This window comes from Pseudonaja textilis, chromosome 4 (genome assembly GCF_049901715.1).
Source record: "Pseudonaja textilis isolate UNSWEBS1 chromosome 4, rPseTex1.2, whole genome shotgun sequence".
In the NCBI taxonomy this organism is placed as follows: Eukaryota; Metazoa; Chordata; class Lepidosauria; order Squamata; family Elapidae; genus Pseudonaja; species Pseudonaja textilis.
In genome coordinates, this window is record NC_141993.1 from 86,992,635 (window position 1) to 87,280,992 (window position 288,358).

The 288,358-nt window shown below is 45.1% G+C and overlaps 4 protein-coding genes, 1 long non-coding RNA gene and 2 other non-coding genes across 50 annotated transcripts in view; 3 read left to right on the plus strand and 4 right to left on the minus strand.

Moving 5' to 3' along the window:
- Positions 1-2,770: 2,770 nt before the first annotated feature.
- Positions 2,771-128,860, minus strand: EIF4G1 (eukaryotic translation initiation factor 4 gamma 1). 43 transcript variants are annotated; one of them, XM_087933575.1, is made up of 34 exons: positions 128,502-128,599; positions 101,735-101,843; positions 101,151-101,237; positions 100,359-100,391; positions 91,426-91,446; positions 88,441-88,614; positions 85,107-85,206; positions 72,727-72,827; positions 53,599-53,691; positions 49,666-49,732; positions 43,444-44,298; positions 41,410-41,498; positions 39,044-39,227; positions 37,869-38,002; positions 36,104-36,223; positions 35,593-35,766; positions 33,443-33,640; positions 32,003-32,149; positions 29,500-29,736; positions 27,832-27,936; positions 24,483-24,639; positions 23,368-23,468; positions 21,976-22,078; positions 21,776-21,878; positions 19,351-19,604; positions 18,235-18,350; positions 16,004-16,176; positions 15,735-15,860; positions 14,805-14,886; positions 14,170-14,268; positions 12,159-12,293; positions 11,150-11,231; positions 8,884-9,024; positions 2,771-3,295 (listed from the first exon to the last, which is right to left on the minus strand). In XM_087933575.1, the coding sequence occupies exons 2-34, from the start codon at positions 101,807-101,809 to the stop codon at positions 3,111-3,113; spliced, it is 4,851 nt and encodes a 1,616-aa protein (XP_087789701.1). In that variant the 5' UTR covers positions 101,810-101,843; positions 128,502-128,599; the 3' UTR covers positions 2,771-3,110. The 43 variants fall into 43 exon arrangements, with proteins under 43 accessions (XP_087789701.1, XP_087789705.1, XP_087789697.1 ...); XM_087933579.1 differs by having other exon boundaries at positions 39,053-39,227; positions 101,151-101,240; XM_087933571.1 differs by having other exon boundaries at positions 101,151-101,240.
- On the minus strand, positions 35,971-36,051 carry LOC113448271 (small nucleolar RNA SNORD66). Its single transcript, XR_003375730.1, has one exon. It is a non-coding gene; the product is annotated as a small nucleolar RNA SNORD66 (small nucleolar RNA).
- Positions 38,906-38,981, minus strand: LOC113448270 (small nucleolar RNA SNORD66). Its single transcript, XR_003375729.1, has one exon. It is a non-coding gene; the product is annotated as a small nucleolar RNA SNORD66 (small nucleolar RNA).
- Positions 128,861-133,194: 4,334 nt separating the features above from the next.
- Positions 133,195-168,895, minus strand: PSMD2 (proteasome 26S subunit ubiquitin receptor, non-ATPase 2). The gene is made up of 21 exons (XM_026718881.2): positions 168,698-168,895; positions 166,390-166,446; positions 164,539-164,703; positions 162,563-162,684; positions 160,625-160,849; positions 159,237-159,395; positions 155,702-155,846; positions 152,662-152,722; positions 150,889-151,035; positions 149,230-149,336; positions 146,540-146,667; positions 145,943-146,030; positions 144,851-145,013; positions 141,470-141,571; positions 141,086-141,231; positions 140,331-140,414; positions 139,007-139,175; positions 138,160-138,254; positions 135,966-136,092; positions 133,665-133,783; positions 133,195-133,491 (listed from the first exon to the last, which is right to left on the minus strand). The coding sequence occupies exons 1-21, from the start codon at positions 168,842-168,844 to the stop codon at positions 133,309-133,311; spliced, it is 2,739 nt and encodes a 912-aa protein (XP_026574666.1). The 5' UTR covers positions 168,845-168,895; the 3' UTR covers positions 133,195-133,308.
- LOC148125915 (uncharacterized) lies at positions 153,412-155,845 on the plus strand. The gene is made up of 2 exons (XR_015743650.1): positions 153,412-155,177; positions 155,643-155,845. It is a non-coding gene; the product is annotated as an uncharacterized LOC148125915 (long non-coding RNA).
- Positions 168,896-187,870: 18,975 nt separating the features above from the next.
- Positions 187,871-273,743, plus strand: ECE2 (endothelin converting enzyme 2). Of its 2 annotated transcripts, XM_087933610.1 has the most exons (19): positions 187,871-188,048; positions 208,105-208,194; positions 211,692-211,836; positions 220,517-220,732; positions 222,141-222,265; positions 229,535-229,681; positions 230,931-230,996; positions 237,203-237,391; positions 249,503-249,645; positions 254,600-254,714; positions 255,609-255,719; positions 257,084-257,182; positions 258,057-258,134; positions 259,580-259,683; positions 263,128-263,238; positions 264,913-264,980; positions 267,717-267,907; positions 268,513-268,608; positions 273,438-273,743. In XM_087933610.1, the coding sequence occupies exons 1-19, from the start codon at positions 188,016-188,018 to the stop codon at positions 273,612-273,614; spliced, it is 2,304 nt and encodes a 767-aa protein (XP_087789736.1). In that variant the 5' UTR covers positions 187,871-188,015; the 3' UTR covers positions 273,615-273,743. The 2 variants fall into 2 exon arrangements, with proteins under 2 accessions (XP_087789736.1, XP_087789735.1); XM_087933609.1 differs by lacking the exon at positions 237,203-237,391 and having other exon boundaries at positions 187,938-188,048.
- Positions 273,744-281,716: 7,973 nt separating this feature from the next.
- The window catches only part of LOC113451369 (mitochondrial ubiquitin ligase activator of nfkb 1-A-like), a 15,322-nt gene continuing 8,680 nt past the window's right edge, over positions 281,717-288,358 (plus strand). Inside the window, exons 1-3 of the mRNA XM_087933612.1 lie at positions 281,717-281,869; positions 285,558-285,668; positions 286,826-286,953. Coding sequence (XP_087789738.1) covers positions 286,837-286,953 — 117 coding nt within the window. The 5' untranslated portion in view covers positions 281,717-281,869; positions 285,558-285,668; positions 286,826-286,836. The remainder of the gene's footprint in view (positions 281,870-285,557; positions 285,669-286,825; positions 286,954-288,358) is intronic.

A 288,358-nucleotide genomic window follows, 5' to 3' on the forward strand; every position in this document is an offset into this window, starting at 1 on the left:
CTGTTCTTCCAGATTTCTTCCCCCTCCCTTTTTAATGGCAACTAAAACAGGCATAGGAATGTTTTATGAGTTGACACTCCTACCATGGAGATATATATATATATATACAGGTAGTCCTTGACTTACAACCTCATTTGAGGCCAACATTTCTGCTGCTCAGTGAAATATTTGTGAAAAGTGAATTTTGCACCGTTTTACGACCTTTCCGTGCCACAGTTGTTAAGGGAATCACTGCAGCTGTTAAGTTAGTCACACAGCTGTTAAAGTGAATCTGGGTTCCCCATTGGTTTCGCTCGTTAAGAAAGTCACAAAAGGGGATCACCTGACCCCCGGGACACTGTAACCGTCATAAATAGGAGTCAGTTGCCAAGCATTCAAATTTGGACCACGTGACTATGGGGGAATACGTCCGCTTCAGTGCTATTGCAACTTTTGAGCCATTGCTAAATGAACTGTTAAGGACTACCTCTACAGGTAGTCCTTGACTTACGACCTCAATGGAGCCCAATATTTGTGTTGCTAAGCGAGACATTGTTTAATTGAGTTTTGCCCAATTTTACTTTTTTGTCAAGTTAATCATAGCTGCTGTTAAGTTAGTACGTAAATCTGGCTTCCTCATTGACTTGTATTGACAGGTCACAAAAAGGAATCCCATGATGACCCCAGGATACGGCAACCATCATAAATATGAGTCAGTTGATAAGCTGACCGATCGATCACCCAACCATGGGGATGCTGCTGTGGTCGTGTGAAAAACGGTCGCAAGTGCCGTTGCAACTTTGAACAGCCACTAAACGAAAGGTTGTAAGCCAAGGACTACCTGCGTTAAGTCCAAGTGTTAACCTGCCTCTTAGGATGGGAATACTCGGTGCCTTTCAATCCAAGGCAGGGGTCTTCAAACTGGACAGCTTTTAAGACTTATGGACTTCAACTCCCAGAATTCCTCCTCCAGTCATGTTAGCTCAGGAATTCTGGGAGTTTGAAGTCCACAAGTCTTAAAACTTGCCAAGTTTGAAGATCCTTGGTTTAAGGCCTACTCTAGAAAGGTCTAGAAAGCAGAGACAGTCAAGACACAATGATTCTTTCAATGAAAACACCGTTAACGAGGTCATTGCCATTCGAAATTTTTTTTTTTTCCAAACACAATTCGGGAGACAACTCTATAACGCTTCAAAGCTTGCAAGGAACCTGTCCAAAGACTTTATTTTTCACGTCCCATCAAAATCAGCCATGGCCGCATGTAATCATAAGCACCGCCGAACTTACAATAACCTTCCTTTCTACGTAGCCTCTTTCCTCTTCGCCGTGGAATTTCTTCAGGCCTATTCTTTCTCCTGTCCCCTTTTATTTCTTTTTCCAAAGTTCTGTTTCAAAAGGCTTCGAACGACATGCCAAATTGTTCCGTATCGAGCAGCTCGAACACAGGGGCAACTTCCGAGCCTCCTCCCCTTCCTCTCTCTCTCTCTCTCTCTCTTTTTGTTTTGGCAGGCTGGGTGATACGAGACGCTGCTGTGTTTTTTCGCTCCCAAAATTCCTGCCCCGATCGGGCGGGGAATGCGACATCACCCACACATCACCTTGGTTTTTAAGCAATGTTCTTTTTTTATTATTATTGTTATTATTATTATTATTATTATTTCCAGTTTACGGTGAAAAGATGCTTTTTTTTTTTTTGAATCTTCAATTAAATACTCCGTAAAGAAAGAAAAAAAAAAAAACCAAAAAAAAAGGAAAAAAAAAAGAAAGAAAAAGGAGGAAAAAAAAAATATTTACAAATTCGCGTGAACGGTAATTGTATCCATTTTTTGTTTGGTTTATAAAGTTTGTTTCGTTTGTGGTTTCGTTGTCGTTTGCTTTTTGTTTGTTTTCCTTTCCGTTACAAGCGCGCAGCAGCTCCGTTAACTATCCAAGTGCAGAACAAAGCGGGTCGCGGCCATCGCGCCCCCCCTTTCCGTGCGTTCGGAGGCGGGGCCGCAGGGCGAGACGGCAAGGGCGCGAAGGGGTGAGGTTGGCCCGCGAAGGCCAAGGCAGCCGTGGTGGTGAGCTTGTGGAAAAAGGGAGAAGGGGGGGAAGGGGAAGGTTCAGGGAAGCTCAGAGCCACCCTCACCTCTTGGCCAGTGAGACGCCGGCCGCTCCCCAAGCAGCAACGGTGAAGGTTTGAAGTGTTTTTCTGTTCCGCTTGCAAAAATGGATTTCCAAAGAAACGTCCATTCTGGTTTGGGGTTTTTTTGGAGGGGGGTTGTTGTTTATGTTAATTCCAGGCGGTCATGCTCCCCCTCCAAATAAAAGTGGGTGACCATATGAGAGGATCGGGGGAGGGGATAGAGGGGGAAGAGCCATTTGCGGCCAGTTTAAAGAGTTCTATTCTCCAACCTCAAAAAAGATTTAATAAGTCTATATTTATATTTTATATATATATTTATATAATCTCTATATTTCAGCCATAAAGTGGAGAAAAGGGAGGGTTGAGGGAGGAGAGAGAGAGGGGGGGGGAGAGAAGGAGGGAGCAAGAGAGAGAGAGAGAGAGAGAGAGAGAGAGAGAGAGAGAAAGAGAGAGAGAGATGGCAGGAGCGTAGGCATTGGGTTGGCTACCCGCCCCCATTTTCCATCCAAAAGACATGTGTTTCGGGGGTGCTTTGCACCAGAAGAATTGTGGGGGGTTCGTCCCCGTCCCCCCCGCTCAGGAAAATCATTCAGGGCAGGTGCCCAGAGAGAGAGAGAGAGGGGGGCGGGTTGGGGGTCTGAGCGGAGCGCCCACAGCAACACCTACCTCCTTGAGCATCAATTTATTATCATCAGACACAAACCAATACAGGCTGTTAAAACGGAAAAAAAAAAGAGAGAGAGAAAAAAAAAATCCCAACCAAAAAATAAAAAGGGGGGGAAGAAAGGAAAAAAAAAAAAAAGAAGTAGTCTTATGAGGGCGGGCGGGAGGAGAGAAAAAAAAAAAGTGGCAGAGGTCAGCCCTGCGCCGCCGCCTCTCCCCCCCCACGCCAAACGCCCCAAGGAGTCCAGGCTCCAAGGAGGGGGCCACAGAGCAGCAGCAGCAGCAGCGGGCAGGTTCGGTCTGCGCCCCCCGCCCCGGCCGCCCTCCCCCTCTTGCGGGCTGCTCAATTGTTGTTGTCGGATTCGTCATCAGCTTCGCGCAACCAAGTGTAGAAGGCTGTGACCGACTTGAGGGCGACGCCTTTCCCTAGCTGCTCGGCTGGGTCCTTGCTCGACTCCCACTTGTAGAAGGCGTCCTCTTTAATGACGTCCTCGTCGTACAAGGCATCGAAGAACATTCGGAGGAGATCTGGAAGCGAGGAGAGTGTCAGGATTCCGGCAGTTTACTTAACCCCCCACCCTCCACCCCCATTCAAATCATGAGTCTCGAGCCAAACTTCCAAAAAATTCAGAAGGATTTATTGGGAGTTAACATGCCGGCATTGCCTGCGTGCAGCTGACTCTGAGGCACAACATTCATGGTCACCCTTGACCCTGGTTTTCCCGCCACCCCCTGGGTGTATCGTAATTCAATATTCTCCAATGGGACACATCCATAGCCAAGAATCATCAATCGTGCTCTCCAGTTAGAATTTTGCATGGGAGAAACTTCGGTCACCCTAGTTACTATCTTTGAAAACATTGATGGAATGCAGTTTCGGTTTGCAAGCTACCACACTGCTCCCCGCTCTCTTTCTGTTGGCAACTCTAAAGAGACCGTAGAAATATTTTATGAGTTGACAGAGAGGACAGGTCAGCTGGTGAGGAGGACCTTTGCCCACTGAGCCTTGATACTGGCAGTCCCTGACTTTCAACCACAGGTGAGCCCAAACATTTCTGGGGTCTAAGCAAATTTTTACCACCGTTCACCCCACCTTGTCACCGTTGTTCAGTGAATCGCTGCAGTTGTTTATACCGGGGCCCCCAACCACCGGTCCCCGGATCATTTTTTACCGGGCCGCAAAGCTTGGGCGCCGCCATCTTGTTTCGATGGCGCTTCCGGGTTCAGTTGGAAAACGGTGTTTGGGTGCTCACGCCTTAGTTTCGTCGAGGGGGGGGGGCGGCTTCGAACGGAGAGCCGTCCTGATGGCGGTGGAGTCTCGCGTTACTCAAGTACCGGTCCGTGGAAGAATAAATAATCGTGAAACCGGTCCCTGGTTCAAAAAAGGTTGGGGGCCACTGGTTTATACGTTTAGTTACAGGTAGTTCTTGACTTGTGACCACAACGGAGCCCCAAATCTATCTCTCCAAGTGAGACGTTTGTGAAGTGCCACTTTTGCCTCGCCACGCTTGCTCAAGTGAATCGCTGCAGGATGTTTAAAATTAACAACACGATTGTTAAAAGTGAATCTGGCTCCCCCTTTAACTTTGCCAGTCAAAAGGTCGCAAAAAGGGAATGTCATAACTCTGGGAAGCTGCAACCGTCATAAATGCGAGTCAGTTGCCGAGCACCCGGATTTTGATCATAAGACCTTGGGGAATGCTGCCACCGTCGTTATGTGTGGAAAAACAGTCCCAAGTCACTTTTTTCAGTGCCGTTGTAACAAAATGCCAAAAATGAACGGTTGTAAGTTGAGGACTACCTGTGACATGGTTGTTAAGTGAATCTGGCTTCCCCATTAATTGTGCTTGTCAGAAGGTCGCAAAGGATATTTGCATGGCACTGTGATACGTCATAAAATACACGCCAGTTGCCAGGCTTCTCAATTTTGATCACATGACCATGGGGGTGCTACAGCGGTCGTAAGTGTGAAAACTGGTCATAAGTCACTTTTTCCCCCAGTGCTGTTGAAACCAGGGGTCCCCAAACTTGGCAACTTTAAGACTTGTGGACTTCAGCTCCCAGAATTCTCCAGCCAGCAAAGCTGAAGTCCATAAGTCTTAAAGTTGCCAAGTTTGGGGACCTCTGTACTAAACAAATGGTTGTAAGTCAACGGCTACCTGGAGTAATATTCGTCCTTTTATAGCGGGAGCAACTTCAGTCACAAGGAAACGGCTTTTGATTAAAAGTTGTGAGCCTAACTGTCCAAGCCCAGTTTCTTTCCTCATCGGAGAAAGATACACACCCTGGCCTTCCCGAAGGTTGCGCCCATTGGATAAATTGGGACCACAACTCCCAGGATGCTACATGTACCGGGCAGAGCGGTTTCCAAGTTAAGAGTCTCGACACATCTGGGAAATGCCAAGCTGGCATTGCCAGGTTGGCAGTGCAGTTTTTTGCCTGCAATATTTCTCCGGTCTCAGAACCAAGCAAGAGGGCTGGACTTCAAAAGGCAGGAGAGAGAGAAAAAAAACAATTTGATGTGTTTTAAAAGAGCTGTGGGGGGGCACGGTGGTTAGAATTCAGTAAAGGTAAAGGTTCCCCTCGCGCATACGTGCTAGTCCTTTTCCGCTCTAGGGGGCGGTGCTCATCGCCGTTACAAAGCCGAAGGGCCAGCGCTGTCCGAAGACGTCTCCGTGGTCATGTGGCCGGCATGACTAAATGCCCGAAGGCGCACAGAACGCTGTTCCCTTCCCACCGAAGGGGTCCCTGTTTTTCTACTTTCATTTTTTTTTTTTTACATGCATTCGAACTGCTAGGTTGGCAGAAGCTGGGACCAGTAACGGGAGCTCACTCTGTGAGGCGGCGCTAGGGATTCGAACCATTGAACTGCCGACCTTTCTGATCAACAAGCTCCGTGTCTTAGCCACTGAGCCACCGTGTCTCTATTACAGCGCGCATTATTTTGGAATGCAGTATTGCAGGCTAATTCTTCCGACTGCCAGCAGTTCGACCTTGATCGGCTCAAGGTTGACTCAGCCTTACATTCTTTTGAGGTCGGTAAACTGAGGACCCAGTTTTTTTGGCGGGGTGGGGGGAATATGCTGACTCGGTAAACTGCTTAGAGGGCTGTAAAAACACTGCAAAGCCTAAGGGCTATTGCTATTTTAACTACCTTGATAGCATTGCACTATCTTAATATTAAATTGCTGGTGGTTTTAATCAAATACTTCGTTAATATTCGAGGCAAGCTTCTTTTTCTTTTTATTTGCATATCCCTTTAAGGATTTGGCAGCTGGCAGCGTGTGTGAACATTTGAGAAACAGAAATTAAACCGTGCAATGGCCACTTTTGAGGGTTGCCCCTCCAAGGCTTTGGAGGACGGCTTATAAACCTGGGGCTCAGGTAACACACACCTGAGTTATGTTGATCATTAAGAGGCCCAGCGGGAATTTGTACTATTTGTGGGTTTTGTTCCTTGCTAGGAAAATAGCAACGGTCGACATTGTCAGTGCACTCCATTCCCAGAGAAACGCAGTTCTCCTCGACTTACAAAAGTTCACTTAGTGACTGCTCAAAGTTATAATGGCACTGAAAAAAAGGGGACTTATGACCATTTTTCAAACTTACGACCACTGCAGCATCCCTGAGGTCATGTGATCCAAATCCAAATGCTTGACAACCGCTCATATTTACGATGTGTCCTGGGGTGAAGTGATCTCCTTTTGCGACCTTCTGCCATGCAAAAAGTCAGGGGAGAAGCCGGATTCACTTAACAACAGTGTCCCTAATTTAACAATGGCAGCGATCCATTGGCAAGAAAGGCCATAAAACGAGACAACCAGTGTCTCACTGAACAACAGAGATTTGGGGCTCAATTGTCATTGTAAATCGAGGACTACCACTATAAACTTCTTGGATTAAAATAGTATTGTTAATGTCTCACTGAACAACAGAGATTTTGGGCTCAATTGTCATCGTAAATCGAGGACTACATATATAAGGTTCTTGGATTAAAGAAGTACTGCTAACATCTCAATGAACAACAGAGATTTTGGGCTCAATTGTCGTTGTAAATTGAAGACCACCTGTATAAGATTCTTGGAATTAAAAAGTACTGTTCCTAAACCTTGGAGAGGTTAAAGGGGTTCGGATTCAACTCCCAGAATTCCCCAGTCAGTTTCTACACATCTTAAAGTTGCCAAGTTTGGGGAAGGAGTGGGAAAAAAAACCACATTATTTTACTCTTTCTGGAGAAGAAGAAAACAAAAAGTACAGGTAGGCCTCGACTTACAACCGTTTGTGTAGCGACCGTGCCAAGTTACAACAACACTGAAAAAAGCCACGTGCCTGTTTTCCTCATTTACAAATGACCAACATGACCAACGTGGGATCAAAATCTGGTCACTTGGCAACTGCCATGGAGTTATGACCGTTTGCAGGACCCCCGGGGTCACGCGATCCCCATTTGCGACCTTGTCACAGGTAAAATCAAAGGGGAAGCCAGATTCGCTTCACAACCCGTGCCACCAACGTTTCACCGTTGCGCTTCACTTAACAACTGTGGCAAGAGCCATCGCAAAACGCAGCAAAATGCACTTAACGGAAATGTTGGGCTCGGTTCTGGCTGTTAAGTCGAGGAACGCCTGTTATTACTTTAACCTCATCAAAATCCCCCCCTTTGCAAAACACAGGAGGAAGGGAAAAAAGGCCAGAATTTAACCCCCCCCCTCTCCATGATAATCAGTAAAGCATGGAGAATATATATATATATTCTAATCTTCCTATCTTTTTTTGCAAACCATCTGCCAGAACGTCTTCAAAATTCAGCCTTAAGGCCTGATAATTTCAGACTACTTTCCTGTCACGCTGATCAAAGGATGTTTCTCTATGTCTGTAATTTCCCCCTCCATTATAATCAGGCATATGTGTTTCCTACCCAAAACATCAAAATCCTGCTATCTGAATACACGATCAAGTGGAAGAGCGCAGCTGGTTCCTAAGGTGCCTAAAACCAATTTATCCCACTTCTGATGCCTTCTGTTCTGCTTCAGTGCCCTCGTTTGCTAACCAGCTTGTCTAAGGAAGACGGGGTTTAGGGGGACAAAAAAAAAGTGGAAACGTAGCATTTTTGAAAGGCACATTGGCTCGATGGTTTTGAAAAGTCCAGTTTCGGAGGTCCAGTTTATGACCTTTGCTATGTCCCAAGGACATGTGATCCCCTTTTGTGATCTGACAAGCAAAGTCAACGAGGAAGACAGATTCACTCAACAACTGGGTTACTAACTCAATAACTGCAGTGATTCAGGGAGCAACTGTGGCAGGAAAGGTCGTAATATGGGCAAAACTCACTTAACAGCTGCCTGACTTGGGAGCAGATATTTTGGGCTCGATTGTGGTCTTAAGCCAAGGACTACCTGGACAACATATCCAAAAAGGTGGCCAGATCATAAGGCTGCTCAGAATTTTATTTCCACCTGACTTGTCCTTTAGTCCCAAAGGTGCTTTTCCCCAAAAGGCTATTTTCCCCTTTGAAAATGTTTTGTTTCTTATCCAAGAACCTTCTTCAGTTCAGAACTGAAGAAGCTTCTTGGGTGAGAAGCTAAATGTTTTATTAAAAAAAAAATGCAATAAAGTCCAGTTGTCTTTTGGGAAAAGCACCTTTGGGACAACCAGACCTGGATAATTGGGAATCTCCATAGACACCTGTCCTTTTATGATTCAAAGTCCAATTCACACAAGACAGAAACGTGCTTGAGTGCGTGAGTACAGCTTACCTTGTTTCCCTGAAAATTAAGACCCGGCCAGAAAATAAGCCCTAGCATTTTTCAGGCTACTCATCAGCACTACCCCCCAAAATAAGCTCTGTTAAGATTGTCAACCAGACGGACGCATTTAGTGCCGGTATTTCCCTGAAAAGAAGACCCAATGCATCTTTTGGAGCCAAAAATGAATATAAGACCCGGTCTTATTTTCAGAGAAACACGGTAGCAGAGTCCAGGTTTGCTATTCAGGGGAAGTTCTTGCTTGGTTCCCACGCTTCTGGATGGGGAATTCTTGCCACTGGACTTTTATGTCTTTCCCTCCCCTCCCTCGCTTAGGATCGCTTTTCTGGAAGAGAGAGAGAGAAGACTTACTTGCTGGCTGGTCCAACTTCACCACCAGGGCTTGTAAAGCGTAAAGGGCCTGGAGCTCCTTATCTTCATCACTCAAGTATTTCTGCAGCAGCTTGGCTCGGCTGTTAATCACAAGATTGTCCATCCGGTAAGGATTCTCGACTGTAACAGAGAAAGAAACGGAGAGGTCAGCCGAACAAATGGACAGTGGACAGTTTTATGCCTAACCCCAAAAACAACGCTAGCAACATTCACAACCTCTTCCCCAGACCCTCTGGCTCTGCTTCTAATAGGATCTTGGGAGGGTCAAGGGTGCCATTCCTCAACACGCCTATTATTCTAACATCCTATTCTAATTCTGGACCGGCTCCATCGAACATGACTCTAATTGGTGAAGGGGTTAAACTTGGCCAGGGTTTGCCTTGTCCTCCTCGCCTCTCACACTGTGGGGAATCACCAAGGCCCCTATCTCACTCAGCACTGACAAGACCTTTTTATTCCTCTCTGCTCCTGTGGGACGAGTCAGAACTTGGGATTGTAGTGAGAGGAAAGCAATGAAGAGAGGACTGCAGTACTGTAATGTAAAACCTGTGGGTGAATTCTGCCATCTGCCAACAGTTCGATCCTGACCGGCTCAAGGTTGATTCAGCCTTCCATCCTCCCGGGGTCAGGGAAAAGGAGGACCCAGATTGTTGGGGGCAACTCTGGAGGCCGCTTAGAGAGGGCTGCAAAGCACCGTGAAGCTGTATATAAGTCTAAGCGCTATTGCTATTGTTCTTCAAGGCCTAGCCCAAGAGGAAATGGCTGGGGGTGGAAGGAAGATGCAAGCTTCTTGTATACCTGAAGCCCGATGTGGCAGTGAAGCTAATTCCAACTAGGAGAACCACTAAAACCGTTCAACTCTTGCCCTTTAATGGCGGGCTATGCCAACCGTGGTGAGCCCCAATGCTACCGGTTTGGTTTGGGCTTCCCTGTTACACACAGCTAACCAACCCCAGCCCTTCACGGTCTGGGTCAAGGTAACTTGTGAGACCATCTCACTCCACTGGGACTGGCCCGTATCACTCGTGTCGGCAGAAGAGGCGTGCTGCGAGTCCCGCCATCCCGATTATCCTGTCTCCAGGAATAATCCTGGAAGAGGATTCAGGTTCAGGAATTGGGCCTTCTCTGCTGTGGCTCCTGCCCTCTGAAACACCTTGTCGCACATCCTCTCCCCATGTGAGGTTGGCCCCAAACCCTCCTATCTTTTCATAATGGCTTAAAAACTTCCAGGTCCCAACAGGGGAACAGCGCAGCGGAGGTGGTTGACCGAGTAACCACAGATCCTGCCCACACCCTCCCCACATGTCCTTAAGATGTTCATGTTTTGTTTTAATGCATTTATGTTTTAACGTATACCTACAGATACAATTGTTTACGATTGTAAGCTGGTCAGAGTTACCCTATTGTCAGATGGGCAGCCAATCAATCAAATAAATCAATATTCAGCACATCATAGTTGGAACTGTCTTGCTTTCCCAAGCCAATAAATTTAATTAATTCATATTCAGCACATCATAGTTGAGCTGTCTCGCCTTCCCAAGATCATTTCTGCCTCAAAGATGGTGAATTTGTAGAAAACATATCCCAAGCCATACTACTGGGCTAGGACAACTTCTGGTCACAAAGCTCTCCTTAAGTTGCCCCGGAGGTGCTCTCTCCATTCTCACCTCCCGAAGGGCAACTGGATTTTCTTGGTTTTTTTCTCGTTGCAAACGTTTCTCTTCTCATCCAGTTCTAACTGAAGTTAGAACGGAAGAAGCTTCTTGGAGGAGAAGCGAAATGTCTTCAAAGAAAAAAACGAACGAGAAATTCCAGTTGCCATTTAGAAAAGGAAGGGGGAAAAAAAAGCACCTTTTGGGACAACCAACATCTGGATGGCTAAGAATCTCCATGGATCTCTCTCCTTAAGGTGGGAGATATACAGGTCTGATTCCAGCCAGCTGGACAGGCCAAGGGTGGAGGGGGTCTTAAGAGGCTGGAATTCTGCAATTTCTAAGTTTGCTTTCCGGGTCTCTTGGCCTGCCACCTTAGCGGTCTGGCCAACACCATCAGCTATGTTCTGTAGGCCAATCCATATTAGGGGGTCCTGACCACCAGGAAATGCTACTGAGGGACTGATGGGGGGGGGCTGCTCTTCTCAACTGAGGGCAACTTCACCCAATTTAGCCGAATGGGATCCTCCCCAGAGCATGCGCCTCCCGCAACGCTGCCCACCCCGTGCCCTTTGATAACAGTAAAGGCTTACAGACTACGGCGGAATGGCATACTGACATCATCAGGGCCCTGATAAACATACTGGAGGAGACCTGCTGTTCACTCAGGTTTACCTGGTAGGAGAGGAAAAAAAAAAAAAGATGCTCAAAATTAGTGGTCAGAAATACAGGGAGTCCTCCACTGACAACAGTTTGTTTAGTGACGGTTCAAGGTTACAACGGCACAGGAAAAAAAAGCGACCGTTTTTCAGAGTTATGATCGTTCCAGCATCCCCATGGTCACACGATCAAAATTCAGATGCATGTCAATGGATTCATTATTTATGACGGTGTTCTGGCCCAAACCCTTGTCCAATTAAAACAAACACGAACCAAAAGGAACAGAAACCTTTTAATGATTCTTATGAATCCCCGGTTAAAAGGCTGCTGCAAACTAATTAACTTTGATAAGCACGAGCCTCGCCAAAACTGTGCGAGGCTGCCAAAAATAACAGGTAAGGTTACCGAGAAATATTTCACAACACAAGAGTCTTCAAATACCAACTTAACGATACTGCAATGTCCACGAGGCTGAAGTTTCAAAACGTCTTTGCTTCCTGCAAAGAACGTCCGATTCACAGCTGCCTTTTATCTTCTTGAGGGAGGGGCCATTATCTTGCAGCCTTACTCCCGAGTCACCCGTGCTGCTGCAGCTGCTCTTTCCTGCAAGCAGCCCTGAGCACACGCGCACTTGGCACAGGCTCCTAGGGAACCTCCTCATCGCTGCTACCCGCCCCCACAATCTCTGAAGGCAGCAGCCTACTCCCTAATGGTCCTGGCCCCTCACCTAAGTCCTCGCTCTCCTCAGTCGCCAGCACCTGCTGCCGGCTAACAACAATAGACAGTTGCAGTGTCCCGGGGTCAAGTGATCATCTTTTACTGATTTTTTTACAAGCAAAATATATTGGGGAAGACAGATTCACCTAACAACTGGGTTAATAGGAGAACAGCAATACAGCCTACTAAAAAGCTCCCGGAACAGCCCTTCAAAGGATTCCTCACCTCAATCCAATCGTATATTCTTTGGTTATTGGCATTTTCTTTTAATAGTTTATCTAGTTGTCTGCAGAGTTCTTCAGAGGTGAGCTCCTTCCGACTGGGAGCATCCGAGCTGTCGCCCATGGTATATTCGACTTTCTGGAAACAGAAACAAAAGGGGAGCAGATCTGATTAGGGCAACAGGTCACAGGTACCTAGGGAGAGTCTCAGTCATCCAAGTCAATGGTTGTCTTAAAGGTGCCTTTTTTTTTTCGAGAGGCAACTGGACTTTTTGGTTTTTCTTTGAAGACATTTCGCTTCTCATCCAAAGAAGCTTCTTCAACTCTGACTGGATCATTGGGAATGGAAGGACTTATACTCCTCGCAGACAGCCGGTCATTTGCATTCTTTTTAAAGAGTCACTGAAGCCACTTGGAGGTTTACCTGTGTCCTCTGGTTCACCTGAGTAGTGCAAGTAAGTATGGGCTTAACTTAAGGCTCCACATCCATATGCACTACTCAGGTAACCCGGAGGACTTAAATAAACTTCCAAGTGGCCTCAACTATTCTCTAAAAGATTGCAAATGACCAAATGTCTGCAAGGAATATGAATCCTTAATTCCCCACCAAAGAGACACAAGAAAGTCCAGTTGCCTCTTGAAAACAAGCACCTTTGGGGCAAACCATGACCTGGATGACTGAAAACCTCCCTAGACATTCACCCCTAGTTTACAAGAGCCGCTAACAATACCGTACCTAAAACAACACAAGGGAAAACAGAAGAAGCCTCATTGCAGTAGAACCACAAGGCAACTCAAAACTCCAAGCAAAAACGGCTCGTCACTCACAATTTAAGAGAAACCTCGTGGGCCCACAAAACACTTGTTTCAGCTCCTAGTGAATCGTGTTTTTCAAGCCTTCCAGAAAACGAACAGAGCCGAGGGAAGGGCTTTTCCCGAGGGAAGGCTTGACAGCAGAGAAGGCACCCCTCCTGGGACCTGAGAGATGACGCTGCTTAATCGACGGTGCCCCAAGCGTGTGAACTTTTGCCAGAGCTGGTAGAAACAATTGCAGATAGGCAGTCCTGCAAGCAACGTGGCTCAGAGCCATGCAGGCATTTCTAAGATGGCAGCCACCACCCTGAGTCGCACCCAGAAGCCAGGGTAGCTTGCAAAGACGTGGCGTTATATGGGCAAGTGAAAAATGTGCCCAGAACCTCACAATGGCTGCATTAGGCTTAGATTTATACCCCGCCTCTTGTTCAATAATAATAACATATAATAAAACATGCTGTACATGGTGTTCCCTCTTCCTATTTTCTCACAGGATGGTCATCCTGGGATGCAGGTTGGGTTGGGTGAGAACAAATGGTGCAAAATCACACCAGCTTGCACTTATTATTATTATTATTTTTAAAAAGAGGGTTGGGCGGGGGGAGGAAAAGTTGAGAGAAAATACATGGCGTTTCATACAGATGAGAAGATGGCATTGATCTGGCTACGGATGAAGCATTCTTAGCCCAGAATGCCACAGATCACAAGGAAGAGTTCAAAACGGTGGGACAGATTTTAAAGGATACAAATCCTGGCTTTCTGGGCATAGCCTGAAATACGAATGAGACCGAAATTAAACCCTTTAAATCGGCGTTTCTCAGCCTTGGCCGCTTGAACATGTGTGGACTTCAACTGCCAAAATTCCCAGCTGACTGACTCCACATATCTTCATGTAGCCAAGACACTGCGCTACCACACACTGGCTTTTGCTGCAGTGCAAAGGGGAATTCTGGGACTTGAAGTCCACTTATCTTGAAGCAGCCATGTTTGGGAAACACTGCTCTAAGCCGTAATACACACTCTCTCTCCCTCTCTCCTGATCCAGCAGACCCATAAGCATCCTATGGGAATAGTATTGCTGGAATGTTGCCCTAGTTCAGGTGAGCAATGAGAAAGGAGAAGGCTTAAAGCTAAATTTTAATCTTAATTTTCTGTCGTTTGGATGCAATCGCCAACCTTCCTACTCCGCAATTGCTCCTTACCTGTTCTGTGATGAACTTATTGATATCCTGGTTCTCCGGCAGGAACTCTTTCCAACTCAGTCCACCTTCTCTCCATAATGTTCCTGCCTTCTTGTGGCTCTACAGAGAAGAGAAACAATCTTTGCACCATTTTGTGTACAAAATGGCACTGAAATGGCAGCCGTCCCGCTGCTTTGTCACGAAACCTCCACTGAAAGAGAATATCCACAAAGCTCAGATGCTGTGAATTTGTGTTGTGTGTTTGGGGCAATAGACTCCAAACAGCATCTATATCTAAAGTCTAAAGTATCACAGGTGGGTTTTTTCTCTGAATTCTAGAAAAGAGGTCTCCAAACTTGGCAGCTTTAATAAGACTGGTGGACTCCAGCTGGCTGGAGAATTCTATGTGGGCGGTGCAGCCTTGTGTTCTCATGCAGCCTGGATTAATTGCTTTGGGGGTCATTTCTCTGTGGACCACCAAAATTTTCTCGCGGACCACCAGTGATCCCCGACCCACCGGTTGGTGACCACTGTCCTAGGTAACCCAACAACAGGGACACACGGCGGTGCTAAGCGAACACGTGACCCACCACGGTCCCTCTTCTCAATCCTTCAGAGAAACCAATAAGCAGATGGTTGCTTGCAGGAGAACATACCATTCCTTTGCAAAGTAGGCCCAGGATCTCCACCAATAGAGTTGTGGCTTTGCCAATAGGGACTAGGGGCTTGGCGATCTCCCTGGGGAAAAAAAAAAGCAGAAAGAGGAAAGAAGGTCATACAACAGGACGGGAAACAAAAGCAGAAAGCACAGGAGTTTTTATGGAGATTCTCAATGATCCAGGTCACAATTATTCCAAAGGTGCTTTTTCTGTAAGACTTCCCCATTGGACTTCCTTGGTTGTTGCAGTTTTTTTTTTTAAAAAAGGTTTCACTTCCTATCCAAAAAGCTTCTTCTGTTCTAACTAAGAATTCCCCAGCATTCAGTTAGAACTGAAGAAGCTTCTTGGATGAGCTTCTTTTTTAAAACCACCACCGTTGAGGTATTCCCCATTAGAAGAATGAGTGCACTCAGGGAAACGTAGTGAGAGTGATGTTGAATAAAATACACAACCAGCATACAGATACACTAAATAGTAAAATGTTGGTTTTACTTCTAGTAAACGGGTAAACAAAGTCCAACAAACAGTCCAGATCATACACGGTTAAAGCAGTTAGTATCAGTCCAGGGATAATCCAAAAACAAAGTCAAGTATCATAAACAGAGTTCAGTAAACCGAGTTTTCTAACATTTGCAAGACTCACGGCAATCCAAGCAGAACGACGATCGGGCAAAAGGCAAAACAGGAAATGCAAGAGAGAGCAAACCAGGTTTCTGGCTCCATCTTATGGCCGTTGGAGGAACCTCAGCCAATCACACTTACAGCATTCTCTTAAAGATACAACAGTCTTAAATTAACTATCCTGGTTTATATATTTCCAGCCCAACTGTTGGTGACCATCATGCCTAACAACCACCACCAAAGAAGTCCAGTTGACTTTTGGAAAAGCACCTGTGGAACAAAATGCAGGGCTGTCGCTTAGCTTACCTGAAGAGCTCCTCCATGGGAATCCCGCCTTCTCTTAAAATGGGGGTGATAATCTCTGCCAAGTACAGCCATATATGGGGTATATCAATCTCCATGTCTTCCCCGATCTCCAGGATCTCTTGAAGTCTGGAAGTCAAAAGCCAGGCGTGAGGATCGTGCCAGCTTCTAGGATTCCTGGCAGTGTGTCATCCTCCTCCTTCTCCCCAACCCTTCGGCAACCCTTCCCGCAGCTCTTCCTGGTGAGAGGCACCCTCCCCGCACCCCCTTACCCTTTATAGTACTGCTCCTTGGAGAGGTAGCCTGCCTTGACCAAGTGGTAGAGTAGCAGCCCCATGTGCTCGCGAGCGATGGTGCTTCGCTCTAACGTGGACTCGATGCCATTCCGGACAAAGATGTAGAGCTGAGTGGGGCAGCCCAGTTCCTGTACACACTGCAGGGCTTCCTGGAAAGAGAAAGGAAGGAGGAGATTGCACCAAGGTCAGGAAGAGACCTCAATGGAAGAGACCTCAAAGGTCTTCTAGTCCAGCCCTCTGCTCCAGCAGGAGACCTTGTACCATTTCCAGACAAGTAGCTGTCCAATCTCTTCTTAAAAGCTTCCAGTGATTTCTTGATTAGGTCAGCGAAACCTGATCAAAGGCCACCACTCACCACCCAGCATCCACCCAGTTTATACACCCAGCAGAGATTAAAATCCAGGAAAAGCTTCCTTAGGTTGACAAAAGACTTTGAAAGCAGAGAGGACCTATGGAAAGCTATAAAGAAGCAACGGTCAACTCGTAAAATATTTCTATGGTCTTTTTAAGAGTTGCCGACAGAAAGGGGTGGGGGGAATCAATGCAGCAGCTTGCAAAACAAACTGCAATCCATCAATGTTGTCAAAGATAGTAACTAGGTGATTGAAGTTTCCCAAGTATCTACAAAAGTTAAATCATGACTAACTGGATCTAATTCTAACCGGAGAGCATGATTGATGACTCTTGGCTAGGGATGTGTCCCATTGGAGAATATGAATTACGATACACCCAGGGGGTGATGGGAAAACCTGGGTCAAGGGAGACAATGAATGATGTGTCTCAGAGTCGGCTACACCCAGGCAGTGCCGGACATGTTAACTACCAATAAATCCTTTTGAAGTTTTAAAAGTTTGGCTCAAGACTCATGATTTGAATGGCGGGGGTAACTGCCAGAATCCTGACAGCTAGTCGACTCTGAGGCACATAATTCATTGTCACCCTTGACCCTGGTTTTCCCCCACCTTCTGGGTGTACTGGATAGAACCAATGGAGGTGCCGGCACCTGGAAATCATCGAATATAGATTGTACAACAAGATCCAGAGAAGCCCTGAACAAATGGGGTTATCTGGTTGCTTCTGTTCTTTGCGATTGTGGTGACATGCAGACAACGACATGTTTGTTTGTTGCTCCTAGGATCTGACCTAGGAACCAAATTTCCTTAGTTCAATGATTCTTACAGCACATTGGCTTCCACTGTAAGGTAATCAGTCAATGGATGCATTGTTTAAATCAAATGCCGTATTTTCCTGTTAAATGCACAGGGAAATTTTGAATTAATATTCCTGCCCTTCCCACCCGTGGGGACAAAATACAATATTTTCAACCAGGTAGAGGTTTCATTTGCTTGCTTCATTCGTTCCTTGTTCCTGAGTCAGAAGCAAAGAAGGAAATCCTGAGATGGTTTAGCTCAGGGGTCTTCCAACTTGACAGCTTTAAGACTTGTGGACTTCAACTCCCAGAATTTCTCCTCCAGTCATGTTAGCTCAGGAATTCTGGGAACTGAAGTCCACAAGTCTCAAACTTGCCGAGTTTGAAGACCCTTGGTTTAGCTTGTGGTTTACACTGAACTTACAACTTACCCTTATGGACGGCCAGAATCTGAAAATAACATTTGACACAGCACAGTACTTAAGCAAAATGATTCAGTTGAGATCTGCATATGTGGGACTGATTGGGGTAGATTGCAGGGGTGACACTGAAATTTAACTTTATCATATTTTATCTACTTCTTAAGTGTATTGTATTTTACTCCAATTTCATTTTAAGTCATTTTTTTTTTTAAAAAAATTCCAATTTCATTTAAAATTGTATTTTATCCCATTTTAAATTGCTCTTAGCAAATTTTAGTAACGCTTTGTTTCTGGAACTCTGCACTTTAATAATGGCCCAATGGCTAATCAATAAATAAAGATAAAGACTGGTGGGAAAGCCTGAAATTCTAATCCTTCTAAAGGTGGAGTAAAATAACAATTTAAAAAAAAAACACATTCTGGGCAGCCTCTGAATTTCCTCTACCAGACCTAGCAGGAAAAGTATGTCCTAGCCTGTTGTTGGCTCATCGTTCATCCAAGATCCTGTGGCTGCACATGCCCTGAAGTATCAGAGCTTTTGAATCGCCCTTCCCACTGCTAAAGTCTACTTCGGGCCAGGAAAAAGCAACCATGGTCCCACCCAACCTTTTCTCCTATCAGAGCCCAGAACAAACCTTCATATCATTGATGTGTAGGTATTCCTCAGTGATGGCCTTGGCTTTCTTCTCCAGCTCTTCCTCAGATAAGGCAGGTTTGGCGGGCGGTTCGGGAGCCACTGGCTCGCGCTTGGCTGCAGGGAGAGCGCGAATGTGAGAAAAGCAGAAAAAAAGGGAAAGAAATATTGGGGGTAGTAGGATTCACATCATAATACAGAAGATTCTGTAGGGTTCTGTAGAGCCTTGGTGGCGCAGGGGTTAGAATGCAGCATTCCAGGCTAATTCTAACCGGCTCAAGGTTGACTCAGCCTTCCATCCTGTGAATGAAGACCCAGATTGTTGGGAGCTGACTCTGTAAACCACTTAGAGAGGACTGGGAAGCCCTGGGAAGTGGTACATGAGTCTAAGTGCTACTGCTATTGCTGTTCTCAAGGTGAGTATAAAGATAAAACCAGAGTGTTTTTTTTTTCTTTGGGGTTTAATGGATAATGATTTCGAAAGAAAATTTGGGACGTTGATGCTATATATACGTTGACGGCAGCAAGATAATTGTATGCACACAAATGAAAGGACACTTTGATTTCCACAATGGACAAATGGCTGCAAAAGTTGATGGAGCTAGCAGAGACGGCTCAATGATAGCTTTGATTAAAGAAAACAATTAATTTGGAAACCGCTTTTTTCGACTTTGTGCTTGAGAGGGGGATTAAAACTCTTGCTTTTGGGTACAGCTCATTAGATAGGTTTGTTGTTATAGAAATGGCTAGCCTATATATCATTATATAAAAATAAAAAGTTGAGGTTTTATGCTATGATCCTATTCTACTGCACCAAAAGGAGTCAGACGTCAATGCCTTCTTTTTTCATCACCCCCCCTCTGCCCTACACTTTATTCCTCTTCCTATTTTTCTCGTTTTCCGGTTATTTTCTTTTATATTTTTGTATCCTATATATTTTGATAAACTTAATACAATTTTGAAATGAAAAAAAGGAAGAGAAAGCAAAGTCAGAGATCCTTCTGGCCTGGAATTGGGATGAAGAGAGAGGGAGAGAGAGGGAGGGAAGGAGGGAGAGGGTGGTGGTGACTTACTTTACTTCGTGTTTGCACCCCCCCCATTGCTACCCCAAACTCACCAGGTTCCCTGCTTCGGTCACGCTCTTCCGTCATGCTAGCCACTTTGCGCACCGTTTCAAGGACTCCTTGCCGTTCGCGCTCCCGGCTCCGGTCGTCCATTTCTTTGCTGAAGCTGCGCTTGGTGACTGGGGTTCGGTTTCTCTCCGCCCGCTCTACCCTCTCGCTCCGCTCCATGCGGTCGCCTCGCTCCGCCCGCTCTACCCTCTCACTTCGCTCGCTGCCTTTTTCGGAGCGGTCGCGGCTGCTGCTGCTTCTGCAAATACAAGCGCCCAAAAAGTCCCTATCTTAGGTGAGGGCACCCTTTCCGGCACTTCGGGGAAGAACCCAGAAATCTTTCCAACGCAGGGAAAGGCTGCTTCTCATAAGGATTGCTCATCACGTAATGTCTCCGTTGCATTAAGTGAAGTGCATTAAGGAAGAGTTAAACGAAACTCCAAGGCAATCTCAAATCCAAAACAGAGACATCACCATTTCCTAAATATTTAAAAAAATTAAATCATGACTAACTGGACCAAAGTTTATTAAACTGAGGTTGTTTCGTTACTCATCCAAGTAACGTCTTCAGTGAAAATGAAAAATTTTTAAGCAAAGTGTCACTGGAATGTACCAACTCTTGCCATACTGACTGCAAAATGAAATGTATAATATGTAAGACTCAACCATCCAAGCCAAAAGTATCCCAAAAGGTTAAGTCATGGCAAATGGAATGACATTTATTAAACTGAGAGGTTTTGTTACTCATCCGAGTAACCTACTTGGTCAAAATGAAGCTAATGTTACATGTGACATCACACAAACGCATACAGATAAAAATAATACACATATCATTTCCCAAGGGAATGAGAAGACCTGCAGAAGCTACTGCTTTAAACTGCACTGAGAAAGCCAGATTTTAAGCAAAATTCATTTTCCTTCACGCCTAGCAGATGAAATGCAAATATTCACGGGGAAATAGTTTCGATTTCCAATGCTGTTAGAACCCAATACATTTTGCAAATTGGATCAATGAACTAAGCAGCATTTTAATTGCACCACTCATTGCTGATAGCATCAAGCCATGATTATTCCGACCACTGTTCGCCAAACTACCTGGAATCTGACAGTAATCATTTGCTTGGCTGACACTCTCTCTATTATCACTGCCAGTATTAATCAACACATTAGCAGCTGTGGATGACAATTCTGCCTGGTTGTTTGCAGGATTACAGGGTCATAAAAAGGGGAGTCTGTGGGACTAAGTACCCTTTATTTTATGCTAAAATAAAGTGTGTGTGGGGGGAGAATGTGATGCATTTCTAAAATATTATTTGTGGGATGTATGCAGGATTTACAGTTTGAATTGCTCTTTGGGTCTGTTTCTATATTACAGATTTCCAGCTTGGTTAGCGTTAATCTTGGCTAGATTGTATAAACTCAGGGTGTAAGCTCAGCCCATTTAACAACGTCAGGGTTCAATGTATTGTGCAAACCAAGATGACGGGTTAATTTAGAAAAAACAGCCTCAACCAGCCTGCATTCCACTGAAGACCTGTACACTGCACGAGCCAGAATGAGGGCTGAGAAAATATCTACAGACCCCTCTCATCCTGGGCATAATCTATTTCAATTTCCACCCTTAGGACGCCGCTATAGGGCCTTGCACGCCCAAGACAGCTATCTCTTTTCTCTCGTGCCATCACTCTTCTGAACACCTAATCCTCATAGCACTCTCATTTCTCATCCTTCCTACTATCTTCCCCTGTTGGTTTCTTATGATTTATCAATTGTTGTTTGTAATGTATTAACAATTGTGAACTATGATTTATGACCTATGACTTGCTGTTTATATGTACAGGGTGAGCTTATGCACCTGAGACAAATTCCTTGTGTGCCCGATCATTCTTGGCCAATAATGAATTCTGTTCTGTTCTGTGCTTCTTCTATTATATTTACTAAGTCTGCTTTACTATCACTATTAATCTTCTCATCACTTCTTATCACCCATCCCCTCCCACTTGTGACTGTATGATGGTAACTTTGTCGCTTGTATCCTTACGGTTTATATTGACTGTTTCCTAGTATGATTTGATTGCTTATTCTACCCTATGACTATTATCAAGTGTTGAACCTTATGATTCTTGACAAATGTATCTTTTCTTTTTATGTACACCGAGAGCATATGCACCAAGACAAATTCCTTGTGTGTCTAATCGCACTTGGCCAATAAAGAATTAATCCATCCATCCATCCATTGGGTTAAGGGTGTTTTGTGAGCATGGCTTATATGTGGCCAAAACCTCTTCAACCCACCAGCTCACATATTCCAGAGGATTAACCGCAATCAAGAGCCCTGAATCCCAGAATTTGTCCTTCCGCACGTCTCTAAGCAAGCCTCAAACACGAGAGGAAATTCTTGCTACGGAAGCGTAAAGAAAGACCACCAACCTTTGAACCACACGCCGAACATCTTGGCTCTCTGCAGGAGCCGTCTGTTGTAAGGCTGAAAAACGATTCAAAGTACTCGTGGCTGGACGGTTGGTGTCGGCAGCTGCAGGCAGGAAAATGGTGGATTAGATGAGTTCACAATCCATGGCATCACCCATGTTTGCGCACAACACTCCTGCTAAACCAGTTGCCACCTTTACCTGGTTCAGCAGGTTTGGCACCCGAACCGCCACTGCTGCCTTTTCCCCAGCTCAGTCGTCCACCAGGTGCAAAGAGCTGGCTGTTAGTGTCAATTGAACTAGGCTGTAAAAAGGAGAAAGACCAGGCGCTTACTATTGCTTACTATTCAGTGTGCATGCTTTTCTGCCGCCTTAAATTGTGCCATCTCCATCTCACAGGCAAAAGCACAACTTCAATTAACATCTAAAACATTACCAAAATCTGTCAAGTATGTTGCAACGAAGTCATGGAAATCTGAAGTACTACTCAGTACCCTCATTCCAGGTGAAGTGTCAAAGGTGCTTTTTCAAGAGGCAACTCCGCTTTGTTTTTCTTGGAAGACTTCCACAAAGTTTCTTCAGTTCTGACTGGATGGTAGGGAATAGAAAGATTTATATTCCTTGCAGACAGCTGGTTATTTGCATCCTTTTAGAGTTGTTGAGGCCACTTGGAGGTTTATCTGTGTCCTCAGAGTCACCTGAGTAGTGCAAATGGGTGCTTTCTGCTTAAGGCTCCACATCCCTATGCACTACTCTACTCAGGTGACCCTGAGGACATAAATAAACCTCCAAGAGGTCTCAATGACCCTCTAAAAGGATGCAAATGATCAGCTGTCTGCAAGGAATATAAATCCTTCCATTCCCCACCATCCAGTCAGAGCTGAAGAATCCTTTTGGATGAGAAGTGAAATGTCTTCAGAGAAAAACCAGAAAATCCGGTTGCCTCTTGAAAAAGCACCTTTGGACAACTGTGAACTGGATAGCTGAGAATCTGCATAAACATCTCAGGTGAAGGTCTTATTTCCTTAACACATTATTTAACTTATTTCCTTAACACATGTGGAAAAATAGGCAGGGTACGTTTATAAACATTATTACAGCATAGTGAGCAACAAATTTTGAGCCTTGACCCTTTCAAAACAAAACTGGAATATGTGAACTAAGTACTATCGAAAATCAGGATGTGCAGATATATTCTTTCAATATGTGTGTAGCTTCTTCTTGCAAATGACTAGTCCTGCTTTCTGTTTCTAGAATATTTGTCAGATCTCACTTTCCACATTCATATAAAAAAATACTCCAAATTTATTAACATCTGGAGGAGATGCAAAGTCAGTTTAAGAAGGCTTCCCCACCCCACCCCCGTCCTTCCCAAATCCCAGGAAAAAGCAAGGTTGCTCACTATTATGTTGGTTAGCATAATAACCACCGCATTCAAAAAACCATAAAAAAGCAACCTAGCCTTTTGGTGACCTAGACAATCTCACATCGGGCGGATTTTTAAGACTTGAGGTACCGTCATCTAGAAAAATAAGACACCATTCCTCCTCTCCCCAGTTTTAGTAGGACCCAAAACCAGGTATAGCGACTTACCTTAGTGATCTTGGTTAACCTGCTGGGGTCAAGAGGCCGGTTACCTTTGCTAATGGGAACGGTGTTCCAACCGTCATCCGATACTAAGTTTCCTCGTCCCCCTGCAGAAATAACGCAAGTCAAGGATTCACCTTCGAAATTCTTGGGAGAGCGCCAGCTGTCCTCATGGGCAAGACTGGACTTTGGGGAAAGCTAGCATTCTGTTTTCCACGGGAGCCAAGGTGTCAGGATTCCAGCAATCGCCCTGATTAAATCATGATTCTCGGGCCAAACTTCAAAGGATTCATTTGAGGCGACATATTGGCCCTGCCCCTGTAGGAAGCTAACTCTAGCCTTTGTAATTTACAGCCCCTTGTGTCCCTGTTCCCCCCTCCCCCCCCCCAGGGGTCTCATAAATCAGATTCTCCAATTGAGTCCGTTCACGGGATTGGGTGTCATCAATCACGTTCTCCAATTAAATATATTAGCGGGCAAAAGCTCGGGTAGTTTAGTTTACAATCTTTTTAAAGATAAAGAGTTGGAATGTACTTTCGCTTTCCAAACTGCTGCACTGCTCTTCCAGATTTCCTTCCTCCTCCCCCCCCCCCGGCCGCCCCCAGCCCCCATGGCAACTACTAAAACAGGCATAGGAATGTTTTGAATTGACACAAGAATTTGCTACTTTTGGAGTACAGGTGGTCCTCAACTTGTGAACCACAACGGAGCCCAAAACTTCTGTTGCTAAGCGGCAAAGGCGAACCTTGCGCGATTTCCCACCCTTTCCTGCCACGGTTGTTAAGTGAATCACTGCCGCTGTTAAGTTAGCAGCACTTCAGTGCATGCGGCCTTCCCCATCGACTTGGCTTGTCCGAAGGTCTCAAAAAGGGGACCCCATGCCTCACAGGACACTGCAACAGTCATAAACGCGGCTGCCGAGTGTCTGAATTTTGATCACGTGGCCATGGGGCAGCGGTCTTAAACGGTCTTAAAGTGTGAAAAACGGCCACCCGTTGCTTTTTTCACTGCCGTTGTTACTTTGGTCGCTAAAGGAACGGTTGGTTAAGTCGAGGACTAGCTGTAATTGGAACTCCTGCGATTGGAAAACGTTCGAGGCAGCGTCTTGGATTCCGCCTCACCTGCAGATGATGGGCCCGGAGGCCCCCTCCGCTTGTCCTGCTTGGACATCAGCTGTTGCACTTTAATGTGCTCCCGGTGCTCCTCCATCTCGGCTTCCTTGTGAATCTGGTCAATGGTCTTAGGCCCCTGGTCCCCTCTCCTTGGCACCCAACTGTTCTGCAAAAGGCATAAGGAAAAGCAGGGAGAGGCATTATCGCGTGCAGAAAATGCTCAGTGTTGCGGCCCGCCAGCGCCCAGCGGAGCTGGCGGCGGACTCGGGCAGTGAGGAGGTTGGAGAGGAACATGGGACAGTCCTGGAGTCTGGGGAAGTGCTCTGAGTCCAAAGAGGCAGAGATGGGACCAGGGCTGTCCGACAATGATCAGCTGCCTTTGGAGTCAGAGATCAGTGGGGCAGAAGAACAGCTGGAGCCTGTTCCCAGTGTGCACATGCACAGAGCTGCCAGGAAAAGGGAACAGTTAAGGAACAAGGGTCGACTCGGGAGTAAAGGCACAGGTGGACAGTGAATGGCCCCTCCCATAGGGAATAAAGACGAGCTTGCAAGAGACAATTAGTTCGTTTAATTAGGGTGAAAATTTGTTTGTGACTCCTTGCCACGTATTTTCTGGTACAGCGCTGCGCTTGGAAGCTATCGGTCTGGCAACTCTCCAAGCCTGATAAGGTCTGTAACTGTAAATCACTCTTGAAAGACTGTTTGCCGGGACTTTGTTGGAGGTGAATGAGAGGAATTCACAATAGCCTAATAAAAAGGGGTTTTGTTGGGACAGGATGGTTTTGTGAAGCCTAGGTTAGAACACTCGGCTGCTCGAAACCGGCGATGGTGGACCAGGGATGACAGAAAGGGTGATGGACAACACAACTCCTGGCTGTATTTCTAGGTTGGTCTTCCCTTCTAGTACTGATTGCACTTCAATCCTTTACAGCCAAGAGACTTTAAAGCAGCGGTGTCCAACCTTGGCAACTTTTAAGACTTGTGGAATTCCACAGCCAGCATTGTAAGGACAATTTCCAACAAGTATCTAGGTCTGTTTGGGTAAAGGCGGCTTAGGGAAGACTTTCCTAGTTACATGTCTCCTTCTCTATCTACCCCACTTCTTTGCCCCAAAGAATTTTAATCTTGACCCAAGAGTGGCCAAATTGGTGGCTGCTGCCTTCAATGCCCTGATGCTCTTTGTAATTTCATGTGTGCGCTAGATCAAACTTGGCAACTTGAAGACTTGTGCACTTCTACTCCCAGAATTCCTCAGCCAGCCATGCTATGCTAGTTGGGGAATTTGGGGAGTAGAAGTGCGCACATTGAAAGCTGGTAGGGTTGAGGAACACTGGTATCAAGTCGTGGTGGCCTTCGGCTACCAGCAGAGCCAGCTGCAGAGTCAGACGAGGAGGAGGTTGAGGAAGGACTTGGGCCAGCCTTGAGCCAGATGGGGAGGTAGCTGTCTTCAGTCCCTGAGCAGAGTCAGGGAGAGAAACAGATGGGGCCCATGCCAGATGGGCGGAGGCGTAGAGAGGAGAGGAGAGCAAGGACAGCAATAAGCTGGCTCTCAGGGAAAAGCAGGCGTAGACCCTAGCCAGCCCCTCCTGGCTGGGAAATAAACAGGAGCGGTTTGGGAGTGGCTGCTTGTCGCAGACAACCATTCGTTTCTAGTATACAGCAAACAATTTGGATTTCTTGGATAAACCCAGGTTTGTTGGGACTAATTACATTTGATTCTTTTGTTTATCCCTGTGAATAAGTTACTGCCCTGTTATAAAAAGGGGCTTTGTTTTATTTGCAAGTTAACATCTTATCACTACTTGTGAAGGCGGGGTCAGAACACAAGTGATAGTTAGGAAGGCAGGAGAGAAGGCACTGACTTCTAACAATAGTTCCACTCTACCACTGGTGTTACCTAGTTTGGGTAATGAAATGTCTGCAAGAAAACAACCAAGCTCAGAAGGCAACAAGGACCCCCAATTCTTCACAGTGTCATGATTCCGACACTTAACCTCATTTAAATCATGAGTCTCTCGCCAAACTCCAAAAGGATTTACTGGCAGTTAAAAGATGCGTCGTTGCCTGAGTGTAGCCAACTCTAGAGACACAATTCATTGTCGCCCTTGATCCTGGTTTTCCCCCATCCCCTGGGTGTATCGTAATTCATATTCTCCAATGGGGCAGATCCATAGCTAAGTCATCAATCATGCTCTCCAGTTAGAATTTTGCTGGGCAAAAACTTTGGTCACCTAGTTACTATCTTTGAAAACATTTATGGAATGCAAGCTGCCCACCGTTTCCCCCTCCCTTTCTGCTGGCAACGCTAAAAGACCACAGAAATATTTTATGAGTGGACACACAGCTAGACTTCGGAGGCAGAGGCTCGTACTTTGTTTTCCCAGCTAGCCTAGCCCAGAAAAGGGGAAGGGGATTGTCATCTAGGCCAGGGGTTGCCAACCTTTTGGACCTCAGGGACCACCAAACTCATAATTTAAGATCCCAGGGACCCCTAACTGGTTCTGTGGGTGTGGCCTAATTTGTGGGTGAGGCTTGGTGGTCATGTGACTGGCTGGGCATGGCTTGTATGTAAATATTATAAATATTTATATAAATATTGATTTTTTTATATAAAAAAAGAGCAACTTTTACCCAAAATCAGGCAAAGCGGGCAGGCAGATTGAGTTGCTCACAGAATCACAGATTCGTTCAGAGATCTATCTATCTGCCATCGGCAGAATAAACATAAAATTTGCTTGCAAGCAAATTCATAAAATTTGCTAGCAAGCAAACTCACAAAATTAACTCACAACACACCATGCATGTAAATATTGAATTTTTTATAAAAAAGAGCAACTTTTACCCAAAATCAGGCAAAGCAGGCAGATTGAGTTGCTCAGAGACTCATTCAGTGATCTATCTATCTGCCATCAGCTAGCTCAGTCTCTCAATTTGCTCGCCGTGAATCTGCACTGAATTTGCTTACAAGCAAACCTTCAGTCCTAAGGGAAGCAGAGCTGAAGATCTAAAGACTAGCTAGAAAGCAAGAAATCCAACCATTTCCTGCTTCCTAGCTAATCTAAATCTCCCGGCAGGGCAGAACAGATGATGGTCAGAAAAAGGAAAAATAGCAATTTAGCAAGCAAGTTTAACGGGTAAGGACTGAGTGGGCAGGGAGGGTTCCCGTGGGCCATATGGACGGCGCAGCCTTGTGTTTCTGCGCAGCCTGGATTAATTGCTTTGTGGGGGTGCTCTGGGGGTGAGATTTCTCTGTGGTCCACCAAAATTTTCTCGTGGCCCACCAGTGGGCCATGGCCCACAGGTTGGTGACCACTGATCTAGGCCATGGACCAACACTGAGCTGCTACCTGCACCTTACCCGCCTGAGGTCAATCACATCCTGCAGCATGAACCGGATCCGCGAGGATGTTTTCTTCTCCTTAATTATTTTCTCCATCTGGTTGAAGTACTGATCCATTCGAGGCTGAAGAGCAAAGAAGGAAGCTTGTTTATTTAGCGTTATGACGAAGAAATGAAGTGAGATGACACACTAGAAGACAGGGCAGGTTGTTCTTGGGTTACAACGGTTCCTTTAGTGACCGTTCCAAGTTACAATGGCACCGGTAAAAGTGACTGAGGATCGTTTTTCACACTTACGACCGTTGCAACACCCCCCCCAATGGTCACGTGATCAAAACTCAGACGCGTGATAACGGATTCATATTTATGACTGTTTGCACTGTCCCGGGGTGTGTGTGTTACATGATCCCCTTTTGCGACCTTCTGACAAGCAAAGTCAATGGAGGAAGCCAGATTCCCTTTAACAACCGGGTTACTAACTTATCAACGGCAGTGATTCACTTCCCAACGGTCATAAAACTGGGCAAACATAATCTGTGCCACCAGGGGTCTTAAGGTAAATGGCTTCTGATGCCAGCATTTGAAAGGTGAAGTGAAGGAGACTGACAGAAGCCCCTCTGTGGCTTTTGTGGGCTGTTCATTCAAAGGGAAGTCTCCTCCAAACCCAGCTACGCTCCTGCTACCTTCCTGGCCACAGCCACTAAGCTTTCTTGGCCCATTCTCAAACCTGAAGAATAACCATGGGTGCTGTATGTGCTGCCACAGGGATGGGCAACTCTGAAGAGACGTAGTGGCGCAGTGGTTAGAATTCAGTATTGCAGGCTGACTCTGCCCACTGCCAGCAGTACGAGTCTGGCCGGTTCAAGGTCGACTCAGCCTTCCTACCTTCCGAGGTTGGGTAAAATGAGGACCCAGATTGTTGGGGGCAAATGTGAGGACTCTGTAAAGCGCTTAAGAGGGATGGAAAGCACTGGGAAGTGGTATATAAGCCTAAGTGCTTTAGCTACGGCAATTTTGCGTCCTGTGGACTTGAAGTTGAAGTCTGCAGGTCGTAAAGTTGCCATACTTGCCCATCTCTGTGCTAGGATGGGTTCTTGGCGCATCTAAAGTGTGCCCCAAAGATGCTTTTAACTGGACTGGTTTTCTTTGAAGACATTTTGCTTCTCATCCAAGAAGCTTCTTCAGTTCTGACTGGATGGTGGGGAACGGAAAGATTTATATTCATTATTTGCATTCTTTTAGAGTCCTTGAGGCCACTTGGGAGGTTTATTTGTGGCGTCGGGGTCACTTGAGTAGTGCAAATGGGTGTGGAGCCTTAAGTTAAGCAGAAAGCACAGCTCCACATCCATTTGCACTACTCAGGTGACCCTGAGGACACAGATAAACTTCCCAAGTGGCCTCAAGGACTCTCTAATAGAATGCAAACGACCAGCGGTCTGGAAGGAGTATAAATCCTTCCTCTCCCCACCATCCAGAAGTTTCTTGGATGCAAAGGGAAACAACTTCAAAGGAAAACCAAGAAAGTCCAACTGCCTCTTGAAAAAGCACTTTGGGTACAACCATGACCTGGATGACAGAGAACCTCCATAGATAACTAAAGCATTTGTCCAATGCAAGGAGCACCTGATGCGCCTTAAAACCAAGAGAACTGCTGCTTTCTCCCTTCTGCAGCAAAGGGGAGAAGTACCTTGGCCTTCTCAAAGTCCAGGTCCTTGCCGATGGTCGTGAGCAACCGACACAGACACTCCAGGGATTCCTCGTCGTGGTTCTTCAGCAGCTTCACCACGCAGTCGTGCATGATGGCCTCCGTCAGCATCTTCAGCTTGAAGAGTTCCCCAATGAACTTGATGTTGCCAAGCGAGCGACGGCGGGCTTTGTCCCTCGCGTCATCCAGCTCCTCTTTTAGGCGCGTTTTCTCTTCAGGCTGCCGAACAAACGGGAGAGGAGATTTAACAAGGTGCCAAGATTACACAATATTAATAGTTTATTAAGTACAGGTAGCCCTCGACTTGCAATCGCACATTCAGCCCCAAAACGGCTGTTGCTATGCAAAACATTTATTAAACATTTGCTCCGTTTTACGACCTCTCTTGCTACAGCTGCTAAGTAAATTGCTGCAGTTGCTAAGTTAGAAATGTGTTGTGGTTAGCTGGCAGCAGGTGCGGATGGCTGAGGAGAGCGAGGACTCAGATGAGGGGCTAGGACCATTGGGGAGTGGACTGCTGCCTTCAGAGATTGTGGGGGCGGGTAGCAGCAATGAGGAGGTTCCCAAGGAGCCTGTGCCAAGTGCACGTGCATGCAGGATTGCTCACAGGAAAGAGCAGCTGCAGCAGCACGGGTGACTCGGGAGTAAGGCTGCAAGGTCATGGCCCCTCCTTCAAGAAGATAAACGACAGCTGTGAATTAGACGTTCTTTGCAGGAAGCAAAGACGTTTTGAAACTCCAGCCTCGTGGACATTGCAGTATCTTAAGTTGGTATTTGAAAACTCTTGTGTTGTAAAATATTTCTCGATAACCTTACCTGTTACTTTTGGCAGCCTCGCACAGTTTTGGCGAGGCTCGTGCTTATCAAAGTTAATTGGTTTCCATCAGCCTTTTAACTGGGGATTCATAAGAATCATTAAAAGGTTTCTGTTCCCTTTGGTTCGTATTTGTTTTATTAGACAAGAGTTTGGGTCAGAACAGAAAGTGCTATTAAGTGAATCTGACTCCAAGCCCAATTTGCTGGTCAGAAAAGGGGACCACGTGACCCCAGGACACTGAATCAGTTGCCAAGCATTTGGATTTTGATCACGTAATCACCGGAATGCTGCAATGGTCGTTAAGTGTGACAAATGGTCATAAGTCACTTTTTTTTCAGCGCCTTCGTAATTTTGGTCACTAAATGAACTGTCATAAGTTAAGGTCTACCTATAATTAATATGTTAGCCCACTATGAAACACTGTTCACTGCTAACCACACCATCCACTGATGATGACCGACGCACAAAAGATTCTGTTCCTGGAAAGGCAGAGTTTGCATATCTATAATTGTTGGACGACAACTGCATAATTCAACTTGATATGTGCTTCGAAGTCACAAAACAGTCTTGGGACAGACTGGGGTGTCTGAAACAAATGCTTCTGTCCCTCTCCAGATACCCCAGCATCGTGCCATTCTTTTTATCCCATACTCAAGATAAGACTTTTTCAACTTAATAAAACCGGCCTCAACTGAGAAGGCAGAGATCTCTACACAGCTGTATTGTTGGATGGTAAAAAGATGACCTCGGATTATAAAGCTGAAAAAAAATAAATCTGTAGGGAAACTGTTAGGAATTTGAGTCACCTAACAGCTATTCGGGATGGAAATATATGAACCAGGATAGACATTTCAATACTGTCTCTTTAAGAGAATGAAAAAAATGCAATTGGGTGTGCTTCTGCAAATGACCACAAGATGGAGCCAGAAACTTGGGTTGTTTAGTCTCAGGAAGTCTTAGTCTCAGAACAGAGTGAGAGTCAGTCTCTGTTTCTTTCTGCTGGAGAGAGTTTTGCTGTTCTTCCATTTTTCCTAATTGACTGATATTCTGGATTTGATGTAAGTCTGATACGGAACTGTTTTTGACACTGGACTTTGTTACTGGATTATCCCTGGATTGAAAACTGACTGATCTTACCTGTGAGTGACTTTGGACTGCTTGTTTGAACTATGCTTAAACCTTTATTGAAAGTAAAATAAACTTACATTTACTGTACACAGTGTTATCTGTGTGCTGTGTGTGTATTATTCAAACACTACCCTCACTATGTCTCCCTGTATGCGCTCATTCTCCTAATGGGGAATTACCTCAACAGAAACCTTTTAAAGGAAGCAACCCTGGTGCAGATCAACAAATAATTCAGCCAAGAGAGCACCGATGTCAATCCAACCATTTCAAAAAGTTTGAGGTGAAAGAAAAAGAAAGAAAGAAAGAAAGAAAGAAAGGAAGGAAGGAAGGAAGGAAGGAAGGAAGGAAGGAAGGAAGGAAGGAAGGAAGGAAGGAAGAAAGAAAGAAAGAAAGAAAGAAAGAAAGAAAGAAAGAAAGAAAGAAAGAAAGAAAGAAAGAAAGAAAGAAAGAAAGAAAGAAAGAAAGAAAGAACAGAAAATGTCAGAATCTTTCAGACCTTGGAACCCAAGCTCCAGAGCTATCTGTTTAAGCCCCACTTACAGTAGCCGCTTCATCCATCTCCTTCTGCTTCTTCTCAAAAATCTCATCATCATCCTTGTCTTTCTCAAACTCTTTCTGGCAGCGATTCAAGAGTACCTTGCGAAAATTCACCACGGTGGAAGGTTTATCAGTAGTGGGGACTTTCAGCTAAAAAAGAGACAGTTGAGGATCACCATGAGAACACAGCCTTAAGAGCAGCTCTCCTAGATGCTAGATGCTCACTGGTCCAAGCGCCACATACAAGACATTACAATTATCGGGCCGCAATCCTATCACAACGTATGGATTATGCTCATAGAACATTAGCCTGCTTATCAAATGAATCCATTTTTAGGGTTCGCAAATACACCGATACACATGCATTAGCCACAAAAATCCTAACTTGGATTAACGCTAGCCAAGCTTTACCGGTTGTGGTAGAGCCAACTAAGACAGCGGCCTCAAACCTTTCCAGCTTTGCAAACCGGTGGGAGGAGGAAGAGAAGGAATGGGTCCAGGTGCCCACAGGCTCAGCTCCATTTGTGCAAGCGGTGGGCAAGTGTACTTGCCGTTCTCACAATTGGAGCTCTGTGCACAACGCTCACCTGCCACTTTCACGGCCCAGTTCTGAACAGGCCCAAGTCATAAGCCACGGACAGGGTTGGGAAACTCTTGAACTAGGTAACTTCTAGCAACTCGGTTATTGGGGACTTCCAAATTTTGGGAAGGGCCTTCCCCACTTACCTATAGTATCTAAGTCAGGGTTTCCCAACCTTGGCCATTTTAAGATGTGTGGACATGCTGGCTGGGGAATTCTGGGAGTTGAAGTCCACACATCTTAAAATGGCCAAGGTTGGGAAACCCTGTTCTCAGTGGAGATGCTGTATGTCAGGAGTCCCCAACCACCGGGCCTCGGACTGGTACCGGTCCGTGGATCATTTTCTACCGGGCCGCCGGTTTACTGGGCACCGCCATCTTGTTTCGACGAGAAAGTGCTTCCGGGTGAGCTTTTCCGATTGGAAAGCGGCGTTTGGGTCCTGAAGGAATCCTCGCGCCTTAGTTTCATCGAAGGGGGGGCAGCTTCGAATGAAGAGCCATCCCGATGGCGGAGGAGATTAAGAAAGCACAAAAAAGGTACAGAGGAGGAGTTGAAGGTGGCGGGGAGAAGCGGGGGGACGGCTGGCTGGCCGGTCACTCGGCTCGCCTTGCCTTGTCATGCGTGCTGATGCTGGTACCGGGCCGCGGATCATTTCGTGATGCCGGTACCGGGCCGTGGCACAAAAAAGGTTGGGGGCCACTGCTGTATGTGACAATTGGGCTACAACCATCAGTTATCAATATCTCCACACCCGATTCTGGAAGGCACTTGAATCCACCGTGCATTAGAAAGGGGAGGGGTGTGTGTGTGTGTGTGTGTAACCCCTGTGAGAACTGGTGGGCCTTGATTCCTGGAGAACTTACCCCCATAAGGCAACGGCACATGTTGGCATAGGCAACGGAGAAGTTTGGCTCAGAGATGGCCTTCTCGAAGATGAGGTCAATGACGCCCTTGAGACGTTCTTCCGTGTCAATGGACAGCTCGGTGACCTGCTTCATCAGCTGCTGGAACATCTGGGGCGTCAACTTGTTGAGAATGCTGCGCACACGTCGGAACAGCTCCTGCGGGAAGAGGGAAGAACGGGATGCTGTCATTCAGGATGCTGCTTATAAGCGCTATGTGCTTGGAGCTCAAAGCATGGACAGACAGACAGACACACACACACGCACACACTTCCTGGCCTCTTTCTGTTGCTCCCCTCTGGGAAGAAGGTTCGAAGTATTTCTAACAGGACTACCAGATTCTGTAAAAGCTTTGCTTGCCATCCGTCTGGCAAACTTGCAAGATTCGGTTCTCTTGCCATGTGCGGGTCTACATCTGAACTAGACCGTGTCGGTTTTCTCCGAGTCATAGAATAATATATGTGAGTCTATGCATGGTTTTGTATTTATTTATTTAGTCAGTTAGTCGTGCTTATGTAGTGCATATTGGAGGTGGGGCCCCCTTGAGAGCTGCATGCAACGAAATTTCATTGTAACGTATGCCGATCCGTGCACAACATTCAAAGTGACGATAAAAGTTATTACGTGAGACTTACGACTTTCCTTGCCACATTTGTTAAGCGAATCACTGAGGTTGTTAAGTAAGTAACAGGCTTGGTTCAGTGAACCTGGCTTCCCCGTTGACTTTGCTTGTCAAAAGATTGCAAGAGGGGACACCCCAGGACACTAAAACTGTCATAAAGATGAACCAGTTGTCACACACCCCGAACGTCAATCACGTAATCACGAGGATGCTGCAACGGTCGTGGGAAGCATGGTCATAAGTCACTTTTTTTTTCAGTACCACTGCAATTTCAAGCGGTCACTAAATGAGCGGTTGTTAAGTCGAGGACTACCTGAATAGGACTGTATGGGCTGTAAAAGCAAGAAGGCAGCAGCTACATCAGAATGCTGGATTTGTGTTCACATTTTTCTATCCTACCTCTTTCCTTCTATCTTCCTGCTGAGAGCTACAATCCAACTGCCTAAGTCTAATTTCTTCCAGTTTTCAGCCATGGCTTATTCAGGTCACCCTCGGTCAGCACATCTCAAACCTTCTTTCTTGCCGACACACTTGGGAAACCCACTCCCAACAGAGAATAGACTATTTCTGAATATTGTCTGGGATCTCATCTTTAGAAACCTTCTGAACAAATGGAAACCAACAGCTGACTTCCCTAAATCAAAATCTCTGCGATCCAAGATGGCAGCCTAAAGACTACCCCCTCTGGGGCGCTAGCAAAGAAGAGATAAAAGCTCTAAAACAGCCTCAGCTGCAGCAAGAGGTCCCAAAGCCCATGAGAGAAGCAATGTGGAACTAAGGAGAAACTTCCTAACAGTGAGGACAACTAACCGGTGGAACAAGGTTTGCCTGCAGAAGTTGTGGGGGCTCCGTCACTGGAGGTTTTTAAGAAAAAAAACTGGACAACCACCTGTCTGAAATGGTATAGGGCAGTGGTGCCTAACCTTTTTGGGCTCCTGTGCCAAAAATTGTGCTCATGCTCGCATTTGCGTGCCAGCACCCAGAAGGCAATGTGCGCCCCCACCCCCACGTCCCCTACGCATGCGCGGGCAATCCCAACCCCCCCGCCACCCCCTTACCTGCACTGAACCTCACAGCTGATTTTTGGCCAGTTTGAGGCCTTTTTCGGCATCCCAGAGGCTTGAGGAAGGCTTCTGCAGGCTTTGCAGGCTGAAAACTAGCCCCGTTCCATCACTTCTGGATTTTCGGAAAAACAGGAAGTGATGACACAGGGCTAGTTTTCAGCCTGCAAAGCCTGCAGAAGCCTTCCTCAAGCCTTTGGGAGGCCGAAAAAGGCCTCAAACCCGCCAAAAATCAGCTGTGAGGTGCGCACATGCACAGTGAGGTAACTTTTCCTGCAGCTCGCATGCCGGCACAAATGGCTTGCGTGCACCACCTGTGGCACGCGTGCCATAGGTTCGCCATCATGGGTATAGGGTCTCTTGCTTGAGCTAGAAGACCTCCAAGAAGTCCCTTCCGGCTCTATGATGATTGACAGATGGATGTGTACCTGAGTTTTTATATTCTCAGGGTCTTCTACTTCACTGGCCCGCTTGCTGCTGGGCTTCCAAGCCTTCTCAGCCTTGTTCAACTTGACGTCTTCATTCAGAGACACCGTGGCAATAATCTTCCGGGGTTCCTTCCGCAGGCTTTGCTGGGAACGCCGTTGTCCTGGCCCAGCCGGCTGTGATGCAGGACAGGGAGAGGGAGGAAGGGAGAGCGAAAGAGAGGGAGAGAGAGAGAGAGAGAGAGAGAGGGAGGGAGAGAGGGAGACAGAGAGATTAATATTTTGCAAAGACTGCTGAAACAAGCCTGCTGAACAGAAGCATGGGCTCCATAGTTGGAAGCTATTCTTCCCTCCAGCTGCGTTCAGTTACAACAACATGGCCTGCCAGATCAGTTCCTCGGTTCCATCACAGAGCATCAGTGGCCCAGACACGATGGCACTAATTCAGAGTTCATCATGCAGACCCCCGAGGGCAGGAAACGCCTCACCAGGATAAGGCCCCAAAGGAACTTACCGGCCCACGGTTGGATGGGGTTGGACGGCCCAGATTGGCAAAAGAGGGCGTGAAGTCCGGTCCACAGTTCATCGTGCTCAAACGGACAGGGTCCAGGGGACGCAGGGGCATCTTATTCACCTAGAAGCCCAAAAGGCAGGAAAATTAACACCACAGGTCTACAGTTTGCAAGGGGGTGGACTGCCTATGCCTCAAATTCTGTGACTTCAAAAGAACTGCAGATGGTCACAACTCTCTGGGACAGATCATAGCACAGTCTTCAAAATCCCACCAGCCCAAGGGACCGCATTGAATGGATCGTGTTGCCTAGAACCGGAATGGGCCAATTTTTCCTTGGTCAGAGTTCACCACTCATTTCCTGGCTCAGCTAAAGGCTGTACATGACATCCCTGGAAGGGACAGAGGTGAACCTGTCGTTTCTGTTTCCTAGTTTTGGGAGGAGGATTTGATTTTTTATTTACCCTCCTTTATTATTTTTAGAAACAACTTGAGACAGAACAACAACTCAACGCACCTTCCTTTTCTTATTTTTTTCCACCCACAACAACCACCCTGTGAAGTGGGCACGGAGCAGAGTGTGTGTAACTGGCTAAAAGTCATCCAGCCACCTTTCATGCCTAAGGTGGGACTAGAATTCCCAGTCTGCTGGTGATTGGCCCAGAGTCACCCAGCCACCTTTCATGCCTAAGGCGGGACTAGAATTCACAGCCTCCTGGTGATTGGCCCAAAGTCACCCAGCTGATTTTCATGCCTAAGGTGGGACTAGAACTCCCAGTCTCCTGGTGATTGGCCCAGAGTCACCCAGCCACCTTTCATGCCTAAGGCGGGACTAGAATTCACAGCCTCCTGGTGATTGGCCCAAAGTCACCCAGCTGATTTTCATGCCTAAGGTGGGACTAGAACTCCCAGTCTCCTGGTGATTGGCCCAGAGTCACCCAGCCACCTTTCATGCCTAAGGCTGGACTAGAATCCCCAGTCTCCTGGTGATTGGCCCAAAGTCACCCAGCTGGCATTCATGTCTTAAGACAGGACTAAAACTCACAATCTCTCGCTCTACCCTGGTGTTTTTACCACTGGACCAAATTGGCTCTTTAATGGGCCTGGAAAATCTCTGGCAATCCTACTGCTGAATCCACAGATTCTATGGCTCAGATTAACGCACAAACCGACCGAATGTCAGCAATGGATTGAAGGATTGTTTTGGGAGGGAACCCTGGAAGTTGGGACATAAAATTTCCATAACTTCCATGAGCCGCGGTGGCGCAGTGGTTAGAGTGCAGTACGGCAGGCTACTTCTGCTGACTGCCAGCTGCCTGCAATTTGGCAGTTCGAATCTCACCAGGCTCAAGGTTGACTCAGCCTTCCATCCTCATAAAATGAGGACCTAAATTGTTGGGGGCAAGAATGCTGATTCTGTAAAACGCTTGGAGAGAGCTGTAAAGCACTGTGAAGCGGTATATAAGTCTAAGTGCAACTGCCATAACAACGGAAACAGAAGCAATATGCCTCCTGGATCTTTCTTGCTTGCTACCAATCTGACCCTTCCCTGAGGGGAAAAACCAAAAAAACAGTAGAAATAAAAACAGTACGACCAAAAGTCAACAACCATTTTGGTGGTGGTGGTCATTTTGTTTGGGGAGGCGGGTTTGGGGAGCAGAGGTGACCTGCATGCTGGATTCTGCTTCGAAGACTCTAGCAAAAGAGTCTCACGCAAGAGAGAGGGTTTTGGTGGACATCTGAAGAAAAGAAATTGGAGGGGACAGACCTTTTCCAAGACCACGTCGCTGATATGGGGCAACCCTTCCGGCTTTTGCATGCTCGCGAACATGAACTGAAACCCCAGCAGGAATTCCCGGTCGTATCTTTTCTTTTCTTCTGGGTTCAAGGGCTTCCACTGCTCTGTTAAGGAAAAAGAAGACAGAGAGCCCAGGGCTGTAAACGGAACGTCCTTCAAGCAGTTCATATATACTAGATCAGAGGGCCCCCAACTTTTGGGGCCCCGGGGACTGGTTCTGTGGAGAGTTTTTTTCCGCGGAACGGGAGTGGGGGACATGTGGTTTTGCGTGCTGTCTGCATCCCATTGATGGGGCTTCGCTTGTTTGCACAGCCAGTGATTTTCAACCACGGGCACTTTAAAAGGTGTGGACTCCAACTCCCAGAATGCTGTCTGGGGCATTCTGGGAGTTGGAGTCCACAGATCTTAAAAAGTTGCTGAGGTTGAGATATAATGATCTAGCTGTTTACTGGCTTTAACACTCAAATGTGCTACCATGTTTCCTCCCCCAAAATAAGACCCAACCGGAAAATAAGCCCTAGCATGGTTTTCCAGGATGCTCCCAATATATAAGCCCCACCCCCAAAATAAGCCCTTTTAAGAATATCAGCTGTTTACATTTCTCCCAAATTAAGACCTAATGGGAAAATAAACCCTAGTGCAGTGATGGCTAACCTTTTTTGGACCAAGTGCCCAAAGCACGTGCGTGTGCCCGAACCCCCAAACTGCAATGCACCCCAGGCACGTGCATGTGACCTGAAGGCCAGTTGGAGGTACACGCACATGTGCATCAGAGCTGAACTGGGGCGATGGCTTGTGGTGCCATCAGAGAGGGCAACTGTGTGCCACTTCTGGCATGCGTGCCATAGGTTGGCCATCATGGTGTTAGTGCGTCTTTTGGAGCAAAAATTAATAGAAGACCCGGTCTTATTTTTAGGGGTACACACAGGTCTGTCATGGCAAAAAAAAAGTCCCGTGAAAGCATGGCAGTAATCTAAGAAAAGCCAAGCGCTCCTTGGGGAATGAGCCTGCTCAGATCCTCAGTTCCATCAGCGTTATCAGTGGCCCAGACACGATGGCTCAAAAAGGAGGTCATCACAGAAAGCTCAATGGGACGTTCCTCCACCCCAACCCCGCTTTTCCCAAATTGTAAGGGCTGCTCAGACCTGGCTCACCTTCCTTGTAGCGGTACTTTTGATCCGCTTGCTTGACCTTCTCGGGATCCAGCTTATCCTCCTTCTGCTCCCAGGTCTCCTCAGGTTCCTCCTGGGAACGAGCTGGGACAGGTTCCTCAGGCTCTGGGGCTGGCGCTGGGGGGTTGTTCTCCGTCTCAGAGGCCCCCTCACTGACCTAAGAGGCGAAGCCAAAGAGATCCTATGAAGGACAGAACTAGGTAGTACCAAACGCCTCTCACAGCAGGAGGTGGTGTGTTCATCCTGCACCCCCCAAGCTCAAAAAAAAAATGGGTGCTTTCTTCACCAGCACCAAAATAACAACCGAAGCCCACAAGGTTCACATGCAGCTCATGGCTACAAAAGCACTGTGATGGATGGATGGATGAATAGATAGTGATAGCTAGCTAGCTAGCTATAATTTACATCTCTATCATCTACCTATTGATAGATAATTATAGGTAGAAGATACACAGATATATAGAGATATATAGTTGATAGATAAATAATTATAGATAAACAGACAGACAGACTGTCATGCCCTTGTTGGAATCTGATTCTGAGGGGGAGATTGAGGAGCTGACTGGGAGTGGGAGTTGGCTCTGGTGGCTGTGGAAGAAATGGGGGACGAGCACAGTCCAGCTGGGCATTCAGGGGAAGACCCAGGGCCACCCCCTCTTCATCCTAGGGCATGCAAGGAGGAACGGAGAAGGGAGCAATGTGTCTTATGGGAGAGGAAAAGGCCCTGATCTCTTTCATTAGTTGCAACTGGGAGGACAGGATATAAGTGGGGCATTTTATATAGCTCTTTGTTGGAAGCAAAGTGTGCATTATCTTGGTCGAGGCTTATTTGGGTTTTGGCGTCTTCCCAACTGTGGTTGCTGCGTTATCTTGTGGAAGTCTGCAATTTATCATCCTGGCCTGACGTGTTAATGACTCCAGTGTGGTTTGTGTTGGGTTTTTTTTTTTTATTTCTAATTATCTTTACTTTTGGTTCGGACTGCATTTACTCTCTTTGTAGACTGTTTCTGGAAGAATTTGATATCAAGCCGAGGATAATTGGACGTTGGGGCCCAAGTTGGAGGCATTAAAGGGAATTTATTCTACTTTTGTGACGGTGTTATTTTTGGGTCAAGCCCCGGATCATCACACAGACATAATATATATAAATAAATAAAAAATTCCTGGTCTTGCCAATCCTTCTTCCCTTAACAACTGTGGCAGGAAACACTGTAAAATGGGGCAAAACTCAATGAACTGCCTCACTTAGCAACAGAAATTTTGAGCTCAGTTGTGGACCTAAGTTTCCATCCCAACGAACGTATCCAAGATCCAATTAGTTGAACCTGCAGGATGCTTAGAAGATGAGGAGGATTCCTTGTAAGTAGAGCGAAACTGATGGGCCTAGGAAATAGTGGCCTCAGCTTATGCAGAGGTTTCTAAAAGCAACAGCTATGTATGTTTGTATATAAAAGTCCCCACATTCATAAGCCCACCCTGCCCCCACCCAAGAATGGCACAAATATTTAACGATGGTACAATGGAAAACAGCGAAGAGGAACAAAAAGAGATAAACGTGGCACTGAACTCCCTTCCTCAGATCCCTACAGAATTCTGATCCTTGGGCATCTTTTGATATCTGAGGTTTTATCATGAAAAGCGAACTTCTCAGAAGGCTAAAATCTGAAGCCAGTGCTATGGTGCAGACCTGTGATGGGGTAGTCAGATAATCTAAATCACTGGGTAGCAAGGGGTGGTGATGGGCACATTAATCTGACCCCACTCAAAGCTTAAAAACCAGAATGAATTTAAGTGCCTTAGCAGCAGTCGGGCACATGGAAATTCCATGTTACCCCTTGCAAGGAAATGTCATCTCTGTTACAAGGTAGCTGGGGAATTCTGGGAGCTGAAGAGTTGCGAAGATTCAGAAACATTGCATTAAGATAAAGGTGCCCCTCGCGCATACGTGCTAGTCGTTTCCGGCGCTAGAGGGCGGTGCTCATCTCCGTTACAAAGCTGAAGAGCCAGCGCTGTCTGAAGACCTCTCCATGGTCATGTGGCTGGCATGACTAAACACCGAAGGCGCACGGAACCCTGTTCCCTTCCCACCAAAATGGTCCCTATTTTTCTACTTGCATTTTTTAACATGGCTTTCGAACTGCTAGGTTGGCAGAAGCTGGGACAAGGAACGGGAGCTCACTCCATTACTTGGTGCTAGGGATTCGAACCGCCGAACTGCCGACCTTTGTGATCGACAAGCTCGGCGTCTTAGCCACTGAGCCACCACATCCCTTTATTTTGCATTAATCATTGCATTAATCATTAATTAATTCCCCACTGGTAACGTGCGGGCTACTCACCTCTTTGAACGCATCCAACAAATCTCCTACGGCTTCCTTCTTGTTCAGATCCTTCATCTTTCGCTTCCTCTTTGGCACCGATACGGCTACTAGGGAATTATACAGAAGAAGGGAGAGACACGTGAGCTACGGATAAGTCCAGATTAACGGGGAAAGGCACCCCAGGCAACAAACAAGAAGTTAGTGCGAAGTCCTGCTCTGAAGCCATTTTCCAGGGGTAGAAAAAGAAGCGTAACTCGTGGCAGAGATGCATCCCAGGAAGAAGCTGTGGCATCTGTCGCATCTACTCAGGATATTTGGGGACAGCAGCCCTTGAACCTTTTATAAGACTGAAAAGGACCAAGGCAGCAATGCCTAAACGCTCTGAAGACAATAAATTCCTTGGTGTACAGGAAATACCACCCAGAATCAAGAATATTTGTTAACTCAGGGTTAAACTGTGAGGTCCTTGGTGCTCTCTCAGTTTGGATGCTTTTTTTCTTACCCAACTATGTAACACTATCAGTTCTAGAAAGAAGTGGGGTTTGTTCTCTGTTTATATAGAAAGGGCTTCCTCTGTCAGTGTTTGTGGGAGTGTTCTTGGCGATTCCTTGATTAGCTGTTGCTTACTGAGTTGATAGTGCCAACATAGGAAACCAATTCAGGAGCTACCAACTAAGCTCAGAGAGACCCACAAATATCACCCACATATGGCAGACCAGGGTGGAAAGCAGAAATAGTCAACCCAATACCCTCTGGTACAACTGAAAGTAGTCATTAAGATGGCATCCTGCCAAAGACCATGCAAAGCTAAAGCCACAGGGAAGGATCCCAACTTGGCCCAAACAGATTCTGTGAATTGCTCGTGGAAAATGTCCTGAGATGGTCCAGAACCACATCTCTCAGTAGCCCCAGTCAGCCAGGCCTGGAGATGGACTCTGGGTGCTTTAATTCAACCAATCTGGAAGACTTGAAGTTTCTATCTCTGTATTATAAAAGGAAAACAAAGGTTCCTGCATATCAATAAAGGAGAATATTTGTAGTTCTGGGTTGAAATGAGGGGTCTTTGGTACTCTCTGAGCTTGCTTTTTTTTCTTTTTTCTTGCAGACATTTCATTACCCAAACTAGGTAACATCATCAGTGTTAGTAAAGAGTGGGCTTTGCTCTTGGTTTATATAGAATAGCTTGCCCTGCTGGTGTTGGTGGAGGTGCAGTTTTACTCCTTGTAGTTTGTACTTCTCCAGCAATCAACACCTAGATAAGCAGGGATTAACACCAGACGAAGAAGCAAAAACAGTAACTTAATCAAGGAACTACCCTGTTTCCCCCCAAAATACAACCTACCCTGAAAGTAAGTCCTAGATTGGTTTTTACTTATGCACTCAATATAAACCCTTCCCCATAATAAACCCAAATTAAGATCCCGCCCACTCCAGAGTGCACGGGTAAAAATTAAGCTGGGGGGTTGGAACTGCCCAACCACCTTTGGACAGCTGTAGCCAGGCCTCGTACACCCCGACACCTGACTTGCCGCCCCAATTCTTCTGCAGCCAGCAAGGCTTTCCTGAAAGCCTCTGTAGCTGATAACAAAGAAGCTCTGGATCGATCCAGAGCTGTTATTGACTGCAGAGACCTTCAGGAAAGCCTTGCCAGCCATAGAAATTATTCCTGAAGGCCACTGACAGTGAAAAGAAGGCAAGGGACGACACGTGTAAGTGAGGTTAGTCAGTGGATGAAATCCCCTGAAAATAAGACCTGGTGCCTTTTTTGGTGGCCAAAAAAAAAAAAAAGACAGGGTCTTATTTTCAGGGAAACACGGTAATAAGGAGAAAAAAACTACCAATACCAGCAGGACAAGCTACTGTCTTATAAACTGAGAACAAACCCCACTCCTTACTTGCACTGATGATATTACCTAGTTCGGTTAATGAGATTTCTGCAGAAAAACAGCCAAGCTCAGAGAGCACCAAGGATCCCTCCTTCTGCAAATCACAGACTTCTTAAAGACTCAGATCGCATCCCGCTGGGTGGAAAATGTACGGTGGATAACTCACCTTGCGTCGTCCCTTCTGTGGTCTCCGTGATCTCCAAGGGCGCAACCACTGGTTCCGCACTTTGCTCCGGGACCTCGACTGCCTCCTCCACTTCCTCCTCTGGCTCCGTCTCCTCTTCTACAGCAGGCGCGGCCACTGGGATAATCACCTCCTCGGGCTTGACCTCTTCGGGTTCAGAGATGGGGCTGATATCCGACTCAGGCTCTTCCTCTGGCTCTTCGGCCTCTTGCTTCTCTGGGGTCTCAAGTCCTGCAGGTATTGCCTGCTCTTCCGGCTGAGCAATGGGGGATTCTATGGCCGGTTCTGGCTCGCACGGGGGCACCTCGGGCATCGCCTCCAGCGGCTCCTCCTCTAAGACCCCATTTGACTCAATGGCCTCTCCCGCTTCAGCCGCCACTTCCTCCAGCGGCGGAGAAGGATCGGGAGGGGCGCACGGCAGCGCTAAGGGAGGCTCCTCGGGTTGAAAAGCCTCCTGTTGGGTCACCACTGTCTCTTCCGCTACCACCTCTTCCTCCACCTGTGTTTCTGGGGGTGGCTGGGAAGGAATCTCCAAAACAGGGCTAGCAGCGACCTCTTCCTGAGGTTCTGTGTCCAAAACGAAGGACTCCGGAGGGGGCACAAGCCCCCCTGGCACTGTAGTGGTGGTGCTAACGGGCTCGAGGATGTCTTCAGGGACCTCCAGCAGCTCCTCTCTAGTGTCCACAGCAACTGGGCTCTCTGGGCGCACCAGCGTCACAGTGGCCGGCTGCACAGGCTCCACCTCAGTCAGGGGCGGAGGGGGAGATGGGGAAGCCGATTTACTAGTCTCCAAGGATACCGGTTTACTTACTACTGGGCCGGTCTTGGAACGGTCATCTGGTGGGAAAGAAAAAGAAGAGGGTTGAGTCCTCCAGAGCACAGCAATTTTATGTTTAAAAAAAATGACAGTTCTTATAAATAGCACTTAAGACTTATATACCGCTTGACGCTGCTTTACAGCCCTCTCTAGGTGGTTTACCGAGGTCAGCATATTTGCCCTCAACAATCTGGGTCCTCATTTTACCCACCTCGGAAGGATGGAAGGCTGAGTCAACCTTGAACCTGGTGAGATTCGATCTGCCAAATTGCAGGCAGCAGAAACAGCCTGCAGTACTGCACATTAACTACTCCATAGTATTTTACAGCACTTTCGGAACAGTTTACAGTGTCAGCATAATGCTCCCAACAATCTGGGTCTCCATTTTACCGAAGTCGGAAAGATGGAAGCAAGGTAATTAACACGGTTGTTAAGTGAATCTGGTTTCCCCATGGACTTTGCGTGTTAGGAGGTCACAAAAGGGAATGACATCATCACTGGGTTCCTGCGACTGTCATAAGTGTGAGTCTCTTGTCAACTGTCTGAATTGTGATTGTGTGACCTGGGGGGAAGCTGCACAAGTGGCCCTTGATGTAACAACCACAATTGGTCGTTAAGTAACAACAGTGTGACTAATTTCACAACTACTGTGATTCACTTAACAACTGTGACAGGAAAGATGATAAAACTGGATGAAGCTCAGTTAATAACTGTCCCGCTTAGCAACAGGAAATTTTGGGCTCAATTGTGGCCGTAAGTCAAGGACCACCTGTACAGTATTTCTCACTCCTGGTCTTGGCTGACTGCTTTTAAGAGTCTGCCTCCTAGTGGCCAGAGACTAGAAAGCACATAGTTTAGTTTATTGTCATTGCACCTCGTACAATGGAATCAAATACCATCTTCAGTGCACATCATGACCATGAAAATAAACATAAGCACACATCCTTCACAATGGCAGTCCAGTCTCTTCTTGAAAGACTCCAGTGATGAAGCTCTCACAATTTCTGAAGGCAACTTCTGTCCCCCTGGTTGGTTGTTCTCACTGTCAGAGAAAATTTCTCCTTATTTCCAGATTGAATCTCTCCTTGATCAGTTTCCATCCATTATTCCTTGTCTGGCCTTCGGGTGCCTTTTTAGTTTAGTTTACTTTAGTTTATTGTCACTGCACCTCGTATAACGAAATCAAACACCATCTTCAGTGCACATCATGACCATGAAAATAAATACAAACACACATCCTTCACATTCTACATGTTGAATTGAAAAACCCAGCTGACACTGCACCAACACTGCACTATATAGTAGAATCAAATAGAGTTACTGCCCTGGGAGAGAAGCTGTTTTTCAGCCTATTTGTCCTTGTTTTTATTATCCTGTACCGTCTGCCAGATGGTAATAGTTCAAAAAAAAGGTTCCCAGGATAAGATGGATCTTGGATAATGTTTTGAACTTTCTTAAGGCAGGAGGAGCTATAAAGCTCTTCCAAAGAGGGGAGAGGGCAACCCATGATCTTCTGGGCATTAGGTTCATTCTTGCACAGGTTGTCTGAACTGAGCTGACCTAACTATACACAGTCATCATGCTACCAGTAGTCCTTGATTTACAACAGTTACATCAGCGATGAAAAAAGTAACCTTTTGTCACAGTTAAGACCTTTGCAGCACCTCCATGATCGTGTGATCAAATTTCGAATGCTTGGCCACTGTTTCATATTTATGACTGTTGCTGTGTCCCAAAGCACGTGCGATCCCCTTTCACGACCTCCCAACAGGCAAAATCAAGGAGGTAGCCAAGTTCACTTAACAACCATGTTACTAATTTATCAACAGCAGTGATTTCGCTTAACAACCGGGGCAAAGAAAGGTCGGTAGAAGGGGGCAAAAACTCACTTAACAAATGTCTCACTTAACAAACAGAAATGTTGGGCTCCATTGTGGTTGTAAGTTGAGGAGTACCTGTATCCCCCTTTTGGGCTCAATAATGCAAAACAAAGCCAGGTTGACTTAAACAACCGTGTTACTAATTGAACAAATGCAGTGATTCGCTTAGCAAATATGGCAAGGAAAGTTGTAAAATGGGACAAACTTAGTTCTCACTTAGCTACATAAATTCTGGGCTCTATTGTGGTCATAAGTCGAGGACTATCTGTACATAAATCTCACCAATTACTCTCATTAGTAAGGAAAGATTGACTCCAAGTTATCCATTCTTCCTCTATAGATAACAAAAGTTTACCATAGATTCCTGTGAGAGCAGGAATGAATTCAAGCCAATAGGCAAAAAACCTATGCCTTTCAGCTTCGTCCAATCAATAATTACATTTTGCATTGACTGGCAGTCTACACATTCAACAAAAGAATGCATAGAGTACTGATAAATGAGACACAAACAAGAGTCGAGGTTTCTGCTTTAAATATTGACGGCACTTAGGGAAGATACACCCCAGATTAAGAATGTGGCCTTTCAACTTCCGAGAACTTGTTTTTCCATAAAGCTACATTCCAAACAAATTAATGTTTAAATTTAATTTAATGGAATATTGTTAATTTAATATTAATTATTAGTTGATCAAGATGAGTCAGAACACCATAAAATACGGAATAAATTTTATCACTGGAGGACATGAAAGGAAGTTCACAAAATGGAAATAAGAATTAAAGGTGAAATAGGGAAGATGTGAGGGACCTCATATTTGAGGAATACTGAAATAGAACTAAAAACTATAAAGTTTAAATGTATATATGCATACAAATGTATATAACTTTTTTGTTTTCTAAATACAGTATGTAATGACAGAAATGTATGTCAAAGAAGACCACCATGATCAATGTTTTTAATGTGTATACTCAATAAAAATATTAAAAGAAAAAAAGAAATTGCTCTGCAGTTGGATCAACTATGCAGCTGTTCTATTTTTCCTTTTAAAAATTGGTTTGTCAAGAATCCCAAGATGTACATCTTAAACGAAACTTTCCTCTAACAATGGTTTAAAAACCAAACGCCATGGGAAACCTCTAAACCAGGAGTCTCCAAACTTGGCAACATTAAGATGTGTGGACTTCAACTCCCAGAATTCAGCAACTTCTTTTGGGAAAAAGTTCAGAAAAGAGCAACTAAGATGATCAAAGGCCTGGAGACTAAAACATATGAAGAATGGCTGCAGGATTTTGGTTTGGCTAAAGAATGGAAGAATTAGGGATGACAGGACAGCAGTGTTCCAGTATTTGAGGGGCTGACAGAAAGAAGAGGGGATCAAATTATTCCCCAAAGCACCAGAAGGCAGGGCAAAAAATAATGGTTGGAAACTAACCAAGGAGAGAGGCAACCTGGAATTGAGGAGAAACTTTCTAACAGTGAGGACAATTAACCAGTGGAACAGAAGTTGCCTTCAGAAGTTGTGGGGGCTCCGTCACTGGAAGGTTTTAGAAAAGTCTGGACAGCCACCTATTTGAAATGGTATAGGTTCTCATGCTTGAGCAGGCGGGCTGGACTAGAAGACCTCCAAGGTTCCTTTCTATTCTATTCTATTCTATTCTATTCTATTCTATTCTATTCTATTCTATATTCTATTCTATTCTACCCTATCCTATTTTCTATTCTATTCTATTCTATTCTATTCTATCCTATCCCATTTTCTATTCTTTTTTCTATTCTATTCTATCCTATCCTATCCTATCCTATCCTATTTTCTATTCTATTCTATTCTATCCTATTTTCTATTCTATTCTATATTCTATTCTATCCTATCCTATTTTCTATTCTATTCTATTCTATTCTATTCTATTCTATTCTATTCTATTCTATTCTATTCTATCCTATCCTATCCTATCCTATCGTATATTCTATTCTATTCTATTCTATTCTATTCTATTCTATCCTATCCTATCCTATTTTCTATTCTGCTCTATTTTTTATTCTAATTTCTGATCTACTCTATTCTAATTCTAGTCTATTCCATGAAGCTCACATGTCTTAAACTTGCCATGTTTGGAGACCGTTGCTTCAAACCACAAGACAAAGCTGAATTCCACCACCAGTAATTGAATTAGCGACGTCTTCTACAGTTACTTCCCACGCTCTGCTGAAGTCTGATCCATGGGTTAAGCCACCTCCTTAAGATTCCAGATGGACCAGGAATCCTGGGATAGGATTCAGGGTTATACCGTACAGATAGTCCTTGACTTACAACCGCAATCGAGCCCCAAATTTCTGTGGCTGAGACCTTTGTTAAGCGAGTTTTGACCCATTTTATGACTTTTCTTGGCACAGTTGTTAAGCGAATCACTACAGCTGAAGTGAATCTGGCTTCCCTCAGTGACTCTGCTTATCAGAAGGTCACAAAAGGGGATTAACGTGACCCGGGGACACGGCAACCGTCATACTGCAGGAGTCAAAGAGGGCTGTGAAAATATCTACAGACCCCTCACATACCAAACATAAACTGTTTCAGCTCCTACCTTCAAAACGACTCTATAGAACACTGAACATCAGAACAACTAGACACAAGGAGTTTTTTCCCAAACGCCATCACTCTGCTAAACAAATAATTCCCTCAACTGTCCAACCATTTACAAAGTTTCTACTACTATCACTATTAACCTTCTAATTCCTCCTTATCACCCATCCCCTTCCACTTGTGGCTGTATGACTGTAACTTCGTCGCTTGTATCGTTATGATTTTTATTGACTGTTTCCTAGTAGGATTTGATTGCTTATTGTACCCTATGACTATTAAGTCTTCTACCTTTTGACACTTGATGAACATATCTTTTCTTTTATGTACACTGAGAGCATCTGCACCAAGACAAATTCCTTGTGTGTGCAATCACACTTGGCCAATAAAATAATTCTATTCTATTCTATAAATACGAGCCAGTTGCCAACCGTCTGAATTTTGAATCATGTGACTATGGGAATGCTACAATCTTCATAACTGTGAAAAAAAATCCCTTTTTTTTTCAGTGCTGTTGTAACGCCAAACGGACACTAAACAAACTCTTGTTAAGTCAAAGACTACCTGTATTGAGTAGATCATCCAAAAGTCTTGGACACATGAGAGGAACAAAGAAAATCTGTTTTTCTTTCTGATTACATGGGAAACATACCGCTTCGCAATGCTTTACACCGCTAAGTGATTTATAGAGTCTGCACATTGCCCCCGACAATCTGGCTCGTTTTATCAACCTTGGAAGGATAAGTCAGCCTTGAGTGGTCAGACTCGAACTGACCGCAGAATCAGCCTGCAATACTGTATTCTAACAGCTGTGCCACCACAGCTCTTTAACTGTTATAAGTGGAGCTCCAACCCTCTCTATGGACAGACAAACGTGAGGTTGAAGCTGCACTTATCACACACATACATACATCAGCCAGTTCAGCCATCATACCTTGGCGGACAATAACTGCTACGTGAGGTGTCTCCCCGTTGGCCTGTGGCTCTGAACCGCTTCCGGCCTATAGAAAAACAGAGGAGGGAAGAAGTATTATTATTTTTTTAAAAATAAACTTTATTAAGGATTAGAAAGAAAAATATATACAGTGTATAAAATATGTCTTGTTACAAACGAAACCAATATACAAATACAAATATTGACATAAAACATATACACTGTTCAAAAAAATAAAGGGAACACTTAAACAACACAATGTAACTCCAAGTCAATCACATTTCTGTGAAATCAAACTGTCCACTTAGGTAGCAACACTGGTTGACGATCAATTTCACATGCTGTTGTGCAAATGGAATAGACAACAGGTGGAAAGCATAGGCAGTTAGCAAGACATCCCCAATAAAGGAGTGGTTCTGCAGGTGGTGACCACAGACCACTTCTCAGTTCCTATGCTTTCTGGCTGATGATTTGGTCACTTTTGAATGCTGGCGGTGCTTTCACTCTAGTGGTAGCATGAGACGGAATCTACAACCCACACAAGTGGCTCAGGTTGTACAGCTCATCCAGGGTGGCACATCAATGCGAGCTGTGGCAAGAAGGTTTGCTGTGTCTGTCAGCGTAGTGTCCAGAGCATGGAGGCACTATCAGGAGACAGGCCAGTACATCAGGAGATGTGGAGGCGGCCATAGAAGGGCAACAACCCAGCATCAGGATCGCTGCCTCTGCCTCTGTGCAAGGAGGGACAGGAGGAGCACTGCCAGAGTCCTGCACAATGACCTCCAGTGGGCCACAAATGTGCATGTGGCTGCTCAAACTGTCAGAAACAGATCCATGAGGGTGGTATGAGGGCCCGACATCCACAGGTGGGGGTTGTGCTTACAGCCCAACACCGTGCAGGACGTTTGGCATTTGCACAGAGAACACCAAGATTGACAAATTTGCCACTGGCGCCCTGTGCTCTTCACAGATGAAAGCAGGTTCACACTGAGCACATGTGATAGATGTGACAGGGTGTGGAGATGCCATGGAGAACATTCTGCTGCCTGCGACATCCTCCAGCATGACCGGTTTGGCAGTGGGTCAGTAATGGTGTGGGGTGGCATTTATTTAGGCGGCCGCAGAGCCCTCCATGTGCTCGCCAGAGGTAGCCTGACTGCCATTAGGAACCGAGATGAGATCCTCCCCTTGTGAGACCACATGCTGGTGCGGTTGGCCCTGGGTTCCTCCTAATGCACGACAATGCTAGACCTCATGTGGCTAGAGTGTGTCAGCAGTTCCTGCAAGACGAAGGCATTGATGCTATGGACTGGCCTGCCCGTTCCCCAGACCTGAATCCAACTGAGCACATCTGGGACATCATGTCTCGCTCCATCCACCAATGCCATGTTGCACCCCAGACTGTCCAGGAGTTGAGGGGATGCTTTAGTCCAGGTGTGGGAGGAGATCCCTCAGGAGACCATCTGCCACCTCATCAGGAGTGTGCCCAGGCATTGTAGGGAGGTCATACAGGCACGTGGAGGCCACACACACTACTGAGCCTCGTTTTGACTTGTTTGAAGGACATTACATCAAAGTTGGATCAGCCTGTAGTGTTTTTTTTCCCACTTTAATTTTGAGTGTAACTCCCAATCCAGACCTCCACGGGTTGCTAAATTTGATTTCCATTGATCATTTTTGTGTGATTTTGTTGTCAGCACATTCAACTATGTAATGAACAAAGTATTTAATAAGAATATTTCATTCATTCAGATCTAGGATGTCTTATTTTTGTGTTCCCTTTATTTTTTTGAGCAGTGTATATTTTTGATCAGCCAAGACGGTGTGATCATTTATTGAAAACAATTTTACTAATATTCATTTTCTATTTTTGGTATATGCTCTCAGTTTAACCATTTCATTTTTCAAATCCTTATCTTTTAATTTCCTGGTTTTTCTCCTTCATCCAATTGTAACATTTTCCCCAAGCTGTAGTATATTTTGAGTCTACCTTGGTTTTTTGTGTAAGTAGGTCCATTTCAGCGCAGTCAAGAACTTTCTGAATTATCAAATTATTTGTTGGCATTTGGTCACCTTTCCAGCATTGTGCTAATGCAATTCTTGCTACCATGATTATATGAAGAATTAAGTATTTCATTTCTTTTGCATAGTGCCCTTTTAACGTTTCCAACAAAAATATTTTGGCCTTGAATTCTAGTTGTATATTTGTAATTTCTTTCATCCAAATTCTAATTTTTTTCCAGTACTTTTTACTTTTTTGGCAAAGCCACCAAGCGTGAAAGAAGGTATCCCTCATTTGTTTACATTTCCAACAAGTTGGATTTAAATTTGGGTACATATTCGCTAACCTTGAAGGTGCCAGATACCCCCGATAACACATTTTGTATTGGTTTTCTTTATAAACAACAGATTTTGTTATTTTATAATTTTGTTTCCAGATATATTCCCAATCCTCCAAATTAATGTTGTGCCCTACATTCCGTGCCCATGCGATCATTGGGCCTTTAACTATTTCTTCCACCATTTCAAATCCTAATAGATAATTATACATTTTAGAAATTAATTTTTCACCCATCCCCTCTAATATTTTATCTGATTGGTTCGATTTTACCTCAATTCCAAATTCTTCTATATCTTTTTTTATTTCTCATCTTGAGTTGTAAATATGGCCACCACTCTATTTTCATCCCTTGTTCTCTGAGTTCTTGGTTCATCTTTAATTCTCCCTGGCAATTTAGGACATCATAAAACCTAATCTTTCTTCCAGTTTCTAAGGCATTGGGGTGGATCAATGCCTCCATAACAGAAACCCATCCTGGAATCTTCATATAATGTTTATGTTTAATCTCATTCCACACTTTTAATAATGAGCTTCAAATTACATGTCTATTAAAGTGTGTATATCTCTTATTTCCAGGGTTCCACATGAAGGCATGCCACCTCTCCTCTGCCCTTCTAAGGGTTAAAATTCTTTTATTTCTCAGATTGGCCCATTCTTTAATCCATGTTAAAACTACTGCTTTATAGTATATTTCCCAGGCAGGGAGTCCAAATCCACCTCTGCATCTGAACTTAATTTTATTCTCACTTTTTTCCCCGACCAAATAAATTTCATGGTAATTTTATTCAATTCATTAAAGAATTTTTTATCTAATTTAATTGGAATAGTTTGAAAGAGAAATCGTATTCTTGGCAAGATGCTCATTTTGATAGTAGCAATTCTCCCAAACACGGATAATTGTAATCTCCCCCATTTTCCTAATTCCTCTTTTATTTGAGGGAAGAAGTATTATCAAGACCAAGAAAACAAATATGAATATATCTCTCCCTCTCTTTCTCTCTCTCTCTCACACACACAAGAATGAGCAGATAACTGATTCTAGCTACATCGCATGTAGATGAACGCAAACCTCTAGATGCTGAGGCAGCAATTCCTAGAATTTTCTTGTTAGGAATTCCAAAAGAACAGTTTCAACCTATTAAGAGATTGGGAGGAAAAGCTGAACTGCAGGAAGCTTTTGAATTATTGAGTGGCATGGACTTTTTAATATCTGGTCAGAGTCACGGCCTCCCTGGGTGCAGAAGAAAGGACAACTTCACCCATTTCTTTGTATTAACTTTAAGGGCTTGGAAAACAGCTGGATAGGGGAGAAGAAGGCTACATGTGTAGGGATTTCAAATCGAACTCTTTACACTGTACGCACAAACCTACGTTAATAAGCTGGGGATTGGACTAGAAGACCTCCAAGGTCTCTTCCAACTCTGTTATTCTTCCTGCATCAAGGATGGATTGCTAGTGCTCACCCATAGTGAATGCTGGCTGTGATTTAGTCCCGGAGCTTTTGTATTATAAACACCGGAAGAAATGCACTTCTTATCAAGCCAAGGTGGGACACGTTTGGAAGAGGAATGGAACTGAGGAAAGAAACTTACCTGAGGAGGAGTTGGGGTAGAAGAAGTTCTAGCGCCAGACATTATTTCCTCTGTGATATCTTTGCCACCCTGATTTGGATCTCGTATTCGGATCTGCCGGACCAAGGGGGAGAGAGAGAGAGAGAAAACATGGTTTATGCAGGGTAGACAAAGCTTGGGAGAAATGCCTACAAGCATTTTGGGTGGCAACTCAAAGCACCGGCAGGTTTACTCCTAATAAATCTTTAAGCTTTGAAAATCTGGCTAGAGACTCGTGATTTAAATGGGGGTAACTACCGGAGCTCTGACCGCAAGTGTAGTCCAACTCTTTGGATAGAGGCATCGACCAGAATCCTTAATGCAGGGGTCCCTAACTCTTGGGCCGAGGCCCACTACCATTTGGAACCAGGTTGCAGAAGGGGTAGGCGATTACTCCTGCAAATCCTCACTTGGACGTGGCAAGTGTATTCCATCTGTGCGAGAGGTGGGCGCAGGTGCCCACCGCTTGGGCAAACAGAGCTGCGCTTGTGCTTGACCACTGCTCGCCCAGAACAATCTCTCATCTCTCCTCACTCTGGCCGGTCCACAATGCCGGAAAAGTTGGAGAGAAATCTGCCTTAATGGATCCAACATCCCCCCACCACCCCCCCACCAAAAAAAAATCCTTCAGCTCAGCATAGTTAAGTTCCAAGAACAGCCGTACAAAAAATGACACCGTGAGCAATAATGCCTGCGGATGCTTAGCACGGATTTCAAGCTACCGCTCCTCGGGGTTGTTAAAACTCTCTGGGTACATCGTCACCGCTTGTAGTTTCTCGGCTTCTATGGACTTCTCGAGTAATCCCACTTGACAGGCTAACTCAACAATGTAAAAGGGATTCCGGCCCACCAGATATCTTACAAGGAGAGACAATCTTGAAGTCAGGAAAAGGAAGTGCCAGCTGCCCGTGGACCACGTCGAGGCCTGAAGTCAACCAACAACAACTCGTCCTTGGCGAGGGCTTCACTCTACCCATGACAGGGGGCTAACCTCCTGGAAGCCAGCTGACATGTCTTTCAAAGCTTGGCACTCCTCCCGGGCTCGCCCTCCCTCCCGCCCTACCACAGGGCTGAGGCCAGGAGGAAGCACTTTCTTCCTCCTGGCCCTAAACGCCCAGGGTGGGTGGCTGCAGGAGGGAGGAAAGGGGAGGCAGATCCTTAGCAGCCACCGATGAGGTCACAAGCAAGCACTGTTTGCCACACCTGGACACAGTAGCTGAGGGAGCAAATCAAAGCCTTCATCGGGGCTCAGGGGCCAGAAAAGCACAGCCATCAAATACAGAGACCTGACACTATGAACAAAGCTTTATTTTTTTTTAAAAAACTGCACTAAAAGTATGTGAGATATACTATTCGTGTCTAATGTACACTAACTGAGAGACAAACGGCACTGGCAGTCACCAAAAAGGTGTGAATGTCTGCAGAGATCCCCAATCCTCCAGGTCATACGTTTTTCCAAAATGATAACTGGACTTTCTTGGGGTTCCCCCACCCCTAGAAAACCTTTTTAACTTCTCATCCGAGAAGCTTCTTTGGTTCTTTGGGAGTTCAGATCTTCTGAAGAAGCTTCCTGGGTAAGAAACAAAAACGGCTTTCAAGGAACTAACCGAGAAATTCCAGTCGCCGGAAAAGCACTTTGGGGCCGACCCAAATGTGTGTGAAACTTCAACCCTGTGGGGGTAGGACGGACAGGACAATGATAGCATTGGGCAACCTGGAATGATCTGTCCGGGTTGCAGACAGACAAAACCAGTGGCGGAGATTGTGCTTTTTACACGGCAAAGTCTTTAAAATGGGATCCATATATGTCTCTTCCTTGATTCCCTACAGAGGGCAATAAAAGAGCATCTGGCTTAGGTGAGCCTCTCTCTCCAGGTAAACATAAATACTGCTGAAAAGGAATATTTTTGTGTCATCTCCGCAGGACTGCTGAGGGTACTGCATCCACCCTGGCCAAGGTGAAGGCCTGACAAAATTTCAGAATTAGGTATGATGATGGCACCTGCCTATTGGAGACGGATCCACAAACCGTAGGGTTGGATACTAGGCTTACACTGGTACGAAAATCAGTATGCCAACACAAGCACTGATGATGTTACCTAGTTGGGTAATGAAACGTCTGCAAGAAAACCAGCAAGCTCAGAGACCACCAAGGACCCCTCATGTCAACCCTGAGCTACAAATATTTTCCTTTGATAGTATCAATCTTCTTCTAGACATATAAAACAAAATACCAGTCATGCATCATCACAAAACCTCCAGAACTCTAAAGCCTACAAACTTGAAATTGGGCTTCTAGGTGCTCACTAAGAAAGGATTTTTCGAAATGACCATCAGAGCATTAGCATTTTGTATATTATTATTAACACGCTCTGATGCTAAGGAGTTCTACTCCCCCTCCCCACCTCAAAAGAAATCTGTACCAAATGCAAAACACAAGCAGAGGAGAGAAGTTTCACTTTTAGTTTCACAGCATCAAGCAGCTTTAATTCAGAAGTTGAGCTAAGCCACGCCCAGGCTCCTTGCTGTCTCCTTCTCACACAGCAAATACTGTTTCAGTTTCCAAACAGCCCTCAACTCTCTCACACAATGACAGGAGGCTGGCCAGATGAATACTAATGGATGCTGGTAGGCAGAGGCACAAATTTTTCCCCTTATTTTCCTCCCCCAAAACTAAGCCAGGCCACATAGATTCATAGCAGAGCACAGGGATCGAGCTAGTCTCCTATAGTTTAAGATGGCTACTGGCATTTTCAAGCCCTAATGGACAGATGCTTTCCCCCAAAGTACTAAAGACTGGGAGTTTGCCATTTCCTTTTCTTAGCCAAGTTGATTTAAAAAGGTCTATGAGAATCAGGGGAGAGAAGGGGAAAAAAAAATCAATGCCAACCGGAAATTAAGAAGAACTGTGGTTTGGCACTCACAGAAACCAAATCTGTCTCTAACCGTAAAATAGCATTCTTGGTGCATCGCGGAGCTGAGATTGCTGCCGTTATAAATTTGGATTGGAAAGTTTCCAGGATATTAAACTTTGTCGAAATGCAAATTGAAATACCATAAAGAAGCTGAGAGATGACCTCAGCAAGAAAAACCTTGCAAGCTGCAGGAATAAAATGTGTCCCCACCCCACTTTTAAATAGAAAATGTCAAAGACAGCTGTGAAGTTACACTGGGCCACTCTTGTCCAAAATCTGAAATATGTCCCCCAAGATAAGGAAGCTTGAAACCGCACCCCAAAATATTTAAAAGGATGTACCACATCTACTGGATGTACCACACCCCATTAATTTGCTATTTATGTAACCTATTATTGTTTCATGCAAACACTACAACGATTTTTGATAGAGGTAAGCCCCTCAATTTGCAACCACAATTGATCAGAATTTCCATTTGCTAAAGCGAGGCAGGAGGATTACATCCATTGTGCCCAACCTGACCAGTCTTTCTTTTGCAATGGTGGTTAAACTAATCAGTGCAGTTGTTATGCAAATTTGGGCTCCTCTCCATTGACTTGGCTTGTTGGAAGCCAGCTGAGGAGGCCGGTGACCCCGGGACGCTGCAACCCGTCACAAGTACATGCCAGCTGCCAAGCACCAGAATTTTGATCAGATGTGACAGTTGCAAGGTTTTGTAAGTCCCATTTTTCAATGACGTTGTAACTTCAAATGGTCGCTAACTAAATGGTTGCAAGTAGAAGACTATCGGTTGTTTACTCCAAGTTGTTCTTTAAGGCAGAGGTCTCCAAGCTTGGCAACTTTAAGACTTGTGGACTTCAACTCCCCAGAATTCCTCAGCCAGCTTTGCTGGGAATTCTGGGAGTTGAAGTCCACAAGTCTTAAAACTTGCTTTGCTGGCTGAGGAATTCTGGGAGTCGAAGTCCACAAGTCTTAAAAAGTTGCCAAGGTTGGAGACCCCTGCTTTAAGGCAAAAGGAAGCCAATGCCCTCAAAGACCTCCTCATTCCCATCCGGGAGAAGATAAGACAAAATTACTAGATCGCCTGCAATATAGCAAGCCTGGAATAGCCACAATCTGCTAAAACATTAAAGAGTGATGATTAGAAGATGTGAGACAGCCTGAATAGTGGAATTGGTGTGCTGATTAAAAAGTAATGGGGGGACTGGAATACACCCTTGCCTTACTCCTCTTGCGGGTAGAAAGGGCTCCGGAGTGATGTCTCCAAGGGAAAAGATCCGACACTCCACGAGGCTTTAGAATAAAGTGCCTAGATAAACAGGAACCATCTTCTATTTCATTGAGGATGCACGAAGCTTTTGTCTTAGCCTCTCCCTTAGAATCAGATCAAAAGCCGAGCTGAAATCCACAAAGGTTGCACCAAAATAAGAATAAGAATGAAGAAGGAAGGAAGGAAGGAAGGAAGGAAGGAGGAGGAGGAGGAGGAGGAAGAAGAAGAAGAAGAAGGAGAAGGAGAAGGAGAAGGAGGAGGAGGAGGAGGAGGAGGAGGAGGAGAAGAAGGAGGAGGAGGAGGAGGAGGAGGAGGAGGAGGAGGAGGAGGAGGAGGAGGAGGAGGAGGGAGGAGGAGGAGAAGAAGAGCAGCCTTTGGGTGGTGAATTGTATTTTTCAGTTAAATGATGACAAGACCAGACAATGGTTTGAGGCAGCACGCCCCCCAAACTTTCTGGGTTGGCAGGCTGATGGTGGGGGATAGAGAAGGGATGGTTTGGGGTGAGTGGCAGGGCCGTGCGCAACTCCATTTGTGTGAGGGGCACGTACCCTTGCCCTCATGCAAATGGAGCTTTGCACACGAGCGAACGCTGCTTGTGCAAATGGAGCTGTGTGCGTGTGGGGTGCTTCTCTGACACACACTGAGTGGAGCTGTGCATGCTTGCCTGGCCCACTTCTGAACGGGCCAGGCAAGATCTATATTCCCTCCCCACCCCACTAACCTGCTTTCCAGCTCCATTCTCCTGTGCAGGGCAACTAAAGAAGACCCAGCCAATCAGCTGGGACTTGGGAGGCGGAGAATAGATGGGGGCGGGGTCAGTCAGTGGTGGGATTTGCCAGTTCTCCAAACTACTCAAAATTTCTGGTCAGAACCTGCTGAATACCACCTCTGGTAGACGTGGATCAGAGATTGGTCTAAATCCCCAGTTATTCCACGTGAATATTGTCTGGATCTAATCCAGCAGTTTGAAATATCGCATATATAGGGTAGTCCTCGACTTACAACAGTTCATTTAGTGACTGTCTGAAGTTACAAGGGCACTGAAAAAGGGGATTTATGACTGTTTTTAATGCTTACGACATATGCGCCATCCCCAGGGTCACATGATCAAAATTGAGATGCTTGGCAACCAACTCCTATTTATGACGGTTACAGTGTCTGGGAGGGTCATGTGATCCCCTTTTGCGACCTTCAGACTGGCAAAGTCAAAGGGGAAGTCAGACTCACTTAACAGAGGAGTTACTAATTTAACAACTGCAGTCATTCGCTTAACAACTCTGGCAAGAAAGGTCGTAAAATGGGGCAAAATTCACTTAACAAATACCTTGCTGAGCAACTGAAATTTTGGGTTCAATGGGGGTCGTAAGTCAAGGACTATCTATAGTCTAAGGTTCAACAATCTCCTCTAAATCACGGAGATGATTTAGGAGATGACCCATTTCTATCTTTTTTGCCATGGTTGTTAAGCGAATTTGCATTTTACTGCAGTTAAAAAAAGACAAAAGTCATCACTTTTTTTCCCCTTTACACTTTTCTCTTTTATTTTTCTGTTTCTTTTAATCTTGTAATGAAACCAAACAAAACTGATTGAAAAGGGGGGAAAAAAGATGGAGAACAAGCTGATTTAATTACAAGGAGTGAGTAAGCTTTGATGAGGTAACTTTTTTTGACTGCTTGCACACCTGTCAGAAATCCTGTTCACACCTTGGTTAGCTTGTGATTTATTGTTGCTCAATCCTAAGAAATGTTGCCTCATGAAATTTTCTGTTAGGGCTTAAAAGGCAGAGAATGTTCCTGTAATGCTTTTGTGCAAAGCCCCTCAGAGCCACTTTTTAATAGCTCCAGGTTATTTTTAATGGAGGCTAATTGCTCAAACACTGAAATAACAGTTGGTGCTGTGAGCAAGCACTGTTTTGCCATGAATTCAGTTAAGCCATCCAGTGACAATCGCTTCTCCCCTTCCTGACCCTGTGCAATCCTGTTCTTATGGTCTGTGGAAGATACAGGATAGCTGGTGGAATATGGACTGCAAATTAGTCCAGTCTATTAAATCATCTCTTAAGAGAAACAGACAGCTCCAATAATTGCTGTTTTCCTCATGTCTGTTTTTAGGTTCCATTCAAGAGCCTCAAAATTATTACGGATGGGAAATGGGGTTAATTTATTTACTCTGTCTTATCAAATTTGTATGTATCTAATTTCTATCTATCTATCTATCTATCTATCTATCTATCTATCTATCTATCTATCTATCTATCTATCTATCTATCCATCCATCCATCATCTATCCATCATTCTCTTATCTATCAATCTCTCATATATCTCTCCCTCCCCCTCTCTCTTCCACCAAATTTAAATAGCTTCCAATATTACAAGAAATGACTGAGTGGCATACAATAGTCAATTTGAAAAGATTATACAAAAACAAATGTTTAAATTAGAAAAATCAACATTAAAATGGAGATGACTAAATCTAAAAATATATACAAGCCCTAAGTAAGGGGGAGGGGGGGGGAGAATAGATCCAGCTTTTTTTCTCTTAAGGAAAATCCACCCATTTTTGGCTTTTTGGTTAGCTTGAAAGAGTGCTGTGGGGTCCTTGGTTCTCCCTGAGCATGGATGTTTTCTTGCAGACATTTCATTACCCAACTAAGTAACCTTATCAGTGCTGGAAGGGAGATGTTGTGAGTCCTGTAAGCCTTTTTCTTCCTCCCCCCACTCTTCAATCTGTCAATTATAAGTCTTTTTCTCCTCTCATCTCAGTGCCTGACTCCTACCTTTTGTTTTCTTTCCCAGGAAGTTATAGTATCTGCTTATTTTTTAAATAAGTCTTAACCGACACTAAACCCTAGAGGCAGGAAGAGAAACAAGGGTTCACAGAGAAGGATGTTCATAGGTTGTGATTGTGTTCCTCACCCTTTGCTGAGTGAGCAAAGGCCAGGGATGGGCACACTCCTTACATCAAGGTGTGAAGCTTGTTAGTGACACAGAGACATCATAAAGTATCTGCTAAAGCAAGGGTCTTCAAACTTGACAGCTTTAAGACTTGTGGACTTCAACTCCCAGAATTCCTGAGCTAACATGACTGGAGGAGGAATTCTGGGAGTTGAAGTCCACAAGTCTTTAAACTTGCCAAGTCTGAAGACCCCTGTGTTAAAGGAATGTTAAGACGTGTATAATTCCATCTCACAACATTGTTGGCTGGGGGTATTTGGGGAGTTGGAAGTCCACACCTCTTAAAATGGCCAAGGTTGGGAAACACATATTCCAAAGACGAAGAAAAATGATTCCCGCTATTTCTTCAACCACAACGTTAAAATCAAGTCTATGATTCTACCCATAATATGCCTTTGGGAATGTGAGAGTAACTGGTTTCTTTCTTTTTTTTTAGCACCAGGCAATAAACCTGTTATTTTCTACCACCTTTTAAGAATATTCTGTTGTGCAGGGAAATTCACTGGAGAAAGTTATTTCTTCAACCACAACATTAAATCTAGACTATGATTATGACCCATTATATGCATTTGGGAATGGGAATGGGAGAGTAATTAGTGGACCAATCTCCCGAAAGGGAGAAACTGGACACCTAGATTTCTATTCTTTCTTTTTTTTAGCACCAGGCAATGAGCCTGTTATTTTCTACAACCTTTTAAGAATATTCTGTTATGCAGGGAAATTCACTGGAGAAAGCAATTATGTTTGGAAAAGTTAACAGACTTAGGGCCACAGCTGAAGGCCAAATTTGTGCTGCTATATGAGACACTAGTTAAGTGAATTTTGTCCCATTTTACAACCTTCCTTGCTGCTTTTGTTGAGTGAGACATTCCAGTTGTTACGTTAGTTAACAACAGTACATGACTGTTTAAGTGACTGACTTGGTTTATCAGAAGGTTGCAAAATGAGATTATCACATGACCCCAGGACACTCATATATATGAATCACCTTCCAAGCAGCTGGATTTTGATCACATGACCGTGGGGACCCTACAATGGCCGTAAGCGTGAAAACCAGTCTAAGTCTCCCTTTTTTCCAACACCATCGTAACTTTGAATGGTCACTAAGTGAACTGTTGTAATTCAAGGACTAACCTATAAAAGGAAATCAGGTTGAAAAAGAACAGGGTGGCTGGATGCCATCAAAGCTGACACCAGCCAGAGCAGAGAACAACTTGTTGTGGTTCGCCAGCAGCCTGTACAGATGGCAGCGGAATGAGACCATGGGGAAGAATGGGGACCAGTCTGGGGAGGACTCGGAAGAGGGTCCTGCATCCGATACAGAGATGGGGCCAGGACCATCTGGGAGTGGGGTGCTGATTCCGGAGTCTCTGGAGTCTGGCAGCAGCAAGGCAGAGGAACAAGGGGAGCCTGTTCCCAGTGCGCGTATGCGCAGAGCTGCTAGAAGGCGAGAGCAGCTGAGACAAAAGGGGCGACTCGGGAGTGAGGCTTGGAGGTGACTGCCCCTCCCATAAGGTATAAAGGAAATGCAAAGGTAGAGAAACCTTTGCAGGAAGCAAAGTCGTTCGCTCTGTTCAGATTAAACCTTGAAGCTCTGTGTGGACTTTGTACTTCGTTTGGTTTTTTTACAATTCATTTCGCACTTTAGTTGTTGAGAGCAATTCAAAGGAGATAAAGGTGGGTGTTTATCTCGAGGGACTGTTTGGGACTCATTACAGGCTGGGAATGAACATAATTCCCAGTATTGAAATAAAACAAGAATTGTTTTAACTAAGCGTGTGCTTAATTACGGTCTCAGGAAGCCTTGGTCAGAACACAACTCAAAGCAATACTGGCAGATGGGAAGATGGAGTTTATGGGATAGCCGAGAGTTGGAAACAACAGAATGGTTAAATTATCATCATCTTCATCATCATCAAAGAAGATTCAGCTCTGCTGGTTGGTTTTGTGTTCACTTTATCTCTGGTTCTCCACTTTATTTTCCACGCCCTATTGGCAGGTTTATAATGTGTTTCCCTCAAAAGATAAGACTGGGTCTTATATTAATTTTTGCTCCAAAAGACGCATTAGGGCTTATTTTCTGGTCGGGGCTTATTTTCGAGGAAACATGGTATCTTTCCACCAAACGTGAAGTGTATCCATTTCTCTCTTGACCTTAAAATAGGGGAAGGCAATTTGTAAGAATATCAGGAAAGTAACTTATCCTTTCCTAACTTGTTGAACAGCCACAGAGGCAAAACCTGTTTTACTACAAATGGCCGCTTCTTTGACGGCGCAGGGAACAGGAAGAAAGCTTCCCACTCACTGTTTTAAATTTTTTATTTAAAATAGTGGAACAGGAAAAACCGCCTCACTAAAATTCAGACCCCTAGCATTAAAATTTTGAGAAAATCACCTCAGGAACTACAAACAAGGGTTCTGGGAATCACTTCTTCCATAAAACAAAACAGGAAATTAAGTGCAGTTTTGAAAAGAAAGTGATGGAGTTAGCACAATTATGGCAAAATTAACTGTTTTAAATAGAGAAAAGAAAGTATATAGTTTTCTTTCTGCTTGGGAACGACTTCTAGACCTTTGTGCTCAAATAAGGGGTGTGTGAAATTTTGACTTTGGGTTGAATGGGACGGAACAGAACAGAGTAGAATAGAATGGAACATAGAAGTGAACAGAATAGAGCAGAATAGAATATTCTTTATTGGCCAGGTGCGATTAGATCAGGGTTCCCCAAACTTGGCAACTTTTAAGACTTGTGGACTTCAACTCCCAGAATTCTCCAGCCAGCTATGCTGGAGAATTCTGGGAGTTGAAATCCACAAGTCTTAAAGTTGCCATGTTTGGAGACCTCTGGATTAAGACACACAAGGTGTTTATCTCTGGTGTGGAAACTCTCAGTATACATCCAAAAGTAATATTAGTCACAATAATAATACCCATAACACCAATTAGAGGATAATAAATTAGATATAGTAAAGATAATAAATTAGAAATCACTAGTATTTACTAAATATGTAGTCATTAAAAGTTGAGGCTATAATTTTACTGGACTAAAAAAATCTGGGAGCCAATGTTTTTCTTTCCTCTTTCCTACTTACCCTACACCTTCCCCATTTCCCTACTTTCTTTCTTTTCATTTTTATTTTATATTATCTCAAATCAAAATGTATATATGTATCAAAAAAAAGAGAGAGAGAGAGAGAGCAGGCCGCAGTTTTAAAGAGAGTCTGATGAGCATTTTCACGGAAGGCTAAGTGAAAATCAGTAGCTCACCCAGGGAACTTAGGCTGGATCTGAAGCAAGAATTACTCAAATCCTTTTATAAGAAGCTTAGTGCTGGCAACTGTACTGATGTTATACACCCACGACTATTAGGCTGATCCCGATCGGCGGAAGTAAAATTACAGCATTCTGTCCCTTTGCAAAGAGTGAGGAGTTTTGCCCTTTAGTGACAGATGGTTTTACAGATCCAATTTGCAGTGGTAGTTTGCAACTGAGAACATTTCAAAAGTTACTTTTCCTCCAACAAAAATGGGCTGACCAAGCGTAGGAGGCCAGCTTGCAACTTTTTAAAAAATAAGTGAACAAAACAGGAGAGTGGGGGGTTTTCGTTTCCGTGGTGTGCATGCCTACACCTACAGATGTGGGGTTTTAAACTAGACCTTAAGCATCAATTATAGGAAATCCCTGACTTACAGCCACAACTGAGCCCAAAGTTTCTGTTGCTGTTAAGGGAGTTTTGCCCCATTAATCGACCTTGCTTGCCACATTTGTTCAGTGAAACCCCGCCGTTAAGTTAGTAACCTGGTTGTTAAGTGAATCTGGCTTCCCCATTGACTTTGCTTGTCAGATGGTCGCAAACGGGGATCATCGCATGACTCTTGCACACTAACAACCGCCATAAATACGGGTTGGTTGTCAAAGCCTCTGAATTTTGCTCATGCAACCGTGGGGATGCTGCAATGGTTGGAAGCATGTGAAAAACGGTCCACAGGTCACTTTTTTCAGTGCTGTTGTAACTTCGAATGGTCACTAAATGAACCATTGTAAGTCGAGGACTGCCTGTGTTTCCCATCTGGCCGCCGCAGGACGAAGGTGCTGAACCAGACTGGCCTTCTTCTTCTTACCCAACAGTTTTTGATTTACGATGAAGAGAGATTTATCTCCAAACACTTGGCAACCTCTGGCACGCAGCACCTGCATTCCCACAATTTGTTTAAGTCCGTTACCGCATCAGCTCCTTTTCTGGGTTTGCACAACACCTTACGCCAGCCTTTCTCAGGGCTTAAGACGTGTGGACTTCAACGCCCAGAATTCCCCCAACCAACCTTCTGGGAGCTGAAGTCCACACATCTAATGGTGTCGCTCAGGTTGAGAAATGCTGCGTCAGACCGTTAAGCAAACCCAGAGGGACGGTTTGGTCTAGCGGTTAAGGTGTAAGGAAGCAGGAGGCCATGAGTTCTAGAGTTCCAAGCCTTGGGCACGCAAGCCAGCTGGGTGGTTTTGAGCCAACCATCAGGAGATGATGAGTTCTAGTGCTCACTTAAGCACGAAAGCCAGCGGGGTAACTTTGGGCCAATCACTAGGAGATTGTGAGTTCTAGAACCATTGGGCATGGAAGACTGGCTGGGAGACCTTGGGCCAATGACTGGGAGTTCTAGTACCCATTGGGCATGAAAGCTGGCTGGGTGATTCTGGGTCAATCACCAGGAGACTTGTGAGTTCTAGTGCCCATGTAGCCATGAAAGCTAGCTGGGTAATTTTGGGCCAATGACTGGGAGATTGTGAGTTCTAGTACCCATTGGGCTTGAAGGCTGGCTGGGGGACTTTGGGCCAATAACTGGGAGTTCTAGTACCCATTGGGCATGAAAGCTGGCTGGGTGATTCTGGGTCAATCACCAAGAGACTTGTGAGTTCTAGTGCCCATGTAGCCATGAAAGCTAGCTGGGTAATTTTGGGCCAATCACTCGGAGACTGTGAGTTCTAGTCCTGGCCTTAGGCATGAAAGCCAGCTGGGTGACTTTGGGCCAGTCCTTTTCTCTCAGCCCAACCCACCTCACAGGGTTGTTGTGGGGAAAATCGGAGGAGAAAGGAGTATTAGATACGCTTGCTACCTCAAGCAATTTAAGACAGGATAAAATCAACATAAGTAAATAAAACAAGATTCAGCCTAACCACGCTCAAGGAGAAGGATGTACTGGCAACCAGCAATGTTACAGAAATCAGGGGAAGGATCTGGATGCCCACTGTCATGCAAGATCTGATTCCACCACAGGTAGTCCTTGACTTATGACCTCAACTGACCCAAAATTTATGTTGCTAACATTTATTAAGTGAGTTTTGTCCGGTTTTACGACCTGTCTTGCCACCGATGTTAAGTGAATCACTGCAGTTGTTAGGTTAGTAACTGTTGTTAAATGAACCTGGCTTGTCCACTGAACTTGCTTGTCAGAAGGTCAACGAAAGGGGATCACATGATCCCTGGACACTGCAACCGTCATAAATATGAACCAGTGGCCAAGCGTCCAAATTTGGATCACGTGACCAAGGGGATGTAAGTTGTAAGTGTCCAAAACAGTGAATAGTCCCATTTTTTCAGGGCCCTTGTAGCTGTGAACGGTCACTAAATGAACTGTTGTAAGTCGAGGACTACCTCTATTGTATTCATTTGAGGATATCTGGCACCACCCTGGAAAATCTCACTGTCCTGCTGCTCAAGAGATACTAGCATTATCCTCTCCCTTAATTACTCTTTTAAAAATCCCTCAAAGCAGAGACTCCAGAATGTATCACCTTTACAAATAGGGCATTTAGGCATCTCGTCTAATGGCTGCCAGGATGCTTTGGGCCCATAATTCTTTAATGCAGCTGCCTAACTTACCGATCCTTGCTGTCTCCAGACAGACAGTTTCATAAAATATCGATGCTCCCTTTTCTCATCCAACCCACTTCAGAGTTGACTCAAAAGGTGACCACCAGTAAAGCATAGAGTAGGGGTCTCCAACCTTGGCAACTTTAAGACTTGTGGACTTCAACTCCCAGAATTCCTCAGCCAGCAAAGAAACTTTAAGACCTGTGCACTTCAACTCCCAGAATTCCTCAGCCAGCAAAGAAACTTTAAGACCTGTGCACTTCAACTCCCAGAATTCCTCAGCCAGCAAAGAAACTTTAAGACTTGTGCACTTCAACTCCCAGAATTCCTCAGCCAGCAAAGAAACTTTAAGACTTGTGCACTTCAACTCCCAAAATTCCTCAGCCAGGGAGTTGAAGTCCACGAGTTTTAAAGTTGCCAAGGTTGGGGACCCCTGGCATAGAGAGTTTAGGGTGGGGTCCCCAACACCCCCGGTTCGTGGACTGACACCGGGCCGGCATGCCAGAAACCAGGCCACAAAAACAAGCAAAGCCCCATCTGTGGGATGCAGGCAGCACACCAAACCATGGTTCTTCCGGTCCACGGAAAAACCTCTCTCCACGGAACCGGTCCTTGGGGGCTGCTGGTGGTTTTTCCATAAATGGTGAAGTGGATCGAAAATAAAAAGGCTTCCCAGAGGAAATTCAGAACACAGGTGGTCCTCAACTTATGACCACAACTGAGTCCAACATTTACGTTGCTAAGCGAGTCGGGGGTTAAGTGAATTTTGCCTCATTTTGCAACCATTTTTGCCACAGTGGTTAGATGAATCACTGCAGTTGTTAAGTTAGTGACACGGTTGTTAAGTGAATCTGGCTTTGCTTGTCAGTAGGTCTCAAAGGGGATGTCACGATTGTAGGACTCCACAACCGACATAAATATGAGTCAATTGTCAAGTGTCTGTAATGTGATCACATGACTATGGGGGTGCTGGAATGGCCGTTAAGTGTGAAAAACGGCCATCAGTCACTTTTTCAATGCTGTTGTAACTTCAAACAGTCATTAAATGAACAGTTGCTAAGTCGAGGATTAGCTGTAATGAGGGATGTTGAAGAAACAAGGAGGAAGTTGAGGGGCTGCCACAGAGAAGAGGAAGGGGTCAAGCTATTTTCCAAAGCACCCAAACACCAGACAAGGAACAATGGATGGAAACTGAACAAGGAGAGATTCAACCTGGAAATAAGGAGAAATTTTCTGACAATCAACCCATGGAACAGCTTTTGTCTTCGGAAGTTGCGGGAGCTTCATCCCTGGAGGCTTTCAAGAAGAGATTGGACTCCCATCTGTCAGAAATGGTGTAGGGTCTCCTGCTTGGGCGGGGGGGTTGGACTAGATGACCTATAAGGTCCCTTCCAACTCTGATTATCTGTATCCGTAAGTGTTGCAGAATTTGAGAGTAGCAAGTCATGTGAGCCTACCAGAGTCTGAGTTTTTTCAACAAGGACTTGGAATATTTGATTTCTTCTGAACAAGAAGTGGGGCAGTAATTCCCATTTTTGCCGACAGCATTGAAAAACCTTGGCGTCTGAATACGACGCCGTACGGACTGTCCAGCTTGGATTTTAGCGCTCGAGGCAAACTGCAACAGCTACATTATGAATCTATGGCAGCCTGAAAGACCCTCAACCTAAACCATGAGGAGGCGAAACTAAACCCAGAGGAAGCAACAACCCGGGTATGTCTGGCTGTGCCCATTCAATTGCTGGGTCATTCTCTTAGCCCAGCCTGCCCCATAGGGTAGTTGTGGGGCAAAACAGAGGGGAAATGTGGGCTACGAAGCAAGACGAGGTAAGTTCACGAGGTTCGAACCCTTGGCTGCTGATCGGCAGGCTTGCCGCGTTCGAGACCCGTTGCTGCTGCAGGGTAGAGTGAGCACCCGCCACAAGCTCCAGCCTCTGATGACCCAGCCGTTCGAAAGAAGGTGACTGCGAGTGGATTAATGGGTATATATCACTTTTGATGGGCAACATCCGAGGGACGCAAAAGGAACCCCCAATTGGGCACGCCCGGGGCAACGGTGATATCAACAGCAAATCTTTTGGCCACAGAAGTACTTTGGTGCTCCCAACGCAGGGAAAAAAAACCAACACAGGAGAAGTTAAAACATGGATGGCTAGGGCAGGGGTGTCAAACTCAAACGTCCGCGGGCCGGATCCGGCCCACGGGGTGATTAGATCTGGCCCATGGGGGCCCCCCTGGAAACAACACAGGACCGGCCCATGGTGCCTCTGCCAGCAAAAAGGGAGCTCAGGAGGACCGCGCACCGCCCTCCCAGGCTCCATTTTTGTTGGCAGAGGGCTGCAGGAGGCTGGCACAGCCAAAAAAACAGGGCCTGGAAGAGTGGGGGGCATTGCATTTAAAAAAAAAACACAAGCAAAGGGAGGAGCATACGGGAAGTGGTCCCCTCATTGTGGACTGTGCCCGCTTTTTCCTTTGCAAAGAAAACAATATACCAATGACTGACTTATCTCACCTGATTCTTCCCCTTCTAAATCACGTGGCATGAGAGCAACTTCTTCAGAAATGTTCAGGCCGTAAAGAGAAGCAGCCCTGCATTCGACAGCCTTTCTCGCTGCAGAGTTCCAGCCTGCTCCTTCGGCTAATGTTCAGCACACCATTCTGGACTCTTGTACCTCGCCGAACTCTGACCCATCTTGCAACATTCCCCCCTGAATAGCTTGCATGCATACACACACAAACACACACACACACACACACACACACACACACACACACACACACACACACACACAGGGCAGGGCCTGTTTCTCCTGCTGAGTCTACATCTGGAATCTTCCAAAGGTGAGAAGCAGTTGCTTTCCACCAGGCTAAACTATTTTTTAAATGTTTATTTAATTATTTATATCCCACCTTTACTGTTTTTATAAATAACTCATGGTGGTGAACGCAACCCCGTATCCCTTCTTGCTCCTATTTTCCCCACAACAACCATCCTGTGAGGTGGGTTGAGCGGAGGGTGAGGGACTGGTCCAAAGTCACCCAGTCATCTTCAGTGAATAAAGTGGGACTAGAAGTCACCTTCTCCTGGCGCTTGCTCTGAAGTCACCCAGTAGCTTTCGTGCCTAAGGCAGGACTACAACTCACACCCTCTTGGTAATTGGCCCAAAGTCACTCAGTCAGCTTTCATGCCTAAGATGGAACTAGAACTCACATTTTCCTGAGGATTGGTCCAACATCACCCAGTAGCTTTCATGCCTAAGACAGAACTAGAACTCACAGGCTCCTGGTGACTGGTCCAAGTCACTCAGTCGGCTTTCGTGCCTAAGGTGGGAGTAAAACTTACAGCCTCCTGGTGATTGACCCAAAGTTGCCCAGCCACCTTTCATGTTTAAGGCGGGATTAGAACTCACTGGCTCCTGGTGATTGGCCCAAAGTCGCCCAGCCAGCTTTCATACCTAAGATGGAACTAGAACTTACACTTTCCTGAGGATTGGTCCGACATCACCCAGTAGCTTTCATGCCTAAGACGGAACTAGAACTGACAGTCTCCTGGTGATTGGCCCAAAGTCGCCCAGCCAGCTTTCCTGCCTAAGGCAGGATTGAAACTCAGGATCTCAGCTTCTAGCCTGGTGCTTTAATCACCTACATAGCTAGAGCAGAGCTCACTATACCTGTTGTACAAGGTAAGGAAGGGCATCACTACATAAAGCCCAAGGGAAAGAACCAGGCTATGCCAAGGCTGGTCTTTTGTGAACTTTCCCAGTTCTGCATATTAAATATGACAAACTGACTTCTGGGGGGTGAGGGGGGTTGCCCAACAGTTTCATTCAGAGGAATGAAGTCTCCTGAACACACCCCAGAAAGCATGGATTGGTATGAGCCAGAGAATGAACGAATGAAACATTCTGGAGAATATTAGGGTTTTGACACACCGGGTAAGAACTATAAATGAAAAGTTTAATTAAAGGGCACCAGGCCAGGCAAAAGGGTGACCATTATTTCCAACTATCCATTAAAATCAAGAATGACAATCCTGCAGCAGTGGCATCGTTTTTGTCAACGGAGACCGTGTGTACGGCATCACGCAAGCGATCCGATTCATGTAATGACGCCTTTATGCGAAGGGCATAAAATCGCTTGCCCGAATTCGGTACGTGGTACTCAATGGCGGGGAATGAAAGGGTTTATACTCCTTGCAGACAGCTGGTCATTTGCATCCTTTTTAGAGAGTCATTGAGGACACTTGGGAAGTTTTATCTATGTCATCAAGATCACCTGGGTGGTGCAAATGGGTGTGGAGCCTTCTGGGCTGCAGGATGTTTTTCTGCCCTGTGTATCCCTTTCCCTGTTGAACACAGGCGCAGGCTGTCGGGGATGAGTCCACATTGTCTGCATCTCAAAGTGAAGTGCAAAGGGTTCCTGTAGTCTATCATTTTTTTCCCCTGGAAATCCATTCATACTCCCAACATCGTTCAAAGGGCGTTTATCCCAAAGCGCACCGTCTGCAAGGAATATAAACCCTTCCATTCCCCACCATCCAGTCAGAGCCGAAGAAGCTTCTTAGAAGGGAAGCGAAATGTCTTCAGAAGGAAAAAACAAGAAAAGTCCAGTTGCCTCCTGAAAAAGCACCTTTGGGACAACTACAATAAACGTATCGCTAGGCAATGCTGTGGAGTACCCAACTTCATACTATGTCCACCTGAACAGGTACCTCTGAACAGTTTCCTCCACCCCAACCTACCTTCACTGAAACCTACCTTCTGCCTTGTGAAAATTAAGGCAGAATCTCCATGAAACTTATCTTGACCCAGAACGTTAAACCTTAGTACAGGTACTTTAGACTTACGACCACAACTGAACCCCTAATTTCTGTTGCTGAACGAAACCTTGATTTTTGCCCCGTTTTGCCACAAGCGTTCAGGGAATCACTGCAGTGGTTAAAGTTAGTCGCGCGCTTGTTAAGGGAATCTGGCTTCCCCACAGAGTTTGCTTGTCAGAACGTCGCAAAAGTGACCCCGGGACACTGTAAGCATTATAAATATGAGTCAATTGCCATGAATCTGAATTTGGATCACGCAGCCATGGGGAAGGTGCAACGGTCGTAAGTATGAAAAAGTGTCATAAGTCACTTTTTTCAGTGCCGCTGTAATTTTGAACAGTCACTAAATGAACAGTTTTAAGTCAAGAATATCGGTATTAATAGTCTTGTTTTAAAGCTCTGAATCACAACCACTACAACGAACATCTCTCTCTCTCTCTCTCTCTCTCTCATCTCTATCTATCTATCTATCTATCTATCTATCTATGATACAAATATCAAAACAACTGAATTTTGCAAGTAAACAATCAAGCTCAGAGAGCACCAAGGACCCCACATTTCAACCCTGAGCTACAAATATTCTCCTTTATTGGTACAACTGTATTTTAAATGATAATCTGACATTTCTAGGGTGTTGGCAACCAGAAGTCCTGAGATCTTCTTAGTTCATCTAATCTTAGTATTGATGCTGTTGTCAAACTGAACCCCTATTTTAAACTTTCGAGACAGTATTTTTTCCAAAGCCAGATACAAATCATATAAATAAAACAATAAAACAACAGGAAGTGATGATGTAAGCTAAAGGTAAAGGTTGGGAACACAAGACAGGTGAACTAAGTAAACAAGACCTGAATATCGTGTTTCCCCGAAAATAAGGTCTGGTCTTATTTTCTTTTGGGCTCCAAAATAAGCACTGGGGCTTATTTTGGGAGGTTGTCTTATTTTTTTCCTCCATGTACTTTTAAGAGTACATGGGAGGCCCACTTCTGCTGCCCTGCAATGGCTTATCTCAAGGCCACCTATGCCCCAACACCTGCCTTGCCTCGCTTCCCTAAGCCAGTGTGGGTTGCGTGGGGCACCTCTATCCTCTGCCTTGCCTCGCGACAACACGAACAACCAGACTTAAGCAGGGCTTATTTGGAGAGTAGGGCTTATATTAGGCACACATGCAAAAAAAAAAAAAACCCACAGCAAGGTTTATTTTCAGGATAGGTCTTATTTTCGGGGAGGAACACATTAATGGCTATTTTATTGTCCCACCCAGCTGCCTCCCACCCGTTCTTACTGTCTTGCGCTCTCGCTTTGGCGGGACCGGTGGTTGAGGATTCATCATGACTTGGGAAGTTGGGAATTGTTGCACGTTCTGCGCAGGATAATATGCACCAGCTGAAGGAGAAAAGGAGAAATTTGAGTTATTGCAGTCATATCATACCGGTAGCCCTCAACTTACCACCATAATTGAGCCCCAAATCAAGGTTGCTAAGTGGGAAATTTGTTAGGTGAGTTTTGGCCCCATTTGACGACTTTCCTTGTAACGTTTGCTAAGTAAATCACTGCAGTTGATAAATTAGTAACCTGGTTGTTCAGTGAATCTGGTTTCCCCATTATCTTTGCTTGACAGGGGATCACATGACCAAGGGACATTACACCAGTCATAAATATGAGTCAGTGGCCAAGTAATCAAAGGTAGGCTGGAGTCTCTGGCATCTTTGTACTCTAGCATCAAACTTTATACAGGTACAGGTAGTCCTCGAGTTACGACCACATAAACATTTGCGACTTTGCCCCATTTGCGACTTTTCTTGGCACAGTTGTTAAGTGAATCGTTGCCTTTGTTAAGTTGCTAACATGGTTGTTATGTGAATCTGGATTCTTCATGGACTTTGCTTGTCAGAAGAGGTTGCAAAAGGCGACCACGTGACCCCAGGGACACTGCAACTGTCATAAATATGAATCAGTTTCAAAACGTCCAAATTTTGATGGATGTGACGCCAGGGATGCCGCAATGGTCATAAGTGTGAAAAATAGTCACGTCACTTTTTTTAGTGCCATTGTAACTTTGAACGGTCACTATATGAACTGTTGTGTCAAGGACTATCTGTACAAACATGCAAAGTTACCTGTCATGTAATCTACAGGTAATCCTTGACTTATGAGTTCAATTGGGGCCAGAATTTCCATTGCTAAAGCAAGCTTTGAGTCACACCAGATTTCACAACTTTTCACTATCCTTGTTAAGCGAATTCCTGTAGTTGCTAAGTGAATTGTGCGGTTGTTGGAAGTTGACTGGGAAGGTTGCCCATGGCAATCACATGACCCCAGGATGCTGCAAATGTTGAAATACTGCATTTCCCCGAAAATAAGAACGGGTCTTATATTAAATTTTGCTCCAAAAGACGCATTAGTGCTTATTTTCCTATTAGGCCTTACTTTGGGGAAGATACAGTACTAAATGCATCCATCTGGTGGATGACCTTAACTGGGGCTTATTTCTAAGGTAGGGCTTAAATTACAAGCATCCTGAAAAATCATGCTAGGGCTTATTTTCTGGTTGGGTCTTATTTTCGGGGAAACAGGGTACAGGGCAGTTGCCAGCACCTGGATTTTTATCAGGGGATCTTTGAGAGGCTGCAATGGTCATTAAGTGGGAAATCTGATCACAAGTCACTTTTTTTCAGTCCTGTTGTAATGGTCATTAAACCAATTTTGTAACCTATAAGGCAAACCACTGTTTGTTCGGCCTCCCATACAAGAGAAAGCAATTCTCTCAAAAATTTCTTTTCTTTCGGTGGCTAAAGTCTCTCCACAGTGCCAAATTTCACATGATCTTAGGCAAGCATGCCCAAATCATACATGACAGAAGCCCCTAACCCTAATAACTCACGGCCATGAACCTATCCAAAAACCTCCTGCTATTTCCCCCCACAACAACAACTCTGAGTGGTGAATTGGGCTGAGAGAGGGAGAATGGCTGGCCCAAAGTCGCCGGTTGGCTTTCATACCTAAGGACTAGAATTCACAACCTCCTGCCTTCTAGCCTGGTGCCTTAAAACCATTAGACCAAACTGCATGCAAAGAACCCGTAACCTGTTCAGAAACTTCAGGGCTTTTAGAAATGTTGGGCTGCAACTCTCACATTCTCACCCATGGGACACGTTGGCTGGGGATGGTGGGCATTGTGATCAAGCCACCGACCTAAATCTTGCCACTGCTGTCACCTCAAGAGCAACATGGGATGATCTCTTGGAAGATTTTAGATCTGGAAGGACAGGTCTTTGAAATCAACCAGTTTCCCCCCCCCCTCATTAGCTCATTATGAGTTACACAAGCCTCTCTCTATAATAATACGAGTAAAGTTTTTGCTTTTTGGATTGGTGGAAAGCACTTAAAACTTGTAGGGACGATCACGCACACAGCTCTCCACTGAGCTTGTTCCCCATTGGCTGGCATCTGGTGGCATCCTGATTTTTAATCTGAGAAATCGTGTGACGAAACTGATTTAAAAAAAAAAAAAAAGTCTTGCACCTCGATTGCAGCTCGACTCTGTTCAAGCCACGGATCCTTATGCTGCAGCTGAACCTTCCAACTTGTTTATCACACATTGTTATACCCCTTATTTTATCATCTTGTCTGATACCTGTATTCAGAACTTCCAATACCAAAATAAATAACAGAAGGGACAAGGGGCATTCTCTTGTACCCTTTTGAATTTCACATGGATTGGTTATGACAATTTTTGCTTTCTGTGATGTGTAGATTCCATTTAATTCCCTGGATAAAATTTTCTCCAAATGGGCTTATTTTGTGTGTGTATATATGCGTGTGTGTGTGTATGTGTGTGTGTGTGTGTGTGTGTGTGTATACACACACACACACACAGAAGCCTGATGATGCAGATGAGATTCTGCCGAAACGTTGCTACAACTTTAAAAGCACAACTATAATGACGTGAGAAAATACCTGAACAAAGCTGAATGCCATACATGTAAGTACCCACGAAAAATTAAGAATATATATATATGTGTATGTGTATATATGTGTGTGTGTGTGTTTGTTTGTGTGTGTGTATATACACACATACACATACATACACACACACACACATATACATACACATACATATACAGTATATACACATATACACACATACACACACATTTAAAAATATATAATTTCTTCCTCTGCTCTCAACTTGGCAATAGCAAAGAATAAATACAGGTAGTCCTCAACTTACAAACGTTCATTTAATGACCATTCGAAGTTACAATGGCACTGAAACAAGTGACTTATGACCCTTTTTCATACTGCCAACCATTGCAGCATTCCCATGGACACGGGATCAAAATTCAGACGCTTGGCAACTGACTCACAGTTACGACCGTTGCAGTGTCCTGGGGTCAATTCATGTTTTGCCACTTTCCAACAAGCAAAGTCAATGGGGAAGCCAGTGTCAACTCATAAAATATTTCTGTGGTCTTTTCGAGTTGCCAACCGAAAGAGAGGGGGAAGCCGCGGGCAGCTTGCATTCCATAAATGTTTGCAAAGATGGTTTCTAGGTGACAAGAGATTTCTGTCGTGCAAAATTCTAACCGGAGAGTATGATTGATGACTTTTGGCTATGGATGTGTCCCATTGGAGAATATGAATTATGATACACCCAGGGGGTGGGGGAACACCAGGGTCAAGGGTGACAATGAATTATGTGTCTCAAAGTTGGCTATACCCAGGCAGTGCTGGACAATGTTTACTCCTAATAAATCTTCTTTAGGTTTGAAAATCCAGCTAGAGACTCATGATTTAAATGGGGGTAACTACCAGAGCCCTGGCAGCCAGATTCACTTAACAACCAGATTACTAACTGTGGCAAGAAAGGCCGTAGAATGGGCCAAAGCTCACTTAACAAATATCTCACTTAGCAACATATGGGGCTCAATTGTGGTCGTAAGTCAAAGACTACCTGTAGACTGGGCCATCCAGCCCTATCATAACCTGAAAAGCATCAAGAGAAGTTAATATGAAAGCACCACTTCAGCCAAATTTCTTCCAGGTGCGAGAGATATAACTCAAACACCTGAAGAAAATCAGGCTTTGGGCAAGAAGAAAAGCTATGATGTATTTCCACAGCTGTTCTATCACATCTTCTCAGCTGTAAATGAGGAAAACAATGGAAGCCCAGAGATAAGTAAGAGGGGCAGCCAGTAAATTTTATAAATAAATAAACAGATAAAAATGGAAGCTAACGTTTCGCTCTGACTGGCTTCTAGGATGGGAGTGAACAGAACAGGATGTATAAGAAGAACTTGAATGAGAAAGCTCAGATATAGTAACCTGTAGGGAATGAATAACAGAATAATAGTTGGAAGGGACTTTGGAGGTCTTCTAGTCCAGCCCCCCTGCTTAAGCAGGAGACCCTATACCGTATTTCAGACAAATGGTTGTCTGATCTCTTCTTAAAAGCCTCCACTGTTGGAGTAGCCACAACTTCTGGAGGGAAGCTGTTCCACTGAGGAATTGTTCGAACTATCAGCAAATTCCTCCTCAGTTCTAGGTTGCTTCTCTCCTTGATTAGTTTCCATCCGTTGCTTCTTGTCCTGCCTTCAGGTGCTCTGGGAAACGGATGGACCATCCCGTCTTCTTTGAATGAGTGAATGAATGAATGAAGGCTACCACAAAACTGTATAATGCTTTGATCACAAGAAGGCCATGAAAGGAGGGAGGCAAGATGAAAGGACACCTGGCTTCTCAACAAGAGGCATCGGATAATCTTGTGGCTCTATCATACAGGGAAAAAAAAAAAACGCACCTAAATTCTCAGCAGCACGTTTATCAGACTTGCCTTTGTCAATGGTAAGACTTCCAGTGCTTGGCCTGCAATACACCCACCATTCCTTGTCACTGGGCCCACAGAGTAGAGCCGGTGAAGTCCAAAACACCTAAGATGCACCTGCAGCTACCTACCCCCACCTGCCATCTTTCCCCGCATTTTTCTATAGTCGAGGGTTTATACGCCTGCTGAGGTTCCCAGAACTATCCCACCTTTCCCAAAAATAAAAACTGGGAAAGACAAGAGCCACGGCAGGAGAGGGAGAATCCATGCCATGCTGCCTTGTGCCCGCGGCAATCTATAACTCTGGTTTATATACCTGGGATTTGAAATGAAGCCACACTCTCTTTGATTGCCAGCTTAGAAAGCAGAGATATTAGAAGGTTGTTTTGTTGTTTAAAAAAAGAAGACGACACACTCCGTGAAAACCCTCTGTAAGAAGCTTTCTGGGCTTCTCCCTTGTTGTTCGGAAATTTGCTCGGAGCGCTACTGCAATTCCTCAGTCCTTGGAAAAAGAGAGGCTACGTGTGGGGAGTGAGGTGGGGGGGGAGACTCCTCCAAGCTGCTGCACTGACTGGTCGAGCCTGTTTTGAGCACATGGAGGCAGCAGCCCGGGCCCTGCTGAGTCATCTGGCCTAATAAACTTTATGGGTGGGCAGGAAGTGCTGGAGCAGACGCCGATGACAGCCTTTTCTGATGCTGCAGCAGCTCAGCCGGCCATTGGGGGCCAGCGCAGCCGCCATTGTGGGGAACGAGCTTTGTCAACCTATGCAAGTCCTTTAAGGCGGAGGGGGGGTTCCCCCCAAACGCTGGGGCTGCAGGCCATTCCTGGGCCGTGACCTGTTCGAAGAAGAGATGGGCAAGGAGGGCGCGGACGAGGCTCCATTCGTGTGAGGGGAGGGCGCTTGCACACGCGGGGGAAGCTCCCTTCACGCAAAAGCGCCACTTTTCTCCCGCAAGCACGAGAGCCCCTCCCCGCTCGCGCGAGTTGAGCTTCAGGCACGAACGCCAGCCTCCTTCACTCCCTCGCGAAGCTCCGTTCGTGCACAGGGAGGGGGCACGCGTGCACGTGCGCTCGTGACTCACGGCCCCGCCCGCTCCCGCGCCGCCAAGCTGCAAAGATTGGTGACCGCTGCTTTCAAGAGCTGGATGGGAGATGGGAAAAGTCCACCCAGTTCCCTTTTCACCTGCCTAATTGGGATTGCCATCCCAACCGTCTTGGCTCTGCCAATCTTTAAAAAAAGAGACCTGGGCAGCATCTCAGGATTCCAAAACCAAAAAAAACCACAAACCCTGCCGCTCTCGTTAGGAAAGACCCCACTGCTAAAAAAAAACACCATATTAAGCCCAAGAGGCCCAAGTCAAGCAATACGGCGCCCTTGCTGGCAATACAGCCGTCCACCAAAGGGCCAAACATACCTACCTTTCGGTCAGGGGTGCAAAACTGACGCTTCCCTCTCCCACCCCCAACCGTCTGGATTAGTAAATAAACAGGGACCTGCAGAAATGTGGGTGGGGCGGGGGCCTCCTCGGCTCACATTTCTGACCCTGCAGGAGCTGCTGGGCCAGCTCCAGGCTAAATATAGGAAAAGCTGTCAGGGAGCATGTGAGCATCATGCGGGGAGAAGAATCCAAACGGCAAACAGGTCAGGAACCAAAGAGTGTCGGAGAAATTATCGGGTCCAGGGGCAGGTGAGAAGCAGTGTGGATTCAAAGTGGCACCCTTCTCAAGGTGCGTGTGTGTTTCACTGGCCCTCAAACAGCTCCTAAAAGGAAATTAAAGGTGTAACTGGATCAGGAGTTGTCTATAATCCCACCTTTGGATTCTCGGCTACCGTAACTTGGACAAGCTAAGTCCGAGGCTAAAGTCTGCACGGCTTCTGGTCGGTCGGTTAAACATTAAACTAGTCCCACCAGAAAGAAAGGAAACGGGAAGAGGAGGCCCTCAGAGAGGCTGACAAGAGTTTTCCAGCTTTTCTGAATAAATTGTTCTCCCTGCAAACACATTTGAGAAGGGAGACTGGAAAAAGGGTCAGAAATATGCAAACTAAGAGCTGAGAAAGAATGTACAGCTAGTCCTCAACTTACGACCACAATTGAGCCCCAAAATTTCTACTGTTAAGTGAGACATTTGTTAACAGTGAGTTTTGACCCATTTTACAACCTTTTTTTTGCCACCATTGTTAAATGAATCAGTGCAGTTGATAAGTTACTGAATAAGCCGGTTGTTAAGTGAAACTGGCTTCTCCATTGAGTTTGCTTGCGAGGCCGCAAGGGCTAATCACATGACCTTAGGACACACAGCAATGGTCATAAATAGGAGCCGGTTGCCAAGAATCCTGATTTTGATCATGGCAAGGCTACAAAAGGTCGCAACTGTGAAAAATGGTCATAAGTCACCTTCCTTCCGTGCTGTTGTATCTTTGAATGGTCAATAAATGAACTGCTACAAATCACAGCCTACCTTGTACGTTGAAGGAAGTAGTGCGGAATTCGCATTGGCTCCCCCTTCCCTGGGATCTCTTGCAGAATCTCCCAGCAACCGACCCACCAAGTCAAACCATTCTACCGATAATCCCAAGTTATGTCGGGCTTTAAAAATGTCCTCAAAAGATCCCAAGTCTTCAAAGGTGCCAAGGAATGAATCTTAAAGAGGCTGCCAAGCCTTGGGACCTTTCCAGAAATCTCCTGGTTTCAATATTTGAGACCCTCACTAAAAAAAAACCTACAGAGGGCGGAAAGGTTAAGCTGTATGTGTGTGTCTGTGTGTGTGTGAAGGTTGCCTGATCAGTTAAAGCAGGTGGGTTCATTGAGGGCTGCATCAGGGGTGTGCTTGACCTGGGGGGAGGGGGGCTGGGGGGGGTCGTGGCATGACCAGGGGGGGGGGGTGGACGTGGCCAGTTTGACATCACTTGCGGCTGGGAGGGAATCCTCTGCAGCCCTTCTGCCAGTGAAAACAGAGCTCAGGAGGCTGCATGCAGCCCTCCCATACTTTGTTTTCGGCAACAATGGCCTCCTGCAGTCCTTCTGCCAGCTAAAACAGCTGACGTGGTCCTCCAGAGCTCCGTTTTTGGCGACAACGGCCTCTTGCAGCCCTTCTGCCAGCGAAAACAGAGCTCAGGAGGCTGCATGCAGCCCTCCCACGCTTTGTTTTCGGCAACAATGGCCTCCTGCAGTCCTTCTGCCAGCGAAAGCAGCTGGCGTAGTCCTCCCGAGCTCCGTTTTTGGCGACAACGGCCTCTTGCAGCCCTTCTGCCAGCGAAAACAGAGCTCAGGAGGCTGCATGCAGCCCTCCCACGCTCCATTTTCAGCAACAATGGCCTCCTGCAGTCCTTCTGCCAGCGAAAGCAGCTGACGTGGTCCTCCTGAGCTCCGTTTTTGGCAACAACGGCCTCTTGCAGCCCTTCTGCCAGCGAAAACAGAGCTGACATTGTCCTCCCAGGCTCCGTTTTAACTGGCAAAGGGCTGGGAGAATGTTGCAACTGAAAACGGTGCCCAGGAGGGTCCATCTCTGTTTTCGCTGGCAGAGGGATGGCAGAGGCTGTGGCAGCCGAAAACCAAGCTTGGAAGGGCCGCGTGTTGGCAGAGGCACCATGGCCCAGTCCTTCGCTATTCCCAGGGTGACCCTGCAGGCCACATCTAGACAAGACAAACCTACTTTCTGCAATTGTTCTTACGTTTTAAGACTCCGGTCCCCTCATCATTTTGGGTGCCCTTCTCTGCACTCTTTCTAGAGTCTCAACATCCTTTTTTTTTTTTTACATCGATTTTTTTTACATCGTGGAAATGCCAGAGTCATTTAACAACCATGTTACAAACTTAATAACTTGCAGTGAATCACTTAACGACTGTAGCAAAAATTGGGTTGTAAAACGATGCAAACTTCACTGAACCAATGTTTCACTTAGCCACAGAAATTTGGCGCTCAACCGTGGTCGAGGGCTATCTGTGCTTATGTGTCAGGAGCAAGGCTAAGTAAGTTGCAAGCCAATTTTCCATGATGCAGGTAATCAGACAGGCCACATTTCCATGATGGGCATTCAGCCCAATGACTCACCTCCAGCTTGATAGATAAAGCACAGGTTTCACCCATTTGCCAGCTCAGCAAACACACAATCTTCTCCCTTTATGTTCCCCAGTTGCAAATACTTTCCCCGTCCCTCCTAACCTCTCTCTTTCCTTCCTGCTTAGTGCAAGTTTTGTTCCCTGATGAATAGAAGCTTCCTTATTTGTGGGTTAAAAAAAAAAAAGTCAAAGACGGAATTGCAAAAGGTATATTTCCTTCTGCTTAGTGAATCCAACCGCTGTTGGCTATACAAAAAAAAAATTCATTCCCTTGATCAATTCTGTTGGAGGTTGCCTATAGGTAGCTCTTGACTTACGACCACAATGGAGCCCCAAATTCCTGTTGCTAAGTGAGACAGCTATTTGGCGAACTTTGCCCCGTTTTACGACCTTTCCTGCTACTGTTGTTAAGTGAATCGCTGCAGCTGTAAAAGTTAGCAACACGGTTGAGGGGCTTTACCCCCATTGACTTTGCCTGACAGAGGGTCATAAAATCACGTGACCGTGGGACATGGCAACAGTCATAAATACATGCCAGTTGTTAAGGGTCCAAATTTTGATCACGTGACAATGGGGACATTGCAATGATTGTAAGCGTGAAAACATGTAAGTGGAAAGACTCTTTCTAGTGCCATCGTAGCTTTGAACAGTCGCTAAACAAATGACTGTAAGGCAAAGGCTACCTGTAAGTGATCAGAATGCACCACTATTCTATTTTTACTGTGCTAGAATCAAAATGAAGGGAACAAGCCCTTGTTTTTTTTTTGCGTTCCCAATATTCTCAAAAATCAGGATTCAAACTCAGAACTTGTTCTGCCTAGAACAGTTATATATTTCCATCTTTCATGCCCTTGTTGGAGTCTGATTCTGAGGGGGAGATTTAGCAGCTGACAGGGAGTGGGGTGTGTGGTTCCAGTGGCTGGGAAGGGCACAGTCCGGCTGGGCATCCAGAGGGAGACCCAGGGCCACCACCCCTCTTCATCCTAGGGCACGCAGGGAAGAACGGAGAAGGGAGCAACATGGCTTACGAGAGACGAAAAGGCCCTGATCCCTTTCATTAGTTGCAGCTGGAAGAACAGGTGCGGCATCTGCACACGGCTCCTTTGCTTCCTATCTTTGTCGAGGGTTTTGGAGTCCTCCCAACTGTGGGTGCTGCATTATCCTTTGAAAGCGGTGTTAATTACTTCAGTGTGGTTTGCGTTGTTTTTTTATTTCTAATTATCTTTACTTTGGGTTTGGACTGCATTTCTGCCCTTCGTAGACTGTTTTTGGAAGAGTTTGATAACCAGCCGAGGATAATTGGACTTTGGGGCCAAGTTGGAGGCATTAAAGGGAATTTATTCTACTTTTGTGACTTTGTTATTTTTGTATGGCGCCCCGAGTCATCACAGAATGCTTCTCTCAGTGCCTACATTTTCCATCACCTCCAGGAAACGGAATAAAACCTTATTTCTTTGCAAATTAGAGAATAAGTACCTTGGTACTCAACTGCTTTGAAACTCATCGAACTTGGTATGAACGCATTTTGATGCAAAAATTGTGTCCCGCTACTCATCGTTTGTTTGGCACTTGATGCACAAGCAAGAATCTATCATTGTCAATGGCCTTCTGGCTCACCACATTATTCCTTGTGGGGGAGAATTGGTATTCCTTGCCCCTCCCAGAACCAATTAATGATGAATACCAAGCTCCAAAGTCAGTACAGCAAAAAGGAACTTACAACTGCAAAAAGGAACTTATGACCGTTTTTCTCACAATCGTTGCAGCTTCTCCATGGACACATGATCAAAATTCAGGCGCTTTTGGCAACTGACTCATATTTAGGATAGCTGTAATGTTCTGGGGTTAAGCAAAGTCAATGGAGAAGCCAGGCTCACTTAATAACTTACCAAGCGCAGTGATTCACTGGAACGACTGTGGCAATAAAGAAAATGGGGCAAAACTCGCTTAACAACCACTTCATTCAGCAATAGAAATTTTGGGCTCAACTGTGGTCATAGGTCGAAGACAATGATACAGGATGTTTGGCTAGAATGCAAAACTGCGGGGAAGAGGGGAGAAAGCCACTCCAGAAAAAGGCAAAAATTAACAACTGCTACAAGGCATGATATGGTATCCAGGTATTAAATCCGACCAAAAAAAAGGCCATTTTGATGCATTTTTTTTAAATTCCAGAGGTTTGAGGAGAAGGAATTCTTTATCTAGAATTCTTTATCTGCATAACTGAATCTCAATTTTTATTTTCTCTTCAAGAATTCAATTGAACCAATCTTTTCTCCTAGCAAGTAATTTTCCCTGTTTGCACCAAGTTTTTCTGGCCGTGATCTCTGTGTATCTTCCCCAAGTATTATCCTTAATCGTTTCACACCGAGAACAAAATAAATCAATACTTAACACCTTTCAGAGCAAAGCCACTATGTTCAAGGATAAATTGCAAAGCCTAAAACAGCAGGAGACGGAGCTTGAAAAGTAAGGATTACGGAAGGAGCGAAAAGAAGCCCTCATGGAGCAGCTAATTTCATTAGTAGGCCAAAAATCTCCTCACTCGACCGTTTCATTAACACTTCTCAATTCTGCCTCTAATCCAGATACATTTCCATATACAGATAGTTCTCGACTTAAAACCGTTTGTTTAGTGACCATGAAGATATGACAGCACTGAAAAAAAGGTATCTTATGACTGCTTTTCACACTTACGACCGATGCAGATGCTTGGCAATTTATTCATAGTTTTTAGGATGTGTCCCAAGGTCACACAATCCCCTTTTGCGACCTTCCGACAAGCCCAGTGAATGGGGAAGCCAGTTAACAACCGTGTTACTTAACTGCAGTGATTCATTTAACAGCGGTGGCAAGAAAGGTCATAAAGTGAGAAAAAAACTTAACAAATTGTCTCAGCAACATAAATTTTGGGCTCAGTTATGGTCGTAAGTCGAGGACTACCTGTACAGATCCTTGACTTACAACCATTTGTTTACTGACCGTGCAAAGTTACAACCGCGGTGGAGAAAAGTGACTTATAATCATTTTTCACATATCCGACTGTTGCAGCATCCCGTCAACTAAAAAAATAGTCCTTTGGTCTTTTTCTAGTTGCCAGCGGAAAGGGAGTGGGGAAAGTAGTGCATTCCTTAAATGCTTCAGATAATTGCTAGGCAGCCGAAGCTGTTGGCGCACAAGATTACTGGAGAGCATTGTTGATGACTCCTGGCTATGGATGTATCCCATTGGAGAATATACATCCAGGGGTGGAAGGAAGACCAGGGTCAAGGGGGAAATGAATGATATATCTTAGTGTCAGCTGCACCCAGGTAACGCCAACATGGTCACTCCTAATAAATCATTTTTTTTTTTTACTCTGAAAGATGCGGCTAGAGACTTATGATTTGAATGGGGGTGGATTTGTTGGAGCCTTGACATCCCCCATAGTCAGGTGATCAAAATTTGGAGGCTTGGCAACTGACTCGTATTTATGACCGCTGCCGTGTCCCGGGGTTATGGGATCCCCTTTCGTGACCTTCTTACAAGCAAAGTCAATGGGGAAGCCAGATTTACTTAACCCCGTGCTACTAACTTAACAACTGCAGCAATTCACTTAACAACCATGGCAAGAAAGATTGTAAGATTGGGCAAAACTCACTTAGTGACAGAAATTGGGGGGCTCGATTGTGGCTCTAAGTCGAGGATTACCTTCCCCTTTAACCCCCACTGGAGAGGTTGGCCATCTTAGGGATGAAACCCTATCGGTGTTGGCAGGCATGCGTTTGTGCACTTACCAAAAGGGCCATACTCTGGGGTGTTGCCTCCGGGGTAGAAGCTGGGGGCACCAGGTTGGACAGGATACTGCTGTGTCGGAACGACGTACGTGTTGCGACCCTAGAAGAAGAGGAGAAACGGAGCAGGTGAACCCTCAAGGCTGCATTCAGAAGACAACAAAGCAGGCAGCACTGAGCTTAAGGAAATGGCCCAGGGAAGCCCACTAGGTCAGGCGTCTCCAAACTTGCCAAGGTTAAGCCTGGCGGACTACATCTCCCAGAATTCCCTAGCCAGCTGCGCTAGATCCAGAAGCCCAGAACTAAACAGAGATTATACTTTGTATGCCGATCCTCAAATTGCAGCCTCCAAAGATTGAGCAAATCGTCCTTACAAAGCTTAAGAAATGTTCCTCTCAACCTTAAGCTTTTTCTTTTTTTAAAAATTCGTGCAGCGTTGTTGAATTCTACTGTACGGTGCAATGTTAATGTGATATCAGGGGTTTTCAATTCGATGTATAGAATGTGAAGGATGTGTGTTTATTTTCATAGTCACAATGTACACTGAAGGTGGCATTTAATTTCGTTGTGCGAGGTATAATGACAATAAGGTAAACTAAAACACCTTGTCTTTTAGCTGATAAAGGCTGGCCCTAAAATGTTCCAATGGATGTTTGCTGAGACGGTGTTGCCTTTCTAAATTCTTCCCCCCCGCCCACCCCAACTCCAGATCTATTCGGTCTCACTTTATGACGACTAATCTCAGCCCTCCAAGTCTCAAGTCCAAGTCTCTGCCCTCGAAGCACCATCCATGGATTACATTCTAGTAATTATAAATGTAACCACAGGCTTGGGAGTATCATTGGCTCCAGCAATCGATACCTTCAATAGGAAGGGCCGTCATGAAAATCAGACCAGGCCACTCTGCTCCCAAAGGTGCTTTCCCGCCCCCCCGCCCCCGCCAAGAGGCAACTGGACTTTCTTGTTTTTTCTTTGAAGACGTTTTGCTTCTCATCCAAGAAGCTTCTTCAGCTCTGACTAGATGGTGGGGAATGGAAGGATTGATATTCCTTGCAGATAGCTGGTCATTTGCATCCTTTTTAGGGGGGTCGTTGAGGCTGCTCGGAGGTTTATTTGTGTCCTCAGGGTCACCTGAGTGGTGCAAATGGGTGTGGAGCCTTCTTGGAACTGCTGAAAGGATCCTGTTGTAGACTGGAGATAGATGATGTCGTATCCGTCCCGCTCGGTTGAGTTCAATTTTGTTCAGTTTTGACATAGATGGCCTCTTTGACCCCTTTCAAGCCAGCGGTCTTCTCTGTCCAAAAATGTGAACCTTGCTGTCTTCAAAAGACTGGCCTTTGTCTTTTAAATGCAGACCGCTGAACCTTGTCCTGATGGGTTTGTTCTCTCGTGTTGTGCCATGCGTTCAGGAAGCGATGGTTTTGTTTTCCCCAATGTACAGATTTGCATGTGCTTCACTGCACCGTACTGCACATACCACATTGCTCAGTTTATGGCTGGGTGTTTTATCCTTGAGGTGGGCAAGCTTCTGCCTTAATGTATTCTTGGTGCTTGGAGATTTGCTGCTGCTTAGAGACACTTACCACTGAGATAAATGGCCTGTTTTTGATTCCTCTTTCAAACTAGTAGTCCTCCCTGTCCAAAATGTGGACTTCAAAAGAGTGCCTACGTCTTTTAAAAGCGGATGAACTGCTGAATCTAGTCCAGATGGGTTTGTTCTCCTGCAAACGACCAGTTGCAAGGAGTATAAATCCTTCCAATCCCCACCATCCAGTCAGAGCTGAAGAAGCTTCTTGGATGAGAAGCGAAATGTCTTCAGAAGAAAAAACCCAGAAAGCCCAGCTGCCTCTTGAAGAAAAAAAAAAAAAAAGAACCTTTGGGACAACCATGACTTGGATGACTGAGAATCTCCAAAGAAATGCCCCTCTGTTCTTTTTGTAGGGAGACCACCTGGAGCCCGTAGGGACAAAAGGTGATGGACCCGCAATTTAAGCATCGTTTGGCAATCCCTTTTCTCTGAAAGAGGCTTACGTGGCACTCGTATCTGAGGCCCTTTGCCTCTTGTACTGTGTCTCACAAGGCCATATGAGGTTCTCCTTCGCGTCTCCACCAGCATTTGACCTGCTAGGCACACCTCTTGGGGTGCTTAGGGTGGGGCCTTTATAACTATGAGATAATGTGACCTAAATTAAGAGTTTGGAAGAGTTTGGTCAAGAATAGCAGGAGAGAAAACCGGATGACCTTGCAAGGATGGAGCTGGTGGTAGCCTAGCCAAGATTTCATTATAATTTCCCATGGACTAAATCAATATAAAAACAATCCCAAACCCACACAATGTGTTTTACGTGAAACTGCAGAAGGCAACACTTGTGGGGTATTTCCCTTTGCCTTTTATATATAGTTGGACTCCCATTTTCTAAAATTATGTTTGCCATCTACAGAGCCTGCATGATAAAAACATCAGAACTTTTTAGAGGCCACTCATATTTATTAAGGGACTGAACCACAGGCTCTAGTTGAATAGCCTGGGACAGAACCTTGAAGGGGGAGAGAGAGAGAGGGAGAGAGAAAGAGAGAGAGACCATGTTAGGTCTTGACCTTCTTCAAGAGCAATCAGAAACATTTTCACGTGTGAACTATTGAGACTAGCCGGTAGGTTTGCAAGAGTTCACATAAGGCTTTCCTAAGCGGCCATTCCTGGACAAGCTTCGGGAATCAAGCCAAGCCCATTTCCTAAAAATGGTGCAAAATACATCATCTTTGTTCCAACTGGCTCGGGACAGTTACGAAAAGGGAGGTCAGAGGAGCCGTCCTTTGCTACTGACTCAGGGCGAGAGCCATTAAATCTCGTACAATCGCAACAATCGGCCCATGAACTGGGTTGTGCAAGCAGCTCAGTTAAGTAGGGAGTCGAGTCACCGTCACGTGAACTCAATGTCTGTTGTTACCTCCTGGTCCCAAATGCTTTTCTGCTGTCTCTGACCGAAGCCAGCACACCCCATTCCTGCCTTCCCCATTGGGAGGAAGGCATTTGCATACATCAACCATGCGACAATTTGCCAGTGTGTGGTTTGTTTGACCAAAATACAGCTCTCCCCAGACGAAAGATAACCAAGACTGTCGCGTTACAGGCAGCTGGGAGCCATGACTGGGACGCTATCTGTTGACAGGCAGGAGGGCAGACCAGAAACTTACCCCTCCTCCCTTTCTTACACCAACCCCAGAGGGAAGGCGAGCTACACACCCGTTCCAGGAGACACAGATCGCTCGGGAAAGCAGCCACAAGCTCTCGGCCGCTCCACAATGAAGGGGGCCGCAGCCCCAGTCTAACCCTCACCTGTCCAGGGATGTAGTAGGCACCTTGCGAAGCAGGATAGGAGATCTGTGAAGGGATCATCATGACCTGGGAAGCAGCTGGATAAACATGAGTGGGTGGGCCAGGCCGAGCCGACGTGTTACTCTGCACCCGGGAAGCACTGGTCGGTGGCTGGGCCCTGCTCTGGTAGAAATGCTTCAAGAGAGAAAGGAGAGAGCGACGTGCTTCGTTAGTCAGGCCAGGCCAGAGGAACCCCAGCTGCTTCCCCTACACTAGGCTAGCCCCCACCGTATGCCCCCCTCCGCCAAACGGGTCGAAATGCAGGTAGTCCTCAACTTACGACCACAATCAAGCCCCCAACTTTTTATGCTGGTTCAGCAAGAAGCGAGTTTTTCCCCATTTTACGCCTCTTTCTAGGTCAAGCGAAGCACCGCGGTTAAGTTAGGCACACGGTGGTTAAGCGGCTCCGGTTTCTCCGTTGACTCTGCTTCTCGCAAAAGGGGACGCTGCAACCGTCGTCGGTGTGAGTCAGCCGCCAAGCAGCCGGATGTAAATCAGGCTGACCCGTGGGGATGCTGCAACGGTCGTTAAGTGCGAAAAGTGGCGTACGTCACTTTGTTTTCCCAGTACCGTTGTTAACTTCCCCCAAAAAACCCGGTCATTAAATGAACTGTTGTTAAGTCGAGGACTACCCGTAGGAGGGCAGCCACTGCTGGGAGCTTTGCTGAATTTCAGGATGTACCAACTCGCTCCTGAATGAATGAAAGCTGGCTTACAGCCGAGAAGGATGCAACGAAAGGCTTGAATCAAAGGCCAGCAGGGCTAGGTTTTGCCCAAGTCTTCAGAGAGGAAGACAATGGGCCCTATCGGGGGGAAAAAATCCCTCTCTTGACATAATCGTGAATAAGAGGCAGGGAAAGACAAGGGAGAGAGAGGAAAAATTAGCTCAGTTTAACCGGTGACTTCTCTCTGTGGACACCCTATACTGGGCTGCATTTATATAGATGCTTAAGTTCCCTTTTCCAAATGAACAGAGTTGTGGAAAAACAAGAGTCTCCAACCTTGGCAACTTTTAAGACTAGTGGACTCCCACAATTCCTCAGCCAGCAAAGAAACTTCAAGACTTGTGGACTTAAGACTACTGGACTTCAACTCCCAGAATTCCTCAGCCAGCAAAGAAACTTCAAGACTTGTGGACTTAAGACTACTGGACTTCAACTCCCAGAATTCCTCAGCCAGCAAAGAAACTTAAGACTTGTGGATTTCAAATTCCAGCTGGCTGAGGAACTCTGAAAGAGTTGAAGTCCACAAGTTTTAAAGTTGCCACGGTTTGGAGACCCCTGACATAGGGAGTGTAGAGCGGGGTCCCCAACACCCCTTGGTCCATGGACCAACACCGGGCCACGGCATGCCGGAAACCAGGCCACAAATACAAGCGAAGCCCCATCCGCTTTGCTGGCTAAGGAACTCTGGGAGTTGAAGTCCACGAGTCTTAAGGTTGCCATGGTTGGAGACCCCTGCTGTAAAATAAGCTGGACTGGTGAAAATGCATACAGGTACTCCTCCACTTACAATCATTTGGTCAGTCAGCTGATGCACGGTTGAACTTACAACCGCTCAAAGTCACAGCAGCACTGACAAAAAACCCGACTTACGACCCATTTTTTTCACGCTTACAACCGTCGCGACATCCTCAGTGTCACGTAATCTAGAGTGGGGTGCTTCCCAACTGACTCGTATTTATGACGGTTGCAGTGTCCCGGGGGGGGGTGGTGTCACGTGATCCACCTTTTTGACCTTCTGATGAGCGATGTCAATGGGGAATTCAGATTTGTTTAACAGCTGCGTTCCTAACTTAACAATCGCGGGGATTCACTTAAACAGCGGCAGGAAAAGTCGTAAAAATAGGGCAAAGTTCACTTGACCATTGTCTTGCTTAGCCACGGGAATGTTGGGCTCAGTGGTGGTCGTAACTCAAGGGCTACCTGTCATGCAAAGGTTCCTATCCTATAAAGATCGAATTATCTACCCCTCCCCCCTTTATCAGCAAACAAAGGACCAGAAAACTACAAGTTATATTTAATGGAAGTTGGCAATGCTAGGATATTAGAAACCCTGGAAACTTTCTCCAATTTCAAGTCAGCTAGTATAGGAAACTAACATACAATCAATGTGTAACTCTAGAGAGATGTAGGGGAACGCTGACATTACATGCCCTGGGACACAACAGCATTTTTCTTTAACCTGAAAGCCATCCTTTCCTCTTTCTGAATTAATTTTTAACCTTGCTTTTCCTCATCCTTGCCTCTTTTTAAAAAATTTAACTGCTCTATACTTTTTATTCTCATTTTTTTGTCGTATTTTAATTGTATACCGCCCCGAGTTCCTCTTGGGAGGACGAGACGGGCGGTCCCCAAATGGGATAGGTTTCGAAAATCCCTGGATATTCTGTGAGTTACAATCTCTGATTCGGGGGTGAGCAAAAACTGCGGTAATGCAACACTCAGGGGGGGAAGAGAAGTGGGGGGACGGGGAAGAGAGTGAAAGACCAAACGCACTGAAATAAAAGAGGGAGAGGACGCATACGGAGAAGTCAGACGAATGAAGAACAATCGTGAAAAGCAAAGAAGGGTCATGATGAAGCACTCAAATTCAGTGACCCGTCAACACTTTTCCCAGAGATTTGTGCAACATGGAATTGGGTTTAAAAAAATAAATAAAATAAAAACACCATCATCGTCTAAGACAGAGGTCTCCAAACCTGGCAACTTTAAGACTTGTGGACTTCGACTCCCAGAATTCTCCAGCCAGCAAGTCTTAAAAGTTCCTGTTCTAAGATCTCATGATCCCTACAGGCTAAAGGACAGCTGTTTTAACACCACCTCAAACTTACAAACTTACAGCACGGAGGGGCGTTAAGGTACTTCCACTCACACTCGAAGGGGGGTGGGTGGGGGGGTGGCCCTCCCGGTCCCAACCAGAGTAGGATTATAGAAAAGGGATTACCTGGAGAGACCTGAATCCGCCCTGTTGGCAACACACAACACAGACGCACGCACGCACACGCAAGGAGAAAAGGGAAAGAGAGAAAGAAGAAACAGAAGTTACCTACAGCCAGACATGTTACCAGGCACCTGGGAAGACCCCAACACTCAGCAAGAAAGCAACTGCAGCCATGGGGAAAAGAAGCTGGAATGGGGTACAGGGTTGGGGAGAAGAGCAGGTCAATAAGACACACGGCTTGCACCAAAAAAAAGGGGAAATAGGAAAATGAATCAATCAATCAATCAGGGGGCGCAGGCAGCAGAGATGGCGTTGCTTGTTCCGGCATCGCTCTCGTTGGAAAGAAGTTCTGGGTGTTTGAATTACTCCCTTCCCCAAAAGGAGACCTGAATGGACAGTAGGGCTGGTGGGGCTGCATGCATCCGATAACAGAAAAAACGAAGTTGGAAGGGACCCTGGAGGTCTTCTATCCCAACCCCCGTTTAAGCATGAAACCCTATACCATTTCAGACAAATGGCTGTACAGTCTCTTCTGAAAAGCCTCCGGGGCGGAGCACCCACAAATTCTGGAGGAAAGTTGTCCCACTGATGGTTCTGTCAGGAAATTCCTCCTTATTTCTAAGTTGCTTCTCTCCTTGATTAGTTTCCACACACTGCTATCGTGGGGGTATCCCCCTAAGCCCTCCTTTTCATTAAACCAGACCTACCCAATTCCTGCAACCCTCCTTCCTACGTTTTAGCCTCCAGCCCCCTAATCGTCCTTGTTGCTCCTCTGTGCATTCTTTCTAGAGCAAGGGGCTTCAAACTTGGCAACTTTAAGACTTGTGGACTTCAATTCCCAGAATTACTCCTCCAGACATGTTAGCTCAGGAATTCTAGGAGTTGAAGCCCACGGGTCTTAAAAATCGCCAAGGTTGGATACCCGTACTAGAGCAAGGGTCTTCAAACTTGGCAACTTTAAGACTTGTGGACTTCAACTCCCAGAATTCCTGAGCTAAGATGACTGGAGGAGGAATTCTGGGAGCGAAAGTCCACAAGTCTTAAAGCTGTCAAGTTTGGAGACCCCTGTTCTAGAGTCTCAACATCCTTTTTAATATGGTAACAACCAAAACTGGGTGCCATATTCCAAGTGTGGCCTTCTTTAAGGGATTATAAAGAGATACCAACATTTCACATGATCTTGATTCCATCCCTGTTAATGCAGCCTCTGGTTCCTCTTTCCTTATGACCATTTTTTTCTTCAAAGCTCTCTTCTCCTCTGTATTTCAGCTCACTTCCAGGTCTCTTCCGCCCCGCCCTGTTCTTTCTTTCCCTCCTATCTTTTCCCAATGGTGACTTATTGTTCTGTTTCCATTAAGACTTTGGCCAACCTTCTTCTGATATGTTGGAATTAATACAGAGGTCTCCAATCTTGGCAACTTTAAGACTTGTGGACTTCAACTCCCAGAATTCTCCAGCCAAGGAAGTTGAAGTCCACAAGTCTTCAAGTTGCCAGGCTTGGGGACCTCTGAATTAATATCTACCTAGACAGGAATTCTGGAATACAGGTAGTCCTTGACTTACAACCATTCATTTAGTGACCATTCAAAGTCACAACGGCACAAAAAAAGGGGGGACTTAGGGCCATTTTTTTTTTCAGTCCTGACTGTGGCAGCATCTCAGTGGTCACGTGATCAAAATTCAGCCACTTAGCAACTGACTCATATTTATGACGGTCGCAGGTCATACGATCCCCTTTTGCGACCTTCTGACAAGCAAAGGGGGAAGCCAGAGTCACTTAACAACCATGTTGCTTACTTAACAACTGGACTGAGTCACTTAACTGTGGCAAGGAGCAAAACGTAAAACGGGAGCAAAATTCACTTAACGAAGGTTTCACTTGGCGACAAAAATTGTTGGGCCCCATTCTGGTCGTAAGTCAAGGACTACCTGTACAGCCATCTTTCCCCATTATTTCTTCCATGGGTTGTCCCCAGACATACACACAGAAATATAGTGAGGAGGGAACAACACAATAGCTATACAGCGTCATTGGGCTGCCTTTGCTTGAGGTCATCCATTTGAAAACTTCCAGCAAAGACACTTAACTGGACAATCTCCAAAGCCCCCATTATATCGGTGGCCACCATTGCACTGTAGGACTCACAACCCACAAGAAACCTCTTTGTCAAGAGACCCAGATGATGCAACACCCAATCTTAAGTCTCTCTAGGACAGGTGTGAGATAAAAAAACTTTTTCAAAAGCCTGCCAAAAAAAACCCAGCACGCCCCCATCTAGCCTCAAAAATGAACAGCCTGCTCAATTCGATCGTGACACGAGAACTCTGGGTGCTTCTAAATAAATAAGTTAAGATGGAAGTCTTCAAGTTCTCTCACGGAACAGAGTTTTACCACGGATCTCAAGGCTGCTACCTGTGTTCCTTTCCAAGAACTTCCCATTAAAACTTTTTATTCGTCCGAAACCGTTTGTTTTAATATGGTAAAGCCTTCTCAGGAAAAAGTACAAAAATAGGGGGGGAAAGTAGAAAAATAGTGGGTGTGCATGAAGCGCACCAACGTGCCTACCGTGCCTGTCCTATTGTTTCTTTTCTTTTTTTATTCGTATCCATTTCATGTATTCATAACCATGCTTCTGCTTATACCTGTTACCTAATACTTGCTTGACAAATAAATAAAATAAAATAAATAAAAAGGGTATTCAATGCAATAGCACAGGGTCCCCCAAGACTTATGGACTTCAAGTCCCAGCAAGCTATGCTGGCTGGAGAATTCTGGGAGCTGAAGTCCACAAGTCTTAAAGTTGCCAAGTTTGGAGACCTCTGCAATAGCATATTAGAGGAGATCAGTGTAATTATTCATAATTACAGTGATTACAATAATAATTACAAGGACCAAGGGGTATCCCAAGTGCTTTTACGAGAGGCTTTTCTTCGTTTTTCCTTAAAGGCCTTTTGCTTCTCATCCAGGATTCTGACGTAGAACTGAAGAAGCTTCTTAGATGGGAAGCGAAACATTTTCAAGGGAAAACGAAGTCCAGTGGCCTTTTTCAAAAAAACAACTTTGGGGCAACCGGAACCTGGATGACTGAGAATCTCCATAAAAAAGGAGATAGAAAAACATCAACCTTCGTCCTCTCTCAGTTAAAATTTACTACTTATACTTGGCTAGTTTCTAAGGATATTTTTCTTTCGGAATGGCAGTAAAAATGCCCCCAAGCACTGTGGAAATAATTTCAGGTTTTCATAAAGGTAATCCCCGACTTACAATAGTGTATTAAGTGACTATTCAAAGTCACATCAGCACTGAAAAAAGTGACTTAGGTTATTCACACTTACAAACATTGCAGTATCCCAAGGGTCACCCCAACAAAATTCAGCTGCATGGCAACTGAATCATAGTTATGACCTTTGCAGTGTCCTGGAGTCATTTGATCACTTTTGTGACCTTCTGACAGGCAACGTCCATGAGGAAGCCAGATTCGCTTAGCAACTATGTTGCTCACTTAACAATGACAGCAATTCACTTTACTGCAGCAAGAAAGGTTGTAAAACAGGGCAAAAACCTGCTTAACGACCATCGCACTTAGCAATGGAAATGTTGGGCTCAACTGTGGTTATAAGTTGAGGACTACCTGTAGCTCACTAATGCAAAGTTTTGATTCTATGCACGCTGTCCATTCAGTGATGGTTCTTTCGCACCCGTTAAGGAAAGAAGCAACGAAATCATTGAAATATTCAATTTCCAAACTTCTTGTACTAAGTTAACACTTCCCTTTGAAAATCTGTATACAGTTTGAGGTGGGGTTTAATAATCTCAAGACTGTTCTATGCAAAACATTAGAAAATGATCTTTACACCCAGGAAAATACCAGAGGCTTAAGGAAGTGAGGTGACTTATTTATTTTGGCTAAGACTGTAGTTTATCAGAGATTGCTCTGATAGAATATGAAAACTTTAAAAAGTTTCCTTATGGTTTCAACTATTATATAATAGCAAATTTTCAGGCTGTAAGTAGAGCTGGGCATTATAAGAATGTAAAAATAAAATGCTAGTTTGGGTTCTTTTTACAAATGTATGTAGTCCTCTACTTACAAACAGTTCATTTAGTGAACGTTCAAAGTTACGACGGCAATGAAAAAAGGTGACTCACGACCGTTTCAGCCTCTCCATGGTCGTGCGATCTAAAATTCAGATGCTTGGCAACTGACTCATATATATTTACGACGGTTTTAGCGTCGGGGGTGTGTGTGTGTCACGTAATCAACTTTTGCGACCTTCTGACAACCACTGCAGTGATCCACTTAACAACGGTGGCATGAAAGCTCGTAAAACAGGGCAAAGCACTTTTAACTATTGGTCCACAGGGCAGAAACTCTTTTAACTAACTCTTTAACTCTTTTAACTAACAAGTCTTCTGTTGCTGAGCCACAGAAATGCTGGGCTCCATTATGGTCATTAAGTCAAGGACTACCCGTTCCTGTTGCAAGGCCTTCACAAACTTGAGGGAAGAAATTAAAGGAAAAAAAATAAAATGTCTAGAAGGAGGAGACTCCCAGGATACACACCAAGGGTCTTCAAACGTGGCAAGCTTTGAGACTGGTGGACTTCAACTCCCAGAATTCCTGAGCTAACATGGACTGGAGGAGGAATTCTGGGAGTTGAAGTCCACAAGCCTTAAAGCTTGCCAAGTTTGAAGACACCCTTTTGAGCAGAATACACCGGAGAGGGAAGAACAATGTCCCTCTTAACCCCCTTAAAACAGTGCCCCCCCCCAACCGTTTGGGCACCAGGGACCGGGTCCAGGGAGAGAGGTTTTTCCATGGACCGGAGGGGTGTGTGGTTTCCCCGTGCTACTGGCATCCCACGGATGGGGCTTCCCTTATTTGCGTGGCTTGGTTTCTGCCCTGCGGACACAGTGGCAGTCCGCGCACTGAAGTTTGGCCTTAGAATGTCATTACCTAAGTCTCCAAAAGCATTAAGCTGCAAAGGGGGAATATCTGTGTATGAGGAAGAAGAAGAATGGGGCTTAGGACCGTAAAAGGAGCATCGATGGAACTGCCACCCGCTGGCTTTTGCAAAGCTATGGGAGAATGTCTACAGAACGACCCAGAGTTTACAAAAAAACAAAAAAAAGGAGATCACAGGCTTGGGAATTAGCCAAGGGAAAGCACTAAGCCAGGGTGCCTACCGTCCCTGTCCTATTGTTTCTTTTTCTTGTATGTATCCATTTATTCATAACTATGTTTTTACTTGTCCCTATTATCTTGTAAGCAATTGACAAACCAAATAAAATAAATACATTTTAAGACAAGTGGCCTTCAACTCCCAGAATTCCCCAGCCAGTGCTGGCTGGGAAATTCTGGGAGTTGAGGTCCACCTCTCTTAAAGTCACCAAGGTTGCAAAACCCTGTCCCAAGCCCAAGAGACAATTTGAACTCCCAAGATCAAGAAGGCAGTTGAGGGTAGTCCGTGACAAATCCAGTCATCGGTGCTCAATCAGCACTTATAGCTCTAACAAGGGCCGCACTCTTCGAAGCCACTCGCCATGGGTCTCACTGTGCAACATTCTGTATCGTAATTCTGCCCCGAGCCTCAAGTTCTCACTGGGCACAGGTGTGGTGGGCATCATCCTTCCTTCGGACCCTCCCCAGGTGCCCTTTGCAAATTTCCTATGGGATTCTTTTGGATTCTGAGCATGGAGAGGCCATGTCTAATGACCAGCCCAGTGGGGAACTGTGAACAGCAACAATGAGCATTACGATTTCGCGTTAAGGAGGGTGATGACTATTAGAAGTTATCTACTGGAACTGATCGTTTTCCCCAAAGCTGAAAGGAAGGACAGAAAGTGCGATGAAATACAGGTAATCCTCAACTTACGACCACCAAGCGAGCCCAAAATTTCTGTTGGTAAGCAGGAAATTTATTTTTATGACTTTTCTTGCCACGCTGAGTAAGTGAATCACTGTAATTATTAAGTTAGTAACCCAGTTGCTAAATGAATCTGACCTCCGCATTGATTTGGCTTTTGAGAAGGTCGCAAAAAGGGGATCACATAATCCCAGGATACTGCAACCGTCATAAATACGAACCACTGGTCAAGCATCCAAATGTCAATCGTGTGACCATGGGAGATGCTGCAACCGCCGTGTGGAAAATGGCCCTTTTTTTCCCCCAGTGCTGTTGCAACTTCAAACGGTCATTAAATGAACTGTTGTTAAGTCGAGGACGATCTGTCGTTAGCTCTCCTCCTTAGTTCCCATCCCTCTGACGATTGTGGGAAGACTTCAACTCCCAGAATCCTGACGTCAGCCTGATCTTTCATCCAACACGCCTGGAGAGATGCCAGACTGGGAGACAGACTCTTAAAAGCAGAGACACAAAGCACCCAATTTTCAAAGCTTGCTAGTGGTTAACATTAGATTTAGGCCAGGATCATCCACCCTGCGTGACAGATGCTAAGAGATTGTGGCTTCCTGAGATCACTGACTGAGATGGCTGTAGTAATAACATAAGGACCGGACTTCCTCGTTCATATCCCAATCTCTCCACGGAGACTGGATGGACCAGCATGAAAGACACCTGGAAGCTTTGATCTGACTCAGAGGTTTCACACCGAGGATCAAGGCTTCTAGTTCTTCCTGAATTCAATCAAACTGCACCTGGAAAGCCAGCTCCAGAAGTGGCAGCTTTGCTCAGACAAAACAAGACCACCCACTTCGGGGTGTGAAGGTAACAATCCTATTCATTCACCATGTTGGTGAAGTTTTAGAAACAAAACGTGGGGGTTGAATGCCTAGATCCAGGATGGTGAACCGGTGTTCACGTGTGCCAGAGGTGGCACGCAGAGCCATTTCTGTGGGCACGAACGGCATCATGAACGCTCTTCTGGTTTACGGCACACACTTGCGCACCGGCTAGCTGGTCTTTGCGGGTGCCGGAGCACTGGAAAATGGCCAAAAAAATTGGCCAAAAAAACCAAGGGGTTTTTCTGGCCTTTTGCTGGCCAAAAAACAGCCTGAAAACAACCCCAAAACAGCCTGAAAAGGACCCCCAAAAACAGACTGAAAATGACCCCCAAACAGCCTGAAAACAGTCCAGAAAACGGCCCAAAATGACACGAAAAATGGCCTAAAAATGACCCCCAAACGGCCAAAAACCAGGCATGCGCACCAGCCAGCTGGTCTTCGGGTTTCCGGCACTCGGCACACGCCCATGTGTGCGCATTCCAGTTTGGGCACTCGTTGCCAAAAAGGTTCACCATCACTGCCCTAGATAAACCAGCCAGAAGATTCGGAGCTGGCAGTTTTTTAAAAGATTGCCCAAGTAAGCATAAATAAATTGAGGGTAATTTAAAAAAAAAAAAAAAACAAGCAGATTGAGGAGAACACGCCACCTCATCACCCGGGAACCGTGTTTCCAATCCCGCTGCCGAGACCTTACCTAGGTTAACACCAGCTCAATTCCCACATCCCCAGCCTAAGGCGACAGGATGAAACCTGACATTCCCCTCAAGGCTTCGTTCCCAACCAAGCAAGCTCTCGGACAACCGGATGTGACCGAGGGACGGAGGCCACCCACCCGCCCTCCCGGTATTGGTGTAGGGGGTGACTATTTTGGGGGGGGGACAATGGAGGACGCAGCCCTCTCCTGGGAGCCTGCAGGCAGTCTGCCAAGAAACGTAAGAGAGGCGGTGAACGGAGTCTGGAAGACGTGCAACACACCGAAAGGGAAGGACGGGGAGAAAGGGAGAAGAGAAGGATGTCGCCACCAATCCCGGGAGAGGCCCGGAAGCGTCTTCGAGGGAAAGGGAGGGAGGAGGAGGAGGAGGAGAAGGGGCATCAAACGGAGAAGCCAGACAGCAGGAGCGGAGCAAAATGAGAAACAGTGACAGAGAAGCACTTTCATGAGTCAGAGGCCATGCAAGTCACAAGGGAAGTGGGGAAGCGTGGACACTGCAGTCAAACTGGCCCTAACCACAACCAGGGGAAAAATGACCCTCGCACGCCTGCCCCAAGCTACGGGTTCTCTTTTCCAGGTTTTCGTGTGTTTTTCGGACTCCATGGACCCCCTATCCCATTTTTCCCCCCCTACCCCAACAATCTCTCTTCCCTGCAGGCTTATTAAAAAGGGCTTTAGGTAATACACAATACGATCGGATCCCCCTTTCAAATGCCTTTAAAGCGGCGAGTCCAAAAGGCCCCTTATAATCATCGTAATCCAAACCTGGGTTGAAAAGGGGGGAATAGTACAGGTAGTCCTTGAATTACAACCATTGTGTTGGGCGACCGTCCGAAGTTACGACGGCACCTGGGGGTGGGGGGGAAAGAGAGGGAAGGGAAGGGACTTCTGACCTGTTTTCCCCCTTATGACCGCTGCAGCCACCCCCATGTTACGTGATCAACATTCGGACACTTGGCGACTGGCTCATATTTACAACGGTCGCAACATCCCGGGGGGGGGAGGGTGTTTGCAGCTTTTGGAGGAACGAAGTCAAATCTGGGGAGCCGGATTCACTTAACAACCGTGTTAGTTAACACCTGCGGCCCACTGACTTAAGAACTATGGCCAGAAAGGTTGTAAAATGAAGTGGGTGGGTCAAGACTTACCGAACAACCGTCTTGCTCAGCAACGGAAATCTGGGGCTCAATTGGGTCGTTAAGTCGAGAACTACCTGTATTATCATTTCTCTCTTAAAAAATGGGGGGCTGGGGGGAGGTGGAGAGTGGAAGAGGGGGGAAAACTTCCTGTAAGGGAGCTCACAGGGGACCTGCAAGGGGTCTGAACTTGGAGGCTTCACCCTCATCCCCTCGGGGGCCCCTCCAGCCCTGCAGTCCGTTGCCCTGCAGTGTCCAAGCACGACCCCCCGATCCGAAGGGCGCCCTCCCCCCTGGGATGGCATCCAGCATGCAGTGAGGCAAGCGGAGAAAGGTTAGTACCTGCTGATGTAAAGAACGCGGCCCTGCTGGAAACTAAGACGAGAAAGAGCACGGGAAGGAGACAAGAGGAGAACATCACCGACAGTTACAGGCACCTCTGTCTACTCCCTGCTCCCCCCACCACCACCTTCCCCCAAATTCCTTGCTCCTCGGGGGCAGCTGAGCCGCCCTCCCCCTGCCTCCTCTCCGCCACCTTCCATGCCAACCCTAACTGGGCATCTCTTAAAACCTCGCGGCTGGCTCCGTCCGGCTCGTTCCCCAACCCTCACCCCCACCTGCCACACAGCTGCAGATGCACTCCCCGAGTCAGTGGCGCCTGCAGACCGAGTCAGCTTGCAGGGCTGACTGTGCCCTGCCAGCCCCCAGAGCCAAACCGAAGAACCTGTTTGGCAACACATCAGAGAAGGCTCGGCTCGCCAGAGAGAGAGAGAGAGAGAGAGAGAGAGAGAGAGAGAAAAGAAGAGAGAGAGAGAAAAGAAGAGAGGGAGAGAAGAGAGAGAGAGAGAGAGAGAGAGAGAGAAAAAGAAGAGAGAGAGAAAGAGAAGAAAGAGAGAGAAAAGAAAGAAGAGAAGAAGAGAGAGAGAGAGAGAAGAGAGAGAGAAAGAAAGAAGAGAGAGAGAGAGAGAGAGAGAGAGAGAGAGAGAGAGAAAGAAAGAAAGAAAGAAAGAAAGAAAGAAAGAAAGAAAGAAAGAAAGAAAGAAAGAAAGAAAGAAAGAAAGAAAGAGAAAGAAAGAAAGAGAATCTTGCAGCTCCGAGAGCCGCAGCCCTGGTGGTTCGCCGCCTCCTTCTTACCGGTCGAGGCTGAGAAGGCGTATTCATTTGGGTAGCTTGCGCTGGGTTAAAAACCACAGGTGCCGCCTGGCCAGGAGGAAATGCTGACTGCTAGGAGAAGGGAGGAGAGAAGACGCAGGTTAGCAGCTTCGCGGCAGCTGCCCCAACCTCCAACCATACCTGAGGCAGCGTTTTGAGGACTAAAAAAGCACCGGCTCTAAGACGCATTGGGCAAATGGAATGAAAATGGCATCGGTCAACCTGGCAAGCCAATAGGCCAAAGGCTGGCAAGCTACAGGAAAGTTCATTTTGGCTTTTTAAAAAAACAATGATAATAATTGGAGCAGTTAAGAGCAGAGTTGGGCAACTCTGGCCCTGTTGAGGCCTTGTAGGCTTCCAACTCCATGCTGGCTCAGGAATGGGAGTTGAAGTCCACCAGCCGTAAAAGGGTCATAGAGCCCCACCTCTGCTAGAGGAGCTACCGCTCAAGCCACCAAGAGGAGGCAGAGCAGCAAAATGTGAGCCTATCTAGGCCGGGGGTGTGTGTGTGGGAGTGGATAAAGCAACCCAGGGCAGAAGGCGGGCGGGGGGAGGAGAATCCTTACCTGTGGAAGTCCGGGAGAAGGGGAGGGGTGTGGGGCTGACGGGGTTCCTCCGGAGGGCTGTGGAGCTTTGTTCATTTCACGTGTTGCTGCATAAGGATCCCCTTACTATCTGCAGAGAGGGAGACAGAGAGAAGCATCATCAAAACGAACACGGGCAGCCGCAGACAGGGCAAAATGCTGAGGGGCGCCATACAGCAGGGGTCCCCGAACTCGGCAACTTAAAAAGACGCGTGGAACTAGCTGGCTGAGGGATTCTGGGAGCTGAAGTCCACAAGTCTTAAAGTTGCCACGTTTGGGGACCTCCGCCATACAAGGTGAGGAGGGCCTGTAGGAATAGCTGAAAACCTGGATCTTTATGTCAATTTACCACAGGTGCACCCCCCCACACCCTCCCAAAGCGTGATTAAAAAGGGGTTTTTGGGTTTTTTTTTCAGAATTCTGTGGCCTGACAATGTAAAAAAAAAAAAATATTATTTGGGTTAAGAAAAAAGTGCGGTCAAAATACGTGCCCAAAGGACAAAGTCTTGAGAAACATCATCGCTCGAGGAAAGTAATAAAACAGACCCAGGAAGAACGTGTACAAAACAGGACGAAAGATTGAAATTGTAAACCGATAAACAAGCCGAGGTAAAATGAAAAGCCAGCCCCAGAAGTAATCTGAGTAGCCTTCCCTCCCGCCCCTCAAAGAAGGGAAGTTATACAACTCTCACTTCCAATTGCTATGGGAATGCAGGTAAGTCCTTCAACTTATGACCACAAGGGAGCCCAAAATTGCTGCTTGCTACGCAAGACAGCCACTAAGTGAGTTTTGTCCCACTTCACGACCTTTCTTGCCCTATCTGTTAAGTGAATCGGCAGAGTTTTTTCAAGTTAGTAACATGGTTGTGAACAGGTCGCAAAACGTGACCAGGTGACCCTGGGATTCTGCAGACTAAAACGAACAGTATGAAGAACAGTTGCAGGATTTGGATTTGGCGAGTCTAGAGAAAAGAAGGTCGGGGGTGGGGAACGGGACGTGATTACAGTATTTGAGGGGATGCCACAAAGAGGATGGGGTCAACTTATTTACCAAAGGCACCTGAGGGCAGGACAAGAAACAATGGATGGAAACGAATCAAGGAGAGAAGCAACCTGGAATTAAGGAGAAGCTTTCTAACAGGGAGGGCAATTAACCAGGGGAACAGACATTGTGGGTTCTTCATCGTTGGAGATGCTTAAGAAAAGACTTGTCTGGAATGGTATCTCCTGTTTGAGCAGGAGGCTGGACTAGAAGACCTCCGAGGCCCCTTCCAGCTCCATTCTGATTCTCTCCACCTGAAGTTGGATTGTACTTCCCACAATACTACCTACAGGACAGACTCTGTGTCTCTGAAGTTTGAGGAGCAGATTTTAGTGCCCAGAAATGCTACCCAGATTTTGTAAAATTGACTTTGTGGCTCACAAGGCTCCACAGGTGTAACTGGAAAGGGATGAAGTGTAGACACTGAATCTGCTCATCAAACCACCTCACTTGCAGCAAGCAAACTGAAAGGGATGGGAGGGCGAATTCCAACTACTGGTAGCCCCCTCAACTTAATTGACCCTAATTGAGCGGCCCAAAATTTCTGTTGCTAAGCGAGACAATCGTTAAGTGAAGTTTAGCTCAAAAGCCGTACCTCATATACAACTTTTCTTGCCACCGTTGTTAAGTGGAGCGCTGCAATTATTAAGTTAGCAACATGGCTGTTAATGGAATCTGGCTTCCCCGCTGACTTCGCTTGTCAGAAGGTCGCAAAAGGAGATCACGTGACCCCCGGGGACGGCGCAACCATCATAAATATGAGTCAGTTGGCCAAGCACCTGAATTTTGATCACGTGACGATGAGGATGCTGCCATGGTCCCAAGTGTGAAAAACGGTCCTAAGTCACTTTTTTTTCCTGTGGCGTTGCAACTTCGGTCAGTCACTAAATGAATAGTTGTAAGTGAAGGACTACCTGCACTTGAAACATCTCCAATTTCTTTTGTTATCTCCAACTTTTATGTTCTGTTCTATCTACATTCAACTACTTCCATCCTATAACGGGTGTCTCTTTTCCAAAAATGAATGTAGCACCAAAGGAGGCCCTGAGCCAGCTCTAAAATGATGCTCGGGAGGAAATTCAAAGAAATGAGTGAAAGAGTCCCATATTAATACCTGGAGGACAGACTCTTAGCAGAGCGATTCCCTGAAAAATATAATACTTGTCCGTCTTTGGCTAAAATAGTGCCACAGTCCAATTTCCATGAGCTGTTTAAATAGTAGATATCATATACACCAGAGGTCTCCAAACTTGGCAGCTTTAAGACTTGTGGACTTCAACTCCCAGAATTCTCCAGCCAGCAGAGCTTTAGGGACCCCCTAATATACACTATATATCAGGAGTGTCGAACCTTGTCAACCAAGCAAAGATGGCTGAGGAATTATGGGAGTTGAAGTCTTAAAGTTGACAAGGTTGGAGACCCCTGCTATAGTTAACCCTGAGTTTCAAAACCCAACCACTACACCCTATACATCGCCGTCTCCAACTGTAAAAGGACATTCAGTTGCGTGTTCCATAGCCACAGAGAAAGACCGTTCTGAGAACCACCTACCTAAAAGCAGTGTTTCTAAATAATTCCCCCACTCCCCACAACCACGGCAACTTAAAAATTTTGTATGGATTTCCAACTCTGGTGCTGGCTGGCGAATTCTGGGAGCTGAACTCCACAGGTCGTAAAATTGCCATAGCTGCCTATCCTTGCTCTACGGCGGCTCATGAATTGTTGGAGGTTGAATTGTTGGAGGCTGAATTGTTGGAGGTCTGGCCCAATCTTACCTATTCCCTTCCTCTGCACTAACCGCTCTCCCCAAAAAGGGGAGTTCCGTCTTCCCCAGCCTTTTTTGAGCTGCACGATGTGACCAAGACGTCCCCTCCGAAATATTTACCCTATTTAGTTCAGGCTGTCTTTGTCTCTGGGGCGGGGAAGAGATTTAGCTGCTCTGAACACAACTGCACCGTCTGCAACAATTCTCTCCCACACTTTCCCCATGCCCGGTAGCCAATGTGCTTGTGGTGCAGCATCACACTCAGGTGTAGAGAGAGGGGGGGGGGAGGAGGAGGGGGGGCTGCAGCATCTCTTCCTACAGGAAGTCACTGGGGCTAAGCCAATCAAGAGGTGTCATCTCAAATGACCCCTGCTATACCGGACCAAAATACTAATCTCCTAATCCGGGACAACAGGACAAGCAGCGCTTTTAGGTGAACGAATAGGACAGCAGCTCTGAAGTCAAGGGTACCGCTTTGAAATCAAGAGTCTGGGTACCGCTGTTTGGGAGCCTGAGAAAGTCCTGAGTGAACTATTACACACTCGTCCCAAGTCATGGTGGTCTCTCAATCCACCATAGCCGTTTCCCCCTCCTCCATCCCATCTCAGGAACTTCTGAAGATGACAAAACTAGCAGCCCCCTCCTCCCCCTTTTTTACCCAAGTATGCCTGGCTGAACTGTTTACACAAACGAGCTCTTGGGAAAGGCAGAGAGGGGTTTTTTATTTTTAAGCACAGGCCCGATCCCACCGATACGTTTGCAAGACAGGAAAAAAAGAACAGAAGCAAAACAAAACAGCTTTGGAACTTTATTTTCGGCCTCAGCGGGAACCCCCCCACACCTCTCCCCGAATTCTTCGTACCCGAAAGAAAAGAGGCTCTTTGGGGAGTAAACCTGCCCCCTTATCCCACTCCTAACTCAAGGCGTGCAGCGAAGAAGAGCCACAGAACGAGCCAGGGAGACGAATGATACTCACCCAAACAGGAAAATCCCAGGCTGGGTTTTTGCAAGCGGTGGAGAGTTTTCATCTGCCTGGTTTTCCCCGAAAGGGATTTGGGGGCGGGGTGGGGGTGAGAAGGGTGGGGGAGGAAGGGGAAGAAAAGATCAGCCTGCAAACCGGCCGGTGCATGGCACGGAGGACCTCCGGGCTCGACAAACATGGGCAAGGCGGGGGACAGACCCCCACCCCCACAAGGCCGGGAACATGGGAGCTGCCGCTGCCACACCGCTGCTGGTGCTGCTGCTGCTGGCGGTGGTGTCAGATCGCAGAGTCTGCTGCACTGCAGAGACATGAGAGAGAGACGGGAGAGGAGAGGGAGCCTAAGGAGAACCAGGGAGCCCTCAAAGCCCCACCCAGTCACAGCCGTTCGGTCTTGGCGCTGGTTCAGCACTGCCCAAACCAGTCGGAGGAAGCCTCATGCCCACGTGCCTGAGTCACAGGCTCCAGCAGCAGCAGCAGCAGCAGCAGGGAAGAGGGCTGGCAACCTTAGGGCCCACGTTAGCCCCAGCCAACACCCGTCGGGGTACCCACAGCGGGCACAAGAAGAGAAAGGCGCAGGGGATCTCGAGGCGGTGCCAACGCCGGGCACTTACAGCCCTCCCTCGCTAGGGAGTGTGAGCGGTCTCACCTCTGCTCTGAAGGGCGGAAGAAGCAGGTTGAGGAAAGGAAAACGGCGGATCTTAATCAGCCGCTCGGGGAAGAGATCATTCAGTGACCATTCGAAGTTATTAACGGCGTTAAAAAGAAGTGACTTATGACCAGTTTTCCACGCTTACGGCCATTGGCCGCATCCCCACGGTCACGTGACCCAAATTCGCCACATGGTCAGCCGGATGTTTAGACTGGATTGGCGCAGTACAGATAGTCCTGGGCTTGTAACGGTTCACTTAGTGACTGTTGAAACGGCACCGGAAAAAAAGGGGACTTATGAACGTTTTTCACACTTATGACTATTGCAGTGCCCCTGTGGTCACGTGATCAAAATTCATCCCGCTTGGCAACGGATTCATATTTATGACGGTTGCAGTGTCCGGGGTCACACGATCCCCTTTTGCGACCTTCTGACAAGCCGAGTCAATGGGGAAGCTAGATACGCTTAACAGCCGTGTTAACGGCCGGGATTCCCTTAACAATCGTGGCAAGAAAGGCCGTACATTGGGTCAAAGCTGTCTCACTTAGCAACAGAAATTTTGAGCTCGGTTATGGTCATTAAGTCGAGGACTACCTGTATGCAAATACAGGGACTAGAGGAAAGGGGTGATGGCGGGAGCTTAAAATACAGAACAACTAAAACTCGGACCCCACATTTTCCGAACAGTTTTTTTTATCCCAGAGCTATAATTGCACTTAACAGTGAACTTAAGGACCACCATCAGTGAGCCGTTGGACAGTATTACTTGGTCTGTTGTGTGGATGCCTGTGTGTTTTTAGGGAGCGAGGGAATTTTGGCGGGTGGGGAGGTGTTTGGGGATTGTCATGTGTGTGTTTGTGTTGGGCCTGGTCTCTGGGTGTTACGTGAATTTCATTATATGTATACACTGTGTATATACGTACAATGACAATGAAGAATTCAATTCAATTTAAAAGACCCAGCACAGTGAACATGAATCTGAGCAAATTCTGGCAGGTACTGAAGGACGGGGCTGGGGGCTGGCATGCTATGGTCCTTGGGGGTTGCAACGAATGGGACACCAAACGAACAACAAAACATTGTAATTCAGGTGATTTAACAAACAATGAGGCCTATGAATATTTGGAGAGGTGAGGAGATATGAATTAAGGAGGGAGAAGCAATCGCTTCTTCCTTTCAAAAGCTCCACTTTGGGCCCAGGAGATACAGGTAGACCATTTGCAGAGTATCTCATAATTTACTTTGCTTTGGGCAACATCACTCTCAGCCTAAATTATCCCTCTGGGGGAAAAAAGGGGTGGGTGGGGGTGGAATAAGAGAAACCCAGGTCTTCTTTGCGAAACAGAAAGCAATGCACTGTGCAAAAATTAGTACCTTGGCCCTAGCAATATCTGACCATGGCCTCTCTGGGAATTTCGTGCAGACAAGCTAGCTTCTAAGGGCTAAACAGGCCTCACTGTGATTGTCCTGTTTGCGTTTTCAGCTTCAGATCGGGGCTAAGAAAATCCCCTTTGGAGGAGTTTGACAATGGGGGAAGAGTTCCAGAGGCAGAATAAAAGGAAGGGGACAGTGTTGAGGGAAGCCAACGCAGCTCAAGGCACCTTCTCAGCAGCATAGGAAAAATCAGGTGAAGAATTCCGTGGGCTACCTTCTCCCAGAAAACAGGTTTGCACTCGAATAAAAACAACCCCACAAAAGTCGGAGCAGAGCCGTTCAGGGTTTTCCAACCTCACGTTGAGGAATCGTCTAATTCTAAAAAGCACTAAAGTGGAGGTTTTCCAGAGAAGAGGCAATTCTCAACAGGAAGCGAATGGCTACGGGTAATTTAGAGTTTGCAGCAATAAAGCAACGGAGGTTCAGGCAGGAACCAGAATCAGAGGTGGGGTTGTTCACGTTTTGTCTGCCCCGCGTTCGAAATGCCCGTGGAGAACTTAAAAATAAAAACCTTGGCCTCCTGCAGAATCTACCTGAGGGGGCTGGCACTAGGATGCTATCTGCTACCCCGGACATCCCAACCATAGAGACGGGAGTACAGAGTGATCCTCCAAACACGTGTACACACCCAGGTAGAGAGGACACACACTGATGTCATCATTTTCTTCATTCCAGAGGATAAAATCCCAGCAGCCTGGGACTCAAGATCCCACCCAGAATGCATCCCATAGCAGGGTTGGGCACCTCTGGGAGAAGAGCCAAAGCCACACTGGGGAGGAATTCTGGCCGGGTTATTCTTATTACAGGGAGCACTTATAGGAGAGAAAGTACCACCGGCCATGGTCCCACATTTAGGCAGGCAACCTAAATTTTCGGCATTTCCCCTTCTTGTCGGTTCTTGGCAATGTACCAGTGACAAGGAACCGTGGGAGGGTCCATTCACCACCCCTAGTTTATGTCAATGTTGCTCAAAGCAGACTGGGGAGAATATTAGGAGGGCAAGACTCTTCCAGGGGTCTCCAAACGTGGCAACTTTTAAGACTTGTGGACTTTGACTCCCAGAGCTGGAATTCTGGGAGTCGAAGGTCCAACAAGTCTTAAAAGTTGCCAAGCTTGGAGATCCCTGATATAGATGCTGCCAGACATATTAAGCCTCCAGTTCCTAGAATTCCTGCCTCTGGTGATGAATGGAGGCAAAACTGGGATGGGGACCCAGAGATAACCAAATGTGGCTGGAACGGGGAAGGCTGTCTTGCAGAAAGTAGAATAGGGGTGGAATGGGACTCACAATCCACAACTAAGGTATCCCAAATCCACGGAACTCAAACAGCAAAGAGGAAAACAGAATAGCGGGCTGTGTTTTGAAGGACAAACCCATCATTTCATTAATTTAGAAAAACATACTGAGGGGGCCAGAAGGAAAAGTCCACTATCCCAAGTAAAGGGAATGTCTGAAATACACTGTAACTGACAGCTACTTGGATTCATTCCTAGACCAAGGTCCAGTCCAGCCTTGTCCAAAATGGTCCTTAATTGGCCCTGTTGAGGGAGGAAAAAAAGGGGGATAACCCCCCCTCCCAACAGCTGCTTCCCACGAAAGGAAGCCAGCTGACTGTGGTTAGATTCACACTCCTCCAAGACTTCAGCGATTCAAGGTCTTCTGACACAACAGAATTAGTCAGGCCAGCCCATTAAGCAAACACTTGAAGGTTAAAGCCTGCGAAAGCAGGGAGGAGAGTGCAGCCACAAGCCAGGGTCTTCTGAATAAATGCCATGTGCTCAAGGCCAAACCCTGGTGCTTTAGGGGATGTGTATATCAAGAGGAGATGGAAGGTGAGCAATCAGCTGGGGAAAATCTATTGGCCTCCCCCAATCGGGTGCTCCTTAACTGTGTTAAAATTTCAGTCCTTGGGACCACGGCTGGGTTTAAAAGGCAACACAAACCCACTTCTCATTTCAAATGCTCTTTCTTCAGCAGTAGCACTTAAGACTTATATGCTGCTTTACTCTCTAAGCGATTTGCAGAGTCAGTACACTTGCCACCCTCCCCACTCCTCAAAAAACCCAATCTGGGTCCTCATTTAACTGACCTCGGAAGGGTGGAAGGCGGAGTCAACCTTGAGCTGGTCAGAATCAAACTGCTGGCAGTGAGCTGAATTAGCCCGCAATACTGCATCCCAACCACTTGCGCCACCAGGGCTCTTTTAAGATAATGATAAACATGAGAAGGAGCAGCACATAACTTGTCTCCTGAATTACCAGTCCACGCAATCTCGTTTGATTAGAGCTGTCACCCTGATACGTTGTGCACAGATAAATAGCCTTACGGCACTTTTCAGGGCAGCTGGGAGGATCGCTGGCATAACTGCACACAAGATGCCATCAATCCTTCTCAACTCCAAAAACATCAACCCCCCCCAAAAAAAAAAAAGCACGGGAAGCACTCTCAAAAGAAGACGCAAAGGCAGCAAACACCCACATATGCAGAAAACCTGGATTGCCAAAGTAGTTGTCGGAACAAGGCTTTCGTGATCAAAATATTCTAAACCGGGCCTGCAGCAATGGCTGGTGATTAGCAAATAAAAGCAACCATCACGCTCCTGGCCTAAGAACAGCTAATGCTCATCAGCTGGAGTGGAATCTGGATGTCCTGGCTGAGGAATTCTGGGAGTTGAAGTCCACAACACCCTTGGAGGTCTCCAAACTTGACAACTTTTAAGACTTGTGGACTTCAACTCCCGGAATTCTCCAACCAGGGAAGTTGAAGTCCACAAGTCTTCAAGTTGCCAAGTTTGGGGACGACCCCTGGCTTAAATAGTATGATTAACCGCACTAACTGTTGACTTACAACAGTTCACTTAGTGACCGTTTAAAGTTCAACAACACGACAAAAAAATGAGTTGTGACCGTTTTTCACCCAACGACTGAAGCCTCCCTATGGTCATCCCCATTTAGACACTTGGCAACTGGTTTGTTTACATTTTAATGATGTGTTTTAATGATGTGATGGCTGGCTCAGGAATTCTGGGAGTTGAAGTCCACAAAAGTCATAAAGGGGCCATCCTTCCCCACCTCTGCTGCAAACTGACAAGCCTTCTCCAAGAAGCATTTGAGATGTGGACCAACCTCACCCTGTCCAAGAGTTCCACGGTTTCAAATGCTTCTCCTTCAGGCAATTCCAGGCAGTCCTCAACTTACAACAGTTTGTTTAGTGACCATTGGAAGTTAGCCTGGTGCTGGAAAAAGAAACTTAGGACTGTTTTTCCACAGCTGTTGCAGCATCCCCATGGGTCACGCGGTCAAAATTCAGACGCGTGACAACTGATTTCTATTTATGACTGTCACAGTGTGTGTCCCCGGGGGAGGGGTTTGGTCATGTGATCACCTTCTGACAAGCAAAGTCAATGAGGAAGTCAGATTCACTTAACAACCATGTTACCAACTTAACAGCTGCGATGATTCACTTAACAATGGTGGCAAAGCAAGGTCATAAAATGGGGATTCACTTAACAAACGTCTCTTTTTTCAGAAATTTGGGGACTCAATTGTGGTCATAAGTCAAGGACTACCAGTTAAAATCCTGGCCCATGAAGGCTAAATACCAGGGGGGCGGAAAAGCCTAAGACATTTGAGAGGGAGCACTGGGCAGGTGTCAAGTCGTAAATCTTCTCCAGGCTATGACCAGAGGACTTTCAGAAGCCAATTTACAGGGTTGTTGGGTCACACCAGCTCACCTACCTAGGTTTGGAGGCACCTGATTAAACCCACTCTGTGGTCGGTTGGAATAAGTATATCAGGATTATAACTCAATTATCTAGCCGAGCAGGTCAGTTACAGAGTCGATTTAAACACACACACAAAATCCCCCCTCCAGAAGTGTCCATAGGGCTAAGGCATGGTCTACTTTTATGAAACAAGGTTGTGTAATTCAAAACAATTACAGGATTTGCATTTGCCAAAGTGCAATCTTACTGCTTTAAAATTCCCCATTTGCAAAACCGCTGACAGTGAATGCGAGCTGCCCGAGAACTCACAAAACAGGAATTGCGCGTTGTTTTTCAACGACAAGAGCTTAGGATAGCTTCCTACAGTACTCTCTGAGCCAACCGCTTTTGCTTCTATGGTTATTCAGCCATATTTATTCTTTTGAAGCAATCCGGAAGGAAAATGTTCGTGAAATAGGTTATTTAACTCACCAGAACCTAAGGAATCCAAAATTGTGTAAACCAGTGATCTCCCCTTTTATCTATCCAGTTTCCCTGTCTCATCTCCCTATGCTGGCACTAATTTAAGGCTTTAAATGCATTGGGACTGAAGTCATTTCTTTTCTCTTAAATATTGTATAGGAAGCCCAGAGGTGTTTTTTTTTTTTTTCAAAAGGCAACTGGATTTTGTTTTTCCCTGAAGACATTTCACTTCTCATCCAAGAACCTTCTTCAGTTCTGTTCTTAAATGAGAACTGAAGAAGCTTCCTGGATGAGAAGTGAAATGAATTCAAGGAAAAACCAAAAGACCAGTTGCCTTTGAAAAAAAAAAAAAAAACCCACTTTTGGGACAACCATGACCTGGATGACTGAGAATCTCCATAGGCATCTGTTACATAGGTAGTCCTCAACTTAAGAATTACGAATGAAACTGGAATCTCCATCGCTAAGTCAAGCAGTCGTAAAAGTGTGATTGCAAGGCTTAACAACAGCAATCCCTGCAGTCCTGACTGAGGTTGTTAACTGAATCCCACAGTTGTTAGGCAAGACAACCTCCTGCCGGTTACCCATAAGAAAAATTGCAAGTCCCAGGCCTGCAGGAGGCAAGTGGTTGCTCATGGGTGGGCGAGGGATGGAGTATACACAGGTGCAGGAGAAGTGGCTGTGGGAAGGGAGCCACGTGGGTCAGGGGGTAACTGTGGCAGCCACAAGGTGCCCCATAGATTTGGAAGGGCTTGGGGGCGTCATGGCACTGTAAGAGGTGACTTGCAGGTCAGCGAGAGTATGCAGTGGTATTAAGGGTACAAGAGGCACCAGGCAAATTGTGGAGGGGACAAGGGGGTGCGTGACCGGCACTGCACAAGGGTGCATAGGAGCGTGCAAAAGGCACTGCAGAAGTTGAGAAGAGTGTGCGGGGACAGCGCAGCTGCACTACTGTTCATTGCGGTCCAAGCGCAAAGAGACTTGCGGAGGTTGGGCGAGAGAAGCATATTATCCCAGTAACTTGTGATGTTTCCCAGCCGGCTTCCCCACTGACTTTCTGGGGAAGCCTGCAGGAAAAGTTGCCAATGGTGATTATTAAGGACACTCTGATAGCCGTAACTCCGAGGACTAGTCCTAACCACCAATTATTCAGCAACATCGTAACTTCAAACTGTTACTCAATGGTTATACAGTGAAAAAAAGGGACCATTTATAATTGTTTTTTTTTCATACTTACAACCACTGCAGCATCCCCATGGTCATGTGATCAAAACTGGGGACACATGACCACTGGCATGTATTTATGACCACTGCAGTGTCCTGGGGTCATGTGATCACCTTTTGCGACTTTCTGAAAAGCAAAGTCAATCGGGAAGCCAGGTTCACTTAAGCCACCATTGTTACAACGGCAGCGTTCACTTAACAACTGGGGCAAGAAAGGTCACAAAATGGGGCAAATTTCACTTAATAAATGTCTCATTTAAATTTTGGGCTCAATTGTGGTCATAAGTTGAGGACTGTACATCACCTCTAGCCCCTGAAGGAAGGGCAGGATATAAATATAACAAAACAATAAATATTGTATGTTAATGAAGACTCTCAAGTCATCCAGATAGAGTTGTCTGGAAGTTGAGTCATGGTAACTGGAAGTTTTTTTCTTTTTGGTTTGAAACGTTTCACTGCTCATCCAAGTAGCTTCTTCAGTCTTAAGAATCAGACACTCGGCTAGAGAGAATTTCCCCGAGGACGGGGCTCCAGAAAAAAATCCCAAAGCTCAGAAGACTAAACCTCTGGTCCCAGTTACCGATCCAGATGGGATCCCGCAACTTCCAGACAATACATTTTGTACATATTTAAGAAACTTACCAACGTGATTTAAATGTTTCCTTCAGCTATTTTAGGATTTAAAACCTCTGCAAGGCTGTTTACATTAGAGAAAACAGTTGATAACACTTTACTAAGTAATAAGGTTTGATTCCCTATAATTTAGAGTTGGATAAATATTTATGGCAGCCAGATGAATGTAGGTGCCACCAAGTTTAGGCATATACACGTACGTTCAAAAAGCTTATAAGACGTTTTGGTTTTGTTTTTTTTTACTGCAGTGAAAGTATTTCCAGTACTGGGCTATATATAGGCTATAGGAAGACAAAAATTAGATGTCAATTAAAAGGGAGGGGAGATATGACAGCTATAAATAAAACTACAAATTCTGTATTACTGAATAAGGTACTGCGTGAAGACATTGTCAAATAGCTACCAACAGTAGAGAGGCAGTTTGGTGTAGTGGTTTTAAGGTGCTGGTTTAGAAAGTGGGAGATTGTGAGTTTTAGGCCTCCCTTAGGCATGGAAGTTGGATGAGCAATTTTGGGCCAGTCCCTCTCCAGTTCACATCACAGCGTTGTTGTTGAAGGGAAAATAGGAGACAGGAATATGATGTATGTTGCCATCTTGAGTTTAGTCATCATAATCACCACCTAAAGGTCGTCCTGGACTTACAAGCACAGCTGAGCCCATAATTTCTCAACAGAACTGTTAAATGAATTTGCCTCGTTTTATGACCTTTCCTGCCACAGTTGTTATGCGAATCGTTGCCACGGCTTCCTTTTAACCACCTATCAGCTGTTTGGTGGTCCTTTGCTTGATCTTTGCTCCACGGCTTCAGGATAGCCGAGTGCTTGCCTATCCTGCCCTCTGGGCCCCTCTGTTCTCCTGCTTGCTTCCGGATCACCGAGCGCTCAACTCCTCGGTTCTTTTAATATAGAATGGCCGAGCGCAAGACCACCCGCTCTATCTGGGGCCACTACAGTTTTCTTCTAAGTGCTAAAAACTCTCTCCTTGTGTCTTCTTGCATGAAGACTGAGTCAAAAACTGGGCACGAGCAGTGGAAGGAGGCGGGACTAAGCTTTGATTGACTCAGTCTTCAAGCAAGGAAGCAGAGACAACCCACGCTTTGCATTCTCCGACTTGTACAACTGAGAATACATGGCATTCTAAGTGAACAGCAAGAATATTACTTATTCCAAAACAAAATTGGTTCATGGATTATCTCCCCCCCTCCTCCCCACCCCCAAGATTTATTTAAATCATTAAAATAGAAGACATTCTATAGCCTGATTGCACAATGTCCTTATAGAGGGTTGGCAAATTACCACATACTCAATTATCACATAACACACTGTACCACAGACTGACCCCATGCACTAGATTCCCACAAGATACCAGATTAAAGTGCAGTGACTACATTAGAGTTTAGTCTCTCATGAACAGGGAGGATGTTATGTAGACAAGGCCTAAGTTTATTTAAGAGCCTGCAGTGAAGAGCAGTGGTGGCCCAGTGGTTAGAATGCAGTATTGCAGGCTAATTCTTCCGACAGCCAGCAGTTCGATCTTGACTGGTTCAAGATTGACTCAGCCTTCCATTCTTCTGAGGTTGTTAAAATGAGAGATTGTTAGGGGAAAATGCGCCAAGTGGTTTACAAAGTCAGCCTATTTACTCCCCAACCATCTGGGTCCTCATTTTACCCACCTCAGAAGGATGGAAGGCTGAGTCAACCTTGAGCCGGTGAGAATCGAACTGCCAAACTGCTGGCAATCGGCAGTCAGCAGAAGTAGCCCGCAGTTCTGCATTCTAACCACTGTGCCAACACGGCTCTTAAGTAAGTCTAAGTGCTATTGCTATTAAGCTCCAGTCTCCTTCACTGAGTATAGGATGCCCACAACTTATGGCAACAACTGAGACCAAAATTTCCATTGTTAAGCAAGGTAATTGTTAAGTGAGTTTTGCCCCATTTTATGACCACAGTTGTTAAGTGATGCAGTTGCTAAGTGGAACCCCATTGAGTTTGCTTTTCAGAATGATGCAAAAAGTGATCAAATGACCACAGGACACTGCAACAATTGTAAGTATAAGTAGCCCACAGCTTACAATCATTTGTTAAGTGACAGTTCAAAGTTATATCAGCACTGGAAAAAAGTGACTTATGACTCTTTTTTCATATTTACAACCACTGCAGCATCCCCATGGTCATGTGACTCATATTTATGACGGTTGCAGAGTCACATGATCACCTTTTGCAACCTTCTGACAAGCAAACTCAATGGGGAAGTCAGATTTATTTAATAACTGTGTTACTAACAAAATTACATTGATTCACTTAACAACTATGGCAAGAAAGGTTGTAAAATGGGGCAAAATTCACTTAACTGCCTCACTTAGTAACAGAAATGTTGGGCTCAGCTGTGGTCATAAGTCAAGGGACTACCTCTGTTTGTTGTGTTTTACTGGCATATACTGTTCTTCTTTCACATTTTTGCTTAGCATGGCCCCAAAGCCGTGTTTGTTTTGAGTTGGGCAGTCATATAAATATTCTAAACTAGCTCGATACCCATGATTTGCTATGAAACTATGTGGTCGGGCTTAGTTTTTGGGGAGGAAGATTGGGGGGGGAATTCTGCCTCTGCCTACCAGCATCCATCGGTATTCATCTGGCTAGCGTCCTGTCAGTATGTGAGAGTTGAGGTCTGTTTGGAAACTGAAAAAGTATTTGCTGTGTGAGCAAGTAGACAGCAAGGAGCCTAGGCGTGGCTTAGCTCAACTGTTCTGTACTAAAGCTGCTTGGTGCTGTGAAACTAAAACGGAAACTCCCTCCTCTGCTTGTGTTTTGCATTTGGATCAGATTTCTTTTCAGGTGGGGAGGGGAATAGAATTCCTTAGCATCAGAGCGTGTAATAATAATAATAATAATAATAATAATAATAATAATAATAATAATAATAATAATAATAATAATAATAATAATATAGGGAATACTAATTCTCTGATGGTTATTTCAAAAAATCCTTCCTTAGTAAGCACCTAGAAGCCAAAAGGAACATACGTGCCAAATTTCAAGTTTGTAGGCTTCGTGTGTGTGTGTGTGTGTGTGTGTGTGTGTGTGTGTGTGTAAAAATAAACCCCAATTTGGGGGAACAGTAAGGAGAAAGTTACTACCTGGCTTATTTACGCAATGGCAGTAGATGAGCTACTGATCAGCATAAGGAGTGAAAATGACTTGGACATTTGCCCTGCTGTGGTAAGACTCCTTTAATAGGGAGACTGGACTAACAGCCCCATGACTGAAAGGAGATTTCTATCGGAGACTTCCTGGCTCATAAGTCCACCTCGCTTCTCAAGCAATATATTCATTTCAACAAGCAGAATTAAAAGGAAGAATGTATTTCTTTTTCCCTTGCCTTTGGCCATATCATTTCCTCAAATGTCCTTTCTGAGGAGGCACCTGAAGAGCTACCCAAAACCTGGATAGCAAGATTTTCTTCAAGTAATGAGGATGAGAATGGGGCAAAAAGGAACATTTTGTACCTCCTTCCTAAGTTGTGGTTCTTTTTCCTGCTGTTCCTGAAAGTAAGACCTCATTCCTTTGGCTATGTGATTAATCGGAAGTAACTAGGAAGCAAGGGAAAACAGGCCGAGAAGGTGATAGGAAAAGGACTTCCGGAATGAGAGGGCATGTCTCAAGACTATAAAATATTCCACTGAACAAGCTTAAAAATAAATACAGGTAGCCCTCAACTTATAAGAAGAACTGAACATTTCCGTTGCTAAGTGAGACAGTTGTTAAGTGAGTTTGGGCCCATTTTACCACCTTTCTTGCCACAGTTGTTAAGTGAGTCGCTGCAGTTGTTCACTTAGTAACACAATTGTTAAGTGAATGCAGTTTCTCCATCAACTTTATCAGAAGGTCGCAAAAAGGGATCACAAGACCCCGGGACACTGCAACTGTCATAAACAGGGGTCTTCAAACTTGACAGCTTTAAGACTTGAGGACTTCAACTCTCAGAATCCCTCCACCGGTCATGTTAGCTCAGGAATTCTGGGAGTTGAAGTCCACAACTCTTACACTTGCCAAGTTTGAAGACCCTTGGTCATAAATATGAGCCAGCGGCCAAGCCTCCAAATTTTGATCACATGGAGATGCTGATAAGGGGGAGAAACCATTGTAAGTCACTTTTTTCAGTGCTGTTGTAACTTCAAACAGTCACTAAACGTAAGGTTGTAAGCGGAGGACTACCTGTAGGTCATTTACTAGAGCAGGGGTCTGCAACCTTAAACGCTCAAAGAGCCACTTGGATCCGTTTCCCGCAGAAAAGAAAACCCTGGCAGCCAATAAATTAACAACCGGTGTGACTGGATGGGTATGGCCAACTCGACGTCACTCATTCTCACCCAGTCACCTCCTGCTCTGGAATATGGAGGGAGTCTCCATCCTCCACCATCACCCTTGCCTTCTTAGGCCAGGCGAGGAGTGACAGGGAAGGGAGGGGCCCGCCACTGGTGGCGTCAGCCAACAGGGAGACACAGCAGAGGGCCAAAAGAGCCGCATGTGGCTCCAGAGCCCTGAGCTAGAGATACCGTGCCATTAGAAACTGTAAATAATGGTCACCCTGTTTCTACACAGAAAACTCTGCGTTTTCCCACATGAAGAAAGCACACTTCGTCTGTCAATGAAGGTATGTACAGTTTCTTTAAACTTTTTTCATTGTGCACATAACAGATGTGTATCTTAGCCCCATTCAGCCCAGGGTAGTCCTCGACTTACAACAGTTCATTTAGTGAACTTTCAAAGTTATAATGGCATGGGGAAAAAAGAGTTTATGGCCATGTTTCACACGACCGCATCAGCATCCCCCATGGTCACATGATCAAAATTCAGGTGCTTGGCATCTGGTTCCTATTTGTGACGGTCAGTATCCCAGGGCCGTGGGATCCCCTTTGGCGATCTTCTGACAAGTCAAGTCTGTGGGGAAACCAGATTCACTTAACAACCGTGTTACTAATTTAAAAGTTGCAATGATTCACTTAACAACGGGGGCAAGAGAAGCCGTTGCAACTGGGCAAAACTCGCTCAAATGTTCCATTTAAGCAAAATATAAATTTTGGGCTCAATTGTGGTCGTAAATTGGGGATTACCTGTAGTAGGTATAGCAGAGGGGTTAATGAGATGGACCTGGATCATAGGTCAGGTCCTCACACGGAAATACAAAGTTGATTGGAGCAGGGCTTTCCAACCTTGGCAACTTTAAGCCTGGAGGACTTCAACTCCCAGAATTCCCCAGCCAGAATTCTGGAAGTTGAAGTCTGCCAGGCTTAAAGTTGCCAAGATTGGAAAGCCCTGGACTGGAAAATTGTGGAGCCAAGCACTCTCCCACACTGTTATCTCAAAGGTCCTTTTTTTCTTCAAAAAACAGGTGTTTTTTTTTTCCTTTGAGGAAGAAGAAGAAAAAACGTTTTGCTTCATTTTCTTCGTCCTCAAGGAAAAAAAAACAGTCCGGTAGCCTTTTAAAGAAAGAAAAAAGCACCTCTGAGACAACTATGAGGCTTGGGTGACTTGAGAATCTCCATGTACTCCCACACTGTTGTTGTTGGGATAAAGTTACGCTGGGTGCCTCGATTCTCAGAGAAAATGTGTGTGTATACATACACACACACACACACACACACACACACACACAATATCAATGCAATAAGTAATGACACGGTAAAGTGAGCACATGTAATTTCCCAGATATTAAATCAGCCTCTGTGACTGCTGGGTGAAAGGCAGCTACTGTGGCAAGATGTAGAGGGTTATGTCCTTGGACCCTTGAAAGGCCTTGGGCTAAAATCCAGCTGGGTCACAAACTCACTTTTCACAAGCCCTGGGAGAAGCCACAATCCCATAGATCAGCTCCTGAGCTGCTTCATGAAAACAGCAATACTTAATATTTATACAGGACTCTTTTTTGCACATTTAATCAAAACAAAACACAAAGGTTTTTTTTTTTTTAATGAAATACGAAATATTGCTATTAGGCTCCCAGTACAGAACAGGCAGCTACAGTGGTTTATCAAATAACCGACTTTAACCTCTCCATTTTTTCCCCATTATGGAATTCCAGATTGCAGAGGTACCCAAAAGCACTGATTCTTAATCATGAGAATACTGAGAGAGGGGATGCCTTTTTTAACTAGGACCTTCCATCATTTTATCTACTTATAAATTTTTATATTTCTAATTTATTTTTATTTATTTAATTTATATACACCCCCCCTTCCCAGGCAAACAACTCATGGTCTACCACTTAATCTTGTAACTCATAAATGTCAATGGTAGAAACACAATCCATTGAGGATACTTGAGAAGAACCCTGAATTCATCAGGCAGCAGACAGGAATACTCAGAGAGAAAGAGAGGGAGAGAAAGAGAGGGAGGGAGAGAGAGAAAGAGAGAGAAAGAGAGGGGGAAGGAGAGAGAGAGAGGAGAGAGAGAGAGAGAGAGGAGAGAGAGAGAGAGAGAGAGAGAGAGAGGGGAGAGATAGAAAGGAAAGAGAGAGAGAGAGAGAGAGGGAGGGACAGAGGGAAGGGAGAGAAAGAGAGAGGGAGATAGAGAGGGAGAGAAAGAGAGGGAGGGGGAGGGGGAGAGAGATAGAGAGGGAGAGGGAAAGAGAGGGAGGGAGAGGGAGAGAAAGAGGGAGGGAGAGATAGAAAGAGAAGGAAAGAGGGAGAGAAAGAGAGGGAGGGAGGTAGAGAGAGAGAGGGAGAGAAAGAAAGGGAGGGAGAGAGAGAGGGAGGGAGGGAGGGAGAGAGGAAGATAGAAAGAGTGGGAGGGAAGGAGAGAGAGAGAGAGAGAAAGAAAGAGGGAGGGAGAGAGAGAGAGAGAGAAGGAAGCCAATAAGAAAACAACCTTTGGCTGCAAGAAAACAGGACCAAGGACCCTTCATTTCAATCCTGAGCTACAAACCTTCTCCTTTACCAAAAGCCCAAAGTAGTCCCAGACTTACAACAGTTTGCTTAGTGACCGTTTGAAATGACAACGGCACTGAAAAAAAGGGACATGATCATTTTTCACACTTACGACCGTCGCAGCATCCCCATGGTCATGTGATTTCCATTTGGATGTTTGATAAGCGACTCATATTTATGACAGTTGCAGTGTCCCGGGGTCAAGTTGCAAGCTTCTGACAAGCAAAGTCAATGGGGAAACTAGATTCATTCAACAATCATGCAACCATGTTACTTATTTAACAGCTGTGAGTCGCTTAACAAATGTGGAAAGAAAGGGCTTAGAATTGGGCAAAATTCAGTTAGTATCTCACACAGCAACAAAGCTTTTGGGTTCCTATATGGTCATAAGTCAAGAATTATCTGTATTTGAAAAACTTTCCCTGAGAAATACAATGGGAGGCACCTTATAAACAATAACTTTGCCACTATCATCACCCTCTAACCTGGTTTTAAAAACTTATTTGCCCGGACTTTACTGGCTACTGATCAGGGATGAAAAGAAGGGAACTGTTTTCACATAAGAGTGACCCCTTCCATCCTTATTCAGGGTTCATTCCTAAATGTCTTTATCCTGTAGCTTAGGAATTTCAAATATTTTCCCAGCCCTTCTTTGGAGGCACACACCCATGTCTCCAGAGTTAGAAAGGAGAACCACTGTATTCCCGCAGCACAGCCTTTCTTGCTAGAGAGAGAGAGAGAGAAAAATTCAATTACAACACTGCTCTCCCTTCTACTAATCCAATACACTCATCAAAATGAGCGTAGATTCTGCCCACTGCCAGGGAGTAGGCTTGAAGAAGAGAGTCAGCCAGAACGAAATGTGACTTGGTTAAATTAACCAACTTTCCCTGGAACCCGGCTTCCCTTAAAGCCGGAATTTAAGAAAACCAGGAAACGTGCAGGAGAGGTTCAAAATGTCCTCCTTCTCCCCTCATTAAGGAGCACTGGAGTTTGCTCCACAGACAGACACACAAATTCCCTTTAATCCCCATAGGATTCCCACCTCCGTGGCAGTAGTCAACCAGGCTGGGAAGAAAATGAGTGGTTTTAACTGCAGGCACTAACTAACCACGTCTCCCCTGACTGTCTGTCTATACAAACACCTGTCAAAGCCAAGTCAGACATTCCATCCCAGGGAAGCCTGGAAAAACCAGGTTAAGATACCAGCCTAGGAGCCTCCTTCCCGGGAGGAACATATGGTGGAGGCAGGGGAGACAAGGAGCCACCGCCGTTCCCCACCCCCCCAAAAATAATTGGGAGACCCACCAAATAAAAAGAACCCAGAAGAGGAAGAGCCCAGGCAAGATGCCAAGGCTTATTTATCCTTCCCATCTTTACAAGGGGAGAGAGGTTTTCCCTAAGAGCCCCTCTGGGAAAGGGCTGAGGGAGGGAGGGGGGGAGAGACAGAAGGCAGCTGGAAAAAGGAGGGGAGGGGCCCTTTTGGGGAGGGGGGGAGCCCCCAGCAGAGAAAGAATAGCCCGAAGCCAGGTCTTACGCTTCCCTCTTCCAAAAGGGCCCCCCAATCCGGGCAGCCCGCCGAGCAGAAAGGCGAGACGGACTTCAGGCTCGACCCCTCCCACGGAGAGCACGTGGGGGCCCGAAAGGGACCTCCAATCTCCCCCACCCTCGGGCTCCGGGACGCCTCTCCCTTCTTTCGGCCAGCACCGGCCGGCCCGGCTGCCGGAAAAGCAGGCCAGATCCGCCTGATCCAAGGACACGTGTCCCAGCCGGGCGGCCCCAGACGGGGAAGAAGGCAAAGCGACCGTCAGGCCCACGCGGCAGCAGCGGCGGCGAGAACAGAGCCTGGGTGCGGAGAAAGCCGGGAAGGCGGGCCCAAAGCCCGGCCGCGGCGGCTCTCCCTTTCTTCTTACCGAGCCATCTTACCGATTTCGGCCCGAAGCACGTGGGGCCGGGCCGGATCGCAGAGGCGGACGCCGAGCCGACGACCGGCGCGATGGCAGCAGCGGCAGCCAGCGAGGAGGAGGAGGAGGAGGAGGAGGGGAGAAAGAGGAGGAGCCGCACCGAGGCCAACCCCGCCACGGCCTCGGGCAAGGCGAGGAACGGAGGCAGGCAGGCAGGAAGAGGAAGAACACGTGGGGCCGGCGGGCTTTGGGCCTAGCGAGGAAAAGGAGGAGCAGAGAACCGGGGCGGGGGTGGGGGGGAGGCCTGGCGCCGGTTCCCAGGAAGCGACCGGCCGCAAAGCGGGTCCGGCTTCTCTTTCCCCACCACGTGCGCGCGAGGCAGGAAGGAAAACTAGCTCTTGGGAGGGGGGGGGGAGGCGTTTGGGATCCGCTTAAGGGGGAAATCTTCCCTTTCTCGCCAGCCGGAGCAGGTTCTCTTCCCTTGCACACACACACACCCCCGCCTTCCCCAAACGCACGCGTCTAAGCTCCTCGGAACACACGAACGGGGAAACACGGGAGGTTCCCGAATGCTCTTTGCACGTGGGAAGGGCCCCACACGACAACGGCTTGACCCCGTAGGTTAGCAATAGCACTTAAGACTTACATACCGCTTCATGGTGCTTTTACAGTCCTCTCTAAGCGGTTTAAAGCAACCTTGGCAACTTTTAAGCCTGGGGGACTTCAATTCCCAGAATCCACCCAGCCAGCTTTGCTGGCTGGGGGATTCTGGGAACTGAAGTCCCCCAGGCTTAAAAGTTGCCAAGGTTGGAGACCCTGGTTTAGGGAGTCAGCCTATTGCCCCCCAACAATCTGGGTCCTCGTTTTACCCACCTCTGAAGGATGGAAGGTTGAGTCAACTATGAGCCTGGTGGGATTCGAACTGGCAAAGGAGGTGGTGTACAATTACAGATAGTCCTCGACTTACAACAGTTCACGCAGCAGCCGTTGGAAGTTACAACGGCACTCAGGGACCGCTTTTCACACACACAGCCTCCCCCACGGTTGCGTGATTTACACTCCAAAGACATTTGGCAACGGACTCACATCGATGATGGTCAGTGTCCCTGGGTCATGGGATCCCTTTTTTTGTAACCTGGTCAAGCTACGTGGGGGTGGGGAAGCCAGATTCACTTAAAAGACCGGGTGACTAAGAACTGCAGTGATTCACTTAACAACTGTGGCAAGGAAGGTCATAAAACAGGGCAAAACTCACTTAAATTCTGGGTTCAATTGTGGTCTACCTGTGGTCTACTAGATATACTGTCTGGGGAAGATGGAAGCCATGCTCTTAAGCCTTCCATCCTCCCGAGGTGGGTAAAATGAGGACCCAGATTGTTGAGGGCAATAGGCTGACTCTGTAAACCGCTTAAGAGAGGCTGTAAAGTGATACATGTCTTAAGTGCTATTGCTGTTAGCACATCTGGAGGGCACTAAGTTGAGAGACTGGCTCCTGGCTCAAATCCTTATTTTTCCCCTTCCCTTCCTGATGGGAGGGGGCACTGGGGGAGCAAGGAGTGAGAAGCCCCCAATATTCTATGGCTTTCCAACCTGAGGGAAAAAATGAAACTGGGAGAGTAAGGTCAGAATTCCATAAACGGAACATGGTGAGGGGGGATTTCTGACATACAGGCGGTCCTCAATTTACCAGAGTTGTTTATTGACTGTTCAAAATTACGACACTGAAAAAAAAAAAAAACCTGACTTAGGAACGTTTATGACTATTGCAGCATCCCCAGCATATATTTATGAGTTTCAGTGTCCAAGGTCATGTAATCCTATTTTGCGACCTGACATGGAATGCAGATTCACTTAACAATCATCTTACTAACTTAACTGCGGTCATTCACTGAACAACTGTGGCAAGAAAGGTTGTAAAATGGGACAAAATGTACTCAATGTCTTACTTAGCAACAGAAATTCTAGTCTCAATTGCGGTCATAAGTGGAAAATTACAAGCCAGCATTGCAAATGCAAACCAAGAATGTTTACAGGGATTGCCCAATACAACAAGGGGGTGCTAGATGAGACAATGGTTATCTGGACTTTACTTATGCCCTAGAACAGGGGTGTCCAACCTTGGCAACTTTAAGACTTGTGGACTTCAACTCCCAGAATTCCTCAGCCAGCAAAGCTTTGCAAGTCCACAAGTCTTAAAGTTGCCAAGGTTGGACACCCCTGCTCTAGAAAGTATCTTTTTGAGTGACCTTAAGTTTACACAAAGTTAGTGGGCTGTCAGACTTACAAAAGGCAATGGAGAGGGAAAGCAAATGGCTCTTTGGATGTTCCATCTTTACAGAATGAGATTATTTCCTAATATTTATACATTGCTAATTCACATTTAATCGCAGAGGGAAAAAAACCCCACAGCTTTTACAAGAAACTTGCTCAACCTGGCAAAGGATCAGGAGCCTGGTCACATTTTAATAAAAGGCATAAGCCTTCGCGAAACATGAAACCTGCTCAAGTTGGTGACAAGCAAGATGTTTGGGAGCCACATCTAAGGTCATCAGGTTTAAAGTGGCTTTACTGACGGAAGAAAAGAGGGCAGATTCTGAATTAAAGTATCAGGGAAAATCCAAGATGACACCCCATCTTATATCATGGGAAAGCGTTTGCAAGAAGGAAACATACCTATAAAATATTCTTTCAAAAAAAAATTGTGTTGGGACTCATTTTCTCTATTTGAAAGTGAACCCCAACCATTTTTTAAACCATGAAATTCTATAAGCACCCCTTACTTCTTGGAAACTTTTCTGTGTATTAGAAGTTGAGGTATAAGCTTGGACTTCAGATGTTCTATTTGTAGAGAAGTACAAGTAGTCCTCAACTTATGACCACAATTGGCCCAGAATTTGCATTGCTAGGTGATGCAGTTGTTAAGTGAATCGTCCAATTTTTACAATCTATTTTACCAGGATTGTTAAGCAAATGTTGCAGCCATTAAGCAAAGGTGGTATCTCCCAGTGTCGCTGCTTGTTGAAAGCCTTTTGGGAAGACTGGAGGTTGTGACCACTTGGCCCCGGGATTGTCAACTGACTAAATTTTGATCACATGATTGCAGGGAATGCTGTAATGGTCATAAGGATTGGTCCTAAGTCACTTTTTTCAGCACCAGTATTAACTTTGAATGGTTATTACATGTATGGTCATAAATCAAGGACTACCTGTAGTTTTCTTGGAAACAACATGAAAGTATTTTATCATGGCCACCATCATGTGATATGATTTGATATGGCTTTTAGAGATCAATGAAGTCTTGGAAGGAAGAGAGTAAGGGATCTGAAATTGCAAACAGAAGTTTTTCATTTAAGTAAAAACATTCTTCCCCCAAAAAAAAAAAACATTTAAAGGCTTAGAAACACATCAAAAGAGCAATGCAATTTGTGAAATCAAACCAACCCTTTATATGATATTCACATTTTAAGTTAAGATGATACATAAGTCACTTTTAAAAAAAGCAAAATCTCATGCCGCTATAAATTCAGAGATACATTCAATGTGATAGAAACAACTATAGTAATTTGTTTCAGAGACACTGGTTGAGAAATGAATCAGATTACCGGCTGCTTATACTTAAATTTATAGACTGAAGTTACTCTACAAATATTACCAATATTGTTAACTGACTGAAGGCTCAGACTCTTCAAATTTTGTGCAAGAACATGGCAAACACATCCTAGATAGTGCAGTGCCTTAGATTCTGGGTTCTACAGATAAGATGGGAGGGGACAGGAACAAGCTCATGTAGGAAAGGAATAGGTGGGGAAAGAGGTTTTTGTCTAAGAATATGTGTTATATAAGCATCTGGTTTTACTTCAAACATACTAGGAGACTATCATTACACAGATTGTAGCTTTGCTGCTCAAAGGTAGCAAGAAAGCTCATAAATTCTGTGTTTACATGGTCTGTTTTTGTAGACACTATTGGTATGACCAAATTGATGACAGCCCAAATAACATTCTCACTGAACTGGTATGGGATTCTGGGTCCAAGTAAGGCTCAATGGTTTCAGGTGCGATGAATGGTTCAGGAAACAGGATTTTTTTAGGCCTTCAACAAGCCATGATTCAAGAGTGGGAGGGACTTCTACCTCCAAGGATATTTGCAGGGAAAAGCCAGCTGCAGAACTGGATGTTCTGATTCATTAATCATTTGTATAGTACTTCACCAGTGCAAAATTATTTACAATTCTTGCTCAATTTGGCTATACATAAAGAGTAGGCCTTTGGACTTATCCCAACAAGTAAAAGTGTAAAAAGAGAGACAAGAACCAATTTGGTCTAGTACCAGGCTAGGAAGCCAGAAACCCCAAGTTCAAGTCCTGCCTTAGCCATGAAAGGCAGCTGGGTGACTTGTTCTCAGCCCAACTCTCCTCACAGGGTTGTAGTTGTAGGGGAAATAGGGAGGAGGAAGGTGTGTTGGATACATTCACAGCCTTGCATTATTTGTAAAAATAAAAGGCAGGATACCAATAAACATAAAGGATGGAGACTCCCTAGAAAAGGTTTTGTTTGGTATGATTCTTATTATTGCGTGAGAGGGCATAGCTAACAGGTATGGTAGGATAAGAGCTTACAGCCAGCAGGGAAAGGAAATATTTTTCAAATAACAACTCATTCTCAAATATTCTCAAAAGATCCATCTCATCCTGGGAACCCTTTTTTTGAACTATTACCATCTGGCAGACGGTACAGAATAATAAAAACAAGGACAAATAAGCTGAAAAACAGCTTCTATCCCAGGGCAGTAGCTCTGTTGAATTCTGCTGTATAGTGAGTGCAGTGTTGGGATTTTTCAGTTCAATGTGTGAAGGGTGAAGGATGCGTGTTTGTTTATTTTCACGGTCATGATGTGCACTAAAGACTGTGTCTGATTTCGTTGTATGACCATCAAAGTAAACTAAACTAAACTAAAGGCTCTCAGCAGTTCTCCCAAAGGAACAGATACGACATAATGCCCCAATTGCTGAGAGCCTGTTTGCTTCTGAAGCTCAAGCTTCCAAGAGCACACAAAATAAGAGTGAATATAGAAAACCGGCCGTAGATAAAACTAGCCAAACCAGGTTTTTTTTTATGGGCCTCAAATCCCCGTCATTCTTCGCTGGCAGACAGGAGAGCCCTCAGCATTTCTCACACGCAAAGAAAAGGTTAGAGAGAGAAAAAAAGCTAAATTTACTCGGAGGAAGAAGGGCAGAGGGGAGACGTTTCCGGAGAAGCCCCCCCGAAGCCAATAAATCCTGAATTTGTGTGTGTATGTGGTGTGTTTGCGGCGGTGGGGGGGGGAGAGAAAAAAGGGGCCCTGGAAGGAAATTCAGCGTCGGTTCTTGGCGGCAGCCAAGGCGTTTTTGAGAGGTCAGAGTCCAAGAAAGCCGAAGGGCGAGAGGGAAAAGAGGCCTCTCCAGAGCAGCCGGCTCTTCGGCTCTTTCAACCAGCCGGCGGCTCTTTGTAGGCAGGCCATGCCGGCTTCGGTGGGGAGGGAAGTCTTTTTTTGTTGTTGTTCGTTTCACACAAGGGGTCCCCAATCCACGTCGTCGGTGGGAGAGAAAAGGGAGCCCCCGCCGGGTCCCGGGGCTGGGTGGGCGATGGGAAGCGGAAGGGAGACAAAATGGAGCGGGCCGAAGGGAAGAGCCGGCCTTGAGGTAGGAAGGAGGGGTGTGTGTGTGTGTGGGGGGAGTAGAGCTCCACGCGGCCTGTCCCAGGCCAGGGCCTCCCTCCGGCCTGGGCTTCCCACGTGGTGCTGAGGCGAGGCCTGGAAGGGAGCAATGGCGGCCGAAACCCCCGTCAGGGCGCGACGCGGTGAGGGAGAGAAGGGAGAAGAGAGCCCGGCGGAGGGGGCGGGGCTTAGCCTGGTCCCCGCCCAGCCGCCGCCCCCCAACCCCCTTCCCCCACACACACACACCCCTCAGTACCTCCACCCGCGCCGCGGCCTACTCTCGCGCGCCCCTCCGACCCGCGCGGGGTACCTTTCAGTTGCCTTCAGTCCGGGGAGCGAGACCCAACGCAGCCGCAGCGAAGCCCAGCACGACCATTTCCGGAGCCGCTCCGAGGGGAGGGGCGGGGCCGGCAGGGGAGGAGGGGCGGTCACGGGGCGAGGGCCAGAAGAGGAGGAGGAGGGGGGGGAAGGGGCGGGGCTCGCCTGAAGCCTCGCTAGGGAGGAGGGTTGAGGGGGTAAGGGAGGGGCGGGAAGAAAAAAAAAAGAGAGAGGCCCTCGTCACGTGACCCGCGCCATGCTTTTTTTTTTCCTTCCCCTCCTTTCCTCCCCTCCCCGGCCTCGAGGAGAGAAGAAAGGGCGCCCCGGCGGGTCAGCTGACCGCTCTCGCCCAGCCGACACGGCGCCTCGGTCATGTGACCTCCCACGAGGAGGAACGGCGCCTGCGTCACGTGACGCTCGCCGGCTTCCGGCCTTTTTTTTTTTTTTTCCCCATCGCCACGCTTCCAACGCTACCGGCGGGCTGACACGTGTTGGCGTGTGAGCGGTTCCCATTCCCGGTGTCTTTGGAGCGAGCGGGTTGCACGTCTTCAAAGCCGGTTGGGGTGGAGTCCCCGTGAAGCGCCAGTCGTCCAGCTATAAAGCTCTTTTAAATCCATGATAGTGATGATGAAAATAATAATAATTTGAAGGTATTTGGTTTGATACCCAGGCAGCAACCCGTATCAACCATTAGCACCAGTCACTGGTATTTGATACATTTTTTAATGTTCAGTTGACTGGTTTTCATGTTTAATGAATAAAAGATATTAATAATAATAAATAACAATTTATTCAAGACCTGCTAAATTACAAATCGCCAAAATATTGAAAAAAGGAAAACAAATGACATTAATCAGCACTCACCTAGGAAAGGTGCTATTATGTTAATATATGTGTTATATATGGGTGTGTTTTTGTTAAACACATTTTAAACGTCCATCTGTAACGTTCTTAATCCACCACAGAAGAGGAGTTTCATGAGGGCGTAGCCTTTGAATTCATTAATACCAACAGCTTCTTCCCCCACCCCCAAAAACTTCCTTTTTTAAAATCTTAATTCTTCAGAGGAGTCTTTTCGGAAATAACCCAATTAGGAGACTGCAGCCTAAAATGCAAATTCTATTCCCGGTGTGCCTTCTTAAACTTGACTTTTTAATTAACCTGCTTTCTGGATTGCCCTAATAGCAATGTTTCTCAACCTTTGTAGTTTTAAGATTTGCCAACTTCAAATCCCAGAATTCCCCACAGAACTGAAGTGTGCAGATCTTGAAGTGGGCAAGATTGAGAAACACTGCTATAATAAGTTGAGCACCTAACTGAATGAACTTGGTTTGCGTAACTTAACTAAAACCACAGTCGGTTGACTCTTCAGTGTGTGGATGTCATTTCCTGGGTAGTTTAGTTAAGCATGCATAGACATAGATGTATTTGGGGTTTTTTAAGTTTCCATACATGATCCAGAATCATTACTCTGAAATGGGCAGCTCTAGAAATCGTTTAAATCAATCAATAAAAATATCAGTACAGCTTGCTTCTCAGTTACTGAGAAAGAGGAGATCCAAGGAAGTTTTACTTGGTTCCCTGCCTCTTGGCCTGGCTTCTAGAGCCTAAATCTTCATACTTGATAAGAAGGCAGCCCTATAATGTGTCCTTTCCATTGTAATGTTTTATGTAATTCAGCCATAAATTACAGTAAATGGAATATCTGGATTCTGAGATTCCAGCTGTGTTCATACAACATGCTAAATTCTACACAGCCTTCTTGCTGCATAAGCATTTTATTAGATTTTTTTTAATCCTGTGTTTATTACTTTATATATAAGTAACTCAAGGCAGTGAAAATACTTAATATTCCTTTCTCCTCCTACTTTTTCTCCAAGTAACCCCATGAGGTAAATTGGGCTGAAAGAGAATGACTGGCCCAAAGTCAGCCAGATGGCTTTCATACCTAAAATGGGAGTAGAAGCCACAGTCTCCCGGTTTCTAGGCTGGTGCGTTAACCATTAGGCCAAACCTGCTGTCTAACATAACATACAAATGGGCGTGCAACCACATTTTGCTCTTCAATAGCAAAAAGTTCCTGAGCCGTGGTTGCACAGTGGGAGAAATGCAGTGTTGCAGGACAACTCTGCCCACAACCAAGAGTTTGATCCTGACAAACTCAAGGTTGACCTTACATCCTTCCAGGGCTGGGAAATGAGGACCCAGATTGTTGGGGAAAATATACTGACGTAAATCACTCAGAGAGTGCTATGAACCAGTGTGAAGTGGTATATAAGTCTAAAGGCTAATGCTGTTGCTGATGTTCTCCTTGATAATGGTGTATACTGTACATACAGTATGTTCAAGACCATATTGTGGAAACTAACTGGCTTTCTTCTTTAGCTTAACTTGGAGCTTGAACTTTTCCACACTCAGTACCTGGCCACATCTTTGATGCTAGATTGAGCTCTCAACCTCCTTTTTGGCAATAATATAGTCCATTTGATGTTTATATATTACATTTGGTGATGTCTATGTATAGCAGCATCGCTTTTCTTATTTGAAGATATTTATATTGACTGTTATGATTTATACTGACTGTTTCTTAGTATGATTTGATTGCTTATTTGTACCCTATGACTATCATTAAGTGTTGTACCTGATGATTCTTGACGAATGTCTTTTCTGTTATGTACACTGAGAATATCTGCAGCAAGATAAATTCCTTGTGTGTCCAATCACACCTGGCCAATAAAGAATTCAATTCTATTCTATTCTATCCTATCCTATTCTATTCTAACTGTAACCTTGTTGCTTGTATCCTAACAATTTTTATTGACTGTTTCCTAGTATGATTTGATTGCTTATTGTATCCTATGACTATTATTAAGTGTTGTACCTTATGATTCTTGACTCTTGACGAATGTATCTCTTCTTTTTATATACACTGAGAGCATATGCACCAAGACAAATTCCTAAGCAGGGGGTTAGACTAGAAGACCTCCAAGGTCCCTTCCAACTCTGTCATTCTATTCTAAATCTATAAAATAAAGTGGAATAGATAACAGTGATAATACTGTTGATAATAGCGATACAGTTGGATAGATAACAGTGAGAACAATTAAGCAGTGGAACAGAAGCTCCCTTCAGAAGTTGTGGGTGGTCGACCACTGGAGGTTTTTAAGAAGAGACTGGACAGCCCCTTGTCTGGAATGGGATAGGGCCATGATAGCAAACCTATGGCACACCGTCGCCCCAGCTCACAGCTGCTGTGCATGTGCATATGCCTCCTGCCAGTCAGCTGGTCTTCGGGTCTCTGCCACGTATGTGTGGGGGAGGAATGCATGCAGGGGGATGTTCATGGGGCAGGGCGTATGCACCGGGAACGTGTGCACATTGCATTTGAGGGGTTTGTGTGCACGCTTTGAGTACTCGGTGTCGAAAAGTTTAGCCATCACTAGTATAGAGCCTCTGGCGCAGTGGTTAGAGGGCAGTACTGCAAGCTACTTCTACTGCAGCCAGCTGCCTGCAATTTGGCAGTTCAAATCCCACCAGGCTCAAGGTTGACTCAGCCTTCCATCCTTCCAAGGTGGGTAAAATGAGGATAACCCAGATTGTTGGGGGCAAGAGGCTGACTCTGTAAACCACTTAGAGAGGGCTAGAAAGCACGGTGTATATAAGTCTAAGGGCTAGTGCTATAGGGTCTCTGCTTGAGCAGGGGGGCTGGACTAGAAGACCTCCAAGGTCCTTTCTAGCTCTATTCTGATTCTGATGTTAAAAATAAGTGAATTTAGAAAACAAAATGCAGTAGATGATATGGCGCATAGATGTGTGCGCTCACATTTTCGGCGAACCGGTGGTGGAATTATTTGAAACCCACCAATGGCACAGGTGGAATAGAAGCATGGATCGTTTGCAAAATTAGGAAGATGTGGTCAGATAGAATGAAAGGTATTGGTAACCCAAGTTCAGTTGTATGAAAATGTCTTGACTTTCTGTGGCATCCTTTTTACACTTTCTCTACTCTGCATATCCTAAAAGGGGGTGTCTCGCTAACTGTCTATGCTTTCCACCTGTTGTCTATTCCATTTGAAAGGTGAAATTGATCGTCAGCCAGTTTTGCTACCTAAGTGGACAGTTTGATTTCACAGAAGTGTGATTGACTTGGAGTTACATTGTGTTGTTTAAGTGTTCCCTTTATTTTTTTTAAGCAGTGTATCTGCTGAATATAACTCCGCATTGGTGACAGGAAGGGCGTCTAGCCAGTAAACACCCACCTTCATTCAGTTGCCCAGACTCCACCCAAGAAGGGATTATGGGGTCACTGGAAGATGATCGAGTCCTTCCCAAGGACCTGGGGTAGGCAGATGTGAATGTTTGATGGTGTTACAGATATTGTCACAGGATGTAAGCTTGCTATTCCAAGCAGAGGTGCCTTTTGTTACTGTTATCACATTTATTTGCCACTCATGATATGGTTTTACGCAACTCTAAGGAGCTCGGAGTCCAATCAAACCAGTTTAAAAAACACATATTACAGCAGGATGGCCCTGTCAAGGTACAGGTACTACAAAGACTCAAGGCAGCCTCCGCTCAAAGCTTGTAAAGTCCAACTCCTTCAAGCCTTACCTTTTCCCAATCCTGCAGCCCAAAATAAAAAAGCTCCCATCCTATTTTCCCCCTTAAATAAAAAGAAGCCAGCCTTATTTTGAAGACAGTTTATTTTCCTTTGACAAACAATTTATGTAACAAAAAAAAAAAAGAGAGAGAGAGAGAACAGTCCATCCTGCCAACCCGCATCCCAACCCCCAGGCAACTCAGACATCATAGTTGGGGTTCTTGCGCAGGATTACGAAGCCTTCCAGGATAGGCGTGACAGGTATGTGCTCTTCGGTGGCCAGCTCTGCCCGCTCGCCGTGTGCCAGCAGCACTGGGGTGGTGTGAGTCTGGAAGCCGGTGATCGTCTTTGGCTTCCCAGCTTGACCCACCACGTCCACTGCCTGGAAGAAAAGGTCAGGAATCAGTGGGGGCAGAACATTCAGACAATCGCCCTCCCAAGTTCAAAACCAAGCCCCCCCCCAACAGACACAAAATACTGAAGTGGTCCAGGATCCCCAAGTACCCTCAGGACCCTGACCACTCCTGCCCAATTGCTCTTTTTGAGACCACTTACCTGCCCCACTCTGACCGACACTGGCAGTGGGCGCAGCTCCTCGTCAAAAGTCACAAGCATGCGTGGCTGCATGGCAGCCACAAGGCCATAGAGTACGTAGTGGGACTTCCCAAGGATGACTAGAAGAGAAAGAAGGACAAGGGACAAAGTTTGAGGAGACTGGACCAAAACTGGAAGTGCCCTCTCCGTGTTCTGTTCGTTTGACAGTGGTGTAACATGGTTTATGGGATGGACCTGGATACATATGAAGAACGGTTGCAGGAACTGGGGCATAGCTAGTCAAGTGAAGAGAAGGACCAGGGGAGACAGGAGAGCATCTTCCAATATTTGAGGGGCTGCCCCAGAGAGGAGGAAGGGGGTCAAGCTATTCTCCAAGGCACCCGAAGGCCAGACAAGGAATAATGGATGGAAACTGAACAAGGAGAGATTCAACCTGGAAATAAGGAGAAACTTTCTGACAGGGAGAACAATCAATCCATGGAACAGCTTTTGCCCTCAGAAGTTGTGGGAGCGCCATCGCTTGAGACTTTCAAGAAGAGATTGGACTGCCATTTGCCAGAAATGGTGTAGGGTCTCTTGCTTGGGCGGGGGTTGGACTAGATGACCTACAAGGTCCCTTCCAGCGCTTATTATCTGTTATCTGTTTTCAAGTCCTTTGGGCATCTTTCAGTTTATTATTTTGTTGTAAGTTAGTCCATGTCACAAAATTGCTGTTGATGAGGTTAAGTTAGGGATGGCCCACTCTGAAAGCCACCCTGAGCTCCTTAGGGGGATATAAATACAAGAAATAAATATCACTGGATGCCACCTCACATCTGTAGATACGATGCCATAAACCCAGATGGAGTCAGCCACGCACAGTTCCCAGGACGGGACACGGAAGTAAAAGAGAGGCTGATCTCTCAGAACCTTTGCATTTTGCCAAGAAGAAATGTTTTTCCCGTCTGACACAAAGCAAAGGGGCTGTATGTAACCAAGTATCCCCAACCAAGCCCTAATTGTAAAAAAAAGATATGGCTCAAACCAACAGAAAGAGTCATCTTAAAATATGGGAACTACTTCGATCAACTAATGATAACAGGCCTCTCCGGGATCTCAAGTTAAGGTTAGTTTAGTTAGTTAACTTTATTGTCATTGCACTTCGTACAACGAAATTAAATGCCATCTTCAGTGTACATTGTAACTATAAAAATTAAACATAAGCACACATCCTTCGCATTCTATACAATTGAACCGAAAACCACCAACACTGCACTATACAGTAGAATTCAAAAGAGCTACTGCCCTGGGATAGAAGCTGTTTTTCAGCATATCTGTTCTTGTTTTTATTATTTTGTACCATCCGCCAGATGGTAATAGTTAAAAAAAAAAAGGTTCCGAGGATGAGATAGATCTTGGAGAATGTTTTGAACTTCCTTAAGGCAGCGGGAGCTATAAAGCTCTTCCAAAAAGGGGAGAGGGCAACCCATGATCTTCTGGGCAATGACGTTAACCCTCTGGAGCGCTGTCCTATCTGCCACCATGCAATTGGCAAACCAGACAGAGGTGCAGTAAGTAAAGATACTCTCTATAGTGCAACGGTAGAAGGTCACCAGCAGTTTTCCATTCAGTTGTTGTTTCCTGAGAAGCCTCAGGTAGTATAATCTCTGCTGGGCCCTTTTGACCAGGGCTGCAATGTGAGCACCCCAGGTCAGGTCCTCTTTTATGGTAACATCCCAGAAATTTAAAACTGGCCACTTACTCCCCTCCGTCTCCATTGATAAGCAAGGGCTGGATGTCTGATCTAATCTTTCTATAGTTCACTATAAGCTCCTTATTGGTGCTGAGGACCAAGTTATTGTCTCCACACCACGAAAGCAGCTGGTCCACCTCATCTCGGTAGGCAGACTCATCCCTCTCGGAGATGAGTCTCACCACTGTTGTATCATCTGCAAAGCAAAGGTTCTTGCCTGGCTGTTCAAAGAACCAACCAAGGATGTGCATCAGAGGCAGGGATAGAGGGAGAACCGAAAGATGGTACCGGTTCTTCCTCTCAACCTGATATCCTGCCCAAGTGGCCGGTTCAGTGAAGCAAGGCAGCTTTGGGCCTTGGTGGAACTAGAGAAAAAGCGTCCCAGAACTAGCAGCAAAAGATTCCCTAGGGTTGGCAGCCGCATTAACAGACCATCGCAACTGTGATTGTAAATATGGACCCCCGAGCCATTTTGCCAAAGCTTCCCCGCCTACAGTGGGAGGGAGACTTTGAACGAGGGTGCCTGCTTTTACCCAGAAGCAATCTGAAAATCCAAAAAGGATACTTACTGTTACGCACATCCAGGAAAGAGACCAGCACGGTCAAGAGGCCGGCCACAGCAACCTGGCTCATGAGCTGCCGGTCACTGTGGTAAGGACAGAGGGTGAGGGTTCCTTTTCCAAGGTGGGTCAGACCCTGCGCAGCAAAAGGAAAAGTGAGAGGTTGTTAAAACGCCCTCCCAAACTTGACTCTGCCAATAGCTTGTCATCACTAAGTCCACAGGCACTGACCAGGCCAAGAGGCTGGCCGCTCTAAGCGTCAGTTGCTGTGCCAGTTGCTCCCCGCTCGTAACCTGGACTGAGCTTCTTGGTTTCCTTCCATAGTTGTCAGTTATTAATTACTGCTCTGTACCACTTAATGGTCAATAGAGGGTTTTTTTGAAAAAACGTTGAGGGGTTTATTTCCAAACGTTGGTTGGTTGGATGGATAGAAGGAAGGATGGATGGATGGATGGATAGATTGATAGATATATAGATGGATAGATAGGGTTCTGAATTGCCTTGAACAGTGCTTCATCAAAACACGAGATGAGTGAGTGGGAAGGGCGGGGAGGGGAGGAAGGAAGGATAGATATGGATGGATAGATAGGATTCTAAATTGCGTTGAGCAGTGCTTCATGGAAACATGAGATGAGTGAAAAGGAAGGAAGGAAGGAAGGAAGGGAGGGAGGGAGGGAGGGATAGATTGATATAGATGGATAGATAGGGTTCTAAATTGCCTTAAACAGTGCTTCATCAAAATGTGAGATGAGTGAGTGGGAAGGAAGGAAGGAAGGAAGGAAGGAAGGAAGGAAGGAAGGAAGGAAGGAAGGAAGGAAGGATATAGATAGATAGATAGATAGATAGATAGATAGATAGACAGACAGACAGATAGATAGATAGATGATAGATAGGATAGGGTTCTAAATTACCTTAAACAGTGCTTCATCAAAATGTGGGATGAGTGAGTGAAGGAAGGAAGGAAGGAAGGAAGGAAGGAAGGAAGGAAGGAAGGAAGGAAGGAAGGAAGGAAGGAAGGAAGGAAGGAAGAAGGATATAGATAGATAGATAGATAGATAGACAGACAGACAGACAGACAGACAGACAGACAGACAGACAGACAGATAGATAGATGATAGATAGGATAGGGTTCTAAATTACCTTAAACAGTGCTTCATCAAAATGTGAAATGAGTGAGTGGGAAGGAAGGAAGGAAGGAAGGAAGGAAGGAAGGAAGGAAGGAAGGAAGGAAGGATATAGATAGATAGATAGATAGATAGATAGATAGACAGACAGACAGACAGACAGACAGACAGACAGATAGATATAGGGTTCTAAATTACCTTAAACAGTGCTTCATCAAAATGTGAAATGAGTGAGTGGGAAGGAAGGAAGGAAGGAAGGAAGGAAGGAAGGAAGGAAGGAAGGAAGGAAGGAAGGAAGGAAGGAGATGGAGATAGATAGATAGATAGATAGATAGATAGATAGATAGATAGATAGATAGATAGATAGATAGATAGATAGGATAGGGTTCTAAATTGCCTTGAACAGTGCTTCAACAAAACATGAGATGAGTGAGAAGGAAGGAAGGAAGGAAGGGCAGGCTAGGGGGTATTCAGGAGATACAATATAGAGGTGTATAGTAATAGCAATAGTACCAAGACTTATACACCACTCCATGGTGCTTTACAGCATTGTCTGAGCAGTTTTCAATGTTAGCATTACTTGCACTATTTGCATATTTCCCCCAACAATCTGCTGTGGAGCTGTGCTTTCTCCAGGATGTTTTTTCCTGTCCCGTGTCCCTTCACTGTTAAACACAGGCGCAGGCTATTGGAGATGAGTCTCTATGTTGCCTGCATCTCAAACTGCAAATGGCTCCTGTAGTCTGCAATTATTTTTTTTCTGGAAATTCATCAAAGAAAATACAAGAAAGTCCAGCTGCCTCTTGAAAGGAAAAAAAAAAAAAGCACCTTTGGGATAACCATGACCTGGATGACTGAGAACCTCCACAGGCGTTGCTAGCAGTGGGTGTCAGGTGAGCCCTGGGCAAGTCTCTCAGGTGTGACTGAAGGTCAAGCTATGCTGTGCTTAGCGCCACCGAGGAGTCCTGAATATTCGGCATAGCCAAATAAATAAATATGCCCAGTTCTCTGGCTGTTTCCCTAAAGCTTAATGAGGCCCCAAGCTGTTTATTGGGGCAGAGGTTAGGCTGCACCATTACCTGAGCCAATCGCACCATGAAAAGGTTATTGGGATCCTTGGCGTGATATTGTGCCAGCTGTCTCAGCATTGCAGCCAGGCGAGCGTTGTTGGTACCTATGGATACAGACCGATAGGGTCAGGGGAACAAAAAAAGAAAAGGAAAAAAAAAAATACTTGGGGAGAGGGCGGGAAGGATCCCCTATTCCAGTGATGGTGAACCTTTTTGTTGTGGTGTGCCGAAAAGCGCGCTATATACAGTATATATGCAGTACAGTGCAGTGAGACACAGGCAGATCTGTACATTGGGGAAAACAAAGCCATCACTTCACGAACGCATGGCAGAACACGGGAGAACAAACCCATCCGGACAAGGTTCAGCCGTCTGCATTTAAAAGACAAAGGCCAGTCTTTTGAAGACAGCAAGGTTCACATTTTTGGACAGAGAAGACCGCTGGTTTGAAAGGGGTCAAAGAGGCCATCTATGTCAAAACTGAACAAATTCTCAACAGAGCGGGAGGGATACGACACCGTCTATTTCCAGTCCACAACCCAGGCCTTTCAGCAGTTCCAAGAAGGCTCCGCACCCATTCGCACCACTCAGGTGACCCTGAAGGCACAGATAAACCTCCAATGGCTCTTTAATAGGATGCAAATGACCAGCTGTCTGCAAGGAGAATACTTCTTCCATTCTCCACTCTCCAGTCAGAGATGAAGAAGCTTCTTGGATGAGAAGCAAAATGTCTCGAAAGGAAAACGAAGGAACCCTGGTTGCCTCTTGAAGGAAAAAATAAACCCAACCGTGACCTGCCATAGACGCTTAAGCGCCAGGAATGCCCTCCCTTCAACAACACCCCGGATGGGCTTACCGCTGCCCACCATGCCCATGGCGAAGATAGAGTTGTACGACACCTCGGGGTCGGCATCGTGGGAAAACTTGCTGAGCGTGTCAAGGATGTTGAGGCGAGGGTTGGACACAGAGATGAGAGCCAGAGCTAATGGAACAGCTCGTCGGAGAGTCGGTTCCCCGTATCGTAGCTGGAAAAAAAAAGAAAGAGGACCATTAAAGCATCGGGGTCTTTTGCTGCAGACCACTGTGGTCTCTACTCCTACTGTAGCAACGCACCCTGGACGAAAATAAGCTCTTGGTTCACAAGTGTGCAGGTAAGAACAAAAACTGAACTGTCCCCAGAGACCAGCTGCCACTTAGTGGAGCAACGGGAAGTCATTACATTCAACCAAAGAGGCTTTGTCAAAAGGCAACCGGATTTTAGTTCTGAACTGAAGACGCTCCTTGGATGAGAAGCGAAACGTCCTTGAGGAAAAACAAAAGAAAGTCCAGTTGCCTTTTGAAAAAGCACCTTTGGGGCAACCATGACCTGGATGACTGAGAATATCCATAGGCACTCAACTAAATTCACATTTCCTGCAGAATGTTGTAACTTTGAATGGTCACTAAATGAACTGTTGTAAGTTGAGGGCTACCTGTACATGGGGCTCAAGGCTGTTAAGATACACAGTACATCTCTTAATTTGTGTTGTGGTTAGCCGGCAGCAGGTGCGGACAGCTGAGGAGACCGAGGACTCAGGTGAGGGGCCAGGACCATTAAGGAGTGGACTGCTGCCTTCAGAGATTGTGGGGGCTGGCAGCAGCGATGAGGAGGTTCCCGAGGAGCCTGTGCCAAGTGTGCATGCGCGCAAGGTTGCTCGCAGGAAAGAGCAGCTGCTGCAGCACGGGCGTCTCAGGAGTTAGGCTTCAAGATAATGGCCCCTCCTTCAAGAAGATAAAAGCCAGCTGTGAATCAGACGTTCTTTGCAGGAAGCAAAGACGTTTTAAAACTTGAGCCTCGTGGACATTGCAGTATCTTAGTTGGTATTTGAAGACTCTGGTGTTGTAAAATATTTCTTATCTGAGATTCTTGGCAGCCTCGCACAGTTTTGGCAAGGCTCGTGGTTATCAAAGTTAGTTAGTTTGCAGCAGCCTTTTAACCGGGGATTCGTAAGGATCATTAGAAGGTTTCTGTTCCCTTTGGTTCGTGTTTGTTTTATTGGAAAAGGGTTTGGGTCAGAATATTATGATGAAAAACGTTTATAGAAACTATTCTTTGCACAAATGGTTGAAAGTTGAAGTCTACCTGTTATCTTTTATTGCCCCCTTCCCCACGTTCCAGGTGTCTTCAGCCTCCTACTCACCAGGTGACCAAAGGTACGTAGAGCCATCTCTGCCCCGATCTCCTCACCCATAGCAATGAGCGCAATGCCCAGCACCGCCACACCCTGCAGCAGGAGAGACCTCATGTGAAACCACAGGACACCTCGTAACATCGCTAAATATAGGAATTTTTTTTATTTTTAACTGGACGATAAATGTGCTGGCCCAGCTGCTCAAGGCAAGACCCAAAAAAAGCTTCAAATCAGGTTATCTTGCAAAAGGAGAATGGGAAGAGAAGCAGGTTTACTGAACTGGGTGTAAGGAAACACTCAACTTGCTCAGAATCCATGACATCCCTCAGTTTTAACCAGGATTCTGTTTATTACGTAACTCCAACGCACAAGTGTCGAATTTGGGAATAGGGCGCAATTTCTGCTTCTCACAGTCTGATGGGTGAAGCCAAATGAATTTTAGCTGCTTTGGGCAAGCGGGTTGCAGAGTGTTTCTACCGACACCTGAATGAGGTTTCAGGGCCTCATTTGTCTCTCTGCTCTCCTGGTAACTAGCAGAAAAAGAAACTATGAATGGAAGACAAGACAAAAAACAGTAATTGAACGGTACCGCTCCATTTTCCCTATTATTTTGGAATGCTGTACACATTTTGGCTTATGGATTAAAAATCAGAAGGCAGCAATTAAGTGTTTGTGCTGTTAACTAAACACCACCTGTTCAGCGTCTATTCGGCTGTTAACTCATCTCAAAATACAAAGTACAAGAACTGGACAGAACTCCTTACCTGGTGAGCTCCCATGTCAGCCGAATTATCTTTCTTCTCTTTGTCCTTCTTCTCCTTCTTCTCTTTTTCCTCCTCCTTCTCTTTGGAATCAAAATGCTCACTGCAGATATGAAGAAGCTGCTGAACCTTCAACACATTCCCAGATCCTGCGGGGACACCACAAACTTGTGACCGAAATTCACATAGCATGCGTCAACAGCATTATATTCTCTGGGTTTCACGTTGCGTGCTCTGCTAAGGGAAAAAACCCTAGCAAAATGAACGTGCTGTGCAAACGCAGGGGTTAGATCTTCCTCCCCGAGTTCGCAAGTGTGTTGTGTGAATGCAAACCAGGAATAAAAAGGACAGGAAACTCCCAACATCCCATTCCCAAACCAGGCTGACCTGCGTAGGCGCAGATGTCCACGAGGGTGTTGGCAAAGCTACGGAAAGGCTCAGACACAACCTGCAGGGCAGCCAGGATTGCTTCAATGGCCTCACCTTTTCCTGTAAAATATGGGTGCAAAAATACGTCAGCATGTATTCAAGTGACTGATGTTACATCAAGACCTTCTGAAAAGAACTTCTACATCCATTGCCCAGGTCCATCCAGGTAGTCCTCAACGCACGACCACAATGGAGCCTGAACTTTCCATTGCAGCTTTTTTGGTGAGCTTTGCACCATTTGGGGGAGCCTTTTTCTGCCATGGTTGTTAAGCAAAACACCACAGTCGTTAAGCGAATTGTGCAGTCGTTAAGCGAATCTGGCTCCCCCCATTGATTTGGCTTCTTGTCAGAAGCTCCCTAAGAAGTTTGTGAATGGGAATCCCAGGGTGCTGTAACTGTTGTGTGTACACACAGTTTGGCAAAGTTTGATCGCAAAGGCTGTGGGATGGTGCAACGGTCGTAAGTGGGACAACTGGTTGTTAAGTCGCAATTACTGCTGTAACGTTGAATGGTCATTAAACGAATGGTTGTAAGTCGAGGACTACCTGTCCTGAAAATACAGGCTTCAGATGATGTAATCTGATGCTGTGTGATAACATCACTGAACTGGCGACAACCCCCCCACCAAATTTTCTTTATTTTCCTATTGATCTTTCTGATAGACTATTCTATCTATCTATCTATCTATCTATCTATCTATCTATCTATCTATCTATCTATCTATCTATCTACCTGTCTTTCTCTCTCTCTCTCTCTGTCCCTGTCTCTCTCTGTGTCTCTGTCTGTCTAATTCTCTCCCTCCCACTCTGATCCTGATCTCCTGTTCCCTATGCTTGGAAAAAGAACAGATTCTTCATCTAACAAGCTCTAAAGTCACCATTTTCAAAGATCCGGTTCTAAGCACACCTGTTTGTGCTTCGAAGAACTGTGGGAAGCAGGTCACAATGTCTCTGCTTTCTTTTATTTTTTTTGCTACCTGTGGATCGAGCCCGTATACAAAAACTCTTTGTTTTATAAGTCAATCAAGGAACTGAGGATAGGAACTAAAGAGCACGGGGCGTTCTTGCAAACGGGAAACAAGGGCGTCCCTCTGAAATAGCTCACTGATACTTCTGTTCCCAGGCCAAGTGCTGTGTCTTAATGCGGGTGCGTGTGATGAAAAGGATGCAAAGCTGCTGGAACAAGGCAGCTAAAAGCCCCCTTACACTGGGACAAGATTGGTCCTGGGTATTTTGCTCCTCTGCCCCCACCCCCAAAAAACAGCTCCAAGAAAGAAGAGGAGGAGAATGTCTGAAAGTATTTCAGAAAAGTTTTTTAAAAAAGAAACTACACTGGGCAGCAGAGTATTTAAAATTACTGGGCAGGAGCTCATAAATAACCCTAAAACAAAATTAATCACAAACACTCTTTCGGAAGGCCCTGAAAACGTGGTTCTGCCAGCAGGGTTGGTGAACCCAGAGCAAGATGGAGCTCATTAAATGGCTGTGGAATGAAGGTATGTGGTCGCTGGGGTAGTGAGGTGCGGTGGGGTTATTATTTTATTTTATTTTTTAAAAAATTATTATTTCTTTCATAGGGTGTTTTTATGTCCTGCAAGCCGCCTTGAGTCACCGTGTGCAAGTAGGCAGCAATATAAATTTCCCAAATAATGTAAATATAAATTCATTGACAAAGCAGCTCTATGTCGGACAATACAGGTAGTCCTTGACTTACAACAATTCGTTTAGTGACCGTTTGAAGTTACATTGGTACTGGGGGTGGGGGGGAAAATGACTTATACCCAGTTTTCACAATTATGACCTTTGCAGCATCCCAACAGTCACGTGATCAAAATTTGGGCACTTTTGCAACTGGCATGTATTTAAGACAGTTGCAGTGTCCTGGAGTCATGTGCCATGGTGGTTGATGCAGTGATTAGAGTGCAGTACTGCAGGCTGCTTCTGCTGACTGCCTGCAATTTGGCACTTCAAATCTCACCAGGCTCAAGGTTGACTCAGCCTTCCGTCCTTCCGAGGTGGGTAAAATGAGGATAACCCAGATTGTTGGGGGCAAATAGGCTGACTCTGTCAACCGCTTAGAGGGGGCTGGAAAGTCCTGTGAAGCGGTATGTAAGTCCTATTGCTATCTGTACCCTTCTCAGCTGGCTTGTGTTAAGCAAAGTCAGTTGGCAGAAGTGAGATTCGCTTAACGCCCACATAATTCAACTGCGGTGATTCGCTTAACGACTATGGGAAAAGGACGCATGTCAACTCATAAAACACATTGTACACAGGTTTTATAGTTGTCAACAGAAAGAAGTGGGGGTGTTTCAAAGAGCAGGCAGCAGTGTGGAATCGAAAGTACATTCCATTCATATTTTCTTCAAAGACGGATTAGATGACTGAAGCTTCTGCCGAGAATGGATCTAATTGGAGAGCATGATTGATGACTCTTGGCTGTGGACGTGTTTCGTTGGGATGATACACCCAGAGGGGTGGGGTGGGGGAAGCAGAATCAAGGGTGACAGTGAATTATGTATCTCAGAGTCGGCTACGCCCAGGCAAATTACGGCATGTTAACTTCTAATAAATCCGAAGAAGTTTTGGGGTGTGTGGCTCGAGGCTCATGATTTAATTGGAGTAACGGCCAGAATCCTGACAATGCAAACATGGAGTAAAACTCACACAACGACTGCCTGGCTAAGCAATGGAAATTTTGGGTTCTAATGCGGTCGTAAGATGATGACTACCTGAACAGTTTTCTTTTCAATTTCTTTCCAACATAAAATTCAGAAACGATGCTCTTGTTTCGAAGTGGGAATGGGGAGAAGTAGCAGCCCGTTCAGGGGCAATTGTGATGCACAGGTAGTCCTCGACTTACAATAGTTCATTTAGTGACCGTTCAAAAAGTTACAACGGCACTGAAAAAGAGTAACTTAGGACCGTTTTTCACACTTGCGACCATTGCAGCACCCCCATGGTCACGTGACCAAAATGCAGATGCTTGGCAACTGGTTCATATGTATGACGGTCACAGTGCCCTGAGGTCACGTGATCAGCTTTTGCAACCTCCTGACAAGCAAAGTCAGCGGGGAATCCAAATTCACTTCACAACCGGGTTACAAACTTAACCAGTGCAATGATTCACTTAAGAACGGCGGCAAGGAAAGTCATAAAATGGAGCAAAATTCACTCAACAAATGTTTTCATTCAGCTCAGCATACATTTTGGGCTCAACTGTGGTCGTAACTCAAGGACTACCTGTACCTATAATTAGCATCCAAGGGCCATTCTACCGCTTCTCTCTTCTACGGGCCTTTTCTGACATCCAGGGACCGACCGTCCTAGAGAAGTCTCTTACCCAAATGGTTCAGGCCCAGGCCAAGAGGCAGCCATCTGGCGTAGGTGTCCTTCAGCTCTGTCTCGGACTTCTCCATTATAGTTTGGAGGATGGTGGAGGTCACATCTCCGTTGCAGGAGCCCACTGCGATGATTCCGCAAGCCAGGGCTGTCACACCAGCCACCTGGGGGAAAGAATAGAATAGAATAGAATAGCAGAGTTGGTAGGGACCTTGGAGGTCTTCTAGTCCAACCCCCTGCTTAGGCAGGAAACCTTGTACCATTTCAAACAAATGGGGGGTCCGGTCTCTTCTTAAAAATTTGCAGCGGGAAGTTTTTGCAAAGAGAGTGTGTGTCCAGTTCTCACCATCAACTTCATAAGCTCTTAGAAGAAACCGCAGAGATATTTGGGGGTGGGGGGGGGAGGAGGAGTTATTAGGCAGTTTTTCAAGAAGACGCTATTGTCAAGCCTGAAGTTGGCCTGACTGAGGCCATATTGGAGGCTTCAGCATTGCCACAATTGAGATGCGGGCTAGGGAGTGGGGAATAGAAATAGCTGGGGTGGGGTTGTAGCCAAAACAGCGTACTTTCCCCTGGGAACCAAGGACATTCCAACAGGTGGCTGAACAGAGGCAGAGTGACGTTATCAGGCAGTTGCACAGCACCCTGACTGGACCATGTGACTGTTTGGGAAAAGGAGAAAACTTTTACTTTTAATTAGGTGAAAACTGTGGGAACGTCTGGAATAGGTTTTCCCCAGTCTTTACCAATATGATCTATCCAATAAAACTGTTCTCTGAGGAATCTACCTGCCTCAGAGTTCTGTTCGCTATGGGTGTATTACTTGGAACCCTGACAGCTATTTCTTGCAAGCTAGAGCAAGGGTCTCCAAACTTGAAGACTTGTGGACTTTCAGCTCCCAGAATTGCTCAGGGAAACGCTGGCTTGGGAATCCTAGGAGTTGAAAAGTCCACACGTTTTGCAATCCATTGCCCTCAGAAAGTTTTGTGAAAAAGCCCCTCCTAGGTGGAGGTCAAAGATCTCCCGTTCCATATCCTCGCTCCATTCCCACCACAGAACTCTCAGCCAATCTTTAGGGTTTCTTCTGTCTCACCTCCATGCTGGATTTGGAATCCCCCATAACAGGAAGCAGCAAGGTCAGGACATCTTCTCGGTTGGATCCTGCGTAGGCCAGTCCCAGCCTGCCAAGAGAGCGCAACATGGTTTGAAGGATATAGCTGTCAACTCGTAAAGCATCCCTATACCTGTTTTCGAGTTGCCATAAGCGGGGTGGGGGGAAGGGACGGGGGGGGAAGAACGACACATCAGAAGCACATTCCATACTTATCTTACAAAGATTGTAGCTAAGCTACCGGATCATCTGCCCACAAAAACCCTTCACTGGAGAATGTGATTAATGACACCCAGGCCACAGATGACCGTAAGTTACATGTGGCAGAGTTGGCTTCAACTAGGATAATGCCCACACATTGCTCCTAATAAATTGGAATTCTTTTGAAACTTGGCTCGAGGCTCATGATTTAATTAGGGCAATCGCCGGAACCCTGACAATAGCCTGTGCTGCATCAGGAAGACTATGCAGATTGAGGACCCAGACTATTGGAGGGTTATAGGCCGACTCTATAAACCGCTTAGAGGGGGCCGTGAAGAGGTATATAAGTCTAAGCGTTGTTGCTAGTGCTATCCTCACCCAAAGATGGCACCAATGCGCATGGTGTTGCTGTTGTGAAGGATGTAGTCTGAGAGCAGCGCAAGGGCTGGGTCGCATTCGTTCCTCACGCCAGAGTTCACGATGCCACAAGCCAGAAGAGCCCCTGACTGGAGGAAAGACAAGGAAGGAAAACACGGTCCAGAATAGACGATACAATAAAGGATATATCTAAATGATTAATACGTACAAACCAATAATATTAACATCACCATCATCATTAATAAGTATAACATAAATTGACACAGACAATGCACTGTTTACCAAAACTGATGTATGTTACAGAAAAATGTATATATATTTTTTTAAAAAAAGATCTATCTAATGATGAATGAGCCCCATCACCCCAAACAAAAACTGCTCAGACATGAATGGAAGTTTAGTTTAGTTTACTTTACTTTATTGTCATTGCACGAAATCAAACACCATCTTCAGTGCGTATCATGACCATAAAAATAAACACAAACATACATCCTTCATACTCCACACATTAAACCGAAAACCCCCAACACCGCATCAACACTGCACTATATAGTAGAATTCAAAAGAGCTACTGCCCTGGGATAGAAGCTGATTTTCAGCCTATTTGTCCTTGTTTTTATTATTCTGTACCGTCTGCCAGATGGTAATAGTTAAAAAAAAGGGGGGCTCCCAGGATGAGATGGATCTTTGAGAATGTTTTGAACTTAAGAAAGGCAGTGGGAGCTATAAAGCTCTTCCAAAGAGGGGAGAGGGCAACCCATGATCTTTTGGGCACTAGTAAGAGGATTGATAGCACAAATATGGAGCTACAATACTTTTTATATCTGTATAAAGCTTTAGGGGAAAAAAAAAAGAATTTCAGTTCAAAGGACTTGAGGGCAACTTGACAGAAGAACCATCTTCAATGCCCGCATCCCACTGATGTCACCAACGAGGCAACAGAGAAAGAAAACGCCTCAGAGTTCAAGCATCTACACACGGCCCAAAGTTTTAGATTCAGTCCCTGCATCTCACAAAGAGTTGGGAAATGTGGAAATGGCTTCCCCGGAATGTTCCAGAAGGTGGTTGAGGCAACATTTTTCCCCACAGAGCTTTTAATTCAGCTTGCACGATAGCTGAAGTTGGGTATTTGGAAATTTGGCCGTGGAATTAGGTGAGGGTTGTAGGTTTGGATATCTCATTTACTTTTCTTGTAAAGCGACAGGACTGTTTGAGGAAGATGTGCAGGGAGTCCTCAGCTTACGACCCCAGCTGAGCCCCAAATTTCTGTTGTTAAGCAAAACAGTGAAGCGAGCTTCGCGCCATTTTACGACTTTACTTGCCACAGTTGGTTAAGTGAATCACTTACAGTTGTTAAGTTTGTAACACGGTTGTTAAGTGAATCTGGTTTCCCCATTAACTTGGCTCAACGGCAGGTCCCGAAAGGTAAATCACATGACTCTGGGAGACATGGCAACCGTCATAGATATGAGTCAGTTGCCAAGCACCCAAATTCTATTTGACCATGGGGATGATACAACGGCCATAAGTATGAAAAAGTCATACAACACTTTTTTCAGTGCCGTTGTAACTTCAAACGGCCACGGAAGAAATAGTTATTAAATCGAGGAGCACCTGTATAAGCACTGCTAATGAGCAGGCACATGGACTCCTGAAACACTGGAGACCTACTCTGGGAGGGCCATAATGTGGCGTAAACTGGTAGGTGGAGAAGTAGTTGGCATTAGTACAACTGATCATCGGGTAGCTGCTGCAAATGTGTGGGGCACACGCAGGAGATGCATGTGCACGCGTAGAGATGCGCAGTGGACATGGGGGAGTTGTGCATGCATGTGCAGGGGGCATGCCCCCCCCCCCTCAGCATGCATTGCCTTATGGGTGATGGCACGCAAGGACGACAAGGTTCACCATCCCTGGTCTGAGAGCTATTGCTATTGATGGGTAACGTTGGAAGGGGGCAACAGGGAATTTCAGGGTTGTAGATTAGACTAGACTAGACTAGAATAGCATAAAACTTTGGTCACTTTAAATGTACACTAATCAACACAGATTAAATGAAATTACATTGCACTCAACTCTCAAAAAGATAACCATTATACGCATACCCACTTACTCGCACACACATAAATGGCACGAAGAAACATCAGTCTAGTTCAAATGTGTATAGATGGCGAGAAAAAAAAGAATCTTGCGCGTTTACAAGATGGATGGCATAAGGAATAAAGCTGTTACAGAAGCCTGCTATAAAGTCCTGCTATAAATACTTTGAAACCTCCTCCCAGAGAGGAGTAAACAGAAAGAGACTGTGAAGCAGGCGCGCGCGCGTCTCTCTCTCTCTCTCTCTCTCTCTCTCTCTCTCTCTCTCTCTCTCTCTCTCTCTGTGTGTGTGTGTGTGTGTGTGTGTGTGTGTGTGTGTCTAACTAGATTGTGAACTTGGAAAAACATTGTAGAACAAAGTGATTCACGTCCATGCATTTTTCCTGGCTGTTAGGGCAACAGTTTCTCATCGACCCTGTTCTGCAATGGGTTTTGTTTTCAAGTTTGTAATCTAATCCACAGCCCTGAAACGCCCTACTGTAGGCCTTCTCCATCTAAATCCTGTTCTGCAGGAGTTGAGCCTAACTCAAGGTTTTTTTGTTTTTTAATCTGCTCTACGGGGAAGAATTTAGGTTAGCAGTAGGCTCGCTCACTTTGATGTAGTCTTCTGAGGAATACAGATACTTGTCAATCTGGGTGAGGCCTCCATCCACATCCCACAGGAGGATCATCCCCAATGAGGCGGCAGCACTCAGCATCCCTGTGGAATAAATGGGACCATGAGAATACCAGCGCATCTGCAAACCGGGGCCAATTTTTTTTTATTGATTTCTGTTTTACTCGCTGCCAGCGTGAATCAATCCTGGGTAATGAACAGCCTGAGAAATCTTACATCCCCCCACCCGCTATTCACAACACGTTGTGATTCCAGGGGAGGTCTTAATTCATATATGTATGGGAGGGGGGGAAGAGGGGTATGAAGATATATAGGGAGAGTGGTTGCTCACCCCTGCATTCATTCCAAGTAGCCCATTCTTTAAGTTCAGTTCAAGGCATGAAAGAGAAGGCAAAATGCCTTAAACAATGGATTGGGGTGGGGTGGGGGGGAAGGAAAGCCTACAGCCCCCTTCATAAAAGGGCACCTGCCATTATAAATATTAGGATATAAGACCGGAGAATCTGGGCTGCAAAACTCTAGAGGCAGCAGAGATACAAGCACTTCTTTGTTGTCATTCAGGGACTGATCCGCCTTCTGAAGCCCAAAGTTGGTACCGTAAATTAAACTTCTTACTGTACCTATTTTAACTTTAGCCTGTATAAAGGTAAATCAACTGCCTGCATAGCATCGTGCAGCATTCTGTCATATTCAACTCTTAGCTGGGGTCCTTAGAGCTCTCTGATCTTGTTTGTTTTGGGGTGTTTTTTTTTTGCAGATTTTCACTATCTGGCTAGATAACATCATCATGCTAGAAGGGAGTATTTTGCTCTTATTTTCTAGATGCTAATGGCATGCCCTACAGTGTTGGTGGTAGTGTTGGTGGGAGCCACTAATGAGTGAGTGTATGAGGGGAGGGAGGAGGGAGGAGGGAGAGAGAGGAAGGAAGGAAGGAAGGAAGGAAGGAAGGAAGGAAGGAAGGAAGGAAGGAAGGAAGGAAGGAAGGAAGGAAGGAAGGAAGAAAGAAAGAAAGAAAGAAAGAAAGAAAGAAAGAAAGAAAGAAAGAAAGAAAGAAAGAAAGAAAGAAAGAAAGAAAGAAAACAAACCCCATTTTCTTCTAGTATTGATGATGTTATCTACTTTGGTAGTGAAATATCTGCCAAAAAAACCATCGAGCTGAGAGCACCAAGTACCCCATAGTTCAAACCTGAACTACAAATATTCTCTCAGTATCAACTCTTAGCATCCTCACTACCAATCAAATAAAAGGCAATTTGAATCAAACTTCTGAGTCCAACAAGACCCACGATCGCTTTAAGGACACATCCATGCAATTTTCTTGGCAGCGCTACACAAATGACCGTCAATTCCTTCCGGCAGAATCCTGATTTACCATCCTGGTACTAATTAGACCTGACCCTCTTGATTTCTGAGTTCAGGCCAAATCAAACCCAGTTCTGCCACTTGCTGAGTCACACCGGAGAGTTTCCAGGGTTTTAGAAAGTGGGGCACAGAATTAGAGTTCTAAATCCTACCCAGTAATGAATTCGTTGCCAGAGAGCATCTCTCATTGAGTGCAAAATTTCCCACTCTGGAGCAATTTCCCACCCTTCTCCTTCACCCCCAGCCCAGCCCGTGAGTTCTTGTCCTCCCTCACCATGGTCCTTGTTTTTGTAGAGCCACTTGTTGCCATCGTCGGTCAGCAGCTTGTCCTGGCCGAAAGCAGCATTCACAAAACCGTTCACAAAGGAGGAAGCCAAATTCATGCGAGCTGAATCCACTTGCGAACCACTACCGCCAAACCCTGAGGGAGGGAGCAGAGAAGGCAGGGGTGAATGGGCTGCTCCTGCCTCAGGTCGGAACTGGGAAACATCCGTGCTGTGCCACCAAGGTGATTTTTAAGAAGCTGCCGTCTAGCCAACACGCCGGCCATCAAAACAACTACAGTGTCACTGGCTGCACGCTGAATAAACAAAATTGGGTCTGGGTTTTATAATTAGAAAATGATGGGCAAATGGAAGAGCAGGAATGGGGGGGAGCAGTGTGTGTGTGTGTGTGTTGATCTACGGTGAAACAGTCTGTCTACTTTCCAAATTCTTGGGGGACTTTCAACTCCCCAGATAATGGCTCCGAAACAGAAAAATGTTCTCCAGAATCTTTCACCTCAAAGGGTGGCCAGACTCCCGTATAAAGTTGATGCTATCTATCTTTAGAATCTGTTTAAGGTTAGATAGCACCAACTTTGAGAGTCCGGCCACTCTTGAGATGAAAGTTTCTGTTTCCACTGGAGAACATTCTTCGGTCGCTGAACCATCATCTGGGGAGCAACTGTAGAGAACGTTACTTCTGGGCTTGACTCTGTAATGAGTTGCGCTTGGATTAACTTTAAAAACAGTTTGGAATGGGCCACCTCTGCCTTTCGTCCAGAGCACTGGTTCATTCTCCTCTAAGAGGCCCTCCGATTAAGCTTCAATCCCAGTATCCCTCTTCGCTCAGTTTTCTTGGCAGTTTTACGGTTTGCGGTTCATACTGAAAATCTATCTGCAAGAGCAAAACCATAGGCTCATTTTGTCCTGGGAAGTCCATCCAAGCCAGGAGCCCAGAATGGCTATGGAGTGGCCTTGGAGAAGATGAGTCGGAGCCTGTGGTGGTAGAGTCAAGAGAGGAATCAGCCTGGAGCTGTTACGTTCCCACAAGCGGTCCAAACCCAACCCCACTGAATTCTGTTAACAGTTATATAGCATCAGGTCAGTGCGGTTGGCGGACTAAATTCTTGTGTATAGACACGAGCAATAAATCAGTTTAACTGGAACTTAATGCGTGGTCCTGATTTTTCATCGCCTGGCGGCATTCTCCTATTAATAATTGTAATTTGTCAAAGCAATTGCTCTGAAAACAGACGTATGCTGATGTCGCAATGCCTTCGGTGGCCATTCCCTATTTTTTAAAAACCCTAAACTTTCAGGTTCAAACTACTATAGATTATCTTCCACAACAATCAAAATTGCAAATGTGTGTGTGTGTGTGTGTGAGTGTGCATATATATGTATATATACGTATACGTATACATATACATATACATATATATATATATATATACACACACACACACATACATACATACACACACACACACACACACACACACACACTCACTCCATGACAAAAACAGCCTCAAAATGTGAATCAAGAATTTGGGGGAGAGCGACACACTTAATGAATGTGACTAGCTATAAGTAAGTATGCAAAAGAGAATTGGGCCAGTATATTTGAAGAGGCATCATTACATAGTTAGAACTGCCCCTCTCTGTAAGGGAGATTATATCCAAACAGTGTGAATCAGACTGATGACGAGAGTTATAACCAACCAAGATATTCCTAGTGAACCCAGAGTCAGCAAGGACCCCGCTATTTTAAGCCCAGGACTTACGATTATTTTCTAGATGTGTTTTGTAAATGTCATCTGGCACCTTGGGCTCCATGATATCCAGCTGGAGGCAAAAGAAACAATTATTTTTGATGTCTTCCATATAAAACAAGTCTTCACCTGATTGCTGAATTAATCCACTATCCAGGTTTAAAATATATATGGAATCACAGAATGACCAAACTAGGTGTGGTTCACAGCACTTTTAAGTTACAAAAAAAAAAATCTGAAATCACGAGTAATGCTTTTCAAATATAATATATATTGAACACATTTGTTTACAGGATAAGCACATAGTGGTGAAGTAATAAATAAGCCACAGCCTCATTTAGATGGGGGGGACTGAAAATTCATCTAATTTATCGCCCATGTCCCACTGTCACCCCAAATCAAAGCTTTGATTTGATTTCCATGATGTGAACCCCCCACATTCAGTCCCTCTGAGGAAAATACAACTTTCTTAGTGGACTGTATCTTCCCAGGAGATCACAGCAAATCATTTTAAATCCAGTTTGCAAGAAGGCTTTGGACAGTAACGAAGTCTGCTTACTTTATAATTTTTCTGTTAGTCAATTCTCAAGTAATTGCCCTCCACTTTTCAACCAATGCAATTAGGGAGAACTTGGGGAAACTGGGGAAAAATGAGTTTTGAGGGGCTATCAGTAGCACAGGAGTCTCAAGTTCCCTGCAATGTTGGGTGAATGCCCAAATCAAGGAAAAGATTTACTGAAAACGAAAAAAAAACCCACACAATTTTTTTTCTTTTTTTACTCTCGCTGAACACAGATGCCCTGCTGAGCATTTCTGTTCATTAGAAACGCGAAGCATGTTGGAATTTGAAATGTTATGATCTTGAAATAGCGGTTTCAAAGTTAGACCAGGTTGTTCTGACCTTGCTAGAAATATTTTGAGCTCAACTTTGCTGTTTTACATTCAGAATGCTTCTGGTATCTCGGTAATGTTACCAGAACATTCCAGGTGAGCTCTGAACAACTCTTCCAAGGAGCTGTTTTGAATTCAAAATATTTTGTACCCTGCTGCAAAGAGTGGTCACAAAAAGGGTCAGAATCAAATAACTGATCACCCCACACAAGTATGAAGACTCCATGGCTGCAAATTCTGTTTTATCTTTAACTGAAATGTAGAAATAGGGACAGGTATTGGAAATCTCTAGATGCCATTTTTACACTAAATTGTCCAGATAGCATTTTAGTGTCAAGCAAGCAGCCTTTACTGTTAGAAGAGGGGAGAGCAGAGAAATAATATATAAGTAGACCAGCACTATATTTCAAATATTTAAACAACACGCTCAGCATTCCTAACAAAGCAATGCAACACCAGTGTTTAATTCTGATTCCAGTGTAGCCATAATATCTTCAGCACAAGACGTTTTCCATTTCAAAAGTTTTTATTGTTTTTTATTGTTTTTATGTATAGTTTTTCTGAGCACTTGGTCCCAAAAACTAGACAACAACATATCCAACTTTATTATGTCTCAAAATGCAAAACATCTTTTCTGGCTTACAATGAAATATGCAGAATGTATTTAGAATTGAACTCTTTTAAGCTTCAGTCTATCCAGACAACTTGAGTGAAACCTATTTAGCTGTGTGGTTTGTATCATGTGCAAGTGTTAATCTCGATACTCCTTTTTACAATTTGCTAAATCTATCCAGATTCTAATTAGATTTGCATACCACTGCATCATTCAATATCCTGATGGTTGAAAACAAGATAGATTCTACTAAGATATCCAGGTTAAAAAAAAACACAAAAAGAACCCACAGCAAAACTGATAATACGTTGAAAAACCTCCCATGCCTGAAAATGAATTAAAACTCATCCTTGCATCAAATTAAAAGCAGTGAAAACCTCTGTGCAAATGTTCAATCTGGCTTAAATTTGGGGGATATTACAGGCAATTCTTGTTTAGCAGCTGCAATTGAGACAGCACACGTGGTTGTTAAGCAAAGTAGACGCTAAGTGAAAGAAAAACTGTGCTTGTGATCTTATTTTAGCTTTCCTTTGCATTACAGACCTGCATAAAAGTGAGGACTTGGTCATAAAATTACTCTTTAACTACCATTTTAACTGTTAACCGTTGCTAAACGAAGCTAAACACTAAACACTGACACTAAACAAGGTCGATCTGAATTATTCCTTAACATTTGACCTTCTTTTCAAAAACGAGACCACTGTAGGAAAACAAATCTATCAGAAAATAAACTGACAGTATCAGCAGGCTGCATTCTCAGCTTGTTTGCTACAGCAGATGGCACTAAGAGGCAAAATAATGCTTTGACATGGGGATAAAGGAGGCATTTCTTAAAATTAAGCCAGATTGCTTCTAAAAGCTTTCCCGGGAATTTATACTGTCATTCAGGCAACATTTATCTCTTGCCTTGCTCTAAATGGACCTTTTGCCCGTCATTTTCACACTTCCCCTTATTCAAGATTCAAAATCCTACTAGGAAAAAACAACAACCTTGTGATATCTATGGAGATTTTCAGTCATCTAGGTCAGTGGTCCCCAACCTTTCTTGTGCCACGGCCCGGTACCGGCATCACAAAATGATCCGCGGCCCGATACCGGCATCAGCATGCATGACAAGGCAAGGCGAGCCGAGCGACTGGCCAGCCAGCCGTCCCCCGCTTCTCCCCGCCACCTTCAACTCCTCCTTTGTACCTTTGTCACTGGGCTTCGCTTCGGGACGGCTTCAGGACGGTCGCTCGGCTCGCCTTGCCTTGGGTGCTGAAAGAATCCTCGTGCCTTAGTTTCGTTCGAAGCCCCCACCGCCTTCGATGAAACTAAGGCGCGAGGATTCCTTCAGGACCCAAACGCCGCTTTCCAACCGGAAAAGCTCACCCAGAAGCACTTTCTTGTCAAACAAGATGGCGGCGCCCAGCAAACCGGCAGCCCAGTAGGAAATGTTCCACGGACCGGTACCGGTCCGCGGCCTGGTGGTTGGGGACCCCTGATCTAGGTCATGGTTGTCCCAAAAGCACCTTTGGGACAACCTTGTGATAGTGCAAGAGAACTTACTTCCCTGGCCAAGGCCAGAAAATTACTGTTGAGCTGGACGTTAGACATGATCTCCGTAAGATCCTCATATTCTTCAACATCCTCACTTAGCTCCAGAAAGACGCCGTGGCGGCCCAACATGAAGGCCATTTGCTTCTGAACCACTCTGCAAACAAACAAACAAGCAAAAATGTTAGCAAACCAAAAAAAAAAAATTTAGCTAGAGTGGACTGTAAGATGAACTGTCATTTGTTAAATTCAGCAATATCCTGTTGGTGGCCTTAATTGTTTTTTCCTTAGGAGCCAGTGCTTTGCAGGAGTAACAGCATTCCCCAGAGGGATGGATGGTGCTCAGTCTTCCAGGGTTTCCAAAATAGTGATAGTAGACTTATATGCCACTTTACAGTGCATTACAACCCTCTCTAAGCAGTTTACAGTCATGGCTGCTGCTCCAGGCCTGGAGGCGAGATGGATGCTGAGTCTTCATTAATTTTGGCTAGTTTAGGGCAGGTTTGGTGGTATTAATCTTCTAAGTGCACGTTTAAAAATAATAATAATAATAATTCCTGACTACCAGTTTGAAGGGCTTCGGCGACAGACTTGAAATCCGCAATTGTGCGCGGTTTCTGTCTGGGCTCGCCGCTGGAGTGCCCCGAGCCAGCTGGTTTCGGGGCTAAGCCACCCCGTAGAGGTGGTGAAGAGGGGGGAGACCGTCAGCAGGGTTGAGGAGAACTGCATCTTTCCTCCTCAGCTGGCCATTACTCCCTTTCCCAAAGGCGGTTGCAGTGGTGGTCAGAAATGGCCACCACAAAGACGAACTCAACTGGAAAAGAACATGCAGGAGGAAGATAAGAAGTGAAAGTTTTGGCTGACCAGGTTAAATTGTAAAAGCAACAACTAAGATACACTGGAATTTAAACTTACAAAAAATAACATTGCTCCCAAAGAAGAGTTGGAAGCAGCGAAGGAAAGTGAAAAGGGAAAAGGTTGGCTTTTTTTTTTCTTCTCTCTCCTTCCCTATACTGCCAACTAAGAGACTTAAATAAGAAATCAGAAAAATCTGCTTTGACATCAATAGGCAATTAAGCTGAAAATAAAACAAAATGCCAAAGGGATAATAAAGATTTCTGGACATTAAAAACTTTCTTTTTCAGAGGCAGGAAGGGAGAGAAAAAGAATAAGGGCAGGATCTGGAAGAGGGAGGAGACTGCCTGGAATTAAAAAGAATCTACAGTAAAACTTCAACAAGACTTCTAAAAGATACATTTTAACTGAAACTTTGCAACTAAATAGTAACCTCAGGAAGAGAAAGTGAAAAAAAAGAGCAAAAAAGAAAGAGCTTGCATGTATTTGGATTATTTGGTGATCTTTGGATTTTTGGTTATTATATTTGAATGACTAAAATCAATCAGGTGCTTGTTTAAAAATTTACACCATGGTACCATTTCTGGATGAATTGAAAATGGAACTTAAAAAGTACAAAGAAGATGCACAAGAAGGAAAGGGTGCTTTTGGCTTCGTTTTTCAATTCTTAGAAATGGAGATTTGGAACTATGAGAAAGAACGAGAAAAGACTGCAAAACCAGAAGACTGGGATAAAGAAGAAGCCATCTTTAATGAACAAGTAATTTTATGTGGGGAAGAAAAAGGAAAGGGGGGAAAGAGGATGGAGAATTTAAGACTTAAAAAAAAAACAACCAAAGAAAAGAAACATAATTTGAAAAATAAGTATAATACTGGAAAGCAACAGAAAAGGGGAATACAGAAGAGAGAAATAGAGGTAGAGAGACAAGGGGGTAAAAAAGGGAGAGAGAAGAAGAGAGGGAAGAAGGAAAGGAAAAGAAGTTACAAAGGACCGGAGCAAGATATAGAGAAACAGGACCTATTTAGAGATAATGGGTGAAAATGTAACTGAAAAAGGGATTTTGTAAAGGTACATAAGATTATATTGTTATATTAATAATAGAAATAACTTTAGAAAACTGGAAACAACGTATGATTAAAATGAGGGATAAAATAGTTAGTGTAATTTAGTGAAATGTTTGTGAATAAAATAAGTAAAATAAAATAAATGAGAAAATTGAATTAGGAAGGAACGGGAACATTTTAATTAGTTAATGTTTTAGAAAATATAAGTGAAGGGGGGGGAATTAACTACAGAAAGCCTATAATTGTTCCCATAGAAGTATAATATTTAATTGAAAAGTAATGTTAAAGATGTTAAGACTTTAATGAATATTTAATTAATGATAGAATTGAATTGGAATGTAATGTTGTTTTAATTATATACATTTATATTTCTTTTTCTTTTTTTAAGAATACAGTGTGTATTTTAAGAATGTACCAAGCAGAATCCGAATGGAAGTTATATATTATATTGAATGTTACAACTTTAGGGAAAAGATATAAAGGCGTTATACTCCAATCAGTAACTACAGGAGAAATCTTGTTTAATGAGAAAAGATAATAGATAATTGAAACAGGACAGACAAAAAATATAAATACAATGATGTGAATTGAGATGAGATAATTGAAATAAAATTGAGAAAATTAAAAGAGGGGAGAAGCTATGCAGAAAATGTAAAATAGTAATAAGATACGGAATAGAATATAAAAATGAGCATGAACCTGAATTTGTGTCTGTACGAAGAAATGTAACCCGGGATTATGCTGCTTTCAAAAAGATGTTTTATTTGTATTTTTTTCTCTTTGTGAAAACTCAAATAAAATTTACAAAATAATAATAATTATTATTATTATTATTACTATTATTATTATTCCAGAGTTTGTTAAGTCCTCAGTCTTTCAGCAGTCAAGGTTGCAAAAGGGGGAAAAACTTACTTAACAACTGTCTAGCTTAGAAAAAGAAAAATTTGACTCAGTTGTGGTTGTAAGCTGAGGACTACCTGGTTCTCCCCTTCCTGATGCATGATGTGGTCTCAGAATTACAGAGTTGGAAGGGACCTTGGAGGTCTTCTTGTCCAACTCCTTCCTGAAAACAGGAAATCCTATACCATTTCAGACAAATGGTTGTCCAATCTCTTCTTCAAAACCTCCAGTGGTGGAGCACCTACAACTTCTGAAGGCAACTGATTGTTGTGTCAGGAAATTGCTCCTTCGTTCTAGGTTGCTTTTCTCCTTGATTAGTTTCCATCCATTGCTTCTTCTCCTGCCTCGAGGGCTTTGGAGAATAGGTTGACCCCCTCTTCTTTGTGGCAGCCCCTCAAGTATTGGAAGACTTATCATGTCATGTCACACACCCCCAGTCCCTCTTTTCATTAAACTAGACATATCCAGTTCCTGCAAGTGTTTTATCCTCCAGACCTCTAATCATCTTTGTTGCTCTTCCGTGCACTCTTCTAGAATCTCTGCATCCATCTATCTATCTATCTATCTATCTATCTATCTATCTATCTATCTATCTATCTATCTATCTATATGAATGAAATAAAAAGGGTCTTTGGGCAAGGTTCTAGACTTAGCAATTCTCAGTTCTCCTAGCCCTGAATCCCGTGGATCTGTCCACAGCACCCCAATTCTAGGGAGCTCTACTTACACATCTTTGCAGGAAATGAAGATGTTTTCGGCCAGTTCCATGTCATTCAGCATGAGGGCCAAACGGAGGGCTTCAGGGTAGCGATTGAACTTGCGGAAGATGCTAAGGGCACAACGAAGAAGGGCAGAATTCTCTGGCTCGGGGACATAGCTCACACAGCTTGAAAAATAAGAAAGGGAGAGGCAGAAAACGAAGTTTGGTTAGCACTACGGCTATTAGCCAACTGTTCCTTTTTTCACAAATGTTACATGGTCCTTTGGGTTAGGTCCCCAAACTTTGATGTGGGCCTCAGTCCCTGCTCTCAAATTAAAATTTTCAATATGCGATGGGGGAAATCATTAAACTCATCATAAATATCCTGTAGTTGGGCTGGAAGAGAAAAAAATCACCATGAAACATATTGAAGCAAACGGGAGCTACAATTTGTTATGACACCACCATGGAAGAGTTAAAGTGGACAGAAATCCTACCGAAGAGCAAATATAGAAGTTACCTAAATTGGGAATCAGTTCCTTTAAGAGTGAGGAGGGAAGAGAATACATTTTTTTTAAATGATGTGCTGATTGATAATCTTTAGAATTATGGCTAATTATACCTTTCTTATCAGATTCAGGTGAATTTCAGCACAAAACAAACATTTTTTGCATGTATAAATGAATGCAAGCCTGTCACAATCAATGAGGATTTGGGCTCTGAATACCTTAGATCAAGGATTCCCAATTTTGGCAATTTTAAGATGCATGGACTTCAAGTCCCAGAATTCCCTAGCCAGTTCTGGGATTTGAAGTCCATGCATCTTAAAAGTTGTCAAAATTGGGATACACTGCCCTACATTTAATGTCCTGCATTTCTTTGCAACAATTCTTTATCATATTGGACTGCCTCAGTAGAATGGCAGTTTCTTATTCTATTATTTCTAAAGGAAATGATAGTTCCACTTTGAGTGCTCCATGCTTAAATTAGGTTCAAAGGCTAAGAGAGAAAAAGGTTCGTTGGGATTTTAGAAGAATAAGATAGGAAGGAACTAGAAACATATAGTTTTGAGGAGAGGCGGACAGCATTCTTGGGGAATCTGAAAAGATATCACACAGAAGAAGATTAAGATCTGTTCTGCATTGTTTCAGAGTGCAGAAAAAAAATAAAACAAAGGATCTGAGCGATAGGAATATAATTTCCAATTAAGTCTTAAGGGGGGGAAAAAAAAAAAACCTTTGGTATTTGAACCGTGGAACCAGTTATGGGAGAAAAATTAGGTTTGGATAGCCGCTGACCACGAATGTTTTAATATGGATCTCTGTGTTCAAAGAATTGGTCTCCACGGCCCAATTCAGCCTTGCCAACTCTTATGAATTGAACTCCACGAACCCCAGAAAGTACAGTTACCTTACCTGGTCAGGTAGAGACAAACTTTGGCATAGGCATTGTCGTCAATATATTCCTCCAGCATATCCATCTGCTCAATTTCCATCAGCAAATCACAGGCCTCGTGCTCAGCATTATGGGCCATGTTGTAGGGCACAATCTCCTTTACCAGAGTTAGAAGTGTGTCCTTCTGGGTCTTGTCTGCCTCGTCAATTTCCTGCCACTCCTTGGCGACTTCGCCTGCTAGATGCCTGCAGGGGCAACGGAAGGAAAATAGCCATGGTTTTAAAATAAAAAAACAAGACAAACTCCCTATTCAGTAAGTCATTTTGGGGGGTGGGGGGTTTTTCCAGCAAATTTATACCTTGTTTTTTCAGCCCATAAAATTAGAGGGGTACCTTTACTGAACTTAAATCTTCCCATGTTCTTTATTGTAAGGAATACTTCAAATAAGCGTTGAGAGTTAAGAGTTTACTTTACTGATTAGCCCTTGGGCCATATCAAAGTGCAGAGTTCCAGACACAAATTATTACTAAAATCTGATAAAAACAATTTAAAATGGAATTGGATAAAATTCAATTTAAAATGAAATTGGAATAAAATAACGGTTTAAAAAGAAATTGGAATAAAACAACGGTTTAAAATGAAATTGGAATGAAATACAATAATTTAATATAAAAATAAAATATGATAAAATTATATTTTGGTGTCACGCCTGCAATCTACCCCAATCAGTCCCGCGCAGGCCAATCACAACCGAACTATTTTGCTTAATTACTGTGCTGGGTTGAATGTTATTTTCAGATTCTGGCCGCCCATAAGGTAGGTTGTTTAGATATGGGGATCCCAGTGGGTCACTTGTCCGGTATATAGCAAATAAAGAGATTATCTGTCAAGAGACATCAGCAGCCTTGGGTTGCTTGGCAAGAGACTGTACCGAAGAAGCAACTGCTATGAACAGAGCTCAGGCAGTGCTGACTAGGGCACCACCCGAGAGCCTCCTGTTTGCTGTGTTCGGCTCTGCAGATGGGAGGCGATGTTTTAACAATGAAAAAGAACTATGTAGTTCAAAAGAACTGCACAGGTAGTCCTCGACTTACAACAGTTCGCTTAGCGACCGTTTGAAGTTACAGCAGCACTGAAAAAAAGTGACTTAGAACTGTTTTTCACACCTGTGACCGTTGAAGCATCCCCGTGGTCACGTGATTTACATTTTGGATGCTTGACAACCGATTCACGTTTATGACTGATACAGTGTCCCGGGGTCATGTGATCCCCTTCTGCGACCTTCTGATCAGCCAAGTCCATGGGGAAGCCAGATATCCCTTAACATCCATGTTACTAAAAGTCTACGGAGATTCTCAGTCATTCCAGGTCATGGTTGTCCCAAAGGTGTTTTTCCACCCCACCCGCCCAAGAGGCAACTGGACTTTCTTGTTTTTCGTTTGAAGACATTTCACTTCTCACCCACGTAGCTTCTTCAGCTCTGACTGAATGGTGGAAAGGAGAAGGATTTATACTCCTTGCAGACAACTGGTCATTTGCAAGGCCTATAAATCTGCAAGGCCTATAAATCTGCAAGGCCTATAAATCTGCAAGGAATATATATCTGCAAGGAATATAAATCTGCAAGGAATATAAATTCTCCCATTCCCCACCATCCAGTCAGAGCTGAAGAAACTTCTTGGATAGGAAGCGAAACGTCTTCAAAGAAAAACCAGAAAGTCCAGTTGCCTCTTGGAGGAAAAAAAAAAAAAGCAACTTTGGGGCATCTGTGTTACTAATTTAACAACTGCAGTGATTTACCGAACAAATGTGGCAAGAAAAGTGTTCAAATGGGGCAAGACTCACTTAACAAATTTCTCAATTAACCACCTTCATTTTGGGCTCAATTTTGGTCATAAGTGGAGGACTCCCTGTATGACTGATTTCTAGCTTGTCAGACATCTTAACTTGCTCCTTACCTGACGTACTCATGTCCCCACGAAGCTAAGGGTTCCTGAGATCCCACCAACCGATATTTCAGGCACTCTCGCTCTCCGCTCATTGTCATGGCCAGAACAGATATAATGTCAGCAGCAAAACGCTGTAAGGAGAAAGAGACGTTGAGACTGTATCGAGCAATACCTCTGGCTAAAACTTCTTGAAGCAGGAAGATGGCGACACCTCCCTGTGTTATACTTTGTAGCCTGCCTGAATAAGTAACAACGCTCTATTTATTTTATTTTATTTTATTTTAGGGAATTTGTACTGCCGCCTATTCACCCATGGTGACTCAAGGCGGCTTAACGGGAATATAAACCTCACATAGAAAACAATAAAACTAATAAAGGAATCTCCAGATCGTCCTAGATTTACAAACATTCGTTTAGTGACCGATCAAAGCTGCAAAGGCACTGAAAAAGGGACTTGGGACTGGTTTTTACACTGATGGCTGTTGCAGCATCTCCATGGTCACGTGATCAAAATCCGGGTGTTTGGCAACCGGCATGTATTTCTGGCAGCTGCACGGTCCCAGGATTGTGGGATCACTATTTGTAATCTTACCAGCTGGCCTCTGACCAGCAAAATCAATGGTGGAAGCCAGATTCACTTAATGACATGACAACTGCCATGATTCGTTTAATCACTGTGGAACGGAAGGTCGCAAAATAAGACAAAGCCATGCAAATGTTGGGATCAATTTTGGTCGTAAGACCACCTGTACACAGTAATAAGACCTTCTCTCCTAACAGAAAAGCCACTGGCTTTTTAAAGCTAAAAAAAAAAAACGCTCTCCACTTCTTCCAGTGCTCCCTTTTCAAAGGAATGAGCAACATATTCGCTCTCCTTATAAGTCCTCTTATAACCCAACTATAATAGGAAGCTTTTAAGTCACATGGAAGGAGCCCCCTTGGGTTCCATCTCATCTGCCACCCGTTTTTATTTTCTTCCTAGCAAGGGCACGGCCTGCTTTTTTTCAGCTCAAGGGGAGTGTTGATCCTCTGATTGTGAAAGGACTGGAACCACCAGCTTGTCACCCGAGCTCGATAGGGGCTTGGGAGGAGAGAGAGTGATGGGACTAGTCACCCCACTGGCTTTAATTGCCTAAGGTGGGACTAGAACTCACAGTCTCCCAGGTACCAGCCTGTAGCCAAAGTGACTCTCACTTGTCACCCATTTTACGTTCTGCTGGTTTATTTATGTATATAGAAATTTTATATTGCTGCCTACTCACACATGGTGCCTCAAGGCGGCTCACAAGGACATAAAAACACAATATGAAGAAATAAAAAAAAAATTAACAAGAAAAATAATTGAATAACAACCTCCCACAACCTCACACCCCGGCAACAACACACATTCATACTAGGCATTTAACGGGCTGCATCCCACTCTGGGTTCCGCTGGCCCGCTGAACCTCTTCAGGGCCTTCTGAAAGAGTGTTGAGTGGGGGCCAGTCTAATTTCTGGGGGAAGATGTTCCAATGAGAGGGAGCCACCACGGAGAAGGCCCTTCTTCTAGGTCCCACCAGGTGTATCTCCCTCGGGGGGGATGAGACCCGCAACATTCCCTGCCTCCCTGCTCTAATGGGTCGGGGAGATGTGAATGGCAAGAGACGGTCCCTCGGATAACCTGGTCCCAAGCCAGGAAGGGCTTTAAAGGTGACAACCAGCATCTTGAATATCACCCAGAAGCAAATTGGCAACCAATGCTTGTTCCCGCAGGAGAGGTGACACGTGCGCACACCGAGGTCTGCACAAAACCATTTCGGAGATCATGTGAAGGTCTACAGTGAATAGATTGATCCTTGAAGCAAAGAAAGTAAATCGGTATTTAGATTTTTGACAACCGGGAACCAATTTGCTAGCTAGCTAGCTATTAGAAAGGACAAAAACAAAAAAAAAGTGAAATGGTAAAATAGCACCAACACTTCTTCAAATCAATCCAGGCTGGATACCTTGTTTTCCCCTGCGGCCATGTTTTCGTAGATCTCTTTCAATTTGCCGTAATGTGGCCGCAGAAACTTCAAGGGCTTGGGTACAGAAGTCATGGAGGTTGTGGAAGAGCGTATCTGCCTGCGAAGTTCCTCCAGGGCAGGGCGATAAAGAGCCGTGTCTTGCTCCTGCAATCAGATCGGTTGTTATTAGGAAGCAAACACAAATTGACCTGCCAATCCCTCCCTGCAGAATTGCTGCTCCGGTTAAATATGGCCAGCATGAACCAACTCATACCTTTGCTATGGGACCTGCGCTAAGAGAAATATTTATTAGAAACAGGCATAGCTGTTTTAAGAAGAGTCCTGAGGGATCAGGCAACTGTTCCATTTAGTCCACCATTTTTGGTCACACGATTAAAAAACGCTCCCTTTTTATGATATCCCTATTTGGGTAGAGTCAAGGCGATTGGATGGAGCTGAGCATTTACTGACCAGATGCCCTTCCTGACACCTATGCTGTGTTAGCAACAGATGGTTGTTTTTTTTCTTTGAGCCCTAGGAAAGAAACATTCGCTGCTACTAGGATTGAACTCTCAACATCCAAAGTGGGAAAGGAGGGTCTTGACCACTAGGCCACCATGCTGTTCTTGGTCACACAATAGTCAGTCAAAAATAACCAAGAACCTCACAAATGTTAGAATTATGCTGAGAGCTTTCTTCCACGTTATTCTCTTCACTGTCAAATAGGAAGGTATCTAGCATATGATAATTGTCCCATTTTATTTTGTCCTGCTTTGGAGATTTGAAACAAAAATTTTTTGAGACAAATGAAGTTTTAGATTGATGGCCAGTATGAACCAATCAAAACATCTGCTTTACAAAGTAATAAAAGTGGGGCCAGTCATCATAGGTGCTTCAACTTACAATCATCATGACTTACAATGAAAATTCTGGGGTCCATTACATTCACAAGACAAGGACTATCTGTACCCTCTTGACAGTTTTACTTAAAAAAACATTGTTATAAACAGCAAGTCAACACTCGTAAATAGTGAGAATTAATTTTATTATGAGAATAGGGTAGAACCAACAACATGCATGCTACTGTTATCAGAAAGAATATACAGTCACTAAACAAAGTCCTAAACTTTCTTTAGTGACTGTTTAAAATTACAACTGCACTGAAAAAAATGACTTTATGACCATTTTTTCACACTTACAACCATTGCAACAACCCCATGATCACATGATCAAAATTCAGAGGCTTGACAACTGATTCATATTTATGACAGTTGCAGCGCCCTGGGGTCATGTGACCACCTTTTGAGACCTCCCCACAAGCAAATTCAATGAAGAAGCCAGATTCCCTTAACAACTCTGTTACTAATTTTACAACTGCAGTGATTCATTTAGCAGAGTGGTGCGGTGGCCTAGAGGTGGAGCTCTTGCCTTACAATCAGGAGGCTGTGAATTTGATGCTAGATAAAGGCAGATGTTTCTCTCTCTGGGCACAATGAGAATGTACCTGAACAAAACTCCACTTTGGCAACAGGAAGGGCATCCGGCCACTAAACACTCAGCTCCATCCACCCCACAAGGGATTGTGGGGCTGTTAAAAGAAAGTGATTCATTTAACAATGTAAGAAGAAAGGTCATAAAATGGGGCAGAATTCACTTAACAAATATCTTACTTAGCCACAAAAATTTTGGGCTAAATTGTGGCTGTAAATCAGCAACTACCTGTATTATACATAGCATTGTCAATATAGTACAGGCTGTGCTTTATTACTGTATGAAACTCTATATTTCCTGAATATAGTAAAATAGTACGTTCTGATATCCCACAAATTTACAGTAAAAAAGAGAACTTACTCCCAAGCGTTCCACAAGCATTTCCAGCTCATCTTGTAGTTGTTTGTCTTCTTCAGACTGTAAGGAATGAAAGAAAAAATGTAAAAATCCAGGCCTCTCGGAAAGCCTAAATTTTTCAATTATTCTGAACTGTAACTGAACTGATGGATGAAACAGGAATACAAAGCAATTCAACAGCAAGGTGACGATGGCACCATAACTTACATTTAATCATAAATATTTGTAAATGAAAATAGAAATATGAAATTCAAGCAGTGAGAGAATGGAGCCAACTGAGAAAAATAAAAAACTACAGGCTTAACATCACAAATGCCACCATTACTTTCAATTACAGGCAGATCTAGCAAATAAGCCAAACCACAAAAGCACTCAGAAGCATCCCAACTGCCCCTTATTGTTATTCTAATCTCCCATAAGCCACCACCACATTTTAAATGCATTCAGTTTTGGTCACTGCAATATAAAAAGGATGTTGAGACTGTACAAAGATTGCAGAGAAAAGCAACAAAGGTGATTATGGGACTGTGAGGCTAAAACATATGAAGAACTGTTGCAGGAATTGGGTATGTCTAGTTTAATGATAAGAAGGACTAGAGAGGACATGATAGCAGTCTTCCAATATCTCAAGGGCTGCCACAAAGAAGAGGGAGTCAAGCTATTCTCCAAAGCATCTGAAGGCAGAACAAGGAACAACGGATGGAAACTAATCAAGGAGAGAACCAACCTAGAACTAAGGAGTTTTCTGACAGTGAGAACAATTAACCAGTGGAACAAACTTGCCTCTAGAAGTTGCGGGTGCTCCAACACTGGAGGCTTTTAAGAAGAGTCTGGACAACCGTTTGTTTGGAATGGTATAGGATTTTCTGCCAGAGCAGGGGGTTGGACTAGAAGACCTCCACGGTCCCTTCTGATGCTGTTATTCTGCTGACCTCAGTAACAGGTTTTTAATGGCAAGGTCTCCGTTTAACTCTCCAGGGTGGCAATTCTGGGCAAACCACTGAAGATTTGGAAATGCGCCGGTCACCAAAGAGGGCCTTAGAATCTAAGGCTTAGAATAACTTTTGTCACTTTAAATGTGCACTAATCGGCATACGTTCAAATGAAATTCCGTTGCGTACAGCTCTCAAAGGGTCCCCGCCTCCAATATGCACTATATGAACATCACAATAAATAAATATATTTAATGTATTAATCCTGTGGCTTTTCAAGCTGATTGCCAACATGGAGGGGGGGAGGTGTCTCCTTTGAAAGGGCAGCTCTTTCGTCATCATCCCCATCCAAACACTCATTTTGCTGCTCTCTGAGGACGCCTATTCCGCAACATGTGCTGGGGCTTGGCCCACCTGCCCAAACTTCACTGGCTATTCGTCTGGTTCTGTCAAGAGGAAAGAGGAGTGGGGGGGGTCATTGATCCCACGAAGAGGCCCGCCAGAACAGGTATTGCTAAAGATGCAGCCTTGCAACTACCGCTTTCCGGGCGAAGAAGAAAACGAGATCCTTTATTTATTTATCTACCAGTAGTCCTCAACTTACAACAGCTCGTTTAGGGACCATTCAAAAGTTCCATCACTGCGAGAAGTGACTTCTGACCCTTTTTCACCCTTACGACCGTTTGCAGCATCCCCACGATCATGGGATCCAAAATCAGACTCTTGGCAACGGACTATTGAAGACGGTTGCAGCGTGGGAGGGTGTCACGCCCTTCTGAGACCTTCCGACAAGCCAAGTCAATGGGGAAGCCGGATTCGCTTTAACAAACGTGGGACTCACTTAAAGACGGCAGCGATTCCCCGTAACAACTGTGGCAAGCAAGGTCGTAACAGGGGGCCAAACTCCACCACACACACACACACATACACACACACACGTAACCAATGTTTCCCTTGGCAACACAAATGTTGGTGGCCAGTGTGGTCGTAAGTCGAGGACTACCTGCATGCCGCCGATTATCCTTTAATAGCTACCTCAAGGCGGCAAATATGCACAAGGCTCCTGTTTTCACCCTAACAACAACCCTGTGAGGTGGGCTGGGCCCAGTGTCGGCGAAGCGGCCCAAAGTTCTAACCCAAGCGGCTTCACACCCGGTTCAGATCCCGGGAGACACTCTGCACATGCTCAGATGCACTCGAGTTTCTCTACCAGCCCCGGCCGAGCGGGAAGGCGAGGGAGGAAGAAGGATCGTAAGATCTCCAGCCCGGGCTGCGGATGAGGGGGCCGGAGAAGCGGCGGCTTAAGGCGCGTTTTCCCGGCCCCGGGCCTTGGCCGTGACTCAGCGCGGCTATTTGCGGCTCCCTCGCCGGCCTCTCACCAGCTCCTGCTCCTTGTCCGCCGCGGGGGCGTTAGGGTCCTTCTTGTCTTTGCTCCAGGGCCCCGTCAGTTTGTCGTCACCGGAGCCGGGCGTCGAGCCCCCGGCCTGAGACCGCCTTTGACAACCGCCGCCGCCTCCGTCCTCCATCACAAGCCGCTTCCTCTCGGGGGCCGACGGAGGCACTGCGCATGCGCCGGTGCCGTAATGGGGGAGGAGCCTTAGCCCGCCAATCCGCACCTCAGGAGTGGAAGGGAGGGCGCGAGCGCCGGCGGACGGAGGGCGGTGTTGAGGGACGTGGGAGGGGCAAGGGAGTAAGGGTGGAGCCAAGCTCGGAGAGGGGGCGGGGCGAGGCGAGGCCGTCGGACCACGTGCAGGTCGATCAGAATCTGCAGGCGGGGAGTCTGATTTCTTGGCCGCCGTTTCCAGGTTCCTATAGAGTTGGAAGGGAGCTTATAGGTCATCTAGTCCAACCCCCGCCCAAGCAGGAGAACCCTACACCATTTCTGACAGATGGCAGTCCAATCTCTTTTTTTTTTATTGAAAAGGTTTAAAAACATTGGAATGTGGTGATCTGTTGACATATATCAGCAGTCTTTACATTATTATATTATCAGAATGTCATCAAACAATATAACATTTTTATATATGTGTGTGTGCGTATGGTATTCAGCTTTGTTCGGGTATTTTCCCATGTCATTATAGTTGTGCTTTTAAAGTTGTAGCAACATTTCAGCAGAATCTCATCTGCCATCATCAGGCTTCTGTATTGTGTTCGTCTGTGGAACACAATAGACAAACACAACAGTGTTCACAGACAAACACAATACAGAAGCCTGATGATGGCAGATGAGATTCTGCCAAAACGTTGCTACAACTTTAAAAGCACAACTATAATGATGGGGAAAATACCTGAACAAAGCTGAATACCATACATGTAAGTACATGCGAAAACAAATATATATATATATATAATATATATATATATATATATATATATGACATTCGGCTTTTTGGGGTATTTTCCCACGTCATTGTAGTTGTGCTTTTAAAGTTTAAAATTTATATATATATATATATATATATATGGACTACTTGTACATCTATATACATTTTTACATTATAATTCTTCATATTCATTTCCATCTTAGGCATTTTATTGTAGTATAAACTCTGTGATTTTTATTTTACATTTTTTGACTTCCTTTCATAGCCCTCCAATTATATTTTTTCCCCATATTTCATAGAATTCTGAAGTATCTCGTTCCTTCAGTTCTACTGTTAAGCTATCTAGCTTAGTGCAGTATATAATTTTTTTAATTAATATTTCATCATTAGGTATTTCTTTTAATTTCCATGTTTGGGCAATCAATAGTCTGGGCAATACAGTAATTACTAATATAAACTTGGCATCAGATAAAAGTTTAATAAAATAATATTACAGATAACAGACAGATAATCAGAGTTGGAAGGGATCTTGTAGGTCATCTAGTCCATCTAATCCAACCCTAACCCAAGAAGGAGACCCTACACCATTTCTGACAATTGCAGTCCAATCTCTTCTCGAAAGTCTTAAGTGATGGCACTACCAGAACTTCTGAAGGCAACTTCTGTTCCATTGGTTCTCACAGTCAGAAAATTTCTCCTTGTTTCCAGGTTGAATCTCTCCTTGTTCAGTTTCCATCCATTATTCCTTGTCTGGCCTTCAGGTGCTTTGGAAAATAGCTTGACCCCCTTCCTCCTCTCTGTGGCAGTGTCTCAAACATTGGAACCTGTGGTGGGATTCAAAAACTTTTACTACCGGTTCTGTGGGTGTGGCTTGGTGGGCATGGCAGGGGAAGGATACTGCAAAATCCCCATTCCCTCCCCACCCCACTAACCTGCTTTTCAGCTCCGTTCTCCAGTGCAGGGCAACCAAAGAAGACCCAGCCGATCAGCTGGGACTCAGGAGGCAGAGAATAGATAGGGACAGGGACAATCAGAGGTGGGATTTGCCGATTCTCCAAACTACTCAAAATTTCCGCTACCAGAACCTGCTGAAGACCACCTCTGATTGGAACCCTGCTATCCTGTCTCCCCTGGTCCTTCTCTTCCCTCGACTAGCCAGGCCCAGTTCCTGCAACCATTCTTCCTATGTTTTAGCCTCCAGTCCCCTCATCATCCTGGTTGCTCTTCTCTGTACTTTTTCTAGAGTCTCAACATCGTTTTTATAGTATGGCGACCAAAACTGGATGCAGTATTCCGGGTTGTAAGTTGAGAATTCGCTGCATCCTGTCCTGGAACTCTGTTGAGGTACTTCTCTTTCCTTCTTAGGCCCAGGGAGTGGTGAAGGACCTGGACGCAGAGCTGCTTCGGCACTTAGCTCAAGGCACAGCCTTCCTGCAAGTCAGCACCAAAGCGAAGTGTCATAAATATGAGCAAGCATCTGAATGTTGATATTGTGATCATGGGAATGGTGCAATGGTCATAAGGGTGAAAAACGGTCATAAGTCACTTTTTTCAGTTGATGTGTTGTGGTTTGCAGGCAGCCTGTGCAGACAGCAGCAAAATCGGACAGTGGGGAAGAACGGGGTCTAGTTTGGGAGGCTGGAGAGGACTCGGATGAGGGTCCTTCGTCTGATGCAAAGATGGGGCCAGGATCATCTGGGAGTTATGTGCTGACTCCAGAGTCTGTCAGCAGTGAGGCAGAGGAATGAGGGGAGCCTGTTCCCAGTGCGCCTATGCGCAGAGCTGCTAGAAGGCAAGAGCAGCTGAGACAAAAGGGGCGACTCGTTAGTAAGGCTGGGAAGTGATTGCCCCTCCCATAAGGTATAAAGGAAGTGTAAAGATAGAGAAACCTTTGGAAGAAGCAAAGTCATTCACTCTGTTCAGATTAACCCTTGAAGCTCTGTATGGACTTTGTACTTTGGTTGGTTTTTTACAATTCATTTGGCACTTTAGTTGTTGACAGCAATTCAAAGGAGAGAAAGGTGGGTGCTTATCTCGAGGGACTGTTTGGGACTCATTACGGGCTGGGAATGAACATAATTCCCAGCACTGAAATAAAACAAGAGTTGTTTGGACTAAGCATGTGCTTAATTACAGTCTCAGGAAACCTTGGTCAGAACAGAGCCAGTTGCCAAGCATCAGAATTTTTCCACGTGGTCATGGGGATGCTGCAAAGGTCATAAATGTGAAAAAACAGTCATAAGTCATGTTTTTCACTGCCGTTGTAACTTTGAATGGCTACTGAACAAACTGTTTTAGATTTAATGTCGGAAAGGAAGAGCAATACCTCAGGGTATTTTTGTTCTGTACTTGGGTGAATCTCTCCATGCGCCATTCAGGAAATTGTGTGCACAGCATGGCATGATTTAAAAACTAATAAATTAAAACGCATGAATAATGAAAATAAAGCGAAACAGCTTGCGCGGGGAGAAACCTTTTAACACGAGCTGGCCTTGAGCTCAAGGTTTTGCCCGATAGATAGATAGATAGATAGATAGATAGATAGATAGATAGATAGATAGATAGATAGATAGATAGAAATATAGATTAGATATGGATATAGATATAGATAGATACACACACACACACACACACACACACACACACACACACAGATATAAATAGTCGAGGGTGGGCAGCAATAGGAAAATAAAATTCTTCAAATTGATTTATGTCCGAAATGGCTGCAGAATTCCAATTCTTAATCGGTGCCTCTTACGTTGATACATAACAAGGTTAGATGTACCAAGTGGCTCATGGAAGCTCAGCAAATCAGGATATAAACCAATTTGGGAAAGGAAGGGAACAATTTCCCTCTGCAGGCAAACAGTTCAGTTTTCCGCTGTCCCTGAGAATGATAGAAATTAGAAGGTCACAACGACCATTTTGCTGATCAAAGGTCTGGCGACATTTCCTGTAACAAAATCCCTAGCTGGACTCTTCTTCCCTCCCTTTAAACCATTTTTGCTTGCATGTAAATGCTCTCAGTTTTGGTATATCAAATGGGAGGCCTACATAGAGCTGATGATTTCTTTGCAAGGCCTGGGATCATAAAATAGATCTCATTCAATAACCCAAGTTGAACACGTTGTGCAAACGTGTTTTCTTTCTCTTAGAACAGAACAAAATAACAGTTCGAAGGGGCCTTAGAGGTCTCCAGCCCCTTGCTCAGGCAGGAAACTCTATACCATTTCAGACAAACGATTATCCACTCTCTTCTTAATAAAGTCCAGTGTTGGAGCACCCACAACTTCTAGAGAAAATTGTTCCACTGGTTAATTGTTCTCACTGACAGGAAATTCCTCCTTAGTTCTAGGTTGCTTCTCTCCTTGATTGGTTTCCACCCATGGCTTCTTGTCCTGCCTTCAGGGGCTTTGGAGAATAGCTTGACTCCCTCTTCTTTGTGGCAGCCCCTCAGATATTGGAAGACTGCTATCCTGTCACCCCTAGTCCTTCTTTTGAATAAACTAGACGTGCCCAATTCCAGCAACCATTCCGCTTATCATCTTTGATGTTTTCCTCTGTACTCTTTTTAGTGTCTCAACATCTTTTTTACATTGTGGCGAGCAGTGGTAGGATTCAAAAAAAATTTACTACTGGTTCTGCGGGTGTGGCTTGGTGGGTGTGGCAGGGGGAGGTTAGTGTAAAATTCTCATTCATTCCCCACCCCACTAACCTGCTTTCCAGCTCCGTTCTCCTGTTCAGGGCAACCAAAGAAGACCCAGCCAATCAGCTGGGACTCGGGAGGCAGAGAATAAATGGGGGCGGGGCCAGTCAGAGGTGGCATTTGTGGGTTCTCCAAACTACTCAAAATTTCCACCACCGGTTCTCCAGAGCTGGTCAGAACCTGCTGAATACCCACCTCTGCTTCAGGAGTTGTGGAGAATAGCTTGATTGCCTCTTTGTGGCAGCCCCTGTGATATTGGAAGACTGCTATCATGTCACTCCTGATCCTTCTGTTCATTAAATTAGATATAACCAATTCCTGCCACCTATTCTTGATATGCTTTAGATTCCACTCTCCTGATCATCTTTGTTGCTCTTCTCTGCATTCTTTCTAATCTTAACATCTTTTGTTAACATCTGTATATCTCTGGTGGCAACCAAAACTGGATGCAAATTCCAAGTGTGGTCTTATTATATCAAGGCATTAGAAAGTCTTGATTCTCAGTGAAAGGTTCTCCTCAGCTTTTGTTCTGACCCAAAACCTTTTCTAATAAAAACAAACACGAACCAAAGGGAACAGAAACCTTTTAATGATTCTTATGAATCCCCGGTTAAAAGGCTGATGCAAACTAATTAACTTTGATAAACACAAGCCTCGCCAAAACCGTGCGAGGCTGCCAAGAATAATAGACAAGAAATATTTCACAACACAAGAATCTTCAAATATCAGCTTAAGATACTGCAGTGTCCACGAGGCTGGAGTTTCAAAACGTCTTTGCTTCCTGCAAAGAATGTCCGATTCACAGCTGGCTTTTATCTTCTTGAAGGAGGGGCCATTATCTTACAGCCTTACTCCCGAGTCACTTGGCCCAGGCTCCCCGGGAACCTCCTCATCGCTGCTGACAGCCCCTACAATCTCTGAAGGCAGCAGTCCACTCCCTAATGGTCCTGGCCCCTCACCTGAGTCCTCACTCACCTCAGCCGTCCGCACCTGCTGCTGGCTATCCACAACAGGTTTCAGCCATTTTCCTATTTTGCCTTTCCCCTTGGTTGTCTGACTTCAAGAGAGTTTTGTCCCAATTCATGACTTTTCTTGCCACTGTTGCATGTTAATTTCGTAACACAGTTGTTAAGGGAATCCGGCTTCCCCGCTGATTTTGCTTGTCAGGAAATCTCAAACGCTGATCACAGGACACCAAGTTACGGCAACAGTCATAGATATGAACCCGTTGCCAAGCATCTGAATTCTGATCATGTGACCTCGGGGATGCTGTAACGGTCATGTAAGTTTGAAAAACAGTCCTGTCACTTTTTTTTTCAGTGCCATTGTAACTTTGAACCGTTACGAGATAAATTATTATAAGTTGAGGACTAACTATATTTTAAGTTTAACTCTATCAAGATATCCTTCATAAATCAGTCAGAATAGAGCTGGAAGAGAACCTAGAGGTCTTCTAGTCCAACCCCCTGCCCAAGCAGGCAACCCTATCCCATTCCAGACAAGTGACTGTCCAGTCTCTTCTTAAAAACTTGCGGTGATGAAGCACCCACAACTTCTGAAGAGAAGCTGGTTAGTTGTCCTCACTGTTAGGAAATTTCTCCTTAGTTCTAAGTTGCTTCTCTCCTTGATTAGTTTCCATCTGTTGCTTCTTATCCTGCCTTCAGGTGCTTTGGAGAATGGATTGACTCCTTCTTCTTTGGGGCAGCCCCTGAGGTATTGGAAGACTGCTATCATGTCCTCCCTAGACTGGCCAATATGGTGGCCCCTACCCAATTCTTACAACCGTTCTTAATATGTTTTTGTCTCCTGTCCCTTAATCGTCTTGGTTGCTCTTCTTTGCACTTTTTCCAAAGTCTCAGCCTCTTTTTTTTTTTGTAATGTGGTGACCAAAGCTGGATGCAGTATTCCAGGTGTGGTCTTGGCTTTACAAAAGCTTTACAAAGCGGTACTAATACTTCACGTGAATTTGATTCCATGCCTCTGTTTAGACAACCAAGGATTGTATTAGCTTTTTTTGGCTCATGCCAAATATCATTAATATAATATAATAACATTTTATTCCTTTCAGCCTGAGATTTAATGGTTAGTCTTTGCTTGTTCGTTTTTGCACTGTGGCTGGACTACACTCCGATGAGGAGTGTGTTATAATAGAAGCATTTGTTTGGCATCTCTCTGTGTCTCTGTGTGTATTTGAAAACAGACTTTGACGTTAACCAGACCTCTTCCCTTCCCCGGCTGATAGCTGTCTACTCACTAAGCTTAGGATCTGTCCCAAGGATCCAGGCATCCTAACCTCTAACTCTAAGCCCATCACTCCCTGACAAATTGCTGTTCTTTGATACATGGTACACACATCTCGATGGCAAAAATCCAGACAGTACAGGGTTTGTTTTATCTTTTAGCAACCCAGGCATAGAGATATTTTTGAGAGCATCCTTCCTTTGAGGTCATAATTTTGAGGGCTCCTGCCTGCTTCCTTCCTTCCTTCCTTCCTTCCTTCCTTCCTTCCTTCCTCCCTCCCTCCCTCCCTCCCCCCCTCTTCCTTTGCAATTTGGCTGTGCCACATACAGATTCTTGAATGTGCTTACTGAGTGTCTGGCATTTGTTCCACACTTGGAATGATGAATTGCCCAAGCAGCTGGGTTTGTTCATCTAACCAAGGTGAAGACTAACCGATCTTGGTGTGTTTATTTATTATTTATGTACTCCAGCACTGATTTATTTATGGTGGAGGTAGTACTCTATCCCCCTAATTTGCATAGCCATCTATCTTACGAGTGGCAACTCCAGGGTGGCAAACACAAGATTAAAAACCAACATACACATACACACACAAACAAATGAAAGGAACCACATCACAATGCAATGATAACAGAATGATACCCAAGGGCGATCTCACTGAATCCATACAATAGCAGTCATACTAAAAAAACATCAAATTGATGTTATCCGGTGTATTTAACTATAATGAGCAAAGACAGCCCTTGTTCCGGGCAAGTAATGTGATTGTCTCATTCTGTGCTGCTATTGGATCAATTCCGCTTTGATGTCTTGATAACACGGTTAGCTTTTGTGCACTGGGAACTTGACTCACGTGCAAGCTATTTTTCAATATTTTGTCTTGTGTCTTTCTTTGCTTAAGCAAGGTGCATCACCAAGGAGTTGCCAGCTTGAAAGTAATGCGCGCGCACCCCCGCCAGCCGGCTGATTGTCAGGTATCTGCTACGCATGCACGGGGAGAGATGTGTGCATGGGGGACCCATGCACGGGGGCAGGGCGCAGGGAGTGCATGTGCATTGCGTCATGGGTACAGGCACGCGAGAGCGCGCGCGCTTTCAGCACGCGCCGTGGAAAAGGTTAGCCGTCACTGCCCTAGGGCCTCTGGGGAATGAGGGCCATTTTTGAAATTATATTGGCATGTGGAAGGAATAGACCAGTGGTGGCTAACCTTTTTGGGCTCCTGTGCCAAAAATTGTGTGTGTGCTTGCATGCTCGCACTAGTGTGCCAGCACCCAGATGGTAATGCAGGTGCCCCCATGCCCCCTACGCATGCGCACATAATCCCCACCCACTCCCGCTGCCTCCTTACCTGCACTGGGCCTCATAGCTGATTTTCAGCCAATTTGAGGCCTTTTTCAACCTCCCAAAGGCTTGAGGAAGGCTTCTGCAGGCTTCTGCAGGTTTTGCAGGCCAAAAACTAGCCCCATTTCATAACTTCCAGTATTTTCGGAAAAACAGGAAGTGACAGCTAGTTTTCAGCCTGTAAAGCCTGCAGAAGCCTTCTTCAAGCCTTTGGGAGGCCGAAAAGGGCCTCAAACTGGCCAAAAATCAGCTGTGAGGTGCGCACATGCACAGTAAGCTAAGTTTGCTTGCATATTATATTATATATAATCAGCTGTAAAAACCCTGATGACATTTGGGTGGCAGCAAGAATTTTCTATGCTCTCTACTGCCATCTCATGGTCATCCCAAGCTTCGCAGATCCGATAGCTGTATGGGTAGTCCTCAACTTATGACCATTTGTTTACTGACCATGCGAAGTTGCGGCGCTGAAAAAAAAAGTGACTCCTAAGTGATCCTTGCAATTTTTAACTGTCACCGATCCCTATGGTCACACAATCAAAATTTGGCTGCTTGGCAACTGGCATGTGTCATGCCCCCTCTCGGAGTCCGAAGGGGAAGATGAGCTGGGACAAGAGCCGACAGAGATCCGCAGGGCAGCTCCCTTGGCCTTGGAGGAAACTGGGGAAGGGCAGAGCTTGTCAGGGTTAGAAAGGCTCGTGGACAGGGAGGAGGAGGAGAGACAAAGCTCAGGTGACGAGCAAGGACCACACCCTCCTGATCCTAGAGCACGGAGAGTAGAGAGAAGGCGAGAACAGCGCAGACTGAGCCAGGTATGAGGGAGGAGAGTGTCGCACCCCGCTTCACAAGGCACACTTGGGGACTGAGTTGTAAGGAGATGTTGGTGGAAGGGGCATTTGTCAGGAACAAGCGCTGAATCTGTGGAGCCTCGTGTGTACTTGCCGAGGCTTGGAGATGGCTGTGCTCTGTTTTGTGGGGCTTGCTTAGTTTGCGTGCTTCGCTGAACTTCTTCCTCTGGTTACGGTTTGGCTAATCTGGCTTGCTGGATTGCTGGCCCTGGTTTGTTTGTTTGTTTGTTTGTTTAGTTTGTCAAACATGTACAAGATAATAAGTATAGATATGAACATAAACAGGAACAAAGGAAGTAAATACAGACAAATGGGGACAGTAAGACAGGGACGGTAGGCACGCTGGTGCGCTTATGCACTTCCCCTTTAAGGACCTCTTAGGAATGGGGTGAGGTTCACGGTAGACAATTTGAGATTGAAACTGTGAGGGGTTTGTTGCAATGACGAGGCCGTCAAGGTGTTTGATCATGATCAAATGAATCATGATGAACTTTATTGGAGTCTAGTCTTACATTTATACACATTTTTAGTCATCCTCTAACGTTGGTTAACTTTAGTTTCTGCTCAGCTTTCGTTACTGTTTAGCATAGTAATTAACACAATTAATTATCTCTAGTTAAAGTCTAACCTAGGTTTACTTCCTCTCTCTAATCCTTCTTTGCATTAGTGATTTTGTTTGTCTGAGTTGTATTTGTTTTGGAACCTTCATTATCTGAGGTTTGCCATCAAGATAATGATCTTCCTGCACTTACAACTCTACAGGGGTTGAGGCTGTAACCATGGAGTCGGGTAGGGCATTCTAGGCATTGACCACTCTGTGGCAGAAGTCGTATTTTCTGCAATTGAGTTTGGAGCGGTTTACCTTGAGTTTGGAGCGGTTGTTTGCCCGTGTGTTATTGTGGTTGAAGCTGAAGAAGTCATTGACAGGCAAGAGATGTTGTAGCAGACAACTCTGTGAATTATGCTTAGATCGGACCGATCTAACCTGGCTTACTGGACTGCTGGCCCTGCTTACTGTTTGGCTAACCTGGTTTATTGGACTCCTCGCAGCTAGAGGCTGCCGAAGGTACATTTGGGGGCAAAGTTGGAGCAATAAAAGAGAGTTAGATCTGTTCTCTGGCTGTGTTGCTTTCGTGCCACGCCCTGGGTCATTGTTCTAACCAAGGCTTCCTTGAGACAGTAACAATCACATGCTATTCCCCAAAACCTTTGTTTTTATTTCAATGGCTGTGAATTATATGCATTCACAGCCCGCAATGAGTCCCAAACAGTTTGTGAATAGTCCAACAGAAGTCTGCCACAGTCTTTGGGGGATAAGGCTGATAAGCACCCACCTTTATCTCCCTTGAAATGCTGCCAATGACTAAATGGCCAATTAGCTGTACAAGGCCAAACAGAGCACAAAGTCAACACGGAGCTTCAGAGTTTAAACCGACCAGAATGAACAAAGTTGCTTCCTGCAAAGGCTCATGTCCCTTTGCTCCTCCTTTATGTTTTATGGGAGGGGCCAATCATCTCCAAGCCTTACTCCCTTTTGTCTTAAGTGCTTTTGCCTTCTGACAGCTCTGTACATGCGCACACTGGGAACAGGCTCCCCTTGTTCCTCTGCCTCACTGCTGTCAGATTCTGGAGGCTCCGGAGCCAGCACATAACTCCCAGATGGCCCTGGCCCCATCTTTGTGTCAGACGCAGCTCCCTCGTCCGAGTCCTCCCCAGACTGGCTCATGATCCTCCCCACTGTCCGACTCTGCAGGTCGCGGACCATCACAATCATCACAGGTATGTATTAATGACAGTTGCAATGTCCCGGGGTCATTTTGATCTCTATTTGTGACTTTCACAGCCACGTTGAGCAACAGAGTCAACGGGATGAGTCTGATTTGCTTAACAACTATGATTCAACTATGAGCCTCTGTGGCGCAGTGGTTACAATGCAGTACCGCAAGCTACTCCTACTGCAATTTGGCAGATCGAATCCCACCAGGCTCAAGGTTGACTCAGCCTTCCATCCTTCCCAGATAGATAAAATGAGGACCTGGATTGTTGGGGGCTGACTCTGTAAACTGCTTTGAGAGGGCTGTAAGGCACTATAAAGCGGTATATAAGTCTAAGCGCTATCGCTATTGCTATTCAGATAATATCCTTGGTCATTCGCTTAACAATCACAGCCCCCCCAAAATTGTAAAATTGGGTACAACTCCCATAACAGCTGCCTTTCACGGAAGTTCCAGTTTGCAACTGTGATGGTCAATCAAGGACTTTTTATAGTTTTCTTAAATTCACAGAATAATACTTTCACAAAGAATTTGAGGAAATCTTCCAGAGACCAACAACAGAAGCTAAATTATAACATAGCAGGGAACAGAAAAACTACCTTAAGGGTAATTTAAGAGGCGGTTTATCAACTCGCTGCTTGATGCTCAACAGAAATAAGTCTTAAGTCATTAAAAATCCAGAAGTCCATGAAAAAAAACACTTTGGCATTTAGCCTTTTCAAAGAAAGCTTCAGAGATTTCAGATTCAAGAAATTACCACATATCAGGTCTGAAAGCAAAATGTTGGCAATACAGGTAGTTCTTGAACTTACAACAATTCATTTAGTGACTGAAGTTACAACGGCACTGAAAAAATGGACTCGTGACCGTTTTTCGCACTCAAGACCTTTGCAGCATCCCCACAGTCACCTGATCAAAATTCAGAGCCTCGGAACTGACTGATAGTTATGACGGTTGCTACATCCCAGAGTCACTGCATCCCTTTTGCGAGCACCTGATAAGCAAAGTCGATGGGGAAGCCAGGTTCACTTAATAGTTTCTAATTTAGCAACTGCAGGGATTCACTTAATGGCGGCAAGAATGGTTGTAAAATGGGGCAAAACTCACTTCACAAACAACAGAAATTTAGGCCTCAATTGTGGTCGTAAGTCAAGGACTACCTATAGAATGGCTTATTGGACTTGCTAACAAACTGACAGCCTGGAGGACTTCTTACAGGGGGTTGAAAAACGGGGGCTTAAGAGTATTAGTTGGATGCTGAGACCATGGCTTCCTGTTCTGACCCAAGCCTCGTTCAAATCAAGCAAACGTAAAACATAGATAAAAGCAAAACCTTTTTAATGCGTCTCTGTAAATTCTGTTCATTCACAGCAAAGCGCTATTAAAACTAATTGTCCCAGATAAGAGCAAGCCCTGCCAAGGTTGTGTGAGGCTGCCAAGAACACAGTGCAAGGAAATATTCAAAGCCCAAAGACTCCGAAAACAAACCAGGATAGAACGAACTTACATGAGGACTTGAAGTGCAAGAACTTCTTTGCTTCCTGCAAAGAATCCCACCTCTGAGGGCTGGCTTTTATCCCTTAAGGGAGGGGCCATCTCCTTGCAGCCTTACTCCTGAGTTGCCTGTGCTGCTGCAGCTGCTCTTTCCTTCCAGCAGCCCTGCACACACACCCACTGGGCACAGGCTCCTCAGGGGCCTCTTCATCACTGCTGCCAGCCTCCACAGTCTCCAAAGGCAGCATTCCACTCTCTGATAGTCCTGGCCCCATCCCTGCATCACACACAGGCCCCTCATCTGAGTCTTCACTCTCTAAGACCTCAGCTGTCCGCAAACCACAACACTTCCTAATTGTAGTTTGTGGCCTAATGCATTGTGTAAACTCAACTACAAAACTGAATTAGGTAAACCATAGCTTAGTCTTTCCATTGTATTCACGACCAAAAGGCCTAAAAGTTACCCTGTTTTCCCCAAAATAAGATCCAACTGGAAAATAAGCCCTAGCATCATTTTTCAGAATCGTAATATAAGCTCGTACTATAAGCCCTACCTCAAAAATAAGCTCCAGTTAAGATCGTCAGCCAGACAGATGCATATAGTACTGTATTTCCCAGAAAATATGACCTAAACCGGAAAATAAGCCTAATGCATCTTTTGGAGCACAAATTAATATAAGACCTGGTCTTATTTTGGGGAAACATGGTAGTTACTAATATAAATTGGCATTGGATAAAAAATTAACAAAATAATATTACAGATAACAGGTAGATAATCAGAGTTGGAAGGGACCTTATAGGTCATCTAGTCCAACCCCCCACCCAAGCGGGAGACCCTACGCCATTTCTGACAAATGAGAGTCCAATCTCTTCTTGAAAGTCTCAAGTGATGAAGCTCCCACAACTTCTGAACTTCTGTTCCATGAGTTGATTGTTCTCACTGTCAGAAAGTTTCTCCTTATTTCCAGGTTAAATCACTCCTTGCTCAGTTTCCATCCATTATTCCTTGTCTGGCCTTTGGGTGCTTTAGAAAATAGCTTTACCTCTTCCTCCTCTCTGGAGCAGCCCCTCAAATATTGGAAGACCTCTATTATGTCTCCCCTGGTCCTTCTCTTCAGTAGACTAGCCAAGCCCAGTTCCTGTAACAGTTCTTCATATGTTTTAGTCTTCAGTCCCCTAATCATCCTGGTTGCTCTTTTCTGCACTTCTTTTTAGAGTCTCAACATCTTTTTTATAGTCTGCTGACCAAAGCTGGATGCAGTACTCTAGGTGTGGTCTTACTAAGGCTTTATAGAGTGGTATTGGTACTTCACTACCTATTATTACCTATTATTAATTAATATTACATAACAGAGTCAACCCCCCAACTCACTGAATTGGTTACTAAAAGCTTTGTTTTATAGCCATCGTTAAAAATTCAGCTGTTGCCACTGAGATCTCACAATTTTCATCTGCCAATAACATTTTTACGTACTCAGAAGTATGTTTTCCTTATTTGGATTTCAAAACAGGCCACATAGCTTCCTGCCAAAGACTCTTATAAAATTCACAGTACAATAAAATGTGTTCCATCATTTCAGCATCAGTCATTCAGCCATTTAGAATTCTTTGATGGCAAGGCATTTAATCTGGCTTTTTTTTTTTTTAAAAAAAAAGCTATTCTGTTCACTTAGGGATGAGATTACACTGAATAAGGAAATGAGACGAGGTCATGTATGATGAATGAAGCCTGCCAACAGCCCTGGAAGTGCTACGAGATCCAGCTTTAAAATTTTCAGTTTTGATTTCTGAAGCTAAAATGCCCAGTTCCTCTTTAAGAAAGCACCATGATCCCCTGGTTACCGGCTTTCCAAGTGGGATCTTGGAGTGGACAACCATGTAAACATGAGCCAACAGTGTGCAGCGGCAGCCAAAAAAAGCCAATGTAATACTAACTTCGGATGTGGTGGCTCAATGGCTAAGATCAGAAAGGTGGGCAGTTTGACGGTTCGAATCCCCAGCGCTGCGTAACTGAGTGAGCTCCTGTTACTGGTCCCAGCTTCTGCCAACCTAGCAGTTTGAAAGCATGTAAAAATGCAAGTAGAAAAATAGGGACCACCTTTGGTGGTAAGGTAACAGTGTTCTGTGTGCCTTCAGCATTTAGTCATTCCGGCCACATGATCACGGAGACGTCTTCGGACAGCGCTGGCTCTGCGGCTTTGTAATGGAGATGAGCACCACCCCTTAGAGCCGGAAATGACTAGCAAGTATGTGCAAGGGGAACCTTTACCTTTAATACTAAGTTGCATTAACAAAAGGATAGAATCAAGATCACGTGAAGTATTAGTACCTCTTTATAAAAACCATACTTGGAATACTGCAGTTTTGGTCACTCCAATACCAAAAAAAGACGTTGAAATATTGGAAAGAGTTCAGAGAAGAACAACCAAGATGATTAGGGGCCTAGAAGCTATAACATACAAAGAACGATTGTGGGGACTGGGTATACCTAGTCTAGTGAAAAATTAAAAAAAAAAGGACCAGGGGTGACATGATAGCAGTCTTCCAAAACTTGAAGGGCTGCCAGAGAGGAGAAGGAGTCAACCTATTGTCCAAAGCATCTAAAGGCAGAAACAATGGATGGAAACTAATCAAGGAGAAAAGCAACATAAAACTAAAGAGAGAAATTCCTAATAGTGAGGGCAATTGACCAGTGAATAAATAGACTTTTGAAATTGTGGGTGCCCCATCACTGGAGTCTTTCAAGAAGAGACTGGACAGCCATTTGTCAGAAATAACCAGAGGTGGGATTCTACCAGTTTGCACCTAGTCGCTAGAACCAGTTGTTAACATTCTAAGCAGTTCAGAGAACCGGTTGTTAGAAGAAATGACTGGCCTAATGCTGTAAGGAAGGCAGGAAGGAAACATTCTGGTGTTGCTTACAGAAACTGCCTCTCTGGAGGCAGGACTAGATTTCCTGTCTCAGGAATGTCTCTGGAATTTTTTCCCTCCTTTGCTGATACTTTGCTTGTGTGGAGTGACCATTCAAAGTTACAAAGTTTTATGAAGTTTGGGATCTTTTTTATCAATGGTTAGATAATAAAACATAATAATAGAATATTCAGATTTAGCATAAAAAAATTTTTTTTCTTGATATTATCTTTATAAAACATTATCAAGATAGATTTGGTATGATCTTATGATTTATTGCAAAATAAATTAAGTAAACTATAGTTATCTCGTTAAAATATGAATTAACAAAATTATAGATAAATGATTTTTTTTTAGTGATGATATTAGGTTATACAATTATTGATTGATAATATGAGCTATTGTGTAATATAATTATATTAGTGACTAGGAAATGGATGCACAAAAAAAAGTGGTAAACCAATCGATGCACTGTATGTAAATTCAGGAAGAAGGAGGATATTTTTATGTTTTTTGTGGTATGTTTATGTTTCTCTTGTTGTTAAAATAAAAAAAAGTTTTATAAAAAAAAACAAGGTTACAATGGCACTGAACACTTATGACCATTTTTCACACTTACGACTGTTGCAGCATCCCCACAGTCATGAGAGGCCAGGCAAGGAGAGGCGTGCCTCAATGTGAGTGATATTGAGTTGGCCACACCCAGCCAATAACATGACCACCAAGCCACATCCACCCAGTCACATGACCAACAAGCCACACCTACCACCTAAGCCACATCCACAGAACTGGTTGTTAAAAAATTTAAATCCCACCCCTGGCAATAACATAGTTCTCCTGCGTGAGCAGGGGGCTGGACCAGATGACCTCCAAGGTCCCTTCCAACTCTGTTACTGTTACTGCTTTCAAAGTGAATGTGCTACACACTACGGGTAGTCCTCAATGTACAACCTTTCATTTAGCGATGTTTCGAAGTTACAAAGGCACTGAAAAAAAAGTGACTTAGGACTTTTTTGCACACCTACGACCCTTGCAGCATCTCCTTGGTCATGTGATCAAAATCCAGCTGCTTGACAACTGATTCACATTTATAACAGTTGCAGTGTCCTGGGGCCATTGTGTGATGGCTTTTTGTAACTTTCTGACCAGCAAAAGTAATGAGGGTTAGAGATACACTCAAGCAACAACGTTGCTAACTTAACTGCACCAGGCTCAATAGCAGGAACTATGAGAGGGATCTTGGAGTCTTAGTGGACAGCCAGCTAAATATGAGCCAGCCGTGTGCAGCAGCCGCCAAAAAACCCAATGCAATCCTTAGTTGCATTAACCTAGGGATACAATCAAGATCAAGGGAGGTACTAATACCACCCTATAAAGCCTTAGTAAGACCACACCTAGAGTACTGCATCCAGTTTTGGTTACCACATTATAAAAAAGATGTTGAAACTCTAGAAAAAGTGCAGAGAAGAGCAACCAGGATGATTAGGGGACTGGAGACTAAAACATATGAAGAACGGTTGCAGGAGCTGGGCTTGGCTAGTCTAAGGAAGAGAAGGACCAGGGGAGACAGGCTAGCAGTCTTCCAATATCTGAGGGGCTGCCACAGAGAGGAGGGGGTCAAGCTATTTTCTAAAGCACCTGAAGGCCAGACAAGGAATAATGGATGGAAACTGAACAAGGCAAGATTTAATCTGGAAATAAAGATAAACTTTCTGACAGTGAGAACAACTGACCCACGGAACAGAAGTTGCCCTCAGAAATTGTGGGAGCATCATCACTTCAGACTTTCAAGAAGAGATTGGACTGCCATCTGTCAGAAATGGTGTAGGCTCTCCCACTTGGGCAGGGGGTTGGACTAGATGACCTATAAGGTCCCTTCCAATTCTGATTATCTGTTATCTGCAGTGATTCACTTAACAGCAAGAAAGGTCATTGAACGGGGTAAAATTAACTGTATTGCTTAGCAACAGAAAATCTGGGCTCAACTGCGGTTTATAAGTCAAGGATTACCTATATAAGCCTACAGAAGCGCACAGCCTCATTGCGAGTGTTGAAGAGGAAAAGGGGAGAATCCGAACGCGAGTCCCCTGCTACCCAAAAGCTAAATCAGAAAAATAAGGTAGCAAGCGGGGCAGGATATCCCTACCACCCTCCCTACATGCTCAGCCCCAGGATAGCAACCGTCAGGGGAGGGATTTGGTTTGGTTTGCACCCCAAGGAGACTTGAAACTTGAGGTGATAAATCTCAGCTCGGAGAGATGATAAATAAATAAAAATTAAGGTGGCAAGAGGGGCAAGGCTGCCCAATTCAAAAGCATCCTCAGCCCCAGCCATTCATTGCAAGAAGGGGTTTGGATGGGGGGGGGAGAGAGAGGAAAGAGCGCACGGCTGTTCCGCCCTCATGAGGACTTGAAACTTGAGATGAGAAATCTTGAGATGATAAATTAAAAAATAAGGAGGCAAAAGGGACAAGGACGTCGGTGCCATTTGCCCTACAATTCCAAAGCATCCTTAGCCCCAGCCATTCATTGCAAGAGGGGTTTGGGGGTGTGGGGGGTACAGGAGGGAAGGAGCATGCAGCTGTTCCGCACCCATGAGGACTTGAAACTTGAGATGATAAATCTCAGCTCGGAGAGACAACAAATCAATAAAAATTAAGATGGCAAGAGGGGCAAGGATGCCCCCTGCCCTACGATGCAAAAGCCTTCTCAGCTCAGCCATCAATTGCAATGAGAGAGCTTGGGGGTGGGGTGGGGGGAGGAGAACTAGCGCGTGGCTGTTCCGCATCCATGAGGACTTGAAACTTGAGGTGATAAATGAGGTGATAAATCAAAAATAAGGGGCAAAAGGGACAAGGACGCCGGTGCCACTTGCCCTACAATTCCAAAGCATCCTCCGCCCCAGCCATTCATTGCACGATGGAGGAGTGGAAGGAGCATGCAGCTGTTCCGCATCCCTGAGGACTTGAAACTTGAAATGATAAATCTCAGCTGGGAGATGATTAAAAAAAAAAAATAAGGTGGCAAGAGAGGCAAGGATGCCATCCGCCCTACGATGCAAAAGCCTCCACGACGCCCAGCCCCCCATCCCAACGAAGAGGGTTGGAGGGGTGGGGAGAAGAAAGGAGCGCTTGGCTGCTGCGCACCCATGAGGACTAGAAGCTTGGGGTGATCAATCTCAGCTGGGAGACGCTAAATTAAAAAACAAAAATAAGGTGGCAAGAGGGACAAGGACGCCGGTGCCACTTGCCCTACAATTCCAAAGCATCCTCCGCCCCAGCCATTCATTGCAAGAAGGAGGTTTTTGGGAGGATGGAGGAGAGGAAGGAGAGCGCAGCTCTTCCGCATCCCTGAGGACTGGAAACTTGAGACGATCAATCTCAGCTGGGAGACGATCAATTTAACCCCCAAAAAAGGTGGCACGAGAGGCAAGGATGCCCCCCGCCCTACGAGGCAAAAAGCCTCCACAACGCCCAGCCACCCATCGCAACGAAGAGGGTTGGAGGTTTGGGGGGCGGGGGAGGGTAAGAAGAAAGGAGCGCTTGGCTGTGCTGCGCAACCCATTGAGGACTAGAAACTTGAGCGGGCGACCCTCGCGCGAAAGGCGGCCCTTCTCCGGCCAAGGCCAGGGGGGCGGGGGGGGGAGGCCGGGGAGAAGCGGTTGGAGGAGAAGAGCGCTCCAGCCCCCACCCCCCGACCTCTCCGGTTCCCTTAGCTCGTCCGGGGCTGCAGCCGGGCCCCCGCTGACCTGAGCCGGCGGAGGCACCCCGCGCAGGGCGCGGCTGGGAGCGAGGCTCCCCCTTTGCCCCGCCGCCCGTTTAGCAGAGGCGCTCCCTCCGGTGGGGGAGGAAGGAAGGACGGCAGGCCGGTTGCCTGCCTGCCTGCCCGCTTGCCTGCCTGCCGGTCCGCGGGCCCCCTGGCGGAGCGGCTCCGCATGGCCCCCGCGGCGGACTCGGCCGCTGCCACCGCCCCTTGCCCGCCTCGCCCCCGCCTGGCTCCCGAGGGAGGGAGGAGGCAGGCAGCGGCCGGGATCCTCCTCCGCCCGACCGGATCGCCAGCATGAGCGTGGCTCTCCAGGACCTCGGCAACAACGTGAGTAGCAGCAAAGGCGGCGGCGGCGGCCGCCCACCCGCAGCAACCACAGTTCGGCCCAGGGCGGGCTTGGGTTTGGCCAAAGCGTAGAGCAAACCCAGGGCCGGGCTGAACCGGGTCGGGCCGGGCTGGGTTGGACTGAACCGGGCCGGGCGGGGGGTAAAGGAACCGTCCGATCGACCTGCCTTGCCAAAAGCGGGGATGCTTTTTTTGGGGGGGAGAGAGAGAAGGGTCCATGTTCCACAGCCCGCAACTTTTATCCCTGGCCCACCTACCCACCCGTGTCCGGGCAGTAACATTGGGGGGAAAAACTCGGGCGTGATTGGTCCTGAACGCGGGACGCGCGCGCCCTCCCCGCTTTTTGCTTGCAGAGGTTGCGGGCAGTGGAGCATGGACCCCCCCCCTTTTTTTTTTATTTAAAGGCCGCCCCGGCGGGTTTGACTCGTTCCTTGGGATGGATGGGCGGACACGAGGCGGGCGGGGGGACGGGACACACCGAGTGCGCTCATCCGCTTGTCCCAGAGGTGCTTCCCACCCTCTCTCTCAAGAGGCAGTAACAGTAACAAGAGTTGGAAGGGACCTTGGAGGTCATCTTGTCCAACCCCCTGCTCCCCTGCAGGAGACCAATACTACTATTCCTTGCAGGTCTCTTCTTCAAAGCCTCCAGGGATGAGGCACCCGCAACTTCCAAAGGCTGTTGTTTATGCACGCAACTGGACTTTCTGGGTTTGTTTGGGTTTGTTTTTCCTTTTTCTTTGAAGACCTTTGGCTTCCTCCTCCAGGAAGCTTCTTCAGCTCGGAGGAAGCTTCTTTTGGAGGAGCTGAGGAAGCTTCTTGGAGGAGAAGCGAAATGCCTTCAAAGAAAAAAAAGAACACAGAAAGCGCAGTTGCCTCTTGGGGGAAAAAAATACATCTTTGGGACAACTATGAGCTGGATGATGGAGAATCCCCATAGACCAGAGATCTCCAAAACTTGGCAACTTGAAGACTTGTGGACTTCAACTCCCATAGCTCCCAGCTATGCTGGCTGGAGGATTCTGGGAGTTGAAGTCCACAAGTCTTCAAGTTGCCAAGTTTGGGGACCCCTTGCCATACACATTCTTCATCTGCTTCGTTTTTGAGGCCTGTTAGCCTTCTTGCCTTCCATCCCTCATGGTGGCCTCCTTTCCAAACCCCGTGATAATGGAGCATTAATAAGTCCTCTTGGGGTGTCAAGGGTGGGGTGAGAGTTCAGAGGTGGTGCACCATGGGTGTCCTGATTGCCAGGGCTAATTGGGCAATCTAAGCTAGGAGAGACCTGTTCTGTCCTGCGCTTTCGAAGCCAGTGGGCTCTGGATATAAAAATCAAAACCTGATGTTTGATGCTGACCTAGAGGTGTTGGTTTGGAACCCTGGCTAAGTTCTGGAGAACTTAGACTTAATTCACCCCAAGCTTCTGACTGCTCTCATCAAACCCCAGAGTGATTTAGGAGAGATGGTACAGATGAACTGCTCCAATCTTTGTTTCATTGCTGATTGTACCCTATGACTATCATTAAGTGTTGTACGTTATGACTCTTGCCTCTTGCCGAATGTCTCTTTTCTTTTATGTACACTGAGAGTACTTACACCAAGACAAATTTCTTGTGTGTCCAATCACATTTGGCTAATAAAGAATTCTATTCTATTCTATTCTATTCTATTCTATTCTATTCTATTCTCTATTCTCTACTCTATTCTCTACTCTACTCTACTCTACTCTACTCTCTTCTCTACTCTACTCTACTCTACATTCCATTCCATTCCATTCCGTTCCATTCCATTCCACTCCACTCTACATTCTATTCTATTCTATTCTATTCTATTCTATTCTATTCTCTATTCTCTACTCTATTCTCTACTCTCTCTACTCTATTCTCTACTCTACTCTACTCTACTCTACTCTACTTTACTCTACTCTACTCTCTTCTCTACTCTACTCTACATTCCACTCCATTCCATTCCACTCCACTCTACATTCTATTCTATTCTATTCTATTCTATTCTATTCTATTCTATTCTGTTCTCTATTCTCTACTCTATTCTCTACTCTACTCTACTCTCTTCTCTTCTCTACTCTACATTTCACTCCACTCCATTCCATTCCACTCCACTCTACATTCTATTCTATTCTATTCTATTCTATTCTATTCTACTCTACTACTCTACTCTCTACTCTGTTCTCTACTCTATTCTCTACTCTACTCTCTTCTCTACTCTACTCTACATTCCACTCCACTCTACATTCTATTCTATTCTATTCTATTCTATTCTATTCTACATTCTATTCCCCACCCCTTGCAGTCCCCATATGAAAACCACCAGCAGTAGGGAAGGAGATCCGATCCTATTCTTGGAAGACTGCTCCACTTCCTACCATCTCCTGCCATCAGAACATTCTTCCTAATCCACCTGAATCATATTTTTCAGTTTTTCAGTTTCAGTTCATCGGTCCTTTTCCTACTCCTTGCACTCTTCTCATGTCTTGTCCAAGTCTTCTTTTTTTCTTAAGTTTAAACAGACTCTGCTTTCTTAACTATCTCGGTAGGCTTGGTATCCAGGTTGTTGTTGTCGTTACTGTTATTCAGTTGCTAAGTCATGTCCGAGTCTTCATGACCCAATGCACGATAGCATGCCAGGCTGCCGCTGTCTCCCAGAGTGTGTCCAAATTCACGTTCGTTGTATCGCTGGCCCCATCTCATCCTCTGCCATCCCCTTTCTCCTTCTGCCTTCCGTCTTCCCCAACATCCGTTCCCAGGGAGTCTTCTCTTCTCATTTGGTGGCCAAAGGATTTGAGCTTCAGCTTCAGGATCTGCCCTTCCAAAGGGTTGGTTTGCTTTAGGATTGACAAATTGGATCTCCTTACAGTCCAACCGGGTTACTGTGGTCAAACCAATGTTGAAAACAGGTGTTTATGTGTTTTATATCAGGAGTCTAATTCAGTAGTTTTTCTCTTCTCTTCTCTTCTCTTCTCTTCTCTTCTCTTCTCTTCTCTTCTCTTCTCTTCTCCTCTCCTCTCCTCTCCTCTCCTCTCCTCTCTTCTCTTCTCTTCTCTCCTCTCCTCTCCTCTCCTGCTCTTACTCTACTCTACTCTACTCTAGTCTACTCTAGTCTACTCTACTCTACTCTAAATTATTCTAGTCAATTTCTAAATGTCCCATCCAGGTAATCATTGTATCCTATAGGACAGAGATCTTCAAACCTGACAGCTTTAAGACTTTTGGATGTCAACTCCCAGAATTCCTTCTCCAGTCATGTTAGCTCAGGAATTTTGGGAATTGAAGTGCACAAGTCTTAAACTTGCCATAGGAGGATCCATTTCAAAGGTTCAGGTAATCCCATTGCAGGGTTCTCCTGGTTGTAGGTTCATATGTCACCTTCCAAGTATTTTGATTTATTTATCCATCAAATGTATGTGGTTGCTTGCCTGTCTCATGGAAAAATGACTCCGATTCCTCCCTCCCTAATGACTTATTAGTAATATCTAATATTATATTACTAATTTCCTTACCTGCTTAGCCTGCTTTGTCACCATTGCATGGTGTCAGCTCATTCGGCGTAGGTGGTAGGTGGTGTAGGTGTCAGCTCATTTGGAACTTTGTAAATTGTGGCTTTTCGAGAAGCGGGGAATCCATCAGCATGGGTTAATAGGCAGCAAATGAAAAGAACGTTTTAAGAAGGATGAGGACTTCCTTAGAAGATGTCTCAACACCTTCTGTGCCACCAGGAATTAGTCAAAAACAGTGGTCAAAAGGATACGTCTACTATTGGAAGACCATTAGCTCGATTCATTCAGATAGGATAGGATAAGAGAAGATAAAATTGGATAGGATAGGATGAGAAGAGAAGAGAAGAGAAACTTTATTGTTGTTTTTTACTGTGGGAACACTAGCACACATTGAAAATTAAATTCTTGTTGCCTGCTGTCAAAAGTGTACACATACATAACATACCTACGGGCATGCTAATACATATCTATGTGCATACTTACCCCTTTACATATAAATACATATAAATATTGATCACTGTCCATCTAGAATACATAGGGGAAAGAGGAAGCTTGAGCATTGAAACAAGGCTTAAAGCAGTAACTGTGAAAGGGATTTTGGAGTCTTAGTGGACAACAAGTTGAACATGAGCCAACAATGTAGAGCAGCAGCCCAAAAAGCCAATGCAATCCTAAATCTCATCAACAGAGGGATACAAATCAAGATCAAGGGAGGTACTAATACCACCCTATAAAGCTTTAGTAAGACCACACCTAGAGTACTGCATCCAGTTTTGGTCACCACACTATAAAAGAGATGTTGAGACTCTAGAAAAAGTACAGAGAAGAGCAACCAGGATGACAAGGGGACTGGAGACTATGGCATACGAAGAACGGTTACAGGAAGTGGGCGTGGCTAGTCTAGTGAAGAGAAGGGGGGGAGGTTGGACTAGATGACCTGCAAGGTCCCTTCCAACTCTGTTAATCTGTTCATAAGGCTGATACCGCATGGAAGAAAAGCTGTGGGGTGAATCCAGGTGTTCTGCTTTGGATACCACGAAGCCTGGAGCCTTCTAAAGGTTCCCTTCTGTCTCCTTTGTGCTGTGGCTTTAGGTGGGGTGATTTTGTCAGGTTAAGCTGGTTACTTTGCAGAATCCCTAGACCTGAGATGAGCCATAATGCTGGGGACCCAAGGCAGACATTTTGCCTGATCTTAATGCAAGGCTAATCGGAAGGCTTTAGAGAAGCTTGTAAGATGGGGTACCGCTAGTCCTTGCCTTGCAACCAAAACTGAGCCCCGAATTTCCATCGCTAAGCAAGGCAGCGGGTTTTTTTTACCCTGCTCTATGACCTTTCTTGCCACCGTTGTTAAGTGAATCACTGCAGTTCTTAAGCTAGTCCCATGGGTGTTCAGTGTCTTTGGCTTCCCCATTGGTTTTGCTGATCGGGGATCCTGCAACGGTCATAACTGTGAAACACCAGCAACCACCATGGAGCCCAGAATTTATGTTGCCAAGGGGGACATCGGTCAAGTGAGTTTCGCCCCGTTTTATGACTTTTCTTTCCCCCGTGGTTAAGTGGATCACTGCAGTTGTTAAGTGAGTCACGTGGTTGTTAAGCGAATCTGGCTTCCCCATGGGCTTTGCTGGTCAGAAAGTTGCAAAAGGGGATTGCGTGATCAGGGGACGCTGCAACCGTCATAAATATGAGTCAATTGTCAAACATCTGAATGTCAATCATGTGACCATGGGGATGTTGCAGCAGTCGTAAGCGTGAAAAACAGTCATAAGTCACTTTTTTCAGTGCAGTTGTAACTTTGAACGGTCACTAAATGAACTGTTGTAAGTCAAGGACTACCTGTAATGAATTCCTTTATCATATTTTATCACTAATATTATATACATACATACATACATACATATACCTAGAATTTTTTTCTCCTTCCTTATCCCTGTTTCTACTGAGCTACAGGTAGTCCTTGACTGTCATGCCCTTGTTGGAATCTGATTCTGAGGGGGAGGTTGAACAGCTGACAGGGAGTGGGAGTGTGGCTCTGGTGGTTGTGTAGAAAACTGGGGAAGGGCACAGTCCGGCTGGGCATTCAGAGGAAGACCCAGACCCACCCTCTCTTCATCCTAGGGAGGAACAGATAAGGGAGCAACATGGGTTACGGGGGAGAAAAGGGCCCTGATTCCCTTCATTAGCTGGAGCTGGGAAACCAGGATATAAAGGACGTTTGCACACAGCACCTTGCTGGATGCACAGCATGCATTATCTTTGTTTGTCATGTCTTATCTGGGTTCTGGCGTCCCCCCAACTGTGTGTGTTTCGTTATCTTTTGAAGTCTGCAATTTCTTATCCTGCCCTGTCTCCTTAATTGCTGCAATGTGGTTTATGTTGGTTTTTATTTATAATTTATATGTACTTTGGGTTCCGACTGAATTTCTTCCCTTTAAAGACTGTTCCTGGAAGAGGTTTTTCTCCAGCTGATGATCACAGGACATTGGGGGCCAAGCTGGAGGAATTAAAGGGATTTTACCTACTTTTGTGACTTTGTTGCTTTTGTGCCACGCCCCTTTGGGTCATCACGTTGACTTAAGACCACAACTCAGCCCAAAATTTCTGTTGGTAAGCAAGGTAGTTGTTAAGGGATTTGTGCCTCCATTTTATGGCCTTTTTTTGCCATGGTTATTAAGTGAATCATGGCAGTCGTTAAGTAAATCATGCCATCCTTAAGAAAAACTGGCTTCTTCTAGTGACTTTGCTTGTTGGAATCCGGCCGGGAAGGTTACAAGGGGTGATCAGATGTCTCTGGGATCCAGGCCGGGGTCCAACGGTGCTGAAAAATGCAGTTTGCAACCAGTCTTCAGACTTACGACCGTTTCAGCATCCTCCTGAATGCCATTCAGCCACTTGTAACCACTGGCGTGGATTTACGATGGCTGCAGCCTCTCGGAATCACATGATTTAGCTTAGTTTACTTCCTTGTCACTGCATCCTGTACAACGAAATTAAATGCCATCTTCAGTGTACATTCTAACTATAAAAATTCCTCGTATGATTTGATTGCTTCTTGTACCCTATGACTATCATTCAGTGTTGTACCTGATGATTCTGGACTCTTGACGAATGTCTCTTTTTTCTTTTTATGTACACTGAGAGCATTTGCAACAAGACAAATTCCTTCTGTGTCCAATCACACTTGGCCAATAAAAAGAATTCTATTCTGTTCTATTCTAAAATAAAACACAAGGACACACCCTTCGCATTATGCACAATTGAATTGAACACCCCTGATATTGCATTCATACTGCACTATAGACAGTAGAATTCAATATAGTTACCGCTTTGGGATAGAAGCTGTTTTTCAGCCTATTTGTCCTTGTTTTTTATTGTCCTGGACTGTCTGCCAGATGGTTAATAGTTCAGAAAAAGGGTGCCCAGGATGAGATGGATCTTTAAGCATGTTTTGAACTTAAGAAAGGCAGTGGGAGTTATAAAGCTCTTCCAAAGAGAGAAGAGGGCAACCAATGTTAATCCTCTGGAGTGCCATTGATCACCATTCCCAGACGGCTTCCAACAATAGTAATAGCAATAGCACTTAAGACTTATATACCACTTTCCAGTATTTTACAGCCTTCTCTAAACAGTTTACAGAGTCAGCATTTTTGCCCCCCCAACAAGGTCATTTTACTGACCTTGGAAGATTGGGAGACTGTTAACCAGGAGCTGGTTAGGATCTGATTGGCCTACCAGCGGCCAACGGAGCTGGTGGCAGACTCGGACAGTGAAGAGTTCGGGGAGGAACATGGGCCAGTCCTGGAGTCTGACAAGGGCTCTGCATTGGAGGCAGAGATGGGGCCAGGGCCACCTGACCGTTATCCGCTGCTTTCAGAGTCGAAGATCAGTGGAGAAGAAGAACAGCTGGAGTCTGTTCCCACAGTGCTCATGCACAGAGATGCCAGGAGAAGGGAACAGTTAAGGAACAAGGATTGACTCGGGAGTAAAAGTTCAGGTGGATGGTGAATGGCCCTAGGGTATAAAGAGGAGCGACACAGGAGTGGTGTTTGCAGGGGGCAATTAGTTCAGTTCATTAGGGTGAAGGTCTGTTTTTGACTTCTTGCCAAGTAATTGCTGCTACAGCGTGAGTGTTTGGAAGCTATCGGCCTGGCAACTCTCCAAGCCTGATAAAAGTAGTTGTGAAATGTCACGAAAGACCATTTGCCAGGACTTTGCTAGAGAGGAGTTCCTTTTAACCTAAATAAAAGGGATTTTATCGGGACGAGGAATCGGCTTCATGATCTTGGGAAGCCTAGGTCAGAACAGGATCGAACTGCTGGCAGTGGGCAGAGCTAGCCTGCAATACTGCATTCTAACCACTGAGCCACCACAGCTCCTTCAGCTCCACCTCAAGGAAAATTCACTGGGGGAAACTAGGTTTGCTTGACAACGGTGACAAGAAAGGTCACAACACCTAATATAACTCAGCTAACAACCAGACGGGTTAGCAACAGAAGTTCCAGCTCCAATTATGATCATAAGTCAAGAACTATCTGTACCTGACGATGGAAAAATAAGTTGCTTCATATGCGGTATTAACAAGCACAAACTGTTCTTTCAAACTTTGAGATTGAAAGACTTTATTTCGTTTGGTTTTTTTTGGTGAATTAACTGAGCTTGCCGGCCTTGGTTTAAAAAACCCAGAAGTTTCACAATAATAAAATAAAGTCTTTTATAAAATTTATGAGGAGCCAACCCAATAAAATCTCCCAGATTGCTAACGGCAGTCAACTGTGCAAGATGCGGGCTTCACAAATAGCCAGGCAGAGAGGACAGAAAAAAAACTTCTTCTCAAATTCAGAAGGAGGGAAGAAAATGAGAAGACTGAACGGACACGCTTGAGCCTTCATGCAAGGAAAGGCAGGTTTTGAATAACCGAGCGCCGAAAGAAGAGAGGTTCGTGAAAAGCCAATTCTGTCTGCCAAAGAATCGGGCCCTTTCTGCAAATTAGTAAATAGAGGTTGACGGAGGAGGATAATAAAGTGGTCTTTGAATCGGTTTTTGTCCTTGAGAGGAAAAAGTTTAAGAAGAAGAACATTGCACCTTAAGCAAGGAGAGAAGCAACTCAGAAATAAGGAGAACTTTCCTAGAAGTGAGAACAATTATGCAATGGAACAGCTTGCCTGCAGAAGTTGTGGCTGCTCCATCACTGGAGGTTTTTAAGAGGAGACTGGACAGCCACTTTCTGGAATAGTATAGGGCAGGGGTGTCCAACCTTGGCAACTTTAAGACTTGTGGACTTCAACTCCCAGAGTTCCTCAGCCAGCTTTGCTTCCTCAGCCAACCTTGGCAACTTTAAGACTTGTGGACTTCAACTCCCAGAGTTCCTCAGCCAGCTTTGCTTCCTCAGCCAACCTTGGCAACTTTAAGACTTGTGGACTTCAACTCCCAGAGTTCCTCAGCCAGCTGAGGAACTCTGGGAGTTGAAGTCCACAAGTCTTAAAGTTGCCAAGGTTGGACACCCCTGGTATAGGGTCTCCTACTCGAGCAGTGGGTGGACTAGAAGACTCCCAAGGTCCCTTCCAACTCCGTTATTCTATTCCAGTGATGGCGAACCTTTTTGTTGTGGTGTGCCAAAAGCGCCCGCATGCCGGCACCCACAATGCAATGCCCCCTACCCCCTGTGCATGCATGCGCGACACCCCTGCCCTGTCCCCTTACCTGGATTGCGCATGCGTGTGCCTCCCAGCTGATTTTTGGCCCATTTTGAGGCCGTTTTCACCCTCCTGGAGGCTCGAGGGAAGCCTCGGGAGGCCGAAAAATGGCCCCGTTTTGGCACTTGCTGTATTTCCGGAAGGCTTGTTTTTTGGCCTCCCAAGGCTGCAGAGGCTTCCCTCGAGCCTCCAGGAGGGTGAAAATGGCCTCAAACGGGCCGAAAATCATCTGGGAGGTGCGCACATGTGCAGTCCAGGTAAGTTTAGTTGGGGCTCGCGTGCCCACACAAATGGCTCTGCGTATCATCTATAGCGTACGTGCCCTAGGTTCACCATCACGGTTCTTTTCTATTTACAAGCGAGCCCATGTATAGGTAGTCTTCAACTTATGACCACAATAGAACCTAGATACGAAGCAAGTCTTGCTGTCGCAAAGCAAGACAGTTGTTCAGTGACTTCTTTGCCTCATGTCATGACCTTTCTTGCCACAGTTGTTAAGTGAATCACTGCAGTTAAGTTACTAACATGACTGTTCAGGGAATCCCAAAACTTTCAAAAATATGAGTCAGATGCCAACCATCTGAATTTTGATCATGGGATGGGATGCTGCAACGGTCATTAAGTGTGAAAAGGGGGCATAAGTCACTTTTTTCAGTGCTGTTGTAAACTTTGGATGGTTATTATTAAACGAACTGTTGTAAGTTGAGGACTACCTGTATCGAAGAATCCTTCAAAGGAACTCTGATTAACTCTTCTGTCGGACTTGGAGCAGGTCGACCAGGTCAGTGTTTCTCAATCTCAACAATTTTGGGATGTATGGATTTCAACTTCCGGAATTTCTGCAGTCAGCAAGCTGAGATGCTTTCTCCGGTTCCCCGTTGTACTTTTGGACTCCAATTTCTCTTATCTGAGCATTGTCTTGGCTGTGGTTTCTTCCTCCTGTTCCTCAAGGTTATTCGCACAGCCCTTTACAGTCTCCTAAGGATGCGGTGGCTCAGTGGCTAAGATGCTGAGCTTGTCGATCAGAAAGGTCGACAGTTCCGCGGCTCAAGTCCCTAGCGCCGCATAACGGCGTGAGCTCCCGTTACTTGTCCCAGCTTCTGCCAACCTAGTTTGAATGCATGTGGAAAAATTCAAGTAGAAAAATAAGGACCCCTTTGGTGGGGAAGGGAACAGCATTCTGTGCGCCTTCGGGCATTTAGTCATGCCGGCCACATGACCATGGAGATGTCTTCGGACAGCGCTGGCTCTTTGGCTTTGTAATGGAGATGAGCACCGTCCCCTAGAGCCTAGCATGTATGTGCAAGGGTAATCTCTACCTTTATACCAAAGGTGTGTGATGACCCAGGGCAAAGCACGGAAGCCACACACTCAGCTGATAGTTCAAAACGCATTTTGGCTGCATTTTGATCGCATGACCTTGGGGGTGTAAGTGTGAAAACTGCTCATAATGGGGTCAGTGCCATCGTAACTTTGAACTGTTGTAAGATGGAGGCCACCTGTAACTGTCCGAAGTGGCGTAGGGTTCCCTGCCTCAGCAGGGGTTGGACTAGAAGACCTTCCAAAGTCCCTTCCGTCTCTGTTATTCTCTTCTGTTTTCTTTTCTTTTAACATCAGCTCTTTGTGGGAACCGGGAGAGGTAACGGAAGGAGGTGTTCTCCAGCCCTCGCAGTTGGAGCTGTTTCTAAGACGATGTCATTTGATACCTCGAGATTCGGCTGTTTTGCTTGCCTGCCTGCCTTCCTGTTTCCTTACCCTCATGTTTCCTCCAGAGAGGAAACTCGACTTGTGGTGGGAGCACAAGATGAAAGCCTATAGGAGGGCCCACGGTGGGGTGGCTGCTTTTTTTAGAGGCTAAGAGAGCTTTCAAACCTCTTATTGTTATGCAGGGTTAATAAATAGTGCATGGACTCACATTTTTAGGCCGTGAGTAGCTCTCCAAGCAGTGCATTCTGACAAAAGGCTTGGTAAGGCCACATTTGGACTACTGCATCCCGTTTTGGTCGTCACGATGTAAAAAAGGAAGATGTTGAGACTCTAGAAAGAGTGCAGAAAAGAGCAAGAAAGATGCATAGGGGACTGGAGGCTTATGAAGAACGGTTGCAGGAACTGGGCATGGCTAGTCGGATGAAAAGAAGGACTAGGGGAGAAACGATAGCAGTCTTCCAATATTTGAGGGGCTGCCCCAAAGAAGAGGGAGTCAATCCATTCTCCAAAGCACCTGAGGGCAGGACAAGAAGCAACGGGTGGAGACTCATCAAGGAAAGAAGCAACCTGGAACCAAGGAAGAATTTCCTGACAGTCAGAACAATTAATTAGTGAAACAACTTGCCTCCAGAAGTTGTGAAGAACTGGAAGTTTTTAAAAAGATGTTGGATAACGCTTTGTCTGAAGTGGTGCAGTAGGGTTTCCTGCCTAGGCAGGGGGTTGGACTAGAAGACCTCCAAGGTACCTTCCCTTAACTCTGTTATTCTATTCTATTCTGTTCTGTTCTGTTCCGTTCCGTTCCATTCTATTCTGTTCTATTCTCTATTCTATTCTATTCTATTCTATTCTGTTCTATTCCATTCCATTCTATTCCATTCCATTCTATTCTGTTCTATTCTATTCTATTCATTCCATTCCCTATTCTATTCTATTCTATTCTATTCTATTCTATTCTATTCTATTCTATTCCTTAGTCTATTCTATTCTCTATTCTGTTCTGTTCTGTTCTATTCATTCCATTCCATTCCTTATTCTATTCTGTTCTGTTCTGTTCTGTTCTGTTCTATTCTATTCTATTCTATTCTATTCTATTCTATTCTATTCTATTCTATTCTGTTCTGTTCTATTCTACTCTACTCTATTCTATTCCCATTCCATTCCATTCCATTCCCTCTTCTACTCTACTCTACTCTACTCTACTCTACTCTACTCTACTCTACTCTACTCTACTCTATTCTATTCTGGGGTGTCTTATCTACTCCTTTCCATGTCAGTTAGGTTCATTCGAGATATCCTGCTGAATGAAGCATATCTTTGTTTCCTTGGAAACCACAATTGTCCCCCACGTATGACCCCCCCACCACCACCAATTGAGCCCAGTGTTGATGTCGCTAAGCGAGAAAAACCATTTTGCTCCATTTTACGACTCTTTTCTCACCACCTTCGTTAAGTCAACCCACTGCTTCTTCTTAAACGAGTAAGGGTGTTGTTAAGGGAGTTCCCCCTGGTCTAGAAGATTGAAAAAGGGGATCATGTGACTCTGGGGAACGCTGCTATCCTCATAAATGGGAGTCAGCCATTCAAGCATCCGGATGTCAATCACATGACCTGTGGGGATGCCGCAACAGGCATTCATGTGAAAAAATGGTTGTTAAGTCGCTTTTTTTCGGGGCCGTTGTAACTTTGAACCATCACTAAATGAACTGTTTGTAAGCAGGGATGATAGTCCAACTTTGGCAACTTTAAGGCCTATGGACTTCAATTCCCAGAATTCCCCAGCCAGCCATGTATGGCTGGCTGGGGAATTCTGGGAGTTGAAGTCCACAGGCCTTAAAGTTACCAAGGCTGGATATTCCTGACATAGAAGGGGATCATTCAACTCACTAAATATTTGTACTTCCATTTGGATTTTTTCGTTTTTTGTTTACAAAAAGGGATCCATTTTGGGTTTTCTTAGCATCCTTTACCAGCTTCAGCTGTTTTTGTACTTTTCTAATTTCTAGCTATCGGAATATACTTCGTTGTGATGGCCATAATCTTCTTTCCTTATCAAACAGGCCTGCGGTCTGTTTGCTTCAGAACTTCACCAGGCCGATGCTGAAGTTACATTGGTTTCTCCTGTTCCCCCCCCCACCCCCACCCCGCTTCGTTTTCCCCCCCACCGAATGAGATCCGTTTAAAATTATGCTTCTACTCACTTCTATTTTTGTTTTTAGAAATTCCCACCTCTCTTGAGTTCCTTTCCCCCTTTGGGTCTCCTGCCATGAAATCCTTCGGAATATTGCTCTAAGTTCGTTAACATTTGGTGTTCGGGAAGTCCAAAATACATGTGCATCAGCTTCGCGCTTAGAGTGTTTTGAAATCACGAAACCCATGGTTGTATTCTTCCAGGGTTCTCCTCTCCCTCTCTTCTTCTCCTCCTTTCCCCTTCCTCCTCTACCTCCACCTCTTCTTCTCCTCCTTCTCCTTCTCTTCCTCCTCCTCCCCTTTGTCCTCCTCTTCCTCCTCCACCTCCTCTCCTCCTCCTCCTTTTCCTCCCCTTTTGTTCTCCTCTTCCTCCTCTTCCCTCTTCTTTCTCCACCTCTTCTCCTCCTCCTCCTTCTCCTCCTCCTTTCCCTCTCCTCTTCCTCCTTTCCCTTCCTCCTCCTCCTCCTCCTCCTCCACCTCTCCTCCTCCTTCTCCTTTCTTTTCCCCTTTGTTCTCCTCCTCCTCCTCCTCCTCTTCTTCCTTCTCCTCCTTCACCTCCTCTTCTTCTCCTTCTCCTTCTTCCCTTCCCCTCCTCCTTCTCTCTTCATCTTCTTCCTCCTCCCTCCTCCTCCTCCCCTCCCTCCCTCCTCCTCCTCCTCCCTCTCCTCCTCCTTCTCCTTTCTTTTCCCCTTTGTTCTCCTCCTCCTCCTCCTCTTCTTCCTTCTCCTCCTTCACCTCCTCTTCTTCTCCTTCTCCTTCTCCTTCTTCCCCTTCCCCCTCCTCCTTCTCTTCTTCATCTTCTTCCTCCTCCCCTCCTCCTCCTCCCCCTCCCTCCCCTCCTCCTCCTCCACCTCTCCTCCTCCTTCTCCTTTCTTTTCCCCTTTGTCTCCTCCTCCTCCTCCTCCTCCTCCTCTTCTTCTTCCTTCTCCTCCTTCACCTCCTCTTCTTCTCCTTCTTCCCCTTCCCCTCCTCCTTCTCTTCTTCATCTTCTTCCCCCTCCTGCTTCTCCTCCCCCTTTGCATGAGTAATACCAGACCCCTACTAATATTCATTCTTCTACTTTAAAAAAAGCAACAACCCAGATTATCCCTGAAGTATCTGTAAGCTAATTCACTTTATTTCTAGAAAATGACAAAGACTCCCAGAACAGCAGATCAACATATCCTGAGAGGGAGGGGAAAGAGAACTGTCTGGGGAATGTCAAAATGCTTTCTACATCCCTGATGGATGTCATTCATCAAGACTCCATTATACCCATTAAACTATATTTCTCTTCCTGTACTCAAAGTAGAAGCTCGTCTCATTTATTTCCCATACAGCTTTACTGTATAAACTTCAGGGACTGTGTGCTTTATGGGCCCAGTTTTTCCTAATTATTTTTTATGGAATGTGTAATAGATCTCATAACAGCAGCACACAGTAAGCACTGGTGAGGAAACCATGTGCCAAAGGATCTTTACGGCATCTACATCTAAGCAAGTAAGAAGACAGGGGGTGGGGGGTGGGGGGGAAATGATACCCCCCCATAATTAAGAGATAATACTTAAATTCCAAGAAATCATTTAGTGAGGTTTCAGGCATCCAAGAAAAACAAAAAGCAAGCTTAGCGAACTAGCATCGAGCAAGCAATGAAACAAACAAAATTGTATGCGTGCAGAATTCCAAGCAGGGGCCCTATGACATTCAGAGAGTCAGTTAAAAATGTGGAATTGAAATGTCTCATGAGATTTTTCCGTCATCCAGGGTTGTCCCAAACCCTGATGAGGGCCCTCAATGAGATCGAGTTTGAGACCCCTGCTCTAGATCTACTCCCTGAGAAGGAAGCAATGTCCGAAGGCAATTCTGTAGGAGGAGAGACAGGGGGTGGAATCAAAAGAGGCATCAGCCTAGACTCTCTACATAGCCACAAACCGACGAAGTCGAATCCCTCTTGAATTCTGTTGGCCCTTATCTAGCGCCGAGATTGCGCTAACGGTTAGTTGCGTAGTTCCCTGCACGCAGGGATGATGAGCAGTAAAATTCACAAGTGCAGCCCTGATCTTTCGGTCCCGATCTTCCGTGCCCGACATATTCTCTCCCCCATCCCTGTTCCCTGTTCCTAGCAGATAGTATGGAATTCTTTTATGGGCCAAGTGTGATTGGACACACAAGGAATTCGTCTTTGGTGCATAAGCTCTCATGTGTATATAGTTTGCATTGCCAGCCAGCAGATCTGGTCTTCACACGCGTGCTTCGTTTTCTCGTAGTAAGGAGTCACCAACACACTCAACTTTTCTCTTTTACAGCTGCTTCCATTCAAGGACCCTCTATTCTGCTTCCTGTTCTTCTGTATCTCTTTTCCTTTTTTCTTTTCTTTTCTTTTGAACCCTCTTTTTTCATACCTGTTGACATCCTGACTGCTGTTCTTGGATATATCAGCGATGAGTAATACCTCTCATTTTGTTCCTCCGTTTCATTGTGTTTCTTATGACAATCAACTTCCGCTGTTAGGCCTTTCGTTGGTAGAGCTGATTGATAGTTACCCTTTTCCATCACTGAATTACAAAGATGTACTGGTACAATTAAGGGGGCCGAAGGGCTAAAACATATGACGAACGGTTGCAGGAACTGGGGTTAGGGATTTCCTTTTGATTGATTGATGGATTGATTGATTGAGGTGTATACTGTGTTCTTCTTGGGTGGGCTGCACCAAGGGAGGCTCATTCAATTTCATTGGACACCTGTCGTACATTGACAATAAAGGTTTGAACCAGAGGTGGGTATTCAGCAGGTTCTGACCAGTTCTGGAGAACCGGTAGCGGAAATTTTGAGTACTTCGGAGAACTGGCAAATCCCACCACTGACTAGAGATTTTACAGTATCCTTCCCCTGACACGCCCACAGAACCAGCAGTAAAAAAAATTTGAATCCCACCACTGCTTTGAACTTTGAACTTTGTGTCTATTCTAGTGAAAAGAAGGACTAGGGGTGACAGGATAGCAGTCTTCCAATATTTGAGGGGCTGCCACAGAGAGGAGGGAGGGGTCAAGCTCTTCATCCAGATTTGGTCGCCACGATGTTAAAAAAAGATGTTGAGACTCTGGAAAGAGTGCAGAGAAGAGCCAACAAAGATGATGAGAGGAGTGGAGGCTAAAACATATGAAAAATGGTTGCAGGAATTGGGTATTCTAGTGAAAAGAAGGACTAGTGGGTGACAGGATAGCAGTCTTCCAATATTTGAGGGGCTGCCACAAAGAAGAGAGAGTCAAACTATTCTCCAAAGCACTTGAGGGCAGGACAAGAAGCAATGGGTGGAAACTAATCAAGGAGAGAAGCAACCTAGAACTAAGGAGAAATTTCCTGTCAGTCAGAACAATTAACCAGTGGAACAACTTGCCTCCAGAAGTTGTAAATGCACCATCACTGGAGACTTTTAAGAAGAGACTGGACAGCCATTTGTCTGGAATGGTATAGGGTAGTGGTGGGACTCAGATTTTTTACTACTGGTTCTGTGGGCAAGGCTTAGTGGACATGGCCGGGAAAGGATACTGCAAAATCCCCATTCCCTCCTCATCCCACTAACCTGCTTTCCAGCTCCGTTCTCCTGTTCAGGGCAACCAAAGGAGACCCAGCCGATCAGCTGGAACTCAGGAGGCAGAGAGTAGATGAGGGCGGGGCCAGTCAGAGGTGGGATTTGGCGGTTCTCTGAATTACTCAAAATGTCTCCTTCCGGTTCTCCAGAACGGGTCTGAATCTGCTGAAGACCACCACCTCTGGTGTAGGGTCTCCTGCTTGAGCAAGGGGTTGGACTAGAAGATCTCCAAGGTCCCTTCCAACTCTGTTATTCTGACTTCATCTCTTGTTCTTCAGACCTAAGGCTGTGCGCAATGTACATTTGAGTTGTTTGGAGTAATGCAGATTTTTTGGTTGTTTGGAGTAACTGCAGGTTTTGATTCCTGAGGTCAGCATGGTGCATTCTCCCTTCTTTTCCTGAAGGATCTGTCGGTAAAGCCTTTGATCTACTTTAGCCAAGTAGAGACAACCTGTATGAAGGGTGGCCTGCCTTAAGAGGATCTGGCTGTCCCAAATCCTCTTAGCTTTCTCTGCTCGGCGAAGCTCCCTGGAAATGATTCCCACCCATTGGAATTAATAAACCAAGGGACACACTGAATCTATCCTGGGTGATTTGGGTCTGACAAACCAGCTTGGGCAGATCAGAGGCAAAGAATCGGAAGACGTAATCCTTTCTAAATATAGGCACTGCGCTAAGGAAGGGAGAATCGGCAGGCCAGAGATGGAAAGAATGGTAAAACACCTCAGATCATTTAGACATCCTGTGCTTTCTGATTTTAAAGGGCGGTGGGGGAGGGGACTTCTGGGACTTTCACTATATTAAAAGAATTAAAAATTGGGGGGGAGGGACGGGGGAGAGGGAAATTGGAAGGACCAAGGAACTTAGAGAAAGGTGGGAGTTATTCCCTTGCTCATCTTCATAAAAAAAGAATAAGTGCCTTTTTTTGTCTGTACCTCCTTCCTGTAGGAAATTGATTGACTTACATACAGTAAATGAATGCCAATGACACTCAAAATGAGTTCCACATTTGCCTATTCTTCCTTCAAGCAGGCTTCCTTCCTTCCTTCCTTCTTTCCTCCTTCCTTCCCTCTCTCCCTCCTTCTCATTCCCAACTCCTTCATTCCTTCCTTCTTTCCTTCCTTTCTGTCTTCCTTCCTTCTTTCCTCCTTCCTTCCTTCTCATTCCCAACTCCTCCCTCCCTCCCACCCTCCCTCCTTCTCATTCCCATCATCTTCCTTCTTTCCTTCTTCCTTCCTCCCACCCTCCCTCCTTCTCATTCCCATCATCTTCCTTCTTTCCTTCTTCCTTCCTCCCACCCTCCCTCCTTCTCATTCCCATCATCTTCCTTCTTTCCTTCTTCCTTCCTCCCACCCTCCCTTCTTCTCATTCCCATCGCTCTCTTTTTTCCTTCTTCCCCCTCCTCCTCCTCATTCCCATCTCCCTCCCTCTTCTTCCTTCCTTCCTTCCTTCCATCCATCCTTCCTTCCTTCTTCCCTCCTTCCCTCCCTCCCATTGTAACTTTGAATGGTTGCTAAACAAATGATTGTGAGGACGACCAGTTGCAACTTTTCCCACATTAGAGGACTGTGGGTTGTTGTTTTTAAAGTGCATGCATGCTCCAGAAAGAAAACAGAACTGTAGCATGAATAATAATAATAATAATAATAATAATAATAATAATAATAATAATAATAATAACTACTATTATTATTATTCATGCTACAGTTCTGTTTTTAAATTATCATTATTATTGTTATCATTATCATTATCGTTGTTATTATTATTATTGTTAAAAATAGGGTGAAAATATTTCTCATAATATCAGTTTGGCCACACACACCAAGAAACGGAGGACCCTGTGTTCCAACTATCTCTTCCATAGAATTTTTTTCAGATTCATGATGTGCCGTGAAATTGCCTTTGACTCCTAGCAACCACATAGATTTTTCTCCAGGATGATCGATCCCGAAGCTGTTTCTTTCAAACCTCCCGGGGGCCTATTCATCAAATGGAGTCTTATCTGTCTTGCTGCTTGGCTGTCCTGCTCTTCTCTCTCCTTCTTCCCCTTGGAGGAATTAGAATCGCCAGCCTTAAAATAGCATCCCTGTTTTAAAAATGAGATTAGGCAGAAGTTGGAACTCTGCATTTTTCTTCCCCCTCTCTGTATTCTCACGTCTGGAAAAGCCGCGCAGAATTATTGTTGGATGAAACGCGATGATTCTTCGCATGGTAGAAAAATGTCGCCTCTTTCTCTCCATTGTCCCTTGAAAGAGTAAACAGTTTTATTACTATTAAGATTGGTCTCACAGCCAGCCAGATTCTTAGGTTGTTGTGGTCTGTTGGCAGCCTGCGGAGACGGCAGCAGAGTCGGACAGTGTGGAGGAACATGGGCCAGTCCGGGAATCTGGGGTGGACTCGGAGATGGGGCCAGGGCCATCTGGGACTTACGTGCTGACTCCAGAGCCTCCAGAATCCGACAGCAGCGAGGCAGAGGAACAAGGGGAGCCTGTTCCCAGTGCGCACATGCACAAAGCTGCCAGAAGGCAAGAATAGTTAAGACAAAGGGGGTGACTTGGGAATAAGGCTTGGAGGTGATTGGCCCTCCCATAAGACATAAAGGAGGAGCAAAGGGACAGGAATCATTGCAGGAAGCAACTTTGTTCGTACTGGTCGGTTTGAAACCTGAAGCTCTGTGTTGAATTTGTGGCCTTGTATAACTAATTGGAAATTTAGTCGTTGGCAGCATTTCCAGGAAGATAAAGGTGTGCATTTATCAGATTTATCTCGAAGGACTTTGGCAGACTTCCATGGGACTATTTACAAACTGTTTGAAACTCATTACGGGCTGGGAATATATGGAGTATTATGTATAATAGTTTTTTTTTTTTACTAATTTTCTGTTTTAGGATTCCTAATAAAAAATATCTCTGGTTTCAACTCAGTTTTAACTTTTGTGATTTCTCCCAACCAATTTTTAATTTTCCTCCAATATTTTTGCTTTTGGGCAGGTCCACCACATAGTATGGTAGTTTCCTTGCTTATAGCCACACTTCCAACAGCTCGTTGAATTGTTGGGAAACATTTTTGCAAGTCTCACTGGCAGTAAATGCCAACGATAAAAACGTTTTGTACAGATTCTCCTTGTAAGTTGCTGATAAAGTTAGTTGATAATTTATTGTCCATGGGTTTTCCCAATCTTCCAAATTGATGTTGTATCCAAAGTTTTTGGCTCTTACATGTTTCATCCATAACCGTGTAGTTTCGACAGCCAGATTGTGATATTTCGTGATTTTTTTCCCCAATTCTTTTTCTTTGCCTGTCGTTTTCTCTCGTGTCTTCCAACCCAGGGTTGTTTTTCACATTATTTCTTCCCCCATCCTCTCTCTTCAGATGACGGAGTATAAGCGAGCCATGTTTCAAGAAGATGAAGTGCTGGATGCCACAGGGGACGGGAACAACGCATCTCCAGACAGCATAGAGGTAGGGCAATTGATGTAAGGTACGCCTAATCATTTAGCGACCGTTCGAGGTTACGACGGCACCCGAAAAGAGCGACTTACAACTACTTTTCCCATTTACACCTGTTGCAGCATCCCCATGGTCATGGGATCAGAATTTGGGCACCTGGCCACTGGCATGTATTGATGAAGGTTGCAGTGATGAAGGTTCCAGCAAAGTCAATTTGGAGCCATTGACCGCATGTGTCAACTCAAAAAGTTTTATCTGGTCTTTTTAGTTGCCAGCAGAAAGGGAGCAGGGAAACTAGTGCATTCCTTAAATGCTTCAGATAATTGCTGGGCAGCCAAAGCTGTTGGCACGCAAGATTATGATTGGAGAGCATGATTGATGACTCTTGCCTATGGATGTGTCCCATTGGAGAATATACATCCAGGGGTGGAAGGAAGACCAGAGTCAAGGGTGAAATGAATAATGTATCTCAGAGTCGGCTACACCCAGGTAGCACCAGCATGTTCACTCCTAATAAATCTTTTTTAAACTCTGAGAGATGCGGCTGGAGATTCGTGATTTAAATGGGGGTGGATGCCGGAGCCCTGACCGCACAATTCATTTAACAAGTGTGGCAATTCGCTTAACGACCATGTGAAAGAGGTTGCAGAAGGGGGCACAGTTCACTTCACCACCATCTTGCTTAGCGATGGAAATCTTGTGCTCCCGGCGAGGGGTCATAAGCCGAGGACCATTTGTGTACTTTCGCGTATTTGACTCCAGCCTGAGAGGCTGCCATGTGATCTTTACACACCCAGAATGTCAGGGTTCAAGTAATAGACCTATAGCAAGCAAAGCTCTGAGGCGGATGAATTCCTCAAAGAATAGCCTTATTGGATATATCATCTTGGCACAGATCTGGTGAAAACCAACTCTGGGGGTTCTTGTGGGTTTCACGTAATTAAAAATAAAAGTTTGTCATATTCTAAACAAAATCGGTCACATGGTCCAATCACAGCGCTGTCTGGTTGCCTGGTGACATAACTCCGCCTCTCTCTGACCAGGTGTGAGAATGTCCTTGGTTCCCAAGAGAAAGTACCATATTATTAAGAGTATCAGACACATTTTTTCCACCCCCAAAAGTGGGGGGAAATGTCTGTGCCTCTTATACAGTGAATGTTGCCGAAGCCCCACCCACCCGCTGGCCCCAACCCGCTGGGCTCTGCCTCCCAGCCATTTGCCTCCTTGCAGCAAACAGCAAGCAGCCTGTTTCAGCTTCAGCACAGCCTGATTAGCACAAGCAGCTGATTGTCGGCTGGATTGGCCTCCCAATGATCAGCTGTTTCAGGCTGCAGAGATTGCCATTGCTCCTGCCGCCTCCGTGCACCTCATTTTCGGCCTCCGCATCCCATTTTGGGCCTCTGCACACCCCATTTTCTGCCTGTTCTGATCCCTGGGTGGAAAATGGAGCCTGCGGAGGCTGAAAACGGCATGCCGAGGCCGAAAACGGGGCACACGGAAGTGGTAATAGGCGATGGCAATCCCTGCAGCCTGAAACAGGTGATTATCGGGAGGCCGATCCAGCCGACAATCAGCTGCTCGTGCTAAATCAGGCTGTGCTAAAGCTGAAACAGTCTGTTTGCTGTTTGCTGCAAGGAGGCAAATGGCTGGGAGGCAGGTTTTTTTCTTGTTTTCCTCCCCAGAAGCTAGGTGTGTCTTATACTTCGGAGCGTCTTATACTCTCCCCCACAAATACAGTATTTTGTTTAGGCTACAAAATCCCAGCTATCTTAAATCCCCACCTCCCTATCCCTCCGCTTCAGGGTGGCAACACTGAAGCTGTCAAAAATGGCAGATCAGCTTCAGGGATGACATGCGCCTGATGCTGCTTGGCAACACAATTATTTGTATTAAAGTAATAAGCCCAGCACTGTCTGGGCTGCCTACATCATTGCAACGTTGAAGTTAGCAAAGCGTGAATGGAAGTTGGGAAGAAAGAGAGTTCAGAGCAGCTGGCTCCAAAGGAAAAAGCTCGCGTAAAGCATACGAGCTTTGACCCCAATCCCCAAATTGTGCTCATGATTTATAACTCTGACTTTCTTCCTATTTGGGGAAACCAGCAAGGATTGCTTTTATGGGCAAGACGTATATTCTCGATTACCGGTGGCAGAAGATTCATTTCGGATGCAGCTGTGTTCAGTGTCAGCTTTGAAATTCAGCTGCCACATTTTTTTTAGAGAGAGAGTTAGAGGAGTTGAAAAGTTCAAGGTTATTCTGTGTGTTGTATTAAGAATTTCCAGTTGCAGCTAATTGGTCCTCATGATTTATGAAGTGTAGAAGTGGGAGGAGAGAAGGGAGGAGAGAAGGTGGGTTCTGTGTGTAACGAGTGAAAAAACTTACACTTGGGAAATTGCTTTTGACATGCCAGATCTGTTCCTAATAAATCAATTGGAGAGATAACATCTCGGAGTGATTGATATCATGGATACTTTCTGGATGCTTGACATTCAGTGGGACATGATTCAAAGTTTCCCTTTAAGTCACGGGGTTTGCGGTAAGCCATTGAAAGGCAATAGGACAAATCGCTTGAACTTTAAAAATGCAATCTAGAATTTTATTAAGGACCAGAAGGAGTTCTTGATTTTAGTGCAGAGACATACAGGTAGTCCTTGACTTACAACACGTCATTTAGGGACCGTTGGAAGTTACCACGGCTGTGATGACCTGGGGCGTGGCACAAGAGCAACAAAGTCACAAAAATAGGTAGAGTCCCTTTAATACCTCCAACTTGGCCCCCAATGCCCAGTTATTCTCGGCTGGAGATCAAACTCATGCAGTCTGAACCCAAAGTACAGATAAAGTAGAAATTTAAAAACCAACACAAACCATGCTGAAGTATGGTTTGTATACTAATGTATAACACGACAGGCCAGGATAATAAATTGCAGACTTCCAAAAAATAACAAAGAACACACAGTTCAGAGGACGCCAAACCCCAGATAAGCCTCGACAGAGATAATGCACGCTTTGCTTCCAGCAAGGTGCTGTGTGCAAACACCCCACTTATATCCTGTTCTCCCAGCTGCAACTAATGAAAGGGATCAGGGCCCTTTTCTCTCCCGTAAGCCACATTGCTCCCTTCTCCATTCCTCCCTGCGTGCCCTAGGATGAAGAGGGGAGGGGCCTGGGTCTTCCTCTGAATGCCCAGCTGGCCTGTGCCCTTCCCCAGTTTCCTCCACAGCCACCAGAGTCACACTTCCACTCCCTGTCAGCTGCTCAATCTCCCCCTCAGAATCTCCCCCTCAGAATCAAGGGCATGACAACGACACTGAAAAAAGTGACTTATGACCATTTTTCACACTTATGACAAAGCTGGCTGGGGAATTCTGGGAGCTGAACTCCACCCATCTTAAAGTTGGCAAGGTTGAGGGGGAAAAAAAACCAAAGTATGTTAATAGACTGGTACTTTAATGTATTCCATCTCCCGGTTCTTTTCTGTTTCCTCTTTGATTCTTTGTCTCTTCTTCAAGGTGGGCTTCCAAAAAGGTGATGGACTCCTGCTGAGTCGCCTTGGCTCCCAAATCCACCTGAAGTTGGTCTTCTGGGTGGTTTCCCTCTTTGTGGCAGTCCTGCTTCTCAGTACAATCATAGCCATGGCCATCCAGTACAGTAAAGGTAGGTAGGTCAAGAAGTAAGTGGTGGGATTCAACCTTTTTTTACTAATGGTTCTGTGGGTGTGGCTTGTTGGGCAGGGCGTGGCTTGGTAGGCGTGGCTTAGTAGGCTTGGTAGTGTTGCGATTCGCCGGCAGCAGGTGCGGACGGCTGAGGTCTCGGAGAGCGAGGACTCAGGTGAGGGGCCTGCGTGTGATGCAGGGATGGGGTCAGGACCATCAGGGAGTGAAATGCTGCCTTCGGAGGTTGTGGAGGCTGGCAGCAGTGATGAAGAGGTCCCTGAGGAGCCTGTGCCCAGTGCGCGTGTGCGCAGGGCTGTTCAAAGGAAAGAGCAACTGCAGCAGCACGGGCGACTCTGGAGTAAGGCTACAAGGAGATGGCCCCTCCCTTAAGAGATAAAAGCCAGCTGAGAAACTGGAGTTCTTTGCAGGAAGCAAAGACTTTTTTGCACTCAAGCCTTCGTTCGGACTCTCTTAGTTTGTGTTTGGAGACTCTTTGTGTTTGAACTATTTCTTGGCAACTTTATCAGTGTTTTTGGCAGCTTGCACCACCTTGGCAAGGCTCGTTCTTATCAGAGACAATTAGTTTGAAACAGCCTTTTAACCGTGAAGGAAAGGAATTCATAAAGAATCATTCAAAGGTTTTGTTGTTACCTCTGTTTCATGTTTAGAACAAGGTTTGGGTCAGAACAGGTAGGGGAAGGATACTGCAAAATCCCCATTCCCTCCCCGCCCCTGCTAACCTGCTTTCCAGCTCCGTTCTCCTGTGCAGGGCAACAAAAGAAGACACAGCTGATCAGCTGGGACTGAATGGGAGGCGGAGAATAGATGGGGGTGGGGCCAGTCAGAGGTGGGATTTACTGGTTCTCTGAACTACTCAAAATTTCCGGTCCTCCAGAACTGGTCAGAACCTGCTGAATATCACCTCTGCTGTGAACCTTATTCTCCCTTGCCCAGGTAGCCCTCGACTTACCAGTGTTCATTTAGTGACCATTTAAAGGTACAACGGCACCAGAAAAAGGGACTTACAACCATTTTTCACACTTGCGACAATTGTAGCATGCCAGTGGTCACATGGAAAAAAAAAATTTCAGATGTGGGACAATTGATTCATATTTATGACGGCTTGCAGCCTCCCGGGGTCATGTGTTCCTCTTTTGTGACCTTCTGGCAAGCAAAGACAAGGAGGAAACCAGATTCACATAATAGCCATGTTACTCTTAGATGATACTAAGCAAGCTGGCAGGAATAGCTAACACCCAAGAAGATAGGCTCAAGATCCAGATGGATCTTGACAGACTCGAACACTGGGCTGTGTCTAACAAAATGAAATTCAGCTTAAAAAAAATTAAAGTCCTACACTTAGGCAAGAAAAACTACATATAGACTGGGTGAAACCAGGCTCAATAGGAGGAACTGTGAGAGGGTTCTTGGAGTCTTAGTGGACAACCAGCTAAATAGGAGCCAGCCGTGTGCAGCAGCAGCCAAAAAAGCTAATGCAATCCTAAATTGCATTAACAGAGGGGATACAATCGAGATCAAGGGGGATGCTAATATCACTCTATAAATCCTCTATAAATGGATGCAGAGTACTGCACACCTAGAGTACTGCATCTGTTTTTGGTCACCACAATATAAAAAGATGTTGAGACTCTAGAAAAAGTGCAGAGAAGAGCAACCAGGATGATTAGGGGACTGGAAACTAAAACATATGAAGAACAGTTATAGGAACTGGGCTTGGCTAGTCTAGGGAAGAGAAGGACCAGGGGAGACAGGATAGCAGTCTTCCAATATTTGAGGGGCTGCCACAGGGAGGAGGAAGGGGCCAAGCTATTTTCCAAGGCACCTGAAGGCCAGACAAGGAATAATGGATGGAAACTGAACAAGGAGAGATTTAACTTGGAAATAAGGAGAAACTTTCTGACAGGAAGAACAATCAACCAACGGAACAGTTTTTTTGCCTTCGGAAGTTGTGTGAGCTTCATCACTTGAGATTTTCAAGAAGAGATTGGATCTGTCAGAAATGGTGTAGGGTCTCCTGCTTGGGTAGGGGTTGGACTAGATGACCTACAAGATCCCCTCCAACACTGATTATCTGTTAATCACATAACAGCCTCAGGGATCAGCTTAAAAATGGTGACAAGAAAGATCGTAAAAATGGGGCAAAATTCACTTATCTCCTCTCTCTTAGCAGGTGAAATTTGGGGCTCAGTTGTGGTAATACAAGGAGGAGGTAGTCCTCGACGTATGAGCCACCGTCGGGCCCCACATTTCTGTTGCTGAACAAGATGTTGGTTAAGCCAGTTTTGCTCCATTGCCACGGTTGCGAAGTGAATCTCTGCGGTTGTTAGTAAACATGATTGTTAAGTGAATCTGGCTTCCCCCTTGACTTCGCTCATCGATAGGCAGGCTGAGAGAGTGAGGAGGCTGGGGAGGATCTTGGGAGTCTGGAGAAGGTCCTGGTGAGGGCTCTGCATCGTAGGCAGAGATGGGGCCGTGGCCCTCCGACTCTTCCCAGCTGCCTACGGTGTCGGCGATAAGTGGGGAGGAGGAACGGCTGGAGCCTGTTCCAGATGTGCGTGTGTGCAGAGCTGTCAGGAGAACAGAACAATTACGGAACAGGAGCCAACTTGGAAGGAAAGGCACACACGGACGCTGAATGGCCCCTCCCCAGGGAGTAAATAGAAGCAAAAGGGAAGTGGTGGTTGGAGGAGCCCAATCCTATCCAAGGACTGATAAGGTCTGTTCTTTCGATTAACCCTGGGATGACTTTTCTGTGCGTGTGAATGCCATGAATTCACAGTAACTAAATAAAGAGGGGTTTTTTTCGGGACAAGGGGTCTTGTTTCTTGTTTCTGCTAAGCTTGGGTCAGAACAATAAGTGCACTTTTTCCAGTGCTGTTGTGATTGAGAGAACTCACTAAATGGACTCTTTGTAAGTCAGGGACTGTCTATACTCTCCTTTTTCTATCAGGTCTTGGCTGGTTGTGTTGTTAGCGAGCATGTAACGCAAAGCTGCGCAATGTAGCAAGGGAGCATTTCAGTGCCCGACGCAAGGACAAGCAAAACGATGCAAACGGGATAGCTGCCTTATAGCAAGAGCAAAAACACTTAGACTTATATACCGCTTCACCGGGCTTGACAGCCCTCTCTAAGCGGTTTACAGAGTCAGCATATTTGCCCCCCAATAATCCTGGTCCTCGTTTTACCGACCTCAGAAGGATGGCAGGCTGAGTCAACCTTGAGCCTGGGGAGATTCGAACTGCCAAATTGCAGGCAGCCGGCAGGCAGCAGAAGCAGCCTGAAGTACTGCACTCTAACCACTGTGCCACCACAGCTCATGATGGATCTGTCTCCTTGGAGACCCCAACGAGACCTCCCGTAACTGGCTCTACCCGCTCCCCACCTGCTGTGCTTCAGGGCTAAGGAACATCTTTCGACAGGCACTCTTTAGCTGGCTGGGAACCGGGGTGTGGGACAAACTCACACCGCTTTGACTGAGATAATAGCCTCCCAGCCTTCAAAAGATGAGTGAGTAACCCACACTTGTGTGACAAGAAGGCACACAAGGAGCTCTTTGTTAGCCCCCTGGTTGCGTTGAGCATAACATAGCTAGGTTTTGCTTCAGTTCTTTCACCCAAAGGCACACAGGGACACACAGACAGGGGCACATAAACATCCCTTTTGCTCTCACATATTCTCCAACCCTTACCAGGAGTGGGAGGGTGGGGTGTTTAGGAGAGAAGCTGTGGCTTCACAAATGGTTCATTCACATGTTGCTTCTCCCTGGAAGCTTCTGTTGTGCCCTCTCTTCGAATTTATTTAATGGATTGAATTGATTTGCTTTATTTGATAAATGGTTTGTTGGTCAAACATGTGCAAGATAATAAGTATAGGTAAATACAGATAAATGGGGACAGTAGGACAGGGACGGTAGGCACGCTGGTGCGCTTATGCACGCCCCCTTTAAGGACCTCTTAGGAATGGGGTGAGGTCCACGGTAGACAGCTTTGAGGTTGAAGCTGTGAAGGGTTGAGGCTGTAACCACGGAGTCGGGTAGGGCGTTCCAGGTGTTGACCACTCTGTGGCTGAAGTCGTATTTTCTGCAATCGAGTTTGGAGCTGTTTACCTTGAGTTTGTATCGCTTGTTTGCCCGTGTGTATTATTGCAGTGGAAGCTAAAGAAGTCGTTGACAGACAAGATGTCATAGCAGACAATTTTGTGAACTATGCTTAGATCGGATCTAATCTAATCTTAGATGCTTTAGTGCAAGGGTCTTCAAACTTGGCAAGTTTAAGACTTGTGGAGTTCAAAACTCCCAGAATTCCTGAGCTAACATAACTGGAGGAGGAATTCTGGAAGTTGAAGTCCACCAGTCTTAAAGCTGTCAAGTTTGAAGATCCTTGATCTAAGCATCTTAGATGGTTGTAAGTCAAGGATCACCTGCACAACCATAAGCCACAGCTGAGATGGAAAGAAAGAGGGATTCTTTGAAGAAGAATCTAAGACAGGGGTCTTAAAAACTTGACAGCTTTAAGACTTGCGGACTTCAAACTCCCAGAATTCCTCCTCCAGTCATGTTAGCTCAGGAATTCTGGGAGTTGAAGTCCACAAGTCTTAAAGCTGTCAAGTTTTTAAGACTCCTGTCTTAGATTCTTCTTCAAAGAATCCCTCTTTCTTTCCATCTCAGCTGTGGCTTATGGTTGTGCAGGTGGTCCTCGACTTACAACCATTCACTTAGAGACCAAATGACATCAGGACTGAAAAAAACTCACGACCGTTTTTCATTCTTACGACCACTGAAGTCGAGGGAATGCACGTAATAGCCCCTTCGTTTGCTCCTGATAGTAATAATAAACGCATTAGATTCAGATTTATTTATGTATTAAATTTATATGCTTCCTCATCCTGCCTTCTTAGGCGACTGTGAGCGGTTTACAACATAATACAAAATACGGATATAAAAAAAAATTATACGTAGGAATAATATTTTTATATTGTATAAATATAAAATGTTACAAACAGTATCCTTCTCTCATCTTTTTATAAAGAGGGTGGGGTGTGGTTTCTCCTATTTTATAGGTTCTCTGCTTAGGCTTCTCCTCTGGGTATTTTTACTGGATGGTAATAAAGAGGCACAGAATATAAGAAGTTTTAAGTTCTCCTTTGAGAACTGACTTTGGTTTCATCAACTCCTTAAAAGTATCTTGAAGGCGAAATACCTTGATGGGGAAAGCAGTCCAGCTGTCAAGGAGAGACAGTTGTATTACTAATGGTGGTGTGGTGCAGTGGTTAAGAATTCAGCATTGCAGACTGACTCTGCTCATAGCCAGGAGTTCGATCCTGAACCAGGCTCAAGGTTGACTCAGCCTTCCATGCTTCCGAGGTCGGTAAAATGAGGACCATATTGTTGGGGGCAAGAGGCTGATTTTGTAAACTGCTTAGAGAGGGCTGTAAAACACTGTGAAGTGGTATATAAGTGCTATTGCAATTCCTTCCCTCCTCTCTTAATTCTTTCCTTCCTTCCTCTCTTAATTCTTTCCTTCCTTCCTTCCTTCCTTCCTTCCTTCCTTCCTTCCTTCCTTCCTTCCTTCCTTCCTTCCTTCCTTCCTTCCTTCCTTCCTTCTTCTCAATTCCCTTTCTCATTCTCCTTCTTGGTGGCTCTGTGGTTAGAATGCTGCATTGCAGGCTGACTCTGTCCACAGCCAGGAGGTCGATCCTGACCGGCTCAAGGTTGACTCAGCCTTCCACCCTTCCAAGGTCGGTAAAATGAGGACCATATTGTTGGGGGGGTCAACACTGCTTTCGAATTGCGGTGGTGCAGTGGTTAGAGTGCAGTACTGCAGGCTCCTTCTGCTGACTGCTGGGTGACTGCAATTTGGCAGTTCAAATCTCACCAGGCTCAAGGTTGACTCAGCCTTCTCTCCTTCCGAGGGGGATAAAATGAGGACCCAGATTGTTGGGGGCAAGAGGCTGACTCTGGAAATCATTTAGAAAGAGCTGTAAAGCACTGTGAAGCTGTATATAAGTGCTATTGCAATTAATTCCTTCCTCGTCTTTTAATTCCTTCCTTCCTTCCTTCCTTCCTTCCTTCCTTCCTTCCTTCCTTCCTTCCTTCCTTCCTTCCTTCCTTCCTTCCTTCCTTCCATCCATCCTTCCTTCCTTCCTTCCTCTTAATTCCCTTTCTCATTCTCCTTCCTGGTGGCTCAGTGGTTAAAATGTCATGTTGTAGGCTAATTCTGCCCAATGCCAGGAGTTCGATCCTGATCGGCTCAAGGTTGACTCAGCCTTCCATCCTTCCGAGGCCAGTAAAATGAGGACCCAGCTTGTTGGGGGCAAATAGGCTGACATTATAAACAGCTTAGAGAAGGCTCTAAAAGCACTATGGAGGGTATACAGCTAGTCCTCAACTTACAGCAGTTGACAAAGTCAACGGGGAAGCCAGATTCACTTAACGACCCTGTTACTGACCTAACCACTGCAGTGGCTCACTTAACAACCGTAGCAGGAAAAGTAGTAAATTGGAGGAAAATCTGCTTAAGAAATATCTCACTTAGACACTGAAATTGTGGGCTCAATTGTGGTCGTAAGTCAAGGACTGCCTGCATCAGTTGAGACTGAGTGCTCTTGTTACAGCTATTGCTATTGGCTGGCCTTCCTTGTTATACAAAACACCCTGCCCCCACCTTCTGTGTCTGCCTTTCTGCTTATGAAAATCCCCCCCAAAATGTTTATTGTAAATGTTTTCATATCTCTACAAAAAGCCAGAGCGATGGCTGGATTTTTAGAAGCGTATGCTAACCGTGGATGGTTTGCATCTCCTCGGGGAGGCAGAGGAAGACAATTCCTAGTAAACTAATGAATAAAGGAGCTTGCTGGTTCTCTGGAACAGGATATCACTGGGCAGACGCAGAGTCTGTGTTTCTTTTAGTGCTAAGTTTATCCACCGGTTGTCAGCTTGTGGACATCTTACCCTAGTTACTTGTTTATATACATATATATTTACGGTATCTCCTTTATTTATTTGGCCATGTCTGGTTAGGCACACAAGGAATTTGTCTCTGGTAGAGAAGCACTCAGTGTACTTGGAAAACAACAGAACAATTATGATGATACTAAACTAAAATGTACAGCCAATCAAGGGGGAAAATCAAATCAAATCGAATCAAATAGAATAGAACTAGAATAGAATAGAATAGAATAGAATAGAATAGAATAGAATAGAATAGAATAGAATAGTTGGAAGGTATCTTGGAGGTCTTCTATTCCAACCCCCTTCCTAGGCAGGAAACCCTATATCATTTTAGGCAAATGGTTATCCAATCTCTTCTTTAAAACTTCCAATGTTGGAGCATTTACAACTTCTGGAGGCAAGTTGTTCCACTGGTTAATTGTTCTAACCGTTAGAAAAGTTCTCCTTAATTCTAAGTTGCTTCTCTCCTTGATTAGTTTCCACCCATTGCTTCTTGTCCTGCCCTCAGTTGCTTTGGAGAATGGCTTGACTCCCTCTTCTTTGGGGCAGCCCCTGAGATATCGGAACCCTGCTATCATGTCACCCCTTCTTCTCATTAAACTAGACATACCCAGTTCCTGCAACCGTTCTTTATATGTTTTAGCCTCCAGTCCCCTAACCATCTTCGTTGCTCTTCTCTCACCCTTTCTAGAGTCTCAACATCTTATTTACATTGTGGCCACCCAAACGGGATGCAGGATTCCAAGTGTGGCCTTTCCAAGGCATTATCAAGTGGTATTTACACTTCATGTGATCTTGATTCTATCCCTCTGTTTATGCAGCCTAGGACTATTGGCTTTTTTGGCAGCTGCTGCGCATGGCTGGCTCATATTTAAATGGTTCTCTACTAGGACTCTAAGATCCTTCTCACAGTCACCTCTATTGAGCAATAAAGTGTGTGTGTGTGTGTGTGTGTGTGTGTGTGTGTGTATGTATGTATGTATGTACGTATGTATATATATGATGAATAATACAATACTGTAGCCAAACCATATGGAGATATGCATACACACACACACATACACATACACACATACATATGTGTGTGTGTGTGTATTTTCTTAAGTTTTCGCGGGTACTTATATGTATGGCATTCGGCTTTGTTCGGGTATTTTCCCACGTCATTGTAGTTGTGCTTTTAAAGTTGTAGCAACGTTTCGGCAGAATCTCATCTGCCATCATCATGCTTCTGTATTGTGTTCGTCTGTGAGTCAGACTTTTACAATTGTTTCAGTTTTAAATTTGGGGCTAGCCTACTGCTGTGCCAGAATGGTTTTTTTCTTCATCCTGATTGGTTGGGAGTCTTGGTCTGCGTTTATTGGTCTGACATGTTTGGTGTGGTCAATTATTCTCAAAATAGAACTTTCTTAGTGAGCAAAGGTTTGGTCTCCCCCTGAGCATTTTAAATATTTTAACAGCTGCAAATGTATTGACAGACTTTGTTTAAAGTGGTATGAGGCGAGGCGTGGTTCCCATTCTTTGATTTTAGGACTCGTTTAGTCCTCGACTTATGATCACCATTGAGCCCAACATTCCTGTTGCTAAGTGAGATGTCTGTGAAGTGAGTTTTGCCCAGGGATGGTATTCAACCAGTGCTACTACCGGTTCAGCGAGAGTCCCACCTCTGGAAATCCGTTACTACTCCCACATAATCTCCGTGTGTCTCTTCCAGATCCCTCGCATACAACTTGCCTTACTGAAGCCTGCGTCATTGTAGCTGGTAAGATCTTGGAAGCTCTGGATCCGGACGTCAAGCCCTGTGATGATTTTTACCAGTACGCCTGCGGTGGATGGATCAAGCGGAACCCACTGCCGGATGGGCGCTCCAAGTGGAGTACCTTCAACAGTATTTGGGACCAGAACCAGGCCATCATGAAACACCTGTTGGGTAAGAGTTGGGCGGTTACAGATGGGCATCGGAGAAGGTTTCTCCCTTCCTGATTCTTTAGTTTGAGCGTCCGGGGTTGCGAGAGAATCTGAAGACTAAAGCCAATATTTGACATGTCAGAACTGGAATATTGGGAAGAAAAGCAGAGTCCTGAGTTGAAGGCATCTGTTATGCCTCTGTCAGAATCTGACTTGGAGGGGGAAGCCAAACAGCTGACAGGGAGTGGGAGTGCGGTTCCGTTGGCTGGGGAAGGAACTGGGGAAGGGCAAAGTCCAGCTGGGCAGAGCAGGGGAGAGGTAGAGCGAGGGAGAGGGAATTTGGAGGAGGACCCAGGCCCACCACTTCATCCTAGGGCACATATGGAGGAACGGAGAAGGGAGCAACATGAGTTGTGTGGCTTACAGGGGAGGAAAGGGCCCTGATTCCCTTTATTAGCTGCAGCTAGGAACACAGTGTTTAAAAGAGGAAGCTGTGCACAGCAAGCTGTTGGGAGCAAACATGATCTACTATCATTGAGGTTATCTGTGTTCCTGGCGTCTTCCCAACTGTGTGAGTTTTGCCATGCTTTCAAGCCTGAAATTCCTTCTCCTGCCCTGTCAAGTTAATTGCTTCAGCTTGGTTTGTTTGGATTTTTAGTGACAGTTTGTATGTACCTTGTTTGGGATGGAATTTTCTACAGTTAAAGGCTGTTCCTGGGAGAGTTTTTCTCCAGCTGAAGGTAACCTGGACATTGGGGGCAAAGTTGGAGATAATGTAGGGACTCTTATTGCTTATTTGACTGTGTTGCCTTTGTGCCATGCCGCGGGTCATCACAGCATCTCTGTTTTGTGGGAAGGATTGTGGAGAAGCCCAACATGACCATTTTCTCCTTGGAGGGTGAGAAGTGGAAGGCTAGATTTAGACCCGGGGTCGGCAACCTTAAGCACTCAAAGAGTTACAAAGGTCCTAACCAGAAGCGCCACCACACCCATTCAGTTCTGGAGCTGACCACACTCTATAGTGGTTTCCCCACCATAGAGTCTCCTTCTAGTGCAGCATCCTTTTCCCTCTATTTGTCCTAACCAAAAGCCATATCAATTGTGGAGCCAACTGGCAAGAGAGAGCCACAGCAGAGGGATGAAAGAGCCACATGTGGCTCCAGAGCCGCAGGTTGTTGACCCCCGATTTAGACTGAGGCGAATATGGACTTTGGAACTCACCAGGTAGTTCTCGTGTCAGGGCTCCAAGTGATAGATCCATATCAAGCAAAACTCCAAGGCAGGTAAATTCCTCAAAGAATAAGTTCATGGAAATATCATATTGACGCAGGTCTGGTGAAAACTAAATGTCATTTTGGGACTCCAGGCCAATCACTCATGTTGTCCAGTTGTCCACCCCTTTCTTGACCTTCATGTGCTTCTCTCTCCAGAAAACGCCACTTTTAACTCCAGCAGTGAGGCTGAAAGGAAGACCCAGCGCTATTACTTATCCTGCCTCAGAGAACAGAAGATCGAGGAACTGGGGTCTCAGCCATTGATTGATCTGATTGAGAAGGTGAGTCCACAAGTCAATTGGGCGCAGCCGGTGTTGTTGTGAAGGCTGGAGGGCGCTTGATACAGAAAGCGAGGGCCAATAAATTCCATTATTCCGTTATTAGCTGCGTTCTGCCCAACAAGCTTAATTTAGGTCAATCTGGACCTACTGACTTCATTTCTCATAATGGTAGCTCAGCTTGCTTAGTCTTAATTCCCTTCCTCCCCCTTCTGCTTTATTATGCTGCAGGAAGCCAGCATAATTGGTTAATTTAGGGTTTGGTATTCTGCGTAGATCCAGAAATAAATTAATTCAGTCATCAGATGATGTGGCTGAGGTCAATTCAACCGGAGAATTGAGAAAAACATAAACGTGGTCTTCTCCTCAAGGAAAATACGATTTCAGGACCCTGGAGAGCTCTGCTTCCAGTGATTTACAGGCTAGGTTGCCTCAAGCAGCTTGTAGGTCCTGCAGCTACTTGGGTCCAACCGTCACTTTAAGAAGATTGGTGAGGCTGGGTCATCCTTCAAGGGTGACCTTGTTGATTGCTGGTTCTGAAGACTTAGATTTCCAAATGCTGTAGCCCTCCTGGATTAGTCCTCCTCTGAGTCCAGTCATTCGGACAGTCAGGGGACATACCCTCAAGTAGAGTCGTATAGATTGGCCAGGCTGACGGACTTCCTTGGTGTTGGAAGGTTTCCTAGCTCAGGGGTGTCCAACTTTGCCAACCTTAAGACTTGTGGATTTCAACTCCCAGAATTTACCAGGCCAGGCATGTTGGCTGGGGAATTCTGGGAGTTGAAGTCCATAGGTCTTAAAGTGGCAAGGTTGAACACCCAAGCCCTAGCTCAGAGGCGTCAACTTGCATCATCACGGCGTCGTCACATGATGTATACGACTTTTTTTCCCTTCACTAAACCAGGAGTAGGTGTGGCCAGCGCGTGACGCATCTGTCCCAAGGCCCGCAAGTTTGACAGCCCTGCTCTAGCTCCTACGGAACCCCGTAAGCCAGGCATGTTGATTGGGGAATTCTGGGAGTTGAAGTCCACAAGTCTTAAAATTGCAAGGTTGAACAACTTGTGCGCTAGCTTCTACTAAACCCCTTGGCTTTGGCCTTGTGATTAGGAGAAAGAAGAAGAAAAGTCATAAAGAGGAAATTTGCGGTGGATTTTATGCAGGGTGGCCTGTTGCTCACAGTAGGCCGCTGAAGAACACAACTTACTTTGACACTGGATGCTTTAAAAAAAAACAACCCATCACTCTTATATTATTTCAACTTATTCTCAGGGATTTTTTTTTTTTTTTTTTGCAAGCAGGAATTGTCTGAGAGTAGGTAGACATATTGTCTAAGTACAATAAGGCCCTGCTCATAAAAGGAGCTTGCTTGGGAATAGTTGCAGAGTGTTTTGAACATTTAAAGCATTTCGCTTATATTCTCTTGAGGAAAATCTTACTTACTCCCAAGGCTAGTCAACTGATTTTATTAATTCACACATTCAAGGATGATCTGGCTCCAATTCTGTACAACCTGTTAGAGGGCCAAGTTTCTTCTTAAGCAGATCCAACAAGCAAGGAAATAACTGAACTGAACACTTGTATTGAATCAAGAAGAAACAGGCATCATGAAAGATAGATTCGTGAAGGACCCCTGAATATTGGAGTGAAATTGATGTCCCAGCCCAACTGGCTTTGCCACCTGGTGTGCCTTTTGCTCAAATTGAACACACCAAGGTGAGGATCATAAAAGAAGCTCTGTTTTACCTGGCACATTCCATCAAAGCCTGGTACCCTATCCAGGGGCGGGCTACTACGGGCTCACCCTGGTTCAAGCCAACCCACAGCATAGCTCCCAATAACATGCGGTACTTCCTATTTTCACAGTATGGATTAGTCCTTAATTCATGAGCATAATCGAGCCTGGAATTACAGTCATAGGCCATACTTTTTGTTCAGCGGGCCGTCACACGCCCACACCCAATTTTGCAGTCTCTTTTGCAGCGGTCGTATAAAGCAAACACGGTGATTGTTAAGCAATGGGCAGTTGGGGGGAAACTAGAAGTAAAAACTTAGTTCCAGCCATCGGTGGGCTACTACGGGTTCGTGCCGGTTTGGGCGAACCCATAGCTAGTTTTATGGCTGGTTCGATGAACCGGCAAATCTCACCCCTTGCTGGCTCGGCCCCGCCCACCCCACCCCTCCCAGGTGCCTGTTTTGGATGCCAGGTAATGCACAGGTGTGCACGGAGACTCAGGGAGGGCATAAAAACAGGCTTTCTGGAGCTCCAGAAGGCCAGAAACGGGTCTATTTCTGGCATCCAGAGGGCCTCTGGAGCCCGGGGGAAGCAGTTTTTGCCCTCCCAGAGGCTCGAGGAAAGCCTCCGGAGCCTGGGGAGGGTGAAAAATGCCCCCACCGGTCGTGGTGCAGGAAGCCAACAAGAGCCACGCCCACTAGAGCCACACCCACCAGCAACTGGGCAGAGTCACCTGACCATGGAATACTGCAGATAGCAGGAAATATGTCTGTTTTCCGAATGCCCAAAATGCGATCATGTGACTGCAGCGGGGTGTGTGTGTGTGTGTGTGTGTGTGTGAGGGATCTGACAATACACCCCCATTCAAATCATAAGTCTCTAGCCGCATCTCTCAGAGTAAAAAAAAAAGATTTATTAGGAGTGACCACATCGGCATTACCTGGGTGCAGCCGACTCTACGCCACATCGTTCATTTCACCCTTGACCCTGGTCTTCCCCACACCCCATGGATGTATATTCTCCAATGGGACACATCCATAGCCAAGAGTCATCAATCATGCTCTCCAGTAATATTCTTGCGTGCCAACAGCTTCGGCTGCCTAGCGATTATCTGAAGCATTTTAGGAATGCACTTAAAAAGACCAAAGGAGTATTTTTTAGTTGACAGTGCGTCTGTCAAAACTTTGCATCTAGATTGTAAGTACAGGTAGCCATCATCTCACAACCGTTCGCTTAGTGACTGTTCGAAGTTACAATGGCAATGAAAAAAAGTGACGTAGGACCGTTTCCCACACTTACGACCACTGCAGCATTCCCCGGGGTCACACGTAACTGACATTTGGATGCTGGGCAACTGATTCACACTTAGGGCGGTCGCAGTGTCTCGGGGTCATGTGATCCCTTTTGGTGACCTTCTGATAAGAGACAGTCGATGGGGAAACCAGATTCACTTAACAACCCTGTTACCAATTTAATAAGCACTGCAGCGACTCGCTTAACAACTGGGGCAAGAAAAGTTGTAAAATGGGGCAAAACTCACTTCCCAAATTTCTCACTTAAAACCATAAAATTTGGGGGCTCATTTTTGGTCTTAAGTTGACCTGTATCTTTTGGGGGACCTGTTGTACCTGTATCTTTTGGAGGATCTGTTGTAGCTTGGAATGGTCACTAAATGACCAGTCGTAAGTCGAGGAGTACCTGTGCACTTCTCTTTTCAGCAATGCATTTTTAGCTACCATATTTCTACGTACCTTTTTTGACTTGCCCTGCAGCACACCCGGGATTAATTTAGCAAGCTAAAAGCACCTGTGCTTTGTCCTAAAGCTTACGCCTTAATTGAATTTTTAGTGGATTTTTTAATGGGAGATTTGGGCCTTCTGGGCCATTTTGATTATATTGAACCTTTGAAAAAGCAGCTTGGCTAGTGACAGGAAGAACAAGAGTTCATCCGACTTCGAAGACCATTCCAAGATTGTATTCCCAATTCTGGGGACGTGTGAAAATAGACACGTGAAAATCTGACTATGATCAGGCCAAGATACAGAAGAGTATCAAATATAACCAAGTTCCCCAACGTTTCTGGCTTGGCGACCGGTGTTCAGACCAAGATCATGCAGCAAACTCCTCATCCCAATAAAACCCCTTTTATTTAGGTTGAAGGGAATTCCTCTCCAGCAAAGTCCCAGCAAACAGTCTTTCACGAGATTTCACAACTACAAACCTTTATCAGGCTTGGAGAGTTGCCAGGCCGATAGCTTCCAAATGCCATGCTGTAGCAGCAATTACTGGGCAAGAAGTCAGGAACAGACCTTCACCCTAATGAACGGAACGAATTGTCTCCTGCAAACACCACTCCCCTGTCTCTCCTCTTTATTCCCTTTGGAGGGCCATTCACCGTCCACCTGAGTCTTTACGCCCGAATCGACCCTTGTTTCTTAACTGTTCCCTTCTGGCAACTATGTGCATGCACACACTGGGAACAGGCTCCAGTTGTTCTTCTGCCTCACTGATCTCTGACTCTGAAGGCAGCTGTGATGACCCAGGGTGGGATACCAAACAAACACAGTCACAAAAAACCCAGTGAAGCCCCTTTTATTCCTTCACTTTGCTTCTAAGCTCCAAATATCCTTGACGGAAGACAAAAAACTCCCACACAAACAGTTACAAGAAGGAGGAAAAAAGCAACACAAACCCAGCAAGATAAGGGCTGGAGGATGTCTGCAGGTAACAGAACACACACTGGGAAGGACGCCAAACTCAGAGAGGAACCATAAACTAGAGATATTTCCAGGCTTTGTTTCCAGCGTTCGCCCATATGCATGTCCGTCCTCTTATTCAGTTGTCACAGCTGCAGCCCATGAAGAGGATCAAGGCCCTCTCCTCCCGAATAGACCACGTCTCTCCCTTATCCTCTCCTCCCTGCGTGCCCCAGGATGGAGAGGGGATGGACCTGGGTCCTCCTCTGACTGCTCAGCCGGCCTCTGCCCTTCCCCAGCCTCCTTCACAACCTCCGGAGCCGCACTTCCACTCCCTGTCGACTGTTCCTCCTCTCCCTCAGTCTCCACCAGGGGCATGACAGTCGCTGATAACTGTCAGACGGCCCTGGCGCCATCTCTGCCTCCGACGCAGAGCACTCGTCAGAGCCTTCCCCAGACTCCAGGACTGGCCCATGTTCCTACACAACCTCCTCATTGTCCGAGTCTGCCGCCAGCTCCATTGGCCGCTGGTGGCCACAACAGCGGGTGGGGGAAGGGGGGAGTTTGCGCGAGCAGCTAGCATACACATGCACGAGCGGTTCCCTTTTGGTGAACCGTGTGCACCCTCTCCTGCTGCTCACGCAAATGGAGTGTGCACGTGCACACTCACCACTGCTTGCACAAGCGAGGATGTGTGTGCGCACATGTGCACTCTCTGGCCACTTCCACGTCCCAGTTGCAAAGGCCTTTGGCTCACAGGTTGGGGACCCCTGGAATGCAACACTTGCTGTCTTTTCTCCGTTAACGTTTTATTGAGTTAGGAAGTATTATAAAATACAAAATACATAGAAAGGGAGGGAGGGAAAGAAAACTGAAGAAAAATAAGGAGGTGGGAGAAAAAAAAAAGAATTGATTTCCAATTCTATCTGTTACAGTAAAATGAGGCATTAACATCGATCAAATCACAAAAATTTTGGAGTATGATTCATATTTTAATACAAACATGTTTTGAAAATGGAGATAAAAATGAAACTAGAACTTTTCCTTTGGGGCTTAATGGAAAAAGAACTAGAGAAAATAAGTGGAACTTTACTATGTATGTTGACAGCAGCAAGAATGGACAAAAAAAATGCAAATACAGTCCTAGCCGCTGTTAATATATTTACAATCAAATACTTCAATTTTATTATATATATCAGGTAAAATTCCCAATAAAAAAAATGAAGGACGCTTTGATTCCCCACTCTGGACAAATGGTTGCAGAAGTTGATGGAGTTGGCTGAAGTGGCAAAATTGACCACTTTGATTAAAGAAAAGAACATAAGTCCTTTTGTTTCCACATGGAAACCGCTTCTGAACTTCATGCTTGATGTGGAAAAGAATGAAACTCTGACACTGGGCTTTACCGTTTACACCAGGAGTCCCCAAACTTGGCAACTTTAAGACTCGTGGACTTCAATTCCTAGAATTCTCCAGCCACAAGTCTTAAAGTTGCCAAGTTTGGAGGCCTCTGGATTAGACTGGTAGATCTTTTTAGAAATGGCTTGTGGATGTTATTATGAAATAACACTAGCTGTCTTGAGGATCTGAACGTTTTCTAAAACTTGCCTGGGTTCTTACAATTTAAGATTCCAGGGAAGGGTTTGAAAATATGAGCAAACAGCAGTGAAAACATAGAGGCCAAATAGAGTGTGGATTCCTGGTACACATGAAGGACAGAAAATATTTCAAGCATCCATGGATAAATAACAGGAGTTGGAAGGGACCTTTGAGGTCTTCTAGTCTAACCCCTTGCTCAAGCAGGAGACCCTATATAATTGCAGACAAGTGACTGTCCAGTCTCTTCTTAAAAACCTCCAGTGTTGGAGCGTCCAAAACTTCTGGAGGCAAATTGTTCCACTGATTAATTGTTCTAATTGTCAGGAAATTTCTCCTTAGTTCTAGGTTAGTTCTGTCCTTGATTAATTTCCATTAAAATTGCTTCTTGTCTTGCCCTCAGGTGCTTTTGGTCAATAGCTCAACTCTTTCTCCTCCATGACAACCCCTCAAGTATTGGAAGGAATGCTCTCATGTCACCCCTAGTCCTTCTTTTTATTAAATTAAACATTTATTATTATTAAATATCCATTTCCTACCATCGTTCTTCTTAATCGTCTTTGTTGTTCTTCTCTACACTTTTTTCCTAGAGTCTATGATTTTCCTTTCCTTGACTTTTTCCCCCCCTATGACTTTTTTGGGGGGTTGCAAGCAGGGGTGGGGTTCAAATTTTTTAACAACCGGTTCTGTGGGCGTGGCTTAGTTGGTGGACGTGGCTTGGTGGTCATGTGACTGGGTGGACATGGCTTGGTGGTCATCTTATTGGCTGGGTGTGGCCAACTCAATATCACTCACATTGAGGCACGCATCTCCTCACCTGGCCTCTCATGACTGTGGGGATGCTGCAACAGTCATAAGTGTGAAAAATGGTCATAAGTCACTTTTTTCAGTGCCACTGTAACTTTGAATGGTCACTCCACACAAGCAAAGTACCAGCAAAGGAGGAAAACCTCTAGAGAGGTTCCAGAGACAGGAAGTCTAGTCCTGCCAAGAATGTAATAAGGGTTAACGGAGAGTCAGTTTCTGTAAGCAACACCAGAATGTTTCCTTCCTGCCTTCCTTACAGGATTAGGCCAGTAATTCCTTCTAACAACCGGTTCTCCGAACTGCTTAGAATGTTAACAACCGGTTCTAGCGACTAGGTGCGAACCTGTAGAATCCCACCCCGGTTGCAAGGGATTAAAATGAATTTTAACAAAAGCAACGAGTGTTCTACAATTCTAAAATTGAAACCTGCTTTCCTCTCAGATTGGTGGTTGGAACGTCACCGGCTCCTGGAACCAGACCAACTTCATGGACATTTTGAAATTGGTCTCTGCAACGTATCGCGCTTCTCCGTTCTTCACTGTCTTTGTGGGACCCGATTCTAAAAGCTCCAATAGCAACATCATCCAGGTAACTTTGCCCTGCCTTCCCACCTGTTGCAATAGCAAGGGGTGGGATTCTACCAGTTCTACCCGGTTCAGCCAAACCAGTAGGTTCTTCCAGGAGCGAACCAGTTCACTCCAACGATCAGCTGTTGAGCCCGCCTGCTCGCCCAGGCTCCATACTGACTTGTATTTCCCGGTTTTCAACCTCAGCTGCATCGCGTGGCACAGCCGATTGTCGCGCATCAGCTGTTGAAAACATGGAGAGTGCAAGAGTGCAGGAGAAGGTCAGTAGGAAACCATCTGCGTGCGTAAGAAGCGTGTGTTTGCCGTGTATGCACGCACAAAGCACACCCACCAAGCCATGCCCACCAAACAGGTGGTAAAACAATTTGAATCGCACCACTGGTCTGCATGACTCCGAGAGGGAATGGTTCTTCTCACCACCCTCGGGTTGATCCTATCAGACTTACTGCGAGTAGACCACAGGGCTGCCCAAACTTGGCAACATTAAGACTTTTGTGGACTTCAAATCCCAGAATTCTTCAGTCAGCATGAATGCCTGGGGAATTCTGGGAGTTTTAAGTCCACAAAAGTCTTAACGTTGCCAAGTTTGAACCCCGTCCGCTCTACAACTTCAGTTAGGAGTTGGGGATTTGAAGATGTGCTGGATTATAATACAGGACCATCCCTCTTACAGAAGAAGGAAGTTGGGCCAGCACATTTTAAGGATGCTAAGTCGAAAAGGCTCGGTTCTCGTGAATTTTGGGAACTCAACCCAGGCAGAAGACTCATCCATCTTTCCTTAGAATTTTTTTTTTTAATCCAAAGAAGGACAGGAATTTCCATTTATATGCAAAATATAACACGGGGAATATTCAATCACATCCCATGAGTTTCTACTGCCAGTAGCAAGTTTACAACTTTCAGTTTCAGTTTTAGTTTCACAGCACCAAGCAGCTTTAGTACAGAACAGCTGAGCTGAGCCACGCCCAGGCTCCTTGCTGTCTCTTTACTCACACAGCAAATACTGTTTCAGTTTCCAAACCGCCCTCAGTTCTCTCACACTCTGACAGGACGCTAGCCAGATGAATACCGATGGATGCTGGTAGGCAGAGGCAGATTTTTTTCCCTCACTTATTTTCCTCCCCCAAAACTAAGCCCCACTACATAGTTTAATAGCGAAGCACGGGTATCGAGCCAGTAGAGGAATATAAGGCAGTGGAAGGACAGTTTGACTTCTGGATTGAATTTATTTTTTTTTTAACCTGTGGCAGGTGGATCAGTCTGGCTTATTTTTACCATCACGAGATTATTACTTGAACAAGACAGCCAACAAGAAGGTAAGGAAACCTGGTACCAATAGACCTCGGCTGATGGTCGCAACTGAGTCCAAAATTTCTGTCGCTAAACAAGATAGTTGTTAAGTGAATTCTGTCCCATTTTAGCACCTTCCTGCCTCAGTTGTGCAGTGGATCCCTGCAGCCGTGGAGTTAGTAACACAATTGTAAAATGAATCTGACTTCCTTAGATTTTCTGGTCATAGGTCGGCCAAAATTGACCGCATGGCTCTAGGACAGGGAAACCGTCGTAAACATGAACAAGTGGCCAAATGTCTCAATTTCAATCATGATGAAGAACCACGGTGGCGCAGTGGTTAGAGTGCAGTACTGCAGGCTGCCCTGTTTCTCCAACAATACAGCCTCCCCCAATAGGAAGTCCCAGCATGTTTTATAGGAATGAAATGAAATTAAGCCCCTCCCCCCAAATTAAGGCCTATATTAAAACATACGAAATGTGGGGGGGGGATGGTGGGGAGGCTTGCCGTTAGGAAGTACTCTTGTTGCACACCCGGATATGGTGCTGCCTGCGTTGACCCCGATACGAAGTGACCCACCAACGCCGAGGTCAACATCCAAGCTGTCGCCGCCCACCCGCCCAAAGATGCAAGGGGGGGGGGAAATTAAGTCACCCCCGAAAAGACAACCTAGCCATTTTTTCGGGGCTCAAATAAAAAAATAAGACCCAGCCTTATTATATGAGAAACACGGTACTTCTGCTGACTGCCAGCTGCCTGCAATTTGGCGGTTCCAATCCCACCTGGCTCAAGGTTGACTCAGCCTTCCATCCTTCTGAGGTGGGTAAAATGAGGACCCAGATTGTTAGGGGCAATAGGCTGACTCTGGAAACTGCTTAGAGAGGGCTGGAAAGCACTTATAAATCTAAGCGCTATTGCTATGTGACCATGGAAAGCCGCAACGGTCGTAAGTATGAAAAACAGGCATGACACTTTTCCCAGTGCTGTTGTCACTTTTTAAAAGGTCACTAAATGAATGGTTGTAAGTCAAGGACTACCTGTATAGTATCCCCAGTCAAATTCCAACCCACTTCCCAAAAGCAGCATCCCATCAGCAGATTTAAGTGAGGACTGTGTGTTGAAAAAAACAACAACTAATGCACACCTACTAAATTTTATGCTTCCTATGAATTTATTGCAGTTTTTCATGGACATAATAACTTTGATTACACTCTTTTGAGTCATCCTGGTTCTTCTAGAGCAGTATTTCTCAGACCTGGCCACTTTAAGAGGCATGTTGAAATTCACGCCTCTTGAAAGAGAATTAGAATAGAATAGAATAGAATAGAATAGAATAGAATAGAATAGAATAGAATAGAATAGAATAGAATAGAATAGAATTCTTTAGTGGCCAAGTATTACTGGAAACTGAAGGAATTTGCCTCCCATGCAGAAGCTTTCAATGTACATAAAAAATACGTTCATCAAGAATCATAAAATACAACATTTAGTGATAGTCACTGGATATTATATAAGCAATCAAATCGCACTGGGAAAATAAACAAACCAATATAAATCATAAAGATACAAGCAACACGATTATAGTCACAAGTGGGAGCAGATAGGTAATAGGAAAGATGAGAAGAATAATAGTGATACAGTCTTAGTAAATAGTTTGACAGTGTTGTGGGAATTAGTTGTTTAGCAGAGTGATGGAATTTGGGGAAAAACTGTCCTTGTGCCTAGTTGTTCTGGTGTGCAGTGCTCTGTTGAGTCGTTTTGAGGGAAGGAGTTGAAACGGTTTATGTCCAGGATGTGAGGAGTCTGTAGATATTTTCATAGCCCAATTTTTGACTCGTGCAGTATACGAAATATACGAAGAGGCCAGATATGAGAAACGCTGCTCTAGACAAAGCAATGAATGCACCAAAGTAGAAAAAATAGGTATCTTATGTAGCCATTCTTTTGATTTTGGAAGTTTTAGTCACTTTTGTTCTCCTTCCTTGGCAGGGTTTTTGAACGATTGTCCTGTTAAATACCAGTCAAATATTGGCTGTATCTCTATAACACTTCAGAACTGGATTTGATTACTCACGGTCGATTCAATAAACTACACGTAGCTGCATAACACTATGCTCAGTAAATGACAAATTTACTAAGCAAACCCACAATGCTTGGGTCAAGGCTAAGCCACAGCCAGGAAAAACGTACCGTAGTTCATCACCAATTGCCCAAACCTTGTTAAAATGTCAATATTATTAGTTCTTTCAGCAGGAAACATTTGTCTGTGGAACGATTCATCCTCCCCAGGAGAGTTTTACAGAGCGACACATGGACAAAACATTCCTGGTTCCTGCAGTGAGCAAGATGGGAGCTTTAAATAATGACTTTTTTTTTTTTTTTGCACAAAGATGCCTGCAGTTTTAAAAGCAGAAACGATCCTTGTGCTCCTATCAGGTTGCTTAACTTTGCTTCTGATTTGCTGAATGGACGGCTCTTGCTCTGTGCCTGGTTAACCATGAAATTAAAAACTTTAATGTGTAAAAAGGGACATATTACAAATTAATAGAGTTAGAAGGGACCTTGTAGATCATCTAGTCCAACCCCCCCCTGCCCAAGTATACCATTGGTGGCTAACCTTTTGTGCTCCTGTGCCAAAAATTGCACGTGCACCAGCATGCATGCACTTGTGTGCCAGTACCCAGAATGCAATGCGCCCCCTCCCCATGTCCCCTGTTCTTGCGTGCACAATCCCCCCACCTCCTTGCCTGCACTGCACCTCACAGCTGATTTTTGGCTGGTTTGAGGTCTTTTTTGGCCTCCCAGAGACTTGGAAAAAGCCTCTGCAAGGCTTTTCTGGCCAAACTATAGGCCCATTTCATCACTTCCGGTATTACAGGAAGTGACAAAATGGGCCTATAATTTGTCCTGAAAAGCCTCGCAGAGGCTTTTCCCGAGCCTCTGGGAGGCCGAAAAGGCCTCAACCCAGCCGGGGGAAAACAGCTGCAAGGCATGTGCATGCGCAGTGAGGTAAGTTTGCCTGAGGCTCGTGTGCCACTTATGGCACGTGTGCCACTTATAGCACGTGTGCCATAGGTTCACCATCACGGCCCTACACCATTTCTGACCAATGGCAGCCAATCTCTTCTTCAAAGCTTCCAGTGATGAAGCTCCCACAACTTCTGAAGGCAAAAGCTGTTACATTTCAGGCTTCAGGGGAAATTTGACCAAGGTTAACAGATTAAGTACTCCTTGATTTACGACCAGAATTAAGCCCAACATTTCTGTTGCTAAGTAAGTTTTGCCCTGTTTTCAGCCTTTCTTGCTGCAGTTAGTAAGAGAATCACTGCAGTTTATTAAGTTAATCACAAGGTTACTAAGTGGCTTCCTCATTGACTTGGCTTGTCAGAATCCTACAACTTCCAAATGTTCCATTGGTTGATTGTTCTCCCTTTCAGAAAGTTTCTCCTTATTTCCAGGTTGAATTTCTCCTTGTTCAGTTTCCATCCATTATTCCTTGTCTGTCCTACAGGCACTTTAGAAAATAAATTGACCCCTTCCTCCTCTCTGTGGCAGCCCCTCAAATATTGGAAGACCTCTATTATGTCTCCCCTGGTCCTTCTCTTTCCTAGACTACCCAAGCCCAGTTCCTGCAACCATTCTTCGTATGTTTTAGTCTCCAGTCCCCTAATCATCCTGGTTGCTCTTCTCTGCACTTTTTCTAGAGTCTCAACATTTTTTTTTATAATGTGGGGTAAAAAGTCAATTGCCTTGCTTAGCGACGGAAATTCGGGGCTCAGTTTTGGTTGCAAGGCAAGGACTAGCGGTACCCCATCTTAAAAGCTTCTCTAAAGCCTTCCGATTAGCCTTGCATTAAGATCAGGCAAAATGTCTGCCTTGGATCCCCAGCATTATGGCTCATCTCAGGTCTAGGGATTCTGCAAAGCAACCAGCTTAACCTGACAAAATCACCCCACCTAAAGCCACAACACAAAGGAGACAGAAGGGAACCTTCAGAAGGCTCCAGGCTTCGTGGTATCCAAAACAGAACACCTGGATTCACCCCACAGCTTTTCTTCCATGCGGTATCACCCTTATGAACAGATTAACAGAGTTGGAAGGGACCTTGCAGGTCATCTAGTCCAACCCCCCCTTCTCTTCACTAGACTAGCCACACCCACTTCCTGTAACCGTTCTTCGTATGCCATAATCTCCAGTCCCCTAATCATCCTGGTTGCTCTTCTCTGCACTCTTTCCAGAGCCTCAACATCTTTTTTATAGCGTGGTGACCAAAACTGGATGCAGTGCTCTAGGTGCGGTCTTACTAAGGCTTTATAACAAGGGTCACCAAACTTGAGAACTTTAAGACTTGTGGACTTCCAGAATTATGCAACCAGCATGTGTGGCTGAGGAATTCTGAGAAATGAAGTCCACAAGTCTTAAAATTTGCCAAGCTTGCTTTATAGAGTGGTATTAGTACCTCTCTTGATCTTGATTGAATCCCCCTGTTAATGCAGTTTAGGATTGCATTGGCTTTTTTGGCTGCTGCTGCACACGGCTGGCTCCTATTTAGCTGGTTGTCCACTAAGACTCCAAGATCCCTCTCACAGTTACTGCTATTAAGCCTGCTGTGAAATCATCCTTACAAGCTTTTTTTTTTTTTTTGCTAGAGCTTTTATTTTTATAAGGAAAGTGGATGCAGATTCCGAAAAGCAGATTTCTTCCATTTATAACACACTCTCCCTTCTAATTTGCTTGCCATCCAATTGTTTATTTTAGACACCGGGTCATTGTAACCTGGCAATTTAATTGGACAGCTGTGGTGATGTTCCTTAGCCTATGGAATTGACTTTCTGCTTCCTTCTGCTGATTTTGCCATTTTTGAAGTATTAGCTTGCATTTTGCAATCATTATCTGTGACCTGAGCTCCCTTGCAAATCTATCCCGTCCATCCTTTGGGGGAATTCGACCTTTTCTAACCAGGATGGCTCTGGGAAAAGGGAAAAGAGGCAATGAGTCCCCCTTCCTAAAATCCAAAGCAGGCTTGAAACGAAAGAAGTATCTATAAAATAGTGCCAGGTGAAGAAGGTTTAAGTGAGAAATAAAAGTGGTGAAGCTGAAAGAATTCTAACGGGAAAGGGGAAATGTAAGGGAAAGCAAAGAATTCCCGATGAAATCAATCCAGCCAGCTGAGCAAAACTCCCAACTGAGCTGCTGAGTCAACTCTTGAACTGCAGCAGATATTCACTGCAGAGAGGAGGGGAGGGGGAACATCTGGGCCTCCCGTGTGGATGCTCACAAGCAGAAGGTCCAGATGTTCTCTCTCCATCGTCTGTTCTGCAGCTCACAAGCAGACTATTGTTTTCTTTCCTGTCTTTCTTTTTCTTTCTTTCTTTCTTTCTTTCTTTCTTTCTTTCTTTCTTTCTTTCTTTCTTTTTTTCTTTCTTTCCGCCTTTTTGCCTTCTTTCTTTCTTTTGGTCTTCCTTCTTTCCTTTATTTATTTATTTCTGACTTTCTTTCTTTCTGCCTGCTTGCATGCTTGCCTGCCTTTCTTTCTTTCTTTCTTTCTTTCTTTCTTTCTTTCTTTCTTTCTTTCTTTCTTTCTTTCTTTCTTTCTTTCTGCCTTCCTGTCTTTTTGTCTTCCTTCCTTCCTTTATTTATTTATTTCTGCCTTTCTTTCTTTCTGCCTGCTTGCATGCTTGCCTGCCTGCCTGCCTGCCTGCCTGCCTGCCTTCCTTCCTTTCTGCCTTTCTTTCAGCCTTTCTTTCAGCCTTTCTTTCAGCTTTCCTGTCTTTTTTTCTTCCTTCCTTCCTTCCTTCCTTCCTTCCTTCCTTCCTTCCTTCCTTCCTTCCTTCCTTCCTTCCTTCCTTGTCCTTTAATGTCACAGTCATAACTGAATTCAGTAACTGCTGTAATTATCTTGGAAATTGGACTACAATAAATCCATTTCCCATTTCCACCGCTATTATTTCTTAAACTTGACTAAAAGGGAAGGGAGGAAGAGAAGAAAGAAAGAAAGAAAGAAAGAAAGAAAGAAAGAAAGAAAGAAAGAAAGAAAGAAAGAAAGAAAGAAAGAAAGAAATATCTTGAAATTTTGCATATCCCATTTCAGTGTTCTTTTTATCATTTTTAACTTCTTCCCTTACCCTTTGGCCTTTGTGGACAAACTCCAAAATGAAGCCACTGCTCTCCAGCCCTCCAGAGGATCAGGAGGCGGGGTCATTGTTATGGAATCACTCCTCTGTTTGGCAGGTGTTATCTGCCTACCTGGAGTACATGGTGGAGCTGGCGATGCTGTTAGGAGGAGCCAGAAGGTCAGCGGAAGAACAGATGGGGCAGGTGCTGCTCCTCGAGACCGAGTTGGCCAATATCACTGTCCCCCAAGATGAACGGCGAGATGACGAGAAGATTTACCATAAGATGACCATTGCTGAGTTGCAGGTGAGTCCTGCCAGGAGAAGGGCAGGAGGAGGGGATAGCTGGTGGAATAGGGTTGAATCAGCCTTTAATTTAGGCTGAAACACAACTGAACGGAAAGGAAGCATATCTCAGAGATAGACCTGGAAATAAATAAATAAGAGTGTGTATGTGTATATGTATATATGTATGTATGTTTAGTGGATCTTAACTTGTTCGGGTTTTCCCGCGTAAGATTAAGTATCTAGGCAATGTTTCGATGAAGTCTCATTCATCATCTTCAGGCTTGTGTCCTTCGGCTTTGTGCTTCTCGGAGTGAAACCGAAGACACAAGCCTGAAGATGATGAATGAGACTTCATCGAAACGTCGCCTAGATACTTCCAATTTTACGCGGGAGAAAACCCGAATAACCAAAGATCCACATACAAATACCTGCGAAAACCTCAGAAAACATATGTGTGTGTGTGTGTGTGTGTTTTCTTTCTATATATATTATTTTTTTTATTTTTAATACAATAATTCCTACTTCAATTGAACAGTACATTGTCTGGATACAAACAACTTTGTTACAAACAATAATCAAAATTACAACATCCTTCATTGCATATTAACTTGACAGTATTTAACATAGTAATGTCCATCTATTAATTATACTAATTGATTATACAATATTGACGTATTAGTCATCATATTAACTTATCTCTTTTAGCATGTCATCTTTATTTTGTTTCTCCGTTTCTAACTTCCATTTTTATTATTTAACCGTTGATAGAATAAGTCCCATACCACATAATAGTTGGTTTGATCTTTCTCCTTAATGGGGAAAAAAAAGTGGATTGCTTAAGAGCTGTCCTGCTAAGATGGGAGAAATTGTGGTTTTAAGTCACGGAGCTTCACTATTATTTTTTTCTGAGGTCAGGGGACCAAGTTGGTGCTATGATACATTATCACTGGAGACTGAAGGTTTCATTCGGGTGTGATCCAAAAATCCCAGCAACCAGTTTGCTGCCCGGTTGCTGGGTGGACATGGCCCTGGTGGGCGTGGCCTACCGGAACTTCTAAAAGGGATGTTTTTTGCTCTCCCAACGGTCCAGAGGCCTCCCCCGGGCCTCTGAGACGGCAAAAATGGCCTCCCGCAGGCTCTGGAGGCCCTCTGGAAGCTGGAAATAGGCCCGTTTTGCAACTTCTAGTTTTTCTGGGACGGCCATTTTTTCACTCTCCCAAAGATCCAGAGGCCTCTTCTGGGCTTCTGGGAGGGCGAAAATGGCCTCCCTCAGGCTCTGGAGGCCCTCCAGAAGCCAGAAACAGGCCCGTTTCTGGACTTCTGGAAGGCCCATTTTCCCCCCTCCCAGAGCCCCTTCATGGACCCTGCACTTACCTGCATCGCGTGGAGATTCCAGGGAGGGTACGGGTGGACAAGGCCAACCAGTCAGTTGAAATACCGGTTTGGCGAACCAGATGAAAACTTAACACCCAGTTCACCTGAACCGGTCCAAACTGGCAGAATCCCACTGCTGGTTTCACTCCTATATTTTTGGAGGTGGTGGAAGAGTTGGTGCTAATGGGAGGAACATGAAGTATTAGTACCACTTTAGCATGTCTTAATAAGGCCACACTTGGAATATTGTATCCAGGTTTGGCTGCCATGATATAAAATAGATTCTAGAAAGAGCGCAGAAAAGACCAACAAAGGGGATTAGGGGGTCAGAGCTAAAACATATGAAGAACGGTAATAGAAATTGGATATGTCTAGTAGTTTAATTTTAAAAAAGGGCTAGGAGTGACATGATAGCAGTGCCTGCAGTGCCAATCAGCTGAGAAAGAAGAGAAAAGCACAGAGATGGTGTTGTGGTTCGCTGGCAGCCGTTGCAGACGGCTGAGGTCTCGGAGAGCAAGGACTTGGATGAGGGGCCTGCGTGTGATGCAGGGATGGGGCCAGGAGTATCAGAGAGTGGAGTGCTGCCTTCAGAGATTGTGGAGGCTGGCAGCAGTGATGAAGAGCACCCCGAGGAGCCTGTGCTCAGTTCATGTGTGCGCAGGGCTGCTTGAAGGAAAGAGCAGCTGTAGCAGCACGGGCAACTCGGGAGCAAGGCTGCAAAGTGGTGGCCCCTCCCTTAAGGGATAAAAGCCAGCCCTCAGAGGTGGGATTCTTTGCAGGAAGCAAAGAAGTTCTTGCACTTCAAGTCTTATGGAAGTTCGGACTATCCTGGTTTGTGTTTGGAAACTTTTAGTTTTGGGTTATCTCCTTGCGATTTAATCTAATGTTCTTGGCAGCCTTGCACAACCTTGGCAAGGCTTGTTCTTATCTGGAATAATTAGTTTTTAATAGCATTTTACTGTGAATGAATGGAATTCACAGAGATGCCTTTAAAAGGTTTTGCTTTTATCTCTGTTTGGTGTGTGTTTGATTTGAACGAGGCTAGGGTCAGATGGCCGCAAAAGGGGGAATCACCGTGACCCCAGGACACGCCAACCGTTCATAAATATGAGCCGTTGTTTGGCAAGCGTCCAAATTTTGAACACGTGACGGATGCTGCAACAGTCGCCAGTGTAAAAAAGGGTCATGAGTCACTTTTTTCAGTGCTGTTGTAACTTTGAAGGATCACTAAAACGAATGGTTGTAAGCCAGGCAATACCGCTATGTGAGAAATACATTGAAATCGCACACCTTTGGAATTGGATTCAACTGGGCTTCAACTGGATCCCAGATGAGGAAAAAAAAAACCTGAATTGTTGGTCCTGGGGAGAAAGAACCCCAAAGTGTAATCTTATGGAAACGATCGATTCATCCTCTCCCAGGAGAGTTTTACAGAGCGACACATGAACAAAACACTCCTGGTTCCTGCAGTGAGCAAAATGGAAGCTTTAAATAATGACCTTTTTTCCCCCCCACAATGATGCCTGCAGTTTTAAAAAGCAGAAACGATCCTTGTGCTCCTATAAGGTTGCTTAAATTTGCTTCCGATTTGCTGAATGGACGGCTCTTGCTCTGTGCCTGGTTAACCATGAAATTAAAAACTTTAATGTGTAAAAAGTGACATATTACAGATTAATAGAGTTGGAAGGGACCTTGCAGGTCATCTAGTCCAACCCCCCGCCCAAGCAGGAGACACTACACCATTTCTAACCGAGGGCAGTCCATTCTCTTCTTGAAAGCTTCCAGTGATGAAGCTCCCACAACTTCCGAAGGCAACTTCTGTTCCATGGGTTGATTGTTCTCAGTGTCCAATGACAGAAAGACCAAAACATGGTCTTTCATTGGCATTCCCTCCACATCAGGGGTAGGCTTCAGTTGCTGGGTGGGCGTGGCCATGGTGGGTGTGGCCTAGTCGGCCTCCTACACCATGGCGGGCGGTGCTTTTGCCCTCCCCAGGCTCCGGAGGTTTTCCTCGAGCCTCCAGGAGGTTGAAAACAGCCTCCCCGGGCTCAGGAGGCTGGGAGCCAAAACAGGCCCATTTCCAGCCTTCCCAAACTTTCAGGAGGCCCGTTTTTCACGCTCCGTGATGCCCTACAGTACTTACCTGCATCCAAAATGGGCCTGGGGGGGGGAAGGGGAGGGAATGGTGAGGCCAGCTAGGAGTGGGATTTGGAGGTTCTACGAACCACACAGAATCTTAGCTGGGGCTCTCCTGAACCCCTGCGAACTCCAGCAGCCCACCCCTGACCCACACCTTATTCCTCTGCCCTGGATTTTCAGTTAACACCCTGTGCCCTCCACCCACCCACTTTTTGTCTTTCTGCAACCTCACAAACCGGGACTTTTCGTTATATAATCGCAGGCACCGTCTTTTGATTAGGATTCGGTTCATGTCGCCACGCTCTCTGAATGAAGAGTCCAGCAGCTTTGCTGATCTGAATCCCAATCAGCCGCTCAGCACCTTAAAAGCGCAATTTTGCTCTCCGAGGAAAGGAGTGGGTTTCGTTCCTTCCTGGAGTGTTGCGCCCACGTCCTTGCTGAGGTCGCACTTTTCGCAGTGGTGCAGACAAAGGGGCAAAGCAACCGCAAAGACAAACGTCACACGCTTCTGAGATTCTCTGCAAGCGGCGCTCTGTTTTGGGGTGAGGTTTGGGGGTGTCTCTTTTTCTGAAGGAGATTTGGGGCTGGATAGACTTTGTTGTGGTCTGCCGGCAGCCTGCGGAGACTGCAGCAGAGTCAGACAGCGGGGAGGAACGTGGGCCAGTCCGGGAGTCTGGGGAGGACTCGGAGGAGGGTCCTGTATCTGGTACAGAGATGGAACCAGGACCATCTGAGACTTATGTGCTTCAGAGTCTAGCAGCAGTGAGGCAGAGAAACAAGGGGAGCCTGTTCCCAATGCGCACATGCGCAGAGCTGCCAGAAGGCAAGATCAGTTAAGACAAAAGGGGCAACTCGGGAGTAAGGCTTGGAGGTGATTGGCCCTCCCATAAGTCATAAAGGAGGAGCAAAGGGACAGGAACCTTTGCAGGAAGCAACTTTGTTCGTACTGGTCAGTTTGAAACCTGAAGCTCTGTGTTGAATTTGTGGCCTTGTATAACTAATTGGAAATTTAGTCATTGGCAGCATTTCCAGGAAGATAAAGGTGTGTGCTTATCAAACTTATTCCGAAGGACTTTGGCAGACTTCCATGGGAGTATTTACAAACTGTTTGAGACTCATTACAGGCTGTGAATGATTACAATTCACAGCCGTTGGAATAAAGAAAAAAGGGTTTTAGGACTAATGTGCGTTTGTTAGTGTCTCAATTAGGCTTGGTCAGAACAGCCTTTTGCTGGAGATGACTTAATGCAGTGTTTCTCAAACTTGGCCATTTTAACACCTGTGGACTTCAACTCCCAGCATTCCCCACCCAAGCAAGGCACACAAGACACCACAGCTCAACCCTGAAATATTCTCTTCTGCTGATAAGGCTTGGCTGGGGAATTCTGCGAGTTGAAGTCCACAAGCCTTAAAGTTGCCAAGAACTTCATGGATCTTAAGCTAAGCACCTCTGAGGTCCCTTACTACTTACAGGTAGTTCTCAACTTATGACCACAATTCAGCCCAAAATTTCTATTGCTAAATGAGACATTAAGAAAGTTTTATTCCGTTTTCTTTCTACCCACAGTCATTAAGTGAATCAGTGCATTTGCTAAATTAGTAACATGGTTGGTAAGAGAATCTTGCCAGAAGTTTGCAAAAAGCGATCATACGATGCTAGGATACTTCAACCATTATAAATATGAAGTAGTTGCCAGGCATCCAAATTTTGATCATGTGACTATGGGGATGCTACAGCGGTTGTATGTGTGGAAACAAAAATTATAAGCCACTTTTTTCAGTGCTATAACTTTGAATGGTGACTAAATGGATGGTTGCAAGTTAAGGACTAACTGTACTGACATTTTTATTTATATGGTTCCCCATCACAGATTAATGACTACGGGCAGCCAATTTACATATTCAATGAACCTTGTTGGCTCAGTTTAAAACAACCTGAATACGTGGGGCCTTTGGTGCTTTCGGAGCTTGGTGGCAATTCTCCACCAAGCACTGATGATGTTTCCTAGTTGGGTCATGAAACGTCTGCAAGAAAGCCACCCAGTTCAGAGAGAACTGAAGACCTCGCAGTTCAATCCGGAGCCTCAAATATTCTGTTCTGTTGATAAACACAGTGTCTTACGGCAGGGCTTCTTCCTTGAAATGTTTAGCAGATGGCATAACTGCTAAATACTTCTGTTCTTACCAGTTAATTTTATTGATTAAATTGTGTACCGCCCACAGCCCTGTCTGAGAGAAATGGCTGATTAAGAAGTGTGATAGACTAGATAGATAGATAGATAGATAGATAGATAGATAGATAGATAGATAGAAAGAAAGAAAGAAAGAAAGAAAGAAAGAAAGAAAGAAAGAAAGAATTAGTAGGGAGATAACTAGATAGGATTAGTAGGTAGATAGGTATGTGGACAGTTGAGAGGGAGGGAGGGAGGGAGGGTAGGTGGGTGAGAGAGACAGACAGACAGATAGAAACACAATGGATAGATGGATGGATGGATGGATAAATAGAAAGAATTTGTAGGGAGATAGATAGGATTAGTAGGTAGGTAGATACGTAGACAGATGAGAGAGGGGGGAGGAGATAAAAATAAATGATAGATAGATAGATAGATAGATAGATAGATAGATAGATAGATAGATAGATAGATAGATATAGAAAGAATTAGTAGGGAGATACATACCGTGTTTCTCCAACAATACGCCCCCCCCATAGGAAGACCCAGCATGTTTTCTAGGCATAAAATGAAATTAAGCCCCTCCCCCCAAATTTAGGCCTAGTTTAAAACATGCAAAATTGGGGGGAAGGCGGGGGAGAACTTGCCATTAGGAGTGCCCCATGGGCACCTATGCCTTACCATCAGCCGCTCCTAACACCATGGTGGAGCACGGAGGGCTCCCTTACCCGGGTCAGCAGGCAGGCGGCGTCAGCATGGATGTCCGGCAGCGTTTCAGCTGCTTCTCAGGCCTCTGTAGCTTCCATGGTTCCCACCGGTGCTGGCGCCTCTCTCACCAGCGCCGTCTCCAACAACAGCGTCTGAGTTGCTCCCGCTTTTCCCCCATCCCCGTAACAACAGGAAAAAAAACACATTTTGAGGTACCTGGGAGCACCGCGTGCTTCATTTTGGTTTAATCCCGAGTGGCTGGGTGGGCGTGAGAAGAGCCGAGCGAGCGTCTCTGCTGCTGCTACCCTTGGTGCTCCAGCCTCGGGCTCTGCAAGTTTTCAAAAGTCCAAGTCCGCCTTCCCGTTCCTGCATTCCAAGCACCCTGGCGAGCTATAGCTGTCCCTCTCTCGCCAGCGCCGTCTCCAATAACAGTGGCAGCAGCGGCGGGAACCGTGGAAGTTACGGAGGTGGCTCCCCCACCCGAGAAGCGGCTGAAATGATTCCATGGTTCCCACCGCTGCTGCCGCTGTTATTGAAGATGGCGCTGGCGAGAGAGGGACAGCTATAGCTCGGCCTGGGCGCTTCGAATGCAGGAATGGGTTGCGGGAATTGGACTTTTGCAAACTTGCAGAGCCCGAGGCTGGAGCACCAAGGGTAGCAGCAGCAGAGACGCTCGCTCGGCTCTTCTCACGCCCACCCAGCCGCTCAGGATCGCAGCGTGCAGCGCTCCCAGGTACCTCAAAATCTTGTTTTTCCCCTGTTGTTACGGGGATGGGGGGAAAGCAGGAGTGACTCAAACGCTGTTGTTGGAGAAGGCGCTGGTGCGCACACGGGAGGGGGGAGAAATTAATTCACACCCAAAAAGACGTCCTAGCCGTTTTTTCGGGGCTCAAAAAAAAATAAGGCCCGGCCTTATTTTGTGAGAAACACAGTAGGATTACCAGGTAGTTAGGTACGTAGACAGATGGGAGGGAGGGAGGGAGAGAGAGAGAGAGAAAGGGAAAGGAAAGGAAAGGAAGGAAGGAAGGAAGGAAGGAAGGAAGAAAGAAAGAAAGAAAGAAAGAAAGAAAGAAAGAAAGAAAGAAAGAAAGAAAGAAAGAAAGAAAGAAAGAGGAGCGAACCAAGCAGAACCTTCCCAAACGGTTGTCATATCTGGACCCAAGACTGTAAAGTAAAACTGCCTTTCCCGAGAACACAAACTAACCTTTCAGCTGCTACTTGAAAAAACGAGATCATAAAGCCTTTTGCATCGGTTTAATACATTTTTAATCCATCTGATTTTATGTTTTGAGCTAAATCAGATCGCCCAACAGTAGATTAGGCCTCCGTTATCCTCTATCCATACACACACACACACACACACACCGTGCTTCTTTCAAAACTAGTTCATCCACACCCTTGCTGGGTTATATACTGCATGCATAACTAGGTCACTGGAAGACAGGTTGCATCCACGCAACCTTCTACTCTTGCTGGGTTAAGTTTTCCAGAGCGTGACATGGGGAGATCTGACTGCCTTGCTTAGTTGAAAAGTCGACATTTATTTTGTTGGGCCCAGAAAATTAGGTTAATTCGGTAACCAAGGCGCAGTGCCCACCCACCTATCCAGTTCTTTGTTTAGGGTTTTATTTTGCATCGCTCGGGCTGCCCCGTTGCCAGTAGACAGTTTCCCATAATTTCTCTTATCCCGATTGGTCTGGTTTTCATCACGCCTGTTTGCTTTCAGCGCCTGCCAGTTACAAGGAGGGAGCTGCTTTCTTCCTCACTCATGGGTTGCCAAGCAACCTGCCACCATGGTAACCGGGAGACAAGTAAAACCCTATGTATTAAGCAGCAGCGATGCTTCAGCCTGAGATGTGCAGTTTGGCTACTATGGGTGGGGCCTGATTGACTCTTTGGGGGGTGGGGGAGAAGGAAGGGGAAAGGAGGGAGGAGTCTTTTGCATGAAGATAGGGGGAAAAAAAGAGAAAATTAAAATTAAAGGAGAAAATGAAAGGAGCTCTATGCCAGAGCTTATCTTTGGAGCTGGGGCAATAGTCGAGCCGAGAGCATTGAACAAACTGACAGTCTGCAGAATTCATTTGCCACCACTCTGAAAGCAGTATCTTTCCTTTTCTTAATAATGAATCACAACACTGTCTAAGAGCAAGTGAAGCCTTTTCTGTTCTGTTCTCCAGAAGACTTAATTAGGAAAATGCCCATTAAATATAAAGCCAATGGCAGGGGAAGAAAAGAACGTCGTAAAATGTTGGAGCCAGAAAAATCTGCATTTAGTCATAGGTGGAAATTACAGGCTACGCTGTAAACCCAAGAGCAACAGGGTGCTGTCGGGTTTAATTAATTGGGAAATTGCTCTTCTACCAAACCCCGTCATCTTCAACGAAAAGATGCTGTCTGGGGATAACAGGAGTTGGAGTCCCATCTATTTTCTGAAGGTGCCATGTTGGGGAAGGATGGCCCATTTGTCACTGTATCTGGTTCCAATTGCAGTTAGCGTGGCGATGACACATAATTAACTCATCCCACATTTTTTAAAAAATACCAAAAAGCATCAGTTCTTCAGATGATTTACCAATTTAATATCTACAGACCCCTCACATCCTGGACATAAACTGTTTCAATTCCTACCCTCAAAACGACGCTATAGGGCACTGCACACCAGAACAACTAGACACAAGGACAGTTTTTCCCCGAATGCCATCACTCTGCTAAACAACTAACTCCCACAACACTGTCAAATTTTGTATCACTGTATCACTATTCATCTTTTCATCCTGCCTATTACCTATCTCTTCCCACTTAGGAAGAATAACCGTGTTGCGTGTATCTTTATAATTTATGTTGTTTTATTTGTTTCCCTAGTATGTTTTGATTGCGTATTAGTAACCTATGTATGATTTGACTATTTATAGTAACCTATGACTATTACTAAGCGTTGTATCTTATGATTCTTGATGAATGTATTTAATTTTTTGTTATGTACACTGAGAGCATTTGCACCAAAGATAAATTCCTTGTGTGTCCAGTCACACTTGGCCAATAAAGAATTCTATTCTATTCTATTCTATTCTATTCTATTCTATTCTATTCTATTCTATTCTATTCTATTCTATTCCATTCCATTCCATTCCATTCCTATTTATTTATTTATTTATTTATTTAGTCAAGCGATTATAACATGTATAAGTATAATCATAGTTATGAATACATGAAATGAATACATATAAGAAAAATAACAATAAGAGAAACAATAGGACAGTGACAGTAGATCCCCCCCACCAGACCTCTTGGGAAAGGGCTGAGGTCAATAGTAGACAGTCTAAGGTTAAAGTTTTGGGGGTTTGGGGAAAAAAAAAACCACAGAGTCAGGTAGAGTATTCCAGAAATTGACCACTCTGTTGCTGAAGTCGTATTTCCTGCAATCAAGTTTGGTGCGGTTAACCTTGAGTTTGTATCTATTGTGTGCTCTTGTGTTGTTATGGTTGAAGCTGAAGTATTCATTGACAGGTAGGACATTTGCAATGTATGATACTATACTTAGATCAGACCGAAGGCGGGGTAGTTCTAGGTTTTCTAGGTCTAGAATTTCACATCTGATGGCATAAGGTATTCTGCAACGAGTAGAGGACTGTCCTATTCTATTCTATTCTATTCTATTCTATTCTATTCTATTCTATTCTACTCTACTCTACTCTACTCTATTCTATTCTAAGCTTGAGCTGTTTCTGAATAAACCCTTGTGCCTTTGTTGTTATTCAATGTCCAACTCCCTGAGACCCCATGGACCACAGCATGCCAGCGCCCCCCTCGGTCCTTCACTGTCTCCAGGAGTTTGCCCAAATTCATCTACATTGTGTGGATGACACCATCTAACCATCTCATCCTCTGCCGTCCCCTTTCTCCTTCTGCCTTCCATCTTCCCCAACATCCAGGTCTTTTCCAAGGAGTCCTCTCCTCTCATTGGGCGTCCAAAATGTTTGAGCTTCAGTTTCAGGATCTGTCCTTCCAAAGAGCAGTCAGGATTGATTTCCTTTAGGATCGACTGATTGGATCACCTCGGAGTCCAAGGGACGCCCAAGAGTCTTTTCCAGTGCCACCATTTGAAAACCCCAGTTAATCAGTGTTCCCTATGATCCAACTCTCCCAGCCATAAAACATTACGAGGAAAAAACCATAGTTTTTTTTTCTGTACGGAGCTTTGTTAGCAAGGTGTGTCTTTGGTTGGGAGAAATTCTAAATTGCAGATGGTTGCTAGCATTCTGCATATCAGTCTTCTCTTTTCATCATACTTGCAAAGGAAAGAGAGAGAGGGAGAGGGAGAGGGGAGAATTAGTGAATGGATGGATGAATGAATGTATGTAAACTGCCCAAGGAGCTGTTGATCCAGTTCTACAGAGGAATTATTGAGTCTATATACTTATATAATTATTGAGTGCACCTCTATAACTGTCTGGTTGGGTTCTGCAACCCAACAAGACAGACACAAGCTTCAGAGGATAATTAGGACTGCAGAAAAAACAATTACTGCTAACCTGCCTTCCATTGAGGACCTGCACACTGAATGAGTCAAAAAGAGGGCTGTGAAAATATCTACAGACCCCTCACATCCTGGACATAAACTGGTTCAACTCCTACCCTCAAAACGACACTATAGAGCACCACACACCAGAACAACTGGACACAAGCACAGTTTTCCCCAAACGCCATCACTCTGCTAAACAAATAATTCCTTCAACACTGTCCAACTATTTATTATTAGTATTATTATTATTAGTATTATTATTATAATAATAAATTTTCATTCATAAAGATTTTTGAATAACAGTGCACTGTCAGAGCATTATTTACAAATAAAACACAACCAACATACGTTGGTAATAAATCTCAACATACATACTAATAGCAATAGTAATGGTATAGTAACACTACTAATAGTATAACCAAAAAGAGTTGATCTAGATTTTTTTTCTTAGGTTAGTTACATTTTTATGAATTACTACATTTATATTTATCTACATCTTTACTTTCAATACATATAATATTAACCTTCATAATCTTACTTTCTGTAATTTCTACTTCTTTTCTCTACCCAATCGTAAAATTTATTCCGTGTCTGAAAGTCAAACTTTACTAAGTCTGCTTTACTATTACTATTAATCTTCCCATCCTTCCTTTCACCCATCTCCTCCCACTTATGACTGTATGACAGTAATTTTGTTGCTTGTATCCTTAAGGTTTTTATTGACTGTTTCCTCGTATGATTTGATTGCTTATTGTACCCTATGACTATATTCTATTTACTATATATTCTATGACTATTATTAAGTGTTGTACCTTATGATTCTTGATGAATGTATCTTTTCTTTTATGTACACTGAGAGCATCTGCACCAAGACAAATTCCTTGTGTGTCCAATCACACTTGGCCAATAAAAAATTCTAATTCTAATGAATGTATGTATGTCCCAAGGGTGCTTTTCAGGAGACAACTGGGCGTCCTTGTTTTTCCTTTGGAAGACGATTCGCTTCTCATCCAAGAAGCTTCTTCAGCTCTGACAGGATAATGGGGAATAGAAGGATTCTGTTCTGTCAGAGCTGAAGGATCTTCTTGGATGAGAACAAGAAAGTCCAGCCGCCTCCTGAAAAATGCTCATGATCTGGATGATGGAGAATCTCTACTGAATGAATGAATGAATGAATGAATTTATTAAGCTGTGGATCTCTTCATGTCTTCTCCAGGTTCTTGCCCCTGCTGTTGAGTGGCTGGACTTCATCTCATACTTTCTCGCACCACTAGAACTAACGGATGCTGAGCCAGTGGTGGTCTATGGGAAGGAGTATTTGGAGCAGGTGTCACAGCTCATCAATAACACTGACAAAAGGTATCCAAGAGAGACTTTCCATCCATCCAGTTACAACCAAGACAACGTACATTCCACACTTCTTGTAATTCTGGATGGAGTCCATCTTTGGACATTGAAAAGGAAGTGTTCTTCGACGCATGGCACAAAGAATGGAGAGATTGGGTTCGCTAGTCCAGTGTTTCTTAGCTTTGGCAACTTTAAGATGTTAGAAGAAATATCCTTCTGGGTTCAGTTCCAAGTGGGGAAAAAGACATTGGAAACATGGAGGCTGTTTAGAAAGATGGCTTAATGGTGGACAGGACCACATCCCTTGGAGCTCCTGGGTGAAAAAAGGGAAGGAGATGTTGAGAGTCCCTGGGTTTTATACCCTCTGTTGGGCTTTGAATTTGAGCTTGTATTCTGATTGGTTGTCAGACCCCCATGGGGCCATGCAGGGGCAACTCTGTAGGCCTGTCCTGAATCCTAAGTTTGGTTGAGCTTTGCTGTATGACGATGTAATGAAAAGGCTTTGGGATTCCTACTATGGGTCTGCCTGAAGGAGGTAGACCTTTGTTATGTAAAATAGACTGGCCCAGGCCCTAATGGCCCATTAGCAAAGGTGGGGTGGGGGTTGAGTTTCTGCCTCTCTGAGTTTCTACTTCTCTTTTAGGGGAAATATTCTGCCTTTTTAGTATATCCTAAAAATATTTCATTTTCCTAGGAAAACGGGTTTTAACTTCCAACAATGATGGATGAACTTCAACTCATGGCTGGTTGGGGAATTCTGGGAGTCAACGTCCACCCATCTTAAAGTTGCCAAGGTTGAAAAACAGTGGGCTAGATGTTGCTAAATGGCAGCTCAACCTTGGCAATTTCAAGATGGGTGGACTTCAGCACGTGGCTGAGTGGCGATTTCTGGGAGTTGAAGTCTACCCGTCTTAAAGTAGCCAGCGTTGACAAACGCTAGCCTGGATAGCAACTCTCCATTGAGCCAGTTAGCATCACCATTGATGGGAGACGCTGAGCATTTTTTTTTTAAATAAAGTATTTTTATTTTTAAAAACAAACATTACACGTACAAAACATAAAAACATAAAACCATCTTCCCTTTTATATACACATGGACGCCGAGCATCTTGAGAGCCACCGCATTCCTATAATACTGAGAGCTTTTCCATTTAAGAAATGCATGGACCGCTCCTTCACCAAAGACCAACACCAGTCAACTCCACTGTTCTGCAGAGGAGTAACAAGGAGAGAGCTGGGCAGTTTTGATCAGCTCTTTCTGAGCTTAGATGCTTTTGGTAGGGCATCCTGAGACAGAGTTCTGACTGGCTGGGCTAGGCCTGATCTGTCATGCCCCTGTTGGAGTCTGACTCCCAGGGAGAGATGGAAGAGCTGACAGGGAGTGGGAGTGTGGCTCCAGTGATCGTGGAAGAAACTGGGGAAGGGCAGAGGCTGGATGGGCATTCAGAGGAAGACCCAGGCCCATCCCCTTTTCATCCTAGGGCATGCAGGGAGGAGTGGATAAGGGAGAAACGTGAGTGGCATGGTCTGTGGGGGAGGAAGGGGCTCTGATCCCCTTCATGGGCTGCAGCTGGGAGGACTGGTTAAAAGGACAAACTGTGCATGGCAAAGGTGCTGGAGATAAAGCGTGCATTCTTGTCGGAGCTTATGTGTGTTTTGGCTTCCTCGCAACGGTGGTTGCTGCGTTATCTGGTAGAAGTCTGCAATTAATCATCCTTGCCTGCCGTAGTAATTCCTTCAGTGTGGTATGTTGGGTTTTTATTTCGAATTAACTTTACTTTGGGTACGGACTGCATTTACTCCGTCCGTAAACTGTTTTCTTTAAGAGTTTGATATCCTGCCAAGGATAATTGGACATTGGGGCCAAGTTGGAGGCATTAAAGGGATTTTCTTCTATTTTTGTGACGTGGTTATTTTTGTGTCACACCCCGGGTCATCACAGATCTAGCATGATGACTCCTGTGTTCTCATGTTGTTGGAAAGATGTGATGAGGCACGCAATCCAGTTTTTTGAGGCTTGGCATTTATTCTCACTCTGTCTATGGAGATTTTCAGTCATCCAGGTCATGGTTTGTCCCAAAAGTGCTTTTTCAAGAGGCAACTGGACTTTCTTTGTTTTTGCTTTTAAAAACGTTTCGCTTCTCATCCAAGAAGCTTCTTCAGTTCTGAGTGTAATGCAGGATGAAAGGGTTTATATTCCTTGCAGTCAGTGTGCGATCATTCAACCGGTGTAACAACCAGTTCGGTGGTAGCACACTTTGCATGTGTGCATGTACACCATTTTTAAAAAAACCCATTTTCAGTTCTAATACTGCAACCCCGGTGAGTAAAACAGTTGAGGCATGGCAAAACCGCTCTGCCACACGAATCAGCTTGCTCAAAAACAAGGAAATGACAGGGAATAATAATAAATAAAAAGTAGAATATCATAGCATTTAGTAGAAAGTTACTCTATGGGCCAGGGGTCGCCAACCTTTTGCACCTCAGGGACCACCAAACTCATACTTTTAAATCCCGTGGACCAGGGACCCTGGGAAAATCCCCCAAAAAGTCTGCAGTAAATTCCCCATCCCATTTTCCTACCTATTGATCATTCTTTATTTGGGATCGCAGGATACTATCTCCAGCTCCGTTCTCAGGGGGAGAGAGAAAGAGAGAGAGAGAGAGAGAGAGAGAGAGACTTTTGGCTTCATGCAAGGAAAGCAGCAGAAGCAGCAGAAATCTTTCTTTCTCTCCCCCAAATTCTGCCAAAAATAAGTCTTTGTGAAAGCTGGCGCAGCCTCTTGGAGCAGGATGCCTTGCAGGGTCCCAAAGACTCATTTCTGGAGGAGTTTGGGGGAGAGAAAGAAAGACTTTTGCTGCTTTCCTTGCGTGCAGCCAAAAGCAGAAGAAGAAAGAAGTGGAAAGAAGCAGCCCCGTGGCCAGGCCAGGTGCATGGGGCGAATTCTCCCCCTCTGCCCTTCCCCCAGTACCTCGTGTTGTTTGCAATGCAAGCAACACAAGCCTTCTGTTCCTGTGGGCCATGTGGGTGGCGCAGCCTTATGTTCCCACACAGCCTGGGTTAATTGCTTTGGGGGTGACATATCTCTGCAGACCACCAAAATTTTCTCGCAGACCACCACTGGTCCCCAGCCCACTGGTTGACAGCCACTCCTATAGACATTTGTTCTCTTGTAAAATAGATGTTATCCTGCTGTAAACGTATTTCCTTCTGCATTTACTCATTGTTAAACATATGCCTGCAATAAGTTGCACCCTCCTGTATCAAGTATATGGTCCTGTTAGCTAAATCCTTCATGAATCCTTCCATAAATGATCTCTAGCTCCAACTGTCAAGGCAATTCACACACACACTCACACACACACACCTTTGAAACTATGGTGTTAACAAAAGGCCAAAGTGATCAATTAGGGATACAATGGGGAAAAGATAACACTGCCAGAAAAGAATCCGCCTGTTGCAGGCGAATGTAAATCTTAGTTAGATTACATGACTAGAGATTTACAAGGTAATTAGAGAACTAAGAACAAAGGCTTTTTGTGTATATAAGAAGGACAGGGCTCTTTCTGTATTTTGTAGAATTTTCCTCCCATGTCTCTTGTGATGTGCTAGGAACTTCTTCCCAGATCTTTTAACTTTGATCGAAGAATAAAAGCCTGCTTTCTTTGATTTGCAAGCCTCCGTTTAAGTCTTTGTTTTGGTTCATTTTTGGCTTAAGCGTACTGCCAGACCTTAAAGAAATAAAGCACAGGAAAGAGCATGGGTGGACCCAAATGGTCATGAGAACTACTGGTTCACCCGAACCGGTAGAATCCCGCTTGCAATCCTCTGGTCATTAGCTCTCTGAGATTCAGTGAGGCCACTTGGAGGTTTATTTGTGCCCTCAGGGTCACCTGAATAGTGCAAATGGGGGAGGAACCTTCTTGGAACTGCTGAAAGGAATTTTTTTCCTTCTTGGAAACATTTCACTACTTATTTATTTATTTTATTTCTTTATTTGATTTGTCAATCGCTTACAGGATAACAGGTATATATATAAACCTAGTTGTGAATACATGAAATGGATACGTATAAGAAAAATAAAAAGAAACAATAAGACAGGGACGGTAGGCACGTTGGTGCGCTTATGCACGCCCCCTAGAGACCTCTTAGGAAAGGGGTGAGGTCAATAGTAGGCAGTCTAAGGTTAAAGTTTTTGGGGTTTGGGGAAGAAACCACAGAGTCAGGTAGAGTATTCCAGACATTGACCACTCTGTTGCTGAAGTCGTATTTCCTTCAGTCAAGTTTGATGCGGTTTACCTTGCGTTTGTATCTATTGTGTGCTCTTGTGTTGTTATGGTTGAAGCTGAAGTATTCATTGACAGGTAAGTCATTGCAATGTATGATTTTATATACCAAACTTAGATCAGACCAAAGGCGGCGTAATTCAAGGTTTTCTAGGTCTAGAATTTCAAGTCTGGTGGCATAAGGTGTTCTGCAAAGAGTAGAGGAGTGGAGAACTCCTCTTGTGAAATATTTCTGGACTTTCTCAACTGTGTTAATACTACACTTCTTATCCAAGAAGTTTCTTCGGTCCTAACTGAATGCTGGGGTTTCAAAGTCCAGCTGCCTTTTGAAAAAAGAACATTTGAGACTTCCCACCACCAATAGGTCCTCAGTTTTGAAGTCAGCCTCAAGAAAGGAGGAAGCCGTTGAGTTTTCTCCTGTTCCTTCAGTTTTTAGTTTATGGGCAACTGAGCAGTGCTTTCCACTAGTTGGCCAGACTTTATTTAAAAAACTGGAGCCTTTGAGATCATTTGTCTGTGTGGGATGGAACATGAGGGGGTTTGAAGCAGACAGATGCCAGGTACCCTGATCAAAAATAGGCCTCGAGATTAGCCTGTCCTTGCACAATTTTACACCCTCTAAATAAGCAGTTGGAGTGGACAGAGGGATCCTTTATCTGATCATGTCCTTTCTTTTTAGTGTTTTGAACAATTACATGATTTGGAATCTGATTCAGAAAACAGCTTCTAGCCTCGACCAGCGGTTTGAAACGGCCCAGGAGAAGCTGTTGGAGACTTTGTATGGCACCAAAAAGGTAAGCGGATACTTTAGAGCAGCGATTCCCAACATCGGCAGCTTTAAGATGGGTGGACTTCAACTCCCAGAATTCCCCAGCCAGCCTTTGGGAACGCAGCGTTGGGAACTCAGCAGTGTTTCCCAACCTTAGCAACTTTAAGACTTGTGGACTTCAACTCCCAGAATTCCTGAGGCAGCCATTCTGGCTGGGGGATTCTGGGAGTTGAAGTCCATCTATCTTAAAGTTGCCACAGTTGGGAAACACTGCTTTAGAGCTGCGGTGGCGCAGTGGTTAGAGTGCAGTACTGCAGGCTGGTTCTGCTGACTGCCGGCTGACTGCAATTTGGCAGGCTCAAAGTTGACTCAGCCTTCCCTCCTTCCAAGGTTGGTAAAATGAGGACCCAAATTTTGGGGGGCAAGAGGCTGACTCTGTAAACCGCTTAGAGAGGGCTGTAAAGCACTGTGAAGTGGTATTTAAGTCTTAAGTGCTATTGCTATTTAGGACAGGTGCCTCCAAACTTGGTAACTTTAAGACTTGTGGACTTCAACTCCCAGAATTCCCCAGACAACATGGAATTCTGGGAGTTGAAGTTCATAAGTCGTAAAGTTGGAGGCCCCTGCTTTAGGGGAATGAAAAAGGCAATCGAGGGTTCCCTTCTTCTGGGCAGGACCAGAAACAACTTCCAGTTTGCAGACCAGTGGAGATCTTAGTACCCAAACTCCATTAGCTTGGTGATCTGAAAACTAACCATTTCCAACCCGAGCTGGGATCTTCTCCATGTTGTGAGGAATCTTCCACGGACGTGTAGCTTCTTCAATGAACATGGCTCCTTAACTCCCTTTGTCCTCTTAAACTCCATTGCTCGTTACGTGTCTTTGGGCCTCACTCTCGTTCTTTCTTTCTCTCCTGGAGTCCTGCACACCTCGCTGGCAAACATGCATTTCTAACACGGACGACACCTTGGGTTTTGCCCTCGGGGCCCTGTTCGTAAAAGCCACGTTCGACCGACACAGTAAGGAGATTGTGAGTATCTTCAGCCAGGTTGGTGAGATCCCTGCTCCTGGGTTACTTCTAAAATATAAGTAGCCCCACCACAAAGGCACAGATTGAAAGCTTCCCCTTTGCTTATGTATTTGGAACACAGCAGGGAAGAGGGAGGCAGCCTGAAAAAGGATAAAAACAACACAGAATAAGGAAAGATCTTAGGCAATCTTTCGTTTGTTGCTGCAGAGTCAGTATTCCCATGTAATTTCAGGAATTGAACCCAGATGGGATCTTTAATGTCATTAGAAACAAATCCTTGTCTTAACATGGGATACGAAGGAGGCCATCCCAGCAAGTTCCAACGTGGTTTATTTGTTTGGGCCCAGCATGTTTATATTTGATGTTTTATTCATTTTATTTCTTTGATCGTTGTGAACTGCAGAGTCATAGAGAGTAAAGTAGCATACAAGTTTAATTTATTATCATTATTAGTATTAGTATTTTGTTAACCTGGGGTTTTTGTAATCTTTTATTTTACTAAGTTAAATGAACACTACCTTTCTATCTGCCTGCCTGCCTACCTACCTACCTATCCATCTATTATTTGTCTGTCTTCTGTCTATCTATCCATCTATCTACCTACCGACCTACCTGCTTATCTGCCTGCCTGCCTACCTATCCATCTATTATTTGTCTGTCTTCTGTCTGTCTATCTATCCATCTATCTACCGACCTATCTATCTACTTATCTGCCTGCCTATCTATCTATCTATCTATCTATCTATCTATCTATCTATCTATCTATCTATATCTCCCTCCCTCCCTATCTATCTATCTTAAGTGATCTATCTATGACTCAAGTGTAGTACTGTAAGCTTTAGCTCCCAAATTTTAATCACATGATCAAAAGTCACGAGTGTGGAAAAAACGATCATGTCACTTTTTCAGTGCCAGTGTAATTTCGGTCACAAAATGAAAGGTTATAAGCTGAGGACCACCTGTATTAACTCCTTCACATCCAGATTTTTTGAGATTTTTTAAATATCTTTTTAAATTTGCTTTTCTGTGAAGGAACAATAACCAATGAATGAAAAATATAATTGGGTGGTGGAATACACTGCAGATACTGTTGAGATTTTTAAGAAGAGGCTGCGGTAGGGAAGATGCCGCATCGAAGGTTTTAGCAATCCCGCATTGGGCTTTGGGATGGCATGGATCTGTGTTTCCCAACTTTGGCTATAATTGAAGAGGTGTGGACTTCAATTCCCAGAATTCTCCAGCCAGCCACGCTACCACACATCTTCAACTTGTCAGGGTTGAGAAACCCTGGACTAGATGGTCTCTAAGGTTATAATTCTTTGATTGCATATGACCCTCTTGTTCCTCTCCATCCTTACCCTCAGGCTGAGAACATGATTGCCGAAATCCGTGCAGCCTTTCAAGACTCCCTAAACAATCTCGACTGGATGGACAAGAAGACAAAGCAAGCTGCGAAGGAGAAGGTGACTCGGACAGTTGGAACAATTAATCAGTGGAACGACTTGCATCCAGAAGTTGTGGACGCTCCTATAGTGGAGGTTTTTAAGAGACTGAACGGCCATTTGTCCAGAATGGTCTCCTGCTTGAGTAGGGGGTTGGACTAGAAGACCTCCAAGGTCCCTTCCAACTCTGTTATTGTCATTCCCCGTTTGGAATCTGATTCCGAGGGAGAGGTGGAACAGCTGACAGGGAGTGGGAGTGTGGCTCCGGTGGCTGTGGAGGAAACTGGGGAAGGGCACAGGCCGGCTGGGCATTCAGAGGAAGACCCAGGCTCCTCCCCTCTTCCTCCTAGGGCATGCAGGGAGGAATGGATAAGGGAGCAACATGGTTTATGGAGGAGGAAAGGGCCCTGATCCCCTTCATGGGCTGCAGCTGGGAAGACTGTTTAAAAGGGCAAACTGCGCATGGCAAGTTTGCTGGAAGCAAAGCGCGCATTATCTTTGTTGAGGCTTATCTGGGTGTTGGTGTCCTCCTACCTCTGTGTGCCCCGTTATCTTTTGGAAGTCTGCAAGTTATTATCCTGGTCTGTTGTGTTAATTACTTCAGTGTGGTTTGTGTTGGGTTTTTTTTAATTTCTACTTTATCTTTATTTTGGGTTCGGACTGCATTTCTTCCCTTTGTAGACTGTTTTTGGAAGAGTTTGATCTCCCACCAAGGCTAATTGGATATTGTGGATCAAGTTGGAGGCATTAAAGGGAATTTATCAACTTTGGTGACTATGTTATTTTTGTGCCACGCCCCGGGTCATCACAGTTATTCTGAAAATCCTTTTCACTGGGGTTCCTTGCATTCTTGCAAACTGAGTTTCAGACAGTTTTTTTTTTTTTTTCAATACAGGCTGATGCCATCTATGACATGATTGGCTTCCCCGAGTTCATCCTTGACAACAAAGAGTTGGATGATGTCTATGATGGGGTAAGAACCTAGGACAGCAACATGAAAGGCATGGAAATTGCTCCGGGCCTGGTTGTCTCAGAGAAATAAGAGAAGCTGCTCCAGTTTTTATTGGCATGATACCAGGGGTTCAAACATTGGGTCAAATGTGGTTGGTTCAACATATTGTTTCCATATACTGTCTGTGAAGCCAGGCTTTGTGATTTGTTCACCGTTGCATAGCTTAATGGTGATTTTGCACAATACAGACTAAAATGGTTTGGAGATAATTTTGTGTTGTAAGAAACCAGCTACTGCAGGGATGTCTGATCTTGGCCATTTTAAGACTTGTGAACTTCATCTCCTAGAATTCCTTTTTTGGGGTAACAAGTTTTTATTTTATAACATACAAAAATTCCGATTTCAATTGAACAGTGAACACACTGTGGGTACAAATCATTTTAGGAAATAATAATCACAGTATTTACAACGATATTCATTGCATTAAATTATATTCATGTTAATAACCATAATAATCATACTATTTGTTTAACCAAGTTAACGTATCTTCCTTATATCACTAATCCTTTCATATATTTCTCTGTTTCTCGCTCCTGTTTTTGTCAGCTAACCATTGATAAAATATGTCCCAAGTCAAAAAAATATTCAGTTTCTTCCTTTTCCTTAATTGTGTTAGCTTATCCATTTCTGCAACATTCTAATATTTTTCTAATCACATCTTCATCTGTTGGGATCTCTTCACTTTTCCATTGTTGTGCAAATATTATTCTCGCTGCAGTCAATACATGTAAAATCAGATTATACATTCTCTTTTTTATACCTGTCTGGTAGAATGTCCCGCAAAAATGTCTCTGGTTTCAAATCTATATATTGTTTTATCTTTTTTTTTTCAAGCCATTGTATGTATTTTTGACTAATATTTTTTTGCTTTTCGACAAGTCCACCACATATGATAGTATGAACCAGGTATCTGGTGGCATTTCCAACATTTTGCAGATTAATCCTTAAACATCTTTGCTAACCTTGGGGGCAGAAAATGCCATCTATAAAACATTTTATAAAGATTTTCTTTGTATGCAGTAGACATTGTTAATTTATATGGGCTAAAAGCTGATTCGATTGAATTAGATCAATGGCAGAAATTATGGGATAGAAATCTCCCAGCATTCCCCAGTTAGCATGACTGGCTAGGGAATTCTGGGAGTTGAAGTCCCACGTTTTAAAGTGATCAAGATTGGACATCTTTGTTTTAGCAAGCTGCGCAGACCAAGATGTCTTCTGACCAATTTCTTATGGCCTAGGATGATATGTGAATAATTTGGGCTTTATTCTTCAGACTATATTTACTGGAAATGCTAGATTTTCTGCATTGGAGGTTTCCCCATTGTAAAACTGAAATGTGTTTCTTCCTTCCTTCCTTCCTTCCCTCCTCCTCCTCCTCCTCCTCCTCTTCTTCTTCTTCCCAGTATGAAGTCTCGGAAGACTCTTTCTTTCAGAACATGTTGAATTTCTACAACTTCTCTGCCAGGTTTATGGCAGACCAACTGAGGAAGCCTCCCAACCGAGACCAGTAAGGATTCCCTTTTTCCCAGTCATGGCATAAGATAGGGTTAGGAAGTGAGGATGATGTCCTCAGTTTGACACAACAATGCAAGAGGAAGAGGTAGACAGACGACCTCTAGATCAACATCCAACTCAGAAAGTCAATGCTGTAGTAAGAACACGATTCAGAAAAACAAAATTCTAGAATTTGTATTAAGATTCACAAGACTAGGCACCAGAGGTGGTGGTATTCAGCAGGTTCTGATCAGTTCTGGAGAACTGGTAGCGGAAATTTTGAGTAGTTCAGAGAACCGGCAAATCCCACCACTGACTGGAGATTTTACAGTATCCTTTCCCTGCCATGCCCACAGAACCGGTAGTAAAAAAAATTGAATCCCACCACTGCTAGGCACCAAAGCATGAATCAAGTCTGCCAGAGGTTAGTTAGTGAGTTAGTTATCTAGTTTGTTAGTTAGTTCAATAAATAAAAAAGAAATTGGGTTATGGCTAGTCTAGAGAAAAGAAGGACTAGGGGTGACATGATAGCAGTATTCCAATATTTGAGGGGCTGCCACAAAGAAGAGGAAGGGGTCAACCTATTCTCCAAAGCACTTGAGGGCAGGCCAAGAAGCAACGGATGGAACTAATCAAAGAGAAAGCAACCTAGAACTAAGGAGAAACTTCCTAACGGAAGAATTAACCAGTGGAACAGCTTGCCTCCAGAAGTTGTGGGTGATTCATCACTAGGTTTTAAGAAGAGACTGGACAGTCACTTGTCAAATGGTGTACAGCAGGGGTCCCCAAACATGGCAACTTTAAGACTTGTGGATTTCAATTCCCAGAATTCCTCAGCCAGCTATGAGGAATTCTGGGAGTTGAAGTCTACAAGTCTTAAAGTTGCCAAGTTTGGAGATCTCTGGTATAGGGTCTGGACTAGACGATCCCCAAGGCCCCTTCCAGCTCTATTCTGATTGATTGATGGATGGATTCAATCAATCGTTCAATTTATATTCTGTCCAGCTCACAACTCAGATTACTAAGATTGTTTGTTGTTTGTTTGTTTAATATATATGCTGTCCATCTCATTATCCATTACTAACTAGGTTAGTCCCAACCTAGATATAGAGCAAAGTGTCACTGAATTTATTTCAGCATTGATGACACCAGGACAGAGGCTTTTGCTCCAGAAGTTCCCATGAAAACTGGTTGGATGAGTTTGGGCCAATCACCAGGAAATTATGATTTCTAATCCTGCTTTAGGCATGAAAGCCAGTTGGATAACTTTAGGCCATTCATGAGGAGATTATGAATTCTAGTCCCGCTTTAAGCATGAAAGTCGGCTGGGTGACTTTGGGCCAATCATGAGGAGATTATGAATTCTAATCCCGCCTTAGGCATGAAAGTCGGCTAGGTGACTTTGGGCCAATCATGAGGAGATTATGAATTCTAGTCCCGCCTTAGGCATGAAAGTCGGCTGAGTGACTTTGGGCCAATCATGAGGAGATTATGAATTCTAGTCCCGCCTTAGGCATGAAAGTCGGCTGAGTGACTTTGGGCCAATCATGAGGAGATTATGAATTCTAATCCCGCCTTAAGCATGAAAGTCGGCTGGGTGACTTTGGGCCAATCATGAGGAGATTATGAATTCTAGTCCCGCCTTAGGCATGAAAGTCGGCTGGGTGACTGTGGGCCAATCATGAAGAGATTATGAATTCTAGTCCCGCCTTAGGCATGAAAGTCGGCTGAGTGACTTTGGGCCAATCATGAGGAGATTATGAATTCTAATCCCGCCTTAAGCATGAAAGTCGGCTAGGTGACTTTGGGCCAATCATGAGGAGATTATGAATTCTAGTCCCGCCTTAAGCATGAAAGTCGGCTGAGTGACTTTGGGCCAATCATGAGGAGATTATGAATTCTAATCCCGCCTTAAGCATGAAAGTCGGCTAGGTGACTTTGGGCCAATCATGAGGAGATTATGAATTCTAGTCCCGCCTTAAGCATGAAAGTCGGCTAGGTGACTTTGGGCCAATCATGAGGAGATTATGAATTCTAGTCCCGCCTTAAGCATGAAAGTCGGCTGAGTGATTTCGGGCCAATCATGAGGAGATTATGAATTCTAGTCCCGCTTTAAGCATGAAAGTTGGCTGGGTGACTTTGGGCCAATCATGAGATTATGAATTCTAGTCCCGCCTTATGCATGAAAGTCGGCTAGGTGACTTTGGGCCAATCATGAGGAAATTTTGAATTCTAATCCCGTCTTAAGCATGAAAGTCGGCTGGGTGACTTTGGGCCAATCACCAGGAAATTATTTCTAATCCCGCTTTAGGCATGAAACCCAGTTGGATAACTTTAGACCAATCATGAGGAAATTATGAATTCTAGTCCCGCTTGAAGCATGAAAGCCGTCTGGGTGACTTTGGGCCAATCAAGCTATCCAACAAGTGGTTGTTATGGGGAAGGGAGGAGAGGGAAGGAGAAATAGGTATGTTCATAGCCTTAAGTTATTTATAAAGTCATAAAGGTGGGGTGAAAAATCTAATAAATAAACAAATAAAAACAACGCATGTAGAAAGTTAGCAGACTCCCATCGGGAGCTGAAGTCTAACTCCTTTTTTTAAAGATGCAAATGATGAAGGGGTTCGGTGTGTCCCCTCTCCCCAAGGATGAGATGGGGCTTTTAAAGTAGAAGTGGCTAGAAAGATGGTGACATCAAGGTATCCTCCAGAAAGGACCACTTCACAGTTTTGTGCCAGGCATAGCCAGTGGTGGGATTCAAATCTTGTTAAACTACTGGTTCTGTGGGCGTGGCTTGGTGGGCATGGCTTGGTGGGCGTGGCTTGGTGGGCGTGGCTTGGTGGGCGTGGTAGGGGAAGGATACTGCAAAATCCCCATTCCCTCCCCACCCCACTAACCTGCTTTCCAGCTCCGTTCTCCTGGGCAGGGCAACCGAAGAAGACCCAGCCGATCAGCTGGGACTCAGTGGGAGGCAGAGAATTGATGGGGGCGGGGCCAGTCAGGGGTGGGATTTGCCGGTTCTCCGAACTGCTCAAAATTTATGCTACCGGTTCTCCAGAACTGGTCAGAACCTGCTGAAACTCGATTGCAAAAAGTACGACTTCAGCAACAGAACGGTCAATGCCTGGAATGCCCTAACTGACCCTGTTGTTACATCCTCTAACCCCTACTCCTTTAACCTCAAACTAACCACTATTGACCTCACCCCATTCCTAAGAGGTCCTTAAGGGGCGTGCGTAAGTGCACCATCGTGCCTACCATCCCTGTCCTATTGTCCCCATTTATCCGGACCTATTTCCTGTATTCTTACTCATGTTTATGCTTATAACTATTATCTTGTAAGCAACTGACAAATCAAATTTTTTTAAAAAAACACCTCTGGGCATAGCTCTGCCTAAACAGGGCCGGCTCTGCCCCCAAATTATTGACGTTTTGTTGTTTTGTTTTGTTTTTTCAGGTGGAGCATGACTCCCCAGACCGTCAACGCTTATTACCTGCCTACCAAGAATGGCATTGTCTTCCCTGCGGGCATCCTCCAGGCGCCATTCTACGCCCACAACCATCCCAAGTGCGTCAGGGTGCAGTAGTGATTGGGAGGGGGGAAGACGAGGCTTGGGGCACGGTAGCGTAACGGGCATGCTCAAGGAAACTGATCATGGAGAGATTCCACCTAGAAACAAGGAGGAATTTCCCGACAGTGAGAGCAATCAACCCGTGGAACAGAAGTCGCCTTTCGGAAGTTGTGGAAGCTTCATCTTAGGAGGCTTCCAAGGGGAGATTGAACGGCCCTTTGTCAGGGATGGAGTAGGGTCTCCTGATTGGGTGGGGGTTTGGGCCCCTCACCCCTGCAGCCCATTTTAGCTGGTAGAGGCCCCCCTTTGATATTTCCAGGTTGGCCCCAGTAGGCCAGATTTGGCCCCGGTAGGCCACATCTGGCCCACAGGACTTGAGTTTGACACCCCTGACCTAGATCTACCATATAGATTTGAAAGGTGATAACCAGCACCTGGAATGGCATCCAGAAGGAAAAAAATGACAGCCAGGGCATTCGCACAAGAAAAACGTTGCATGGGCAAACCTAGAGGGACCAATTAGAATAGAATTCTTTTATTGGCCAAGTGTGCTTGGACACACAAGGAATTTGTCTTGGTGCAAATACTCTCAGTATACATGAAAGAAACAGTTTATGTCCAGAATGTGAGGGATGTGTAAATATTTTCACAGCCCTCTTTTTGACTCGTGCAGTAAACAGGTCCTCGATGGAAGGGAGGTTGGTAGCAATCGTTTTGTTTACCGTGTGTGTTCTGCATTGTGCGTTCAGTTGCAGCTTCCAAGGTGTATTCAAGGGCCGCCCCACATAGAGTGCATTGCATTCATCTAGATGGGAAGTGTGATGACCTGGGGCGTGGCACAAAGGCAACACAGTCAGATAATCAATAGGAGTTCCTTTATTAGCTCCAACTTTGCCCCACAATGTCCCGGTTACCTTCTGGGCTGGAGAAAAACTCTCCCAGGAACAGCCTTTGGCTGCGGAGAATCAAGTCCAAAACGCGGCCAACAAAAATTGGAACTATAAGTCCAATCAAGGCAAGATGAGGGAATTAGTTTGGCAGGGCAGGAGAAGGAATTTCAGACGTGAAGGAACGGCCATAATTCAACATGGTCGGGAAGATACTAGGAACGCAGATCACCAAAGTCAACACAAGATAAACTCACGTTTATTCCCAACAGAGGCTGTACTCAGCATGCATCTCTTTTAAACTCTCTTCCCAGGTGTGACTAGTGAAGGGAATCAGGGCCCTTTCCTCCCCCATAAGCCACGCAACCCACGTTGCTCTCTTCTCCATTCCTCCCTGCATAACCTAGGATGAAGAGGGGATGGGCCTGGGTCTTCCTCTGAACTCCCTCTCCCTTGTTCTACCTCTCCCCTGCTCTGCCCAGCCGGACTTTGCCCTTCCCCAGTTTCCTCCATAGCCACCGGAGCCACACTCCCACTCCCCGTCAGTTGTTCATCTTCCTCCTCAAATTCAGACTCCAACAGGGGCATGACAGGAAGCAACCAAAGGCACCAGGGACCTTGAGCCAAATATTTGTTGCAAAATATAACAGAGGGAACCTCTTTCGTTTTTTTGCTTCTGGGTCTCAGTGTGCCTTATTTAAAAGACTTGCCCTTTCAATTGTCTGGGACAGTCAAAGCCTGACCTACTGCTTCATCTGTTTTTATTTCCTTTTGTCCCTCAAGGGCCCTCAACTTCGGAGGCATCGGCGTCGTGATGGGGCATGAGCTCACCCATGCTTTCGATGATCAAGGTAACGATGAGTTATTCCCCTTGTGCATGGACGTTTGGAGCTCACATTTTACCGTGCAGGGTTTTTTCTCCTGTAAGTGTGCGGCAGCGGACAAAATAGCCAACGCAATCCTAAGCTGTATTAACAGAGGAATTCAATCCAGATCAACTGAGGTACTAATACCACTCTTAGTAAGATCCCACCAAGAGTCCTGCAACCAGTTTTGGTCACCAGACTATAAAAAAGATGTTGAGGCTCTAGAAGAAGTACAGAGAAGAGCAACTAGGATGATAAGGGGACTGGAGGCTAAAACATACAATGAACGGTTGCAGGAACTGGGCTTGGCTAGTGAAGAGAAGGACCAGGGGAGACAGGATAGCGGTCTTCCAATATTTGAGGGGCTGCCACAGAGAGGAGGAAGGGGTCAAGCTATTTTCTAAGGCACCCGAAGGCCAGACAAGGAACAATGGATGGAAACTGATCAAGAAGAGATTCAACCTGGAAGTAAGGAGAAACTTTCTGATAGTGAGAACTAATCAACCCAATGGAACAGAAGTTGCCTTCGGAAGTTGTGGGAATGCCATCACTTGAGACTATCAAGAAGAGATTGGACTGCCAGTTGTCAGAAATGGTGTAGGGTCTTCTGCTTGTAGATGATCTACAAGGTCCCTTCCAACTCTGTTAATCTAAAGTAGGCAATCTTTAATGACACCTTCCCTCATGGGCCTTTAAGTCCATCACAAATCCACGGGCAGCTAATGAGCACCTCTCTTGATCTTGTGACTTTTAAGCTTCTTCTTTTTCTTGGGATGTCCTACCCATTCCATGAGTCTTCAAAACACCTCCCTGGCAGTCTTTGACGTACCACCACAACGGAGCCCAAGCAAGATGGTTGTTAAGCGAGTTTGGCCCCCATTTTGCAGCCTTTCGTGCCACTGTTGTTAAGTGAATCCCTGCAGTGGTTAAGTTAGTAACCCGGTTGTTAAGTGAATCTGGCTTCTCCCTTGACTTGGCTTATCAGAAGGTCACCAAAGGGGATCCCACGATCCCGGGACACTGCAGCCGCCTGAAATAGTGGCAAAGAATATTCATGAACTGCAGTACAGCATGGTAACAAGGCCAGCCAATGAATAGGCATAGCAACTAAGCCAGCCAATGGGGACGGTTTATAGAACAGCGGTCGCCAACCAGTGAGCTGGTGGTCCGCGAGAAAATTTTGGTGGTCCGCAGAAAAATGTCACCCCCAAAGCACCCCGCAAAGCAATTAATCCAGGCTGATGGGAACACAAGGCTTTGCCGCCCACAGGGCCGGCGGGAACACAAGGCTTGCGTCGCTTGCATTGCAAACAACACGAGGTAGTGAGGGGAGGAGGGGAAGGGCAGAGGGGTGGGAACTTGCCCAATCACCCCACGTACCTTGCCTGGCCACTGGGCTGCTTCTTTTCGCTTCTTTCTTCTTCTGCTTTTGGCTGCACGCAAGGAAAGCAGCAAAAATCTTTCTTTCTCTCCCCCAAACTCTGCCAGAACTGAGTCTTTGGGACCCTGCAAGGCCTCCTGCTCCGAGAGGCTGCGCCGGTGTGACAAGTCTCACAAAGACTCATTTCTGGTGGAGTTTGCAGGAGAGAAAGAAAGACTTCTGCTGCTTCTGCTGCTTTCCTTGCATGAAGCCAAATGTCTCTCTCTCGCGCGCGCGCTCTCTCTCTTTCTCTTTCTCTCTCTGCCAGACGTTAAATGAAGCATCAGCCATCTGTGTTTATTTTTCTGACGTGGAATTAATGCTGCAAAAACTCTGAACGCATAGGAGTCAGTTGCCAAGTGTGTGAATTTGGATCACGTGACTGTGGGGATGCTGCAACGGTTGCAAATGTGAGAAATGATTGTAAGTGGGGGAAACAGTCATAAGTCGCTTTTTTCAGTGCCATCGTAATTTCGAGTGCTCACTAAACAAACTGTGGAAGTTGAGGACTCTCCGTATCTTCTGTGACTTACGGCCGTTTTTCACACTTACAGCCTTTTCACAGCATCCACATGGCCAGGTAGTCAAAATTCAGACTCTTCACTCTGTCAACTCGTAAAATATTTCTATGGTCTTTTTAGAATTGCCAACAGAAAGGGAGGGGGGAGCAGTGAGGCAGCTTGGAAACCGAAAGTGCATTCCATAAATAGTTTTTCACAGATAGTTAACTAGATGACTGAAGTTTCTACCGCACAAACTTCTAACTGGAGAGCATGATGGATGACTCTTGGCTATGGATGTGTCCCGTTGGAGAATATGAATTACAATACACCCAGGGGGTGGGGGAAAACCAGGGTCAAGGGTGACAATGAATGGTGTGCCTCAGAGTCGGCTACACCCAGGCAGTGCCAGACATGTTAACTCCCAGTAAATCCTTTTGAGGTTTTGGAAGTTTGGCTCGAGACTCATGATTTAAATGGGGAGGTAACTGCCAGAGTCCTGATAGCCTCATAGTTTTAACAGTTTGTCGTGTCCCAGGGTCATGTGATCCCCTTTTGCAACCTTCTGACAGGCCAAGTCAGTGAGGAACCAGGTTCCCTTAACAACCGTGTTAGCAATTTAGCAGCAGTAACGATTCACTTAACAACAGTGGCAAGAAAAGGTCGTACAATGGAGCAAGACCCAGCGAACAACTGTCTCGCTTAGCATCAGAAATGGTGGGCTCCGTTGTGGCCGTAAGTTGAGGACTAGCTGTGCTAGATGGATACTCTGGCCCAACAAAACCATTTCATTCCTTCCAGGCCGAGAGTACGACAGAGAAGGCAACCTGCGTCCTTGGTGGCAAAACTCATCCCTCGAAGCCTTCAAGAACCGGACGGAATGCATGGAGGAACAATATAGCAAATATCTCATCAACGGAGAACACGTCAACGGCAAACAGACATTGGGGGAGAACATTGCTGACAACGGGGGCTTGAAAGCTGCTTACAACGTGAGTAAGCCCCGGGGAAACAAAATTGTCCACCCCACTTAGAACAGGGATCTCCAACCTTTGCTGGCTGAGGAATTCTGGGCGTTGAACTCCACAAGTCTTAAAAGTTGCCAAGGTTGGAGACCCCTGCACTAGAACACATACTGTATCATGGGGAGCAATCTGGTGAACCTCAAAACTTCTTCATCTGAGGTCCCAATTCCTGGAGGGAAGGGGCAGGATTCACACCCTTCCTGAATCTCAGAAGACAGATGTCCTCTGTGGGGTAGTGGTTTAAGAACTGACCAGCTGCTGCAATGATGCAGTGATGGGAATGAGTCAGCAAGGGTTTTGGGTTTTTTTAGCTGTTATCCCTTTAAGAGCCTGTATAATAAGAAGAGGCCCTGTTAGGGCCTCTCTCTCTCTCTCTCTCGCTGTGTATTTTTCCTTGCTGTAATTGCTGATTTTTTGACCTCTGCCTATAGTACATGTTTGTACAGTATATATTCTTTTGTATAGAAAACCACCATTTTTTGACAAATCTCTATTTGCGGTTATTGCTCCTGGGTTGTCTCATGTAGTAAAGTTGTGCGCACTCTGACATGTCCCCCTTGTTGGTTTTGCAGGCTTATAAAGCTTGGCTGAAGAAGAACGGGGAGGAGAAACACCTCCCCTCCGTTGGTCTTACGAGTCACCAGCTCTTCTTTTTAGGATTTGCCCAGGTAAACACTTTGGGATGTTCTTGCTCTACCTACTGACTGTTCCCCTTTTCCTGACCAGCAGTCTTAAACCTGGTGCCTCCCTTGTTAACCCTTCAAGCAGGCCTAAAGACCAGAGGTAGGACTTGGAGGAGGATGATAAAGGTTCCCCTCGCACATACGTGCTAATTATTTACGGCTCTAGCGGGCAGTGCTCATCTCCATTACAAAGCCGAAGAGCCAGCGCTGTCCGAAGACGTCTCCGTGGTCATGTGGCCGGCATGACTAAATGCCCGAAGGTGTACGGAACGCTGTTACCTTCCCACCAAAGTGGTCCCTATTTTTCTACTTGCATTTTTTACATGCTTTCAAACTGCTAGGTTGGCAGAAGCTGGGACCAGTCACAAGAGGTCACTCCATTACACGGTGCTAGGGATTCAAACTGCTGAACTGCCGACTCTTCTGATTGACAAGTTCGGTGTCTTAGCCACTGAGCCACCGCGTCCCTTTTATGATGATGTTATCCACCGTTAGATTACTAACCATCAGATTGCCAACAACACAAGTGAGCAATCAGACAAGGAGACCCAAACTCGTTGATAGCCTCACATTGCAACGAACAAAGACACAGAATAGAATTCTTTATTTAGAATAGAATTCTTTTATTGGCCAAGTGTGATTGGACACACAAGGAATTTGTCTTTAGCGCTTATGCTCTCAATGTAAATAAAAAGAAGAAGAAACAATACATTCATCAAGAATCATAAGATACAACACTTGGTGATAATCATAGATTACTAAATAAGCAACCAAACCATACTAGGAAACAAATAAAACAACATAAATCGTAAAAGATACAAGTAACAAGGTTATAGTCATAAGTGGGAGGACATAGGTAATAGATAGAAAGATGAGAGGAATAATAGTGATACAGTCTTAATAAATAGTTCGATCATGTTGTGGGAATTAGTTATTTAGCAGAGTGATGGCATTCGGGAACAAACTGTCCTTGTGTCTAGTTGTTCTGTCTGAACATACGTTCAATTTCGCAGCTACTAAGATTGTTGGCAGTGCAGGTACAAAAATAGCCAGGGAAATGATTGAAGCCTGGGAACCGAGCCCCTTGTCAGTCAACTGGAGTGCAGATTTACCATTAGCTTATAGGGTACTTAGGAGCCAATTGCTGCCATTAACACACCAAATAGAGGTCGCCACATAAATACAATGCATAAAATAGCCCAAAGCACCCATTCCAGCTTATCAGATACTTGTAACTTCCTTCAAGCAGTCACTAAATGAACAGTCACTAAGTCAAGGACTACCTAGTAGGAGTAACAAGAATCAGTGTCTTGTGGCCCAAATCTGGCTCCCCTATAGCAAACAAATCAGAATAACAGACTTGGAAGGGACCTTAGAGGTCTTCTAGTCCGCCCCCCTGCTCAGGCAGGAAACCATATACTATTTCAGACAAATGGCTCTTCTTTAAAAACTCCGCTGTCGGAGCTTTTACAACTTCTGCAGGCGAGTTGTTCCACTGATTAATTGTTCTAACGCTCAGGAAATTTCTTCTTCTTAGTTTGCTAAATCTCTCTGAAGATGCAACACGGATTTCTTAAGATGACGGGCTCCCAGCAAAAGATTGACAGTTTGTTGGGCAGCCCTAAACAAAGGCAGGACCAGAGCTGATATACCTTTGGTCCAATACTTGCCAAGACAAGGCAAAGAAGGCAGACAAGGTGTAAATTACAGCCTGACAGCAGAATGTTTTTGACGCGAGGTGACCTTCTTCTTATTTATCCCTTCTTACTAGGTCAGCGCGACAGCTGTATTAAATCTGAGATATAGTCAGCGAATAGAAACAGTTGGGATTATTGGGCTGTCTGATTTCTATCCCTGTTACCGCTTAAGGTCACTTTGGCTTGCTGTGAATGTTTTCTTGCAGGGACCCTTTGTGCAATTCACACATACGGGTTTGGTAGTTGAATTTAGCCGATATGTATGTGGGGTGGGGTATCTTTTCTATCACCGCCAGTGGGTTTGAATGCTTAATGCAGCTCAATATCAAATAAGGAAAGCCAGTTTGGTCTAGTTGGGAAGGTACCAGGCTAGAAACCAGGAGACTATGAGTTCCAGTCCCTCCTTTTAGGCATGAAAGCCGGCTGGGTGACTTCAGGCCATGACTAGGAAATTGGGAGCTCAAGTTCCTCTTTAGCCATAAAAATCAACTGGGTAACTTCGGGCCAATCGCTAGGAAATTGGGAGTTCTAGTCCCCCCTTTGGCACAAAGGCTGGCTGGGTGACTTCGGGCCAATGACTAGGAAATTGGGAGTTTTAGTTCTGCTTTATCCATGAAAATCAACTGGGTGACTTCGGGCCAATCACTAGGTAATTGGGAGTTCTAGTTCCACCTTAGCCATAAAAATCAACTGGGTGACTTTGGGCCAATGACTAGGAAATTGAGAGTTCTAGTGCCCCCTTAGGCACGAAAGCTAGCTGGGTGACTTTGGGCCAATCACTAGGAAATTGGGAGTTCTAGTTCCGCTTAAGCCATAAAAATCAACTAGGTGACTTCAGGCCAATCACTAGGTAATTTGGAGTTCTAGTTCCACCTTAGCCATGAAAATCAACTGAGTGACTTTGGGTCGGTCACACTTTCTCAGCCCAATTCATCTCACAGGGTTGTTGTTGAGGGGATAATAGGAGGAGGAAAGTGTATTAGATACGTTTGCCACTTTGAGTTAGTTGTAAAAATGATAAAGGTAAGATAATAAATAAATAAATACATAAATAAATAAATGGTTCTTTCAGTGGCACTGGTCATTACAGGTAGACCTCAGTTTAAGACCGATCACTTACCGACTGTCCAAAGTTACAACACATTCTGAAAATGCTTATTTACGACCTTGTTTCAAAGTCCTGACAGTTGCCCCCATGGTCTTATGACTGACTGCCTCTTTTGAGAGCTTGGTGACCAATCTGCACTTACAGCTTTTTAAAAAAATCTGTAATCAGAGTTTTAAAAAAAGGTGTGTGGGGGGGACACCAGTGGTCCCTTATGAGAAAATAAACATAATCACAGCTTTCCGGAAGTCCCCCTAAACAGAAACAGCACTGCTTCCCAATAAATGTTTAATGGTCCACGATCAACAAATGTCCTGCCCCTCCACGGCAAACCAGCGACCAAGGAAAGAAGATTCACAGGGCGTCTCATTAATCGGCCTTACTGCCAGCAAAAAGGGGAAGGTGGCAGTTTTACTTGAAAACAGAGCTCAAAAACAACACTAGATTTAATTTATTAGTGAGTAATTGAGGAGGGTTGTTTTTTGGTAAACTGTCTTTCCCATAGATTGCTTAATTGCAGGACTGAGCCCCATTTAAGGAATAAGGTTCAAATGTCACTCTTTCCTTATTTTCCTCCTTTTGCCCTCCAACTTCGACAGTTGCGACCACGCAGTACGACCACAATTGCACCCAACATTTCTGTTGCTAAGGGAGACACGGGTTATGTGAGTTTTGCCCCATTGTACATCCTTTCTTGTCCTACATGTTCAGTGAAATCACTGCAGATGTTAAGCTAGGAACCGGTTTGTGAAGTGAACATGGCTTCCCTGTTAACGTTGCTTGTCCGAAAGTTAGCAAAATGGGGATCCCGTGACCCCGGGAACACTGCAACCGTCATAAATACAAGTCGGTTGCCGACTGTCTTGAATTTTGATCACGTGGCCATGGAGGATGCCGCAACAGTCGTAAGTGTGAAAAAAGTGGTCATAAGTCACTTTTCCAGGGCTGTTGTAACTTTGAATGGCCGTTAAATGAACTGTCATGCCCCTGTTGGAGACTGACTCGGAGGGAGAGGAGGAACAGCTGACAGGAAGTGTGGCTCCATAGGTTGTGGAGGAGGCCGGGGAAGGGCAGGGGCCGGCTGGGCAGTCAGAGGAAGACCCAGGCCCATCCCCTCTCCATCCTAGGGCAGGCAGGGAGGAGAGGATAAGGGAGAGACGTGAGTGGCATGGTCTATGGGGAAGGAAAGGGCCTTATCCTCTTCATGGGCTGCAGCTGTGAGAACTGAATAAGAGGACAGACATGCGCATGGGCCAGTGCTGGAAACAAAGCGTGGAAATATCTCTAGTCTGTTGCTCCTCTCTGAGTTTGGCGTCCTTCCCAGTGTGTGTTCCGATATCTGTCATCTTTGAGTCCTTATCTTGCCTGGTTCCCTTAATTGCTTCAGTGTGGTTTGTGCGGTTCTTTACTCCTTATAATTTATAGGCATTTTTAGTTTAAACGGCATTTCCTCTTCGTAACTGCTTGTGGGGTTGTTTTTTTGTCTCCATTCAGGGATATTTGGAGCTTTGAAGCAAAGTGAAGGAATAAAAGGGGCTTCACCTGTTTTTGTGACTGTTTTTATTTTGTATCCCACCCTGTTGTAAGTCGAGGACTACCCGTCTATCCAGTGGTGGGATTCAAATTGTTTGCCTAACACCGACGCACAGCTTTCCCCACATCAGCTGAGGCCTGCGGCGCCGATCAGCTGAGAGGATAAAGAAGACGGGTGGGTGGGAGGGCCAATTCTGCACTTTTCTCTTCCTTTTTCCTCTCAGCTGATTTGGAGGATTTTTCCCCTCCTCTCAGCTGATCGTCGGAGGCTTTTTTTTACTACCGATTCAGTCAAACCGGTCTGAACCGGTCGCATACCACTTCTGTGTATATCTCTACTCCCAAATCAACTTAGATGAACTTTGGCTTCCTCTGACCAAAATCAGCCCTGTTTGTGCTACGTTACAGGCATGCCGCTCAACTCATTTGACCTCCTCCGCATAATTAGCGCTCTGCTAACCCTCTTCTCTCTGATGCAGGTGTGGTGTTCTGTGAGGACCCCGGAGAGCTCGCACGAGGGCCTGATGACGGATCCCCACAGCCCCGACAAGTTCCGGGTCATCGGCACTCTCAGCAACTCGCGGGACTTTTTAGAGCACTTTGAATGCCCGATAGGCTCTTTCATGAACCCTGGGAAGTACTGTGAAGTATGGTAGGGAAGGAAGGAAGGAAGGAAGGAAGGAAGGAAGGAAGGAAGGAAGGAAGGAAGGAAGGAAGGAAAAGAGGGAAGATAGGTGGAAGGAAGGAAAGGAAGGAAGGAAGGAAAGTAGGTGGAACGGAGGGAGGCAGAAAAGAAGGGAAAGAAGGAAGACAGATGAAAGAGAGGGAGGAAGGAAGATAGGTGGAAGCGAGGGAGGTGGAAGGGAGGGAGGAAGGAAGATAAGTGGAAGGAAGGAAGGAAGAGAGGTGGGCGGGAGGGAGGGAAGGAGAAAGAAAGGAAGGGAATAAGTTCCATCTCTCACAGTTCCTGTACATACATCTGTCCAGCTGTCCCCCTGCACAGTCCTGATGACTTTGAAGCACTTGGCAACCCTGCCTGGACATCTTCAGTTAGTATAAACTCTTCTCTTTGAGCAGCAGGACAAAGAGAAGCAGAACTTCTTGCCTTCCTTCCAAGACTACTTTTCTTCGGTCAGGAAGGAGCAATCCACGGAGAATCTCCTACTCGACCTCTTCGGCTTTTCTTCTCCTCTCCAGCTAACTCAGGGGGCCTTGCCTCTCCTTTGCAGTGCCCTGATGCCATTTTTCTTCTGCTTCTCTAGATCAGCTTTGCAGCTTTGCTGTTGGGGGGGCGGGGGGGGAAGGGAGGGGGGGTAGGGGAAGATGGGTCTAGGAACCACACCGAGGAGGATGCCTTTGCTCGTTGAATCTCCAGGCCGGAAGGCGTCTCTCTCTCTCTGGATTCAGTGGAGTGTGGGGGTTCCAACTACAGCTTCCTAGGTTGATGGAAATTACGGATTCCACGTGGAACCCCTTGATACCTGACCCTCTTAACATAGATTCCCAGAGAATCCTACCAGAATCAGAGCAAAATCCACCCAGTAGTCTATCACCCACGTCATGGTTGTCCCAATGGTGCTTTCCCCACCCCTCAAAAAGGTTGTGAAGAAGCTTCTTGGATGAGAAGCGAAATATTTTCCAAGGAGAGAAAAAAAACCCCAAGAAAGCCCATTTGTCTTTTGGAAAAAGTACCTTAGGGACAATCCACTCAGTTTGAAAGATTTGTTCCCAACACGCCAAAAAGAAGCTTCTGAAAAGGTTACAGGGAGAACGGGGAAGTGTAATCCTACGGGATCAGAGCAGTTTAGCAGATTTCATCCCAACAGGCCAACAAGACACTGTGTTTCCCCGAAAATAAGACCTGGTCTTATATTTTTTTTTCACCAACAAAAAAAGGTACCAGGTCTTAGTTTCGGGAGGGTGTCTTCCACTTGTGGAGGAGGCGCCAAAAGCCCTGTCCAGCAAGAGCCCGATGCCGGCCCACTTCTTCTGTGGCTGCTTGTGCGTTGCCCCCAGCCTCCATTTTGCTGTCAGAGGCCCTTCTGGAAAGCTCTCTGCAGCTGATAACAGAGTCCGGATTGCGGTCGCAGAAGTGGGCTTGCAAGGCAAGGCAGGGTGTGCGAGGCCTGGTAAGTAGAGCAGCTCCAACCCCCATTCCCATCCTAGCTTAATTTTTACCGGTGCGCCTCGCCTCACCCCTTGCACCCTTAACTAGGGCTTATTTTGGGGGTAAGGCTTATATTGGGCACGTGTGAAAATCAAGCTAGGACTTACTTTCGGGGTAGGTCATATTTTGGGGGGGAAACACGGTACCTTTGAGAAGCTTCTTCCACTGAAAACAGGAAGAAAAGGCGTAGTTGTTTGCAACAGGGATTGCAATTACTCACGATTAGAGGTGTAATCCGGGATACCCTACTTCTGAAGGCATCCCTTAGCTAATTGCCAGGATACAGATCTGTCTTTCATGCTTGTCTTTTTCATGAAGCCACCTCAATTAGTTGCTGTCATGATCTCCTGCGTGGCTTATGGGTTAAGAGTAGTTTTTTTCAAACGGGATTCTCTGAAAGTTGGAATGAGTGCCTTGGAATCAAAGGAGGAGAGAGAGAAAAGGATCTGTCTACAAATGATTTGGAGAAAAAGAAACTCCCTGCAAGAAACTAACCATTTTCTTTTTGGAGGAAAATGTGAAAAGGGTTTCCCTCCACCCCTTAGTCACTAAACCAAAGTGCAGTGTTTCATAGCTTCAGCAAATTTGAACAGTGCGAACTTCAATTCCCAGAATTCCTCTGCTGGGGGGGGAGGGGACGGCAAGAACCTTTGGGACAGTTGGCCTGCCAGGGAATTCTGGGAATTGAAGTCCTCACAGCTCAAAGTTGCTGAGATGGAGAAACACCCAGGTTAGGGAAAGAATAGGGCTTGTCAGCTGACATGGGCACTGCGTGAATTTTCCTATTCTGTTTTATTTTACTTTATTTTAGTTTAAATTGAATAGATTCCACCGTTTGAAAAAAAAAAAAAGTTTGAAAAACTCCCGGGTCAAAGTCTAGCTAAGACTGGGAACATCCCACAAAAGCATTTGTACCCATTACCCGGGTGCAAAATCAAAGAAAGACTGACTATTTTTTTCTACCAATCAAGCATCCAAAGAAGAAAACAAGGGTTGGGCACAGACTATTCTCTGTCTTGCTTCTTTCTGGAGCAAAGTCCTTCGTGTTACGTCAAAAAAGGGAGAGAGAGAGAGAGAGAGAGATTGTACACCTGCCGAAGCACAATCCCACCCAATCACTGTGGAAAGACAAACTGCCTTTTTTCCCCCGCTAGCGTCGCATCTCCCCAAGCTTCGTATCCCCTTTTCACAATACGGAGGTGGCCCCCTCGATCGGTTGCTAGGAATCCCGCGCAGATGTAGGTCACCCTATTCAAAGCACACACAGAGAAAAAAAAACAAACAAACCCCGTTATCCCAAGGAAGGTTTTGGAGTCTGGCAGGAGACGGGAGAAGCGAGAAACGAATTCGAACTCGCTTCCGACGCAGTGTCATCCAACCCTTTCCCAAGCTCGTGATCGAATCAAAATTAGCTTGGCTGAGAAATTCCAAAGTCGCTCCCATCTTAATTGAGCTTGGTGGAGATTAGTGCCTTGGATTAGTGCGATGTGTGTGTGTATGTGTGTGTGTGTGTGTGTGTGTGTCATTCGGGGTGGGGGGGAGGGAGGGAGGGCTGCTGTTGATGTCTTTACTATTAAAAGCACTTTCCGCTTGACTGTTTCAAAGTGGACTTCAAAACTGTGTGACAAAATAATAAAAAACAAAACTAGACAAATCCATTTGAGACTGCAGCACTGTTTCTTATTTTCAGCCTATTAGACGGGGGTGGGATTCGACCGGTTCAGGCCGGTTTGGGCGAAGCGGATGTTAAATTTACATCTGTTTTGCCAAACCAGTAGGTGAACTGACCGGCTGGCCCCGCCCAACCCTCCCCTCCCAGGAGTCTCCACACGGCCCATTTTGGACTCAGGTCAGTGCAGGGCAGAGGCTCTGGGAGGGGGAAAAAAACAGGCCGAACCAGAAGTTCTGGAGGTCTGCAAACGGGCCTGCTTCCAGAGCCCGGGGGAGGCTGTTTTCGCCCTCCCAGAGGCCTGAGGGAAGCCTCCGGAGTCTGGGGAAGGCGGAAAATGGCCCTCTCGGATGTTCCGGTAGGCCAGGCCTACCATGGCCACGCCCACCCAGGAACCGGGCAGAGAACTGGTTGCTGGGCAACAAAGCTATTAGGCAACAAATCGGGAGTGACTCTAGTTTGGCAGTTTAGTTACAGGAGATCCGATTGTAGATTTGTTCTGAATTGTGGCTATTTAGCCCTGCTGATATTCCCGTTCCCTATCTGAGCAATGGTTTTAGGCTCCAGGGCGAGGCTGATATTACAGGATTCTTTCCATTAAAATATATATTTTTTTAAAAAGAACAAAACCTCAGAGTAGGAAGCGATATATTAGAACCTAACTACAGGTACTCCTCAACTTAGGGCCACAACTGAGCCCAGAATTGATGTTGCTAAGTGAGAAATTTGTTAAGTTGTCCCATTTTATGACTTTTCTTGTCACGCTGTTGCGAATCATGGCAGTTGTTAAATTTGTAACACGGTTGTGAAGTGAATCTGGCTTGACAGGTTCTGAATTTGCTTTTGAAAAAAATCACAAAAGATGAAATTGCAACCATTATAAATATGAACCAGTTGAGCGGTGCGGTGGCCTAGAGGTGGAGCTCTCGCCTTGCAATCAGGAGGCTGTGAGTTCAATCCTCGGTAGAGGCAAGTATTTCTCTCTCTGGGTACACTGGGAATATATCTGCTGAACAAAACTCTGCATTGGTGACAGGAAGGGCATCTGGCCATTAAAACACTCAGCTCCATTCGGTTACCAAAGACTCCACCCTGCAAATGATTATGGGGTCATTAAAAGAGGATGATGATGATAATAAATATGAACCAGTCGTCAAGCATCCAAATGTAAATCACCTGAACATGGGGATGCTCCAATGGTCATAAGTGTGTAAAATGGTCCTAAGTCGCTTTTTTCGATGCCATTGTAACTTCAAACGGTCACTAAATGAACTATTGTAAGTCAAGGACTACCTGTACTGGGATTGGAAGGCACCTCGGAGGTCTTCTAGTCCAAACCCTGCTCAAGCAGGAGACCCCATGCCCGTGATGGCGAACCTATGGCACTGCACATGCATGCCCTCCCCGCTGACTTTCGGCCTGTTTGAGGCCTTTTCCAGCCTCCCAGAGGCTCGAGGGAAGCCTCTGCAGCCTTTGGAGGCCAAAAAAACAGGCCCGTTTCGTCACTACCGGTATTTCCGGAAATACCAAAGGGGCCCATTTTTCGTCCTCCAAAGGCTGCAGAGGCTTCCTTGAGCCTCTGGGAGGCCAAAAAGGCCTCAAACAGGCTGAAAGTCAGCTGGGAGGGCACGCATGTGCAGTGCAGGTAAGGGGGGCATCGCGCACGCATGTGCAGTGCAGGTAAGGGGGGCATCGCGCACGCATGTGCAGGGGGCGTGGAGGGGCGCAAGCATTGCCTTCTGGGTGTTGGCACATGAGTGCGCATGCAATTTTCAGCACAGGAGCCCCAAAAAGGTTAGCCACCACTGCCCTATGGCTATTTCAGTCGAATGGCTGTTCAATCTCTTTTTAAAAACCTCCTGTAATGGAGCACCCACAATCTCTGGAGTCAAAGCATTCCACTGGTATTGTATTAAGTATTTATATTATTATATGAGGAAGAACAGTTCCACTTTAAGATTCTTCTGACATGTAAGTTTTCTTCGAGCAGAGAAGTTTCTCCACCACTCTGTCATTCAGTCCAGAAAAGAAGTTAAATCATTGCAATAATGAAAAGCAGAGATTTCTTCAAGTGGTCTTGTGCAAATCATAATCTCAGCACTCAAAGAAAAGTCAACTTAGCTTAGTGATAAAGGCCATGTTTGGTGTGCAAAAAAATTAAATCCTGCCCGTTCCACTTACAGTCTATTGACTGAGACAACCTCACTTCAGTCATGTTGAGGATGTTTTCATAAAGATGACCATACCCTCCTGAGGTCCTTACAAAATGTGTGTCATGCCCCTGTCGGAACCTGACTCGGAGGGGGAAGCTGAAGAGCTGACAGGGAGTGGGAGTGTGGCTCCGTTGACTGTGGAAGAAATGGGAAGGGCAAAGTCCCACTGGGCAGAGCAGGGGAGAGGTACAGCAAGGGAGACGGAGATTAGAGGAAAACCCAGGCCCACCCCCTCTTCCTCCTAGGGCACACAAGGAGGAATGGAGAAGGGAGCAATGTGAGTTGTGTGGCTTACAGGGGAGGAAAGGGCCCTGATTCCCTTCATTAGCTGCAGCTGGGAACACAGTGTATAAAACATGATCAATATCGTTTTAGACAGTGTATAAAACTAGATCAAACGTGAACTAGTATCGTCGAGGTTATGTGTGTTCCTGGCATCTTCCCAACTGTGTGAGATTTGCCGTGTTTTCAAGCCTGAAATTCCTTCTTCTGCCCTGTCAAGTTAATTACTTCAGCTTGCTTTGTTTGGATTTTTAGTTACAGTTTGTACGTACCTTGTTTTGGACTGAATTTCCTCCATTTAAAGACTGTTCCTGGGAGAGTTTTTCTCCAGCTGAAGGTAACCTGGACATTGGGGACAAAGTTGGAGATAATAAAGGGGCTCTTATTGCTTATTTGACTGTGTTGCCTTTGTGCCACGCCCCGGGTCATCACAATGTGTTCCAGTCCAAACCCTACATGGTTAGTTTCAGTTAAGCCCAGATGGATTACCGTATGGAACAGATCTCTGCTAAATTGCAAACATGAACATGGCTCGGTAAGCTATCAAACTTTGATCCTGGATTAGTCTCCTGAGAGGAACACCGGCAAGTAGAATGAACAAGTACCTTTAGTAAAATGGTAATGCTTAACAGAATAACAGAGTTGGAAGGGACCTTGGAGGTCTTCTAGTCCAACCCCCTGCTCAGACAGGAAACCCTATACCATTTCAGACAAATGGTTGTCCAGTCTCTTCTTAAAAACTTTCCAATGACAGAGCATACACAATTTTTGGAGGCAAACCATTCCACCGATTATTTTTTCTAAGTGTCAGGAAATTTCCAGTGTTGGGAGTTCCCACAACTTGTGGAGGCAAGCAGTTCCACTGGTCAATTGCTCTCCCTGTCAAGAAATTCCTAACCACCTGAATTTTGATCACATGACCACAGAGATGCTGCAACGGTCATGTGAAAAATGGTCATAAGTCACTTTTTTTTAGTACTGCTGTAATTTTAAATGGTCACTAAAATAATTGTATACCTTAAATCAGAAAATGGGTGGGTTGCCGTAATTCAGGAACCAAGTACACCATGCTAGTGAATGCTGTATAGCTTTATTTATTTACAGATTAGCAGAATTGGAAGGGACCTTATAGGTCATCTAGTCCAACCCCAGCCCCGCCCAAGGAGGAGACCTTACAAGCAGGAGTCAAAGGGGGCTGTGAAAATATCTACAGACCCCTCACATCCCGGACATAAACTGTTTCAACTCCTTCCCTCAAAATGACGCTATGGAGCACTGCACACCAGAACAACTAAACACAAGAACAGTCTTTTCCCGAAAGCCATCACTCTGCTAAACAAATAATTCCCTCAACACTGTCCAACTATTTACTAAGTCTGCATTACTATTACTATTAATCTTCCATCACTCCTTATCACCCACCCACTCCCACTTGGGACTGTATGACTGTAACTTTGTCGCTTGTATCCTTACGATGTATAGCTGACTGTTTCCTAGTGCGATTTGGTTGCTTATTGTACCCTATGACTATCATTAAGTGTTGTACCGGATGATTCTTGACAAATGTATCTTTTCTTTTATGTACACTGAGAGCATTTGCACCAAGACAAATTCCTTGTGTGTCTAACCACACTTGGCCAATAAAAAAATTCTAATTCTTACACCATTTTTGACTGATGGCAGTCCAGTCTCTTCTTGAAAGCTTCCAGTAATGGAGCACCTGCCACTTCTGAGGGTAACTTCTGTTCCATGGGTTGATTGTTCTCACTGTCAGAAAATTTCTGCTTATTTCTAGCTGAAATCTCTCCTGGATCAGTTTCTATCCATTATTCCTTGTCTGGCTTTCAAGTGCCTTGGAAAATAGCTTGACCGCCCCCTTCCTCTCTATGGCAGCCCCTCAAATATGTTGGGCTGTTTTCCTGCCTGTCATTCAGGAGCCCAAGACATCCTTTACTGGAAGGTTTAAAGCAAAAGGAGCTTTTTAAAAAAATTACAGAACAGCTCATTTTAGCAAACCTAACGCAGGGGTCCCCAAAGTGGCAACTTTAAGACGTGTGGACTTCAACTCCCAGAATTCTGGCTGGAGAATTCTGGGAGTTGAAGTCCACACGTCTTAAAGTTGCCACGTTTGGAGACCTCTGACCTAACGCCATTCCCATTTGAGCGACAGCCTACGCGGCGCTCTCAATATCCGGAGTTAAAAAGAACGGGGCCCCGGGGCCTGATGGGATTCGTAGTTCTCTTACGTTTATGCCCCCCCACTGCAGTGAATCGCGAGACTGAGCCGTAGATCCTCGCAAAAAAAATGAACTTAGAAAAAGTCATCGCAAAGAACGATGAAAGGCATGCCGGGAGTTGTGGTTTTCAAAGCGAGAAGGCATAGAGAAGCGAAAGCCGGCTTAACGGGCTCTAGGAACTTCGTTTCCCATGCGCCTTCGCGTCACGTTAAAGCGGTCGACCATGCTCCGGTCCTGCTGTTTGGTTCGAAAGTGAAACGGGAACCAAGCTTCGGATCGTGAATCACCCCGCCACCCCCACTTTTTTTTTTTGCCGGGAGACGTTGAGCCTTGCAGTAACCTGGTAAGTAAAGCTTCCCGCCTCTGGAAATGTTTAAAACAAAGGTACCTCTGAGCATGTGCACAGGGTGTTGATGGCTCATCGGAGGGGTCAGGCAGACACGGGGGGAAAAGACTTGTTTCCCCCAACTTTTAATTGCTCCTTGAACTTTAAATAAACTTCCTTCGCTGGCGTTATTGTGTTTATTTTTCTTTCCCGGGATTGTTGTTCTGAGCTGCCTTCTGTTCTTTTCTCAGCAGGAAGGTCAAATGTAAAAGTAAATGTATATTGCAGGACACGTCATAGTAAATGTATATTGCAGGAAATTTACCAGTAAATTTATATTGCAGAAAATGTTATAGTAAAGTATATTGCAGAAAATTAGGAATTTTTTTCTTTTTCTTTAATTTTTTTATTAAGGTTTTACAGTTTTAAAAACAAATCATATTTACAAGTTTTGCAGTAAGTTGTGGCATCAGTTTTTTCATATTCATTTACACACACACACACACACACATATACATCAATTACATTTACATTTTGCATTGTTTTTTGTTCCTGTTATCTAACCAAACATACCATTTCTCCCAGACCATGTAGTATTTTTTTTCTTCCTTTCCTACAATTCCATTGTAAGTTTATTCATTTCCTCACAATCCTATTTTTTTTATTAAGATATTATCTGTGGGACTACTCTCTGATTTACAGTTTTGAGCATACTTCATTCTAGCTGCTATCAATATGTGTATTATTATATATTTTCTTTTCTTGTAATCACCTCTAATTAGCTCCTAATAGGAACATTTCAGTCTTAAGTTCTGTTTTTTAGGACTTTTCCTAACAGTTGTTACCCAGCTGTGGTATTTGGCCAGAGACCCATTTCAGGGTACGCATTTGTGGGGTTCAAATCCAGTAAAGCATCCATATACTCAAGATGGCTTTTATTCAGCTTATTTTATATCCCAAATAATGAAACTTCTTCGAACAATTGTTTTTAGTGCATCTTCTTGTGCGCTCACGCCATGCCCTCTCGAATAAAAGCATTATATCTGTGTGCTTGGTAAATTTAAGATGGGTGGCCTTCAATTCCCAGAATTCCCCAGCCAGCAATAAGGGAACCTGGGTGGCGGGGGAATTCTAGGAGTTGAAGTCCAAATTTAAACTTTCCAAGTTTAAGAAACACTGCTTACATCACTGCAGAGGACTGTGGTAATCTAAAATATTTTGCAAAAGACAGCCAAAAAAAGCCTTGAAAGGCAAAAGGAAACAAAACTCAGAATTCAGAGGTTGTTTCCCCCCCCCCCCCTCCAAAGCTGGACGTCAACTGGGAGGAATTACAAGCCAAGTGCTGGGAAGAAAGTGAGAAATGAAAGTTTGTAGAATATGGGAAGTCCCTTGAAAACTATTATCCAGAAGTAGAATAATATTCAAGAAATAAGAAGAAATTAAGACGAGATTGGATAGGCCCTTGTCTGAAATGATATATATAGTGTCCTACCTGAGCAGGGGGTTGGACTAGAAGACCTCCAAGGCCCCTTCCAGCTCTATTCTGAATGGAAAAATACCTTTCAAATGCACTGTACAAACAGATATAATATTTTAGTCCCTCAGTCTCCAGTTTAGCTTGGAAACTAGATGGAGAATGAAGGTTTCTTTTAATATTTTTATAACAATATATATTCTATAAGGTTCAGCAAACATGAGTGATCCAAAAAAACAATGGCCTTGAGACTTTCTGCTCCTCAAGAGAACATTTTACTCATGAAACAAACACAGAGCGGTAATCTACAAGTAGTCCTCGACTTATGACCACAATTGAGCCCAAAATTTCTGTTGTTGAGTCGGTTAAGGGAGTTTTTGCCTTATTTGATGCTTTTTTTCTGTCATGGTTGTTAAATGAATTGCTGCAGTTTTTTAAAATTAGTAACCTGGGTTGTTCGGTGAATCTGGCTTCCCCGTTGACTTTGCTTGTCCGGAGTTGGCAAAAACTGATTTCCAACCGTCATAAATAGGAATCCATTGCCAAGCATTCAAACTTTGAATCACATGATCATGGGGGATGCTGCAGCGGTCATAAGTGTGAAAAAAAACCTCTCATGTCACTTTTTTCGGTGCCATCGAACAGTCGCTAAACAAGCTGCCGATTTGTTTCCGGGTGCAATTCAAGGTGCTGGCTGTCACCTTTAAAGCCCTTCATGGCTTGGGACCGGGTTATCTGAGTGTTGTGGTTGGCCGGCAGCAGGTGCAGACAGCTGAGGAGAGCAAGGATTCAGATGAGGGGCCCGGACCATTGGGGAGTGGACTGCTGCCTTCACAGATTGTGGGGGGTGGCAGCAGTGATGAGGTTCCCAAGGAGCCTGTGCCAAGTGCGCATGTGCGCAGGATTGCTCGTAGGAAAGAGCAGCTACAACAGCATGGGCGACTCGGGAGTAAGGCTGCAAGGTAATGGCCTCTCTCTCAAGAAGATAAAAGCCAGCTGTGAAACTAACCTTCTTTGCAGAAGGCAAAGACGTTTTGAAACTCCAGCCTCGCGGACATTCCAGTATCCTGAGTTTGTATTTGAACATTTGTGTCTTGCAAATTATTTCTTGTCTGTTAACTTTTGGCAAGCCTCGCAACAGTTTGGCGAAGCTTGTACTTATCGAAGCTAATTATTTTGGGAAAGCATTACAAGGTTTTTGTTCCTTTTGGATTGCATTTGATTTGTGGGAAAAGGGTGTGGGTCAGAACACTGAGGGACCTTCTCTTGCCGGTCACATCTACCTGACCCATTAGAGCAAGGGTCAGGGAATGATGTGGGTCCCGCACCTGAGGGAGATACACCTGGTGGGACCCAGAAGAAGGGCCTTCTCCTTGGTGGCTCCTTCTCTCTGGAACATCATTCCCCTGGAGATTAGAGTGGCCCCCTCTCTAATACTCTTCCAAAAGGCACTGAAGACCTGGTTTTGCCAGCGGGCCTGGGAAACCTAGAGTGGGATGGAGCCCATCAAATGGCTAGTGTGATCTGCTGTCATCGGGGTGGGAGGTGGGAGTTGGCTTTTTTTTCCCCCAAATTTTGTTCTATTGTACTTTACTAATTTTCTTTTAGTTAGTTTTTATTGTTTTTTATTTTTTGTTTTAAATATGGTTTTACATTGTGTTAGCTGCTTCGAGTCTCCATGGGTGAATAGGCAGTAATATAAATTAAATAAATAAATTGTTTCTCCAACAATATGGCCTCCCCCAATAGGAAGTCCCAGCATGTTTTATAGGCATGAAATGAAATTAAGCCCCTCCCCCCAAATTAAGGCCTATATTAAAACATGCTAAATGTGGGGGGGTGGAATGGTGGGGGGGCCTTGCCTTTAGGAAGTACTCTTGTTGCACACCCGGATATGGTGCTGCCTGCGTTGACCCCGATACAAAGTGCTCCACCAACGCCGAGGTCAACCTCCAAGCCATCGCTGCCCGCCCGCCCGAAGATGCAAGGAGGGGGGGAATTAAGTCACCCCCGAAAAGACGGCCTAGCCATTTTTTCGGGGCTCAAAAAAAAAAAAAGACCCGGCCTTATTATATGAGAAACACGGTAAATAAATAAACGGAATGGTGGTAAGTCAAGAGCAATCCTACCTGTAGTAGGGTTTATCTAGTTAATATTCCGAGTTGTTTTTAGAGCTTGATAATATCGGATTTGCTGTTTCAACAGGCTAGCCTTCTTACACTTTCTTTAAAGGTCTTTAATTGGGAAGAGGAGGGGACACACCAGATAAAACAGACTCCAGGCGAAACTTTGAGCTCTATGGGAGGATCAGCCTGGGCCTACCTTACTCTTTGCTAACACCCGGTATGCTAAAGTTTTGGTTCTCCATCTTCCTTTCTTGTTTTGTTTTGGCAGAGGGGCCATCTTTCAGAATACAGGTAATCCTTGGCTTACGGCCAAAACAGAGCCCAAAAATTTCCGTTGCTAAGTGAAACATTGGTTAAGTGAATTTTGCCCCCATTTTATGAGACGTTAATGTAGACCGCTACACTTATTATTATTAAGCTAGTCACATGGATGTTAAGTGAATTTGCCTTTTTCCACTGAAGGTCGCAAAAGGGGATCACAGGACCCCGGGACTCTGCAACTGTCATAAATATAAGTCAGTTGCCAAGCGTCTGAATTTTGTTCAAGTGACCTGCAGTGGTCGTAAGTGTGAAAAATGGTCGTGAGCCCCTTTTTTCAGTGACGTAACTTGGAACGGTCTCTAAATGAATTGTTATAAGTCAAGGACTACCTGCAAGCACAACTTGTGTGGTGATTCTTCCTTGCCTGACGTTGGTCGTCAAGCATCCTGGTGGATTGTGAGGTTTCCTGGCATTCCTGACATATGAAGAACGGTTGCAGGAACTGGGTATGTCTAGTCTAGTGAAGTGGAGGACTGGGGGAGACAGGATAGCAGTCTTCCAATATCTCAGGGGCTGCCCCAAGGAAGAGGGAGTCAAGCTATTCTCCAAAGCAACTGAGGGCAGGACAAGAAGCCATGGGTGGAAACCAAACAAGGAGAGAAGCAACCTAGAACTAAGGCGAAATTTCCTTTCAGTGAGAACAATTAAGCCAGTGAAACAACTTGCCTCCAGAAGTTGTGAATGCTCCAACACTGGAAGTTTTTTAAAAGATGTTGGATAACCGCTTGTCTGAAGTGGTGTAGTAGGGTTTCCTGCCTAGGCAGGGGGTTGGACTAGAAGACCTCCAAGATACCTTCCAACTATTCTATTCTATTCTATTCTATTCTATTTTCTATTCTATTCTATTCTATTTTCTATTCTATTCTCTTCTATTTTCTATTCTATTGTATTCTATTATCTTCTCTTCTATTTTCTATTCTATTCTATTCTATTTTCTATTCTATTGTATTCTATTCTACTCTACTCTACTCTACTCTACTCTACTCTACTCTACTCTACTCTACTCTACTCTGTCTGATAGCTGAATTCTTGTTTTTTTTGTTTTTCTTCCAGCCTCAGCTTCGATGGATACTTTTCCCTTTACGATAGGAGAAGCCATCTGTTTGGGGTCGAGCTTGGCCTTCTCGAGCCTCTTTTATTACCTGCACAGGAAGAAGGCCAAAGTGGTGTCCAAAATCCAGGTGTGACATTTATGTATTGTTTTAGTTAAAGCCGTGTTTCTCAAACTCAGCAGTCTTAAGAGCTGTGGGCTTCAGCGCCCAGAAGTCCCCAGCCAGTATGTTGAAAGTTGAAGCCCAGCTGTCTAAGGGGTTGCCAAGTTTGGAAAATATTGTTCTAAATGATTTTATAATGTGTTTATTGATTTATTTAAAGAATTGTCCTTTAAGCATTGCGACTTCAGGCAGATGCCATAAGCAAAGCCCTCAAAACAATATAAAAATCCCACTTAAGATCCATCCGGGTATTGTATAATTGTCTTTCCCTTGCTCTTGAGAAAGCAAGAATGGTATTTATAAGATGTTTATATTTCACAGCCTTTTAATTGTTGCTCTGATAAAAAGTATAACATTTTGTAACGTCAGCGTTATCTTGCATCCATAAGTTGGATTCTGGTATGCTAAGCTATTATGGTTGTTCAGCCATAGTTATGAAATCCCACCGGTGTTAAACGTTTTTAAGCCAAAAATCAGTTTTATTACTGAGCACAATGGAAGAATACAGCTGCACACGCTCTTCTTGCTATGTCTTTGGATGGGAGAGGAAATTTATTTATTAGATTTTTATCCCAGCTTTATTACCTTGTAAGTAACTCAAGGTGGCAAACATAAATAATAAATAACATTCCTTCCTTGCCTGTTCTCCCCACAAGAACAACTTTTTGAGGTGAGTTGGGCTGAGGGAGACTGACTAGGCCCCATGTCACCCAGCCAGCTTTCATATCTAAGGCAGGACTAAAACTCATAGCCTCCTGGTGATTGGCCCAAACTTATCCATTTGGTTTTCATGCCCAAGGCAGGACTAGAACTCATTCTCTCCTGGTGATTGGCCCAATACCACTAGCCAACTTTCATGCCTAAGTGGGGACTAGAAGTCACAGTCTCCTGGTGATTGGCTGAAAGTCCACCTAGCCAGTTTTCCTACGTAATGAGGGACCAGAACTCACAGTCTCCTAGCCCAACATCACCTAGCCAGTTTTGCTAGTCTCTTGGTGATTGGCCTCAAGTTACCCAGATTCCTTTCATGCCTCAGAAAGATCTAGAATTCACCGTCTCCTGGGTTTCTAAGCCAGCACCCTAACCACTTCACCAGAGTAGCTCTCGGTCCTCATTACTTGAACTCTTAATTCAGAACAGACAAAATGAAACAGCTTCATGCAATGAGCAATTCTAGTCATTTGCCCATGACTGTGCCAGTTGCTAAACAAATGGGTGTTTCATCTGATGTACAATAGCAGTGCTTACGTTCATATAAGACGGTGATTTGTGAGTTTCCTTGGTAAATATGTGAATAAGCAAGTGTTTGAGATTCCAAGTCACCTTGATTCTATACAGGTTCTGGTACTGCCTCTTTTATTTATATTTCCCT

What these genes read in the sequence shown, in the direction of transcription:
- EIF4G1 (XM_087933571.1), bottom strand. Translation starts at nt 101,809, where the DNA reads ATGAACAAAGCTCCACAGCCCTCCGGAGGAACCCCGTCAGCCCCACAC. An exon ending in AGCAGTTATTGTCCGCCAAG is followed by an intron (nt 44,299 to 49,665) that starts GTATGATGGCTG and finishes CTTTCCCACCAG; the next exon opens with ATGACCGTTCCAAGACCGGC. An exon ending in GTTCGGCGTGTGGTTCAAAG is followed by an intron (nt 19,605 to 21,775) that starts GTTGGTGGTCTT and finishes TTGTATTTGCAG; the next exon opens with AAGCAGCAGCAGCCGCGACC.
- PSMD2 (XM_026718881.2), bottom strand. Translation starts at nt 168,844, where the DNA reads ATGGAGGACGGAGGCGGCGGCGGTTGTCAAAGGCGGTCTCAGGCCGGG. An exon ending in TGCTTGTGGAACGCTTGGGA is followed by an intron (nt 164,704 to 166,389) that starts GTAAGTTCTCTT and finishes ATCTGATTGCAG; the next exon opens with GAGCAAGACACGGCTCTTTA. An exon ending in TGGGGACATGAGTACGTCAG is followed by an intron (nt 160,850 to 162,562) that starts GTAAGGAGCAAG and finishes TTGCCCCTGCAG; the next exon opens with GCATCTAGCAGGCGAAGTCG.
- ECE2 (XM_087933610.1), top strand. Translation starts at nt 188,016, where the DNA reads ATGAGCGTGGCTCTCCAGGACCTCGGCAACAAC. An exon ending in ACAAGACAGCCAACAAGAAG is followed by an intron (nt 230,997 to 237,202) that starts GTAAGGAAACCT and finishes TCTGTTTGGCAG; the next exon opens with GTGTTATCTGCCTACCTGGA. An exon ending in TGGATGATGTCTATGATGGG is followed by an intron (nt 258,135 to 259,579) that starts GTAAGAACCTAG and finishes TCTTCTTCCCAG; the next exon opens with TATGAAGTCTCGGAAGACTC.